The 231,770-nt window shown below is 39.8% G+C and overlaps 4 protein-coding genes across 8 annotated transcripts; all 4 read left to right on the top strand.

Annotated features, from left to right (window-relative positions):
* The first annotated feature begins 10,344 nt into the window (after window positions 1-10,344).
* Window positions 10,345-171,646, top strand: asic1b (acid-sensing (proton-gated) ion channel 1b). 3 transcript variants are annotated; one of them, XM_038697806.1, is made up of 11 exons: window positions 10,345-11,957; window positions 19,344-19,539; window positions 148,309-148,459; window positions 154,006-154,133; window positions 161,039-161,189; window positions 162,084-162,140; window positions 162,658-162,811; window positions 167,078-167,169; window positions 167,506-167,585; window positions 168,237-168,338; window positions 169,079-169,174. In XM_038697806.1, the coding sequence occupies exons 1-11, from the start codon at window positions 11,596-11,598 to the stop codon at window positions 169,172-169,174; spliced, it is 1,569 nt and encodes a 522-aa protein (XP_038553734.1). In that variant the 5' UTR covers window positions 10,345-11,595. The 3 variants fall into 3 exon arrangements, with proteins under 3 accessions (XP_038553734.1, XP_038553732.1, XP_038553733.1); XM_038697804.1 differs by lacking the exons at window positions 10,345-11,957; window positions 19,344-19,539 and adding an exon at window positions 120,301-120,972 and having other exon boundaries at window positions 169,079-171,646; XM_038697805.1 differs by lacking the exons at window positions 10,345-11,957; window positions 19,344-19,539 and adding an exon at window positions 139,819-140,801.
* Window positions 171,647-176,858: 5,212 nt separating this feature from the next.
* On the top strand, window positions 176,859-197,191 carry smarcd1 (SWI/SNF related, matrix associated, actin dependent regulator of chromatin, subfamily d, member 1). 2 transcript variants are annotated; one of them, XM_038696423.1, is made up of 13 exons: window positions 176,859-177,071; window positions 183,280-183,455; window positions 184,306-184,348; window positions 186,648-186,770; window positions 187,310-187,432; window positions 187,789-187,905; window positions 188,618-188,719; window positions 189,126-189,287; window positions 190,824-190,921; window positions 191,058-191,193; window positions 193,377-193,499; window positions 194,616-194,717; window positions 195,598-197,191. In XM_038696423.1, exons 1-13 carry the CDS (start codon window positions 176,886-176,888, stop codon window positions 195,649-195,651), a joined length of 1,545 nt encoding a protein of 514 aa, XP_038552351.1. In that variant the 5' UTR covers window positions 176,859-176,885; the 3' UTR covers window positions 195,652-197,191. The 2 variants fall into 2 exon arrangements, with proteins under 2 accessions (XP_038552351.1, XP_038552352.1); XM_038696424.1 differs by lacking the exon at window positions 176,859-177,071 and adding an exon at window positions 182,348-182,462.
* A 984-nt stretch (window positions 197,192-198,175) lies between these two features.
* Window positions 198,176-205,089, top strand: LOC119886745 (glycerol-3-phosphate dehydrogenase [NAD(+)], cytoplasmic-like). Of its 2 annotated transcripts, XR_005441542.1 has the most exons (9): window positions 198,176-198,303; window positions 199,890-200,067; window positions 200,168-200,308; window positions 201,380-201,518; window positions 202,035-202,147; window positions 202,850-203,086; window positions 203,200-203,306; window positions 204,453-204,607; window positions 204,683-205,089. XR_005441542.1 is itself a non-coding variant. In XM_038697680.1 (8 exons), the coding sequence occupies exons 1-8, from the start codon at window positions 198,260-198,262 to the stop codon at window positions 204,547-204,549; spliced, it is 1,056 nt and encodes a 351-aa protein (XP_038553608.1). In that variant the 5' UTR covers window positions 198,176-198,259; the 3' UTR covers window positions 204,550-205,089. The 2 variants fall into 2 exon arrangements, 1 of the variants encoding a protein (XP_038553608.1); XM_038697680.1 differs by having other exon boundaries at window positions 204,453-205,089.
* Window positions 205,090-206,973: 1,884 nt separating this feature from the next.
* Window positions 206,974-231,723, top strand: cers5 (ceramide synthase 5). Its single transcript, XM_038696980.1, has 10 exons — window positions 206,974-207,276; window positions 218,005-218,110; window positions 220,893-221,023; window positions 221,429-221,486; window positions 221,572-221,622; window positions 221,954-222,046; window positions 225,870-225,998; window positions 226,616-226,722; window positions 227,553-227,709; window positions 230,859-231,723. The coding sequence occupies exons 1-10, from the start codon at window positions 207,104-207,106 to the stop codon at window positions 231,024-231,026; spliced, it is 1,173 nt and encodes a 390-aa protein (XP_038552908.1). The 5' UTR covers window positions 206,974-207,103; the 3' UTR covers window positions 231,027-231,723.
* The last annotated feature ends 47 nt before the right edge of the window (window positions 231,724-231,770 follow it).

Below are 231,770 nucleotides of genomic sequence, written 5' to 3'. Positions count from 1 at the left end.
GGGGCAGCCGAACAAGCTGTTAAAAGAACACTCACATATAATCACCTTTTAAAGTTGATATGGCAAACTTGTTAGCACCTATTTGCACATCCACCAGAGACACAACAACATTAGCATTAATATCTGGCCACCTGGTGAAGTCCAATATTCAATCCTTTTAGCTTTGTTTCTCTCTCCACCAACTCTTGAGGGGAATATCTGTTGCTCTGGCTGTTAAATGCTCCACTGCGTTCACCAGCTTGTCTCTGACTTTGTCTGTCTGTGGTTTGTGATTGGGCAACTAGATTTATCAGAGCTTTTACTCCGAAAACCTGCTGCTACTAGGAATAAGGTAGATGAGAGCGATAAGACTGGACCAAATCAGCAAAGCCATAGGCTGTAAAACCAAAACAATGACCTGAAAGACACTAAAATAATCCTTAGAGCTGAGGGAACGAGTCTAGTGATAAATATGTGTGGGTTCATCATTACAAACAACCCCATTCCCGTCTAAAGGCTTTTAAACAGTAGCCTAAGTTCAACAAAATTGAGTATAACCAGCTGTTTCTCATAAGACCTCCACATCAGGGTGCAAATTATACATTATATTTTTGAGTCTCTGTAAATAGTATTAAACAGAGTACTGTCTAGTCCAGCTGTATATAAAAAGTGCAATGAGATACTTTTTGTTGTGAATTGGCACTATATAAATAAAACCGAATACATTTGAAATAACACACCTGGATTTTAACATTTACCTAGCCAGGTAAAACTCCTGAATTCCAGATTGAAAACAAATATCATGCTTATTGTATAGAAAGACTCACAAAATACTTAAAATGAAAAAATAAAATCTATATTCATGTCAAAATGTGTATCTACAATAACTAATCCTCAATTTCACTGCTCATCATGTCTAAACACCAGTGTTGGCTAACAATTAGGTCTACATAAAATATGAAATGATTGGTAATGAAATGACAGGGTGGGCTCTCTGCTAGCTAACATCACATAGCTCATTTAAAGCAAATTAAATGCTAATTACGAAACTCTGAAGGTGGGAAAGTTAAGTGTATTAAAGAAGCAAGATAGCTAACTACTGACATTAACCTGCAGTGTCTCCACCAGCGTGCGGTGAACTGGACTGAAGCAGCTGCAGCTGCCAGTGATGCGGGCAGGTAAGACGTTTAACTAACTTCAATGTTAGCAAATGGTACAGTCTATTTTAGGGGTGTCAGAAATCCTACTTCAAGATTCTTGAATATACGGCATGAGTATGGGAAATATATTGTAATATTTACAATAACAGGTAAGAAAGACCCCCCCTGAAATGTGGTTTTTGCCTCTTTTGGGGGGGTCCAAGCCTTAATTAGGAGGATCAGACCCCCCAATCCCCCCGTAATTCGAACCATGCTCCACATGTCTGAGAGAGAATGCCTGAGAAAGCAACAAATATCCTGAAACTCAAATTTTTAACAAAAGGACCTTTGTTCACACTCACTTGCCCTTAATGAGCATTTGAACTGTTTACCAAACAAAACTACACAGACAAATGTCTACAGCCAAAAAATATGAGGTGAGGCTGAGCAATACAGCCTTTTAAAAACAATTTTAGCATGAGAAAAACATGACAAGGACAAAAGTGTATTAAGGGCATTTGGATATTTACACAAGGGCAATGATCTTGATCTGCATCATAAATTAGTTTCCCTCTAACTACTAGTGTGACAACTAGTTAACACTGGTACTTCTTTGGTGTTGTTTTTCAGTAAAATAGGCTACTTTGTTTTGTGTAAGACATTGCAGCACAAAAACACTGCACAGCATGCTACTACATCTACACACAGTCTACAGGGACCGACAGTGTATTAACACTTTCCCCTGCTGGCTGAGGAAATGTGTAGGGACGCATCAATGCTGCCATGCATCCTGCTGGGTGACAGTAGTGAAACTGATCCACTGGGCTGTTTGCAACCTTTAATTGCAATTATACCACAGTGAAAACAATCAATACATCCTCCCGCTACCCCCCCCCCCCCTCCCAACCTTTCTCTCTACCTTCCTCTCCAGCTCATGTTCCCTTTCATGTTTCCTTCCTTGCTCTTCTTTCGGTCTACCTCTCTCTATATATATGCAGTAAAAAGATCCTATGTAGGCTGTGGGGTGATGTGGTTTCTGGGGGGCAGGGATGAGGTGTTGCATGCTGCTGGAGAAAGATGATCTGCTGGAGCTACTAGTGCCTGATTGATCCTGTGGAGTACTGTTCATCCATCTCCGTCCTCCTGTGGTTGCTTTCACCTCTAGTTGCTTGCCTGTTCCCTCTCCCCTGTTCCCCCTCTGCTCTGGTCTCAGCTGCCGCCGCGCTGCCAGGTCCAGGCCCTCAGTTGCAGTATTGTTAGGATCTACTGGAGTGGAAAAGGAGGCTGCTGCTCCAAGCTTCCTTCACTGAGTGGTAGAGGGAAGAGGAAAGTGATTAAAGACTAACACACCATATTGCTTCATCCTTGTCACATCCTTGTTGTGTGACAGTGACTGGGCCAGAAGAGGGCCTTCAGCAACAGAAAGCCACGCTTGAACTGGAAACGTTACTTGTAATTCCCAGTTGAAGAGACAGGAATAAATCACCCACATCAATGAACAAATAAACTGACAAAATTAGCTTTAGTGTGAACTGTGCATAAAATATTTACAAAGCGATACAATGAATAAAAAGCAGTGTGTAAAGTGATATCAGTGTTAAACAGAAATCTCATCAATACAACCACATACAACAGTGAGGGAAGCTTGTGGAGCTGTTTTGTAAAGCATGTTTTTATTGCACTGCACATTTATACCTGTCACTGGCTGTCAACATAATTGTTCCCTGAGGGAAAGGCGAGAAAATAACTATATGTCAATTAGCACAGTTTAACAGAGAAAGCGCCAGTCAGTTTGAATGTGTGTGCTGTGATAACAGTAAATTGTTAATTTGAAGCCTAATGTGTCACTGCACGAACTGTTAAATTTGTTCATACCAAGGTTTTTCACAATATAATAAAACATCAAAGATAACACAAGTCAAATATGTTACAGTGGGGAATTAATGTTGTGAAATTGGTCTATTTGATGCCCGAAGATGATTTGAGTTTAACAGCACAGTTGTGACAATAAGTAAACCTCTCATTTCCAAGTCTATTGTGCATTCTGTCAATCACTTTTTTCCACTGACAATCGTAACTACAGAGGGTACAATCTCAGAGCTTCTCTGGTCTGTGCAATATTACTTTCATGCATGACTGCTGTCCACACAGAGTGGAAATTAGATAGGAGTAAAATTAACTTGGACCTCAATCATTTCAAATAGTGAAAGGTAATGAAGTTAGAATGGTGAGTGTATGAATGGCCACTATGTTGTTCTTGTTACTATATATAATGCACATACTCAAAAGACATGTCACTTCCTTATTGATTAAAACGTGTTTTACTTTCAGACCTTTTGCATTTAAAAAAAGATGTATGTTAAGATGTAAAGCTAGCTGCTGCCAATATGAGAGTCTTAAGGTGGGATGATACAGTGCCAGTCAATGCTGAAGACTTTCACACTATGGTGAACTGTACATAACCTGGTTGGTGCAGAATGCAAAAGGTTTTCTTCTTCTGCTCTCCTTGACTGATATATTTTGTCTGGTTTCACTGAAAACATGAGCCTGTCCATTCTTAGTTCTTATTCTAAGTAGTGGAGGGCGTCCCTCAGCTCTTGCCTCTGCATTTCATTCTGTCCAACAGAGCAAACAATATAAGTTAAAGCTATTGATTGGAGCCCATGTGACCGGCCAGTTGCTTGGTAAATCATAAAAAAGGAATCTAAAAATGTTGATAATATTGAGAACATTTTCTACGTTTCTCTCAGATATGTCTTTGAGCAAAAATAAAACAAACAAGCAGGTTCTTTTATTAATTTAATTGAAAAGGTTCCATAGCATTTCACATGTGCAATTATAATACTGGACTTGAAAATCCTGTATTTTAGATTTTAACTCAAATCACAATAAGTGTCCCCATAAGCACTCCTGCCATGGTCTGCTATAAAAAGTCATTGCAGGCGATTTAATTTTCAATTATCTCTTCAATGGAAACTAATTTCTTTCATGTCATATTATAGACTAGGTGCCCATTTTCCTAAGCCCATATCTCATACATGCAGTGGCACAATACAATTTACTTTTGCCTTCCTCTCAAGTACAGCAGAATATTGTGCAGCAGACCACCAATGAAATAAGAGACACAGACAATGAGGGGTGTGGGGGGTTAGAGTGGGGTATGCATGTGAATATTTAATTAGTTGTTAATGAAAAGAAGTCATTAGGATTAATTCCTCCTTATGGCTAATTTAAATGTTCTTCTGCACTTCTCATGAGAGTAGAAGTCTGTGTGCAAGGGACTGAGGTGGAGTTCCCATGCTGCCCCATAATGGGGCTTCAGCTGTGGACAATAGCCAATCACTCAAAACTGTAGCAGTAATGAGCTCACAAGTCAACACCAAATACGCAATTAGCAGCAATTCTGAGAAGCTTGTTTTGCTCATAAAAAACATAAAGAAGTATTGCGATCATTAGCTCACCTTTTTAAATATAAAACTGTAGCTGTGTTGTTCTAGAAGTCAGTGGTGAAAGAATCTGCCTGCAAGCCAAAATATTTGCAACAGCACATTAACTGAAACATTTCCCTAGTTTTGCCTGGTGCCTCGATTTGTTAAAATGTCAGTAAGTGTAAAATAAGTGTAAAGGTCTCGCATTACTAGCTCTCCAAATATATCATGACACTCATCTTGGATCAAGCCTGAGGCTGTGAGCGTACAAAGTTTGTGGATGATGATTCTAAAACTTTCTTCCAGGGGCAGAGAATCAATCTTGCAGTGGACAGACCTGATGCTGTATTGAACTGAAGACACAGATGAATAACCCATGTTCAGACACAATCAACCTCTCTAAGAGGAGAAGAAATAGCGGTGGTGAGGTGACACTACCTCCTCACCCTCAAATTGCATTCCATTACGTCCTTCATCTGCGCCAACCAGGCACAGAGATCAAAGTGGCTTGAGATATAATGGTTCCAATTGCCTACTATAGACGTAGTCAATGAACAGGCACACGTGAACTTGACAATCAAGTTAAGAATGGTTATTTTCTAGCTAAGTAACTATTGCTCTACCAGTTCATGAGCAAAGGAACTCTGTAGGCAATTCCCTCAAGGGCCTGACCTGGCAATTGGCTACATGAAAAATAGATGCATGGAGAGTTGTACAGCATTAGCCTGGCACGATTTTCTCTTGAAACACCTAGTGAGAACATAATAACAGGTTACAGAGCCATGTAAGTAGAAGACCACTATAACCATACAAAGCTGCACATGTATTTCAAGTAAAACATCGCTTGAAAGAGATTTAGGCGGATAGCGTCACCAAGAACTCTGGCACAATTGGGGGGTATCTTCTGTTGATGGATTCCCCTACTGTTGATAAAGGCATCCTTGACTGATAGTGATCATTGCCCACTGGGTTGGTATGCATTTGTCTGGGCTGGAACCTGCACATACTCATTATTAGATCAAAAGACCATCTGTCTATGGTCACTTATGATGTCATCCTCAGGACCAGCACCTAGCCAAGAGTTGGTGGGAATTAGGGTCTAGGTGCGGGCTGGAAACAGACTCAAATCATCAGGGTCAAGAGACTCTTGCTCCCTCTGAGTCCTGCTTACCCAATGATAACTAAAGAGACTTGTCAATGGGACCCCAGAGCGTACTCATATTCCCTGCCAGATCCCACTGAGTTGGTTGGCACACCACATAGCCTTGGCCAAAGTAAAAGCCAGTCTGCATGGAGTGAGCTGAAAGGGAAGGAGGACACAAGAGAGAGGAGAGGAGAGGAGAGGCTGGACAATCTTCCCATGTGTGTAAACCTACGCTCACCACTAGTGTAATCCAAGTGAAATATTAAAGGAGACTCGACCTCACAAAGTGTTCTGGAGACAATCCTCTTGTTTCCCATGTGAGGACTTGAACCAGTTTTTCAAAAAAGTGTTCTACCATACTACTCTACTGTACAGTAGACTGTTTTTGACACATGCCATTCATATTAATAATTAACCCTTGCTTAGCCCAATCCCCCTTAGTTAATGTTGCTATAACTGTCAAGCTTGGCACTACAGGTATATTTACTGGGATAACAGTGGCAGATTTACAACTAAGCACTTGTAGTAACTAAAAATAATTGTCTTTAATTTTAGCAGGAAAAGCAAGCTTTTCATTTCTAACTGATGGCCAATGATTTTGTCAGCTGAAATGAAGATTTTTGCTAGCAGACTGTATCCGCTATAGCTTGCAAAATGTAATGCTATCGGTTAAAGAGGTGCTTAGCTTGTGTCTGATTTGATCAACAAAATACTCTGGCCATGTAGGCAAATCTCAGAGATCTAGTACATGTTGATCCCCGACTGTGGTAGCAGCTGCTGGGCTGCGCCAAGTATAAAAGCAGAACACTTGACTGTTTGAACTCCAGTTTGAGCTTACAGCACTGTTGGTAATGTTAGCATTAGCAAGCCGGAAAACAAGCCGGAAAAAAATATTTATTTATCTATGTTGGTGGTACACACAACATATTTTGCTATGTTCAGAGCTTACTAAAGGCAGCCTAATGAAATCTGTGTTAAACAGTGTGGCTGGCTATGACTATATACTTACACTTTGCCACAGACACGCACTAAACCAGCCACTAACCTCTATCAACTTAGTTCCAAAACAGTATGTGTTCCAGTCTTCAATCATACAAAATAATGTATTAATTTTATGCTCTGTAAGCTTATTAACTTAGAGCAGATAAACACACTGATTTATCCATTCCTTACACTTTTACTTTTGTGGTTTTTGGTTTTGGGAATTTAAAACAAATGTGCAAATATGCACAGTTTTCCCATGTTCTGCCATTCACCAAACACTATTACAATTACAACAATATGTTTTCTGTGTGACTCTTGTCTTCCATACTTGATCCTTCATATTTTATCTGCAAACTCAAAATCAGCTCTCTTAAAGTAACATGCCATGTGCAACAGCTACAGACCGCCATATTTAATATGTCAATTTTTCATAGATGTGGAGGCACATTACCTGGTCTTGACTCTCTGCTATAACGTCTCTAGGCTATCTCTCTCACCTAAATGAGGGAGTGGTGTAGCCTGTGTGCACCTGACATTAGCTAATGTTACGTGGCCTGTCTCGGCATTGTTTATCATAAGCAAAAATGTAACTTAGGAACAGGTTTTCACCACATGCCCTGAAACATACAGTATAGCCTACACAGGTAGCTAACTTAATAATAAAATTCTGAGTTCTTTATGTTTGAGAATGTGACAATACCAAGTAGAAATGTAGTAAAAATAGACCGATCTTGAGTACTACAACACTAGCGCTAACAGACAACCATGATAAAAGCTATATTTGGGTAAGTGAACATCCCATCACTTGCTATCTAAATGCACCTCAGTAATTTACCTAATGTATTAATCTACTGTAATATTAAACCCACGTGTGTCACTGCTAAGCAATGGCTACCCAGAATTCACATCATAACTGAAACAGAGCATTGCTCATCTTTCCAGCACTGCTGATCGATATAAGATGCCACACTGTCACAGTCAATACTATGGCAAATGGCAATTATGGACACATTATGAACAATTTCATGGGTGAGCTCCCCTCGCCTCTTGGCAATACGGTTTCTATGACAGATTTGGCACTGGCAGTCTTGCGACACATCTGCCTTATTGCCTGTGTTTGGCTCACTCCCTCACTCTGACATATTTGGATGTTACATTCAGTCAACTATAGAGAATTAGTCAGGGGAGAAAATAGATTTGGTCCGGGATTTGTGTGTGTACAACTGTGTGCATGCAAGCATGCATAAACATACTTGGACCCAGATGTATATGTGTGTATAAACATGTGTGCCCGTACTATTGTATAGCCTATATGTGCAAATTTGTGTGTAAGTAAGCTTATGAGAGTTTTGTATTTGTTTACAAATGACTGTTTTACAAAGAAATTGTTCACCTGGACCTACAAACATAGTGTGCTGAGTTTCTGCATACAGTATAGGTGCATTTGTGTACAAATCAGACAAATATGTATATGAATGTCTGTGTTTGTATACAGGTGTGTCAGTAGTATCCTTGAATGGTTAAGATGGGTAATAAGATAATTTCTTTGTGAACTTTCAAGTGTCTTTGTTTTATATTAAACCACATAACATCATTTGTTTAAATGAATAACAAATATGGAATGTTTCTGTTATATATCTAACGCAAAGGTAATGCGTTACTTATCTGTTTCTTATGGGTTAATTTTGTTTTTTAGTTACACTTCCTGTAGGTTCCTGTAGTAGGTTCTTTATGTGGACCTAAATTTACACTGAGACAGTGCAGTATATTGATGAGCAACTTGTTGTAGCCTATAACACACTCAAAAGCCATGTTTCAGACCTTTTCACCACCTGTACTGACAGCTACGGTGGCTGACACAGCACAAAAGTTGTCACTTCTGAGACAGCAGAGAGTAGCCAGTCAAGAAATTAGGTTTCTTCAGTAAAACCATATGTTTTTGTGACTTGGCCACTAACAGATAACAGGGAAAATGTAAGCTAAGAGTTTGAAACACTGTCACTGTTCCTGCACCACAGTCCATTATAAACCACACATTAGATAAAGTTTATGCAAATATTGACAAGGGAAACACATTAATTCTCTCTGTGATTATGGACCCTCACCAAAACTTCTCGCCAACAATAATATCTGGCCCGCGGCCAGATTATGGTGCTTTGATAGCGGCAAAAAATATAAATATACAATACTTTGATAGCGGTGCTGAAATAGATCTCAGTCATGACAGCAACAGTTACTCACATAATCTCTTCCTCTTTAGTGGTTTTGCCTACAAAATAAAAGTGCGAGAAGCTTGTTTACTGTAATGCAGTATTTGGAGTTGAACTGAGCTTTTACTTTGAAAAATTCTGAACAGCATAAAAAGAGTCTGTAGCCTGCTTGACACACCTCTGCAAGAGCAGTCAGAGAACATGATTCCCCTAAATGTCCTCTGCCTGGAAATACTGGGGAATTGAAAAAGTGTCCGTAGGTTGATGGACGCGGATCAAACACCAAAATAAAAACAGTGCAGCACATGTCATGATCTAAGAAACATTCGCTGCAGAATCCATTTGTTGAAGAGAGAAAAAAAAAACGATCTCAAAGTGGGATTGAACCTCAACCCTTGGGTTGCAAGTCCTGCACCCTACCAGCTGAACTAACCAAATAACATGTAGCTGAAAGTCAATATTATGACTTATATTCTCATCCACCATCTAATGGTTGAAAATATTGCTCTGAAACTTATTTGCAGACCCCTGCAGTATATTATTACTACTACTTCTTTTTCTTCTAACGTACGTATTCAACATAGTGATGAGTGTCTGCACTGCCTGAATTCTACCAGAAGCAGAACAAGAAGAACATAGTGAAAAAACGCGCTCTGTATTGCTGTTTGTCTGTTTTTCAGCTTCTACAGAAACATGACGATGCAAAGTGGGGACATACATGGTTACAGATATAATGGCTCATTCTAAGGTAATAAAAACATTATGGTTTATTATGTAAGGTCTTTACACACCACCACCACTGAAAACATAGTTATGGATCTTAAATTGCATATCTGTCGATAGATCCTCAGAAATATTACACACTGGACCTTTAAAAGTTGCACTTAAGGCCAGATTACTTTAGCATTTATCTTTTAATAACTGAGCTGTCTTACCCTCAAAACTCAGATAAACTAACTTACTTGGGTCTCCTGTAAATTATAAGATAGCGTCTTGTCACCATTTTGATTTATACAATAAAAATAGTAGTAAACTAGGACCACACAAGGAACAATGTTCCATTGACAGTGATATATTTTGAGTCAATATGGTCTAAAATAGTATGTTTAATAAAATACCTTGCATCTCGGTAAAGCTTAATTTAATACAAAACTACCAGATTTCCCGCAGTAAGTCTGCAGTACATAAGTGCAAAATTGTTGTGTCTTCCGTATTGTTCATTTGTCTTTAAAAATGTTGCTTTGTTTTGCCATTCAGGGCCACCACACATAGCTAACGCTACTTCTGATGTTAACTTTAGGTGGGCACCCAGGTGGGCATACTTGCTTGTAGCCCAGCTAGCTTAGCATTGCCTTTTAAAACCCAGGTAAATGAAGTCACTTCACATATCATATAGATGATAAGGTATTGTTTTGTCACAATGTTGCTAAAATGAAACAGATAACTTTCACCAGTAGAAAGTAAAACTTCATTCTAGCTTAGGAATGACAGTAAAGGGACAGCGTTTAAGAAAATGGCTTATTTTTGAGTCATACTGTAGCTTAGTATCATCATGTAGCTTGTAATCTCAGTGCACTAACGGTTGCTCGCTTCTTGGTAAAACACAGGCATTGCTGAAGTGACACCAACGTTGGACTTCGTCACCCGGTGTAAAATACATGCCGTCCTATCCTATCCCCTGTTTGGAGCCAAAGTAATTGATCCTATTCCTGGCAAACAGCTACCGCCTCTGAGGTGGTTTCCCCTGAATTCATAACGCAGAGCATTTCAGGCGGGTAATTGCCATTTTCGCCCAGGTACACATTTTCCCCCACCAGAGCACTCTTATTCAAGGATAAACATATTGAAGGATAAACCAGCGCGAATCCAAATAAAACCGGAGAAATTATCCCAGCATTGTTGTGGAGGCAGCTCGGAGGAGGGGATGGAGGCAAGCAAGCGAGCAGAGGCGCACCGACGCAGCTACCTGACAGACCCGGCTCCTCTGTGATGCAGCTGTTTATGCTGGCTGTGAAAAACCACCCCGACGACTGCTTTTAGAACGCTAACGAGCGAGAAATCAGTGGCTATTTGTTATCTTGCACGTGTTGGGATCGCGGAGGAAGAGCAGGGAAAGCCATGTCGCCAGTCTACTCTAGAGAGAGAGTATACGATCGCTTTGATTTTCTAATTCAGATTTCCCCGTTTTCCTCGCCGATGTAGTTTGTGCGTTTGTTTTCTCAACCGTGATCTGTTTTGTGTATATATATATATTTTTTGCAATCCTGCCCAGTGTTTTTGTTGTTTTGTTGTGAGCGTGGAAGCACAATATCAACTCGGTAATAATACAGAAGTGTGCAAGGAGAGGACAGCATTGGCATCTATCCATGCGCGCTCCACACCGGGGTTTTTGTTAACTGTGACCCCAGCCGAGGTACAACACATGCTTTCCCTTATCTATACTTTCTGTTCTGGTGTAAGTGTTTTCATGTAAGGGCGCGGTATTTTGAGGTTATCTTGGCTAAAATGCTCGGAATCTCGGTGTATTTTGCCGGTTGTCAGTGACGCAACATCTCACACAGACTGCATGAGAAATGCATGCGTAGAAGGGCGTGAACTTGCAGGCACTAAACCTCCTTCCCATTAAAAAAGCATCATCTTATCTATACAGCCAGTTTACTCCGCTTGCAACCCCCTGTCCTTCATTTATCTAAACTCATTCCGGGGACATAATGGATCTCAAAGCGGACTCGGAGGACATGGACTACAAGCGGCCGGCTCCCATTGAAGTTTTCGCCAGCAGGTCCACACTGCATGGCATCTCGCACATGTTCACATATGAGCGGATGTGTATCAAGCGCAGCCTGTGGATTTTGTTCTTCCTGGGTTCCGTGGGTGTGCTGGTGATGGTGTGTGTGGACCGGGTGCAATTCTACTTCCAGTACCCCCATGTCACCAAGCTGGACGAGGTGGCCGCTCCGATGATGGTGTTCCCCTCAGTCACCTTCTGCAACCTCAACTCCTTCCGCTTCAGCCGGGTGACGCGCAACGACCTGTACCACGCTGGGGAGCTCCTTGCCTTGCTCAACGGCAGGTGTGTGTTTGTGTTTCCCATGTACTTTACCTGTGCGTTAAGGGCTCCCTGGAGCCTACAGTAGGTCTACCTGTTGGTATGCATGTTGTCAGAGTCAAGCTTGTCAACCCTTAATTGCTTTTATAGCAGACACCTCCTGACCTTTGATTTCCCATACCTATAGCTGTCAGTTTCTTCTGTCATGTAGGTTAAAATAAACTAGTATTCAGCACACAAACTCCCAAACAACCACACTGGCTTCTTGGATGATATGGGTTTGCCTTAGGAAAACCTTTCTGAGAGGATTTAGTAGTTGTTGATTCAAGATTTGATTGTGTCCACTGCACAATATGAGAGAATAGTCACAAGTCTGAAACATTTGGCTGAAACAGTGAAATGTTTAATTTGGGTACATTCTACTGCAGTTATCATAAAACCAAACTATTCTTTAAGCCCATAAAATTAATTGAGAACCATAACATCACTAAAATACATGAAACCACAGACTTCTGAAACTCCTTTAGATATTCTGTAAAGAGAAATGGTGCCGGACGCTTTACATGTTAGGACTAGCAGCTAAAATCCTAGCAGATTTTTTAACTTAGAGGAAACTTAATTTTGGTTTTCAGTAGCCTCGTGGAAATGCAACCCGCAAGTTTTGCTTCAGGGTCTAAATTGTCTCAGGTGAAATCTTATATGTCACACACAAGTGCAAAGCAGTGTTTTAACACCTGTCTCACTGGTTGTCGATGTTCGGCCACAGGGAGATGTGCAAGCAACATGGACAAAGCATGCAAAAGCTTTTAAGGCCCTTACTGAATATGAACTTGGACTGACCTTAGCCTGAGGTAACTGAGAGAGAGAAAAAAAGGCTACGGATGAAAGGTGGTGTGGAAAAGGTTCAGAATTGGAGTTGGTTATTTAAGAATGTAGTGACATTACAGATCATGTCAGCTAAAAGCCACACTTCACATAAGATGCTGTATTTATGAAACCCTATGTGACAATATGAAATATACCCCAAACATCCATCTGTTTAAATATGATGATACGGTATTTGATAAAACAAAAATGAGAAAAGAACACACTTTATTATTTACAGATCATGTGAATCACCCAGGTAACAGATAATGCCTGAGCTGTTTCTAAGTGGTTAATATAAAATGAAGAGGAAAGTGCCGCTGGTGTAATCCCTTGCGTCATCATTTTACAGCTGATGTGATACAAATATATCAACATTGGATAACTAGACAAGTAGATTTTTAAATCCCCTACTGAAAAAGTGTGGAGAGATGTGTGTGTATGATTCACAACTGCCGCTCCCTCCCTTTACACTTGTTGCTTTCTGCTGTGCTTTGATCATTTAGTCTTTCGGTAGCAATGACAAGCTCACCGTTGACTGTTGGCTGTTTCCTTTATTATGCCACCCTGCTTACTCTGATCACGGTAACCATTACAGTACAGATAATCGTTTTTGTGTCTGTATTCACACGAACTAACAAAGACACGGGCATACTGCAAAAATAACAGATCTGCAACATGCAAATACATCCAAATATACCATCTTGAACACATTAGTCAGTGTATCTTAAGCATGTTGATCCACACAGCTCTTCAGCCTAAGGTGCAGAATGACAGGATGAAATAAATCCTGTTCCCTGTTTTGATACTGAATATTGTTGCTCTGTGACCTCTATATGCATCCATATTACATATGATAACCTTACATTGCTTGGGGCTGCAGTTCTAGTACTTTGTATGGTATGGATTTCAAGCAGCATGTCTACATCCTACATGGATTAGTTTCTCTGTGTTTGTACCGTCAGTTGTCGTGGCAAACAACTAAAATAATCAACGTATGCTTCCACCTATTTGATTTATTAATTCAGGTTCAGGAAGATTTCCTATAAGAAGTGAGATGCACCTGAAAAAATAATAAGGGCTCTGACTGAACAAGAGAGAGGAAAACAGAAAAATTAAAAGCAGTGGCACTTTCTCCCAGTGACTTTGGAACAAGCTGACTTTAGATGGAGGGAGGGGAACTGCAAGCAGAGGCAATTAACTTGTGTCTCGTAAGCCGTGTGATGAACAAGTCTTTATCCCTGTGTAATTAGGGCTGTTTGTTAAGCTACAGAGTTGTCCCACTGATTAACACTCTCTCATCTCGCGCTGTTTCTTGCCCTCTCTGTTCCGTTTGGCCTTGGGGGAGATGCCCCCTTACTTTTTGCCCACTCAGAGATGAGAGAAAGTACGTGAAGTTTTCTTAAAAGATGACAATGTAAGTCTTGGTCTTACTCTCTTGACAGTCTCAGTTAAAAAAAGTACTGTGTGATGAGGACTAATGGGGAAAGGAAGGGAATTGGAAACAGCTTGAATCTAATGTGTAGGTAATAGAAGTTCTTAGGGTTTCCTGAAGATCCTGCTTTTAACTTAAACATCGATTGGGTAGAAAACATTTCACTGGGGAGCTTGTTGATATCAGGCGGCTGTGGGTTTTGTTAGATAATGGCAGAAGAAAAACACAGTGTCATGTGGCTGTGAGTGTCCATCACTGTCTCAGGAGGAAGCAGCAGGCAGTGATGCCAGACTGTCTGAGATGCTATGACGTTTATAGCCGAGCTACAAGTAACTTCATCTTAACTTACTCCACTCCAGCAGTTTCTGTACCCAAAAAAAAAATAAAAAATCAATCACATACTCATTGTGCTTTTTGCAGGTTGAAGTCACACTTGGCAGTGCAGAACATCGCAAGTAAATTGCTCAATTTGATTTTTATTATGTCGCAAAGGCAATTATATGATAATTAACAAAAGAAAGGTCATTATGGAAGAGGTGTTGGTTACGTGGCGTTTGCTGCCAGAAAGTGTCAGATCAGCTCAGGAAGGTCAGAGAAGCAAGTCTTCTGCTTACACAGTTCTCGAGCTTTAACATGTTTCCTGAGCTTGCAAACATGCTCCAAATTCACATGAGCGCTGTATAAATGGCCATGAAAATCTAACGGTCAATGTCTTTGACTGCATTATCGGCCTCAGCAAAGAACACTGGCCCCAATCAGGATTTGACTGGTGGGAAATGTGCTTGGGAGATGACACGGGGAGGCCGCATCATCATACAGAAAATATTTTTTTCAAATGTGGGTTCATTTACATTTATATTATGATTGTTCACCAGAGAGAAGATTATCATTGGGGAGGCGTAAGTAGGCAATTTAGTATTAGGACAAGGTTTTTAAAAGATCAAATGTGATCATGGCAAGGTGTTGCATGCTATTACTTTTCTATGATGTGTTATTTGTGATGTTTTTCAGTGAAATAGAGATTTATTTGGGTTCACTTCACCTCTCGGTGGCCCTTGTTTGCATTTCTATGATCTTGTCCAGAGTTGCATAATAACTGTGTCACAGGTGCACCATCATTAAGATGTGATTATCAAAACTCCAGGCATCACTGAAGTAATTCATTTTCAAGGACACTGCACAAACAATCCGATCCTCGTTAGTATATGAGTTTAATTAGCGGTAATTGGATAATTACCTGAGATTATATCAAGATGCGTGCATTGTTGTGTCACATAGCCTGTGGTATTAACACCAAATTAATACAATGGGAGTACGAGCTGCCATGAAGGAAGATCTGTTGTTAGGTTTTTGTTTTTTTACGGAGGGTGTCAAGTCCTGAGTGACCACAGTCTCACTGTCATAGTTCACTCAGAATCAGTGGTTGCTAGTATTTATTCACTCTTCTCATGGGGTGGCAAAGTGATGCAGATGCTCCTTCATTCGTTTTAGTCCTGGCAAGAAAATTAAAGTGCTTGTGGCCCATAATCCAATTTAGTCTCCCCCACCCCTACGTACTGTAGTGAGTTTACTGTGATTGCTTTAGGGAGCAGTGGCAGGGCAATATTAAAAATCTACCCATATTATTGTGATTGTATGCGCTTCAACTAAAGCCTCCTGACTTGAGGATCTGAGCACTGCGCCTTAAGTGCTCTCCTGGCAGCTTTGTGTTGCTTATAAGACAGAGGCTCAGGATACAATTCAATTAAGTTCAGAATATACCACAACAGTCTGTATCTTATTATTACAATAAAGCATGTCAATGTAGTGATGTTGTTCCAGTGTGGGCCAGAGCACCGCACTAGTTTTGAGCTGATCTTTTTTGTTTTAAAGACACAACCTGTTCTGTCAGTCACTGGCCTGTGAGATTTCACCTGCCATTTCCAGGCCCCCATGAATTTTTCCCAAACATTACCTTAATCTGCTCACACATTCACATTCATCACAGCTGGTGCTGAGCAATAACACTACATATTTTTAATTTGGCTTGATATAGTTTCAACAACACCCAAAAGTACTGAAGACAAAGTAGCAATTAATGAAAAACCTTTCTTGTGTTTGTCATTTATTTAATCTATGAGTAACTTGGTACTCTGCACTTGTCTGGTACTGGTGCTTATGCAAATTCTTCTTACATCCTTTTTGTTAAAAAGATAAATAAAAAGAAGAAAGATGTAACTCCTAATTAAGGTGGAAAATACAAAACATTATAGGCCCCCTTTACACCTGGCATTAAACTATTGGGTGATTGGATTGCAATCATATAGTGCTTGACAGCATGGAAGTACAGGTGTAAATGCACCCAGGACAAATTGTGAACCGATCGGCCAAACCACCTCCAGTGGTGGTCAGGGACTTTATGGTCTCAATCGTTAGTTTTAACTATTCTTTGATACAGCATGATATTCATTTAGTAAATTATGGTCCCATTTAAAGTAGATGATAAAGCAGAGTATGCTTTGGTGAGTGGTAGCTGTCACTCTTTTCCTTTAAAAAGTTGCGTTTTCCGTTCATAAAAGTTTGTAACATTTTGGTTGCAAGGAAACGATGTCAGGCAGAACTTCATTTTTACTCTTCTGGCTGAGCTATTACATCAGCACACTGCTGAAGAGAGCGGAAAACCAATCACGATGGAAAGCCGGCTCATTCAGAATGTTATTATACGAGAGGAGGATGTGACGTTCAGTTGTCTGGACAGAGCTATCGTATCTCGATCGTATCTCAATGTAGACACTGAAGATATTAAATGTAGTAAATTTTTAAGTTTAAATGTAATCAGGTTAAAATTATATCTAGATACAATCTGGATAAAAGATGCATTTTAATACAAGGTGTAAAGGGGGCCATAATCAGCCAGAGTTGATTTGAAGAGTTTTCTTTGAATTGTGGAGGAAGCTTGAGGGAGACATGTACTGCGTGGAAATACTGTTATTTTACTCAGGGATATTGACTGTTCAATCTTTATATTGGGGGGGTTATTGCATAAGTTGTAATCGTATTAAACTTGTGCAATATCGGTCATATTCTGCAAGCATTTAATTGGTCTTGGGTGCCGTATTACACCTGATATTTGATGTTTCAATGTTGAATTTAACGACAGTATTGCGTAGCACTCAATTCAACTTTTTGTCAGAACAGTAATACCAAATAGCAATACCAAAATTCTCTGTCACAGAGCTGTTAACTCTACTTCCAACATGAAGCATGAAGGATTCCCATCTGTCTTCAGTGTGATGAGCACAGTAGAGCGAAACAGTCCTCATTTCAAATTACAGCACATGCTGTCTCACATGGTGAATATTTTATTTCATTCTGTTTGTAACAGGTAAACAACACTGTAGCTGTGGTGGAACATATTACATTTTCTTGTAATTTGGTTGCGACCCAAGTTGAAAATACATCGCCAGTTGAATATTAAGGCAGTGCTCACAAAAAAAATAATGTAATATTTCATTTTTTATTCATGGATCAACTTACATTATTCCCATCATCAAGGGACAAAATCTTGTTCATGAGCACCGACAAAGCTTGACCTTGTGGAATTAAAAAAAATCCATTAAGATTTACCACCAATTATGGCTTGAAATAGTGCCCATATCCATGAGAAATAACTTTGCTGTCAGCGTCCACAAAGTCCTTCACAGATTTATTGTCAGAGGAGAAGGGTACGCCTTTGTCTCTCTCAGTCTCTTATGGTTTTCAATTCTAATTTTGGTTTCCCCAGCTTTAGGAAACACACAATTATTACAATAACACAATACATGAAGCCCATTATGAGAACCCCTTACCTTACTACTTTGCAGTACTCTTATTTGGTATAAGTAGAAGGAATGACTACCTTGTTGCTCAGTTAATTCAGTGCTATTCAAGCTGATAGACTCTGTATGTCCAAACAAATTATTCTCATACGTGTCTGTCAGTATTGCTTAGTGTTAGCACTCCATAATTTGGATGCTTGTACCACCGATGGCCCATTGCTCAGCAGGGGTCATCAATGGACCGTCTTTTCTCTGAGCAGGGCCACACTAGTTAATTGAGGTTAATTTGTATCTGTGAATGACTGTGAGCAGGTGCTGGAGGTTGGTGGTGGTTGTCAAGCAGAGCTATGTCATAAATGACTTCATCAGTGTTTTCTTTCTATTAGTATGCCAATTTTAGTTGAGTGTCTTTTAAGTTTATATTGATACATGCGAATGAATCATACTTTGACATGCGCTACCTATGCTTCCCTACATGATACATCTGATTTCGCTTTCCACTTGAAAAATTTTACAGCAGATGGTTTGTGAAGTTTTTTGCATTGATTTAAATGTCAAATAATTCACATACTCAGTTCTCAGTATACATAGTTCTCAGGATCCTCACTCAGCCTGAATTGCAGCATTATGAACATTGTTATGCTTACTATTTGAAATTGCTCTGCCACCACAGTTGATCCTAATTATTTGGCGGAATAATTAACATGCTTGTGTGAAAAGAAATAACTCCATCTTTTAAATGAGCCATTTTCTCCCACTCAGCACCACCCATGGTGACTGGCATGCTACAGCTAGGCTACCAGTTTCAGACAACATGTGGCTTATGCTGTGAGGTCTGGGAGAGCTGGCATGCGCGTACTCTATGTAACTTTCATTCAGTTAAAGGGTGAAAATGCTCTTTTTGCTGAATCTCTATTAATTCTTTACACATTAATCCCTATTGTACTGCCAAAAATGCTTGTCTGCCTGTCAAACTCTTTAAACGCACAGCTAAAAGTACAGCTCAAGTTGTGTCTTGCTCTACTGTGTATGGGAATTCCTCATGTCATGTCTTTTTACTCCTTTAGGGTTTTGTGTTGAAATTTTTTATTGTTGAAATGCGTTCTGTGAAAACTCAATAACTGTTTAGATGTCTGCTCTGTTGTTTGCTATTCATTTTTAAAGTAAGCCATTTTATGTTGGTTTTATACCAAAATTAAGAGATTAGACAATGGTGTATATATGAATGTGCTTCCTCTTGCCTTCCTCTTGCCTTCCTCTTGCCTTCCTCTTGCCTTCCTCTTGCCTTACTGAGTCCAGAACCTTCTCGTCCAGGTATGAAATCCGGGACCCACATCTTGTGGAGGAAAATGTCTTGCAGATCCTGAAAGAGAGGGCCGACTTTGACAACTATAAGCCCCGCCCCTTCAACATGCGTGAATTCTACGACCGAACCGGCCACGACATCAAGGACATGCTGCTCTCCTGCTTCTACCGAGGCATGGATTGCAGTGCTGAAGACTTCAAAGTGGTAAGTCAGGCGTGTCAATTGTTAAATGTCCTCTGCAGGGCAGCTGAGGCCTGCCAAGACGAGGGTCAGTTGAGCATGTTTGTATTACAAGGTCAGCGTTGATATAGTTTATTATATCATAACATCTATATAATATGACCTCTGTTGAGTAGTCATCGCCGAAGCTTGCTTTTGGGAAATGACATGGTGGGTTATATAAGGTAGTGAATTGTATAGGCTGATTTTTATGCTCATTTCAATCTGTGGGGTTCCGTCAGTCCAGATCCCTTTGTTCCCCCTCAGGATGGGACTGAGAACCATAATGTGCAGTGTAACAGACTTACAGGCCAAGAGCCATCTTATTATGGTGATACACACCATCTACAAGGCTGCTATGAGGGCCTGCACGCTGGCGTTAGTACAGTCTCTGAAAGGTTGAGCAATGCTCTCATAAAAGGCTGAAACTTGGTGTTCTGCTGTACCCTGGGTCAGTGCTTACACTTGCTTTATGACTAAGAAGTTAAAAAAATCTATTTCCGTTGGAGATCAGATACAGCAGCAGTTAAGAAAACTAAGCTGTCTGAAGCACATTGGTTTTACGTTGTTCTGATAATGTGGATATACTTGTCATCAGTTACTGTAATTCTTAATACAGCCACAATATCTGTTACTATTGACCTTCTTTTTAGTTAACACACTTACAGAAGAACAATATGCTGGTCATTTAATGTGTATTTCATTGTGTGTTTGTCACCATGACCCTTTTCAGTTCACTGTTACAGTTACTTTTGATTCAGATGAATAATCTTTAGGTTATCATTCTCATTTTCCTAATGTTTCTTGCTATTTTATTGTCTGAATAAGTAAGGCAGGTTCTGTACTGTACATTACAACATTAGTGAGGGGGGCCACCTTGTTGCACCATTTTTGTCTGTTAAATTATGCTGTGAAATTTCTGCAGTGTAAAGCCTTTAACCAGTTTAATAATTAAAATACTAAAGTAATTGATGCTGAAATGGAATTGCTAATAGATACAGAAGAAGAACACCAAAACATTTAGATGGACACAAGGCTACTCCAACCATAACTGAATTTAAGGGGACAAACTTAACCGTAACCTTAAAATAAAAAAAATGTCATAAGGCAATGACTTACCTAATGACCATAATCTATGCATTGTCATGCATTAGAAAGTATAATGTTATTATAATAATATATTTACATGTTACATTTATTTGGATAATCTGCCTACAGATAGTTTATTAGTAGAGATTTAGCTGTGTCACAAATTAAACCATTTTCTGATATTAGCCTACACCACTGTGGTTAAGGTTTGATTAGTTTGTGTATTCATTATAATTTCAGATAATAGTACAGGCTACAATATCTTACCATTAGTAGCCTAATATTAATTCCAGTTGGACAAAACAGTAGCTTCTGTGGGTTGTTTTCAGTCACTAAATTATATATTGTGCAAGAAAAACGTTGGTTATGTATTGTAACCCTTGATTCTATGAGTATAGGCGTAGCCCGCTAAGAGCAGTCGCTATTGGGTTCATCCCTGCACACATGCGCAGTCGTGAAGATTTCTTTCGTGCCCATGTGCCGTCCACCGGCCTCTCTCAGGTCCGCAAATCAGGTATGTAATACTAGCGAGACCAGAGATCTGCTCCCAAAATGTCAGCTTTTTGTTCTTCAGCTGACGCTGGTGGGACCAATTGGGCCCGCAGCTTAGAGGGCTATGCCTATACTCATAGAATCTGGGGTTACAATACGTAACCAACTTTTTCTATTTCGTATAAGGGCGAAGCCAGATGTAGTCAATGCCCACTGGACCACCAGCGGTCATAAGCAATAACACACCAGCGTACAGCACCCTAATCACATAATGCATGATAAGAGACCAAAATATAGTTCATTGTTTTCATCTGGTCTCAAACCAGGGACCTTCAATACGGAAGGCAAGAGTCTAATCCATTACACTGCGGAAACTGCAATACATGGCGATTGCCATCCGCGTTTAAAACAGATAACAGGATGGCTGAACCCATCACTCACATTCCTTACACCTGCTGCTGTGAAGGAATTGGAACGAGTGTTACGCATTGTAACCAGTCCCAAACACGAGCAGAGCAGGTGTGAGAGTGGAACAACACACACACACACACACACACACATCACGGCAACGGGGTGTGTGTGTGTGGAAAAACATCAAGCACACACGTATGTTGTGGGAACAGTAAGGACGGTTGTTACGCATCCTGGCAGTCCAACTGGAGCGCAACTAAGACCGAGGAGAACCCCAGAAGCCCATGGCAAAAGGAGCCTTTACCGGCTCCTTTACAGGGAAGGCTACGTGTGCGTAATGTGCCCCGAGCCAGAAGGTGGGGAATCAGCCTGGTCTCCAGAACATTCAGTGCTGAGTGCGTTAAGGAAAACCCAGATGCATCGCGTAGATAGAAATGGATAAAAGGACAGGGTGAAGCCCATGATGCCGCAGTGCAAATATCTTCCACAGCCATCCCACTGAACAGCGCTGTGGAGGATGACACGGCTCTTGTCGAGTGCGCATGGATGGTCCTCTGGTCCTCCCCAGCCACAACGTACACCTTTGTGATAGCCTCACACAGCCAATGTGCCAACAGTTGTTTTGACAGAGGCTTGCCTTGTGAATGCTCTCTGTAATGAACAAACAGCTGTGGAGTTTTCCCGAGGGTAGCCGTGCTCTTTACGCAATGCAACAACGGGCGCATCGGACAGAGAAGATGAGATGCTTCCTCCACCTCGTTTCGATGAGGGGGAGGGAAAAAAACCTTCTAGGGAAATAATCCATGATCTGAAGGTGCTAGTTATAACATTGGCTGTGAACGCGGGGTTCGGCCTCAAGGTGGCTGAGCTCCCGTCAGCTCTGATAGTGAGGGAAGATGGAGTGACTGAGAGAGCGCACAGATCACTCACCCTCTTAGCAGAGGTCAGTGCAAAAGGAGTGCTGTCTTCAAAGACAGCAGTCTGAAAGAGGTTTGCGGAACTGGCTCAAAGGGGGGATTGCCCAGAGCGTGCAGCTCAAGCGGTAAATCCCACTGTGGCGCCATGGGGTGCGTGACAGGCCGCTGTCTTCTCACTCCTCTTAAAAAATTCATAACCAGCGGATGCGCAAAAACAATCTCTCTCCAAAGCCCTTGTGGCAGGATGAGATGGCCGCCACGTATGATTTGACCGTGGATAAAGCCAGATTTCTGTCCACCAGCAGCTGGGGGAAAGACAGAACATGAGATAAGGGACACGAGACGGGATCCGTGTCTCTTTCCATGCACCAGTGCTGAAAAGCGGACCACTTTGCTCTATAAGAAGCAGTATTGGAGGGAGCTCTAGCGCCTTGGATGGTGCGCACTACATTAGGGGACAATGTTAGTCTTTCAAGGCGCTCCCGTTCAGGGGCCAAGCCCACAAACGCTGACCTATCACTGGGTTCAGCTGCCACGGTTTCCCTGACAGCAGCTGAATCATCACTGGAAACCATGAAGCGCTTGTGCGTTCTGGTGCCACCAGAATCACTGTTAGGAGCCCCTCTTGAATGCGCGCCAGAAGGCGGGGAATCAGAGGAACCGGGGGGAAAGCATAAAGGAGCGTTCTGGGCCACGGGCTGTGTGAGAAGGAGTCCACGCTCGTCCCGTGTGTTCAGTGAGAACCACAGTGCGCACTGTGCATTTTCTTGTGAGGCGAACAGATCTATCTTCGACTCCCCGAATATGTCCCACTGTTCCCGAGTAAGAGTGGAATTCAGTCTCCACTCGTTCTGAGTGGGACCACTGCGTGACATGAGGTCCGTGGCTCGGTTCTGAACACCGGGAATGTAGAGCGCTCTGATAGAGCGCAGGTTCGCATGAGCACACAGCAGCAAGCTCCTGGCTATCTGTAGTAGCCGAGCTGAGTGGATGCCGCCCCGACCGTTTATGTAAGCAGCGGCTGTAATATGGTGTCTGTTCTCACCAGCACATGTTTGTCTCTCAGCAGTGGAGCAAAGTGTTTCTGCACTTTCAGGGCGACCACTGCCGCTGTGGAGAGCGACAAAATGTCTTTTCCAAACTCGCTGGTAAGCTCGGTGGAAAAGGCGTTGGTCTGGGCAGCGACAGACGACATGGACGAGGCCAGCAGCGATATGTTGTTGATGGCAGCTGCTGCCTGGGCGGCACACTGGTGGGTGCGGTCGGTGACTCGAGCCGTCTCCTCCTGCCGTCTCCTCCTGCCGAAGTAAGTGGCTTTAGGCAGTAGGATGGCTGCCAGGCTGTGCTCCAGAGGTGGGACAGAGGGAAAACCATGTTCAGTTTGCTCTACATGGTGGTCAGTCTCATTTGTTTATGCAAATTAACTTAAATAAAAACTGTGCATACAGAACAACGAGTTAAACATTTCTAAAGTTTGCCTCAACCTTTTTTTAATGTCAGGCTGTGATTGTTTGGTTAACGAAAAGCGACTTTGACGAGCCACTATACACACGGCTGCACGAAAGGCTACGATCACCCTGCGGAGATTAGTAGGCAGGCGGGAACGGGAACAGGTGAGCGTCACGTATTGCCCAGAGAACCTGATCTGGAGAGGGCAGAGGAGAGAACCGGTGCCGGACTAAAATGTAAAAGTGACAGTACCAGTGAATACCAGCACATTCAAACATAAATGGCTTTAATATTGTGAGAAATAACAGGAAGTCATTAGCGCGAGTTTAGTAACGGAGCGTTCAGGCGCAGTTAAACCATACAGTCTATGAGTTAAACCAACGCAGCAGCTGTGACCCGGGGCGCTGTGAGATCCCTTCTTCTATCTATTCCTAGAGATCTGAGGAGCCCCTCCTAGCGGTCCACTAATATAGATCTAATGAAATTTGAGAGACTACATACGTACTCTCTCTTAACTTAACAGTAACTATGCCATAGTTTTGGCTACCAGCTTACTATTTCCTTTTTCCCTGGTATTCCCTTATAAAGGCATGAAAACATCTGTAATCTTAGTCTTTTCCTTCCGGTATTAGCATAAATTTTTTTAGGACTGGTTACAACATTCCTATTTTTTTCCCTGGGAAACTGCATCATCTGTCCTTACTATCAAGGTTCACTTTAGGCCAGAACTTTGTCACGCTGTTATCTTGCTGAATGTTTTCCCTGGTCCTAAACAATGGACACATACACAGATTTTTGTCTGTCCAAATATGGAGTGTTACAGAAATCATACACTAATGTTTTGCTGGCTTAATTCCAACAATGCTGCTTCTAAGCTGCTTAGATTGTTCATACAAATATTAATGTTAAAACGTATGGTCAATATGTCCGTATGAACATGCTACACATCGTTAGATTGGTTAGATTCTCCACAATTCAGTAGTTCAGTTCATTTAAGGGAAACAACAAGCCCCAAAGTCTAATTCTTATAGATTTACCGGTGTAACCTGCCTGGTACAAGAGAGGAGTCCGCTCGTTAAGCCCGAATTTGTCCTTCCTTGATTATTTATATTCCTTTAGTCTGTAAGGGTCCAGCCATCAAAAGAATCAAAACAGCTTTTCATAAAAATTAATCCAAGTTGTGAATCCTATCATGTGAAGTCCATCGCTCTCTGTTTGCTAACTTCTCTGTTCCTGCACTGTGTTGTTGTTGTGATGTTACTTCAAAATAAAAGCCCATAAGCTGTCTGTCGGAGCTAGATCAAATGAATGACGTGTATTTTATATTATTTGATCATTTTTATAAAAGTATTATTCTGTTTGAAATAAATTGACTGTTTCATAGTAGTTTCAGTTTTGTGCAAAAGGAATAAAAGGCCTGTCCCAAAAATATAGGCAGGGTCAATTCAGTGATTTTAGCAAATAAAAGCCCAGGCTATTATTCAAAGTTTTATGTTAGATACTGCACCCTTGTTTCTGAGAAAATACTACTTTTTGTTTCAGTGCAGCACACCATTTGGTGATGTGCTCACCCTGTATTTATTGTCACTTGTAAAGGAAGTTGTCCCTGTTACAGCCTTCTATGACATAAACTGGAACAGCTCTTTAGTGACTGAGACCTTGACACACACACACACACCCTCACAAATTGCATGAACCTCCAACACAGTGCATAATTCAAAAATCATAACCCCCCTTTATTTTGCCCAATCCTCCAATGAATACACATGAATGTAGAAAGAGAGTCACGTTACTGATTTTACAGGTGCGCTTCAGATGACAAGCAAAAAACTCTTGCAGAGCAGTGCACCAGTTTGATAAAAAAAAAAGATGCATGTCTATAGATAGAGAATGTAGACACATTCTCTATCTAAGAAGGTAAGAAATGGCTTATTAATCTGGCCCTCTGTGTCACTCTTACACCATGTCCTTCAGTAGTCCTTTGAGGTAGAATATCTCATGCTCTGAGCGACCTGCCTCCCCCTATCCTGTAAAACCATGTAGTACAGCAGTGCAGTGACACGGCCCACATGGTGCAGCTCCTCTAATGTGCTGATGTGTCCACATTTACTGTAGTTAGTTGTGCTTATGGCAGATGGTGCCTTGCAGGGCTTTACTGTATTAGTACAGTAGTGGACCTGGATGGAACAGCTCAGCAGAGAGCACTAATGGTGTGGAAAGAATCGTCAGTGCTATAGAAAAAGAAAAAAAAGTGCGAACACCAGCCTCAGCCTCCAAACCCCAGAGCATGGATGCAGCAAGTGTGACTAACACTGTCGGCAGCTTCTGCTTGTTTACCCCCAGCATCAGCAGCGCGCCTCGCTAGCTGCTCCCTGGCAGTGGAGGCTAGCCAGAAAAAAATGTTCTCCACTACATATGTCTATCAGGGAGTCCGGTTGCATCGCAACATTTTATCAGTATTCTGGTAAAGATGGAAAATTAAACAGCCAGACCACAGCAAGGGTGACACCTAAGGCTGGTTGTCTCAAATGGGATGGTGAGAATGTTCTCATGTTCTGACGGATGAATGGACTTGGATACTTCTTCTACGTCAGAATTTATTTCACAGTGTTTTCAGGTTCATGTTCAAGTGTCGAGTCCACCGTTACCCAATCAGAATTACAGTGTGTCCTTGTAGGAGATCAATGTTGTCATTAATTAATGGTCACTGCTCCCAATACCCAGTGGGTGCAATAAAACCAAATTTCTGTCATTACAGCTGGAAGATTGGTAACTCCCTCTATATCTCATTTCCACTCATTGTATCCATGCCCCCTTATTTCTCCTTGGAAAGACTTTTTCCTAATTACGGATGCAGAACGTTGGGCTTACGTCTTTTAACTCAGCTGATATTAAAGAACAGCGGGATAGAAAAATTACCGTCAATTAATATTAATAGGCGGCCTTCAGCTGGTGAACCATAGCTGCAGGAGATAATAAGAAAACTGAGTGAAATACAAATACCATAATTAGATTTTTATGACCTTCTGTTTAATCGAAGAGACACATATGTCAACATATATGTGAGAAATCAAAAATGTACAGGATATGTTAGATAAGTTGGGTACACAATCTATCTTTGTGGATCCCCAAGGAACCCTCTGCAGATAATATGTTGATAGGTGATTGATGTCACAACCTCTAAGTTATTCCATTTTGAACACTTCAAGACGCCCACGTCTGGCTTCAATCACCAGGGAAAACTCTGACAGACTTTTCAAGACTGAAAACTGAAGCAAAGGGGGTTGGCAGAGAATGGTAGAGAGAGCACATACGAAAGAAAATAAGAACAAGAGAGAAGGAATGAGGGACAGACTCAAATCCTGAGTCCCAGGTAACAACAAAGTCCTTGGGATAAAACTGAACATAATGGTCAAGTGCTGCAGAGAGGTACAAAGACACAAAACAGCAGCTGTCACCGCAGTAGCAGCAATAGAAGTACTATCAGCAGACACACAGGTTTGTGCTCATTTAACCTCTCAAAGACTGCAGAGCTCCACTGTATCTCCCTTTTCCAGCTGCCCAATTGTTTGCCCAAACACAATGAAATATGGCAGCTCAACAGGTCTCTCTTTCCCACTCTTATATTTTTGTAAAAAACAAAATGTCAGCTTCTATCAAAATGCATAGAAGGAATTAAAAATGTTTTAGGACATGTGGTTATTTAGACAAGGTCAGGCTGTCGAGAATGATTTTGTCCCTGTCAATGGCCAGTTAGCTTTTTGTTTGTGCTGTCTTCGGACAATTTGTCCTGGTATATTCACAAGCATGAAGAATTGCCAACCAAGTAGAGTAGAAACCTTGACAATTTTGAGGACATCGTCTGATTATAAATTTTAAAATTAAATATAAGGTGCAATTTTAGTTGGCATTTTAGCAATTTTAGTAGGCAGTTGAACTTAATTACACTGATACTGACTTTGAACACAGTGAAATTATTTCCTTAAAAATGTCTTGCACTGATCTCTTTACAGCAAATCTACAATAGTTAGAAAAAAATGCTAGAAACAACAAAACACACAAAAAGCTCCCTGAAAAGCTTCAATATTCCACATCAAATTGTCTGTTGACATTTCTCAATGTTAGCCAGTCTTGCGGCTACGTTGTTAAAGTTAAGCTGACAGCTTGATGGAAATATTTGTCAGATGATATACTGTATGTCAAACTATTAGTTGTGGATTTCTTTAAGTTAAAATTGCTATATAGGAGAACATTTTTATTTGTCCTTTCAGTACTTAGTCTCCCTGTCAAGTCCATGACAAACCCCCCTGGCGCTGAACTGGCGCTAGCTTCAGGCATGTGATTTCTTAGCTTAATTCCTGATGTAATCTAATTTAATTATATCTGCTATTAAATGCGATGACTGTTGAAGCTGAAAGTCTTTTGACATGCCTGCCATTTGCACTCTCAAACATTCAAAGGTGCTTTAATCTCTCATTCCTCATCAACTGTTTTTGACACAGCTCACCTTTGTTCCACCCTTTCTTACTCATTGCTATTCAAGTCTCATCCATGAGCTCAAAGCCGATGAATATGCCGTTCTTTTTGGCTGGACAATTCCCAACACTTTCCCTCTTGAGGATAAATCAATCAATTTGCTATTACTGTAGAACTGAAAGACATGGATCAATTAGGTTGTTACTGAGTAAAGGATGCATTCTTAATGAAACAAAAAATGCCTTCTCTTGGAGTGTAACGTGGCTCTCACTGATACAGTCTTGTCTTTTACTCTGATCATCTGGCAAGTCAAATTAGAAATTGAATTGTTTTATTTCCAACCAACCAAGATGCTGAATCAAATGTTTGACACTGAACACGCCAGTGGGGTGAGACAATAATATACATGTTGTGATACCTTGGTTCCCAACCTTTTTTGTTTGTGCTGCCTCCACCCTATCATATGAGCGCTAGAACCGCTTCATTGCTACCTTCATCTTTGCTATGTTCTTCAAGTGTTCTTTGAATGCTTTTTAACCTGCAACACTGTTAGTATATATTGTTGCATGGTCCATCCCTTGTTTCAATGTTTTTGGTAGATTTCAGTCAATACTATTACCACATGGAGTTCCAGAAGCTGGATGTTTCAACCAATAATTCAGAACATTTAGCTTTAAGTTCTTTGCTCACTTACTAATTGGTGGCTTATGGTGTTAAGGTGTGGCATGTGTGTGTATGTAGTGTATGTAATTTGCTTTCATGATGAAATGTAAAGTAAGTAGTAAAGTCATAATTTTTGTAGTACTCTTTAATGACATTTTAAGATGAATAATTTTGAGATGTTGCATGTTGTGATAATTCTATCAAAGATAAATGTTTATATTTGAGTGTGTGGTCACTGTGAAGTGGCACACTGCTTTTGCTCTCTCTAATTATTGTCTACTTTTTTAAAAGTAAGATGGGGCAAAGATGCACAAGAACAAACACCCCCGTGGGCGATTTGACAGCCCAGGGTGCTTCACAGCCGAGTTTATGTTGGCTTTTTCGACAGGGAAGGGGGAGGCTTAGATTTCCTGTCATTTCCGTGTTTTTTGAAAAACCAAAGCATGTACTATTCCCTCCTTGCAAAATACACAAAAAACACCTTTCACCCGACCTCTTAGTTGCTTTTATAATTGCAGAACGACAAAAAGACATTTTGTCAAGATACTTTCCTGATATGTGATGTGCTGGGGGCAAAAGGTGGAAGAAGGGGAGAGAAACACACAGCTAAGCAAATTCAGGAAACATCTGAGAATCCATTTATTCCTTGTGACTCTGTCGCTGCCCCTACCCTTACAAAAATGATTTTTAATAATGAATTGGTTGGAGGAGATACGTTGTGGGGAAGAGAGGGAGAGAAAGAAAGAGAGGGAGAGAACTTATCCCATAAAAAAATCAATTATAAACACTTTTGTCGAGATCAGAGGCAACGGATGGCTGTGCAGAGCTTTGGAGACAGAGGAAGAGAAAGTGGAGGGGGCAGGAAACTGTCCTGAAATAAGAACGTTAGTGTGTGCCAGTGGTGGGGGGCTCTCTTTGGCTCTGGGTTAGTGGTGCCAGGCAGCCAGTGGGAACAGAAGGAAGGAGGTGGGGATTGATAGACACTGAGGGAGACCAGCAGCACACTAGCTGAATGAAAAGCAGGGTATTCTAAGCTCTCTGTGGTAAGGTCCTCCCTTCGTGCACACAGTGTGTAAAGCTTTTGCAGTTTGCACCACTCCACAAACAGCGAATGTATGGTTTTGATTCTACAGACAGTGATTATTCACATGGCATTGACAGGTGGCACAGTGCTACATTAGTGAGTTAATTACCATCCAGGGTCATATTAGCAGGGCTGACTGTTTTCCCCTTCTGTTTTTCCCCTTTTCATCATTTTTATAATGTAGTAATAATTTTAGGGAACCTGTTACATTTTCCTTGACACTTTACCTTTGGCACATTTTAGTCTTCCCACTAGTTCATTAACACCTTTGAATTCATTAAAGATAAATGACTGGAAAACGTGATTAATGGTTTGGGCATTTAAAGTTGATTCTGATAATTACAGCAGGTGATTGATGACTGAGAGTAAGAATGTGTGCCGTTTCCTGTGATTGCATGATGTAGCTTTTGTCTTAACTGTATTGTTAAATATAACACTTGGGAAGGGGAGCGACAGACAGGTCAAAAAGATGTTGCTTTAGTTCACAGATGACAGAGTACAGATGCTGTCATCTTGTGCTCAAGCGTCTGTGGATAGATAGAGTGAAAAAAACTGTTGGAACACCACTAGGTCCCTGTGGGATACTGTGTTTTCATCTTACCAGCCATTGTCTTGATTATTTTTTCTTTCCTTGTCTCTTGGGTACATCCACTACGTTAAAAATACCCTGTCATCTGCCTTTTGACTTCAGTCTTTTGGTATTCAGTGGGGGTGAGGAAAGTGAGGAAAGTGAGGAACACTAATGAATTGCTGATTGTGCTGTTTTGACAGCCTTACTTCAAGATTTTTCAAATCAGATTTTTATTCTTAATTTGATGATTGAAATTGACGTGTTTAAGCATGCAGGCAGATACTTTCATGAAGCCTTGGGCCTTGCTGCATCTGCTTAATTAATGTTCTTTTTTAACCTTGCAGTTAGACCTAAAAGTGGTTGCCATAGCACCTGGGTTGCTATAGAGTTGTGGGTTTAGATGCGTGTGGCTTGGAGGACTACTTCTAATAAAGAGACACAATATAGGAGTATGATTGCAGAGAAAAGATGAAATAATGTTGAACTCTTACAGATGATCAACTGGTTGTTTCTTTAGCTTATAGAAGTCAGAATAGACTTGGGTCAAGATGTCATAAGCGCAAAAACAGGTGGCATATTTTAAAGTACAACAAAGCATTAATTTACAGCAAACTGTCTGCAATGAAAGAGAAAAAATGAGAGGGAAGGCAATGGAGCAGCCATTCATAAGACTCGTACTCAAACAAAGTGTCCCCATACTTATAATTCCTTATCTTGCATTTTTGTGATACTCTTTGTTGAATACAGGTGTGAGTTCCTCAGACATATGTAATATGATGGTCTGTGTCCGCAGCCCATTTAACTCTCATATCTTAACTGTCCCAGCCAGCCAGTCAGTCAGTCAGTCAGCAGTTGTTGACTGACTGAATAAAATGTGCTTCCCTCCTGATGAAAACAGAGACTTGTCACTCAAGGCTCAAACATCCTCCGTGTGTCCTTGTTATCATCTGTTCACCCACCAAGGCCTGAAGGCAACATCTCATCCACTGTTTATTGCATTTGTTTTCACTGTTTAGATATAAAGTTTCAGAGTTGCAACCTTGTGAAAATGGGGCATTGGGAATATTGGCGTAGCACTCATCTGCCTCTGACTAAGGGCAAAGACAGATTGCAGAAATTCTCCAAATATGGGACAAAAGTGGTTTTAAATTCCCAAAGCAGTCCGTTTAAATAACATGAACATTGTTGTTCAACTTCTTGACTTTAAAGCATTTTCTCACAATCAAAATTTTTTAGTGTTTTATCTGAAGTGTTCTGTCCCACACAGGCAAATGTAAATAATCAAAAAACAATTAATAAATGATGTCCATTCTGCTTCAAATTATACTCAGTACCAGAAATTAGCTTATAGACAGTCAGCTAGCTTTTATATCAGTGTTGTTGTGCTACTACAATGGCATTGTACTTAGGCTGAGCCTTCTTTATTACTATATAAAATATAATAAAACAACAATTTAAAAGTTAATTTACCAAGAACTACCGATTGTCTGTGCCGATGTTTTTACTTGAACCTGCTGGTTTAAAGGTGGATGAATTCTAATGGCCAAAATATAGGTTAATCCAACACATATTACCTTAATCAAGATTTTCCAATTCAAATGATATTTAACCAATTATCTGTATCAGCCCTAAATAAACAGTAGTACCTGCTTGTAAGTATGTACTGTAAGTATTTACTCTACCTGTACTTAACCTGAAGGCAAACTTCTCCCATGTGCTGCACTGGTCACGTGTCACTGCTTCTTAGCACTGCACAGATCTCTTATTGGCTAATATGCAAATTCCCAGCCAAGGGACATTATTGAACATTTACTAATTGATAAAAACAAACAAATCCCAGTGTCAGTCAGTTTATTTTCATTTCACTGCCCTAGAGTAACAGTGTGTTTAGGGCCAGAGGGTGACTGCAGGACCTAGTGTTCAAATAAAAAAAAGACCCGAGTAAAGACACTGGCTCAGTGGTTCAGTGAGCGGAAGCTGGACAGAGGTGTGTAGCTGCCGGATCAGAGATCCGCCTCTGCCTGCAGGGTCCCAAGCAGTGCTCTTTTTCTCATCCTGCAGCTGCATGCTGTCTAAATGTCCATTTTTAATGTTTAATTAACAATGCTGTGTAACTGATGAATTATATACACTTACATTACTAACCTCTGGAACATTTTTCTCTTTGCTGAAGACAACTGTCAGTCATTATCTTTTAATATTTCCTCTGCTCACAGTCTCTTTATCTCACGATTCCCTTGCGATAGATTTTTTTCTCCCAGCAGTGGGGGTTGGTGAGAGAATTTAAAAGCATCAGAAATCACTTACAGATTGCTGAGTGTACAGTTAACACCAGACCTCAGAAAGGTGCAGGCAGCATATTCATGCAGTCTATCTAATTTACGGCTCTATTCAGTGATAAATATGTGTGTAAGTGAAATATGTGTGAACATGGGGGTGTGTGTGTGTGTATGCGCATGTGTGCATGCGAACAGGTCGCACTCAGTAAAAGCTCCAAATTAAATATCCTCATTCAAGACCCTCTGCTATACAGTAACATGCTGATCTGCAACTTTGATGGTTAAACCTCCCAAAAGGAAAGTTCATAATATTTTTACCTCTTCAGGCTTTACAGTTATCAAAAAAGTTGCCTCTTTCTTAGGCTGTAATTTACTAAACTGGAGCAGGTCTGCCTCTCCCGCTGTTTCCCTTGTGATTGTGTGTGTAAGTGTGTAGTACATGCATCTATGTTTTGGGTTTGAATTCTAACATTATATATTTGCACACACATTGTCCTTAACTCGAGACTTTAATATTTTCGAAGTTGTATTTGCCTTATAGGCAAAGAAAAGGTGTTTATGTAGCACTGCAACTGTGGCCACTGCAGCGTTTCTCTTTTAATATGGGAAAGTAATTTTGTCCTAATGCCAGACTGTCAGTTACAATGGATGTGCCAGGCCTAGGTTACAAATCAGTAGATGGGAGGTGGCAGCAGAATGGACAGAGCTAAAATACTGCAGCTGTGCCTTATTCTGAGTTTTGTTCCTGCTTACCCAAGGAGCAAACAGCTGGGCAGATAAGTACTAAGATAATTGTTTATGAAAGGAGGAAGGAATGTTGTAGTGGAGTTATAATAACCTGAAACATTACCTAAACTAGAGGAGTGTGCTCTGTAGAGTGCACATCTTTGCTGGAAGTGTCTGAGTGGGTATGTGGGAGGGAACAGGGAGTGCAGGGCAGGCTGTGTGTCCAGCATGCATGCATTAAGTAATAGAATGAAGAGGAGAACGTTTTTATTTTATTTTATAGTGTAAGTTTTCTTACATAGATGTATGCAAAGTTGTTTATTAGTGTTTTTGTATTGTATAATCTCAGGTTTGTCTTTTAGATGCATAGAATAGTGTAATGGAATTGTAATCAAGCTTTCTGGGTTCACCTAACTGTAAAAACTTAATAAGGAAACTATAGTGCAAACTTTATTAAATTAATTTCTTTAGAACATTTTGTTGTAACACACCACAAAATTCTCCCCCCAACCTCCCTCACTTTCCCTTCCCAAACAAAGAAGGGTTTAATCTCATTAAGGTGTCCCTCTCAATTGTTGAAGGTCTAGGCTCTTTGATCCACATGATCCTTTCTTACTTTATGACCTCATTTTCTATGCCCTCTTCTTTGTCTTCTTACTTCATATATATTTGTTTGATTGCCAAAATTCATTTCGGTCTGCTGGGTCACATAAGCTAGCCATTCTCTGACTTTTTAGTGTTCCGAGCATTTTCCGAGGAACATCTCATTTCACCACTGTGACTGTTTAAAAGAGCAGGAAGAGATTGATTTGTTGCCCTGACAAAAAAGTCCAACAAGTGCTTTTTTCTTGCGTTTGGTGTTTAAGTTTAAGTTTAAGTAAGTAGTTTAAGTGATTGGTCAGATAATGCCACTATAATGAAAGGTCAAAGCTTCCAATTTGGAAAAGCCACACCACTACATTTGACATTGATTGAAGTATAGGAAAAATGATGTATGTTGTTTTAGATGAAGCCAGTGGTGTCTGCAGGTTTTCACTCAGAATTCATAGTTTTCACATAACGTCATATTCCAAAGAATATGCTCCCTTGAAGGGCAAAAAAGTTATTTTCTGCTGCCTGCCCACCAATATGTAAGTGATACACTGTTACTTTGAGTTTGTTACTTTTTGTGTTGCCAAAATGCTGGATGGTTGTTGTGCTTTCAGATTTACTAATCGAGGAGACAAGCCTGGGCTGTGTTAGGTGAGGGATTCCCCAGAAGGTAAAAGTAAACATTACTGCAGTCGAGCGGCGGCAGGGACCTGTTTTTAACGGAAGTAATGCGGCAGCGGATGTTGTAATGCTATATGGATCGGATATGCCCAACACTTGCAGTTTGTGTTCATATCTATCTTTTTCTTAAGTTGAAAGGTGATCCAGATAAAATTTGATTGCTTTTATGACATCTCTACGGGGGAGTCGCAGTGTGAACTGCAATGTCGGTCTGTTGTTTTGCCCTCCAGGTCACCACGCGTGTCATGTGACTGACAACTATAAATAGTGACATGTAGATTTAAACTTCTAACAGGTTTGATGCTGCCATGCAAATAATGTTTTCATGATTAGGAATTATAGTGGGTCTACTCATACACCCTTAGCTTTGTTGATTTCTGTAAACATGGGATTTTGGCTCGATTAATACACTTCTAAGATTCACAATGCAATGATTGTGTCTTAATAGCTGCCTTTCGACCAAGACCCTAGAACTAAATATAGACTCTGGTCCCTGCGGTTGAAACACTGTGAGTTCCTCCAAAGGTTCCTAGTTCCGGGGTATAGTTCCTTTGATTGAAACGTGGCTAATGTAGACCATTCTTTCAATAGTGGCAAAACGGAGTTTCATTGTATATACAAATCTTCAGTATGCATACAGTAGATCCACAAAGATTGTAGTTTGGCAGTATCATAGGTGATCAATGCAATATTTTGGCCTACTTGATGGGTACTGGCTTCATAAATCCTGATTCATGGTTGATCCACTGTTGGACCCATTACGCTCCAAAGAGAGAGAGAAAAAAAATGCTTGTTTTAAGAGAATACTTTTTTTGGATTCAATTATAGGTTAAATTACTTAAAAGACTGCTTTTTGTCAGGTCAACATAAGTGGAGTAAAATAAATTTGATTTTACTGGTCCTTTTGTTTATGCAACATTTCCTAGACAGTTATCAGCCTGAGGTTCTCAAAACACAGCCTGTCCACTGACGTTAGTTTCAACACTTAGCCTTTACTACACTGACACAAAAGCCTCAGTTTTTTATTTCAAAGCTCTGCAAGGAGTCACAGCTGGAATAATCACTATGTCCAGCAGGCTTTAAAAAGTGGATAGTTGGTGCTAAGAGAGGGAGGACCAACTTTTTTATTTATTTTATGATAGTCCTGCTCTTGTCATGTCTGGGTCTCACAGTGTCTTTTCTTGGAGACACAAAATGTAGTCTTAGTTTTCTGGTTCAAAGCCTAGTTTAATCGGGGAGCAGAGCTTAACCCGATGCGTCAAAGAAATAAAAAGCTTCCACTTAACACTGTTGCACATGACTTCATCCCGCCATTATGCTCATCCGAGTGGAGGCCAGAATCAAGGCTCTGTGTGTCAAAGAGAAGTTTGTGTGTCTCGGCTGGTGCACTCCATGTGATGCATTTGTGTGCTTTAAAGGTGTGTGATGGGATGGTTTTCAATCAAGAACAATTTAAATCTTACTCTATTGAGAGTATAGGAGTATCATGCTTCTTCTGCATGCCGATATGCTGATGGTTATCAGTATCTAGTATGTAAAGGTGGGGAATATATGAAATTAAATAGTAACACAGTTACACAGTTATACATAACACAGTTGTGGTCCATATAAAGAATTGTCTTTCTGGCTAAAAACATTGATGTGACATTAATGCCATATTGCTTACCCTGAGTGTGCACGCTTAAGTAGATCATGGTGTGAGCATGTTACGGTGCAATATGTGATTACATGTATGTATAAAACGTTAAGAGCATTCAGTAGGAGTGGCACAGGTCAGTGCACTCTCACCTAAAGTTCACCTCAGATTTTCTAGAAGAGGCAAGACCTCACGCATTTTGCAGGAGTGAAGAGAGCAGCAGTAAACAGCTATTACTATGCACCGTCACAGCCTGGACCCGCATTACAATTACTGCCTGTCATTTGGTCCAAGTGGATCTGCTTGCCCATTAGAGGCATTTATTAAAATGTGGAATACCAAAAAAGCATCATTTTTTTAGCAGTTAAACAGGTCTTAATGAACCGTGGGTACGAGGCAGCCAGCCACGAGACAGAGAGGAACAATGGCAAACATGGCAACTGGCAGCGCCTGGTGAGTCCACTTTGTCATCAACGTGCCCTTGCCTGTCACGAGGAATAGCCTCCATTTCCTGGTATTATTCCTGATATTATTTCCTCCCTCTGTTCACTCACATCAATATTGCATAGGGTGACCAGAGCATGATATGTGCATATTATGTTTCTCTTGCTAAAAGTAAAGAACAACTTAATCCAGTATGAAGAACCCCCCAGTACATTATTCACTATCTTCAGTGTGCATCTGAGTGTTCAAATAAATCAGTGTATAAACCTACATAGGAGCTCTTTGCGCGCTTGTGGCTGTATTTGTTTAAGCCATTAGGAAACACCAGTAGAAGTGAATGAATGAAACATCAACCTTAATAAAATGCATGATGACATGTATCATTCATGGGCACCCATCAACTTAAAATTAGTTTTTGTCTCTCCAGCCATCAATAGAAGCTTTGTTATTTCACTAACACTGCTGTGGAATATACAACGCTACTTTCTTCCTGTTAGCTGTTCTGTCTTTGCGAGGCATTAACCAGGGGGTGGTAGATTGAAGGTAAGAGAAGTGGGCCGGTAAGCTGAAGATTGGCTTACCAAGTGTTTGGGAAAATGCGGGAAGAGGAAAATAATGTGATATGAGTCCTGCTTCCTTAACATCTTCCATTAAAGTGCCCTTCAGCAAGACTGTGAAGCCAAAACCTGCTCAGTGGCCAACAGTAAAATACTGGGGCTATAAATATAGAGGAAGATAGGAAATAAGAGGAAGAGACGAAGTGATGGGTATAAGATGATGAAAAGGTTTTATCATTTGTATTAAAAATGTCATCAGTTATGACTGGATGTCATCACCCTCAGACCGTTTTAAAGCGAATATTTTTGCCTCAAGTAAGGGTTCAAATGCAAATGTAATTTTCTTTTACCTATCACTTTTTTGAAGCAGTCGCAAAAAATAATTAACCGATGGTTATGAAAGCATTGGATATTTGATTATGATGGGAACACACTGGTTCTCATACCTGCTCACTGCTGAAGTAATTTTTTGTTTACAAGAACTACATGACCCATGCGCAGGAAACTGTTATATTCAGGGCAGGAATGTTTTCTGGTACAAAAGTCACAGTTGCAAAGACTCTACGGGCTTGCAAACTTAATTTCTTTGAGTTTTTGCTCAGTGGGTATAGCAGTGGTTCAACACACCACAGACTCTGGGTTCTAATCCCAACTGAACCAATTTAACGCCAGCCGGCTTGCAGTTTATCTCAAATTATGTGTTTGTTCTTCCTCAACTTATCAAGTCCATTTTCCTATGCTACCAGACAAACACATACAAAAATATTGAAAATACTGTGAAACTGTGGAACATTACACCTGGATGATTTTGTCAGTATATAATTACCTATGTGGCTCTGAGCAGTGTTGTGAAGAAAATTCAAATGTTACCTAAATCAAGTCTTCTCCTAGGTGTTCTAAAAGCTCCAAGCACCTTATTCAACATTAAGTATACCAGACATCTACAGACTCAATCTATCTATTATCTTGCTCAGCATTAGCAATTGAATTATAATTATGAATTTGTAATACCTGACAAGTGTTCGATGAGAAAGCTATTCACACACAATCCTGTGTGGAATAGTTAGGCATTAGACGTGCATGGGAGTCAAGTCTTGATTTGCCTCCCTTGAGCTTCTGTGTTCATGAGTGATTTCTCGGGGTGGCGATGGTGCAATGGATAAGACTATGCCTTTGGTGTGAGAGATCCGGGTTTACTCCCCCTCTGTGACGCATCCACCAATGTGTTCCCTGAGCAAGACACCCCTAGCTGCTCCAGAGGAGTGTGACCTCTTACACATATAGCAATTGTAAGTTGCTTTTGGATAAAAGCGTCAGCTAAATGAATAAATGTAAATGTCTAAAACACGAATCCCATTCGCTTCACATCAAGGCAAGGCAAGTTTATTTCTGTAGCATCTTTCAAAACATAGCAGTTCAAAGTGCTTTACACGAGACAGAAAGGCATTAAGAAAAGATAAAGAAACACAAGGCAACACAGTAAAGTTACTCTGCCCTATGGTCACATACCGTATACTGTGTGATGGATGATTTTACTAGTTGGCTAGTGCTAGAACCTCAGCTGTCTTTCACCCATAAACACAGTGCACAAAAGTCCACTCAATACAATGATTCACGCTCTTATGGCACTCCCACGCATTCTGTTAATACTCCTATTATTTTTTAAGCCTTGCTACATTTTTTTTATTGTATTATTTAACTATTACTCCCGCTACTGTCAAAATACTTCTGATGCTGTAATTATTAAGTATAGATTCAGATACGGTTGCACTTGCGCACTTTATAATGCTCATGTTCAGTCATCTTTAAAGTAATGCTCTTTTTGTCTCATCTAGCATCAGTTACTGTGTTGCGTTGTATGGTGTCTTGTTGTGTAAGTTGATTATTGTGATCTTTTTGAGCACCGTGGATTGGAGAAACAGCATTTTGTTCATTTGTATACGAAGTATGTGGATGAATGACAATAAATGAACTTGAACTTGAAAAATAATGCAGGCATTCTCCCTTTATTTGATAAAGAAAACTTTGGGTCATCTTTGATCTAACTTTGAAGAGAGAGTATAATGAAACAAGATAAACAATGGCAGAGAGGCATGATACTTCTCTTCAGAAGGGATGACACATATCTGACAGGACACAGGGGAGGAAAACAAAGAATAAGCTGGAATTCAGTTTGGAGCAGCCAAGAAGCTCTGGTGAAATGAAAGAGGCTGAGGAGAGAGGATAGGAGAGGTCGATTGAAAACAGATGTAGTTACACTGTCAAAAGAGGGCAGAGGTCTAGAACCAGATGCATATACATTAACTGTCATTGTTCTCCATTCACTACTATACCAAGTAAAATTGTGAGTAACCATCCATCATAAGAATTTGCATTGGCAATATATGTTTTATAAGACATTGTTGTATTCTGGATGATATTCACTTACATTTCACAGCAGGAAGTTCCAGTCTAGTGAAGTGTTTCAGCGAGGAGGTCTGGGTTAAAGGTTGAGCAATAAAGCTAATTACTTTATTTATTTATTCATTTATTTGTCAAGGACAATGCCAAAAACACATTGGAAGAGGTAACAATAACATAAAAAAGATGCGTTGATTGTAGGCCAAAGCTAACTTGCAACCCCTGTTCCTGGTTAGGCTCCTCTGCTTTGACATCTGAAAAGTGGGTTTGCATCCCGTGACCCAGGAATGGTTTGGGAGAGGGAAAGGGAAAGATTTTGAAAAACTCAATATGCTATGATCAGACTACACAATATTTTTAAGATGTATGTCAGATTAGACCAGAGTTGTTCAAACTGTGAGGCGTGGTTACCCAGGGGGGTGTGGAACGGGAGACATGAGGCAACGATACTGCGTGAAGTGAAAGGGTAAGGTGTTCGGAAAACAAAGGAAGTTAGTGAAGGTAGTTTGGTCTGCTTATCAGCACGGTCAGCAGCTGGAACTCAAGCTGGAGCTGCAGATGTGGATGTGACACACAGCTCCTGGAGGCACTTAGGTACTTTGAAGCCCTCTGTACTCCTTTTGGTCAGTGTCTCGAAATACGAGGTTTTCAAACTGGGATGATAGGCTTTTTGTAAGGCCATTGAGGTGTCCCAGATGCTGCATTAATTGTCTTCAACTGTATCAAAATGTCCATCCATCGTCAACCGCTTATCCTGCGTACAGGGTCGCAGGGGGCTGGAGCCAATTACATTTGGGCGAAAGGCGGGGTTCACCCTGGACAGGTCGCCAGTCCATTGCAGGGCCACACTTAGACATACAACCACTCACATCCACGCCTAAGGACAATTTCGGAGAAACCAATTAACCTAGCCTGCATGTCTTTGGATGGTGGGAGGAAGCCGGAGCACCCGGAGAGAACATGCAAACTCCACACAGAAAGGCCAGGGCAACTGGGGTTTGAACCCACGACCTTCTTACTGTGAGGCGACAGTGCTAACCACTGCTGTATCAAAATGTATGGGATAAAATAAGAAATTGTTGCGCCAGGCGCTCCTTTTCGTTCCTGATGCCCCAAGTCATGGTGGTCGGGCCATTCTGATGTCAGCATTAAAGGGTGAGTGGGACACGTTGATTGTATTTAACCAACTGCTTTTTGTTGCCTAATCATTACCATAAAAACATTAAACATATCTTAGTTTTCAGGAGCAGATATTGTAGGGGAAACAAATGAAAATTGTTCTGCAGGTTCAACATAAATGTCCCATAATTGTTAATATAAAAAACTGCAGGCAACATTACGTTTACTAATGCTAATGCAAATAGTTTTATATCATTGTTCTGAGACACAGAACATTTTTAGTATATTGCTTTTATCATTGTGTCTGAAAGATATACTGGGTATGACAGACTGTCCTGAGTGCACAAAATTTTGTAATGCTTTCTAGGCAATAAGCAGTGTTGGTGGGACACTGAAAACTAAATGGACAAAACGAATGGATCTGTCAGACAGCAAAGGGAAATGTGATTGAATTTCCCTCTTTAGCTTCAGATGATATGCACACTTTATTGAACTGTGCTTCCTTATTTGTGCTGCGATGCTTAATTGCTAAAAGCAGATAGTTTTTCTGCCTTAATATTTTGGCTGTCCACCAAATTAGCCTTTAAAACACCGTCACTGAGAAGTGGAATTGTCTCACAGACAGGCTTGGTTTAATTAAAACCTTCTTCCCAGACTCTTATTGCTCTTGATAAACAAGAAAAATAATTAAGTTTTTTTTTTATCTGCAAGCATATATTAAGTCAGACAGTGAAATGGGCCGTGAAAGTCCTCTCTGCACTTTTCACAGACCACAGGCCCTGACTTGTGTCGTGACTGACGAAGGCATGTGTTAAACAACCTGGTACATAAGGGTGTCATTAGTATCTCAATGTCTGCTGGAACTATTGAGCATCAGATAGTGAAAATGTGATCCAGCACTCTCACACCCAACGCGCACATCAATAGCACTTCACCCAATACACTTGGGGGAAATATGAGTACCCCTTTCTCTGCAAAAGACACCATAATAGGCAATTTAACAGCTCACCCAGTAGAAGCAAAACAAGGCTGATGAAAAGAAATGGGGCATTTAAAGGATGACTAATTAACAATAGATCTAGACTGGAGCTAATGTCATGTTTCCCTGTCCAGTGTATTGAACTCTGGCAGCTGATGAGTGGGTATATGGATGGCAAATTACACCTTTGAAAACATGGTTTCTGTTACATTTCATTGAACCCCATTCCACTATTGTTGTTCATCATGTTGTGTTTGAGCAGGTAATGTAGTTTCTGGGGCTGAAGAGTGCAGTCATCCATCCTAATAATAGTGTTGTTGGTGTGCTTTACATGTTATTGTCTCTCACTTAGCTGAGGGAAACAGGTTTCCCAATAGGTCAGTGCAAACAAGATGATGGCCAAACAGATTAGAGTGTGTGTTTGTGTGTGTGTATCCCTGTATTTAGAAAGGATGTGGGGATGTGACAGCATGATCAATGTGATCTATTTAATAATAAAACACTTAATAATAAGGCCTAACCCAATGTGTTAACAGAACAAATACATGATTTGAACTGAGCTCTTGAAATGGGTTGCGCATCTTAAAAATGTCTTTCAAAAAAGTTAAACAAAAGTGTCTATTCTTTGCTGCTTAAGCAAGGTGAAGCCATTTGTCCCCCCCAAAGGGTTGCCTGCTGCTTTGCTGGTCCTCAAGCTAAGAGCCATGCATCATTAGCTACCCTGGCCCAGGTTTATCTCATGTTCCTGTAATTAGAATCCAGCCTTTTCACCTATGATACGAACAGAAGTTTACTCTATTTGGATATTTACAAGCCCTGCAGCTGCAGCTTCTACTGTATGCGCTCTCAGACTGATTTTTCTTTCCCAGATGAGGGGGACAAAGAACTGGTTGGGCAGGGTCATGTAGTCACACTTAGTTTCAGAAACCCACACATAGAAGCAACACCTTTTCATTATGGCTGTATGTATCCCCAGACTACTCCAGAAAAAAATCAATTATGTAGCAAGATGTAGCAAAAAGCAAATGTGTTGGAGGTTGTCTTCTGAGTCTGTGGGTGTAATGACAATGTTCAAGAAAAAAGAATAATAAAAGACTTTTGCAAAGCCTGTTTTTTTTGGCCCCCAGTGTTAAAGGTGATGTGGCAAGAGGTGATGCAGCTTGGGCTGTATGTGTCTGCTGAACTGCAGTTCCTAAACCAGGCGTTAAATAATGGAATTCAAGATATTGCTTCTCTTTTATTTTGGGGGATTTTGTGATTGCTCAGAGAAATTAAATTTCACTATTTCACCTGTTCCTGCTTTATTTTAATAATGGAAGTGAGGAATGTTCAAACCTACTAGGTTTTAAATTCCTTCTGCTTTCTCATATACACATGTAATACAATCTCTATCTTCAAACATGCACCCACTCTTTATTTTAGCTTTTTTCCAATTTACATTTTTAAGTGTAAATTTTAATCCGCCTGAAAAGCAACAGAACATCAAATTTTAGCTTGGAAACTCCCTATTCACATTCAAACACAGAATCCACCCGAATCCCATTGTTTGTATCTCTGTATTATTTTCAAAGATAGTGTGGGGTCTGCTTGGGGTAAGCACACTTTTTTCGTTCAAGTTATAATATTTTCAATTTGGGCCTCAATTAAAACTGTCTAGATCAAATCTATGACCACTTGTAAATTTAATATTAAATACCACCATGAAAACCCCCTTTACTAACAACTCCTAACATGTAGCTTCAACACAGCTCTTTTTCTATTTTAAATGCTTCATTCTATTAATTTAGTGTTACTAGTACTTGTACAACATCTCTATATCTCTTTCCAGCTTTCATTAATTCATATCTTTAACTTCTTTCTTGTCTTTCATTCTTTTTTTATCCTTCATCCCTGCATTACCAGTATCACTTCTTCCCTCAATACTTTCTTTCATATCTCCTGACTTCCTGTCTTACTTCCATTCCTTCTTTGCTTCTTTTATTTGCCAGCCCCACTTTTCTATTCTTCCCTCTTTTCATCTCCTTTTCATTATTTTTTCTATTTCCTTCTCCCTTCCCTTTCTCCTCCCTTCTTCAACTATTTCATTGTTACTTCTTTTTCTTTCTTACAGTGTAGTTCACTCCTACTCTTTCTATTGTATAGGCCATACTCCTTCAGCTGCTCCTTCTTTTACAGCTTCTCAAGCAGTAACTTTCAGCTCTCAGCAATCAAGCTGCGTTTCTCCAGAAAATGCACTTTCTACATGTAGTTTATTGTCACATTCTTTTTCATATTTTTTCCCATCACTTTCTCTGTCTCTTTCTTCTCTTTCTTCTTTGCACCTGCTGCAGACATACAGTGGCTTACTCACAGTAGATCATTATTATAAATTGTGTTTTTCATGGCTATCTCCTCAGTTTTAGCACCATTAGTGTGCCAAAACAGAAATATTGAATGATGATAACTGGCAGTGATATTACCCTGTGTTCTTCTAAACTATTCAGTTGCTTAAATGCATTTTGTAGTGCTGCAGTGTCAGTAATATAAAGTCACCATATAACATGTTTTCTTGGATTTGTGAGATGTGTGACATCAGACATGTAACCCACATGTATATATATTTAACAGATTATGAATGAGTATGAAAGCGTAATTTGGTTGTGGTATGTATACAATTTGTTTGCATAATTTCCATCATATGGTGAAACTAAAAGGAAAGGCAGTACACATATAAATCATAATAATCCTTCTAAAGAAAGAGGGGATTATAATTTTCACTTGGACAAATAGCTTTTCCGCATTACAGTAACAGTAATACACTATGTTGCAAATGAACAAATAATGAACACATGCTAAACAATAAGCCCATTGTAAGAATGTGTTAATTCTGTACACTGCTGCAAGGTCAGATTTGTGTGCCAGCGCATCTTGCATACAGTACAATTTATTTCCCATGTTTTCAGCATTTATCAACTGACCACACTGAAGCCTATGCATTCAAACTGGATGATTATATCACTATATCCATTGTGTATGGATTAGAGAGAGGGAGGCAGATAATTTGCTTGGGTGTTTGCGTGACACAGTGAGCTGCAACTATTTTATATGTATGGCAATGCAACTCCGTGTCAAAAGCAATCTAAGATAATATCGAAAATGCCAAAGAAAAGAAAAAAACAATATTCTCACAGTGGGATGTACATATACTGTATATACGTACAGTGGTTTATGGTAATGCAGTTGGCTTGCCTGTAGCCCTGGCTGGGATGATGATGATGAGGTGCAAATCTAAAAGCCATTACACCTCCCTATGAGTTCTATTATCACTGCTGACTAATAATTGCATTGGGCTGTGGTGCTACAAGAGCGACAGCCTGGTGCCGGTGCCTTTCTTTATGGCGCGGCCCGATATGATCTTTGGGTGCACTGGTGCGAACACTCTGGACTTTTTATGGCGTCCTTTTGTGTCACATGGGCCGGACGGAGCTGAGACTGAGATAGGAATAGGAAGAAAAGGGAGAAGAAGTTAATGTTAATTAACAGAGAAGAATGAAGGAGGGGAGAGCAAAATCAAATCTCATTTATGAGAATATTTACTGGTCCTCTGCCCTCGTTTTTATTCATCCTTTTCTTTCAAAAAGGGAGTGATGAGGCTGGTTTTACTATTAAAGTGATGGTGGGTCATGCAAGGACGGCTGAGTGGAGAAAGGTGAACAGAAACGACATCTTTTTCATACCATTGTTACTCTAATGCTGTGATTACTGATGTAAGTGGAGTTTCATCTCTCTTTATGCATTCCAACATTCAGTCATTGATATTTAACTTTAGATGAGCTTGGCTAAAAGGCTCCCCAAGGAGAAGTCTGTTGGTTTCAACAGGGATTTTCATTCTCTAACAAAAATAATGAGGCAGCGGTAGCCACAAGGTGAGGCTAATAAGCTTGTGGTCACTGGTGAGATCCTCAGTCTGGCTAGAAGCTCCTGGCTGGAGAGTCAAGAGAACACACTCCATTAAGTGATGAACTACCACTGAGATGCCTTAGAGCAAGGCACTAAACTTAATGAATCCAGCAGAGCTCCCCACCAGCAAAAGGCTGTTGTTGTATTAGGAAGCTCCTCTGTGTGCTTGTGTGTTATTGCATAAAATGAAGGGTTTCACTACAACAAAACAAGGAACCATGCTCAGTCAGATTTTCTTGGAAAAATGAGAGAAAAAACAGTCTTTGGATCATGTTAGTCAGTACATGATATCTCCCATTTAATCATTTATTGCTAAAGAGGCATCATAAAATGAGCATGCAGTACATTAAAAGTTTATTTTAATGTGTCTGTTCTCAAGCAGCCCACAAAGACCATCAGTAACATTAACATTTACATGCATCTGGTGAAGTGGTCAGGAGGAGTGCTCCTCTCCCTCTCCCTTGAGCTTAAAAAAGGATGCATCTGCAGTTATTTTCCTTCTCTTCTGCCTCATCATTACCTCAGAGACCTCCCTCTATTTCTCTCTAGTTTCGTCTTGGTTGTCCATCAAGAGCTCTCCTTTGATATTCATGTGCTGCATGATTGATATGCAAAAGAGATAGTTGCAAGGTCCTAGGTTATCATCTTCTCCTTCTGTTTCCTTTTCACCTCTTGCACCTTTTCATCCTCCTCTCCTGTTCTGCCCTGGTTCACCCTCTCTGCTGCTTCTTTGAGGTTGTATAACTTGGTTTGTGCCTGCATCGCAACACCTTTTTTTTTATGTGATTCACATAATAATCATCCATTTTCACCTGAGAACAAATCATGGCCCAACTCTCAGGTCAGCTTGAGCTTGGTGAAAGAAGGAGGGAAGTCACCATCTTTTTCTTTTACTCTTACACTCTCTTTGCGTTCCGAAGTGTTACATTGTTCTGCAACCAACATCCCATCCAGACACGTCCTTGCTCTCTGGTCAGTTTCTGTCGACGTAAAACGTTCTGCCTGTTAGCCTGCAGCCAATACTGGTCTGGTGTAAAGAGTTTATAATTTGCCTTCAACGAGTTAAGCCTATGTCTAATTCTTGAACTTTTGAGGTTGGAGTAAGGTTTTGACCCTCTGAGAAAAGGAACACACTTGAGAAAGAATTCAGGCGAAGCCACTTGATCCGGCTTTACTGTGGATTTTTGATTTCATCCTGCAGACTGAACTAAACTGATCCGTTACCCATTTTTGTCTCATAGTATCTCTGGAGGGATAATACACCTTTTGTTCAGTTCGTCACATATTTTTCTGTACTTTTTATTATTATGACAGCAAGAATATGGTGAAATGTCTTGGCTCATGTTTCTGAAAAATATGCAGTAGTTTAAGTAAACTGTTAGTTTACACCCACGCTGCTGGTAAATATATTTCAGACACGCATGCCCGTTCATCTATTCATAAACACAAAAACGATAATCATGCAGCGTTAGTAAACCGTGCTGTAACTATGGCCTTTTGATCCGTAGGTCTTCAGAGTTGTAAGAGGACAAGTTGTGCAGACCTCTGAAACGTGTTAGCGCCACAAACCACAGCATTTGCACCACTGACCTTTTCAGACATGCTCAGCCCCGGCCAATGTCTGTAAAGCCAAAGCCACTATCCAGTGATTTATTTCATTTGGCTGCTCGAGTATATCCTCGCAGCTCAACTGCTCTGCTTTAGGCAAAGAAAAAGCTACAGCCTGAGCCCTCTGGGTATGCTGTGGATGTCCCCCCTCATCAGCTCTCAGCCACTGTCACATCTCCACACTGCACAGAGAAACACCACAGACGCAACAGCACGGGGCAGGGATCAGTATTAAGAGGTTACTTGTGGCTTATACTAGGGCCTACGCTTCACATTGGGGTTCTGGAGTACAGCCAGACACATTGACTGAGTCACTTAAAGCAGGCAATAAGAAAAGCAGCAGAGTGGTCAGTAGGTTGGTGTTTGACAACCAGGTCATATATTGGGTGCTAAAACCCTGCTGTCTTTGGTTTACAGTGAACAGGAGTGACAAGGGAAGGAAGCAGGGGGTAGAGGAGGCTGGAAATGGGCTTTGGAGGACATGGACCTATAGAGCCTTGCCTGCAGCAAGAGCATTTGGTATTCACCCTCTGAGGGTTGTGTCAGCAAACTCTCAGAGGTCAGCATGAGAAAAATGCATCCCTCCCACACACTGTCTCTCTGAGATTGGATAAATATCACAAAGTTTTTCAAAGACAGTACTTTGGAGTGTCATCTCATATGAGCATGTTAAATGTCATCTGCTGTTCTCTGATCTTCTGAGGCTTCATGCACTACATGTTTGCATCAGCAAAAATGGTTTTGATTTTAGAACTGAGAATAACACAAATTGCTTGCATGAGAATTTTGGATATTTGCCCCCCCCCCCCCCCCCCCCCCTTTTGTATTCCTTTATGTATTCCTTTATGTATTTAAAGCAAAAAGTTGGAGCCCTATAAAATGACACAGTGATTACTGTTTCTATGCTGTGAAAGTGCTCAGCCATCACATTTATTTATTGCATAGTGAGCAGATGTTAGTGTATAGGGATAAGAAACAGAACAGAACATGATTTAGAGTTTATACATAAATATTTATGGATATACATAACAATGATGAGTGACTATATTTCTCCATATAATAATACAGTATATTTTAGAGCAGTTATTAGTTTAATCATTTGAAATGTTACAAGGCAGATATGTTTGAAATGAGGCTTCTGATATAAAACTGACGTTATTTTAGAAACAAGACCTGCAAACAGTTTTGCTAATGCTTTGCTATTATTAAGTCCAATTTAGATGAGGTTTTGTTGTTCCATGACTGGCCCTTGCCCGGGCACTGTCACTTTGTTCATTCATATACAGTAATGTGCAAAAGTTTCAGGCAGGTGTGGAAAAATAGATTATAATATATATCAGTAACAAAATACAGTTAACAGAAGAAAAATTTTAATCAATATTCGGTGTGACCCCCCTTTGCCTTCAAAACAGTATCAGTTCTTCTAGGTACACTTGCACAAAGTCAGGGAGTTTGTAGGCATATGTGATGATTATATGTATATGATTAAACAGTTATACTAAACTGGTGGTAATGATCCCCAATTCAATATGTAGGTTGAAACACAATTATTTACTGGCTGGAGGCATTATATTTTCAGGTTGTCCGTCCATTCATATGCTAATTATGAAAAAATATCACACAAATGTCTAATAGGATATAACATTTGAAGTCAGCATGTTTCTCACTGGAATACTGGAATAATACATATAGTGATAATGTCCATTTCGCCCAAAAAATACACTTATGTAATACCTTTTACCATTCCTTCAAAGTCTCAGTATATTATATGCATCTGGACAGACATGTATGTAATTCTAGTAGGGATGTCCACATGTGGTCGAAGATTTGATGCTTTGATAGGAGGAGCCTCATTCGACTGCCAATCTCACATTATGGATCCTTGTTCCATAATGCAGCTTCTCAGCTGCATAATGGAACGGAGTTGTCTGATGTTCTGATCATTTATCAGGGGATAGTGATAATGGGGCAGTGGATAAGAAGCCTGCCTTCAACTCCCCGCTGTGAGACATTCACCAACGTGTCCCTGAGCAATATGCTTAACCCCTACTTGTTCCAGAGACATTAGACCTCTGACATATATAGCAACTGTATGGGGCTTTGGTTAAAAGCGTCAGCTAAATGAATAAATGTATCACTATTGATCAACCACATAAAGAATATAATATTGTTTTGAAACAGTACTTGGAATAAACCTACAAGGAACCGTGACGTGCATGCAGTTGTCGGCCGCACGGTATGCACGCAAAACTTGGAGACCGATGAATGGCAGTGTGTAAACACACAAGCACACATATGATTCAACGATCAGTCAACTAAAGGCAAGACTTGACAATTCTGATTTGATGATGTAAATCCTTAGTCGGGGACAGTCCTAAATTGTAGTTTGCTGGATGGTTATGTGGCATTCAAGACAATGTCATGGTGGCTGCTGATACAGGGACTGGTGACTACAAAGGTTAGTGAAATTATCGATGCATTCTCCTTAATTTTGATGCCTTCTCCTTAATTTCTATATATTTATATTTATGTTTATGTTCATTTGTACTGTAAGCACCAGTTTATACCAAGGCAAATTCCTCATATGTGAAAATGTACCTGGCAATAAACCTGATTCTGATTCTGATTCGAGACACATATGGGGGGGCATATGGCTCAACATACAGTATGTAACTAGGCATAGACCCTGCTCTATGATACTGCTGTGAATTTATATTGTGTGGTTTTGGCAAATTTGTGATTTTAGTACAAATTCAACAAAGCTTTTTGTCTTGTGATTTGCTTTAACCCGTAATCTTAAAAAATGTCCCTTTACAATGTAATCTGGAACACATTTCTGTACATTATACACTGGTGAACTCTGACCCCAACAAGCTTTTGAAAATTCCACCAGTCCGTTTCGCAATTTCAGTAAATTTTCAGTTAATTATGGCACACAATTTCATACTGTGCTAGATTTTGGCAAAGGTAATTGAACTGACCTATTATTGGAGGCAAAATTGAAAACTTCCTCTAGTTTCCTCTAGTTGAGTGCAAGAGGCATATCCATCCTTGCTTTTAAGGCCCTAAGGCAGCAGAGAGGACACTAGAGAAATGCCAAGGAGCTGCTGCCACCACTGCCGGTGTGGTTAGCCCTGTCTCTCAACTCTTCTGTTCTCCACTCTGCTGCTCTCCCACTGTCATAATTCCCCTTTTTTCTTCAACCTGACATTACATCTTGCCTTTTTTCTCTTCATCTTTCACTGCAGCTTTTTATTCAGCAATGATAAAGGCAGAAGGGTGTTACGTCAAATCTCATATGCTTTCACATCTTTTTATTATGCATTCCTGGTGCAATGAGAGTTGGGCGAAGCAAAAGAGGGTAGTGGGTAGAACTGTGTACAGGGTAGGTAAGTGAATATGGAGAAGTGCCAAAGACAAGACACAATGAAAGCAAGATTTGGATTTGTCAATCTTTCCAATTACAAACATTTCTGTGAAAGTGGTATTTTGTTGAACAAAAGAGACACTTAAAGGGAGCTTTTTACTCTAACAAATGAGTATAGATTTCAGTCCATCATCCCCAGTAAGGATTCAAAAGATTCATTTAAAAGAAAACATGATTGCATCTAACTATATTTAATAGCTCAAAATAATCTTTGGAAAAATCCCATGCATGATACTGATGCTGCATGGGTGGATGCTTGTAGGCATTTCTCCAGATGGTATGTGTGTGAATGTGAGTGTTTGTGTGAATCCGTCTTCCTCTGTCTTTGTTCTTTTCTATACCCCAAGAGACTATAGCGAGATCACACAGTTGATACCTACTGTACAAACTCTGAAGATGCTTCTGCATTCATTCAGACACAAATCCAGTCCATACACACACACACACACACACACACACACACACACACTCAAACACAAACATAAACAGTGATCTTTACAGGCATTGCTGCTTTAGTGCAAACATACCTGTGTGTACACGCATGTTAAGTTATTCTTCAAATACTGACAATGGCTATTGGCTGGTGGCTATGTGTATTGTGTTTTTAATGGGGAGTGGGCAGATATAATTTGAATTGGCTGGTGAAATATGTGCATGCTGTCAGCTGTTTGTGTTGAATTGTATCAAAAACATGGTATGACTTTTCATATATGCTGATTAAAATAAGGAATTAAGATTTTTTTCAAGTAAGGTCCATTTTAAAGCTAAGATAAAGGGGCAAAGTGGCAGGGTAGGGGTACGTTTGCACTGTGCCTTCACTATCTATTCATTTATCTTTCAACAGGATCCGGCCTTTACATCTGCTCTGCAAGGCTGGTAGTGCTTTGAGCATCAGCATGCTAACATGCACACAATTCTTATATGCTGACGTTTAGCAGGTTTAATGTGTACCATGTTAGCTATCTCAGTTGTTAGTCCCCTAACGTTTCCCAAACACAACAAAGTACAGCTGAGGCTTAGTTTTGCGCATATTTTGTCATAAACCAAAGTATTGGACAAATTAAACTTTTGAACTCATGTGGTGCAAGATTAAAAGCTAGGGGATCACCAAAGTCATAATTTGCTCTGAGGGGGAAATGAATATCTAAATTCAGGGAAATCTAGTTAATATTGTTGAGACATTTCACTCATTTCATTCACTAACAAAAGTCAGGGGATCGCCAGAGTCACTGAGATCCATCCTCTGAGAACCAGAGAAGTGAGAATTAATTAAAATAGTTGTTGGGCTACTTCAGTCTGGACCAAAGTGGTGGACCAACCAACCAACATAGCCTTCCATAGACCCAAACTCATCTAAATGTGATTACACCAACAGGTAAGAGATTTTATTATGAAACTTAAGTGCGGTAGCCACACTGTGTAATTTAAGTTAGGCAAAAGAGAGTCCCTAATTTAGCTTGATATCCTTTCCCTAGAGCTAGCGATGCAGCCATTGCAATTTTCTTGGTTACCAATTTTTCTTATAGTCAGAGCTTCCGATTCCAATTATTTTTCTTTCTAAGAACTGTAATTGACAGCATACACAAACATTTTTGGAACTTTTCTTTAATGGAAAATGAGTTCTTTCATTATTAGGATCCCACTTAGCACCAGCATAAGCACTGCCTAGTCTTCCTGGAGTCCATTCAGTTGTGTTCATTATAAAACATTGACTATTGAATAACTCTTACATATTCTCCAAAACTACCCCAGACTACAGGACCTTCTCTCACCCAAACCCATCTCAAAATAAAAAAGTGCTGCAGGTTAGGCAACTAGACAGAGATTTTTTGTACAAATGAAATCCAACTGAAATGAATTGAGGTATAACATGGCTCAGTGTTTCCAACAGAATGATAGTGCAGCTGTGGGGGTATTATCTTATCTCATCATTTTAATTCTATGTAATTCTCCATCTTATTTTAGTGTTTAGACACACACCTACACTTTTCTCTTTCTGTTTTTCTCCCTTTGTCTGTCTGCTCCATTGACTTTATTCTTCAGTAGTTTTGTCCCCCAAAAAAACACAACTCACCTTTTGTTTTTATTATCTTCATTTTCACAGCAGCAGATGAGCCACATGTGGAGGAGGCTGTTGTTAATGACGTTGCCTATCAAAACTATTAAAACCAAAGTGGTACTGAATGACATACGCACCAACAAGTGTGTTCACTGTTGGTTTACCTGCTCCATTCTTGTTAAGTATCCACCATGTCCGCGTCTTCTAATACCAGATAACGTAATATACATGAGCAGTCCACACAAGTGAAAACACAGCTTACTTTGGCCTTACAGGTATTACAAATTTCAAGCACTGAAAAAACATTTCAGTGTCTTCTTCAATCAGGGTGAAGAACTTTACCGTGAACTATCGATCACTGGTCATGGCTCTTCAGCTAAAACCAAGCAGATTACAGTCACCTGCCGATCAATCAGTGCATCTAGAGCCTGTTTATCAGTAACACCAGTAACACCTCACTTGACAGAAGTAGTTCATAATGCATCCATAATGCAAGATGTGTTGTGATCTGAGCAAAAGGGTATGACTGCTCTCCTCACCTCGCTGTACTGAATCTAAAAAGCTGAGGCTTGTCCTCTGGAGATTGTTAAAAGGCATTGTGGGAAATGTAGGAAAGAAAGGTCGATCGCAAGACCTCATCACAAAATCCGTGTGAGAATTTTGTTGGGTTTGACACACTTTTAGTCTTCCTCCAATCTTAATATTGTGAATCTGAAAGAAGTTGACCCTTTATGTAGGACTAAGTTACGCACAAGGCGTTCAGGTGCCTACACAGATTGATGGCTCCACGTGCAAGCAATATGGAAAGATTTCAAAAGAAATGTCATAGTCTAAAGGGCCTTTTCATTTTCATTTATTTTAAGTGTAACACTGATTGTGTCTTTTGATTGACTACTGAAGGATTTTACAAGAACTATGCCCCAATTAGTCTGTCGAGGATTAAAAAATCAAGGTAATTATCCCATGTAATTTTTTTCCTGAGCACATTCATCTTGAAAATGTGTTCATAAATTCAACAGATCTTTTACAAGCTCATTGCTTCATGGAATTTGCAGCCAATGGTCATCAGTTAAAGTTTTATTACAACTCTCTTTCAAATGCTATACACATTCAGTATATTACTCAGTGTAGTATTTAAAGACAGACATTTTAAGTGTTTAGGATATTTTGTAAAGCAAGGAGGAGTCCCGCCCCTTTTTTATATCAATGCTAATGGTGAGAACTTAAAAACCAATCAGATATCAATAGGAAATAATACGAGACCTGTTCTGATGTGACAAGAAAGAAAAGTAGAAAAGTAGTCTGTGATCGGTGTTGTCAGTGAGGGGAATATTTTATCGAAACAAATTTAATAAGTGACTATATTTGAAGGGTTTGAAATTGTGAAAAAGAAAAGAATTTATCTTCGCTATTTGATGAGTGATAATGTTGTATAGGCTATGGGGATGAAATCCATTTTTTTTCTTTCAGGAGATCAGTGCAGTCAGATCAGCATACTTTATAATCGATATATAACCTATACAAATTAATCATTACATCCTTAATGATATTTCAAAGATGCAGTAGCCTGAGGTGAACTTGTTTCGTGTGACAGGCCTCCAGCAGCAACTGTTGGAGTGATGGGGACACTGCAAAGCAATGCAGCGGGCCTTTAGTGTGGTAGACATGAAATAATTTGTGTTCGTCTCAGAGAGAGTTCTCACCTTTAAAGACGTACTGTGTTTGATCACACAAAAGAATATGAATCAAGTCGACTCTCTTTCATGTCTGTACAGTTGGAATGTTTCAAAGGCATCAGGCTCTCTCAGTCCATCAACCAGTGGAGCTATTCGCTTATTATGTGTTCCTCTGTGTCGCAGACAGGCGATGATCGCCTTAGGGTACGCGACCACAGTGTGTTCACAGATTGGACTTCATTAAAGCGCACAAGATTGCACCGGACAGGGATCACTGAGCCCCTGTCTCTATCTCCCTCTCTCTCCCTCTTTCTCCTTCACTCTTTCTCACTTGACAGACTGAACAAGTGTCCCGACGGCAGAGATTAAATATAAAAGAAAATAAATAAATAATGCACCCCGGGAAAATGGTGAAAGTTATCTTATTAAAACTTGAAAGAGTGATGCAAAGGAGGAGGAGGTACTGAACACTGCAGCTGGGGAATATATTCAGTTGGCCATCAACTACCAGTTGGCCAGATGGCCACTAAGTCTGTCAGTGTGTTTGTCGCTATGTGTGGATATACAGGTACAGTATGTGGTGATGGTCATCATAACCCTGGGGCTATGGGTGCTTGTGTCAACTCTTCCTAAAAGCTTACTTATGAAACTGTGTTTACTTTGCCTTCACTGCAACTTCAGTTATAGTGACCAAAAATTGTAAACACCCTTCACCATTTCTGCTTTCTTAACTTAAAGTTGTGATGTTGCATGTTTTATGCTATTTATGTTTTATGTTGCAGGTTTTTACTAACAGGGCTTGCAGTTCTTTTGCCTGACATATTTGTGTGTAATTATGCCGCATTTGGGACTATGTGCTCTGTTTTGTGCTAGAGGAGGTGGGAAAGCAATATTTCTTATTTTGAGAAAGGATGTTATTCCCACCAATATTTTCGCAATAGGTAGCTTCACTGTAATTTTGACCCAAAATAAAGATATCATGATCTTCTTCTCAATTCATTAATGTACGCTTGATAACCCAGGAGATTGTCTCTCACTTTTTAGAATTGCTGACCGAGGGTTTGTGTGTAACTGCATGCCAGAATGCTGGATTTTGATATTTCCATGTAAATGAGTGCTTGCCTTTCTATCCTAGACTGAAGAGGGCATGAATAAACAACACCTGGACAGAGCAAGGAGGATCACAAGATAAAATATGCAAGAGCTGGGTGGTTTCCAGCAAATATTCCTGTAACTTCAATGTGGAAAGAGTGAAAGATTAGAATAAATTACGATATGTTTTGTTTTCTGCCTCTCAGTCAAGGTGAGCAATGTACAAGACAGAGGACACAAAAGTGTGTGTGTGCGTGTGTGTGTGTGTGTGTGTGTGTGTGTTTGTGTGTGTGTGGAGAGGGGGGGCAAATAGAACAACTAAACCGGAGAGAAAAGTGCTGAAAAAGGAATGGATATATTTTTCCATTTTGCCAAGGTGTCTGTCCGTCAACAAACTCTCATCCCCTGAAGAGCTATCTGGAGAATAATTACAAGGCAAATAAAGGGTCACCCATCATTCTCATCTTCTTCACAGAATTTTCTCTAGCACCTCTAATAGTTATATTTCTACATTAACATCTAAAAAAGACTGAAGTCAAATGTTTTGGTCAGTTTCATTTGTCACTTAGGGCAACGCAGTTGTGCACATAGATCATTTAAAGATTAAAGAGAATGGTCTGATGATTCCTCATCAGAAAAATTATCCTTATTTTGTACTGATATGCAACCACTTGTGGCTACATTAACTGTGACTGTCTCAGTCATGGTGGAAGAAGCGTGACATGGTTATAGTGGTGAAAAACATCTCGGGGAGGAGGGTTAGGTCAATGGTCGGGCGTACAAAACATCTGACTGCCAGAGAGCTGTTCAGATCCAGGTCTCCTACCAACAGTTGGTTTCTTTTAACGGTGACCATAATCTTTCCCTATCACTCTCAGCCAAACGTGGAACACAGGGAGACAGGGAGTTGGATCCAAATGCAGACAATGGAGACAGAGCAGATGCAGTTCAATGATTTATTTAGACCAGAATAAGGGGGGCAAAAACTTACAGGGTGCTGAAAAGGCAGGCAGAGATAAAAAAACAGGAAAGCAGTCCAACACAAGCAAATAAGTCCAGTAGGGAGCAGACAAGAATCGAAATCCAAAGTCCAGAAACAGGGAACAGAGAAAGTAAGAATAAGGCTGGAACTCAAGACAAAAGACACTGACGATGTAGCAACAGACAAAGGGACAGACACTGAAGCTGATGATACACGGAGCAACTTTTAGAGCAATGGTGCTGTGTTGACGTCAATGGTAATGAGTAAAGATTACTACCGTAATCCCCTTCCCCCACCACTCCGCCATCCGCCCCCGCACCACCGCCAACTGTTCAAACATAGTCGGACTTGCCCCTAGCAAGATTGCCCAGCAACATTGCTCAAAAAGTTGCCCCGTGTATCATCAGCTTGACTTATATACACAGGAGGAGATAACAAGAGACAGGTGAACTTAATCAGACAATGAAGGCGCTCATAGACAGGAAGTTTAGACAAGACAAATTGGAGAGAAAAATTCAAAATCAAACAGGAAATAACATACCTTAATACACAGAGCAGGAAGAAGCCCCGAATAGGGGCTTCAGATCAGAAAACGCTTATATGGACCATATTGGAAGGCAGACCTGAAGAAGCCCCCTGGGTGAGAGGCAAAACGTCTTCCAGTATCTTCAACCAAGTCCAGATGCCCTTAATTTTAACCTTCCTTGGATAGGTATGACCTGGATGACTGAGAGCCTTCACAGACAACATATTTTGTTATTTAGATCAAAGGACTTACTGGTATCTCCAGACCTGAGATATAGATATTGTCATTGTTCTCAGTCTTTAAGACCATCCAGACAGAAAGAAAGGAAGGCGCTTTTGACAGTGATACACTCTTTATATATCTTTTCCCCAGCACTTGTTAGCATGCATAAGACATGCAAAGTGTTCTCTGGCCTGGAGAGAAATGTTAACCAGGACAAGAGACATCAGAGGAGAGTGAAAGAAAAGAAAAGAACCCTCATATATTTGAAGAAATGGTTTTAGAGCCTGCTTTATTTTTTTGCCGACCCGACTACTCAGACAAAGTTATCAGTATAATGTGTCCATTTTACTTTCCCGCACAGACTGAAGATGAACAAGGACATCCGTCTACCAAATGTAATTTTATACTCTGTCCAACACAGAACAGAGGATGATGCTTTTTGTTTGATAGATGCATCAGAGTGAGGAAACAGTGGTCCACTATGTTTTGCTGCAAGGAGTTTAATTTCAATGTGTGCTATGTGTTTAGGGCTGCCTTAACCGTCCTGTTAGGTGTCTTTCCAACAACCCCATACATAATGGATTGGTTATTTGAAATCCTGAATGTCCCAGTTAAGTTTGTGTCAGTTTAATTCATGAATAATTTCTACCTTGTTTTCCTTGGGCTTGTTACCCCTTCTCTCCTTACAGATCCTCTCTTTTTCCTGCCCCTCCGTGTGTGTCTCTCCTCCTCAGGCACTTTCTGTTCATGAAAAAACTACAACCTCCCTATCGCTCTTCAACCCCACTGCAAACAAAATCTTCCCGTTTAGCTTTCTTCTGAAGCTCAATCCGTCTTTGTGTCATCAATAGCCTCCAGATGTTGCCTTGCACAGGTTGTTTTTCTCTGTGAAGGACATGCTCTTTTGAAGCCTGCCACGACGACCGAACGGCCAAGCCCAAATGTTGAAACAAACTTCACCATATATGGCCCACAGAGGAGAGGGGGAAGAGATGAAGAGATAAACAATCTGGAGACATTGCCTCTGTCACACTATGCCCTTCAGAAGTGACTTGCTTGTTTATGACCATTTCTGGTGAGCACAACCTCAGCTTTTCAGCACACGATGCAGTGTTAGCTGTTGTACAGAGAGGTATGCGCTCCTCAGCAGTGTGGGTCAATCAGTCACACTGACAGGCTAATAAGGGGTCTCTCTCTTAGTAAAGAGGGAATGGTAACCCACAGGTGGCTGATCTTTCATTTACTTAACCACTTTCGCTCCTCACTCACTCTTACGCCGTCGCTCTTTAAACAGTTGTTTTGTTATTATTGGGTTCTGTGTCCAATTTAGCATTAATCTTGGCTCACCTGCCACTGGTCCATTAAATTTGGGCCTCTTTCATGCTCGGCGGAGAGCACATAAGGTTTTGGGGGAGTAAGAGGTGATTGTGAAGCCGGAGGAAAACAAAATGTGAAACACAGTGAGTGGTATTAACTCAATGTGCTATTGGCTCAGCAGGGCTGGTAATAGACAACATATAACGGTTACACTTTGATGAGAAAAAATGGCCTCTCCATGCTCCTGTGTGTTTCTGCCTTTATGTTCACAGTATACATGTGTGGAGCACCTGCACTTCTTTCTCTTTCTGTCTCCTTCAAACTCCCTTTCTTTCCTTTCCTTCCCTTCTTCTCTTCCCATCTCTCTCCTCCTCACATGCTCTTCCTTTCCTCTTAACCTCTTCTTCTCCATCTCATTGTCTCTCTCTCTCTTGGTCTCAAGCCCATCCTGCACTATCGCCAGGCCCAACAGTGATTCAGCCGCTCAGGTGGCTCCAGCAGGGGGAAATTGAAGCCATGCATCACCTCTCTGTAGATTGACGATAGAAAAATTCCATTACAGTCTGCCGCATGTCTCTGGAGAGATGTTCAAAAGAGAGGAGAGGGGGAAGCTGGAAAGCAAAAGAGAGACAGCGGGAATGTTTAAAGAAAGATAGAGGACAAGGGAGTATTTTGATGAAGAATGTCCGACTAGGGGACAGACAGGATAAAAAGGTAATGGCTAGAAAATATCACCATTACAATACATCACTGTCATAACAGCGGGTCCAGAGCAGCAGTGGGACCATTTGAACCTGTTCAGCTCTGCTCTCAAAAGAGCTGTGATGCTGAGACTGTCAGCAACATCTAGGGATAGAGTTTATCCATTAAAAGAAATCTTTGCAGTGACGTGTATCTGTGAGTTCAAGCCTCTTTGTTGATAAGTATTTGTCCTGATGTGTCCTTTGCAAGACACAGAGTTTAAGCTCCAGGGATGTTTTCATGACCCATGAACACCCTGAACAGGTGGGCAAGAACACAAAAGACCTGCTCCGTAATGCAGACATCTAATCAGCCAATCATGTGGCAGCAACTCAATGCCAAAAAGCATGCAGACACTGTCAAGAGATTCAGCTGTTGTTCAGAACCAAAATCAGCATGGTGAAGAAATGGGATCTAAGTGGTTTTGACGGTTTGTACCAGACTAGGTGGTGTGAGTATTTGCTTTCACACCTAACTTGTTTGGTGCAGTTCATATAAACATTTGTGTTTGCCCGTTTGGTTTGGTTAGTTGTCAACTGTCAACTGAACTCTGCTGCAGATTAAACGACTCTGGTGCGGTTCTACTGAGCTGTGAAAGCAAAACGGAAACAACCACAGGATTTTGTAATGGCAGATATGGGATTTTAATATGAACAAAAGATAAACTATTCAATGCATCTGCTGATCGTCAATTGTCAACAAAGCGATCTGTGTTATTTCTTCAGGATCTAATTGGATAAGATCAATAAACTCATCAGGTTCATCAAAGTGCTGCATGACCTGCTCTCAGTCACAAGAATTAGATTTTCCTCTGTGGGTCTGTCAAAATTTTCCTATTAATGAGTTACCTGCCACCGATTCAGGACTATAGCAGTAGTACACCACACCGGGATCAGGCTGCTGGTGGTGGTTTAATGGTGTGGGGAATATTTTCTTGGCACAAGTTGGTCCATAATATCTGAGGATTGTTTGTATGCCACAGCCTACTTAAATAGTGTTGTTGCATTTATGTGCAGCTGACAGATCTGCAGCAACTGCATCAGGCTATCATGTCAACATGGACCAGAATCTGTACTGTGTTTCCAGCACCTTGTTCAGTCCATGCCACAAAGAATGTGATGTAATGATGTCTTGCCTTATACTAGAAAGGTGTAGTAAAAACTAATTTTAAAAGTACGGTGTAGGAAAAATTGCATGGTGGAACACTTTCTTTCTTTCAACAAGCAGTAATTGCAGTCTTCAAATGTCTGTTGTTGGAGTCATTGCAATACTAGAGATAGTCCTCTGCTTGCCAGATGATGCACACTCCAACACACAGTGGGGACATACTGTTGAGTGCCCTTTAGGCATTTTAGGTAATCATCAGTTGTAACAGTGTTTCTGTAAAATAGCACTGTTGTTTCCTGTGCAAAATAGATTTTTTTTGGTTCTTTAGTTGCAGCTTTTGAGTGATTTCCCACAAGGCCTTTACTTTGATCCACTGCTGCAAGAATCTCTGAAAGCTTCATTTCCATATACACTGGAAGAGCTATTTGCCTCCTTGCAATATTTGAGATGTTGGGCTGGTGTAGCCTGGCAATGTATGTGCCTAATTTAAAACTCTTTTGGAAGTACTCCTGAACTACTGCAGATGTTGAATATAGATTTGATAACAATACATTCATACATCAAAATTATCATTATCTATGAAAAATCATAAACAAACAAAGAGGATAAGGGGAATACAGAAGAATCCAGGAAGGGGTGATTTAATGAAATAGATGTAGACTCAGAGCTGATCTTTTGCCTTATCATATGTGTGTTTGCCAAATGTAGTCTTGAGAGTTTTGGAGAGGGAACTTTACAGGTGTTCTGCTGTGACTTTTGTTCCTAAAGCCGCCGTGAGCCAATAAGATTGTACTGACACCAGCATCAACAAGCTGACCCCCATCTCTCATTCACTGTGACAGAAAGACTGTGGTGAAAGACAGCAGAGAGACAGGGAGGTGGAAGGAAAGGAGAAGAAAGTAGATGAGATTCGGTGGACAGGGAGGAGGCGGTGATGAAATGACAAGGGAAGGATGGAAGAAAAGAGAAGACAGCGAGGAAAGGGGAACTTGACAAACAAGGGGAAAACAACATCAAGGTGAATAAGAGAGAGCCAGGAGGTTCGATGGACGGTTAACTTTCCTCAGTTCTTTTTGAATGTTGCTTGTCATTGCAGACTGAAAACCTGAACTGCATATCTAGTGTTGCGCAATATGGCCTAAAATTGTTGTAAATAACCACATTCAAAATGGTCTTACAAATCTTGTTTGAAACTGATAAATTTAATAGATTTTAAATACAGCTGTCAGTGATCACGCTTACAGTGATCATCCTCTTCTGTGGATCAAAAAGCTTAGGAGAGAATCACTCCTATACAAACGCTGTTTAAATAATTCACTTATTGTAATCAAGCTGTCCGCTTACAGTGTTCATTTTGGGTCTTTTCATACATGACGGCATATGGGGAAAATGGAATATTTTATGAATATATTTATTTTCAAACTACTACAAATTTGGTATTGATAGCCTACAGTTTACAGTTTAAGGGCTCCAGCTGTGGTTTTCACTTTTTTGCATTTTCTCATTATCAAAATATCATGTGAATTTTAGTCAAATTTATTAACTTTGTCCTTCATATTATTAGTCAATTTCTAACTTATAAAAACACAAAAATACTTTATTACTCTCATTTCAGTCCACCAGAAATGTGGACATTCATCTTATTTGGCTGCATACTGTCTGAGCTCTGCCTTATGAAAAGAGTAATGAGCAATAAATATATAATGTAAAGTGTCACATCATCTCTCATTTTTGCAGTACCTGCAGAGTATTCTGACATACTGTGGATCGCAAGGGAATGCAAAAGTAGCTCAGAAAAATAATTCCCACCATGAATCTTACACAAGACCTAGTGTGAAGATTTCATTGTACTCTAACTTCAGTATACATCCTTCAGGTTACAATCCAGCTCTAAATTATGTGATTGGTGATTTCTGGTCGACAACAACTTGTACTAAAATTGGCCACAAAATAACATGCTCTGATTGGGAATGCTGTCTTCTCAAAGTGCTTTGAGGTTGTCTTGTCTGATGTGAAAGCAATTACTCATTATAAAGTAATACACAGAGACATGGAACCTCTGATTAACTGTTTTGCAGATTAAATACGTGTCTCTCATCAGGCCTACTGAGCTGATGTTTAAGACTGGCTTATTTCCAGCTCAGTGCATGCCAACTGTCCAAAGCAGCTGCATATTTATTAATGATATTATATTGTGTCACTGAATGGTTTTGTAAGCAGTCATAGGCTACACTGTATTTATCATTTTTTATCATTTTTAATCAGTGGATAATCTCCCACAAAACTATAACCAGTGTTATCATTTTCAAAATGTTGCTTTTGGCTCCACTGTGGAATCCACTACGACTCTGTCTTCGTTATCAGTTTGTGTCTCTGAGGCAGGGAACATTTCCTTGCTCGGTTATTTCAAAATAAAGCATCGCAGGCAGTTTATCAGCCAGCTAACAGTCAGACAGGAACAATGTAGGTTTGTAGCACTGATATCACTAACAACTAAATATGACTTTGGAACTGTATACAAGTTTATAGGCACCAATCAAGCCAGCAAGATTGTTTGACAGTAGTTTCAGTGCCTTTGATGTGTCTGTGTGCAGATATCACCTCTCTCCCAGACTGTGTGTCTTTCTGTCTCGCTCTGTACTACAGAAGCTTTTAAGTCTGATGATGAGGCAGATGAAGACTTCTGAACAAGAAAACATGTTTCAGGACTAATGGCCTTATGAGTAGCTGGCGTCAACGTGTGAGCACAACAGACAGACAGACATGCAGACGGAGAGAAATGACTATTTAGCCATGGAGGTGGGAGGATAGACAGACACAGACATAGGAAAATAAGGTAGATGGGGTGGGAGAGAAACTAATGACTGGAGAGAGAAAGAGTGAGAGGCAGACAGAAAGGGAAGAGAGGGAATAAGTAAACAGATGGAGAGCAAGGACACAGTTAGTCTGTTGTCCTATGGAATCTTTTGTCATGCATCTCAATTAGGGTTACCTTTTCTAACAAGTGGTTCACCTTTCCAGTTATCTATTAATACCACATGATGTATTTAAAATATATCAGTTTGGTCCCAGGAGGGATGGGATCATGTCAGCTGTCAAATACAGTAGGCATTTTTCCCAATCATTGACTATGTGCAGAGGGCTTGGAGGAAAGCAAGCAGACAGGCGCAAAGACAGATTTAGATATAGACAGTGCAGGCGGAGAGGGAGATGAGGAGAAGGAAAGATTCAGAGGGGTTGAAAGAAATCAGACAAGAAAGTAGAAAGACAGACATGGGGGCAGATAGAGGAAATCAGATGGGCTGGGACCAGACAGGATACTGCAGAGGGACTGGTTGGCAGACATGGGAGGGCGTTCCACCTGCTGAGGTCCTACGTGAAGGACATCTCCTCCTCCTGTGTGCGTGTGTGTATGTGTGTTAGTATTGATGTACTGTATCTTGTTTGGATGTGTTCCCTGTTGTGTTTGTGTTCTGATGTTTGTTTATATGTGCTTCTGAGTAGAGTGTGTATACACATGCTTATCTGTGCAGTGAGAAGAGAATATGTGTACACCAGATGTCAGGCATACTATGTGTTAAAAGAACAGCTACACTAAGAGATTAAACAATGAAAGGTGCTTATAGGTTTATCGGCTTCAATCATCCCATAGAAATATTGTCTTTCCTTTTTGTTCCTTTTTTTAACCCCAAATCTCAACAGGAAAACTTTTTTGACTCTTTCACTAAAAAGTAGTTAGTGAAACTGACATGATGACAACATATGTTATGCCATAATATGAGACAATGGAAAGCATGAAAGAATGAAAATTCATTCAATGAAATTTGGTCACAACTGGTCAATACCCAGTGTGTTTGCACAGATACGTGATGGTGTGTAACCATTATCCAGAAACTACCACTTTTATTTCACGGCTTGTAAACCACAATATAACCACAAAGCTTTTGTTTGGAGATGTAGTTCTATGAGTTGCAAAAGAAAAAACACCAGGAAAGAAATTGCATTTCTAGAATATAAAGTAAAGTCCCTGTTATCCTGCAGTAAGTCTATCAACAATCCACTACTGGGTTATTGTGAAACACCAATCTTGTCCAGAGACTGTGTTAGCTGTGGAGTAATATGTCAGGATGCCAGTGGCTCTGCCTAAACAAACCTCCAAGGAGGGTCTTTATTGACTCACCAGGAAGACCAGCAAATTTGGACTTAAAAGGCCCTGCACGCCCCCCCACACGTGCTTTGAGTTATTCTGGCTTATTAGACATCAGGTTTGAAGTTGGGTGGATTTTTTTCTGGGAATTGCTTGAGGCCAATCAATCAATCTAATAAAAAGAATGATAAAGGTGCAGGGAGTCAGTTAGTATGTGAGTCATATCAGCCAACAAGTGAAAACATGTGTGGGAGTGACCGCAACAGGAGTATTTATAAATTACCTGCTTTTCATGGTTGCTTTTCTTGGTTGTGACTTGAACAAAGTTCCAGTGCAGTGAATATCACATTACAGGTTCCATCATCATGATTACTGTAACTCACTTTTCACAGCAAGCTTCCAATTTGCAAGTTGTCTCCATTTCATATTTTTAGCTTTAGCTCAACACAAAGCAAGACGTTTTCTCAGTTGTTGGCAGACGTTGTGGACGTTGTACATCATGTACACTAGCAAACAACTACCAGGATAGACAATTTATGGGGAATTGTCTTTATTCAACACTATTTGTCCATAACAAGGTTTAGGATCTAGGGTCGAGCTCTATAGTTCTGTAATTGTTTCAGACTGTTGTTTGTGAAGCCCTGGGCTGTATAGGTAAACTTATCTTAGCAGGCAGGTTTTTTGTCAGTTGCCACACAGTTGCCGTACATAATAACAGCTTCCCCTCTGGAGGAGGGTTTTCCCTGTCTATCAAGTGTAAGGCATTCCTGAAATATTAGAGTGGCACAAAAATGTAAGGATGCTGTAAATGCAAACTCAACAAAAAGGCAGCAAAATGTTTTTTTTGTTGTTGTTGTTAAATTTGCACAAGCTTTTGTCACCAATGTTTTAGTTACCATTGCTTCCAAATTCTGCCAACCTGTGCCCAACCAACATTAGGTTGCTGCATTGCCCATTGTTTCCTTTACAAGGATTTATTTTAGTCCCACTGTTTTGTCCTGCCACTAATGCTGAGAAACATCCACATAAGCACCACACAAAGTCGGATGGCTCCTTTCAATGGCAGCCCTCTGGCTGGCCTGCTTGCCTCCAGCTACAGTATACTGGCTGTGTGGTGGCCCACTGATGGGTATTATCTCCATCACTGCCATATGCCTCGGTGCTGGGCTGTCTCTGGGCTCTTTTTCTGCTTCTTCCTTTACTCTCCGTATTCCTGATTTTCCCTCTACATATCTTCCCCTCCTCTCTCTGTGTCTTCTTCAGGCTCTCTCCTTCTATCTCTGTCTCACACATGTACAAACAAGGTCTAGTGACAACACATTCTGCAGTTATCTGTCTCTCTGCCTCTCATTCTCAGTCTAACACATGCACACACAAGCTAACACATAGCACAGTCGTTCTCGTTTAACGTCATTCCTCATGATGGTGAAAACACATTAACCACTTGGGGCTTGTTTTTGAAAACACTGTCTTATTCTCATGTTAAGAAGGATCACACAGATTTGAAAATGACAGCAAACTTTACAGCAAACTTCCTGTAAAAAGGAGAAGGCTGGCACTATTCTATGTTTTTCTTAACAACAACAAATCCAATAAAAATACCTAAACCAACAAGGAACTGCTACTACTAACAAGTGTTTTCTTTATAGCTAAAGCCTGATATTATGATGCCGCCATGGATAAGACACCTGCCTTTGGTGTGAGAGACCCGGGTTCAATCCCTCACTGTGACTCATCCAAGACTGTGTCCCTGAGCAAGACACTTAACCCCTCGTTGCTTCAGAGGCGTGCGACCTCTAACATGTATAGCGATTGTCAGTTGTTTTGGATAAAATAAAATAAATGTAAATGTATTCCTCGGAACCATAGACCTCCATTGTTGTCCTATAAGTATTAGAACATCAATAAGCCACACCCTTGGTCTTTTACTAAACATGGGCACCATAGTTTATTTCCCACATACACTGTCTTGGTGCTGTCAATAATCCCCGGCACACAAAATGTGTATTAATCCACAGCTGAAAATCGTCCCCAACAAATGCAATTAATACTCCTATTGGAGTTGTGTTTGCTGAAAACTACAGTGACCAACTGTTTCAGGAAATTAGGTTAGATAGAAAATAGGTTTTTAGATTGTATGAGTGAGCATAATCCAACACACTGAGAGACAGCTTCAAACAACATGCTGGAAACTAGGTAAACTCCCAAAGAAATGTCTTTATAAACTTGTGGTTGAACTAATCCATGCCTGTTACATGATAACGTTACAGTGACTGCATTTAACTGATATGATACATTGTCGTTAGCTCGTCTGCCGGCTTTTCAATAACTATTTCTGTATCTTTCACCGAAGGTTCAGCAATGTCAGCACATGTGTTGGATGATAATGAAAATGGTTAGTGAGCTAGACTTAATATCATAAATGAGATTGTTTCCACACTTTTTAACACTTAGACTGGAGTAAATAACATTACTGTAGTGAATGGGTCTTCCACTGTGTTGTTGTCCTGCGCCATAATGTTGCATTATTATTACGTGGGTCAGCAACTGAAACCGGTGGAGAAGAAGTGTACCTGAGTATTGGTAAAACGACAATAAATCCAAATTGAACGTTACGAAGCAAACAACAGCAGATCCGTTCTTATGTTACGTTAGCTGGCTGCCACTGTCTTGCATCACTATAGGCTAGTAAACAAATCGCTCCACATTTGCTTTGTACTGTTAAGTCCGTTAAGTCCGCTCGTTAAGTTCGAATGTGTCTGTTCCTTATTTATTTATATTCCTTTGCTCTGTAAGGGTCCAACATCCATCTTGTTTTTTGGAACCAGAAAGGACCATTTTCGGTACAGAGGATGAAGCTAGCTAGCTTGGTTAGTAAGGTTTATACATTTTATTTAGTTTTCATTCTGTGATATTAATTGGGATGCTAATTTTGGCAAGTGAAAAACAAAATATACAACATTAACAGCCGACTCCATAGTGTCTTTTTGAAACCAGTGGAGTCACCCCCGTCTTGCAAATAATGCAGGTTTAAGGCACCGCATTGGGTTCACTTTTCAGACCCAAAGGTTGCTTCTTGGTTGTAATGACTTGTGGCAGAGTTCTACGGATAGGAAAGTATTGAGACCTTTTTGGTCCTTAATAGGATTTATTTGCTGAGTAACAAAAGCTTATAGTAACATCAAACTTATCCTTAAATGTTATCTAGTGAGTTTTATTAATGAAAGTAACCAAGTTTTTTTTACTTACCAGTAAGTGAAAGGTATGTACCAATAGCATCTATGTTTATGCCTGTCATCTAGCCACAACAAGTATACGCAGTGTTGACACAACCATATGACGTGGAATTTTTTTCTCTAAATTTCAAATGTATCCACAAGGAGCAAGACAGAGTTTGTATCTTCCGTTATATGCGGTAAGCCCTGCAATACTCGTGTGTAATACAGATGGTTGTTGAACTGGCAGTCACTCACTGCCTGGGCTGGTTGGCCATGAGGCTGTCTGTCTGCTGTTCTGTTTTGTTCTGAAAAACCTACTGGGAGGTGTTGGCGAATATGCCTGAGATATAGTGCTTCAGGCCTCTGTGTGTCTGTTAGTGTTAGTGTGTGTGTGTTTCTCTGTGTGACCATGTCACAGAGAGCGGTGATTGATGTGCTACCTGGCTAGCCTGATTAATTACAGTCCAGGTCGATGTCACAAGGCATACTCCAACAGAATATATATATTCACACATAAAGACACATGGCAACTCACTCGCAGGCCTGTACACATAGAACATGCTTACTCCGCAACTGCAATCACAAACATTAACATAACATGTTCCTCATGCAAATTGCCAACCGTGTACAGAATGATTCAGACCTCCTCTGGGCCAATACAAAACAAATCATTTTCAGTGTTTTGACCTTAGATATGCATATTAGTGCTGAAAAATCTAATCTGTCACATCTGAAATATTCCTATTAAAAAGGCATTAAATAGGAGTCCTGTCTGCCCACCTCCTTCCATTTTTTTTCCAGCGCATTATCACACAGACGAAAAACATAGTAAACAAATAGTACAGTTTGTTCTCACTAATTAATTGTCGTTAATAAACTTATGCTTGTGACTACAGCAGTAAAAGCTGTTAAAGCACCCACCCCTGTTTTTTTGGTGTAGCTTTTGCCTCAGTTTGTTGGTTTGCTTGCCTCCAACTCTCTTTCTTGTCTCCCACATTGGCAACACAGCTATCCAAAGTGATAAATAGGCTTCAATTAAGGCCCTGCTTTGTAGACTGCAGTGTGTCATCTGTGCCTAGGTCATCTTAACATTTATTCAATAAAAATTCAGCAGTGAGCAAGAGAGAGGGAGGAAAGACAAATGGATCCCTAAGATTCCAGGTCATGTTCGTCTGCTATCTGGCAAAGAGCTCCCTGATGATTATTGCATTGGCGTCGCCACGGCAGTTAGCATCAGTGTTGTATTAATCAAAACAGGCTTGAAGGCAGCTCAATGTGATTAGGTTATTTCTTGGCTAACTAATGACTATTATTCTTTATGACAGGAAATTCACTGTGTGTCTTTGTTTACCCAGTAAATAACCTCCTGCTCATTCCAATATGAGAGTTTTGGTGTTTTTCCTGTCAACCGCTTATGAAAGAGAAAAAGAAAATTGCGATATGTGACCTGAGATTAGATGCTGGTGTTATTATACACAGATACAGCTCAGAGTGTACACTTTAATTAGGTATTTGTGAAACTTCATTTACAAAGATTGGTTTGTTTCTTTCTTTCTTTTGAGACTGAGTTGACTGTGGTGTTTGTGATGGATACAGAGCTGAGAAGAAGAACGAGGGTTACCTGTCTTGACTTTGGCTTTAAAATGCTCATTATTGTGACTTGGTGCAAAGCAACGCAGGTCACCTTGGAGAGAATTGCTTTTCTGTAACATTTGATTAAGGACCCACTATGTCTTGTGCCATTTTGAATACCATGAAACTCTGTATCAACCAAGCCCAAACTGACATTTTAAGAGAAGAGGCGCTGTCATACATTGATGGTGCTGTAAATCTTGAGGGACGGGGGGGAGGGGTGCAATTACGTTTTAAGTTTTATGAGAAATTTCACGAGGCCCATATCTGCTATGTTCATAATCTGCCTTCGTAATAGTGAAATAGTTTCATGCTTTAATTGGAAGAAGCATGGTGGTACAAACCAATCTGGGGACCATTGTTTTAATCAGGAGAAATTTGATTTTGATGAGCTAATACAAGCTGATATTCTGGCATCTATTTGTACGTGAATGTGTGTCTGTAAGCATGCGAGTGTGTATGTGTGTGTTTGTGAGTGAGTATCCCTCTGATAGATTCATTAGATGAGGCCCTTGGTAGAGTGCTTCCTGCCAAAGTAATGAATGATCTGTTCTCTGTGGAGAACTTAAGAGGAGAGCTGTAGAGGGGAGGGGAGAGAGATGAGAGCAGGTAGAGAAGGATCGGGCTGTAGAATGGAAAGTTGGGGAAGAGATCATTAAAGAAGTGAGGTGTTGAATTAATTAAGAGAGGAAGGGAAAGCGGCAAGAGAGGGGGTGAACTAAATGACCATCTTAGCCATTGAAAGCTCTGATTGGCTAATTTTGCAAGATCCCTCACATGTTTTAGTCAGAAGTTGGGAGAAAGTAGGTTTGAAATCTGCAACATTCATATGGATGGATAGGAGTGGAATTGAAAGCTCTGTGGTGGTGCCTGCATTTGTGTGTGTGTGTGTGTGTGTATGTGTGTGCATAGATAGAACACTTGAAATATTATGCAGCCTGAATTTCCCTAGCCCATCTGTTCTCCACATGTTCTCCACTTGCATCTCAGCTTGGCTTGTTTTTGGTTTCATGTCCCCCTGCAGGCAGTCATTTAAAGACATGCATCCATGTGTCGCTGGCTCACCTCTGTTGGATCCGCTCAGGGTGGTTTAGCGCTGTAAGTGAATTGACCTATGAGCCCCCTCTGCGTGGGCGTATTTCCCACAATGCCAGGTTTGGAGGCAGTGTTCACTGGGCGTCTCATTATGTTGGAAGAGGGGACTCAAGGGAAGAAGACAGGTTTTTGGGAGCAACATCCCTTCTGGCTTTGCTTCATAGAATTTTCTTGGCAGATATATTTGTGTTTTTCGTAGTGTTTGTTTTTCTCTCTTCTCACTCTTGCATTGTTTCATTGCAATGAATGAAATCGTTGTACTGAATACAAATGTAGCGTTTTAATCAAGGCTGGTGCCTCAAAGGTACGATTCACCCAATTTGAACTGGTTTGTTAGGCAACCCTGAGGTCTGCGCTCAGTGTTAATTATCTGACATTCAAAAAACAATTAAATACATGCACGTCTGGTGTTGCATGTGCAGAAGAGGGCAAGACGAGGACCACATTTAAAAATAGTGCTCCATCTTGGGGAGCCTCTGTGTCCGAAGCACCTTATAGAAGTATGAGAAGACATATATTAATAGAAGTTGCACTGATTTGAAGTCAGTGGCAACAGGATACCTAGGGGCGATCCCAGTCCGGACGAGAACATGTGAGTGATGTTTCAGTATCTGCAGTAGGTATTAGCTGTCAAATTTAGGTGCATTTAGACATTTAGCTCAATTTAAGCTCAGGTTTATAGTGCTATGATGTCCTGTTTAAGAGTACTTAACAAGATTTGTATTGGATTCACATGTTTTTATCTTACTTGTGACTGTGCTCTATAGTTACAGGATGTCCTGAAAATGAATTGTGATAAAACTTGATGAATAGTGCAGAGACCACATAAGAAGCAGTAGATACCAAAAACAAGGGTTCTGATTGCAAAAAATACCCCATTTCACAGACACTGCAGTTTGCTGTTTAATTAGAGTAAACCATTTCAATCTGTTCATCTCTTCTCCCAGTGATGCAGGCCCTCCAGATTGACACTGTTTATGAGTTCTACAGTGGATCTGAGTTGGCCGACTCTTAAGTTCTAATTCGTCATACATCAAGTCCTGCTCCAAGAATTTTAAAATTCACAGACAGCACTACAGGGCACTGTGAGGTGCTGTTAATGAAGATTACCTGTTGCCAGTCTTTCATGCCTTCCTATTTGCCCTCCTGTTTTCACTGTGGCATCTCATTTGCTACAAATTACTGGCAAAATAGCATCAATCTGTTTTCATGGCACATTCATCTATTTTCCAAGTTCTTAGGATGTTATCTGAGATGCAGGAATTTTTTTCTGCTTAAGATAAAGTTGCATCTTAAATAAACTGAAGTAATCAAATGCAATTTGCCTTGAGAATACACAAACATCATCTTACATAGCTGGTAAGATGCTGTAGGAATAACCAAGGAAAAGATAGTGATAGTGATAGCACATAGTGATGGATGATTCTTGTTTCTTCATACAGTCATTGCTGTTGGCTAGTATGATGAACAGTGACAGAAGCCAGGGAGACCCATCCTGCTGAGATTATGATTCATCACAACCTTTCCTCCCCTGTGGCAGGCCACATACTTGGCCCCTAGTAAGTACCTGACCGTGGCGGGCACATGTGTCACTGAGAGGCAAACCAAAGATAAAAGATGTCATGATAAATAAATTAAATAAAACATCTGACAGCAGGCAATATGCAATATACAGGCACCCATTTCTTCTTCCCACAGGGGTGTCGCGTTTTTTAGATCCAGTCTGGAAAATTTGCTTGTGTGTAAAACATTTTCCATAGAGAGATAATAATTTCTAATGATCAGCACTTTTACTTTTGGCTTCTTTGCAGCATAACTTGGTAAATGTTCCCCAAACAACATAAAGCTCACGATTACTGGCAATTTCAGATATGTGTGGTACAAAGTGTGTGTATGAGTGTGTGTGTGTGTGTGTGTGTGTGTGTGTGTGTGTCTGTGTGTGGCAGTGTGCTGCTGTTACAGGCATGCTGTTCTTTTTCCCAGCTGCGTTTGTGACCTTTTTAAACTTACAAACATCCCTTCAGCAGTCTGTCATGACCTCTGGAACATGATAGACCTATCAGCGCACCTACTGAGCTGTTGGCTCTGAGCTGTTTTGGGTAAACATGACCTGATAGTGCTTGTGTAAATGTCCACAACAACATCGTCAGCTATTACTCGTGCGCTTACATAAAGGTTGTTTCAGGCCATTGACTGCATATTATTTTTTGTGGCAGGGAAGGTGGTAAGAAAAGTATTTTTTTTTGTTTAAACTTTAACTTCAATACTTAAATGGAAGTGTGAGTTGGTAATGCTTAACGAACCAAGGTTGTAGCCTTGAGTAAACCTAAGGGATTTAGACAGTTGCTATGACAGTCAAAACATCTGGTGTAGATATTCCAAAGCGGACTGTAATGAGCACAGTGTAAAACCAGGTTAAAAGAATATCTTTCTCAAGATGAAGATAAAGAAGAATAGTTGTATCGTTCAGTACAAACTAAAGATTATGACTTGAGCAGCATTAGAACAGCTATTTGAGCTCATTTGAACAGCAACTTTAGCTTTATCCGTCCTTTTGCTAAATAAACTGACACGAACAGATATACACAGCAGACCAGAAATCTGACAATGACTGGGATTTGACTGAAAATTATTATAGGCACTTGTCATTTTTCAATCTGACATTGTGATCATGTTAGATATTTAGGTTGGCTGACAGACATGCAGCACTTGGCAATATCATTTGCTTGGAGCTGTTCACTGAACGTCTTCCACATCAATCAAAGAAATATGTTGATTTGAGAGTTATTTCCTTAAGTTGACTTACAAAAACATGTGTGTGCCACAAGTAATGAGATGGGTAATCTGGTTGAATCACTGAATGGCACCCTATCAGGAAAAAACATGATCAGGTTTCAGCACTCCCACAAGAGGAAAACAGCTATATTTAGCTCCAGTGTGATTTTAACCACTTTCTCATCAGCTTTTAACAGCGTGTAGCAATGGTGCTATGGCAACAGTGCAACAGAGATCAGAAGGCTAACGTGCCAACAGACAGAATCTAGAAAAACGAGCGACCAATAGCGAAACACACGACATCCTTACTAATTATTGGTGCAGATTGACCCTTAGGATTAAGAATCCGGGGTTCAACCTCACTTGCTAACTAGGCTGGTGACCCCGTGTCTAAACTTGTGTGGTCACATAGCCACTTGCCAAGGATAAAATGTAGGACCTTAAACTGTATAAGTGTATTTATACTTTGTTGATTAGAACATTTAGGCTACGTTCAGACTGCAGGCCAAAGTGACCCAAATCAAATTTTTTTGCTCATATGTAACTCTGATCTGATCCTTTTATCACAGTGTGAACAGGCCACGTCACATGGAATCTGATCTTTTCCACTTCGGATTTGGGACTCCTTCATATGTGGTCCAAATCCGATACAGATCGGATCTATTTAAATCGGAATTGATGCGACTTTGATGTCACTCTAGAGCAGCTCTTGTCACAGTTCTGCTGTAGATGGAGCCGCAGTGAATGAAAAAGCTCCACAAAAGCCATAATTAAACACGTGGCTCTCCTTCTTCTTACTTTGCTTTCATCTGCTCACAAATTACCTTTATTACACCTGAAATCCACCTGACTGCTGTCATAGAAATTGTATCTTGCTGGTGAGGGATTAAGCAAATAATTGAGTAACAACCAACCGTTGTCTTTGAAGAATTTATTAATAAAAGATAAACAAAGAAGTACTATAACACATATACAGCTGGTCCAGAGACCTGCTGCCTAGGGCAGCTTTGGGTGTCTGGCCCAGAGCAAAGGGATGCATAATCATTTACACAGTCTAGGTTTCTATGTTTTGGGGAACAGAGAGCCTGTCCTGTCCTTTAATGAACATTCAAAGAGAGGAGAGGAACAACAAGGGGGGTGAAACCACTAAGCAATCTCACAGCTCTGACCTAAACCCTAGTAAATGTGGACAGACTAACATAAGGAGTATAGAAGCACGAAAGGTTAAGGATAATAACCATAATACATATATATCTATAAAACATATAACAATAACAATAATAGTAATAATAATTATAGTAAAAGAATATGCATAAAAGATGTAAGAGGACACAATTTTCTGCCATAACAACTGCAAGCTGAGTTATGTGCATGCTACTTGTCCGCGCGGACACATTGAACGCTGAGCTGAACATGCTAATAGGGATGAAACGATTACCGGTTCAATGGTAAACCATGGTAAAATTCCCGACGGTAATTATTATCGTACACATTTTAATTACCATGATAACCGGGCAGGGTTAACCGCGCTGTTATAATTTCACAGCAAACACTGTCCAGCGTGTGGGTTTGTTTGTGTCAATGATGGAAGACAACGCTGGGGAGATTTTTCAGTCACTCTGAAGTCCGGTCCATATTTTAGTTTTTATGGGAGTGCTGAGGGAAACTTGATTGAAGAAAATTACCTTATAGTGAACGCAGGGTGAGTTAACTTTTAGCTTTGGTTTGTCTGTCTGACTTGCTAACAGCATGTAAACTGAAGCTCTCAGTCTTGCTGCTCAACGCCACACGTTGTTCTGTTGCTGTGTGCGTCTGTGTCGGCAGAGTCTAATCGTCCACTGCACATGACAACACGTTACGCAGTTTAGTCAACCAACCAGCATATCTATAAACGCTACAGACTCCTCTGTATTTATGTCAGTTTTGGGGCTCATTGTAGTTACTATCACTGTCTTCTAAGACTTATTTGTTTTCATGTAATTGTCCACGGGGTCATTGTATTACCTATATAATATAAAATATAAAATCTTGATAATGCACACTAAGATGATTTTTATATGTTTACAAAAGGTATTTGCTGTTATTTAATTTTTTCTGCAAACAAAATGGCAATTGCATTTGTAGTTTTCAATATAAAACTTGTTGAAATCGTTTCAGTGTGTGTATCAGTACATTTTATTATTTTTTGGCACATTTTTACAATACCGTGATAATACTGATAATCGTGATAATTTTGGTCACTATAATCGTGATATGAAATTTTCATACCGTTTCATCCCTACATGCTAAACATTATACCTAAACATCAACATGTTAGCTTTGTCGTTGTGAACATGTTAGCAAGTAAATTGTAGTTGGTAGTGTCTGTGAACATGAAGAACAAGTCACCTTGAGTTTGTCTAAAATGCAAAAGCTGTCTATAGTAGGCTAATGTGACTTAGCTTTTAACCAGTCAAACAATACATTGAAAGGAATATTTGTAAGTCATTCAAACAAGTTCAGTGTGTGTGTCCTTGCTTTCTACTCCTATTGATGTAGAAAAAGTTCATCCGTCAAGAAAAAACACCCATCAAAGGAGGTGTATTGCATTCTTAAAATAGTCCAAGGTCACATCCTGATCTTTTATGTTCACAATTACAGTCAATGATATGTCTATTTCTACGCAAGCTTGGATGGATGTGGATAAAAGTTAACGTCATATTTAAAGCAAACAAGCAGTTTCACAAAGCACAGTCTTTTCATCAAAGAGAAGAAACAATCTCTTTACTGCAAAGTCTTTGAAGGCTCATGTTGGCAAAAGTCTGGACTCAGCAAAGCTGTCTACTGCTTTCACATGGGCTGTTTGCCCTGCTTGTTTCTGAAGCTTCTGTAAAATGAAAAAAGCCTTAGAAGTGAAGTTATCATATCTTAAGGCATGTGGTGGTATGTGTGTGCAGACTCTGTCTGTTTTTATCTCTTTCTGTCTTTCTATATGTCTGCTTTTGATTTCCTCAAGAATTTCACACTTGTTGGGTGTGCGGTTGAGGACCCAATGGTCCCGTGTCGAATTCGGTCAGATGGTGGCATTATAACAACCCTGGATTCTGTATCCATATAAGCCACTCCCATTTACGTCTAGATAATTTCCCACTGTTTTGAATATTGCCTAGTCTGTTTTTTTGCTAAAATGTTGAGCAATTGTCACCGAATTTTGTACAGAACAACTTTGGAACAAGGCGTAAAAAGGATTTCTTTAGGATTTTGATATTTCTTACAATTTTGCTATAGCTGGCCCTCAGAGTTTGCTCAGATACGGTTGGCAGGGCTTACAGTGGTGGACGTGTACATGCGATGTCTGAGTGACAATAAATAAATAATAAATAATTTTGGTATAATTTGTCTGGGGCTGTAACAGCATCATCTAGTTATAAATTACGTCTGCCTGTCTGTGTGTGTATGACTGTCCTTCGCATTTCTCCATAACCATTCATCTGATCAACTTCAAACTTGATGGACCGTATTGCTGAGGAACCAGTGTCAAGCATGAAGTAGAGCGGATGAGCAGATCTCAAAAATGCAGCAAGCAGCTGTTCCATGGGCAAAGCAATCAGCAACTTTCGAACGACAACGTGCTGAAACAGCCACTCCTTAACTGGGCACTGCACTAATGTAAATACATTACAGAAGTTGTGAAAGTGGTGCTTCACTTTATTTTTTTGCATGTGTTTCACCTGAAAACACTCCAAACTCTCTGATTCCCACTCACTGTAAGGCTGAACATCACTTAAAGCCATCGAGCTGTATTTATGACTGTATTTATTAGGCTCTCCGTTCATGTTATACCACTCATTCCCTCATCCACCTTCACTCATTGCACTTATTTTAATTGAAATGCCACCATGAATAATGCCAAATGGCTGTGGTGGAGTTACATTTGGCTCACCTCACATATGAATGTCCTCAAATGAATGAATGGCAGCTTTGTGGATCAGGTGGTTATTTATAGAGGACTTGGCAAGTGTCTTCAAAATGGGTTTTGCCATGAAAAAGTCAGTGCTGGCAACAGCTTTGGAAGAAGGGGCTGAGACATGTTTGGAGTAGCAATGACTGTCTGAGTGATATGAGAGGAGAGGAGAGGATAGTGCTGCTGGATAGCTCCCACTTCAGACTGCCTCCTTAACGCAATTTATTTCTGAGTTTGATTCAGTCTAGCAAGATCCAGGCAGGCCATTTAGCTGGAGCCCGATAGACTTTCCCCTACCCCTCTGTGTGCCCATTAATCTAGATTTCTCTGGAATTTATTTGTTGGTTTCCCAATGTTTAGATACCACTTGTTAACAAGACATTTCATCCTTCTTTCTGTGGTGGGAAATAGCATTCTCATGAGGAAATGAGGAAAAACATGCACAGTTTTATTTCACATGCAGACTCTTATCACAGAGAATCACATTTTGCTGCTTGGTCACAGATCAGCCCAGCTTAGCTTGGCTTTTTTTCTTATTCTGATTTCATCTGTAAAGCAATGCAGCCAGTCACTACAGCCAGCCACCAGAGAGGGCCATTTTGGTAAGCCAGTTACTAGAACGCCACATAGCCATCAAGCAAATCAGGTTACTCAAACCGACGTTAAACCTGGCATGCCTCTTGTCAACCAGACAGTCACAAGCAGTAAGCCTGCTAAGAATGCAATGGTTGTCGCATTTTACTGTCAAATTTAAGGAGATGACGTAAAAGGTTTTACAATGTGGTATTCTGCCATTACATTTTCAAAAGAATCAAGTTTAAAATGTGAACTAACATGTCATTTGTTCAGTTTAAGTCCAACGAAACTCACTGAGGTTGTTCATTCATTCACAGTGCCTCTGACTAAGTACTGGTGAACTGGTGACTTCTGATTTGTTGTAATGGTAATGTTACAGGAGGCAGTTGTGCTTTTAAAAGGCAACAGATAGCCTCACCTTTTCCATCTATGGTATCAAATCCAAAATGCTTCCACACATTACTTTATTTTGGGCGATATGAGAATGTGATGAATTGCATTTTTTGTTTTTTCTTTTCTTTTTTTCATGTTTTACCAATCCATTTATATCAAGGTAGCTATCCTTGATTAGTTGAATTAGACCATGCTGGACAATGTTGGAAATCAGTGAACACCACTGTGATGCCAATATTGGATTTTTACATGATTTTTGTAACAAATAAATGAAACATACTGTACATGTCCCTTAATCTGTCAGGTATTTTAATTTGCTGGATTATCCAAAAACAGGCATTCCCATATGACTAGTTAGTTTCTCAATTGACTTTCCAGAAATGTCCATATGCATCAATATTGTGATATAAAATGACATAATGTAATAGAGATTTTTTTTCCACAATGCCCACTCTTAGTTGGGAGGGATAAACATTTGGCAGTGTATATGAAAAATCATGTTAGTAGTAGAAAAAAAGCAAGGAAATAGATACGATGGTTCAGATGGTGAAGAAAGATGATTCCAGCGCTTACTGTTGATCCACCATCCCCCCTGACTCTCTCTGATTCTGATGCACTCACATGTGATGCATTAGACACAACCATGTTCACACACACACGTGTGCCCACACTCATCGACACACAAGCCTTCATTAGCTGTTCTCTCATCATTGTTTACCACATGCAGAGGCAGTGATGCTCCGCTGCTTTTCACATCAATCTGCCACACCAGTAGCATCACACTCCCTGCCTCTTCTCCTACTCCCTTTCTACACACACACGCAAACACATTTTGTACACTGTCTCTCAGTGTTGCATCACCCCATGTTCCCTCTCTAATACGAGCTGGAAAGCACATACAGTACATAAATGCAAACAAGTTACAGAAGCAACACATTGCATCTGTTTCATTGCTCACAGCAGAGGTGGCCTTACACACCAACACATTGACACACAAGCAAAATGCCCTTAGTCCTGCCAGCCGGTTTGTGGCAGATGGTGGTGGACCCGCAGCTTCTGGCACCACTCTAATCTTGCTGAGAGGAAAGAACCAGCTAAATGAAAAGGTGAACCTGCTTGGAGAAAGAACCAGGTTATGCGAAATAGAATTTAAGTGGATGTCCACACAAGGCCTAAAATGTGAAGGGCTCGTAAAAAATAAATGTTAAAAGTTAACAATGACATGTCTTCTATTTGATTTCATATTTTATATCTGCTTTACTTAAGTCAAAGGAAAAAAAACATTTATGTATGAAAATCACCTTACACAGTAGGTGTAAATGAAACTTCCTTCCAATATGCGTTGTGGATTTGTTTTTGTCCTCTCTACTCAGTGTCCTCTTCCATACCCACCCACACTCCAACAGTCCTTCCGTTATATACAGTAGTACACTCAACAAAACAAAGTACAAAGTTGTGTGAACTTAATAGAAGAATACAGTCAGTGTTGTAACATTTTGGAGAATATAATCGAATGTGACACTATGTGAACTCCACACTAATATTATTAGTTTTAGTTTTTGTGCTGTACACATAATCATATATATATTCTTGTTGGCATATGATGTTAAAACTGGTGATTTGTACACTTATAGTGTGTAAACCAGCTTTTTCTGTAAAACAAAAATGTGTTTGTTTGGATTTGAAAGTATGGCTCAGTTATCTTCTCTTCCTCCTCCCTATCCATTACAGGCAACAGCGATAAACACAGTAGTACCCCCACAGTGACGCTCCACCAGGCTCTCCATCTTTTTAGAGGAGAAACTGAGAGTCTGACAGTAGCTTCTTGTGGTTCAGTCAGTCTCCCCGGTGTCCCCTGACCCTCCACTTAACACATATGTAGCCTTGAGGCCACACCTCCTACAGTTGTTTCTCCCTTATTCCTCTTTTGCATCTTTTTAATTTGTGCTGGGCTGGAGGGTTCTAGCAGAATTTAAGTGTGTACAGACTGTCTTGCATTATTTGATTATTTGTCTGTGTTAATTCCCCACAACCAAACTGCAGACTGCACAGACTTTGGCTGTGAGGTAGCTACAGTTAGCTATAGCTACACTAGACCGGCTGATTTCAGAATTCACCAGGAACTAAAGTTCTATCCGTAATCTCTTTCCAGCCTCTCTCCTTTTTCCTTTTATCTCTAAGCATATATGCGAAAGTTGAAACATTTTCAACTTGTACAGATGCATCTTGGCCACAGTTGGCACCGCCCTATGCAAATTGAGATAACTTCCTGGATTAACGTAGTTATTTTAACCCAAACCATGATCTTTTCTTAAAACTTACCAAGTAGTTTTAGTGCCTAAACCTAACTAAACTGCACCTAAACTGCAACCATTTTGAGGGCATATCAAGTAATGAGCATGTCTTGTAGTACTGTGCACCTGCTAGACCCACTTGCACAAATTGCCCCAGAAGTAGAGCTGGAGCTACAATAACTAAACTAGAGGGTGTGTATTTCCTTTCAGTCAGACTGTTTGAAATGCAGTTTGTGTCCAAAAATACCAGGTTGTTTTATTAATTATTTTACAATGCAGTTGTTTTACCACTTGCTAATTGAATCTGCACCAGTAAATATGAAATCTGTGTCATTTACAGATGAGGGGAGAAACTTAGAAGGGAACACAGAAGAAATTAAAGATCCAGTGTGTAATATTTAGGAGTATCTACTGACAGAAATGCAATATAATATATATAACTATGTTTTAAGTGGTGTATATATCCCTTACATAATGAACTGTTATGTTTTTATTGCCTTAGAATGAGGTGTCGGAATTATTAGATTTGTTTTTCCTCCTTAAATTTATATTGCAAGTGCACATGGGACATATGGAAGTATACAAATATACAAACTTATACAAATATATAAGAATACACAAATAATAATAACTTTGCCAGGGGTACTCTATATTATATAGATATTAAAAGAGGACCATATGTTGGCAATTTTCACAGCCTTTTTGTTGTTGGATTTAAAAATTTAATTTATGTAATGTACAACCTCATGGAAAAAAGGGAAAAAGTAATTTTTTTTACTGCTGAATTTACTATTGCCCTTAGAATTAATACATTTATTATAAAGAACTTATTTCATTTAAGGAGCACATGAATGCACAGTGAGCCATTATTTGAAATTCGCAACCCTCACCACTAGATGCCACTAAAACTTACACACTGAACCTTTAAGACAGAGTTACACACAAGGAAGTATTGTAAGACTACATCTTGAAACATGCAGACCTGTCAAGCATCTTGATGACATAAAGTTTGTGTGACTTTTGAGGCAATTTGTCCATCGAACTGTGTTGAGATGTGTTAATGCCCTTGTCTATTATTGGTATAAGAACGTAACAGCAAATTCTGAAAAAAAATTATTACAATTTTAGAATCAGAGACATGTTTTGATTAACCTTTCTGACTTTTAATATATTTCACATTTTGCAATCATAAACAGCCCCAGTCCCTATGATGTTCAAATTTAGTAAATTATATTGTGCTTTAAAGGGGAACCACTCACATTTGAATTTAGATTGTATTAATGTGAAGTGGCACACATTTCAAAGGCAAGCCCAGGTTGACCTTATGAAATGCAGTTGTCGATGGGGACCGATGATCTTTATGTGTTTGTGAAAAGGGCAGCTTGAGAGCAACAATAATAGCTCTTCTATTTTTTTCAACAACACATCTGTAAAAGTCAGGCTACTGTGTTATTCCCTGCTTCTCCCAGGTGAAGAGTTACCAACATGGTGATGATGTGATCATGTACAGGCATGCATTTACTCATATTTGTATTTAATTACAATAAACCGCCATCACATTCAGTCAGTTTAAAATACAGAAGAATAAAAAGCATAGATACTTTTACAGTACAAGTTACCGGAAGGTTAGAGTATCTGATATGAATGCCTGGACTACATGAAAATGTGGAATGGGCAGGAAAATAGCTGCCCTTGAGCAAGGCAATTAGCTCTTAATTTCATCAGTGGATATATGTATTGCCAGTAACAGAAGATTGCAGTTCATAGCATATAGTAGACATGAATGTGTGGAACTTGGTGAGAGTAAGTACTGAAAATTAAACTTTATTTGTATAGTACCTTTTAGAACAGTAGTTCTTAAAGAGGTGGTATTATGCATTTTGGCTTTTTCCCTCTCCTTTATTGAGTTATATATCTTTTTTGTACATGTTATAGGTTTGCAAAGCCCAAAGTCTACCCCAAAGGGATTTCCCATCTGCTACAGAAAACACTGCTCTGAACTGCCTGAAAACAGCTCATTTGTAATCCAGCCTTTACTTCCCTTTCTTGTGATGTCACAAGTAAATACGTGTCATAATGCTCGCCGAGCAACTAGTCTGACATACCCTCAAAAACACCGGTGGAAAAACACTGAGCTCCAGCACACACCTCTCCTCTCCCTTCCAAACACTAGCTACCTTCCAGGCAGTCAATGGATTTAAAGTTGTTACTGTGATGTAGAGACAGAGCTCAGTTAAAACTTTATGGACGAAAGACACTTTTGTTACAGATTAACAAATCACCACTCTGAAACTCTTGCTCCAGTCCATATTGACAAGCTAGTCGGCATCATGTAGCCTACAGCTGAATCGAAGCTGTTTACTGTCTTTTCGCTGACCCGCCTTTCTCTGCTTCTGATTGGCTATTACCGGCCTTTTGAAAATTAAACCATGTAAACCTGTTCTGGTACAACCCCTAAATTGGATTTTGAACCTGAAAATGAGCATAATACCACCTCTTTAATTGCTCAATAAAAAGGTGAAAATAGAACACGATTATGTGTAAAAACATGCACCACAGTATGAACTACAAAAAATGGAATAAGATCATGAAAAAAAAGCAAAGGACAGTGGCTTTAAAGGTTCAGTGTGTAAGATTTAGTGGCATGTAGCGGCGAGGTTACGAATTGCAACCATCTGTCCAGTCTATCACTGCCCCCTACCATTTCAAAGAGCTACGGTGACTGACACAGCACAACAGGTGTCTCTTCTGAGACAGCAGAGAGTAGCCAGTCAAGAAATGTGTAGGTTTCTTTAGGTAGATATATTAAGAAATTATATTTACTTAATTATTTTGTAAAACCATATGATATTGCGACTTGGCCACTGACTGATAACATGGAAAATGTAAGAGTGCGTAATACTCTGTTTCTGCACCACAGCATAATAAACCACATAATAGATTAAATTTATTCAAACACTGACATGGGAAACATGTTAATTCTCTGTGATTTGCCAAAACTGCCTGTCAGCAATAATCAGCAATAATATCTGGCCTGTGGCCAGATTATGGTGCTTTGATAGCGGCAAAAAAAATATAAATAAATAAATAAATACTTTGATAGCGGTGCTGAAAAAGACAGCAGCAGTTACTCACATAATCACTTCCTCTTTGTAGTTTTGCCTGCAAAATAAACATGCAAGAAGCTTGTTTGCTGTAATGCTTTACTTGTTGAAATGAGAGGTTCTACTTTGAAAGATTCTGAAAGACATTAAAAGAGTCTGTAGCCTGCTTGGCACACCTCTGAAAGAACCGTCAGAAAATACGATTCCCCTAAATGTCCTCTGCCTGGAGATACGGATATATATATAGGAAACGAAAAGGCTTCCGTAGGTTGATGGATGTGGATCAAACACCGAAACACACACACTACTGCACATACCATAAGCCTGAAAAAAATTAAATATTATATCTTTTATTCTTACCCACCATCTAATAGTTGAAAAAATTGCTTGGATGCAAAACTTATTTGCCGACCTCTGCTGTATATTAGTACTTCTTCTTTTTCTTTGAACGTACGTATTCAACGTAGTGATGAGTGTCTACACTGCCTGAATTCTTCCAGAAGTAAAATAAGAAGAACGTAGTGACGAAATGCGCTCTGTAGCGCTGTTGTCAGCTATCATGTCCATGGAAGGGGGGACCCACGGTTATGTAGATTGGAAAGGCTCATTCTAAGGTCTGTTTCATAGTAGCCTATTTTATTTTTGTGCTAGAGGAATTAAAGGCCTGTCCCATATGAACGAGTGTCCCAAATATAGGCAGGGTCAATTCAGTGATTTTAGCAAATAAAAGCCTGGGCTGTTAATCAAAGTTTTACGGTAATAAAAGGATAACGGTTTATAATGTAAGGTATTTATACCACTGAAAACATAATTATGGATAATATATTGCATTTCTGTCAATAGATCCTCAGAAATATTACAGACTGGACTTTTAAAGGTGATTTCTAAAAATGTGCACTGATTTGGTTTCTCTCAAACATTGCAGGCAGCTGTTCCAAAGCCAAGGAGCAAAAACAGACCAAAGTTTATCAAAATCAGTCATTAATTTATTTGTAACATTTATGCAGTGTACAAGTGTGTCATCTTGTTTCCACTATCGTAATTATAAATATACTTCATGTCCAGAGTTAATGTCCGTATCCGGTGTACTCGTTATACCAACAGGCCACTTCATTCACCTAACACACTGAAAAGATTCAGAAATGCATGGCTATAGTGCTAAGTTATTCATAGTGTGGATTTTGTGGCATTTTGCCATAAAGTAATTAATAGAAGCAGCAGTAGTGTTTCTTTTCCCTTTTTTGAATCAACACTATGCAACCTAGATTTGAGAAATAAGACCATTAAATATGCTCCTGGAGGCTGAATAAAGCACCTCTCGTAGATGGTAAATTCATGCTTTGCCATTCTGTCCTTCTGTCAGGCGTGATGATATTTTTCATCAAAGAACACTTTAGCAGTGGAGGTGGATAAATTGGGGTCAAATAGTAAAACCAAAGAATATTAAGAATGCATACATTTAAACAAATAAAAAGTCTCATTAAATGATGAGTGGGGATTTGTCTATTTACTAATCTTATGAATGCTGTCGGCCCTTTCTTCTTTACATTATGATTTACCATGCATATTTGTATTGTAACCATTGTGCCCCATTGTCAGTGTCACTCCCTGTCACTCCACACAGCATTCAGCATGCTTCTCATATCAGTACTTACTGCAGGAGGTACGGTCAGCCAGCCAGCCAATCAGTCAGAGAGCCCTGCTGGTATGGTCATGTTTTGACGTGTTTTTCTCCACTCTAGCTGCCCCTGCTTAGCCCTCATATATCACTGATACTGCACTAATACTGCTGGACATGGGGACTCGGCAGTAGATCACACTGGTTCAGACCCTGCACTGACAGGGGCTGAGTAGATGGCTTAAAGGAATGACCTCACTTCATCTTTACATGCACCGTATTTAAAACACAAGGTGATCCACCAGGCTGTTGCTTTTTGTAAGTTCAGCTTTTCTTCAGTATTTACACATTACAGGGACTAGAGCCATGGGATTTTTAAGACCAACACCGATTTCGATATTTGAAGATTTAAAAATCTGATATGCCTTTTTTCCTTCTTTTCAGAAACACATAACATAAACAAAGATTATCGCTAACATTTGTTGTTATGAGACCTCACCAAGATAACATAACAAAATGTTGAAAAGTACACCAAATTATATTAAAGTTTTAATAAATAAGAGTCAAAACTATCTATGATACAGCCAGGGCGTCACTTTGAGTTAAAAAGTGGTGGGGACATTTAAGGGCTCAAATTAGGGGTGTGACAAAACACTTTGCCCACTAGACGTGACAATGCGCAATATTGGTGTCACGAGAACTAGACAAGAAGATATTTTAAAAGTTTTATTTTTTTAAATCATCAATGAAATATAACATTTGGGGGGTCTGGGTCCTCCCCAGGTGATTTTAAGCATTAAACACTTAATTTCCTGCATTCTGGAGACATTTGCTGAACCAATTTATCCTGGAAATGCCTTTATTTATATAAAGGGAAGCACAAAAATCAGCTGGCATAGGACATTTTAGAATATAAAAATATAATGGAATATAATGCAGTAAATAGGTTTTTTTCTTTTATTAAGTGTTTATTTCGAATATATATGTAAAACAGAAACATATGACAAGAAAATGCAATCAAATAAACAAATCGAAATGATTAAATAACACAATAATAAATAAATTTATAATAATTATAATCGTTACAGCTTGTCAATTTCTTTACATAATAATATAACATTATTACATAATCTACCCACATTCAAATTAATATTTACACATCTACTTTGTCATACCCAAAAGCAATTCAAAATTTACATAATTAAAAAAAAGAAGAAAGTTATTTATTTCGACGCAGATCTGTTTCTTCTATATTTTAATTGCATAACAGGTTGTCTTACTGTGCAAGAAGCCATGTTCGATACCTGTTCAGCTTACTTTTGTCAACAGCATTAAGTCTGTCAATGGCATAGCCTCCACCACTGAACTACTGTAACATTAAACATGCCACTGTGACCCAGGAAACCGGAAGAGGGCAATGAAAAATGGGAGGATTAGCAAGTATGGTCATGAATGTTTTCAGGAGAGGAGAAGTGATGAGGGCTATTTTTAATTATTTTTATTTTATTTAAGTCATGTATTTCACATGACGAGCAACCACCTCACCGGGAACACAGCCCTCTCCGTTCCTGTTTCTTCATGCTCTGGTAGACTCCGGTCAGCTGATTATTTTGTTTTGTGGTACAGGCAGTGTCAGGGGAGTTGCAGAGCGCCCTCTGGTGTGCAGACTATGCAACACTCATGACTAGAAAAAGATTTTTTGATACATAACGAACGGTTTTAATATTCATTTTCCACAGTATCGATCCTGAAAATGTGCTTCTCTTCTCCTCGACAGCGAGCTGATACACACACCGCTGCAGCGCCCACACAGCCACGCCTCCTGTCACTCACTGCGCTGTCTTCTCGTCTCATTTGCTCCGTTTGAATCAAATTTTTGTTTCAGAATTTTGACAAGTCCCGCCCTACTGTGCTGTGATTGCTAGTACTTGTCACTTGTGATTGGATGCTGGCAAAGGATACTATAGCAAGCCTGTATGTAAGAGATGGTACAGAGCGGCGCTAACTAAATAGCAAAGGACCTGCGGGAATGACACGCCGTCCTCCGACATTTCCTCTTTCAACATCACTAAAGTATTAAACAAGATTGCCCAGTAAACTGTTGTTGATAAGATAGGTGTCCTGTTGTTTGCCTAACAGACATTTATAATTCTCAAAACTAAGCTAATCCCCCTCAGAGCTATCAGACCTGAGGAATCTCAGACAGCAGAGTTTCAGCTGATAGGAAATACATTGACTAAAGTCCGAAGCAAAATAACTGATGCTGTTCTGCTTAACACATGTTACTATAACCTTTACTTACTAAGATAAGTTGATAAGATAATTCAGTAATTATATTCAGTAATTTAATCAATGTTGTATCAATTTTCCACCGTGGTATCGAAAATGGTATAGAATATTGATATCTTTCAAGGTATAAGTTAGAAATTCCAATATGGTGACAACACTACTCAGGACCTGAATGAAGAATCCTTTTTAATAGGAATAAATCATCTGTTACAAATGCTGATACAGATTTATCTGAAATTAGCTCATATCGACCGATAATATATGCACAACGATAAATCGGTCGGGCTCTAGCAAGGACTACATCCTTTCGCATTTACAATGACACTGACAAGCTTGGTGTTGTGTGACTTCATGTTGCATTAGGGCCGGCTGTGGCTCAGGAGGTAGTGTGACTTGCCTGTAAATCAAAAGATCGGCGGTGCAATCCCCGGCTCCTTAAAGCAGCATGTCGAAGTGTTTCTGTTTGAACACTTAGGCTCAGTGTATGAATGTGTGTGAATGCGATGTAGCTTTAAGTGGTAGCAAAGACTAGAAAGACGCTATACAAGACAGAGCTTTTACATTTACATTCACTTGATACGGGAAGTTGGAATTTTGTTGATGATTTTACTATTCATGACTATATTTACACAGGTGTGAATGCTTAAAGAACAGACTTCAACTTGAATGAAAACGTTACATGAATATGTGAATAAATTAAGGTGACAACGAGCACAGGTGTTCCTATAGTCGACTGCTTGTCGAATCATGTGTGTGTGTGTGTGTCTGTGTGTCTGTGTGTGTGTGTCTGCTCTGCTCAGCCTGCATTTACCGACCGTGACTGCTTCTTCTACCACAAACACCCAGTACGCCCACACATGTGCACTGACACACCCTAGCTTAAGAGTTAGGGTTACAATTTTGGATTTAAGATGGTGCGGCTTAACGAACAGTTTAGTGTGAAACAACACTAGGTACAACACTACAGTTATTATTGACTTTACACTTGAACTTAGGACAAAACTTTCAGGCGATGCAACATGCTGCACAACTTTAACAATCTGGTTCTGTTTCTCAAAGTAGTCTTGAACTTTGTGCGATGATATGAGTGTATTAAAACTATTCTCTAAGCCGCAAATATGAGCATTGGAAGATGCTTTGTATAACCTTAAAGTATATACACTTTATGCAAGAGTAGGCTTTAGTGGTAAAACTCCCTGCCTCCTATGACAGTTGCCTTCCTATAACAGGAGTATGAATCGCCTCTAGAAAGATGCATGGAACATTTTGTATCTGTCTGTCTCTCTAATTCATTTACTGCAGTTACAAACAGCATTCACCCACTCCCTTTAGAAAATTGTCCTCAACAGTTATGGACTTCACTGAGAGTGTACTTCTGGTGCCACTGTTGTAGGTATGATTGACAATGTAGCACATTGCAGCTTTGAACTAAAACAATATCTGTCACACACCTTGGCGTAGTGAGACAACCAGCAGATGACTTACCTCACTCACAGCCACAGTCAGTCGGCTCATCTATACAATGGCGTATTCTCGAGTCAGTGCCGTTTGACCTGGCATGACATTTCAATCTGGAGTTGGTCCCTGGGCACTGTACAGTGGCTGCCCACTGCTCCCTTCAGGGATGGGTTAAATGCAGAGGATGAATTTCGCTACATTTATGTGTATGTGACAATAAAGTACGTTTATGTTTTGTTTTTGTTTTTTAAGAGATTATGAGATTAGGGCCATTGTAGATTAAAAAATTAAATAAATTCTGGAGCCAGGGTAGGGGGGTAGCAATCTTCAAGATTGAAGTAGTACATTTGTGAGATTGTCAATATTTTTCAGATGTGCTTAAGACAGGGTATGCAGATGTTAATAACAACAGCAGTCACATAAAAGCTACTTTCACCAACCAGTATTAGAAAATATTTCCTTCTGTTTAAAAGATTTGTCTGAAAACTCCACCTCTTCTCTTATGTCTGCACTGACTCTTGTCAGTTAATGTTAATAACTGAAAAAAAAACTTTAGAAACAATTTTTCATTTACCGTTTTAATCTCAGAGAATATCAAGATTTTTCCCCTTCCCCTGACTAATTTACAATGGCCCTACAATGGCCCTAATACGCAGTCGAATAGTTCAGCTCAGCTTAAAGCAAGAAAAATCTCACCTGGAGTTTTGTTCTCTAGTGGCAATGCTGTTGATGATGGGAGACAAGAGCCTTTTCTCTAGTGCTTTGTATGCAGCATTATTTATGTTTTATGATATTTTATATGGGAAAGGGAGCAATGTGTGTATGCAGATGTACTGTAATTCACTGTTTGGCAGTTCATGGAACTTAATGATCATATTTGTGAGATGTCACTTTTTTTGGTCAGTCAGTCTAGACTAAAATATCTACAACTATGGATAGTTATGAAGTTTTATACAGACATACATGGTCCCTAGTGGATGAACCCTGATGACTTTGGCGTTCCCCTTATCCAATGAAATATCACCACATCCACTGGATGGACACATGCCAGTGTGATTTGTCTTTCCACTAGAAAGGTCACTGTTGGATCAGTACAGCGATTTACGGTTCAAGAGATGATCTAAACTGATTAGATGCATATTAATTTGTCAAATAAAACCTCCCAACTGCTCAATGGAAAACAGGTTTGTCATATGTCAAAGAGATGAGATATGATTAATAGAGTTGCTGATGAATGAGACATTCTGTTTTTTAAGATAATTGAAAACTGAAGAGAGACACAGGTGTTGATACCATGCATGAATAACATTTAGAGCAAAACCAATTTTTAATTTAATACCCAGTGAGTAATGCTATTTGATTGTTTGCACCAGCTTACCTTAAGATACATTTAATTACTTGAGAAAATCATTGCCTCCATTCATAAGGCATTTTTTTTACTATTATGAAAATGTATAGTGCTGTTGGCTGCATTCATTTTGCTTAATGGTTTGGAGATTTATTGAAAAGCAAGAACTTTGCATGAATTGAAGTTTGCTGTAAAGATTAACATCATAGAAGTAATGATAATAATCAAGGTGAAAAGGGAGAAAGGAAGGAAATCGTATGCTAAAAAGTTCCATTTTAGGGACAGACTACACTTTAACACTAAAAGACTGCTAAATCTGTCAGTGACAAGTATATATTTGTTCTGTTTAAAAAATAACTTAACAGCAAGATGAAAATCACTGTGTGCTCTGTTGCACCTGCTAACAGCTGAGTTTTATTTTACACTTACTCTACACTATACTCTTTCATGTCACTGCAGAAGTTGACAAGTTGACAACTTGGACAACTTGAGGCAAGCAGGATTTGTGCTGGTTTTAAGTTACTTTAAAGTTATAACATTGTTGTATCAGCCCCGGCACTCTAATGAGTAGTAAATGTCTTCTTATCTTGGCTTTGTTTAATGCAGCTTCATCCGCAGACATGCCAGTTCATCTGACCAAACAAACAGTGGTTACACCCCCTGACCTTTTCCTGCTACCCATCAGTTTATTTGCTGACTCCATGCAAGTGTAGAAAGCAGATAAGACACATACATTACTGTATGTTGTAATTACTGAGACATTTACCCTAATGGTCTGTCTAGACAGTATGGATGTACTGGTAACAATTTTGTTTCTGCTGTTAACAACTCTGAGTGCTTAGCCTTAATATCAGCTGAACAGTGGGTCATCTTACTCGAATTCCACAGGTCTACACATTGCTTACTTTCTAATGTCAAAATCTGAAAGGGTTAGGTGGCTTGTGTGGCTGAAAATACAGGTACTACACTACATGGTGAGAGTATAGGGTAAAAAAAAACGACACATCTATATGGTTGTCCAATTGACTACCAAAAGTAAGAGCCAGGCAGCAAAAAACACTTTAATGCTGAATAACATTTGTGATTGATATCTATTACTAAGCTACCCATCTAACAATTATGTAATCTACTGTAAATATATACCATAGTCCAACTGTTGCTGTTTCAATACAACCTTAAGCCCCTTGTTTGGTTCATATAATTAATAGCTCTTATTGGTACCAATTACACTGTCACTGTCTTAGCAGTCACATTATCAGTCATCCTGCAATTATTGCTCACAAGCTGGAAGCAGCTGTTAGCCAAGATATATGACAGTGTTGTAGATATATGACACAACACTTAAAACACCAACCATTATTTTTGTATTACGACTGCAACTTCTGGTTAATTCCATTATCAACTAATCTGATTATCGATTAATCATTTTGTCTGTAAAAAACAAAACAAAACAAATACTCTATTTACAGTCATACAGTATATAGAGAAAGAGCAAATCCTTACATTTGAGTAGCTGGAACCACAATATGTTTTGCATTTTTGCTTGAAAAATGACATAAACCTTTAAAAGTTTATCAAATGCTTGTTAATTATCTATCAATAGACTAAATGATTAATCTACAAATTCTTTCAGCTCTTTTTACCGTTCCCCTCATGTAAACAGTGCAAGGCCAACAGATAGGCAAGATAATATAAGCCTCCATTCTATCACAGCCAATCATTGATATCATTGATAAATTCACAAATTACAAATCAAGAAATATATTTCAATCTGTTGACTATACCAATAAAATGCTCAGGATTTTTATTAAAGAAAGTCTAGTGACAAAATTGTGATACTCAGACAGCTGGTGTCATGTTGACCCATGGCGATGAAGCAAATAAGGATGAAGATGTTCTGTGTGTTCACACATATTTTCGATGATGATGTTACAGCTAATGTGGTGAAAGTACAGTTGATAGATGCATTTCCCAAGCTGAAATGTTTTCCACAGTTTAATTCATGGATTGTATTTCTACTCAATACAGAACTCGTCTTGTACATTAGTTAATTTAATGGCACCACTACACCATAATCCCTTTTATCTGACATAAAATGATAACTAATATTTCACTGAATAGGATGGAGTATTAGCTTATTTAATGCACAATGGTGCATTACAGTTACCCTCTATAATGTACTCACATTACATTATTACTGTATATTACTGAGTAACATCCTGAGGAGTGTTTAAAGGAAATGTATGATCTTATGAGATTGGACATGGACTTGTCATCTCAGTGATGTGGAAAATTTCCAATTAGTATCATCGTTCAGCCTGACACAACCTCAAGTGCTTATTATTTCACATCTCTTTCCCTCTTAAAGCATGTCATCTGTGTTTTTGTTGTATTAAACTACCATACTATAAATGGAACCCCATAAAGGACACCATGTTCGCTGCATCCAGTAAGATTATTTTGATGGTCACGACTGTGTGTGCATTTGTTCAAGCAAATGTGTTTACTACTACATAAGTGACCAGTTAACCTCTATTCAGTCAACTGCTGTTAGATTTCAGATTTCCCAATAAATATGTGAATGTTATTTATGTTTATACACAGGACTGAGCATGTGAAAACAAAATATCCCACCTACCTGGTCTGCTAAGTGTTTGTGCTCATTTGAAATTTATGCAAATATTCAGTGAAGTAAATTTCACTGGTTGTGTTTTTTTTCTCTTATACACAGAGTACTCTGTAAAATCAAATCTGCATTTATTAACTTTTTAACTGACAGGTCTAAAGTCTTGTGGAGCAGATAAAGGTATTCAATACAAACAGCATGGTTTCTCCATGTGCACCCAGTTTCACACATATTGAGTTATGAAACAAAACCATCTGTATGGATGGCTTTATAAATTTGACTGCAATACGCAATATATTTGCATAATTCTGTCTTTATGCACGCACAGAGCTTTAGTTGTTAACGTACACAGACTTTTAGGCAACAGACTCCTGATGTTTTGATAATTCAGCAATATATCCTTTAGCCTTTAACTCCAATCACAATTCCAAGAAAACATACACATTTACTTATCAAACCTATCACAGAGTGATGGCCCTATTATTCATAATAAACAGTCATCCTCTATTTTTAATGCCTGTTTGTTTAGATTTGTCTCTGTGTTTTGTTTAAGGCCATATTATTTTGGTCAATGTTAAGGTTCCACAGGGTCCAGGTTCAGTAAGAGTGATTTTTACCTGGAATCAGGCTCCACTAAAGAGGGTTGCACAAACAACATTTTATGAAGCCCTAGTAATCTATTACTTTTTCCATCTCTCAGAAGAGATACACTTGCAAAAAAAATAACTTAGTCCATTAATGTCAGAAATCCTGTTTAACTTAGTTCTCCGCAGGTCTTAAAGGTGTTCATTTTGAATCACCAGCCAATGTGGCTTCAGGGGTTTAAAGTTACTCCAGTCCAAAACAATTTTCTTGAAATAACAAAATTACGAGTCTCTGAATGTGAACCCACATTTATAATGTAGAAAAGAGACAATATTGTAAATCTAGAACAATCACTGTGCAACCTGCCAGCTGAAACTCAGGAGCTATGCTGCAGACACGACAGCTGGTTCTGACAGCTGTAACGGAGTCCGGAGTCGGTGTGGATTGGACGGATGGATGCTTCCATAGCACTTACGCACCAATGACGTGTCACTTCTAGAGTGAGCATCGTGCAAAACTTTCATCAGACATTATATTTCAAACTCACACGCAACATTAACATTGTTGTTATTCTAGAAAGACTACATAAAACCTGAAATAGGAAGAATAAGAGAATAGCCTTGTCTTCTTTATCTCACATTTTCATTCTTTCCTCTTGTCAGTTTTTCCTTCCCCCCCCCCCGGTTAAGTTTTTTCGGTGTATTTCATTACAGTAGTAGATATCAGAGGGTTTTGACTCTGGTCCGCCTTCCACTGTAATTATGTCTGTTATGCTCATCTCATTATCTAAGGAGTTGTCATTATTGAGAAATTTCCCCCACACCGCCTGGTGTGAGATAAAAGCAATATTTGTCCCGATTCTCATTAGGAGTGGTTGAGCTCCACCACACAATAATAAATGACAGAGGAGAAAACACAATTAGAGTGATGGTCTGCCGGGAAAGTGATGACATTCAGTTATTTTATCTTCTATATTTAGGCGCTGTGCTCCAATACACAGACGTCATGAGAAAACTAAGGAGACCCCTGGGATGTGGATGTGCACACGGTGTGTGTGTGTGTGTGTGTGTGTGTGTTGTGTGTGTGTGTGTGTGTGTGTGTGTGTGTGTGTGTGTGTGTGTGTGTGTGTGTGCGTTGTCTTCAGATAGCCCCATGTGTAACTGAGCAAAGAAGGCTCATTTAAACAATTGTGACTCAAAGGGTGTTGCAATCAATAGAAAGATAGAGGACCAAAGGGCAAGGAGTCATCTTCCCACTCTAATCACCGTCTTAACCTTCAGCATATCTGCAGTTCTGACAGGCTTACCTAGATGCCTGACAGGCTGCTAACACCATCTTGTATGCTTGTCTTGGTGCTGCAAAGGTGTCCACATAGATACCTTCAGCGGTGTTTAAAAAACGACAAGAGACTGTAGAGTGCACAGAGAAAAGAATTGGAAAATATCTGTGTACTATAGTGGGAGTTTTTATATAGATTTTTCATATATTTGTAACTGTATGACAGAATGATTTTTGTATTTTTAGGATTGTTTTTTGTAGTCCTATAAAATATGTAATGTAGAAAACCTTATACATTATTTCTGTGTTTGGTACAGATTGTAAAAATATTTTTTCATTCAGCCAATAAAAAAAGGCCAGGAGAGAAAGGGGCAGAAGCAGATTTTGCTGCTGCTCCTTGTAGAGGTGGCAGAATCTATCAGCACAAGTCGCCATAGTTTTCAGGTGTAGTTGACTACTGAGACTAAATCTGGACAGAGAAACACACTGTCACCCACTTTTGTGGTCACACTGATTCATATCTTCAAGGGACATATAATAGCAAACTTTTTCCTTCCTTTTTTCCTTCCTTCCTTTTTTCCATCATCTGTCCAAGGAAATTGTATTTACTGGACTGTGTTTGCTTTTGTGTTTGTGTCTGTGCTCCACAGTCTCATTTTGTCTTCCTTTTGCTGTTGTTTGTCCCTTACTACTTCCTACTCACAGAAAAGACCGGTGCCATTGGGTTTCTCTTACTCCATATTGTCCTCCTGCTCAGAAACATTGGTCTGCTTTTAATGAGCTCTGCGTCTGTGGCTCTCAGCCTGAGGCTGTCCACTACTGACCTGTTGGCATTTGCTTCTCTCTGCCTTCTGCTGTCTCTCTCCTCCTCCTCTGCGCTATTTTTTTCTCTCTCCCTATAAAGCTCTTTGTCTCTTTGATTAAAAATTAAATGATGGAAGAGATACTTTGGTGTTCAGTCCACCAAAGACACTAACTGGAAGCCATTCATTACCAGTCATCCACGGTAGAAACAGCAGCTACTGGGAGTATAGCCCTATAACAGCGCCTTTCTTTAGCTTTCTACCCACAGACAAGCCGTTTACTTCTGACACACCAACACATTATTCCAAAGCTGAACTGATTGTTTTTAGAAACAACTTCAATCTTCTATATGATACATCAACACTTTCTTTGCCTCACTGAATAACAGCAAACAACCGAAACCAATCTAGGCACCTTTCTGGTAGCATTTTCAGCACAATGAGAAGTGCAAAGCTGTGGAGGTTGGAACAGCTGGCCTAACAGCCAGACATTTGATCTTTAGACTGCACTCCATCAAGCTGGGCGGCAGTGGGCAGTTGATGAGTACAATGACCTTTAGCAGCATATCTGCCACAGCGGCCTTCAATCATGGCTGACTGGGAGACAGGGCTCAGTCACCAGCCAGACTGGAGGAGGTGTAGGCTACTGCTGCATGACTAGATGCTAGAGCTGCTCATTTCATTGAACTACTCTGCAGCGCTCTGCAAAATTACAGAGATGCGCTGTATTTGTAATTCACACAGACATTACACTCACAAACACACACACACCAAACCACACTGTAACATGTGCAACCCAAACCATTAACCTCCAACCATCTTCCATCTTCTCTTTTTTTTCTGTCTACCTCTCTCTGTTTCTTTGTCTGGTTTGCTTTTTCTTATCACATACAAACAAACACACGTAGCTACCCTTTACATTTTGACCTTTCCATTCTGCTTAGCTCCTTTTTAGCTCCAAACTATTGTCTCTGCCAGGCCAAAAAAGAGAGCTTTCTTGTTTTTGCTTTATTGTGCCAAGAACCTATGAAAGAAATGTGAAATCTGACAGATGCAAAAGCTTCTTTTCCTACATAAGTTACACAACAGCTGTGTATTGCAACTGAAACTTTAATTATTATGATTAATTATAATATTTAATATATACAGTAGGTTGTGCACCAATGGCACCATGTCATCGTAAATGTCAATCATGTACAATGACCCCACCTTTTGTTTCCTTGTATAAGTTGTTGAATATGACAGCTCTTTGATCAGGCGCTGTGGCGGTTTTGGGGGGGGGAGCCAACAGGGGCCTGTGCCCCTGTAACACAGACCTTGGACCCCCCTAAAGGCCCCCTCTGAACGAAAATACAATAATCATAGTAATCTTACTTGCGATGATTGTGCTGATGCGAAAGGCGAAACAAATGTATCTCAACTTGTCGGATCCTTTAGGACGTTACACCGCCTCTGTCCAGTGTCGTGCCAAGGTAGTTTTTCCTGATAGAAAGTATTCCCCCTGCCGCGGGACCGGGCGTGCATTCAACGGTGAAGGCGGACTTTCGACTTCACCAAAGCAAATGAGAAATATAACATGTGGATTGTTTCATCTATGGTTTTAGTATTGTTCTATCAACAGGATTGTTCTCAGCCCCCCCTCCTTAAAGGGTAAATTGATGGCCTACTATCAAGTATTTTGTTTTAGGTATAATTCACATCAGGACTAATAACAGGAGTGAATATGGAGACGTCTGTTATTTCCTAGCAAAAATTAAAGTGGGATACAAAATACAAACTGGGATCCAGAGAATGTCTAGTACACTAGAGCTTATACTGTTATACTGCTTATACTGAACTTATACATCAAAAAATGTACTGTAACATGAGCTAAAGTTAACAAGAATGTTTTTTTGTATAATGCAATTTATAAAACTATAACTAAGTTACTGAAAAGATACTGTTACTGAAACAAATAACTGTAAGTTGCTGAAACATATTAAAACATTACATTATATACTAAACAAGATATTTTAAAAGCTTGAACATTGCCTTGGCTCTTTTGTTCCGGATTTAATGTGCCCCTTTGATAAAACAACTGGGCCCAGCCTGGCCCTCTCAATAAAATTGGTCTAGAACCGCCACCTATCAGGCATAAAGAGGAAAAGTCACATCAGTGTGTTGTGGGAAACCTATGTATTGCGCCACAGTCTGACAGAGTGATAGAGCACCATATGCTGGAGTTGGTGTCAGTCTCAGTCTCAGTCTGTCGCTCTCTCTGTATCTCTGTGCAACACAAGCCGCCCACATAATCAGCCACCATCTCTGCTCCTCCTCCTTTCATATTACTTTTATCCCATGTCACACCAGCTCCCACTCCTTGGCTGCATCACATGCTTTGAAAGGAGCAACACATAGTTACATAAATATTAATGCACATATGCACAAACAGATTTGTGCACGCGAGATAGGCTAAGATTGTGTACGAAGGTAACGCAGAATTGTTCTGGTACTTCTGAGTGTCACAACTGTGGAATTTATGCAACATCATGTGATTAATGTAATATACTGTAGAATTATTTATATTTTTGGGGTATCCAGAAGCAGGTGCTATTTTATATGCTTTCATACGAGATCCAACAAGCCTGTTTGTCCACGTCGTCTGGGACAACACATGGCATTTTCTGATCTGACGCTCCTATCGGCAGGGCTGCATCATTGTCTGTGCTTTCCAAAACTTTTACAAATCATTGTTGAAAAAGAAATCAGTTTTATAATGTGACAATGCTATGGTTAAAGTTTGATTAGGTATAGGTACAAAAATTACTTAATAAGTAGTAAAATGACTACTTAAAAAAACTACATTGCCTATCAGTTGAAAACAAATTAAACAAAAGTCCAATATTTTGTTGCTCTATCCATCCACTCGACCTCTTCCCTAAAGACTTCTTTGTCCCATCCAAAATGACTGATGCTGTTCTTCGGAGGAGGAGGACAGTCTTGCAAGACCATATACAGTTACAGCTATATTTAGGAATTTATATTCACTTTTATGGACTTTACAACAGGTAGTGTATTGGCCAGTATTACACTGTAATTGGTGACCTACTGAATTTTTACCCCAGAAGTTGCTACATTCTTCCTTTTTTCTCCCATTGCTGAGTTTTCACAGCTGGACAATGCACTACATTGTTGTCGCTAGCATCACACAAGTGTAGATAAAGGTGTTTATTCAATAAATAATTATTTCATTTAATTTTAAAACTTAATTCAAATAAACTTTAGAGAAACAGGAACAACACCTAGTGATAACTCAATCCATAAATGCCCCCCATGTGTTGATTATGGTAACAGTACTCCACTGTGCATTTTAGTAGTAGCACTGTTTATGTTACAGTTTGAGTTCCAGCAAAAATTGTATTTGGACCCAAGCACAGAAACGGAGCACAGGAGATGTGGTAAATATGAATAGTTTATTTCACAGTTTATTTCACAAAAGGAGCAATGTAAGTGTGTAGTTGGCAGGCAGGTTGTAGCCTACTGGCAAGTCCAGTTTCAAAAAACAGGTTGGCTGATGATCCACAGTGCTGCTGTCACAGGCGTGAACTCCAGAGAATTGAGGAAAAGAGAGAAGACAAAAAGTGTAACCAAGCAGACGGGAAAAACATGAAACAACTAGAAACACTATAGAGACTAGAAAACAAATAAGGCCTGAGTACGTTACCATGAGTGGCACTTATGAAATGGCGATGAGTCACAGGAAGTCCAGGGTGTTTAAAGCCATAGATCAGGGGTATTCAATTAGATTTCAAAGAGGTCTAGTTAGAGAAAATTTCCTGAAGCAAAGGTCCGGAACATCAAAACGACGAACTTGCGTTATCATTCAGTACTATAACCTATAGTTGTATCAACACATGTTTTTAGTCAACAACGGACTGTCAAATCAAATAATATTTCAGTCAGTTTTCACATCAAACTGGAGGGATAATAAATAATAACTATTCAAATAATAAATTCTAAATTTAAGTAAACTAAAGTGCCTAATTTTTAGAAAAAATGTAATAAAAAGTGTAGCTTGAAGTGATGAAGTGTAGTCTTAACCAATTTTATAATAAACACTCAACACATCATAACAAATGAACAGCTGTAATGCCTCCTTCTCTTTCAATTCCTCTTACAGAGCTACCACTTTCCTACTTTCTGTTGTTTAGTGAGAAACGTGAGCTCCAGCTAGCATATTGGAGATCTATGAGATATTCTGGTTTTGAACTGCCCGTGGGAGGAATGTACATGTAAAAATCTGTAAATTCTTGATTAAAAGTCATGTGAAATCTCTTTTATCTTTCGTCTCCTCAATTCGGGTGTGTTTCCAAAACGTCTCTGGTGAATCTCGCGGACTCGACTCGCAAGCATCGGTATGCACAGATTTGATTGGCTGAGCAGCGTCACATGAGACGATTGGAGCACATGCGATTGGTCTGTGAGTTTCCTGGTCCTCTAAACCAGTACAGTAAATGCTAGAAAAGCTGTGCGGGTTAAAATAGAAACGCTCCGTCACGAGGTAGTAAGTCTCAATAATAAATGTGCTGTAGGTCAGCGGTCCGTATCCGGACCGCGGTCCGCCTATTAGTGACCTCTGCCATAGATGATTAGATAAAGAGGAACCAGTGTGTAGCTCCGCCACATGCTAAACTGTCGACATGCTTCCAGTACACACACACACACACACAAAGGAAGAGACAAGTGGGAAGGGGAACAAAGAGGAGACAGACAAAACCCCAGAGACTGTGACACTTTAATTTTCACTTTCTAATATATTGTAATTTAAAATTTTTAAAAACTATTTTAATTTGTTGCCTTTGCAGAACACTATGTTTGACATTTGAATTTACGTCTGTATTTTTATTTATTAGCATTTGAGTTCCTTTTTCTGGTCTCAATCCCAAAATCAGAGCAGTGCGCTCAATTAACTGAACAGAAAAAAATAGTCTGACTCTACTATCTCGTTTTACTTGGATCTTGTCTAAACATTTGTTTAAAATAATCAATCATCACATTTTATGACAACAAAAGTGCTCTGTGCAAATCTAGTGACATTTAATAATGGCTGGTTTGTCTCAGTTATTGTTTTAGTTATTGTTTGTAAAGCAAACACATAAATAATGAGATATACTGTATCCTCGTGAGGCATAAAGATATTGAGATATTATTTCTCACAATATAGGCTAACCCAGCTTCAGTTAGAATAAACCTGAAAACATTGTGTAGAGTTTCTGCAGAGCCTAGCACACAATATGGGTGCTGTCTCTGACAATCGTTCCTGTTGTTAGACGAGTGCATGTGTAAATAGTTATTGAATAGGCAATATAAACACTACCTGCTTGTCAAGGCTAAGGTAAAAAGCCTATAGTACAATACTGTATGTCACTGAGTAAGGCAGAGGATGTGCCCTCACTCTAACATTTCTGCTATATAGATGTAATTCACTGTCTGTTTTTATTAATGAAAGCTATTAACTGAGACAAAATGTTTTTTTTCACATTCACTAATCATGCATCAGTGTGAACATGGTCTTCAGAGATGATGCTCAATGAGCCTCTGCTTTTCTTTCTTGTCTGTTATGTCATATAACATTAAGGGTCTTCTGTGTGAAGTCAGTAACCAAGACATTCCCTCATCTACACCCCTACTCCCATGTGAGGTTTGTTATTTTCATCAGAACATTTCCTCACCATTGTATTCTTAAATTGAGTTGTGAAGTTGCTGTTAAGAGACACAACGGTCAAGGTAATGAATTTCCACTCTCCGTGTTTAGAGAGATAAGTCTGTGCTGTGGTTTGCATAACCTACAAGCCTGACAGGACTCTAAGCCATTTTCACGCATAGAATGCAGCTGCCCAAACAGGAGGTTTGGGGCTTTAGAGAAGCTTATACAAGCAAAAGGGATTGAGCCTTCCTCCAGCTCACAGGAATACTCCTGAGGTTGTATATTTGTCTACACATACACAAGAAATTATTCGTCTTTTCCCTAGTTGAAGGTGACTGTTTATCACACTTAAAATGAAAAAAAAAAATAATAATACAAATTGCCAACAACATAGTGAACATAGACCTATGTTTAGTTCATGTCAGTATTAACAAAGCTCAACTCAACATATATTTATGGTTGAATTTATTTAGACATCCTGACCTCCTTACTCTTCTTTCCCTTCCTCATCTCCTTCCCTCTTTCACTCTGATGCGATCTCCCCAGGAGGTTTTGTTACCAGTGGCATACGCTGGATCAGCATTTACTCTTTTTTTTCTGAAAATATGAAATACTGTCTCTGGCATGCCGAGTCAGTCAGTGGTGGCTCTAAGCATTTAGTCGATAAGGACATGCAACGTGAAGCACTTCAGGACAAGTGGTGTAGCACAGCAGCCAGGCAGGGGGGCATCGCTCTTTGCTGTTTAATTGGCCTTCACTGAACAGAAAATCTGTCTTTCCTACAGATACCTGTCACTGATGCAGTGGGTGGGCTTGAAAAGCTGGTATCCAACAGTAAACATTTATTCATGGATTAGAAATGGAGCTATTAACCTGGTTCACCATTTCCAGTATATTCTGGTGCAAGAATATGGTTAAGGCTAATTAATTTTGTCTCTTATTTCCCCCTGAAAAGGATTTTTGCACCAACCACCTGCCGTAATACATGCATGATGAGATTTGTTATGAGTCTCCCTCCTGAGAAGGCATAAAAGAAGGCATAAATGTGTAATGCTCTTCAGATAGGTTACACTGTGCTCAGCAACCCAAGAAAGACTTCATCAGAGATATTCGGCCCCCCCCCCCCCCCCCCAACCTCCCCAATCTCTTTCTGTGTGCCAGCTGTAATAAAACAGGAGCAGAGATGTTTGTGATATCACACATCAAAGACTGAGTAAACTAAAGTAGCACAGAGGCTCATTTCCATACCCTTCTAAAACAATCTGGAGAATCTGTCTGCATCTAATAAAACAGCCGTCATTACAGCAGTGCAAAGGTGGGAACGAGTCTGTGTATTTTTCAATAGCGGTGCTCAGGAGGTTCATTTAGATTAGTCAATTTTTAGTTTGTTAGCTGCATTATAAGGTTAATGCAAGAAAGAATTGAAGCTCAACTGGGAAATCACAGAAGTTAATAAAACATTATTTCTAACTCTGAAATGTGTTACTGTTTGAGGTAGGTGTCCGACTTACAGGGTGAGGGCTTCACATTGTTGAACCAAAAACTAAATGAGTCACAGTCAAGCATGACTCAAAGTAATACAATGATTTGTTACAAAATAATGTCAAGATGAATCACACGTAGAGGCCTGGTGGTGGGTAACTGTGTGTGTTGTAGGGTGAGGCAATAACAGCAAATGAAAAAACTTGTACCTTTATTACGTCATAATGTGTAATGAAGGTATGATGTCTATCCAAAGACCACAAAGTGCCTGCAGCTTGGCACCTAACAGTTTACTGTGTAAAACTAATGAGAGATTTCCTCCAGGAGAATTTTATTCAAAAGATTTCCTCAAGGAAGGAGCTGCACTCTGGCTGAAATGGTTGAAGGCTTGGTGGAAAAAAGTACTTACATCTGTCAAGTCAATATATCACGTGCCTGCCACTTGTGACCTACATTAGTGTTTAAAACTTCACCCCCCAAAAAAGCAATGAAAATTGGCCAGATGTCATCATTATCAGTGAATCTGCCTGCTATTTAATTGAAGTATCAGAAAATAGTAAAAAATCCAAGGTGGTGCCTTCAAATTGCAACAGTCCAAAAAGCAAATATATTCAGTTTGTAATGTTAAAAACAGAGAACAGCAGCAAATTCACATTTGAGAAGCTGGTGCCGTAGAATGTTTAATGTTTCTGCTGTAGTTCAACAATTAATCAATTATCAAAAGTGAAAATTTTCTGCCAATCAGTTAAATCCAATCAATGTTTCAGTTCTAGAAAAAAGAAAATTGTATATTTTGATGGAAATCATCATTTATGCATGGTTTGTCAAGCCTTTGTAGATTTCATTTAATGAATTATGTTTGTGTCATCTGGTTAGATCATGAGATTTTCCTACTGATGAAAATGTGGTGAAGCGACTCCACAAATAGCTCCAGATGCTTCATCATATTTGCTCTCCCCTGAATGTGTGGTCTGATTATTTCTGCTTTAAGGTACTTAAATAAATACTACAAAAGATGATTTCAGAGATGCCATTTCCTTTGATGAAGGACAGAACTGTTCTCTCTCAAATACAGGTTGTAGAGAAGCTTTTATTTGCTCAAATCAACTTCATCTCCATTTTGTACTTTTTCTATACTTAAATTTAAATTGCATCTATTAGAAAACAATGAAGCAGATTACTGTGAATGGTTCACCTGTGGTAGACGCGTCTCAGCAAACCTGTCAACCACTCACTCAAGATTTTTTTGACTTGTTGACGATCACGTTGCTTGCAGTGTGAACCAAGTTTATCATGTTCTGAGGTGAACCATAAAGTCATCTGTTAAAAGTACATCTGCAGTCTGATTAATATCCTGCTCATGTCACTTCCTAGGAGTGATGTTGTACAGATGTCTGGATCTGTTGGGTTGTGCTCACTGGAAAGTGACTGTTCAATCATGCTGAGAATGTCAAGTTCATAAATTAGCTTTTGGAGGTTTATGGAATGCATCAACTATTTATGTATGTAGTGTATACATTTATGGATCTGTGTGTATTTGTATATAGCACACGTGCATAAACATAGTTGGGTATCAGTACCTGTGGTCAGCGAGGAGAGACAAAGCAGAGGTTTAGCTGTAAGGCTTGGAGACAGGGAGAGGGCTAAATGGAGACATATCGGTGCAGGTATAGTTCTACTGCGCTACTCCACAGGACGGCTAATGAGGAAGTTCAGCCACAGGGGTCTTTCTATTGAAAACAACAACTGCAAGAGATGGAAGGGAAAAAAACAATCTAATCACAATCTCTGCAAGAAAAAACAGTCATGAATGGCCAGTTCTCAATCAGATTGGACAGCCACGTCCCTTGGGGTGCGGTTCAAAATAGAGGTCGGAGTGTAGAGTAAGACAAAGGAAAGGGTAGGTGGTGTGAAGGTTGATGGTATAGGTGTGGTAGGAAGGCGATGGAGGAATGGGAGGAAATACCAAAAAAAGCAAATGAACAAATGGTTAAATGAAGAAAAAATCTGGAGCAATATGGATAAAATTTGACAAGAGAGCCAAAGTGAAACAATAAAAGATTTCCTGCAGGAGAATTTCTTCAAAAGATTTCCTCAAGGAAGAGCTACACTCCGGCTGAAACTGTTGACGGCTTGGTGGGAAAACATACTTACAGCTCAATCCTGATTTGCTGTCAAGTCCAATATATCAAGGCCACATAAAATTATGGTGTCAGTGTTATGAAAAACAGTCATATTTTTTATTATCGTGTCTAGAATGTTTTACTTCAGCTTGCCCTCTACCCAGTGGCAAGGAAATGAGTTTTGTTTATAAAAGCAGATTTTAGTCAACTCGACTCCTCTGAGACCAAAACCAAAGCAGTGGGCTAATTTTTAGAAAATGTTGCAGTGATGTTTAGCAGAATCTGCTACACAAGTGAAAAAAACAAAGAACAAATGGAGGTGGTCTCTCTAATATTTGTGCCTGATATTTTTGTGGTGCATTAGTAATTCTGGCCTCTGGCAGAGGTAGGAGACTTAATAGGAAAAATGTGTTAGATAAAGCCAAGGCAGAATCGAATTAGGTGTCTGAGACAAAAACATGTTTTAAAGGTTGCTTCAAGATTAAAATTAAGTTCAGGAATGCACATAGTCACTGTAAAATTGTTTCTGTGTAAGAAAGATGTTTAACATTAAGATGTTATAGTCCTCAGTGTTAAATAAAAAAAACTTGAACATATGTTATATTTTCTCTGCTCCGCTATTCTCTCTTGGCCTCTCCCTCGTATGCTCACACTTAAGATTTAATTGTAGGTGTTGACTTTATGGTTAATCCAAAGTGGAAGTAAGAAGTGCTATTATGATTTTGAAAAGAGTTACTTTAGCTTCTTAGGCTTCATCATTTGTCAGCTTGTTGTTTTCAGAGTCGTTGTTTAGCTTAAACATGATCCAGATGAGGAAACTGGCTCGGGTTAACACAAAAACATCCTACAAACCGCCACTTTGAAGTTACATGCTGCTCTTCATTGGAAGTAGTTCTGCTAGAGCAGCACTACACTGCAAGCTATTCAGAACACACTGAAGCTATTTTACATGAAGAAAGATCTATTGTTAAGTGATATAATAGACACATGTAATTTACACTACAGTTTTATGTTAAATCTAGTTGTCATATACGGGACTCCAGGGTGTAGTCCCGTCCATCTTACTGATAAATGAATGATGCATGAATGAATGAATGGCACGTGATCACTATACTCGGGGTGGTGATTGCGCAGTGGATAAGACACATGCCTTCAACTCCCCACTGTGACACGTCCACAATGTGTCCCTGAGCAAGACACTTAACCGCTAGTTCCAGAGGCGTGCGACCTCTGACATAAATAGCAACTATAAGTCGCTTTGGATAAAAGCATCAGCTAAATGTGTAAATGTAATGTACTCTCTTTCTGCCTTTTTCGTCAAGCCACCTAAATGACTTTTTAAACATGCCTATAATAACAGCAGGACAGTGGACCAAACAGTGTAAACATTATTAGACAGCAGAGATTAAAGCTAAAAAGTTCAGGAAATTACTTTAGAAGACTGTTGGTGAATTTTATGGAATTGGACAAAATCAAGTTACGATGTCATAAGTACCAGCACTGAAAAAAATTGAATGAGAGCTAACTTTGTTCAGAAAGGTTTCAATTTCTAATAGCGAGTGCTGTAGTGGAAGCCAGTATGTCCCAAGAACACGCTTCACTTTTTCAAAAAGACGGATGAAAGAAATGCTACGGCCCAACCTTGCTTACAAATATGAAATAGGCTTTTGATACATGGAGGGATGCCTGTGAGCTAGTTTATCAGTCTATTAAAATGCAATGACACATTCACACATGACATACAGGAGCCACTGCAACATACAGTGTATCTGACGCACCCAGTGTCTCTTTCTTTGTTTTTTTTGGACCACTTGACAGACGAGTCTTCCAAGCTGGAAGCAGACTTTTTCTGTCCCGCTGTCGGCAGTTTTGGACCATGGCAGCTCATCCCTGAGGGTTTACTCTCCACTGAGATGCCAGAGATCACTGTGTCACTTCACTAAGCTACATATTTGCTGCTTGTAGTAACACACATATCATGAGTTGGTGTTTCAGTTCAGTTGTTGTTGGGTGCCTTGCAGTGTCGGTAAGCTATGAGGTCACCAGCACACTCTCATTGCCCTGCCACAGATCTGCTTGTGGTTAATGTGTTGGTGTCTGCTTGTTTCTAATTTCTCTGCATGCCATTTTCTGCGCCCATGCATGGTACTTGCACATCATTGCCAGCAGGGGATCCCTCTATCCTGAGAACTTGAAATTGACTAGATGCGTGTCAAATCTAAACAAAACAACCTACCTTGTCACCAATTTGTGGAAATTTGAACACACCTTGAAGATGGCCAAGTAAACCAACAAAATTCTGAAATATTCTTCTATTATGATGTTGCCTGCATGCCATTTAATGTCATCATCAAATGAAAGGCATGGCAGGATTAGGAGACAAAAAAAAAACAACTATGACCTATTTTGAAAATCAATGAATCCTTTAAATTAGCTATTTCTCTGGTTGTCACTTTTGATCTAATATTTCAAAGACATAACACATAATTAACTAATCAAGAAAATCTTTATATCTCATATTAATTGATAATTAAAATAATCATCCATTGTTTCATTTCTACATTCTACCAATTCTTCAATCAAAATCTTTGCCTTTCAGCTATGTTATGTTAGTCATGACAGACCACAACAGAACACCAGACGTTGCTGTGTAAGACTGGTGCCCAGCATGTATACATGTCCTTGCTTTCTCATGTGGATCGAGACAAAGTCACACTGGCCATTAACTTCATTGATTGTTTTTTTAAGCTAGGTAATCATGATTGATTTGCTGCTGGTCATCCGATTGGCTCCATTGGCATCTGTGAGGGTGAACTGTTCCTATTTGATAATGACATCCAAGGTTAGTCACAGGACCCTTAACAGGTTTGACTACTATTGAATCCTCATGTGAGCAGCAGTGGCATTATTATAAGGCAATAAAAAAGATGCATATAGGATTTTATTGTAGTATGTCTGAGGAAAAATTATGTCAGGATTTAATATATCATGCATCAAGCATTGGTTATCAAAAGAAATCCTCTGCCGAGACGTGTCAGTAATTCTAAGTGAGTGGTGATATAACACCAGCAGACACCCTGCAGTGCAGCGTTGTTTGAGCCTGCGAGTTTCCCCTCATTTCCTCCCTTCTTCCGCTCCTCCATCTCTTCCTTCATCCCTCATGCGCTCCCTTCAACCTTCCCCCTCATAGCAGCGCCTGATTCATTTTCCTAGTAACAGCCTCAGTGCCCTGTGATTTATATGTTTATGGTCATTACTGACGTTGAGTAATACATTTCCATTTTTCCCCACTTCTCCGTCTTCCCCCATCTCTCTTTTGGCAGAACCCAGGGGTCTCGCGAGGAATATCAATTACTTTGCCCCTGTTTAATCACAGTCTTTCACTCCCTCTTACAGCACCACTTTTTAAGCAGGCAGAAAGTAGTTTTGCTTTTCAGTTGTCTGTTTTTATTTTACATCTGTCAAAACAACAAATACATACCCCTTATCATCTAAGACTAGTGGTGCCATTTGCTCTCATTAGAGAGAAATAGTCAGCCGGTAAGTATTTCTAAGTGGCTGTTGGTGAACGTTGCTTACTATATTTACTGACACATGATGTTATCTTTATTAATATGGCTGTATTCACATTGTGGTCTTTCATGCTCAATTCTGAATTGCTGCTCATGTATTCTTTTTTTTGGGGGGGGGGTTGATGACTGATTGTATCTATTCCAGAACGTGACTCATATCTGATATTATCTAAACCAACAGCGAAGTCAAAAGATTTAGCAGAGAGCAACTGTAACAAAAAAACATCATAATCTGTTTTCTTACATTTTGTGTTTCTCCCCCACTTGTTTAGAACACAGTTCAGTTACAGTTCTTTCTAGTTTGGATTTGAGGCAGCAAAACTAAAACCATGGTTGCTGTTTTGTCGCTTTTGTTTTTTTACATTGCTGTGTCTCATTGTTTTCACTGGCGAAGCTGACTCAGTCAAGCTGCCACGGGTGCCAAAATGGTGAACGATGCAAGAGTTTCATACTGTCATAGCAACAGCTGATAAAGAAGGAAAGGAATGCAGTCTCAGTGTCAACAGCACAACGGGACCTTCTCAGGGTTAAGTGCCTGGCTCAAGAGCTGGGTCAAGTACAATACTTGTGCTGGATTTTATGTGTTAGCTTAGAAGATGTCTTATTTACTTTCACTGCACAGATTCTCCCAGCTGGTGAAGCGACATGAGCAGGAGGCTAATGTGACCCCCCAGTTCAAATAGTAGCAGTTGGTGTATGACAGGGGAGACGAGCAAATGAGCAGTATCAACAAATGGACAGATGCGCAGTGTTAGCATACTGACTTGCAATCATTTGAGTGAAAGAGAAGTGGTTCAGGGAGGAGGGGGGTCCAGTGAGAGTCAACCTCCTCATTACTGGCTTGTTGTCAGCTACATCAAAGTTGCTTCCCAGAGTCATTCACTTGAAAGTTCCTGGTTAGCCCCAGCTTTATGCTGCCTGATGGAAAACATTTGGGTTTTCATTCGTGTGACTTTATATTTTAGCTAGACGCAGCTAGCTTCTCTCTATAATATCCAGTTTTCTCAGAACAGATCCCTAATGAACTAAGACTCCCTGTACAGTATGGCCTTTTTTTTCTCTCTGAATTTAAATCATCCAGCCAGGTAGCCGCCTGCAGCATATTTCAAAGAGGACAGGGGCGCCCCGTCTCTTGTAGGCAGGATTTTACTCCCTTAAATAAAGTGTCTTAAAGTTACTTGAAAAGGAATAGGATTCATTTCCTTACATAAGAAACATACTGTTTGTAAATACTAAAGAATGGTTTTATGAATGCAGACTTTGGTAGGGTAAATGCAAAGCAACGTAAGTCCTAAATCAGTGAAATCAGTGAAATAAAGTGAAGGCATATGGCTGTTTTTAGGCTCCCAGAAAAAACATACTGTATAAGGAGCTTACTCTAGAGGCAGAAGAAAAACTAGCAAAAAAATAAAAATAACGAAGATGCGAGTAGCGCCGTCCTTATCAGTCAGATAACAGAAGATGCTTTTCTTCCTTAAGCTGTGTTTTCACCGAGGAATTTCTCTGCCTCTGATGCAAATATCATCTGGCTTGTAAATTGGGCACGGTGGTATAATACCAAACTACTTGAAGCTGTCACTGCACCTCCTCGGGACATAGTTTAATGAGTGCCTCTTGTTGATGTAGGGGTTTACTGTGCAAGTACTGCTATTTCTAATATACAGATTTCATTGTATTCCCTCCCTCCCATGTAAATCCCAGTATATCATTGTTTATTTTCTTTCTGTACATATGTCTCAAGAGTGAAACTACAAATGTGAAAAGTAAAGTTGAAATGTTGGATAGATTTTAATTATAGCCACATAGTTGATGAGAAAATGTAGCAAAAAATAAATGTCTTCATCCAAGTTAGTAATGATATTTACAACTCCCCCCCCAGGAAAGGCACAGAGTGATATGCTAACAAAACTAAACTAAAAGAGAAGAGAGGCACATAATGAAATAGAAGTGACCTTCCATCTATCGGTGCTAGCTATCTTAGCAGACTGAATTAACTTTCCCCATCATTCTCACCTCTCTGATGTGAACGGCATACATGCCACAGCACAACCCGGCACTCTCATGTTTATTAATTTCCTTTAGCGAGAGATGCGCTAAATCATTGACCCTCTTTTAGTGCCTCGTGCTCCAACTGAGCATGGGAACGAGGAGGGCGTATTGATTTTGCCCCCTTCTCATCAGCAGCCAGGCCCTTATTTGGGATGAGGAAATGGTAAATCTCATATAGTGAGCCCCTGTCAAGGCCTGTTCAGATCCTAATCTTCACTAGTTGATGGCTCTCTAATCTTTTCACCATCCACAACTCATTAGAGGCCGAGGAGGTAAATGTAAAAGCACTAAACATCACATTATTTCTCAGAACATTCTCAGGAACTTCATAAAAGAAAAGTTTTTTATCACAGTTTGGATATGACACAGTAGCTGACAACATGACTCATTTTTATTTTATTTTTTGTTAATAACGGACTATTGCAATGGCTCTTTTCATTATGATTTATAAGTCAGGGCAAAACTCTTTTTCCTATTTTATTTTTAATTTTCTTGACCTTGGATTCATCTTGGATTGTTCGTCATTTCTGTTTCAAGTCCAAACTATAGTGTGTCTATAGAAAAGAACAAATATCACTCTTTTGTGATTGATCAACCACAGTTCTTTTTTACAATGCTGTTTTGTGTCCAAGTTGAGCCACTTTGTTACATTTAAAGGGACAAATAAAAAAACGCTTTGGTGGACACGGGCCCTAAGTGTGACCTTAACTCACCTGATCCTCTGTGTGGAGAAAATTGATATGCCTTGGGTGGGGGTTTTGGGCCTGGCAACATGTTGTAATCATAGTAAATGCTGTAATGCAAGTGTGTAAAATGTAGCAAGCTAATGGAGCCAATAGACGGATTGATTGATAGCTAGAGGACTGAAAGCATGCATTAAACAAGCCTTCAGGACTGAGGCTGTTAAAGCAGCCCCTCTCAGTGAAATTGGAGGGATTAACAACCGTGGCTGATGCTTTCCCAATTAGCCAAACTATTCACGTCTCTGACAAATCTTTAGTTTTATTCAAAGATACAATATAATCCAGTTAGCAAATGAACAAAATCTAATCTTGTTTTAAAAAGTGACGAGAGCGCCAGCCTCCCGTGAGTGTTGGCTCGGTTAGTCCTGCAAATAAATCGAGGTATTCTCAATAATCTAGTTATAAACTCCCCCTTCGAGTGCTTGTCATATTATCTGACATGACAAATAGATCTGAGCCCAAGCATCTGGCTCCCACCCTCCCTCTCTCCCACTCTTTTTGCTCCCTACCGCCCCTTCTTCACTCCCCCCTTCCACCTTCTCTTTCTTTACTGCTGTCCCTTCCCCCTGCTCTCCTGGGGGTTCCTTGGAGGTAGCACCGCTGAATACTGAGATGCACCAGGTGATTTTGCTCAGACATTTATGTGTGATTGGCTGTGATGAGTCTGGTGAATCTAGCCACGGTTGACCGTCCATCATCTGTCGAGGAATGGCGGTGGGACAAGAGAAAATGTTTGTTTGCCACCTGAAAGGGTCCTGCACATTTTGTAGCAGTGATGAAGTACTTGTCAACATCGCTGTGTCTCTGAGCGGCATATGTGAGCATGTGTCTGTATGAGTGACCGAGGGAGAGAAAACCTAGATTAGCACTGACTGTGCTGTTGCAAAAAGCACATACTTGCTTCCAACCGTGCCTTGACATGTGTGTATACAACTCCGTGCTGATGTGTCCCGCAGCCAAAATGTCCTGCCCTGTCAGCCCTCTGTCCTCGTAAGTGATTAGACTGAGTGCCGGTGCGAGTTGGTGACAGCCAAGCTCTGACTCATCATGGCATGATGAAATTAGACTTTAAAATTTCTCAATTTTTTTTTCAAGCTCTGGGACGATTTTTACTTGCAAAATGCAGGAAGGCTAAAGAATTATTGAAACTAATTGAAACGTATTTTTTTAGACATTTAAGTAAAAATAGTAAAACACTGCACCACCTGCTTAGCTATGGACTGTCACCACTAAATGCTTCAACTAAAAAGAAAAAAACATTAATAATCAGTTTCAGCACACCAATGCATCTGCTCCTTGGTGTTTCTTGACAGTGGCCTGATATCTGCAGATAGCTATCATTATTAGCATTTTTTTAGTCTGTCCCTCACATAGATGGTAACTGGCAACTGGACTGCATTTATATGTGCTTTTCCACCTCAACAGACTTTGCAATGTGCCTCTAACCTATTCACACACACACACATACTCACACCAATGGCAGCCTGAGCCACAGTGACTGTTAAATTTAGTAGGATAGAGAAAGAGCAAGCTAGCCACCGGGGGTCGGGAAATAACTGTACAGGTGTAACTACTCTTGTCATAGTTTACAGGACTGCCAGTGTAGCTAGCTATGACCTATGTCACTATTTGAATACCAAGTAAAAATGCAAAAATTTAAATTAATTTAATTAATTGATTTAATGGATCGCCCAGCCCTCGTCAGCACTGGTGTTATTTCACAGCTGTTATTAAAAAACATGTATATTCCATCATGTGCCATGTGTTGTGGATTTTGTTCAGATGTAGACACTATAAAACCAGAAATCTGCATGTATTAGCAAGGAAAGATTGCAGGATTTCAATTTTGAAGACAAAATATGTCATGCCTGCTAACTCCTTGATATTTTTTGATCGTCTCAGTCAGTACCAACTGAAGAAAAGTGCTCATGCTGTGTGACTGGAAGGAGAGTTCAGTCACAATCCACGCTGAGTTTTTGAGCAACTTGTGTCTTATTTTAGTGCATCGCAAAATTAATGACATTTGTTCAGCAACCACAATGAAAGTGATACACTGTCTCTTGCTGAATATGACATCACTATGACAAACTAAAAAGAACCAAAAAGTATAGAAGAATGTACAGTAATTGGCAAAAGGAGCAATACAGGAAATGTCATGACAAGCCACAAACAAAAGCACATTATATATGAGCCAGAGAAAACACCCTTGACTTTCACAACACAGCCTCAGCATGCCCATGCATTATAATGCTTATGCAAGATGACTGTCAAATCCTGCAAAAATAAGCCTTATTGCCATAGTGGGTTTAGACTAAATAAATGCATGCATATTGAGGGGGTTTGCGTAGCATTTATTAGTATGTATGAAATGATGCAGATGGAGGTCCTGAAAGGAGACTTAGTAATCACTGATATTAGTGTCGAGATCCCCAAGCTGTGCGACTCCGGGCCTGCCCTTATGAATTGGCTTTGTGAAAATGCCACCGAGTGACATATTTAAACCATTCAGCTTGATAACTGTGTCCCTCTCGGCTCTTGTGTTAAAAGGCAGCCTGCTGCTGCCGCACTGGTCTTAGTAATAGAGATAGAGAGAGAGGGAAAGGTGGGGTGCGTAGAAAAATTGTAAGAGATAAAGTCAGAGTGAATCAAACAGAGATTGAACAAGTAAAGGCCGATTTGAAATAGGTGAAAAGGAAGACAGGACAGAGAGGGGGACCTCGTCGTGGAGGTAATGGGTTTGACTGAGTGATAATCACATTCAGAAGGGAGCCAGGCCCGCTGTGTAATGCAGCAGAACAGACAGCCAATCAAAGAGCGGCTATTGTTGCCCTCTGACCCAACTCTGTTCACATTTGACACATCAATCATAGAGATGAAGAGGCTCTGGTTCTCCTGACTCTGATCTGAAAAGGCTGATGTTCCCATGGATTACATTGATTTGAAAAGTAGACATATGGTATCTCCATTGATTTCAACTGCCTTCTGCTATAAATCCCATCTGGTGTCCCATCTCCAGTTTCAGTGCAGTGCTAATTGCACTGACCTTAACAACATTGCCCTGTCTTTATCTCTGTTTCAGTTTTGTTGGGTTTTTTTACAGTAAAAGCACTTGGTGGCCTGACTGCCGCCAGCTGCATATCATCGTTAGATACCCATAACTACATAGGCGCATCTCACCACTTGATATACCGCCTCCTCCCACGCCTCTTACGGCTCGATCTCGTGTGTACAAATTTTTGTCAGTATCTTTGACGTCAGTCTGCATGCATCACAATCAAATCCCTCTAAAGACCCGCCCTACTGTCCACCAAGCAGCACCCTGTTTTCCTGTGTCGTCTGCAGTTGGCCTCATTGCTGCATTGTCTGTGCCCAGGCCAAGGCACTGCAGTGGGTGAAGGTGGGCAGCAACCTGGAGAAGAAAGTAGCACTCTACTGTAGAAGAGGTCTTTGTTTGAAGGCTTCAGTTGGCTGTGTCAGTCTGTCGGACGTGAGATCTGCTCTGTGGTGTTAAACAGGCAGCGACAAGAACCAGCTGCTTCAGGGAGTAGTTTCTACCCCACAGCTGCTGGTTTATATAAATGAAACAGCCACATTCTGTTTGATATTACGTTTGCCGGGTCTAAACTTTGGACATTGCCGTTTTATGATATACAACTTAGCTTAGCCACCAGAAACTACAAAGCACTTCAAATGCTGAATGAATCTCTGTTCTTGTTTTCGCGAAGTGACAACCATGTGTCTGCAGTTTCTCTAATGGCCACTGAATGCTGGCCTCTCAAATGTGACGATTTTTTGCCCGCTTTTCCTTGTCCTACAAAACAAGCAATCTTTATTCTGAATGCCCAACAAAATTACACAGCAGACAGAAAAGCACCACTTACCCATTATGCCTCTAATGAAAAATACTAGTCACACATGACTGTGAATCGACCACAGTGAGAATGTCATTTTATCATTTTCCTGAATCTCTGTTACGACAAGGTCAGTTAAAGGTCAGTTAAAGGTCAGTTAAACTGTGCTTTCCTCATATATCCTTTGAGCGCATGGCGTGCTGCTTTTGTACTTGTGCTTTTAGAGTCTTTATTTTGACTTTTATTTCACACGTCATACCTGCATCACACCTCCATTATTTTTATTTATGTTTAGCAGAGCCAACATAAACACACCTGAGAAATTTGTATTTTAGTGTTACAGTGTACCCTGGATTCATGATTAATTTGGACAAGGTAGAATTTAAAAAAAGCTTCAAAAATTGGCACCATTTACAGAAAAAAAGGATTTGATGTTCACTTACTTTTTATTCCCTCGTTTCTTTCATGAACTTGTCACTCTCCCTGCTGTTAGCAAGAGATTTAATTAATTTAAGTGATGAAGCTTTTCTGGCAGGCAGGCTGGAGCTTTGTACTTGACAGGATGCACCAAAACATGATACAAGACTCAAATTTCTCTTTTTTAACTTGCCTTTTCTTTGTCAAAACCTATGGATTTGTCCGTTATAGGTATGTTGTAGCCAGATTTTTGTCTTAAAACAAACAACTGATCTATCTTGTTATCTATTACCAGGCAAACCCCTTTAAGCCCTGCATATTATCACAGAACATTTTTTTGCCATACCATAAGACAGGTCATGAAGTGGAGTATCACCTCTGGACCTCTTTAAATGAGAAATGTGTTGTTTGGCCACAACAACTCACTTAGAAAATAAGTCCTTCTCTCCATATTATTTTCTTCCAGCAAGGGAGCTTCTGGGTATACCACTCTGTGTATCAGATAGCAATGGCCCCTGTTGAAAGGTGAGGACAGAATATTGTGTTTTGGAGAACAGCGTCACTGCCTTTGGCCTCTGCCTCATTCTACCACAACATCTTCTGGGAATGGGCCGAGCTCGGGCGCTTGTTTACTTGCTCTTTGATTTTCCTGTGCAGGCCAAATCCATTGAATCACACAATAACCTAAGAATATGAATGCTAGACTATTGATTGAACACACGGCCTCTGACCAAGTAATATCATTGTGTGTCAGCTCTTTCTTTGTGATATCTTTATTTTATCACCTTGACTCTCCTCCTCTCCACACTTCAAATCCTGACTCAAATCAGATTAACGCGGTCAGTCTGAGGTGAATAAATTATGTGATCAACGTAATCAACATCAAGTGTCCATTTAGTCTGTGTGTGTGTGTGTATGTACTGATACATCTATCTTTGTGAGTACCAATTAAAATTTAGGACCTTATGTGTGAGGATATTTTTGGACAGTGATGACATGTTGGCCGGCCCACCCTTTCAGGCAGACGTTCAAAGGACTGTTTGAGGTTTAGGTTTGGGTTAGGGTGAGGCATGTGAAGGGTAAGTTCGGTTAAGGCGATACGGAATGCAAATATGTCAATGAGGGTCCTCACAAGTATAGAAATACCAGTGTTTGTGTGTGTGTGTGTGTGTGTGTGTGTGTGTGTGTGTGTGTGTGTGTGTGTGTCTCCACGTGTGTGCATGTGTGGCAATATGCATGCTCTGAGTAATGGGCTTTGTGCATCCTCTTTTGCTGATGGCCAGGATGTATCCATGGCAACACCAGGTCGATCCTAGCTGTGAGCTGGTGAGAGGGACTTGAAAGGGAGCGTTAAACCTCTCTTCTCATCTGCCCTGCGCTCTTCTCGCTCTGACCATGGTGAAATGCGTGGCCTTGTTGAAATCCCAGACCTACGGCTATATACTTTAGCTGTGACCGTGGACACTCACATCACAACACTGCCACCTTTTGACCTGATGCGAAAATGTACCCTTAAAACATTGTCATGTTATTCTTTATTCCCTGTTTTCTCTGTGAGTTCAGGGTTCTTATCTGTGGAGACAAACAAATCTTTTTTCCTGAAAGCTAGAAGCACCAGTACATTTTGACATTTGTTGCATTTTAGGCCTCTTTTTTTTTGAGAGTTCACAGTAGTGACATGACAGGAAATGAGGGGAGAAGGAGATTTGGCACATGAAACAAAGCTCCCCTGCCAGATTTTAATCAGAGACCAGTTAATGGTCAGCATCTTAAGCCCCTAGGCCAGAATTTACAGAGCGCTGGAGCTGTTTTTTGATTTTATAGGAGTGAAGTCACATTTCTGGTTCAAAAGGTGTTATGGTAAAATGTGCTTTACAGGACAATTTGCTGTTGATTTTAAAGCCCAAAGCTGTCGTTTGTGAGTCTGCAAAATCAATAGCTGTTTCGTTGTCTGTAATTTAAAGCTTTTTTCACCCTTATTTCTGCTTTAGTAAGTTTAATTGTGTTGTACAACAGTGGCAACTCCTTCTTTAAAGTCAAAACATGAAGTTAAGAAAGAAATATAATGATTCTGTTTAGCATATAGAACAATATTTATATAAAAATAGGTAGTGTAACATACAAAAGACAGATAGAAAGTACTTTTTGTCATGTTGTCATTGTCAAAACGTTGCCTTTCAAATCCTTTGATGCTTGGTCATGGCAGTTTCAGCACTTAGGAGCCACTGCAGGATTAGATGTGCTGCTGTTGCCCCCTAGTGGATATCAACACAAATGCTGAGGCAATGTGAACATGATTTAAAAGCAATGAGTAATGACAGGGAAGGGATGAAAAGACAGAAAAGGAAAGATAAATGTGGGAGAATGGAGCAAGACAATCATGTTTGGTTTTGGATTTATCTCTTCTGGAGAAGAACATAGGTGCCAAAACAAACACTGATTTATCGCAACCCTGTGTGCTTTAATAAATCTGCACTGACAATGTAATTAAGATATTTTGGCACAAAGTACATGAACCTAATCATTTGACTTTATTCAGAGAGTCACTGAACTGCTCTGCACAATTTAATTTCCTCCACAGCAGTTTCATAACTTGCCATCTTGAGCCAAATCCAAGATGTATGTGAATATTCATGTTGTAATACCTCTCAGAAAGCCTATAGGGGCTGGAGCTGGGGGAGCTCTATGACCTTCTTGTTAGGCCAGGCTGGATGCCGGAGGCTATCTAGTGATCACTAATACATATTCAAGAACCAGAGGCTATCAGGCGCTGATGGTAAGCAGGCTCCAAGATAGGGACGGATCAAGGCCGAGCCAAAACCCTTTTATTTGCTCTCTTATCATCAGCAGTTTTTTTCTGTGATGGATAATCTTCACAGCTGCAGCTAAACACATATTGACCAAGTCTGCTGCCTTTCACACCCTCTCACTTGATTTTTAAGTTTCCCCCTGATGAAAACAGGGGTTGTTATGGTTTAAAAGCTCAACACAATGGATCGGTTTGGGTAATGTGTTTTCTATTGGTTTTACAGGTTTTATATGGCTGTTCCTTAGAGGTATCCCGTGTTATCATTAGCTGGAGGTTTTTAATGTAAGAGTGCTGTCATCCCCCTAAATGAATCTGGCATTCAATTTTCTGGCACCATCATGGTCCTGAAAATGATCTCAGCAGTCTAATGGAGGTGGATCGATACAGATGGATCAGTCTCATACATTTCTTTTTCATATCACAACCAACACCACCTCTGGGAATCTGCATTTATCTCCATATTCAATAATGAGAGGATCCATTTAAGATGTTTTCTCCACTAGTACATACTTGGTTTCAGTTAATTTGCTTTCCGCAGAGTTGCTCACAGCTATGTGGAGTGTTTGTAATTTGAAGGAGATCTGTTGGTAAAATGAGCCATTAGATTGAAATAACAGTGAACAAATGGAAGTCGTGATTAAATTCCTTCCCTTTCCTCTATGGCGGTTGCTCTGTAATAGCTTATATCGTGATAAGCCATCACACATAATACTTCATTTGTGCTCTCTCTGAATCTTCTAAAAGGACACATCTTATTTGGTGTTGTTCCATGTACTTTAAAACTCATTGTGAGAGCAGATCTTTTAATCAAACCATTGCATGTTAGATTGTGTCGCATATTCCAGTGTGTGAATCTTCTCCAGTTGCTCATCTGTAGTCATTTCAGTAACACCTAAATATTATTTGCATTTGATTACACAACTGTGCTGAGATCATTGTCTTTTCGGGGGAGGAGTGAGGTTATGCCGAACAGTAAAATCAGCAGAAATAAAAAGCCTATTTGGTGCTTTTCCTTCTGTACATTGGCTGCCGATCTGTTACATTTGCTCTCTCCCACTGCGTTTTTTTTTCTTTCCTTTTTTTTTCTCCTGTAAACGGTGAAACTCTGCCCCGGAACTGTGACCTGTAGCTCTGCCCTGTGGGAGTATTACATGTCCTATACTCTTCATGGCCTCACCTTTTTTGCCCTCCTACTCCTTTTCTTCTTCTTCTTCTTCTTTCCTTCACTCTTTCGAAGTTGCGGTAGGGGATGGATCTGCCCCCGAGACACAAAGATAAACCCAGGCAAGGCATCTCAGTTCAACTCTAGAGTAGATGTGAATGGCAGGGAACAGAGTGTGTGGTTTCCTTATCAGCATTTTGCTCCAGAAGATTTGTTTTGTATTTAATCGGGTCAGTATTTTGATACACCTCACTTTAAGGGCCAAGCTAGTTTGACTGATGGGTTTGAGTCAGTAGTCAGATTTGAACACTCTCTGTTTGAATTATTTCATTTCTTCAGGATTTTTGGACTGTTTCAGGACTGGATTTTAGTGAATTTATAAGCACTTTTAACTTGTTCATCCTGCCACCATGCCTGTCCGGATTATGTGCACCATCTCCTTTTCTGCCGACGACGAGCCCGACAGAGGATATGGTAAAGACGGTTTTGAAGATCACTACAAGCGGGTGAAGAATAGTTATGGTGGCGGGGACTCGCAGGACTACCTGGATAGGTGTAGTCAAGTGGATGACTGCAATGATGAAGAGGACAACATCAGCGAGGTGGACGACCTGGCCACTTTCTGCGGCGGTTGCTCGCTCCATGGCGCCAACCACGTGTTTGTGGAGAACAAGAAGTTTGGTATTCGCCAGGGTTTGTGGGCATTGGTCTTCATCATGGCCCTGTCCGCTTTCTTGTTCCAGGTAGCTGACAGGATCATGTACTATCTCCAATATGATCGCATCACCCTGCTGGATGAAATGGTGGCCAATAACATGACCTTTCCGGCTGTCACCCTATGTAACTACAACTTTGTTCGGAAGTCTCAGATGAGCTACAGCGACCTGATTTTCATGGGCCCTCTCCTGGGCTTTGAAGAAGGCATGGCACCGGGGTTTCCGCTCGCCCCGGAGCCGGACCGCCAGCCAGGCTCTCGCTTCAGCCTGGATGAGTTCTACAACCGCACTCGACACCGCATGGAGGAAATGCTGCTGGAGTGCAATTTCAAAGGCATAGAGTGTGGCGCTGAGAACTTCAGAGAGGTAGGTTTCACCAAGACCCCACAGTGAGAAAATATGTTTCAAAATGTTTGATCTGTCGGGAACCAGCAAACTCAAAATTGGAAATCATCAGTGCAGGTTGGCACTTCAAGAGGTGTTTTATATGTGTCTGGTAGACTTGATCGTTTTGATTAATTGGTAATATATTGCATATGGGGATATAAAATTTAATGTTGCTCAAAAAAAAGTCAAGAGGAGGCTGCTGGATTTCATCAAGGAGTATCTTCTTTTTGGGTTCATTGTGATGAAATGAGTACACCCAATAAAACCTATTTCTAAAAACTAAACTGCCATGCCAGGATTTTAGCCCTCACTGGTGGAACTTTGTACAAAATCAATGATACGGAAGAAAGAGTTTATTTATTGCTGTGAGGTAATTCAGTTACTCCATTGTAAATAATAAAAAAGCAGACATAATAAAAGCATGTCCCATTACTTAAAGTGCCATACTTGGCATACAGCTGTTGTTATTGAATTAAACGGGCACTGAAAATGTTCGTGTTGCCCAGAGGAAACTTAAGGGCAGCCTCTTTCTGGACACACATTCCCTGAAATTTTGGTAGATTTGTGGCAGCTGCTCTGTGTTCCTTTGAGTGTCAGACAGCACACAAGCAGAATACTGAAGTATCAAGTAGTGTTGACAATAGCCAGCTTTTGGTGTATTGATTTGCTTGACCTTTGCACAGATATGGATAAGTATGGACAGACTGCTAATGGATGTTCTAAAGTTACAAGAGCTGCAATCATATTAGCACTTAAATGCACGTCCATGACACACTGTTCCTGTTTTGACTAACAGACAACACAATGCCTTTGTTAATGTACAATTTATTTTAATAATTTATTATTGCAGTGTTAGTGCAATATACTAACTACTGCAGTGCAGTAGTGGAAGTTGTAGCGATAGTAGTTTCTAGCGCTCTAAATGATTGACAGAAAAGTAATTCTGCAACTTTTTTGACAATTAGTTAATCATTTAAGTAATCTTTTCACTTAAAGTTCACTGGTTGTGCCTCCTAAGCCTCCTTAAATGTCACTATTTTGTGGTTTTCCTAGTCTTCTTTGACAGTAAATTTTATATTTTGGGGTTTTGTTTGTTCATTCACTACAAGGAATCTGAATATTAAAATTCTGTTAAAATCAATGTCATGAGTCTGTCAGAAATATAGATTTAGTTATATAAAAGGGTGTCATAAATTAATTTATTTACATGTCATAGGGATGATTTAAAGGAAAAGGGAAACAGACTGAAATGACATTAAACACTGAAAGCAGCTCTGACATGATGTGGTTGGGAGCTTCTGAAGCAGAAAGTTGCTCCGTGTCAACCAAAACATAAGACTCTGAGTTTGGTGAAATGAAGTTCTTGGATGAGGAAAATGTGAGGTAAATGGAAACAAAAGCTATGAATATGATTGCACCAAGGCAGATTCTCAAGTGGAAGGGTAAATAATTAAAATCAGAGTCTGTTTATTTACTGAGTACATTGTGTGCATGCAAGATGAAATTGATCCTGCAATGAAATAGAACAACTGCCACAGTGAATAATATGATACAGAAAAGAAACAAAAAGCGTCTCCATCATTACAATACAGAGGTATTATTGGCTTGAAGGGATTCTCTTGAACACAACTGGAACACAACTTAATATTACCACAATAGGAGAGTCCAAAATACTGCTTTGACAGCAGAGTACAGATCTTACACTACATATTTTTGTTCAGGTTTTAGTGTCTTACTCAGGCAGAAGTCAAAAATTGCCCAGGTCGGGCGATCAGTATCACAAATGACAAAAGTGGGGTATATAGCCAATGTTCTTGAGGTGAAATAGGGCCAGCTGTCATCCTCTGTTGATATGCTTTTTAAAAGACAAAGTACTGTGACTGCAGTGCAGTCTGCCATTTTATTAGCATGTGAGTGAGGCACTGACCAGGCCTTATTCAATGACAGACATTACTGCCATTGTGCACTTCAAAGCTCATTCTTGCTTTCATAACGTCTTACTTTAAATTAGATGGGTTGCTCCTTAGATCACATTATCACCTTGCACACCTTGGTGAGCCTGTGACAGATTTTTGCATTTAAATCACTAGTAACTGTGTCCTTATAAACCCAATTATTTTCTAGAAGGTGTTATAAAAAATTGTTCTTCTTACACATCACTCACACCTTATTGCTTCAGTTATGCTTTAGGCCGCTTTTTTTTTAGTAAGATACAAGAAGCTTATTTGCTACATCTGTTTAATATGTTAATACCTGACAGTGTCTTTGTAAAAAGACATTAAAGAGAAGTTAAACGCTGTGAGTAAAATGGTGTGTGCACGCCTGCAGGTTTCATGGGCAGTTGTTACTGCAGTAAGGCTAAAGATCTGACAAACACAAGTGACAAGTAATCATTTCTTTGTCAGGACTAATAGGACTAATGAGCGCTTGTCAATTTAACTTGAATCCTTCTACATTACAGCCTCCCACTAATAAATCATTGATTGTCCATTCAGCTCAGGCACCTCCATGCAGCAATTATAAACTGATGCTTTCCCACTGTTTTGTTTCTCAGTTTCTAAAGCAACTATAAAATGTGTTTTGTGTTGCTTGAAAATGTTATGTTAATACCCAGCTATCCCTTGTAAGATAATTAACCGCTGCTTACAAAACAACTATTTTTCTTCCCGTTGTGTTGTTTGATTATTTAAACTGTGTATTATATAAACTGAGATATTTGAAGTTACCATGGTATATATGGTGTTTCATTTCAAAATCAAAGATGAAGGGCATCTATGAATGTTTTGAAATCCATGCAGTGTTTACCTTTAGTAGCAATGCAACCACACATAGTATGTTTTTGTTTGAGGGCAGCACATAGCAGTGCCTCTACAGTAGATAAACCTTGATGTTCCCTAGTTTATCATTCTCATACCCGCAATGTGCCTATTATTGATTAAAAGCAATATGTGTTGTCAAAGAGCATTCTGGGAAATCACAAATTGAAGTAAACACAGATCAGGTAAGCTGGGGGAAGAGAACACAAACAAGACTAGCATTATCGCTAATAGGTTAGTTTTCCCCTTGTGGCATGTAGGAAAGGCTTGGTCATATCTACAGAGCAGGCTGACTCACTTAACAGCGTGCATTATGTATTTCTGTTACACTTTTCTTCTGAACAGCAAATCGATAGAGTGTATTTATTTTGCGTAATGTGATAATTGGCAGCGCCACTGGTCCAAATGTCGGAAACGCTGAACTCCTGCTAGTGCCTGTTTATTATATCTACTGAAGAGCCACTAATGGTCCCACAGACTCTTTTTGTTGGTGTATTGAGAAGTGGCAGTACAGGGAGGTGAGCTGATTGATTGCTTTCTGTCCCTCTTACTCTCTGGGGCTTTCTGTCCCTTCCTCCTCTCTCGTCTCTGTCTGGTGTTTGTGCATGTGAAAGTATGTTCCAGTGTGTCTATCTGTGTATGTGTGCACACTGAGATGAGCTCTGGCTTTGGGCTGGGTCAATACTGAAGCTTGGCTAATGCCCTGCAGCTATTCGGTTCAGGTTGCAGCAATTCTGTCCCAGAGCAGAATGTGAGCCCCCATCAGAGCAGTGATCCAAATCCCTGCTTCCTGCTCCATCCCTAGCCCATTAGCCACAGCTTGCCTTTCTCCCAAGCTCAGCATTGTCAACAGAATCAGCCAGTGGCTCTGGTTACGCCCTTCTCCTTTCTCCTCAAGAACATCAGTCTGTATACTCCAGGCTCAGGCTCGATCAGACAGACAGATAGACAGACAGACTGTGAGGGAATGTTTTCAGAGAAAGGAAAATGAAAATGGCAGAGCTGGCCTCACCATCTGGCTCTGAGCTGTAAATACTTGTCATGGTTCAGCACTTCTTTTAAGCAGCCATCGGGAAGAGATTGTATCAGGGAAAGTGTAATGTAATTATCTTCAAGCATATGCCATGATAAATTAGATGTTACTAAATGATCTTTTAAAAAAGTGTGCAGTAGATTATACAGTAATATGTGTTCCACCAACACAGAACAAAGACTAACTGACTATAGCACTGCCAACATAGAGCATGTGCCGAATTCAATTTGTTCTTGTTCCTTTGTGGTGCAACAGTTTCTCAACACCTTGTGCAATTAGGCTAATTAAACTGTCACTTTTCAGATGGAAATAGATTTTTGTGCCTTTGTTTGTAATATGTAGTCATTTTGTGATTTATTTTATATTCCGTTGTGCAAGCCAAATGCGTTCTTTGGAGCTTGATCTATGTTTGATTCTTGCGGTTTCATTAGTTGGTTTGAAGTTCAGATCCATCAGGGCAATACTAGCACAACAACCCAGAAGCATTGTTAAAATTACATGCGTCTGTGCTGAACAGCAAACACTGCCGAATGTTGACAGTTAAGTTGTTTCTCTTCCCCTGCTACGCCTGACCCCGTCTGAGCAAATTGGACTCAAAATAATGGGTTAGGGAAATTAGTTTGATTAAGCACAAGTATAGGCTCGGTCAGAAAGTGGACGTTGCAGTGTCTGAGTTTCAGAAAGCTTGAACCGCTGAAATGCCTCCTCCCCTCTGAGAGGTGACAGCCAAGGGCAATTAAATATTTATGGTAACACTGAAATTCAGATAGCTGTCTGTGACTTTCTCTCATCTTCTCCGGCCATTATTAGCTGTTTTCACATCAGAAGTTCAGAGGTGCCCTCTTTTATGCATAGCTATAGCTTATCACAATCACATTTTATCATGATTCTGTGAGTGTAGAGCTTGAAAAATAAATTAGATGTTTTTTTGTAATTTTGCATTCACTTTTGTCCTAAATTATATCTAATGCATGTCAGGAAGGCTTCTCCTCTTCTAATCTCCATTTAAAAGAGTGATGATCTAATGAGTGAAATGGGTACCACTTAACCTCATCTACTTTGTTTTCAAGGCTTTCCAGCAATTCATTTTGCTTGCCAGCATGGATTACTCCACTTTTGCTGGCATGCACTTATATCAAACAGTGATCACAAGGGGGCAGTGTTTTACAGTTATTTTAGAACCTAAACTGGTTTTCATGGAGTTCTTGGCACTGTGATGCTGCATGCTGTTTTTTTTTTTTTCGTTTTGTTTACAAGAAATTACTCAGAAATATACTTAATCCCATCTCTAAAAAAAAACTTTGATTCCCACTGCAGTACAACATCAGACCCTCTGAGCTGCAATGTCCACCATCCAGTTAAGGCTTTGTGTGGAAGCAGTGTTGCTGCCAGTGGAAACACAGTGGTTGCATTTTTTGAAAGAACTGTTTTCCTGAGGGATTAAACTCTATTTGTATGTTGTGGGGATTAAAAAGTAAATATTACAAATCAAACATGAGCTGATGTTTGTTCACTGTGGACAGCCTTGGCAGAAACCCATGCATCTCTCTCTCTCTCTCTTTCTCTGTCTCTCTCTTGCTCTCTCTTTTTCTTCAGATCCCACACTGTTTCTGTACATGAAGGACTTCAGTCCAGTAGAAGACACACTGTGGAGCTCTGACACTGTGTCCTCTCTCTCTCTCACTCTCTCTCTCTTCCTCTATCCAAGTGACCAATCAGTGTTTTCAAATGCAGCCATTTTAAATCTCTCATCAGTCTTCTTTGGAGGTTGGTGACAGGAGGTGCAGTAGCACTCACTCCCTGTTAAAATTACTCCAATGGGACATTTAAATCTGGACATTTAAATCGCCACGTCTCTTCAATATCAGCCAACACCACATAACACAACTGCTAATTAATCATTAAAGTGGCATGAATGAAAGGATAGAACTTTTCACTTTACTGTCCGACTAAGATAAATGACCCTTAATGATGTGAAAATGAGGGATACTGCAGTCTTGTTGGAGCAATTATATATGAATAAGACATATAACAAGTGTCCTATACAGGGTGAATAACCACTTACTAGTAGCTAATTAGGCTGATGAGGGGCACTTAATGGCTTTCTACAGGACTGCTCCCCTTTACTTTATATCAGAGCTGAAATAAAACGTTTGGCTCCAAATGACAGAATGGATGTCAGAGGAGCTGTATGGAGAAAGATGGTGTCCTTTTAAATGCACTCTGCTCTGGCTTAGTGTTCTCTCTCTTTTTTTGTCTCTCTTTGTGGCTCTGTGTGTCTCTTTCTGTGTGTGTCCACATGCCTGGATGTGTGCCCATGCGTGCATAAATGTGCACACAGACCTTTAGAGCTCTACCAACCCCTTTATTAGGATAATTATATATTTCTGACTGACTGAGCTGAAAAAAAAATCTGTTCTCATTGTAGTTCAAGCACATTGAATCATACAGAAGAAGGGATATTTAAGAGGGGTGTGTGTGTGTGTGTGTGTGTGTGTGTGTGTAGTGTATGTTGGGGGAGGATGTCTAAACACTAGTATGTGTTTTTGGTCAAACTGGTGTTTGCTGCCTCTCCTCTCCAGTTTCATAGATGACTGCATCTATCGTGGTCAGCAAAACTCCATAAGAAAGTAAGTGGCTCTTTGTAGCAGAGTGTAGAATCAGCACCTCACCTCACCCTAGACATGTGTATATGTGTATACAGTATGCATTTATGTTTGTGTGCGACAGACAGAAGAAGAAATATGTTTTTGTCTCTATTCTCTGCATGCGTTAATACCTGTGAGTTCTTAGTGAACATCAGTTCAGATACGCCTTTCAGTAGTTGACTCAGTTACACTGCAACATCCCTTTAATGACTACTTAAAGCTGCTTAAATCGATCTTAGGCAGTCCTGGAAGAAGTCCAGAGATCTAAGCAAAAGTAGTAATACCACAGTGTAGAAATACTTTTTTACAAGTGAAATTGATGCACTGTTGGGCGGCACGGTGGTGCAGTGGTTAGCACTGTCGCAGGTACAAACCTCGGTTGCCCCGGCCTTTCTGTGTAGAGTTTGCATGTTCTGCGTGGGTTCTCTCCGGGTGCTCTGGCTTCCTCATGCGGACTAGGTTAATTGGTGACCCTAATTTGTCCTTAGGTGTGAGCGTGAGTGGTTGTTTGTCTGTGTGTGGCCCTGCAATGGACTGGCGACCTGTCCAGGGTGTAAACCCCGCCTTTCGCCCGATGTCAGCTGGGATTGGCTCCAGCCCCCCGCGACCCTGTATGCATGATAAGCGGTTGATGATGGATAGATGATGCTGTACACTGTATTTGTTGATTATACTTTCTATTAATAATCTGAATCAGCAAAGTAACTAACTAATAAATCTAGGAGAGTAAAACGTACTTCACAGTAATTGAGTAAATGTACTTAATTGCTTCCCACTACTGATTTTAGGTAACTAGTTGTTTGGAGGAGAGCTCCACACACTTGGTTCAGCTAGCTCAAGCTGCTGAAGCCTCATATTAGCTTTGGCTGAACGTAAGAAGGCACTTTTGTGTGGTTAAAAAGACTTTGAATTTGCCCCCCCAATCTTGTAGAGTGTAGTCTCTTCACAGCCAGTATGGACAGGAGGAATGATTACACAACGAGCAAGTCTTTCAACACGTGTATGTCAACTTTAATGGTGGAGGAGTGCAGTAGGGTTTGAGAAGCTGCTCTTTGTCCAACACTAAAATATCACAGGTTTCATCCCTTTAACCACCGGTGCAAACACTTTCCTCTAAAAACATTGTGATTTGAGACTCTGAACATATATCTGCCCAGTCACCGTGAGACACTCTGGATAAGAGCAATGGCAAACTGCCTTAAATGTAAATGAGCTCAAAATTGTAAACAGCCCTTCCCTGAGCTAATGTTAGTGGAAGATCTATTGATTGAGCAGTTGTTGTTTCATCCCAGAATCTCAAAGTCAATCTCAGGCGGTCTAGTGCTGTTGGCTTTGGGAAATTCTAGGGGAAGGGCTGATTATATTCAGGGCCACATCCTAATAAGCACAGCTGATGCAAAAATTAACACCAGTAACGTGTGCCTAAGTAGCATACGGTGAAAGAATTACATCAGCGGGGAGGTGTTCCCTCTTGATTCAGACCCGCACCTTTCTGTTCACAGGTTTGTATCAGGACATCATTGTTCAGGCAGCTTTAGACCAGGAGTTATTAGGGAGGGAAAAAAGCAAATAAATCATGCCAGCAATTAGTGACTGTGTCTGCTACACACCTTACACACCCACATGCAAGCACACACGTACACACCGTACACACTCATGAAAGAGCCATCATATTGCTTTCAGTAAATGTATCTCCAGAGGAAACAATATACTGCAGACCAAAATTAAATCAATATGAAAGATCTATTTAGGTGCAACCCAGTAGTTGCAGCTGGCTTTGGACCGCCTATTTCATCCCTTTTAGCAGTCTGATCTTCCTCTGTGTGTGTGTGTGGAGGGGTTGTCCAAGGGAGTTGTCAGCCAGTTGGGCTACGTTAGTCCTGCCTTCACGGCATGTCTGACATCCCGCTGACATAAGGTGTAACACACACACACACACACACACACACACACACACACACACATACACACACACATGCACACACATACATGCACTTGCACACGCTCACCTCTTGCCAGCAGTTTCACAAGCTGCCAGTGTATTTGGTGCAAAACACTTTTTTTGAACAAGGAGAACAAACACAGAATTTGCACATAAATTAACTTTGGTGAAGTAGCTTGAATAAAGTCAATACATCCAGGCAACAAATCAAAGAAGTATATTGTTCCTTTGTATTCCGTCTGTCAGAATAAGCTGGTTAACAGCAGCTGATAAACCTATAACCTAGGGACTGAAGTAAACTTGTCAAGATATTGCCTGAGGATCTCAGTGGTTTAGAAGTTCTTGATCGTACTTATGCTGAATTAAAAATCAAAAGCAAACTTTTGATGTTATATTTTGATAGGACAAGATTTTTTTAATACGACGTGTTTCTCAGGGAGGAGGGTGGTGGTGCTCGATGCATTTAATTGTTTTAAAACAAATGGCATTGAAAGGATCTGTATCTGGAGAAGGAGAGGGCAGCTTTGTTCATACTGTTGTCTTTTGAGTTTGATGTTACTTTGAAATAGTGCACATTTGTTTTTTATTTGAGGCGGCAGTTCTGGATTTGAAGAGCCAATATAATGTATTTGATCTTTGAATAGGCAATGGATTTCCACTTGCTTTCATTACTGTCCTTGATTTCTATTATATTAATAGAATAGTTTAATATTTTAGGAAATATACCAATGCTTGTTTTTCAAGAGTGAGATGAGAAGATAGTTATCAATCAGAGCTGGAGCCATAGTGTGTTTAGCTTAGCTTAGCATAAAGAGTGGAAGGAAGCAGGAGGAAATAGCTTGTCTGGCTTTCTCCAAGGTTTAAGGATACAACATTAATTAACATGTTATATCTCATGTGTTACATCCATACTCATACTGAAATTTTAGAATAGTAATTTGTGATTTATGGGGAATTTACTTCTTGACAAACAACAGTTTGTCGCACTACCCAGTACTGTACAGGTTTTGGTACTGGTTTTAAACTGGGCAACCTTAATGTGACACATTCCCTGCACCTGGCTGTTGTTCAGCATAAAATACCTCCAGCAAGGAACTCCCCCTAAAAACATCTTGACTGCAGTACCATATTTAAAATCAGACGTGAGATTGAGATCGATCAACTCATCTCACTCTATCTGTTTATATGAGTGATATACTATAGCTTGAATGTGTAATTGCATGCAATACCTTCCACAATAGCCTTTGGTCATTTATACATTTCTTAAATCACCACTGCTGTGTGAGCATATGACAACCACACAATTTTAAGCACCAGCACAGGAAACTCACCTCCACTACTAATAAAACAAATGGATGGATTTAGTTTTACAAGAAGGATTCATTTGTAAATGTCAGACAGAAAGGGACCATTTATTTCTCAAAGGGCCATTCATTCATTTCTCCCTGAGCGACAAATAGGAGGCATCAGGCCTGTGGGGACTGGGAGACTGTTTGCTCTAGCTAGCGGCTGTACTCTGAAAGTCATTCATCAGAACCATTTCCCCTTCCCCAAACTCTCCCCAGCCCAGCTGTCATGATGCTGCCTAGATGAATTAGCGGTGTCATTCTTGTGTTTCCCTGTGCAAGCAGGGATGCTCTTACACCCCCTTGGGCTGTAAATATAAATCTGCGCCATTCAGCCACAGTAGTTATACAGTAAGACTCCTGAATCAATTTTCAGATTAATACATTGATGTGTCATACATGGTGGTGATGCCACATTTAGTCCTTTCACAACACGAAAAAATCTTTTTTATAAGCCACACCGTAGTGATGAAACCCTATTGGAATAATAAATACAAAAGCTACTTTAAATCAAGGAAAATATAATATTAACCTAAAGTTGTGATATTGGGTTCATTGTGTAGAAATATTTTAAAGGGGTACTCCATAAATGTTGCTCCTCCATACAGTTGGGGGATCCACAAGAGACGATTACCAAAAAGAATGGGCGATATCCAGAACCACAGAAGTTATTACACAACTATTTTCATAGGCTGAGTAGTACTCCTCATGACGAGTGCCCCCCAGAGACATCACTTTGCCTGTTCGACATTATTCTTCCACAACATGCGAGCTATAGTGTACTGTTTAATTATTGTAAGGCTGTATGTTAATTACAGCAGTTTAGCATGTTTTTTACTTGGTTTATTACTGTACTTTTTTCAGAGCAGCCATAAAAATTATTATAGTTTTATAACCAAGGATATATATTCACAACACTTACACAATGACACTATTAATACTTAATATGCTCAGAGGGCTGCTGAGAACGTCACACAATATTCATGCTTTGTTTTAATGTCACTACCTCAAGCTCTCTGTGCTCCTGAGCTACATCCACCGACTCTCATCTCTCACATTGTTTTTACAGTAGAAGGGCACTTACCTGATGCAGACTTTAATTCAACCTGATAGCCCAGGAGATCGAGAGGCTATTGGAAAAGTGGCCTTCGTAACACTTGTCCCTTACAGGAGATCATGTACACTATTATCCTCAAAATTGTCTCTGTAAATCACTACCTGCTACTCTCTCAGCCCCTGCAGCTACAGGACCCTGCCTGCTGCTGCCCCCCATGCCCCCACAATGCTTCCCTTCGTTTGCTGTGTCCTTCACCACCTCCCTCCCTCCCTCTCTCTTTGCCTGCTCCCTTGTGGGTGCCATGGCACCAAACATTCCCAGCGGGAGACAGTGAGGCGACAGCAGAGAAGCAGAGAGAATACGGAGATCACAGAATGAGAGGAGGAAAGAGGGAGGTAGGGTAGAGAACAAAGGTGTTTGTGAGGAGGGTTGATTTAAAAAAGACACATAACGGAGAATTGGCAGGATGAGGAGAAGTGCATTCTGTTTATGCCCTTGCAAACAACAGCAAGTATTGAGGGTAATGATAGAGGGAAAGTTTTTCCAACAAATTAGATTTAAGAGAGACTGGTAAGGAGAGACGTTGGGAGGGGAGCTGGACAGCGTTGCTCACCTTGTGTCGTGTAGTTTGACTATACATGTCAAGGTCTGGGCTGGGCAGCCCTGCCCCGATCCAGGCCGTAACAGTTTGAGTAACTGCCGAGTGCCTCGACATCCCAGAAGTCAGCAGTCAGACACACAGAGCAATGTGTACCCAACAGGTTTTTTTACCCTTCAGCATCCACATATACACAAGAGGATATTCATGTTGCTCCTGGCACTCCCTTTTCAGATACAGAATTATTCATGAAAAATCCACATTTTCATTTATTTGTGATGTTAACAGTAGTAAATCCAATCCACCCACTCATCCGGCAGGTAGTGTAGTTCTTTTTCTGTGATTATCTACACAGGTAGATGCTTAACACTTAACACATATATTGATCTCCAATCTCCAAAACCCAATCTCTAAAACCCTCCCACTTTCCCCACCACCAACAATACAATAAATGTAAAATACATATGTATCTTCCCGACATCTACAGATTTATCCACATGCAGACTTTTCTAAATAAATAAAATAAATATGCATAGTAAATATCACCAGTATCAGCTGAAAAACAAATATCCAAATGCCCCACATATGCAGCCATCTTGCTTATGTGAAAGCCCTTGTATAACCAGAAGTCTTCAGCGTCTGCTGAAGAACATATTACATATTATTCCCAACACATCTAATCAATTATGTGTGTATGTACATCTGAAGAAAAAAGGGACAAAGGCTAGTGAAAAGAGTGTATGCTATACATAAATACATTATAGGTCCAAAAACTATCTTGCAGGTACTTATGTGATATACGTCAACTCCAAATTTACACCACAAGTTTGAATACTAAAGGTGGCATTTTAAATATATATATTTATAGCATGTAATTCTGCCCTGAGCATGTCACACACTGCACGCCAAAAGGTGTAATCCTGACTGGCTTGCTAAACTGACTGATAAGATATGACCTCAAGTGGCAGTTATTAAATTTCTGTGCTTGTCAGTGCCTTTTCATTCATCTTCAGTTGGCTTTTAAGCATTTGCTGCTTGACTGGCTCCACTGATTGAAATTGAAGACATTTTCTCATTTAGAGGAACTGTCAAAGCAAAAATCCACCCAAAAAAACAGCTATCTACAGATTACTCTTATTCACATGAGTTCCCAGCAACTAATGCTCTGTGGTGTTCAATAGCCTGCACTAGAAATTCATGACATCAGCTTGCAATGGATACTGACATTTGTGCATGGAATGTTTCCATAATTACATCCTTTTTGTTTCATTGTGGTGCTGCTGACAAGTCTGAACTCCAAAATGTGTCCATAAATTTACCCTGCACACTGTCAGGGTGTTAATGAAAGTCCCCATCAGCTTTATGTTTAACAGCGCTAGGATTTGTCTCAATAACATCATTGGAACGACTTTGCAAGAGATAGATTCAAACTCTAAAATGAAAATTGGGCTGTCTGTGATTATAGTAATGCTCTATGTGTATATTTCCCATTAAGGCAACAGTATTGGGAAGCCTGAACTGTTACTTCTTTGAAGAAATAAGTAAGCTGGCGTTTTATAGACTCAAATGTTCTGCTATGGGAGTATACAGAACATTGAAAAATCAATAGTCTTTTAGCCAAAGTCTGCATTTTTCTGCCCAGTACTAATCAAGAAAGCTGCTTTTTATTTATTTTTATTTCTCTTTATTCACTGGTAAATTCATGGTTTATGTTAGGAACATGTCAATCAAACACAACATTTAGTTACATCTCAAATGCGTAGCTATTAATAGACTTGCCCAGGGTTCCCTAAACAATATCCCTGTTTGCTTTCATAATGGGTTCATTAGTTTCAGAGCAGCATGCATTTGTTATTCTGTTGTTGTTACACTGCTGTGGGATTGTGTTTCCCTGTCAAGCCAGTACATCATTATCCCTTCACCCAGACGGATTAGATTGTTGCACAGAGCCCTCCCTCTTGATGAGCTGACTGGGGAAATGGGGTAGAACAAACACAGTTAAATGCCAAAAGTGTCAGGATCCAGGATCTTTGGTGTATTCTGATGCACCGCCCACCAAGTTTTTTAATATAAGTTACAAATGCACACCCCAAATGTTCATGCTTAAACTTCAGTTAGTCTCCTGCTTGCACTGGATCAGGAAAGCTAATATTTATCGTCTCTTTCTTTGCTCACTTTGTTACTCTCCTATTCGCAGATATGCAGCATTCTGTACATGATACATAACTGAATTCAATCAGGCACACCTTGATTTCCATGGTACAACTCTAGAATATGGGATTGTGGCATCTCACTGTGAAGACATCATGGGCCCACAGTTGAGCAACCATTCCCCATGCCATCTTCACTCGTTAAAATATGAGTAATAACTCGAGTAGAAGACGTGATTGTCCTCAGGAGGGACATTATGACGTTTGCTGCAGTATATCATCGGCAAGTGAATGAGAGCTAAAAGTATGAGTAAGCAGGCTGTATCATGTATGAACCCTGAAACACAGAGACATTACGCTGCTAGTGTTTGCCTGATCTGTTCCTCCTACTAGTACTTGACTTTCCTATCATTTACACTCTGTGTGCACTGTCATGCAGTCTGTGGGTGAGTGACATATTGACTGGACAAAAAAGCAGCCCAGTTATCCCTAAAAATTGCACCAATGTAGGAAGTAGTGTGACCTTTATGTGGTGAGGCAGGAAATTAGGAGTGTGGAGATCAGGGCCCTATTTATTAAGCTTCTCAGAATTACTCATAAGAACACTGCTAAGAACTGACTAAGAGTAAAAAAATTCTTGGCTCAAAGCTGTGCTTAAAAGTTAGTTATCAAGCATCATAGCCACAATTTGAGTGAAGTGTAGGACTAAATCTTAAGTGTCAGTCTTTGCTGTGCCGCAAACAGGATTTTGGATGACGATGTCGCCAAGGACCAATGACTAAATAGATTTCCTTCTTTAAGAATATTCTCAGAAAAATTCACATTGAATGGTAAAATTCCTAAGAGGAGTTTATATTCAACACACATTTAACAATAAAGAATTTTCAAGATAATACATTATGATATAGGCCTGCACATTAATAAATGAAAGATAAAAAAAAGTTTATCTTGATATGAGCGCCATCAAATGCGCTCCTGTATTGCCAGCTATATGAATTGCGTTTGCTTCTGTCGGATTACGGGGGGTGTTGTTGGAAAGTCGATGAAACATGTGACAGAATGTGGAGCTGTAAGTGCTAAAATGTTGTTTCCATAATTATTCGGCTTATTGATGGTTGTGACGGTCCAAAATCATCAGCATTGCTGCGTTTGTCCTGTGGCAAATAAACGAAGCGTCATCACCACCTTCAATTTAACTGAAAACGCATTACTGCATAAAGTCTGTGGTGAGATGACGTCCCTCACCAACTCTGACAAAGTTTATGCCTGTGCGGTCTGACACCGTCTTATTAACTGCGCGTCGTCAGAATTGATACTCAGCGTCTGACACAGGAGCCCAGAGTTAGCGACCCTTCACAGACCTGAAATTAACATTCAATTAACCAAAATCTTTCTCTAGCTTTAACCAAGTGGATTAGTCATGTAGCACTAACTAACTAACTAATAGTTTATTTGCCATAACAACAATCTTTTCTTAACCTTAACCATACCATATTGGCCATACACAGATATTGCACCAAGTCTTTTAAATATGTAAACATATTGTAATATCAACGTTCTAGGTTTCAAATCTCATATATACATATTCACAGATATGAAAGTATATTTTTATTATGACTTGTTTTTGTAGTTTTTATAAAATTTTTAATATTATTTTGTGCATATGCAACATTGCTAAAAAGAAGCCTGACTGCAAACAACTTGCCAGCTGGCCCCAGTGCAAGACTGAGCTAATGTATACATTTTTTATATGGTGAAATACTGCTAGTCCCAGCCAGGTATTCTGTGTGGTAATTTGATTAAACACAAATGACTTAATATGCAACATTTAAAAGCACACAATTAATAAAATAAAGGTTTTAAAACACTGGGAACCCCTACAAGACCTCAAGATCAGGTATAGCAGGACCCACCTTAAGGCCCTTTCCATGTCAGTTCATGTTGTGCTTTGTGGTGCATATTTCTATCTGTCTGTTCTAGTTGTCTAATATGTAGTCACATTTTCAAAACCCTAAACACAGTTAGCCCCACATCCGTCTGGTCATACATACAATTAACACAATTCATGTTGTTTACACAGAATATGCAGTCAATTATCCCATTTCTAAAATGCTATGTTTTTCTTTACGTACAAGCTTACCCAATACCAAAACTGTGGCTGTTTTTTGTGTTATTTACAATGCTAGCACACAACATGTCAGAAATCAAGATATCATTTTCAAAACCTTAAATAATGTATAATGCATCTAATAGCAGCTCAAAATCTATATTGAAACAGCTGATAGGCATTTCTGAATAAACATTTCATGGAAACATTGAGAAATAGCTGATTAATTGTAATATGGATAAAATAGATCACAGCTAATTCCTATCTCAACCAGAGGCATATACAGGTGTTGAAGTTTTTTTTTTAACTTACTACACAATGCAGTAATAAGGGGACTTTCTGGAGTTGTGCTGAGAAAGAAAGAATAATCTCCAAAAAAGGGAGAAGAATAGTTGGGCCAGGGAGAGGAACAGTGCCAGAGAGGAGTAGCTGAACCAGGGTAAGTGTTTCTATCCAGGTACATAGCGAGAGACGACATTAGATGTGATGTGGATGAGAACATGTAGCCAATGCTGAAGATCATATGGATTAGAACAGGACTGTGATTTTTTTATCCTTTCCCCTGTGTGCATTTTTGTTTATTTCAGTGTAATTGCTGTACATTTACTCATTTGGCAGACACTCTTATCCAAAGCGACTTACATTTGAGGAACAACATACAAGCATCAATAAAGCATCAATACAGTAAGAGATCTACAAGTGACAATAAATATTAGTAAGAGCTATTTGCACATACAGCATCAATAGGGTAAATACATAAAGAAATAAGTAAGAGTTAACAAATAGTGCAATCAGTACAAGATAATTGTAAGGAGATAGAAGAAGATGAAGAGCACAGGAAGTGCATGTTAGAGGTAAGCGATTAGAGGTGTTGTAAGAGGACGTGTTCTCGGGAGAGATGAGTTTACAAGAGTTTCTTGAAGTTAGAAAGGGACACCCCTGCTCTGATGGTGTGTGGTAGCTTGTTTCACAATCGTAGTGTTACAGATGAGAACAGCCGAGACTACAGTAAGATTGCTTTGTGCTTAGGGATTACAGAGCCAGGAGGCGTTCATTGGAGGAGCACAGTGCTCAAGGAGGAACGTAAACGTATTTGACAGTATTTTTAAGCTTTTACTTCTATAATTCATTCACTTAGATCTTTTTCCTACTCTACATTCTGTAAAGTAAAGATTTAATTTAATTTTTTTCACTTTTATGTAGTTTATTGCCAAAAATTCACACATTTGACCCTCAAGCTAAAAATGTAGGGTGGTTTACAGTAAAAGGAAACTGAATTACAAAAAACAATGGATTTCACATTGTCTACCGTATGCAGGTACAACTGAAACATGAAAAGCAATCCAGTTTTTGTAATGCCATCAGCTGTTTGTATTTAGAAAGTCGTCGTGCTATGATTGATTGATATGTTCCTCTGGGAAAGAAAACATGCTAATGTTTTGTTGGAATGATTTGATCTGAGTCAGGTTCACTGTGCTTTGATAGAGTTTGTTTAGTAGATAATGTTACTTTGCATTTAAAATGAGTTTGTGTTTAAAGAACAAGATGCGGTTTTGAGCAGAAAATGTACTATTTAACTAATTGTGTGAGGTAGGTGTGCTGCTGAGTTTTGATCTTGTATCCTGAGTTTAGGTAAACCCTTGTTAGCAATTGAAAAAAACTGTAAAAGGTCAGCACTGTCAAGATGTCTTGATATAGCCCATATTCGTGGGTCAAAGTTTAACTGATTTACTTCACACAAGATTGAATCCACCAGTTGCAGAGACTGCATTGAATGATGATTTGCAGTGAAATTTCAGCATTTAAGCTGCTGGTGTGACCAAGCCTTAAATCTGGAGCAGCCTGCTTGGTTATCCAGTCTTGCCCTAACGTTAGCTGAATTAATTTGAAAGAGAAGAGAAAGGGCAAAAGATAAAATTATTACCCACACTATGTTTTCTAAACCTCCTTCACAGTTTACCATCCAAGCACTTTACAGACTGACTTCCTTGTTTCTTGTTTTCAGTGTGCAGGGATGTGAGGGATTAATACTAACATTGTTTACTTACCAATAAAGTATAAAGTAGTTTAGATTATCTGGCCAAACTGATGGCTTTTTTACAATCTATCTGATTGTCTGACAGCAATTACCCAAATGGCAAGAAACTGGATTTATCCTTTCAGAGACAGAAAGACAAGACTACAAAATGTATTCACTGAGTACACCTCATTCATGCTCTCTTGCTCTTTTAATTCACACCATTTCCTTCGCACCTCTTCTAAGTCAATAAACTACAGACACACATATACACTGCAGAGAGGGAGTATCAGGCCCATGTGATGTCCAGCTTTTACTCTGGATTGGAACACTGTGTGATGATGATCAACCAAGCATGAACCACCACTTAACCAGCACCCCCTGAGAGAGCGATGGTGTTCGCAAAACGCTTCGTCAATGGTGCGTTTAAAGCCTCTGCTGCCTGCCAGAAACAGGTTTTCCCTCATCACAGCCAAGCCGGGGCACCGCAGGGTCAAAAAACCCATTAAATCTAAGTTAGGCTCCTCGGGACTTCGGGAGATGCTTAAAAGACGTGCAACATGATTTGCATTAATTTACCAGCAGCATCTTGACCTTTTTGTTTTCTCCCTAACATTTCACACCTTCCACTGAAACACATCAGAGAATTGACAGTCAAGAATGTCATCCAGTTTGCGTACACCTGAGTGTCACCAAAATGTTAAGCGCCTGGTGAACGTTTTTGTCGGATGTGCAATATTTAAAATTCAACTGGTGGAACAGCAATGAATGAGAGTCTCTACAGCATTACCTTCTATAGTGCAGTGTTTAATTTTGAGGAAGAATACACATTGTGAGCCAGAAGGGATTACTGTGTGTGGTGTTGTGTACCTGTGTGCGCGCCCATAAGTGTGTGTGTGTGTGTGTTTGTGTGTGCCTATAGGTGTGTGTGTGACAGGCTTGAAAAGGAAGACAAATGTTCTGTAGCTTCTGAGGCCAATGATTTCATTCACCAAACAGCACTGAGGATATTCTGAAGAGTGTGTGTGTGTGTGTGTGTGTGTGTGTGTGTGTGTGTGTGTGTGGAGTGAAGGTGGAGGGACAGACAGAGATGAAAAAGTGAGAATCAAGCTGGGGTAATTACAATATGACTGTCTCTGTAGCATTTCTTTATATTTTCAGAGACTAATGTTGATTAAATATGCCCCTGGACTCCTGTTGCTGCACAGTGGCGCATTAAATCATTCTGAATAACTTCGGTGCCCCCCCCGGACAAGCTCAGGGAGCGCTGTGCTGCTGACAAAATGCTCCCCCATCACCGCACAAGCTGCGGATCAGTGCCTGAGAGGACCAAGCAGAGCTGCCTGCGCTTCACTCTCTCGCTCTCTCTCCAAAGTCGGTGGCAAACAGCAGCCATCTGAGAGCGCAGAGGAGTTGAGGCTCATTCACTGTGACCACAGCGGGACAGATGTTGAAAGCGAACACAAGCCTCCGTCCAAAATGTGCCAGTGCGACTCATCTGGATCGAAACCGAAACCGGGCTCCCTCGCCGAAGCCGGGAAGCTCTTCCTGAAGCACACCACCTTGCATGGTTTGAGGCACATCTTCCTCAGCGGGTCCTACCCCCGGAGAGTTGCGTGGCTGCTGGCTTTCCTGGCAGCTGTGGCTCTGCTCTTCACCTGGTCCTCAAACAGAGTGCGGTACCTGCTCTCCTCGCCTGTGTACAGCAAGGCGCACATGGTGTACGCCAAGCGACTCGTTTTCCCCGCTGTCACCATCTGTAACCAGAACCTGCTGCTGCCGCGGCGCATGAAGAAAACGGACATATTCAGCGCGGGGAGGTGGTTGGGACTTTTTGGGAGGAACTGGCAGGTCTCCCCCGCTGCGAGAGAAGCGCTCACGCCTCTGCGGGGCGACGGTGGAGGGGGCGCGGGGGAAGAGCCCCCGTGGTCCCCGCTGTCTCGGATTTTGGACTTCAACCACTTTCTTCCTCCTCCGCGGGAGTCCCAGCCGTCCATGAGGCAGCTGCTGGACCGGCTGGGACACCAGCTGGAGGAGATGCTGCTGTACTGTCGGTACCAGGGAGAGCTCTGCGGGCCGCGCAATTTCAGCACCGTGAGTGTGTCGCCAAAGTTCAGTTCTTCGTTTTAACTCCCCCACCCCTTCCCAACAGGTTGATGCAGCTTTTTCAATTACAGGATGAGTCAGAAGGTGAACTGATAACTGCCTGACATTATTTTTTATGTGTTGGCTGCTGTGTAGACTAATTAACTTGCTTTGAGCACATGCAGTCACCAGGCTGCACACAATGCAGCAGTCCTCTGTACTGTTTCTTGGTTATATGCCTGAGAGTAGTCTCTCTATATCAATGCTGGTATAGCTAATATTACTATATGGACGTGAGCCGTGCTGCACTCCATAGTGAGTTTACAGGGATTTATATTACATAGGCTAACTGGATTTCATCTCACAATATATCTCCATAAGATCGCTGTATTCCTCCAGTAGTTTTTCTAAATTGACTGACTTGGCAACACTGGAGGTGTTGGAGTAGCAATTTTTATTCCATAAGCATCTGTTCTTTGTTTCTCATCCTCTCTCACTCCTTCACAACTCATTTAGCCCATCTCTCTTTTTGTCTGACTATTTAACCCACAGACACAACAAACAGTGTCAAAAGTTAAATCATTTCATTGGAGATAACTCGTCCCTCCTTTTGTCATCCATCACTGCTGGATAAATGTGCATACAGTCCTGAGAGACCAACCTGCCACTAATTTTGACTTTTGATTCATTTAGCAACGCTTTAATGCACTCCCCGACACTGTGATGGAAAACACTTAGCATTGGCCTCATTGGTAGACTGCAGCCCCATTGATTCCACTCCATCATCGCCTTGAGAACAATGTGAAAGCTAGCGTTCCTCTCTCTCTCCCACCTCATTACCCAAATTTGTTTTCAGTTAAGTAGATTTTCTTCTGGTGTTTGAAACACAGTTTGATGTTGGGAAATCTGTGTTTTGTTTGCAGCAGGCATGACTGAGGGTAATGTATGTTTTGAGGGAAATGTATTGAAAGTGCTTGCCCTCAGTCTCTCAATCTCAAGTGTCATCAAACCGTATCCCAAAATAATGCATCAAACAGATTTTTTCTTCACAAATTGAAATGCAATTTAAATGGAACCACAAAACAAGTTATCACAGTCTAACACATTTCTTCCTACCAACATCTTTAGGAAACACTTTCAAAGGGTGACCAAGCAACGGCAGCCTATTTCAGAGATAAACATAATGTCGAAGTCTGAGTTTTGGGGATATGTGCTAGCGCATAGATAATCGATGATGCCCTACTTGGCCTCAGGGCAGACAAGACGAGCTGTCGGCATGAGTCAGACCAATAGAATCAGTCACACATGAGATGTGAGGTGTGGAGGAGGAAGGCGAGTCTGTGCCTTCAGTAGGTTTCAGCATGTATTGACTTATGTGCAGGAACCCCCCATGTTGTCGGGATCCCTCTTGAAACTATAAATTTGGTCTACTGGACTCATCAATCCATCCTGCCCTCCATGCAGCTGCTCCATCCTTCTTTATGCATGCTTAATTCTCATCAGGCAGGCATCTCCTCACTTGCAGGTCTCTGACATTGATTTCAGTTACAAAATCAATGCGAGAACATGCAGTCAGCCTCTGTCCCTTCTGTGCACCCTTCTGATGGACAGCTTTTTCAAAAATTTTTCTTAAATCCTACTGGGAAGTGTAACTGAAGGTTTATTAATTCGCTGTGTTTCCTCTCTGGATAATCAGTGCAATGGTCTATGTGGATTTGGGGCCTCGATATGTATTTGTGTTTTTGATTTTTATCTGATATCAGTAACGGACCAGACACTTAAAGCTATGTTTGATGTTTACATAATGGCCACAATTATGCATAATAGGAGATCAAATTTCAACCATCGATAACAATAGCTGTGAACATGAAGTGTCGGAGCTGTGAACACAACATTGACGTATTATGATCTTATTAAGTTGTTATGGTGAACTTACTAGTGAGCAAACTATTGCCTATTTACACATCCAGCAGACATTGCACAACATTAGCATTCATTTGTAGTTATGTTTCTGGCTATCTGATGAAAGATAGTCCCATATTCATTGGTCTTTTAGCTCAGTTCTGCTCTCCACAAACTCCTGAGCTAAATATATGCTCCACTTTGTTCACCAGCTAGTCGCTAACTTTGTCAGCCCATAGTGTAAGTTTATCAGAGCTTTTTCAGTGAAAGCAGCTGCTTGCACTGTCTGAACATTATGCTGATCAGAGCGGTGAGAGTAAACTAAAAACAGTGAAGTTGCAGGCCGTAACACCAAAACAATGAGCTGACAGACCCTAAAAAAACTCTGTGGAGCTGAGAGGAACTGTAGAGTTCATAAGTACAAGTGACAGAATCCATTATACATAAAAGATCTAAATCAGTGCAGATGTAACAATAGTCCATAAAGCTGTCCAACCATACGCATTTTATTTAACAAGTTACTCTTTTGACACTCACAGTTTGCTTTCAGCTCTCTCTACCTACACATTTAACTCACACCTGCTATCTGAGACCTAGTCAGAGGTGTTTTGAAAAGTGTAGAACAACAGGTGAACAGAAAAATCCCGTACAATATAATGTCCTTTGATACTACATTTATAAAGGAATCTTTTGCCTTAAATATTGATGTTCAAAGTTCATTCTAGACCTTGGAAACAGCAGTTGACAAAACAGTCTCACCTCAAGGTCCATTTACTAGCTGTTCTGGATTCTCATCTGCTGATGACAACTGTGTGATATTGTGATGTGCACGAAAGCTCCAAAACAACTTCTAAAAGACCTGAGGTGAGATTGGTTTTGGTGAGATTTGAGAAGCTTACCATTATGTTCAGATTCTTTTTTAGGCTGGTTTAAGAGTGTTGATTCGAATCTGTGGTATATTTATATGTTTGTGGTAATGCATTGGATTGTTTTATAGTGTAATATGTTTTTATGTCTTTTGCAACACTCCCTCCTCATACAGATGAAGTACAGTGACAGAAAGTGGCCACACCAGAAAAATAAGCTGCCACACTTCATTATCTACTCATTAATTGTCTTATTTGTCAACCATAAATTAATTACATATAACAGATTGAGAATATCTATATTTTTAGCTGAGTTGATTCAATGCCAAGTAAAACCCACACAATCTTTCATAGGTGTGTGTTTTTGTAACTGTCATAACACATTGCACCTTTTGTGCTCAGCTCTGATGGAGAGGGGGGAAAGTGGTTCCCTGGCAACTTTAGGGAACAGCTTGTGCATCCTTGTCACATTGTCATGTGAATGATAGCCGAGGGCCATCTCAACAGTTTCGGGCCGTCTGTCTGTGAATTATTTATCAAAGAGGGAGACGGTGACATTTCTACACCCTGTGAGAACAGGAGAGGGTGATGTCTCTCTCAGTGATTTTCCTCACAGGTGGGGTCGATTTAAATATAAAATTTCTCTGTTTACAAGTTAAGAAGATACCATGGTTCTCATTTTGAATGTATAGGGCTCAGTGTTAAGCAGTGTAAGAGCCAAATTCAATACCAGATTTATCTCCTCAGAAAAAAAACTGCTTAGGCATCACAAATATTTGCTCACCCTTAATGCTAAATGTATTTGAGCAGCAGGTTTCAAACGTTTACTATCACTGTGTAGAGGATTTTAATACTGCTTGGATTGCTCCACTTGAATTACTAAATTTTTAAGTAACTTTAAATATTAAGGTTTTGTTTTTGCTATGATGGGGTTTTTGCCTCTCTTAAAAGGATGCACTTTTCAGAAATAACGCATAGCTCCTGTTGAATTGTTAGGATGTGTTTGGGAATTGCGCGAACACTGTCAACAACATTGAGTGAGGCAGGCAGGCCGTTCGATAGACAGACATGAAGAAGCATGCTGAGACTGAGCACAAACCTCAAAGCAACAGAATACAATGAAGATCCTGACTCCCCAAGGTCAACACAGGCACCCACTGCTGCTGCTGCTCTTCAGTCAATGCAGCCAGCACTATCTCCTGGTTACCACAGCAACTCTGACTACCGGCCTCCTGTAGTCAGTCACTGCATTATCAACACATACACACAGATGGCAAGCAGGGGTGGCTGTACACATGCACGCAAATTCTGTACACACACTCTCCCATGTCAGCATGCTCATTCATATTCTCGTGCAAATATGCGTGCACGCTGAGAAACAGACGCACACAGTTCCTCACAATCACGAACAAGCTTATCACTGTTATCTTGATGTTTGTCAGCCAAATGCTTTTCTCTTTTCTGTGTGAGCAGCAATGCTGCTTTCTCTGAATGTTAAAGCGTGTCTGCTAAAAAAAACAGTCTTGGAAAACTGCAAATGGGTAAAAACCTTGGAAAGGAAGGAAACAAATTGGTTGGTTTTAGATTATTAAGTAAAATGTGGGTTGTTTGGCTGTTACAGGGTCTCATGGGGACAAGCTATGCTTCTAAAACTCTCAGACTAAAAGCAAATACCTTTTATTTCTGTGCAGCTGATGCAGGTTAGGTATCCTAAGATTTCCCTATATTCCAAAGACTAATGACAAACAATGATCTGATTATGGTGAGAGGCAACTCCAGGACTAAGATGGATTTCTGGTTTGTTTCCTTGCTCTGTAGTCACTGCACATAAGCAGGAGTTGGAGGCTCTGCTTTTGATTCAGTTTTGCCAGATATGCACTTGAAAGGTCACATCTCATATTGTGTCCGAGTATCAGAAGGCTTTTATTACATTTCACCACTTTGTGTCTTAAAAGCTCCTATATATTCGCAACCTGAAAGGCAATGCATTGTGATCCACATGCCGTTCTTTCCCACACTTCACTGAACAGGATTCACATTATACAAACTTTTCTTTTGTGAAACATGGCTGCAATTTTTCCGGGCTCCGTGCATCTGGTGTTTGTGATTTGAGTGATTTGTCATGAAGTGCTAATGTCTGACTCATAAGTCACCCATGTCATAAACGCCTCCCTATGTGTTCACAAGGTCCTAACAATACATTCACAACAAATAAAGCTTTTTTTAGGCAGTCTCAACAAAGTGTTATGATGATCTAGATATTTTTACCTCTATCTTACAATGAACCCTAATCTCCATGTTATGTTGCAAGCACAGATTTTAGACAAAGGTTGACAGAAAGGTTGAGACTGATTTCAGTGATTACTTTTCTGCTCCTATTTGTCATTTCGTCTCTACGAACGCCTCCTCCGCTTCCTTTTACCATTTCCTCATATGAATGTCAAAATGTTGAAGGTTAATAATAAGTTAATTGTGAGCTACAGCGCTTTGATACATGGCTCCCAATCATGTGGCTTGACAACAAAGTAGAGGACATTTTTATTTTGGATCCAGGCCATTACTTTCCATTTCCTAATGTCTATGATTCGATTACACATCCATTAGTTCACTGGCAATCATGTCTTTACCGATAGGTCACAGTTCCCTGCTGCACTCTATAGTAGCTGTCCAGCAGATGCTACTGTACAGTACATGCCTGATGAACTAATAAGGCAGAATATACTTCAGGCGCGTATTCTGAAGGCAGGTATGGTTGAGCTTTGACAAGACTGCACCATGTTCATTGAACTCATATTGCATCTGCAGCTTTGTGTCATACTGTGGAGATAAAGTGGGACTGGAGCATGTGTAGTTCGCTTGATCTGGCCTGCCATCTGCTTTGAATCCAGATGGGAGAGAAAAATAGTTAAGGGACATTTGATTAGATCTGAAACAATTAGTCAATTTTAAGTAAAAATGCCAAAAAAATTAACTGGTTCCAAATGCATAAAAGTGCAAATTTGCCAGTTAGTTAGTTACATGTCATTTTGAAGACATTATATGACAATTGGGTATGTGGTGGTCATTTTTTAATATTTTGTGGCATTTTTATGGAACAAACGATTAATCTTGGAAATTATCGCAAGTTGTAACAAAGCATTGTTTTCATAATCGATGGATCAGCCAGTTTAGTTCTCTTGATCTGTTGATGACTCATGTGGTCTCTAAAAAAAAATGTCACAAAATAGAAAAGCCCAAGGTGATGTATTAAAAAAAATTTTCTAACAGTCCAAAACCATCATTTGAAGAAAGGCAGAAGAACTTTACATTTAAAAAGCCTGAACCAGTGAATGTTTGGCACTTTTGCTTGAAAAATCAATCACTAATGACATAAAAAAGTCTAAATACTTGCTGTTTTAATTTTCTCCCAACCGACTCATTGATTATTCGACTAATTCAGCTCAAATGATGATCGTCGTTTCTCATTTGAAAACAGAAATCATTACATTCTCTAAAATGTTAACAGTCTGTATCCCCAAAGAACTACATTCACTTTTTTGCAAGATTTACTTTGATGCCAGTAGTCATTGTTGTTGAGTGTGAGATTTCTCAGGCACAGGATATCCCACTCTGAAATAAAAGTGATGTCATATTCACTCAAGCACATATTGTATCATGCAGCAGTGAGGGGGGTGAGGGCTCGGGTTTGTCAACAGCTTCTCAACAAAAGACCTCTGAGTTCTGCAGCTGAAAACGTAACAAGAACAGAATTACTGTAGGTGTGTTTCAGCTGTTTTTGAAACAGTCCACTGCTCTGCAGTACCTCTATCGCCAGGGGCGATTAAACCGGGGGCGGAGCTAGACTATCAGGGGCGTGGCTTCATCACAGGGCCCATCTGCTACCAAGTCATTTAAACCAAGTTTATTGTTTCATATATCAACAATAAACAATGTTAGATTAGACAGAAAAGAAACAATTTAACTATGTAGCCTTCTTAATCATAGTAAAAGCAAGCACTAATCACCAAATCAACAAAATCTAAACATGTCTGCAAAATCCAGCAGCAAAATGTTATTATTCTGAAATGCTCCCTGTGGTAGATGCTATATGCACCCATCAAGACGAGGAACGAAAGCGGGCCACAGAGAGCTGTGAAGAATGTAGTAGAAGCACAAAAAGGACATATTAAAAACAAGTGTTTAACTTGGGGCAGGCTGTACGCTCCGCTGCTGAAACACTTCCGCTTCCAGTGGCCTTTGACGCCATAAATAAACCGTTGCACACACGCAGCCTATGCCCGTCATTATTACCATAACAGCTTATAGCAAGCCATTTTAACATTTATTGCTTAAAACTAATAACTAATGAATAAATAGTTTTAAATAGTGACGTGTACTGCTTTTACAGTTAGCCATAGTCAGTATTCAATCGCGGGAAATGTAAAGGGCTGCAGCGGGTCACTTCAAAGAAGCTCCATCACAGAGCCGTAGCACAAGCATGACTGACAGGCGGAAGGAGAAGTAGTTCCTATCAACTGAGTGTAATTAGACCATCCTGGTAATAGTGTGATACTTAAATAAAACACACACTCACTCCAAATGACTGAGTATCGATCCTAGAGCAAGAAACGCTGGTATCAGAAATATCGATACTTTAGTATCGATCCTCACATCACTGGTCAGTAGTGAGATTTAGATATTCTTTCCTGTTATCTTATTGTGACCATGTATCACTAAAATCCATGTATTTCTTTGTATATCTTTTTCAGATATTCACACGCTATGGGAAGTGCTACACCTTTAATTCAGGGCAAGATGGACGACCCCTCATGGTGACGATGAAGGGTGGGATGGGCAATGGCCTGGAGCTGATGTTGGATATCCAGCAGGATGAATACTTGCCTGTATGGGGAGAGACTGGTAAGCTTAACTGGAGGATAAATCACATTAAACATCCCATTCTCAATTCTGAAGGCCTCAGCTCAAACCGCAAGATTGGTGTTTATTTTTACCCTTAAGCGAGTGCTTGAGATAAGAAGAGATTTTTTTAATCAACTAAACAAAGTAGCCAGTTTTATTCAGTGTTGGTTCTCTAAGACGTCTCAGGGAGAAAAAACTATCACAGAGATTCCCCCTATCCCTCAGATAGAGGCGGGACTAGGCTACAGTCCCCTCCAAAAGTATTGGAACGGGAAGGCAAATTCCTTTGTTTTTCTTGTTCACTGCAGAACTTTGGGTTTACGATCAAAAAGTGAGTATGAGAATGTTTGTTCAATGGCTCTGGTCGATTTTCCTTCTTTTCTCAGCTTGACAATGGCTTGCTTTTCTCCCATAGACAGCTCTCTGGTCTTCATGTTGGTTTATCCTCTTTAACAGGAAATACAGTCTTTGTAGGTTTGAACCAAGGATGAAAACTTAGACTAGTCATGCAGAGCTTTAATGTTTGGACAATAAACCTAAAAGGCAACACCTGGGCAACAAGAAACATCAGTCACATGTTCCAATAGTTTTGCTCACTTGAAAAATGGGTGGGTTCAAACAAAGGGTGGTATGTCCTGAGTTGTTTAACACATCTAGATGTGAATACCAGGAAATGAGAGCTGAAATTCTGAACTCTTGTCTCATACTCATCTTTTGATCTTAAACCCAAATGTCTTCAGTGAAAAACAAAAAGAATTTGCCTTACCATTCCAATACTTTTGGAGGGGACTGTATATTGTACTCATTGCAAGCACTTTGAGGTCATCGTTAAATCCTAAATCCATTTAGTGTCGTGAACATGTACATACTTTAGACCACATATGTTAAAAGAGGTTTTATCTGTAGCAATGTATGCTCAGTTATGCAATGAAATATACAATTCTCTGAACTGTTCTCTACACTTTCATTAATTATGAGCGATGATCCTGAAAAATGCTCCCTCTGATCCTTTGAAATGCACCCACCCACTGTGTCCACTGAATATTATCGAGTAATCTGTATAAAGACAAATGGATATTGATCTGGAAAATTTGATTTCATTGTAATATAATTGTATTATTTGTCAGTTAGGCTTCAAGTCCATATGAATCAAAATAGGAGCAGAACCCTTTTGCCAGATTTAAAATCAATAGGCTACAGGCTCTTCCATTCAGGGACGACCCCTCATCAACACTGTTGTCTCCTGCGTGCTGCTCCAGGAGACCCTGGACTTTGTTTTTAATGCAGCTGTATATACTGGTGTTTGTTAATATCAATATCTGATATGCTCTAAGCAATGAATGTAAAGAGACAGCTCATTGTGGTCACAGAAACACTGCGCATGACCATTAAACGTGAAGCAGAAAGCGGTGATGTGACTATAATATTTAAATATAAAGCTGCACCTACACCTAGCCTAAATTATTTAATAATATTAATATATAATGCTCTTTATGTAAGATTATTTAATGATTAAAGACTTTTACAAGAGGGGATGTGGAGGAAACCTAAGGATGGTGCAGTGACTACAATACATACACAGTCATACTGTGTACTTCATGCTTTTCATTATTCAAAATTTTTTAGTATTACTGATGACATTTTTTTTGTTTTTTCAAGGGGATTGGTTTGCAGTTTTCAATATATTTTGTAGGCAACGCTTAATATTATTTGTTAAAAGTCGAATCTTTTAGTGAAACTACCAGAAAACTACAGAAATTAAAATTAAAGTCAGGGAAAATATCACCCACCTGTTCGTTGAACATCATATTTTGGTTTTCCAAGGACCTGAAGCTTTTGCATTAATGCCAAAATTATGCAGATTGTCTATTAATTAGTCCTATTATAACTGCATTTATTACCTGTTTGTTTAATCTGGCTGGATGCCCTGCACTGCATAATGTGCCAGTTCAAACACCTGGGGCCTCATTTATCAAAGTTCTAAATGCGTGCTTAGGAACTGTAATACGAGAAAATTGGTGTTTATCACACATGTACACGCACAACAATGATGAATCTCACCTATTTATCCATCTTGTTGTGCATGTACAGGCTCACTTACGTACAGAAACACCTCCACAATGCCAAATATGGTCAACACATCCTTCTGAAAGTCCTAGTAGCCTTAACGTAGAGTAAGTTATTGTGGACAAAAGTACCAAACAACAAAGAGCTGTCTCTGCAAAGGATTTCGGGCCTTAAGTCTCATTTTATGTGTTCCATAGTGTTACTTTCTGTTCTACAACGTTTGTACTATTTACACATTTCATTAGCCACTTGTTGCTTGGTGTGTACAATTAGTCAAGGTCTCCTAGCATGCAAAATTTTAGGTAAGAAAAGATGTTGCACCTGTTGTTACAGTTGTTGATACACAGGCACCTTTTTCCAGAAAAAATGGCTAAAATAACATACCTAAAATGAATCAGGAATAACTCCTCAACCATTTGGCCTAGATGCATAATTCTGGTCTCCTTTGAAAAGTCAGAAGCTAAGGAATATAAATCCATTGTATATTAATATATTTATTTTACTATTACAGACTACATGGAGATGCAATAAAGAAAAAATCTGATATTTTCATCCTCGCCTGGTAAAAAAAAGCTATATTTTAATGCAATAAACCATCAAAACCATCATAAGGAAGCTTATAATGCAACTGAATATCTTCTAATACACCTAGAATGCAATTGTAACTGTAAATCTGATGAAAATAAACTAAAATACAACAGTTATCGTCGAACATTTTCAAAATATACCAGGCGAATGTCCATATTTTGGCAATATTTACTGTTAAAATGTTGGTTTTTATTGGTAGATACCTTTAAAACACTTTTCTGTCCATACAACCAAGTTCCAAATGACAAAACATTGAAATATTGATAAAAACAGTGAGTATTCATCAACATTCCTGTCACCAAAAGCACACCCATGCTTTACAGGCCTGTAGATTGAGAACGGAACATCCCACAGTGATGGGGCATCAATCGATCCGGCCTGAGAAGACCTTTCATTTGGCACCCTGCATGTCTATGTATCTCCAATGCTGTGTTCTCAAGCGGTACGTTTTCTCTCTGAGAGCAGGCAGGCAGCTCGCAGGTATTGCGCAATAATCAAGATGGTGTCTGCTGAGACTCGAAGCAACAACATCGGCGGGTTTTCGACTTAAAACGACGGGAAAAAAAATTTCAGTCGGTAATTTCGCCCACAGCACGGCTGCCCCCGGTACCGAGGGCGTCTGTTTTCAGCAGGTTAAACCAACCTGTTTTACTTGACGCTTCCACAAGTTTCTTGTCCAAAGATAAATTATTAAGCATTACAACAGTAAGCATAAAACTGTGTTGGGACAGGTGACTGTCAGATGACTCACTCAGGTTTGCAGTATGGAAAATAGACACTGGAGATGGTAACACTACCGTCTAATTCATTAGAAATTTGCTCTTAATTATCTTTATAAATTAACTTTTTAACAGTTTCAGCATAACAGAAAATATTACTTAGTTAAGAACAGTTAAAATGGAATCAAAATGTAAGTGTTCATTATTAATGCAGATTTATTACAACTGAATGTCATGTCAACAGATCCTCTGGATCTTTTGTATGATGCCACAGGTACTCTGTGATGCAGTACCAGAGAAACTGGTGGAAATAGAGGTACTAAGGGCATAATTTCACTGTGAAAGAAATGATTTCCTTGTTGTCTAAAGAAAAACAAAAATGGGTTTGTGTGCTTGTAATTTGAGAATTGGGGTGCCCCTGATTATGCCTGTGTACCACAAAGGGTTTGTTGGTATGCCTGGTCAGGGGTAATGCTATATGTATGCACATTCTAAAGCACAAGAAGAAATTGATGAAATAGCCTAGATTCTGTGCATAGAAATTAGTGTACTCATGGTTTAAGCACAAACCTGTGAGTATGCACGGTTGATAAGCTTACTCCCGGGACAGGACGTCACTCTATTCAAGTGTCAGTCTAACATATCGACACTCCGATTCATACCTACAGGCAATTCAGAGTTTTTACTTCACCTGAGCTGCATGTCTTTGGACTGTGGGAGTCAACAGCAGCAACCAGAGTTAACCCAGGCAGACATAAGGAGAACATGCAAATTCCTCACAGAAACATCACTGCGGGATGGATCAAACAGTTCATGCTGTGAGGCAACAGTGAGCACCACTGAGGCCCCATCCTGCTCAAATAATAGCCAAAGAGCTCAGCATGATGAAATAAAAAAGAAATCTAAGAAAATGTAAGTGGGCAAGTGTGATCATGCAGTTTGATCAAATATAGAATTTGATTTTACACCTAAGCTTAGGATTTTCTTGTTCAAACTATAGCTACAGTCTGTCTCCAGGTTACATTTACTGTTTTGTGCGTTTTGTTGCAAACCTGAAATGATTTAACAACAAAGCACAAGCAATAAAATTACTTTGAGGCAGCTGAACTTGCTTGTATAGACTGAGTTTAGTCCACATATTGTTTAAAATGTAAAAGGATGACAGACAGCCATGACTTAAAGATGGCGTGCACTTTTTGTGAGCTGGAGCTTGGGCACTGCTCATGTAGAATGCTGCTCCAAGCCTGAAGCATTTGTCTTGGCAGCAGCAGAAAATGGCTTTGTATCCCATCTCAGAAGAGCAGTGTGTAACGGTTAAAGTCTGTTGCTCTTTGTCGAGGCTCTCTTGCTGAATTCCAGCCGCATCCCTGAGCTCTTTAATTGAAAATAGTGAGAAAGCCTGGCACTTAGAAGACGAAACCGAGTGACAAGTGTGGATGAAAGGCAGCAGGAAACAGACATCCTACTTTATCCCTGAGCCAGCGCTCAAAGGATCTAAATCTCTTGAATCCAGCCTGCCATCACCACGATAAGCATTTCCAGGTCTCTGCAAATGTGATAGAAATATGTTTTGCATAAGTAGAGGTTTGAGTCACCATGTCATTGTGATGTTCCACCAATCTCAGTATCAAAGAGGACCATCAGCTTCATTCAAAATATATACAGCAGAGTGCTATAGGGAAGGAAGCTGTGAGCTGTATTGATTTTCCTTTTATCCTCATCGTTGTTTATTTATTAATTAATCCATTCACTTTCATTTCCCCCTTTCCCCTGCAGTAAATAAGACTCCTGTGGGGCGCAAACTCTCATTAACCGCCCTACTTAGGAAGTCCATCTTCCTTATGCTTTCACTCTTCATTCTAGCTATTGTTAACTCCTGAAAGACCACAGTGTGTTTGTCATCCCTCAAACACCATAGGTGTAGCTAATGAGTAAGCACTGACTCCTTAGGAATGGTTCTTCCCAGCTCAAATAAGACAACAAGTTTATTAAATTCTTTTTAAGATCTTGTTTCTGTCTTGTTTTTCACTCACGGGCTAAACCATTCCACTGCTGCAAAGCTTTTTCTCTATTTGATTATTAACAACTGCAGCTGGATAGATGATGCAGGCCAATGTGTTCATATAAATAATAATGCCTGTTGTAAATGTCCTAACTTCTTCTTGTCTACAGACGAGACATCGTTTGAAGCGGGGATCAAAGTTCAGATCCACACCCAGGACGAGCCGCCTTTCATAGACCAGCTGGGCTTTGGAGTGGCGCCGGGGTTTCAGACCTTTGTCTCCTGTCAGGAACAACGGGTACGTCTTGGGAAAGATGACAGAAATGAATACAGAACTACAAAAATATATCTCAGCACATTTTGCCAGGGAAAATCTAAGTAAGTATTGGCCTTTTAATCTATTTTGAAGATTCCAAAGAGATAGTGTGTACATCAAACAACTTTTGCACTGTCAAAAGGATGTCAACATAAAATGACTCACTCCATCTTTAATAATAATAACCTTCATTTGTATAGCTTTTCTAAAACAATTTTACAAAGTTTTGTTGCAAGATCTGACGTAGGTGCAGATACACATGGGCACAAAAGCCCGTATATGTATGCTGGAGCATGGTGTGATTTAAAAGAACTTGAATCAAAACCTGGTTGATAAAACAGGACTACCTCATTAATGTAACAATAGAAACTTAGATTTTAATAAAAGATTTCTGGCTTAATAAAGACAGCCAGGTTATCAAATGTATCTTTAATTCTGATGTATTTAATGACCCAAACAGTATTATTTCTTCAATGAGCACATCAGACTGCTGGCGTGTCCTGATTTTACTGACACAAAGTTGTGTCATCAGCATAGCAATGAAAAAAAAGACAAAGCAAAGCTTTCTTATGGCATTGAGCCAATCAGTTTATATGTACATAGAATTCAGGATATGCTAGTCTCTCTTGATGTGTTATTTGTATTTACAAGTAGTAATATATAGTATATATAGTAGTAGTATTCAAAGTGGAGATACAATGGTGAGGAAGAGTGTCAGCAAGGGAAAGGTCTAAATGCAGACAAAGGAAGCAGAGTGGACCAGTTCAATGATTTACTAAATAAGGGTTGAGACTTACAGGACAAGGAGCAGACAGGAATCCAAATTTCAAATAATCAGGCAGGTTCCAGGAAACAAGCTTGAAATCAATGGCAACATTATAACTAAAATGGTGTGGCAGGGAATGAATGATATTGGGCCCGTATATGAACTGGGAGGCTGATGAGGGAATGAGGAGCAGGTTGTGGGCAGGGAAGGCCACGTAACTGAGAGCAGCTGAGGGAAGTGGGAAAAGGTGTGTAGATGGGAACTCAGGTTATGGTCAATGGAGGGAAAATCTGAGGGCATCTTGGGACTGGAATGGAGATTGCAATGAAGGGGCCAGTTTCATTTTTGTTTTATTGTCCTAGCTAAGTTGTTTCTTTATATAACCCACCTAGCTTTGCCATAGGTTTAGACAACTCACCTTTGCACACTCTACATCACCTTTTTCAGTAGTTTTTCAACTACTTAGTAGTTTTTCAAATTTCAATGTCAAATTCAGTTTTCACTCTGACAGCTTTGAATCTGATTGCTTTTCTGTCCCAGATGTTTGTCACAAGCTGTATATGTTTACATGGACACTTGCAAAAAACTTGTCTCACATTGTGAAAATACATTGACTCAAACACTGGCTAATATTATCGGTGACGTACACTGGGATCATTCGGAGTGTTTCGGGGTTTTCAACATCAGATGTCCTGCATGGCCCATGTGACCCTGCCAGTGCTGATCAAGCCCTGGCCTGTGTCCCAGTAGCAATCACACTCTACTGCTCACTCCCCTTGATCCACAACCATCTGGAGGATCTTTCTGCTGCCTTTGAGGCACTCTGACGGCTCTGCCCTTGTCTGCCCCTGTCACTCCCTGCAGACTGAGAGCTTTACTGAACTTTCGCGGGCCAGCCAGTATCTCAGTCATTTGAAATTTATAGTGAGCACAAGCTGAACAGTTAGCAAGCTTATCAGAAACTCTCTCTCTGTGCTATTAACAAAGTCAAGGCAAGTGGGGTACATTTTCAGTGTATTTAAACACTAAATTATATTTTTATATGAATATATAATATTAATGACTCCATGTAATCTGAATTGGTGTCTAATGCTGAAATCATTTAAAACTATCACCCAACTCTCCTGCTCTACACAAATTAGAGACCAAGTACATATACTCAGCCACTGTATAAATTTGATTTACTTGTAATTGTACTTGAGTATTACCATTTTTTTCTGCTTTCTACTTCTACTCTCAATTTCAGAGGCAAATATTGTACTATATATGTCTCATAGCCGTAGTTACTTTTCAGAAGAGTTTACATTAAAAAAAATTGTCTTATGAACCCCTCACAGAAAAAAGCAGTGTGAAGTTATATCCTCTTTTAATTTTCTCAGGTGGTTTCATTCATTTATTTCAACTCTTTGACATTCAAATGTAAAAGAAGTAAAATTATGTAATATTTCCCCCAAAAAAGCAATGATTACAGAATAATCAAATAATGAATGGACATTTGTAAAACAGAACTTTGTTTTTTTCTTTTCTCCTCTCCCATAAATCATCTCATGACCCCTCAGATTCATCTTCTGTTCCTTTGGAGGATCAGGAGAGAACCACTGGACTAAACTACAGTGTATTAGGTAGTAAAACTAGCTCCACCTTGACCAGCTACAACATATAAATGCTGCTTACACACTGTTGCATCAGTATTAACAATATAATATAAAATAATGTACTACATAATAATCAAGTCATAGGAGGCATTTATCTGCATTTTATTTTTAGATTTATTTATTTATTGATAATGCTTCGGTATTTTTAATTAAGAAAGAACTTTTACTTGTAAAGGAGTATTTTATTATTGTTCTATGGGTACATATTACAAGGATCTGAATACCACTATTCGCAATCGTCACGTCACGCTGTGCATATGCCTCAATGATTGAGGCACGCAGGAGAGTAACATATTTGTCACTGGCCCTGTTCAAGGCTTTTGTTGGACTCTAGGGAGTTGAAATGAGGCATCTCACATGGTAAGCAATGCACTATGAGCGCTATGCTGTGTTTTGAAGGACAATTGCTATACTGCTTTGACACAAAGGACGTTAAAAACATCATTTTGGCTGATAATCAATCCTGTGTTCCACATCGAAGGCAAGAAGTCTGCCACAGACCCATCCATAATGTGACAGTTTTAAGGACAGTTGCTTTTTTATTCTTGTTTAATATGATGGAGGTTGAAAAGGCTCTTTTTTTCTTAGCTAAAAATGGACCTCTGAGCTTTCAGTGTGGAAACATTTATCACATATTTACCAAAGGGACTGTTCCCTTGGAGACCTTGGGCCCTTGTGCACTTTTGTTACACACATAACGGCCTTACCATTATTATCGAGACATAAACTTTCCCCAGTTAGCTTGTGGACATCTGTCTTGCTCAGTTAAACAAAGTATGTGTAGGTTATTCCACTGAAGTGTGAATAATTCTGCGGGTGTTACAGCCAGACAAATCACATACTCTATACCCCTAATATGCTACAGAACCATGCATAATGAATGGAGGAGGGAAAGGGATGGATTTGGATCTCAGTCCTTCCACGTCCACACTACTAGTGAGTGTGTTTCAGTGTCTGCGGCTGCAGCAGGATTTTGCATGCTGCCAATGTCGCGTCTGCAGGAAACTGTCCCTCTTTGTTTTTCTCTATTTCTCACTAGCTCTCTTACTTTTTTCCTCTCCACCAGTAATTACAATTCCTCTAATGCAGTTCATTTCTCTTTAACATGATTCTCCTCTTTCCCTGTTTATTTAGTTATTTTATTGGCTGGCAGGCTCACTCTTCATTAATCTAATGCAGTTTGCTTACATTCATTCAACCCCCTGCTTCAGCAGTCCTGTAGTGTAAAACTGTCGGGGCCTTCTCAGCCGGCCAAACTGTCACTCACCAAGATCCCACAAAAGAAAAATCTGTATTTTCCCCCTACTTTACATGAAAAGCAAACACTTGTTTCTGCTCCCAGCTTGTCTCCATCCATCTTTTTCCTGTCCAAGTCAGTATGTCTGTCTAAGTCTTGCCTCCTACCTCTTACCCATTTGTTTGCTCTCTCTCATTTGGTTAAGGAAGGGGCAATTGAGGTCACAACCTTAGCATGATTAACTTGATTTAAGGAGCACACTTAACATGTCCTGAAATCTCTTAACGCCAGATTCACTTTTGACCACTTGCAGAATTGAGCTTTTGCAGACGTTTAACCAATGGGAAGTAATGTTGCCACAATGTGGTTTGGGTGGCTGAGTAGAGGTTTTGAAAATGCAGATAAATAGAAATAGCAGAACTCATAAGTAGCATAAGAGAACCATTAGCTATACATATAGCTCCTCCAATAGGTCTAGCCCACGTGACAAGGTGAATATATCAACCATCTATTATTGATTATCACATTTTACCACGCTCTGATGGTTTTCATGTTCTGTTTGACTTTGCTAAACGTCCTTGATGTGAAAATAAGAAGAGGAATCATTATGGTCTCCTGATTAGATGTTAGTCAGCGCTATATGGTTTTCTTTAGCATGCTGTACTGTATGTGTCTGTGTGTAAATACTGCATGTGCATGTTGAACACTGCCTTGGGTTATTAGTAACCAAATCCAGTGCGCGACACATGTGGCTGCCTCTTGCACGCCGGTACAAATTGTAAAATGCAGGCCCCTAAATCATAACAGTGGCCTTTAATTTATTGCTGTGTGAGCACTCAGTGGTGCACTGTTTGAACTGATGAGACAGAAACACACAGGGGCTGTTTTATAGCTTCCTACTTCATTTAATGCATTAAATTTTTGCCCTCTTTTTTTTAAGGCAGCTGAAATGTAAATTAATACTGCTAATATTTTAATATGATATGCAAATTTCAAAAATGCACTCAGCTGGAGTGATTTCAGTTGACTTTTTCTACATGAACAGTATGGTGCAACATCAAGTATAAACACAATTCACTGTTGGGAGTAGGGGTATATATATTACATTTATTTCTGAATATGTCAAGTTGGGCCTTAGGAAATTGTGATGGGAATTTTTCACCATTTACTGAAATTTTATATACAGATTATTGAGTTATGAAAATAATTGTTACTTAAAGGTGTAGTCACATGCTCCTGCAATAAGTGCAATGAAATGCAAGGTGGCATACTCTTGAGGCTTTGCTGGAAAGGCTTATGTGCAATAAAGGGTAAAAATAAGAAAAAATCGATACTTAGAAAAAGAAATTTAAAGGATACAAATTAGTGTTAAAAATATTAAAATGCTAAAGTGTGTATTGGCCCAGTGTGTAAATGGGTTGTGCAAGTTTTAAACTGTAAATATGTCTCTGTTAGAGTCTGTAACAGAGGACCCAGATGCAGACACAGAGGCAGTTGTATAAAAAATATAAAACAATATTTTTTTTTAAAGTAAAAAAAAAAGACAGAATCACAGTGCTTTTACAATAATGAATGTACATGGTGAACTCAAAGTGGTAAATCTGTTTGAGCGGGGCAGGCAGGCAGAGACAGTTTTAAAACCATATGAGGCAGAACAATGCAGAGCTCTCCAGACTCAGAGATCAAAAAACCTAAGGCAAATGAAAATACAGGATATAAAAAATCACAAAAGACATAGCTTGATGCTGAAGCCGTAGCAAATGGCCCACTGGTAGTAAACAGATTATCTGAGTGAGGGAGGAGGCTGGGTTTTTAACTGCAGGGGTTGATTGTGGAAAAGAGTTTCAAGTAAGATAGGAAGTCCCAGGTGGTCTGTTGATTGGCCCACATTAGAAGGTGCATTGCCACACACACACAGACACAAAGCCCCAATCCCAATCTAAAGCCTAAACCCTGAACCCTCACAGACTTACAGTAGCTGATGTCACCTGGTAAGTGCTTAAGTATTAAGGCTGTAAGGGCCTGAAATGGTATAATAGGACAGCACCGCACTTTGTAACATCTACGTTATGTTACCTTGACTATGCAAAAACAATTGTGGGTTTGGGAGTTTTTATTTTACATTTTTTACTTTTTTCACGGTCGTGGCACTGAAAGGACCGACTGTCCAACCTAAACGTATTCCAGGCTCTTGCCGAGTAAATTGATTATTTAAAAATGACCTGTGGCTAAGAGGTAATTTTCAAATAATTAATTTTACTCGTCTTTGTCAAAACAGCAGCATACACTTAGATGTAATCGTTTTTCTTATAGTTGCTCCTTCCATGTTTGTTTACCTTTTTTTAACACCGGCTTCCCCTGGTAACCCCGCGTTTAACGTTACAACGCAATGAACTGTGGGTAATTCCCTCAGGCAAGTCTCCAGAGATGCAGACAAACAGAAAGTTTGCATAAAGGGCTCAGAAAGTCTACCAGAAAGCCCTCATGCACTTGACGATTTGACAGTGGGACAGCGCTAAGCCCTCATGAGGACATTGGGATTCAGCCAAACAGAAGACCGACAGCACAGAGAAACACGGGGGGTGAGGGAGAGATAGGCGACATAGGAAAACACTATGAACTGATGGGTGGCACAGCCGGATCATGACAGTCCCAGATGTAAAACAACACACAAGAAGAAGACAACATGTTAGACATGGCCAGGGACATACAGGATATTGTCAGAGGACCATCCTTCACCATCCTGATGGCCTGAGGGAAGAAGCTCTATATGGACTCTATATGACTACATAAAGTGGATGTTTTATTGTACAAGTTTAACAAGAGTGAGTGAAGATGTACATATTTGGATCAAAAAAAGCACCATACTTTTTGTAACTTCCAACATCAGAGTTCTACTACACTGCTGATACTATTCAGTCAATCCTGCACGAGGAGTGGGCAGTACAATGGAAGCACAGAGGGAGACTAGGAATAGGAGAAGCGTAGGAGAGAAGCTCCCACAATAAGCACCACTATGCACATGTATTCACCATGGAGTAAGAACAAAATTCATTGTCTGTGCCAAATTCAATAAATGTGCTTCTTATATAGACAGAGTAACACATTTATCATCGTGTTGACGTAAAGTACAAGGTGAAATGACTGAATTAACATGGCACAGGAGGGGATGTTTAATAGACTGTGTGCTCTGTAACTAAAGTTGTGCTGCACTCTTCTTCTCTCTCAGCTGACGTACCTGCCTCCACCATGGGGGGACTGCAAAGCCACGCCGATGGACTCCGACTTCTTCAGCACTTACAGCATCACAGCCTGCCGGATCGACTGTGAAACACGATACCTGGTGGAGAACTGCAACTGCAGGATGGTCCACATGCCTGGTAGGAACCAGCAGGGCCTGTCATTGCTGGATACAAATAGCTTTTATATCTACATTTACTGATAAAGATGTAGATGCTATCGTGCTTTCATTTGAAATTGTGGTGACAAAAACAATTCTTAAGAACTAACAGCTTTTTGCCAACGACTGCAGAAAGTCTGATACTTTCACACTCCAGTGAATTGGAAAACTCAAATATTTTCACTTTGTGTTTGTGCAGTGATTTCAGCTGGCATTCGCTATCTACCTCCTACATTTAATCACTGTGTGGCATCTCAGATGGCAAATTGAGAAGGAGGTTGGCACACAGGAAACATCTGGATTCGACCCTGTTAACCCGCACTCACCTGTCCAATAATTGTTAATATCTTTCTCTTCGATCAGGGTCACTTTCAGCGCTGTGTTTGCATATAGAGTGCCAGACAGTCTGTCTGTGTGATAATCAGGATTAGCTGATATCTTATAGTGATTGTGCAGTTGATTCATGTGAGTCTACAGAGAATTCCCCAGTTGAAATCCTCTTCCCAGTGGATTGTGCTCTGCTGCTTTTCATCTCTTCTATCTCCCTGTCATTAGAAGGAGAGTATGAACCAAAATGCAGTGAATGGTTGCCTCTGGGAAATCATTTTCTCCATATATCTAGGACATATTTAACGTCCAGGGAGAAAAAGATGGAGACAGTGATGGAGACTGAAAGTGGTCATGACAGGCAGCGAAAGTACGAACGTTAATGAAATCAATTATGTGGTGGGATCAAATAACATCAGACTAAGACCAAATTAATTACAACCCCAGATCTCGTCATCCTTTATGCTTCTTTGAAAACTCTCTTCTTCCCTTGCTCCCCTTTTTTTGTTCAGACTGAGAACATTGTGTTTCTTCTGCCTGTCCTTAGGAGATGCCCCATACTGCACCCCAGAGCAGTACAAGGAGTGTGCAGATCCTGCCTTGGGTAAGGAGATAACCCAGCATGCTGTGTGTGCATGTGTGTGTGTGTACACTGTCCCACTGTTCAGAGCCCCTGATCCAAGCTGATAACAGATAATAGTCTTCCTTCAGCCTGATGGCAGCCATTCTAAAATAGTAAACCTCAGGCCTGGCACTGAGGCTCTCTTTTTTCAATCTCCCCTGCCTCTCCATCAACTGATACCTTTCAGGCCTTTCATATCTGTTGCTTGTTTTCTTATTGACTTGCAATCCCTCGCTCTTTCATGACACAGACTCACGTGTCAGCCTCTGGCTGCTGCTCTTTCTCTGACTCTGTCGGCATGTGTCATATCTTTTCTATTTCTTATAAGAGTCTCTGGGGTGTTTCCTTGCAGCGTCTTTTCACAAGTTTTCTTTGACGCCTTTCACTCTGCTTGCATTTTGTTTGTCATCCTGAGGAAATGATAAATCTATCTGTCCCAATGTCTTTATTTCAATCTGTTTCTCTCTCTTTCTCTCTCTCTCTCTGCTCTATTTTTCAGACTTTCTTGTGGAGAGAGATAATGACTACTGTGTGTGCGAGACGCCGTGCAACATGACGCGCTATGGTAAAGAGATGTCCTTTGTAAAGATACCCAGCAAAGCATCAGCCAAGTACCTTGCCAAGAAATTCAACAAGACAGAGCAGTACATAGCGTAAGTCACATTTTGACATCTTATTTGTCCAATGATGAGTGTGGAGTTTTCAGCACTGCTTCACTTTGTATTCAGTTTTACACATTATCACCTTGGTGCTTTTCAGTGTAACCAGTTACACCTGCTACACATAAAACAGCTGAAAATGATACTGTTATGTAAGAGCATTTCTAGCATTATGATTGTGAAGAACAGATATGTCATATAGATGTATGAAACATTATACTATATACTATGCTAATACACTATATAGAAATAATTAACAAAAGCAGGTTTCTCCCGGCTTGAGACAAAACAAATCAAAAGCTGCACTCAAAATGTATTGTATCTAATGTGTTGGCTCCAGACATATTATTGGTTAATGCTGATGAATGTCAAATATAGCTTTTGGTCTTGATTGTGAGGAACTTAAGATTAAAATCTAATGTTTACCAATTTTTTAAGTTGATCAAGCCAGTCAAGTAAATAAACACTAAAGCTGTAAAGCTGCACTAGAAATACAAGGCTACATCATCTGTGTCAATTTCCAGTGGGAATAAGAAGAAAACACCACAAAGCAAGTTAGATTTCCTACACATTTTCTATATAAATTAAGTGTTTTGAGGTTGATTCCCCTTTAAGCAATTTACTTAAATGCTACACAATAGCTGCTGTAACCAGTTCATTTTCTCAAACCTGTATTTTTTCATTGAGGTGAGGAAATAGAATAAGGAGTTTCCATTCAGAGCTTAGCTTGATTAATCAGCCAAGTTTTAAGTGTTTCTTTGCCAGATCTACTGAAAAGATCAAAACTAGTTCAAGGAAATGAGGGGAGGGTGCAATAATAGTTGAATCTTTTATCTATCATTCCCTGCGGAGCTGTTGAGGACAATTTAATTACACCATATGTAGTCAGAGTGCTGCAAAGACCTCTCACTTCTGTCTTCAGAATGTAATTCCCTGTGGATAGATGTGAGTCCATCTAGTTTTAATTTTTTGACTGGCCATATGTCCAAGCAGTGTACACTGATGAACATTTACTGGGAGTGTTCTGGTGTCTGGGCTGCACAGTGTTAAATGGTGTGAAACTGAAGTCTCTTAACAGTGGACTGAAACACAAACACAGACCAAGACACATAGACACACAGCTTCACCGGCTCCAGGACAGCAGCTCTGATCAGATGTTTTGCAGGTTACTCCCCTTACAGTGAGGAAGCATTATTCAAACAGCAGGGTGACACCTATACAGGTGGGCATACAAATCAGGAGAAAACATCCACAAATGTCAGTAATAACATGATAAATTCACCTAGATCAGTGATTCCCAACCAGGGGCAGTTGGACCCCAGGGTGTAACAAGTTCTGCAGCTGCCAGGGGGAAAGACTGTAGAGCTAATTAAAAAAAAATAAAGTGGCAATTAATATATCCACATGTTGAGTTAGCGGTAACATCCAAACACTGTGTGTTGGGATTTTTTATGCATGGACACTAGTTAGCAAGCAAACTAAAAGTATGAATCACTGCATGTAGAGACAAAATCAGTTCGGTGAATGAAACAGTTCAAATAATTAGTTAAAAGTGATGAATAAACAGTTGAAGTAGTTAGCTAATTTTAAAAGTAAAGGATAAACAATTTAAATACTAAAAGCAGAGATGGGGGACTCAAGTCAAATGACTTGACTTGAGTCAGACTTGAGTTGCAAATTTGAAGACTTGAGACTTGCTTGACTAAAACAGACAAAAGACTCGACTTGACTTGGTGTTCATGACTTGAAACGTGACTTAGACTTGAAACAGATGACTTCATAATGACTTGATTTTTTAAATTAAATATTTGCATTCGCTCATTTCAATGTTTGCGGCATAATCCTGCAACCATGTGCTTTCATATAGCAGTCCGGATCTCCGGACAGCGGTGTAGAAAAAGACTGTTAGTTGTAGTGCAACACAGACTTTCAAGGATTATGTTGTCGATGACGGAAGAAAAGAACAGCTTTGTGCAAGGTCTGCAGCTCAAAAATCAGTGACACAACACCTACAACATCCTAACTTTTTCTGTCACTACAGAACCCATAAAGAAAGGTATGTTACGTGACTGTGGCTTATTAGCCAACATAGGCTGGTCGAACGCATAGAAAGCTAAGTTTAGGCTGCATCCAGTTGTTTGGCTGCAGTTTGGTGCTGTTGTAACTTTATGTGAAAACCTCTTAAAATTCCTGGTGGCGCACAACTGCTATGTTAAGTTCATACTCATATGATACACCATTTGAAAGCTAAAGTCCTTGTGATTCGACCAATGCAAAACATTTCAAGATACAGTCACCATACAGAGCCTCTGTTAGACCAACCAGTACAATCAAAATTGATGCGACTCACCTTTAAAGCCTAAGAGTATCTTAATCCACTGATCAATTATATTCCGACAAAAATGGTCTTGTTATGTTGTAAAAATTCCAGAAGATCTAATCCAGTAAAAACATTTAGTCAAAAACACATTATTCCATCAATAAATTATTCCATCAATAAATCCCCAGGGACTGATGCTGCATCATTTCAAATTTGCTGGCAAATGTGTCTAGTTTGTCATTATAACCGTAATAACTCAGATTTGGATGTAAACAAATGCAATATCTTGTATTCAAATTAGCTGCTGAACTCTGACCTTTCGACTAACACCAAATCCGACCCAATAGAAGCTCACATGCCCCCCTACACAGCCTACTATAGCCAACGAGAGCCCGCGCTGTAAGGAAGGACCAGCCCCTATTATTTCATTGGTAGGCCAAGCCAGTTGCAAGCAATTGTGCCAATGACTGGCATATAGTTTTAAATATAGTTTAAACTAATTTTACAGGAATGGTAAGAGGTTACCATTACTGACACGTGTTTCTATTACTCTATTTTTCCACCTCATTTCAATAATAGAAACACCTTTATAGTTCAATATATTTAGAACAGAAACACTTACTACATCTTCCTAAATCATCCTACAGTTGAATTGCCAGCTCTCTTAAACTGTTTAAACAAAAACTGAATTCCTAAGAATTTCATATGACTTGACTTGTGACTTGCTTGAGACTTGAAGGTTAAGACTTGGGACTTGCTTGTGACTAGTACATATGTGACTTAATCCCACCTCTGGCTAAAAGTAACACAGAAACAGTTGAATTAGTTAGATAAATGGATAAAACATCCAGCTTCTGCCACTCCCAGTAGTTGTAGTGTACGAATGCAAACTGATTATTGTACATTATTCACTTATATAATTGATACAAACACATTTGCTACATTCGTGCTTTGATTTGTCAGAATAGGATATGCGCAGGTGTAATTAGCATTAATGAAGGCTGCATTCCATTTAGGTGAGCCAGGTCTGGGGTCTTGGTACTGTACATGCACTGAAGAGGCTTCCTGTGACACTTAATGGAACAGAGCCATCGATGTTAGTTGTTCCACCTGTGCTTTTCCTGCTATGAAAAGTCAAAATGTCTCCTGTGAAAAAGTCCTCCCCAGGGCTGTGTGTGAATGTCTGACAAAAAAGGTTGCCAACCACTAACCGAGATTACGCTATCAGGCGAGGAACTGAGTGAACGATGATTGTTTCACGGTTTTGCTACAGATGTTTTATGTTCTTTTAATAAGAATAGTACAGTCAAACTGCATAAGCTGGAAGTAAATCTCCCACACTTAGCATGAAACAAGCAGATGTTGCATGTTCATTTTGTCATACATCTCCATCTATACATTATCAGCTGTGATTTAGCCGTTTCAAATCAGCCCTCGGCTTTAACAGAATTTCTTTAAGACTGGCAGATCATCACTTGTCTTGACTTAAATGTAAGTAATAAAATAGTGCGCCAAGTACAGAAAAAAGAAAAAGTCGAGATACAGTTTTGATCTCAAGTCCACTGGGGTGTGTAGTCTGATTCGTCCCACAGAGAGGATATTCAGGAATCAAAATAATAGTCAGCCTTGCTCTGGGCCTAATCCCCATTATTTTTCTTTGTGCTGAAGTCATGGGTTTTAGACATTAACACTGTTTGAAATCAAACAGCTGTCATTATTTCCCTTGTTTTCCCAATGACCAAACCCACCTATGGGAAATAAGTGACGGCAGGTTATTTGCTCAACTTGATGCATCTGCGCAGTGATCTGCAGAAAGTGGCAGACTCACCAGTCACCTTCTACGCCTGGGGACACTTTGATAAAAAGAAAAGTGTATAAAATGTAAACTGAGACATTTGAATATATGACTTAAGACTGTCTGCTTCTCTCTCTGTTTACAGTGATAACATTCTGGTTCTGGATATCTACTTTGAAGCGCTGAACTACGAAACCATTGAACAAAAGAAAGCTTACGAATTGGCAGGCCTTTTGGGTAAGGAAATGGCTGTCAAGTGTTTTCTTGGTAATAGATAATATGCAGTGTGCAACATGACAGATGCTTTTTATCCAAAGTGACAGGAACACAAGCACTTGCATTTTTATAATAGGTGTTCAGGTCCCAGAAGACATGAAACTGTCTCTTTAATCTATCGTGGCTTTTCAAATTACATCTGTGTTTTCTGTTATGATGTTCACCTTTCAGACCTTAATAAAGATAAAAAATTTGTTAAAAGTTAATATGAAAGCTAACCTATGTTTTATGTGAATGCACAGAGATGACTTTTGTCAGAGTAAGTTACAATTTGTGCTTTCTTATTTGTCTTTTCAGGTGATATCGGAGGTCAGATGGGTCTTTTCATCGGAGCCAGCATCCTAACTATTCTTGAGCTTTTTGACTATCTATATGAGGTAAAATATCTCTCTTTAAAATATCTCCCCATCATCATTGGGTGCCTCCCACTTAGTTAAAACATCTAGTGCAATGTGTTGTTTATGGAAATTTGTACTGCGCCATTAATGGAATTACTTGCTCACAAAATGGAGATTTTCACACAATGTTACCATCCGTACAAGGACGTGTTTTAGCGAGCGTGACGAGCGCTCTGTCCCTCACAACCCTGCAGCCTATCTCTTTGTGACACACGCATCTCAGCAGCAGCAACGCTGAATACATTAACATTTTGGATGTATTATTTTTTAGATTAGTCAGGATGTCTCTGTCCGTTCTCATTAGAGAGAACTCTGTGTTGCATGCTTCCTGTATGCCTTCTCTTCTAACAACAATGCAGAGAGAATTTTTATGTGTCTGTTAATCCTTGAAGTTAGATGTGTGTGTGAGAGAAAGCAGCACTTGCTCACGTGCAGGATCAATGGTGAAATATATTTGTAGATGCATAAAATTAATCTCATTTGAATTTCAATTTGCCTGATCCTTCAAACTCCAAAGCATGTGGGCTTGAACTATGTAAAGATGGAAAATGAAGAGAAAGAAATAGAATACTGTGTTTTGATCCAGGCCAGTTTTGAAGGCCTGTAATGGATGTCCTCGCCTATTTTCAGGTGCTCAAGTACAAACTGTGCCGGTGCGTGAAGAAGAAACACAAAGGCCGCAACAACAACGACCGGGGAGCTGTGCTGAGCCTGGATGATGTGAAACGCCATGTCAGTAGGCTGCTGCTAAGTACTTTCACTGTGTCAGACTGCATTGCTTTGACAGGGGCAGGCTCTCTTCTTTGTCTTCACCAGTCTTAAGTACAGGAGGACGAAGTGATAGTGGTTGGGAAAAGTAAACAAGAGAGTGAAGCGATAGAGATGGAGGAAGCTAAGGAGGGAAGGACTTGAGAGACAGGGAAGGGAGCAAAAAAGTGATTGCGATGAGATGGAGAGAAAATTGAGAGAGAGAAATAGAGAGAGAGAAGTTAGAGAGCAGAAAGTGGCACGAATTTAATCAAAGCTCAGGGACAGGACCAGCAGGGACAGGTCGGAATTAGAGCTTTGGAAGGTGTGACAGCTCACTTATTTCCAAGTGTAAATGAAGCCAGCTCACTTTGATTGTAAGTCTGAGCCCAGGAAGATAAAAAAAGAGAAACATGCGCTCCTCCTCTGATCTGCACTCCTGAATTACTTGCCATCCACTACTTTCCATCCACCTTCATCCATTTCATCATTTTTTTCCTGGCCCAGCTTGTTGCTCATGTCATGTTATTCTAGGAGTGTGTCTTTGACTTTTCTCAAATGTATTTTATTTTCTGTTTTATTCTGAATGTGATGACTCCCACTCTGCTCATTTGCCTTCCCTCTGTCTCAATACTCTCCTGGTGATCATTTATCTCTCTTTATCCTCCTCTACTTTGTCTTACCAGCCTTTTTGCTTTCTCTCTCTCTCCTAATTTCTCTCTCAGGCTCCTTGCGAGAACCTGCGTACACCATCAACATATCCTGGCAACATGCTACCTCATCACCCGGGACAGGCCAACTTTGAAGACTTCACTTGCTGAGCAGAGCCCGGGTGAAGCATCAAAGTGCGCGTTATGCAACCAAAGCCAACCATACAACAAGAACTATCCAACACGGGGAGTGTGAGGAACTGATTCGAAGTCTACCAGAGGCACTTTTTACATACAGTAGAAAAGGAGTAAAGCAGACAAATCAAAAACGGTGAAAGAAATTTCACCCGAGGCCAAGTGGAGAGGATATCCCAAAATCTAAAATCTGTGTTCATTTTTTGTTTTTCCGGAGAACATGTCATGCAGCACTCGAAACTCTTCTGTCTCTGTGTTCTCCTCTGGAATACTGCCACAAAGGATGGTCATAGAGAAGGCTTGCCAACACGGACCTCTCTTTCAAAAGACAAACAAATGTCAAAATAAACAAGGGAAACATGTACAGTTATCTCACCATAGATCAGAGAGAGCCCCCATGCCTTTATATAACACAGCAACACACGACAGTTTCATTACTGGCCTGCTAGTGGGACAAATATTCATACTGCTTACTCCACTGTACATGTAGCAACATCTGTAACTGTTGCAACGCTCCATAACACAGCCAGACTCTGTGTAGTTTGTAAGAGAATGTATCTACGTTTGCAATGAGTGTAGTCTGGTATGCAGGGAAGTTTTCGGAGGGGGGGGGGGGGGGGGGGGGTTGTGGTGGCAGTTGTAGTGGTAGAGGTGCATCATCTGCCATTTGAAATGTACTGGTGATGATTTCAGGTCTCATCATGTAAATGCATGCTTGTATTTGTCCAGTGCATGTTTTTCATTTCATTTATAATTTGGATTTTTTTATATATATATATATATATATATATATATATATAGGTACCAATTACCAACTTTGCCTCAATGATATACAGAAAATGGAAGATGATACATCCCATATATTTCTGTTTATGTGTGCAGCCATACAGTTTGTGGTGTGTGTGTGTGTGTGTGTGTGTGTGTGTGGGTAATGGGTATCAACATCAGTACCCAAGCTGGTACAGCATGTGTTTGTTGATTGTGCAAATGGATGAGCTGTACCTAATTTCATTTCTCATCTGTTAGTTGTTGTTTTTTTCACTTTCACACGTGCCCGATGAGTCGAGGAGTCTTCATTCAACTTCATTTCCTCTTATCTCGACTGCAGGATGAGGTTAGGTGATTTTTTTTCCTTCCCAGGAGAGTTGATTGCTGAAACCCTTGGAGTTTTGTGGGGCTGGTAAATTTTTTTCTGTATCTGTGTTCTAGTTGCAAAAGTCAAAGCACAATACCGCCAGTATGTAGAGGTGATGTAAAAGACGACGTACTATTCTTCTTGATATATTGTCATATTAATGATATCGTGTTGATCCGACTGTTTTTCAGTTGTTGTTTTTTTCTTTCATATAAAACGATCGATAATGCCTGATATCCTGTCTCCATCTTCCAGGTAGGCTGGTCTATTTAGTTATCAAAGCATAAATAAAATGTAAATATCATTTTGGAAATTGTTATTCTTCTGAGGTTTTTTTCTTATCAGTGAGTTTCCTCTCCGACGCCTTTATTTGTCTGCGTGGTTGAATACGTAAACAGGCAAACCAATGTATTTTTCAACTCCAGATACTGTGCAAATGTTATTTTTAATCATGAGTAGCTCTCAGAAGATCTGATTAAGCTTTCTGCACTTCATCTAAGGCATTTCTGCTATCTCTATTCTCTCTAATCAACATGTTATCTTCTGTTTTGCTTCTTACAACATTTTCTGTGAATAAAATCGGCAGTAAGTGAAGGTTTTGGGGGCAGAAGCCCGGTATTAAAAAAGATATTACTTATCTACTTCTACCATTAATTTGTGTTGCGTTTTAACAGCTGCAAGCCACAACAGAGCTCCATACTCTTGAAATGTAATTACAGTTTCGGGCTGCTGTATGACAAAAGGACGGATGAGAAATATCCTGCACAGCCAATACAAGTTTTATCAAGATTGTCAGTCGGCCTGCAGCCGCACGTTCTGGACGACTTCTCTCATATTCTACTGTACATCTGGTGCTGCCAACTGCCACAGCAAAGAAGCTTGGTGATGCATGACTGTGAATATTAGAGCCCAGTTATACGGCCTGAAACAGGGTCTGCCTTGAAATCATGTTTGTTGGTCGGCTGCACATCAGTCCACTGCTACCAGACATTAAGGGTTATTCTAGGATGAGAAGTTTACTTTTGCCTTATAATTTTTTCATTATTTCTTTTAACGGGAACCCAAACGTCAACATTGTTCATCAAATGTGAGCATGCATTCATTTTTTATTATTCAGAGGAGAGACCGCAGCTGGTTACCACACATTAATATAGTGAGTGTTAAAGCTCCCGGGAACCCACTCCAACATCTGATGAAGATTTCTCCTGTTTTTGAATGTCTAAAACATGATTTTGCCCCCTGATGGTTTATTGTTTCCTGTTGTACCTGCCAAGAAGACAAATTAATCAAGAAATAAAAGAGGATGCTGTTAATTTCCTGCTGGCATTTGTGTCTTTGTCTGAGCAACAGTCTGCGACTCAGAAGATTGCAGGGGAGGGTCAGAATACAGGAGAATTGCCTGCCAGTGACAGAAATCCTGCACAAGATGCTGTCTGCATCCTGATAAGGCTCCAGGGCAAAGCAGGTGGGGGAGTGTGGGAGGTGGCAATACCAGCAGGAGACCTGAAAATCTTTGCAAAAATGATGGATACGTAGGGATTTCCTGCTATCTTGTGGTCTTAATTGTTCAGTGTTTGCAGATCCAGAAATCTTGGCAACGTTGTCTTTCCTCTGAATGAGGTTAAATCATTATGCGCCCTCAATCTGCTCCCCAATAAAAAGATCAGACCTCCTTACTTTGACCTTGTTGGTTGAAAGCCAATTGGGAGACAGGGTGAGAGAAAGAGATGTGATGGATTCTATCCCAAACTGCCTGTCCTTCTTAAATGGCTCTAACACCCTCCGCTAATCGCACCAGGCGGCTGGATGTAATGTGACGGGGCTGTTTTCACGCAGGGAACTTCTAATGTCTGTTGTTACATTTTAATGAGACTTGTGCGCACCTTTTCCCCCCACACCTTTCAGTTTAATCATGCCTTCTGCTGTCACTGAACATGCACTCACACTCTTTTTATATCAGAAATAACTTGCTCCTAATCCTATTATCACATCTTCTTATCTACACCTACAAGGAGATTATGCACTTGTTTTACAGTTCCTTAATGTGGTGTTTTCCATATACTAGATGAACACACATACACACTAAAAATCACATACATTTGTACCTCCATCCCCGTGGAACATTTCCCTGACATAATGCATTCCCTAGCCCTTTACCCTAACTCTAACTATAACCTAATTGTATCTTGAACCCTTCAACCAAGTCTTAACCCTCAAAAAACAGTCTCTACCTGTGGGGAGCTCAATATTTGTCCCCACAGTGACACTAGTCCCCATCGGTTATATATATAAACATGAAACACTGCGCAAATTGGTTCAGTCAGTAGCCTACTGTTGTACCGAAGCAATACTGGTGTTTACCCAGTAACAAAGGGTTGTTTTGACGCACTGTCAGTGTTGCTATTACTGTTGGGTTACTTAGCTGTATTTTAAATTTAACAAAATATGGAGATTTGAGCGAGTGTTAGACAATAAATCAAAAGCATTTCGAATGAATGATTGTTTGAATGATTTCTTTCATTAGGATATTTTTTAAATCTAGCTATCCCTTACGCTACTAAATTATATTGTTAGTTGCACAAAACGAAGTGCGTGTGACAAAGCCCCTTGAGGCAAATTGTAGTAATATATATATATATATATATATATATACTGATATGTGATTCCAACTGCATATATAATTAACACTCACTGACAAAGAGTAACATGTACGTTTAAAAAAAGCTAGAGTAGATTAAAACAGTTCACCACCATTGGGTAAATAACCAAACAGCAGTACGTTTACTTAAGTACTAGGTAGGTAGTTGTACTTTACTTGAGTACATCCATTATATGATACTTTTCATCGTACCCTTTACTTCCCCACATTTCCATGACTTATTTAGTTACTAGTTACTTTACAGATTTAGATTATGAATAAGAAAATGATCAACAAATAAATAATAATGATGTATTACTATTTTTGGTTAAGCTCCCCAGCAGTATATAAAGTAGTTAAAATTAGCTCCACCTTTATTAAATGCAACATTTAAGTGATACTTACACTTTAATGCGCAATAATTGTAATCCCATGATAAATACTTATTATGCTTGATGACTATGTTTACTTTTGGTTCTTTATTTTAAACTTTCCGAATATTACCCCACTACTGTTGAACAGTAATATAACAAAACGGCACTAACCCTGGCTTAAACCAAGCCATTATTTGGGTGATGATCTACCCATGAATACTGGGTAAAGTGATCCCACATATTGACCCAAAATATGGCAGAGTCTTGTGCCTGTGATTTTTAGTGTGTGTTACTTTATATTGCATGATCTATACTGTACAGAAATTAATGTTTAAAAGCACAACTGATGCTCTAGCTTGTATCCGTGCTCTCACTGCTGCCAACATGTCAGATGAGTCACATTTCTGGTATAAATTTATCCTGTCAGATCTCTCTCTGCAATTAGGATGCTCAGCCGTTTGTCATAGATAAGGCTGCGGCCCGGCTCCTCTGGGCTCCACTTTACATTCTGCTCGTTAAGAGGATTAATAATTACAGCACAGTCAAGTTTCTCAGCACTGAAAGGCGCTGTATTAGATTTCAGACTTGGGTCCTCCTGATTTTTCCTTTCCTTTGTTTAAAGTATGAACCCTCACTCATTTGTTTAACATCCAGGCTGTCAGTATGCCTGTAAAGGATAAACCTAATCGACTGCCATCTTACACACACACACACACACACACAGGATGCAAAATCCTCTTTGGAGATTTGAAGCACAATGCAGCAAATCAATCTTTTTGGTCCCATGAATGAGGATTTTGCTACAGCTTGTTCCAAAAAAAACCAAACATAATGTGCTCCCCCTTCCTCCCTTGTGTGCATTCACACAAGCACAGTCTGATCAAACACAAACTGGGTATGCAAACAGATGGGGTGCCCTGTTTTTTACTGTCGGAGCTCCGTACTAATTGGGGGGAAGTGTAATGACATCAAAGTTTGGAAACAAGAAAGTGTTCAATTCTGCCCTTAACTTGTTGTTTACTTGTTAACACAGAAGCCACTTCAGAGGTTCAACATCCCCTCTCCAGATGAAATATAATGATGATGATATGCAATCATGTAGTAGAGGCTGGTATAGAAAAGGGCTCAGAACAAAAAGGACCTATGTATTTGGATTTTCTCACAATTCTCTTAAAAAACACATTCATTCCTCATTCGCATCTTGTTTTATTTTCAAGTTTGTGACTCTGTGAGAAACACCTATCCACAATTCCCCCCCTGAATCTGACTTGGAAAACATCCTAGAAGCCAATGTTAATAATCGGGACTCTATTTATGCCTGTATGATTTGATTCCCTCTCTCACACCCACTCACTTTTTGTCCCCTAAACAAAATTGGGAAAATGATTTTGACTATACATTTTCGGATGTGGTTGTTTTATTTGTATTAAAAATGTATAAGTCTTCTATTTGAGCTTGTCCTAGCTTTATTCAATTAAAGCTTATTGACAGAGTTTACTGGACTAAGACAAAAAAAACTGACATAAGGTAACGCTTCTTTAACACAGTTTTGACCATCCATCTTTAGAAACTTTTCCTCTGTGTCAAATGACCCTTTCCCTGTGGTAGCATCTTAGGTTTTGTGCCTGACTTCTCTTCACTACCCTCCAAACTAATTAATGCTCTTGCCTTTTCAACACTACTGGCTAAGTGTCTCATTCTTCAGAAGTGGAAACAACAGAATCCCCCCTGCCTTTGTTTCAATGGAGGAGAGTCCTGCTGAGTAAATTATGGTGTTCATTACATTTATTGTATTTTTGTCTTTGTCACGTAAAAATCAATAAACAAATCTATCAAAGGAGGTCATGTAAAACTGTTTCAGTTCAAAAACCATACAGGAGGCGCAGTGGCTGTCAATTTTAATTCACCTAATAATCAAGAAGAGAGCTGATTTGCTCATTTATGAACCCCTACTGTGATGAAAGAAGAAGAAGAAAGAAGATGTTTTACTTTGAATATTCCAAATTATAATGTCTGTGATTTTTGTGATAACTCAGATTGTGAGTTGAAATACAGAAGTGCAGCATGTGACTTGGCATTCCAGTTCAAGCCATTAAGAAGCAAAAGATATAATTAATGCTCCAAATGTCCAACGTGTTTTTCCTTTTAGACGTTTTGGTTGTGTTTGTTTGGTACCTTTCAGCATTTAGTAAACGGTTATAGTCATGTGTTTATTACTGCACGGGTAAATTTAACTTACAAAAAACAGTTTTTTTTTTATTAAAGCACACATATATCAAATGTGAGATGCACAGAGCTACAGATGCTGTTTGGTTTGGTTTTATTCCAGTTTGCAGGCAGTGAACTAACTGGTTTATATGCCATATTACAAAGGAAAAAGAGATTTTGTTATGTCATGTTGTGGCAGCAAACCTTTTAACTAACTATACTCCTCTCATACTCCTCTATATTCATATAACATCATTTAACATCAGAGTTGGGTATTAAACAAAATGAAGATAATGAAATAAAACGTTGTGAAAAAAACTGTAAGTTAAGCTGTTGCTTAGCTTGGAAGATTCATTTTTAAGGAAACTATTTTGTGTCATATTTAATTTTGTCTCCTGTTTTTACTTTTGTTAAATTGATGACGAGTGGAAATTATTATGATGAGATTACACTAATATTTTTATTGTTTGGTGGAATGGTGTTTAACCTACATTTTATCTTGATGTGCATGGTATTAAAAATAGCTTGACTTAAAAAAACATGCATCAAACACAAGTGAAATTAAAGATTTGGGTATGTTTGAATAGAGTAAAAAGATTTGACATACGGCATAGCTTATAAACATACATATTTATAAAGTAACTACAAAAATACTGAATTTGTTATTAATTTCTTCAATTCCTCATTTTTGATTATTGATTTTTAATCATGTTGATTATGTATTTTATTTACAAATGTGCTGTGCCATATATTCAAGTATAAGGTAGTTTATTTGTAATTATACAACATAAAGTTGTATGACGAAATGAAAGTTTGTAGTCCCTTCTTGCCACACACACAGAACAGAATATGTATCAAAATATGGTAACATAAAACAAATAGAATAAAACATAGTTATTTATATACATATATACATATACATCTACACCCAGAATATTCTGCAGTGCATTTTTTGAATTGTGAATGTAAACAGCAGGAAAAATATGATAATATGGTTTCATCACAATAAAAACTTGACTGTGTTTGAGCACCAAGCATCATCAATGTAAAACACAGTCCACCTCCTCTCATCTATAACTAACTACTTTGAGAATAATGTTTCTCTGCTTTGTTTTTGTTTGTTCACTGTTTAACTACTTTAGTCTATTACTTAAGTCTCTAAAGGGCTCATTATTAATCCAGGACTCAGGAATCATAATCACAGTTTTACTGCAGTACCGAGATTATACGGCAGGGCCCGCTGAGGGGCCGTGAACACACCACCACCCAAAACTCCGTTCTCGCTCTCGCGGTAGCTCCGTGCCTCCACCGGCGGCGACATTCAGAGAGGAGATGGCGGCCAGAGGGGGGTTTCAGACGGCACCGACCGGAGGTGGTGGTGGAGCAATGGGACCAGGACCACCGGTACCGGGCGCAGGACCCGGCATGGGCCCCGGAACTCCTTCTGGAAGGATGGTACCGTCCTCGGCCGCGCAGAACCACATGTACCGCTCCCCGATGCCCGGGCCTGGGTACCCGGTGAGATATCTCTCCATCTTTGCTGCTGACGCGTTAGCCAGTCCGCTAGAACAAAGCCACGTACCGCTGCTTTGTCACTGGCGGCTAACGTTAACCACCGTAACCGGTGCGGGCCACAGCTCAAAGTAGCTGGCAGCCCCGGCGAAAAGTGCGTCCCCGTCAGAAACGTTAAACCGACCACTTTGACTGACTATCGGAGTTTGTTTGTTGTTTGAATTTGCTAACCCTCCCGCCTGCTAACGTTAAGGTTAGTCACGGTAGCCAATTAGCTTAGCCTGCTAACGTCGCTAGCTGTTTACTGTGTTTCGTTGAGTTTGCTCGGTAAAATAAAGTATAGGTGGCTCTGATTAGTTTCTAAACAATGTGACGAAGATAACTATTTTTGTTAAGCGTCGTACTTTTGAAAGTACAAGCTTTTGTTTAACAACGTTATAAAAGTTAGCTTAAGTAAAAAATAAAAAAAAAATCGTCAACATCCATGCCTTGTTCACTTTTGAATGAAAAAGCTGCACGAAGCCACTAAACATTGTTAAAAACTGTGATTACCCTAGAGGTTCAACCTAGGACCAGACTGCACCCTGTGTGTATAGTAGTTGATGTTTGTGGCATGCCAGCTGGTGTTTTCCACGTTGCAGAGGCAACATCAGTGCCTGCGTTTGGCAAACTTACGGTCACCTGATTGTTAAAATAAGTGGACTAAAATGGTTTCTCCACAGATTATTTGTTTTGAGTTTTTCAAGCTTTCACTGTACAAGAGACTAGCTGCATTTGCACATATAAGCTGCTAGGATCCCCATTTGAATAAATTATCCAGAAGCTATTGTCTATATTTGGGAAAATTATATAACCGACTCACTTCATCCTAAAACGTGGAGTTTTGTCTTGAGCTTTCAGTTAATATTGATGTGATTTAGGTTTGGAGACATCAGCCAAAGCCCAAATAGCCCAAATACACACTTCCCAAATATTACATATCAAACAAGCAAAAGCGACAATAGTGTGATGAAAAGCCAGCGTGAAAACGTGTATTCATCTATTCGGTGTTCATCTATTCATATCAGGCGTGTGAACATTGTTTTTTGTTTGTTGGGTTTTTTTGCACTATGGTACATCGTTGATTATATAATATATTATAAGACTGAATATTAGATCATATAAAATAGACAATGTGGCCAACAAGCAGAATGTTGGTTAATCTTTTTAACTATGTCGTGCACTGAATTGGAGTTGGGCCGATAGACGATGCTATCTTACATCGCCAATGGTTGATAGACATCACAATGTTGAGCCGGTGTCGTTTATTGTTGCTTTACCTGGTCCGTGCTTTTAAAATATCCTCCATGACTTGTAACGTAATACCAAGTTTTTTACCAAGTGAAGTCTATGTGTGGGAAACATGCCTTTCTGAGTCAGAGAGCAAGTCTCTGTAAAGGATACTTTGTTTAAATACATTGGAAAACAAGTCACAAATCTTCAGCGAAAATAAATATAACTAGAGGTGCTCCGATCAGTATTTTTTGGACCCATCACTGAAAGCAGTATCGGTCTATACCAATCACTGAGTCTATTTGAAGCCTTTTATTTATCATGAAGCATTATACAATATACTGTAGATTTATTTAATTAGTCCGAAAGTATTAAAATTAACAGATGATAAAGTATCATTAAACGAAAACCGTATACTGTGAACATCTTATAGCTTGACAAATACAGCTTTCCCGTGGAGTAAACTACAAAAACAAAACAAACAGCATATTTATAAATTTGCTTAAACTATAAAGACTGCAACAAAAAAGTTTAGAAAAATATTTTAAAAAATATTTAGGAGATAAAGGAGCACAGGCATCCTGAGTCGATGATAAACTCTGAAGTAGCCGCTTTTTGTTCTGGAAAGATAAGGCAGATTGTGTGGGCTTTAAGCCTTGATTATACTTGGGAGCGGACTCAGACTACTTCTGTTGAGGCAAGGGTTATACTTTCCGTGTCTGCGAGTACGCTGGGGTCCGCGTGACGAAAAAATCGTCATCAGAGGGGGTATGCATAGGGTCCGCGCGGATGTCCGCGTGCCTCCCATTAGTTTGTGATGCACGGCGACAAGCCCTACCAGGGTTAGTATATTGTTAATATTACTTATAGTTACTATATTCATTATAATTTCATATGGTTTACAGGCTATAGGCGTTATATAATTTCAGTGGGTGTTTTAATCCTTGTGCAAGAAGCACAGTCTACATATTTTACATTGGCCTACTGCCACAGCTTTACCAGAGGAGAGAGTAGCAAACACTTTAAATACAGCCAGCAGGTTTTTATTTGAATTTTTTTTTTTTTAAAGGTTAAAGACATGGGAGATTTACAGGGAAAGATTTAATGCGAGGATACCAGGTGAGAACGGAAAAATACAGGAGAATCCCAGGGAAAACTGAAGGGTTGACATGGTAGGAGTAGAGAGAGGAGTCGGTTAATGTGATGCAGCATTCAGACCAAATGCGAATTTTCTCCTGGCGACGCTTTCCTCGCGTCAGTATAGTCGCTGCAAGTGTTCACACACAAGATGAGAAGGCGATTTTATTTTTTTGCATTGGCCGACAACGAAGTGGAACGGTGACGGCAGAAAACAGACTGTGCATGTCGTTGCAAAGTAAATACTGCGACATGCACAGTAGGCTAACTGTTTGTGTTATTTACACAGTATGTATATTTTAATAAAAATACAGAAACTAAAACTTTGTCAGTAGCATCGTGTTTTGCTTTACATGACTGATAAGACCGAATCAGAAACAAAATGTGAGTCTGTCATTGTTTTATAAAGTCCTCTGTTTTGCCCACCTGGTCAGCAGCGTTTCCAAACAAACATCTTCTGGTTCGCCGTTTTAATCTGGGAGGCGGAAACGTAGCAAAAGGTCTTCGTTTTATAACAAAAACAGAGAGAGAGAGAGGGAGAGGCAGTCAGCTGATTGAGTGCATGGCTCTTCTCTTTGCATCAGGAAACTCCTACTGAAGGATCAGTCTTTCTCTCTGCCTGTTGCGCTTAGTGTCTATTAAACTCCAGTTGCAGGCGGCGCGTGTGTGAGATGAGCGCGACCGTGACAGTTTCACATGATCGCTCCTGCTTGTTGCTCTGCTTGTATGATTGTTGCTCAACTCTCATTGTAAATGATTAACTGGGCGCATCAATCGCTTCCTGTCTGAAAAGGACTTTGGTGCTAGCTAGCTTTGAAAACTGCTCAGACCGCGTAGTGAAACTATTTTAGCTGCACCTGAAAATCTGTCTGGCGAGTATTACATCATCTGATCGGCTTTTCTTATCTGCCTTTTTAGCGACCACCGATCAAAGTAGTTAAGGCCATTATCGGCCGATTACGATCGGAGCTCCCTTAAATGTAACGGTGTTCCTTTTTTAGTTTTGCATCTATCATAAAACTGAGGGACAAATTGTGTATACCAAGACCTTTGAATAAAAGAAGTAATGTGTATCTAAACTGTTTTAATCTGTGACTGGTGTCGACATAACTTGTGTGAATTTGGGCTAATGTAGACCAGCAGTCCAAAACCTGAAAATATTCAGTTTACTATCACAAAATACAAAACTGCAGCTAATCCTGATAGTTGAGAAGATGGAATTCGGCAATGTTACTCATTTTGCTTCCAACATTATTGAAAATGAATTATTTTTCTGCATTTCAGATCTGTTTAAAACACGTGAATCTCATTTATTTAACCAGTTAAAAGACCCAATTGAGATTAAAATCTCATTTTGAAGAGTGATGGGGCAAGAGAGCCGCATAAACATTGTTACAACAATAAACAGAAACGATACAGACAAGTCCAACTGTCACACATTATAAATGAGTGAGCACAGTATTCTTTCCTCTTAATCCAGTCTTGTACTGGATTACTGTGTTGTCAAGGACAAACATCTAGTTATAATGCATAAACGGGTACAATTTCCAAAAAAGGATTCAGTAAAAATTTAGGAGCAGTGACATTGACCAACAGTACTATTATTCTTTAAAATTGATCCCTCATAGTTATCGGCTCAGGGGGGTTTCCACAGACACTAATAAAATGTAAAAGCACAATGACACAGTATCCAGCTTCTTTAGGCACTGGTCACGTGCGTTCATAAAGAGTAGATCACTGCAATCCAATAAAGGTGAATATAAATTACCAAGTATTTGTTTCCTTACCTGGAGGGAGAATTAGGATTTATTTCCCAAATAAAAGAAAATGAATTTAAGTTTAAGCTTTCAAACAAGGTTTTCAATGTGTGATTGTACTCTTGTGACTGTAAGACCCAAGTTTTCCCAAATGCGTTAAAGATGGTGGAAATATTTTTAATATTCCGATCTGTGCTTTTATGCCTCCGTGCTGGCAGTAGCCGGAAGCATGATGTATTTGGATAGTCCCATTGTTGCAAACGCGATATTTCAGGAATGTTGTGAGGGAATTTCTTCAAATTTGGGGCAAACGTCCACTTGGACTCAAGGATGAACTGAATAGAATTTGGTGGTCAAAGGTTGCTTTGAGCTCGCAAAACATGCCGCCGCAAATCAAGAATTGATGGTGTAATTTCACACAGATGTTTTATGGGATATATGGAACCCAAAAGGTCAAAGGTTAACTTCACTATGACCTCATAATGTCCTGCGAAAACACCATTGGCCACTATTCAACACCATAACTCAGGACCAGAAGGTGAGATTGTGAACACATTTCACAGTTGGTCTGACACTGAATAGGCGGCACTTTTGTCAAGATTTTAGCTTAATTTCACGCATGTTGACTGGGGCGACCTCTGATATGTATAGCAATTGTAAGTTGCTTTGGATAAAAGCGTCAGCTAAATGAATAAATGTAATGTAAATCATGATAGAAAGTCATTTGTCACTGGTCCACGGCAGTTGTAGTTATTGCTACTTAGCTACTGAAAACCAGAAACAAAGTTCAGTGAAAGGATTTTTTTTTCTCTAGCGTCCTTGACTGCTTTCACTCACACAAGCAGCCTTTCACAACATAGTCGGAGAAGCTTCATACTCCAAATACTGCAGAGCTCCAGTTGTTCTCAGGCAAACCAAGGTTGAACTGATGTAGCGCTAAAGAGCACTTAATGATCAACATGCAGTCGCTTACTGCCCACACTGCGCTGTGTGGAAAAGGCAGAGCGTATTCATCAAGCCTGTATTGTTGACAAGTCAATGTCCATCATTCTTCCTCCCTTCCACTCTCCACTATATGCTGCGGAGAGAGTGTGCTTTGCCTTCATTTGTTGGACTGGCTGCTGGAGGGAACGCTGCAATCAGTGATTTGTCCTTTTATCTTTCGTTCTCACCTGCACACATGCAGTTAGATACCCGAAGTCGGCTGTTTGAGTTCTTGGCCCATGGCTTGGTGAGTTGGAAACAGGGGTTGTTCTGTGGTAACTTATTTAAAGGTGCCAGCATGTGAATTGTTGTTACCTCTTGTAGGACCTGGCCGACGCCTTAAATATCAAAGTATGTGGATTTGATGATGTAAAAGCAGGGTTTGTATATCCTGTAAACAATACAGAGCTCTTATGTGCTGCTGATTATGAGCTATGCTATTTGTTTTTCGTGCACTTAAATAACTTAAAGGGGTAGTTTTGATTTTGAAGTGTGATTGTATGATGTACCCATACATAGTCAATGTATTACCTACAGTAGTTGGCGGCTTGCACGCGCTCAGTTTGGAGAAGCAGGCAGCATTGAAGTTGAGCAATGTACTGATGTGGACTGAGGCAGCAGCAAAACATATTTTTAGCCACCTAAAAAGGTCAACCTAAAAAAAAAAAATCAATATCACTTTAACTGTACGCTATATTTAGAATATGCTTTACCTTGCTGTCAGACAGCCCTTTCTCACAGGGAGCTGCTGCTAAAACTGAACCTGGAACAGAAGCAAAAGAGGAAAATCGGAGTCTACATTTGCTAAGCTAGCACATTTACCTTACAACATGTGAAATATGTGGGTGCACAGATCAGATTCCTGCAGTCTGAAGAAATCTGGGAATGAATATAGTCGTCACTACTGAACTCTCTCTCCAAAACCTCAATGCAATTGGTCAGATATCTCTATACTAAAGACTTAAGGGCCATTAATTAGAAAACAAATGTCCAGAAAATCTTTTCCACATGTTTTTTTTTGTTTGTTTTTTAAATAAGAATTTTTACCTTTATTCTGTGTGCAGAGACCAGGCATGCCTCCATCCAGCCGTATGACCCCACAGGGACCAGCCATGGGCCCCCCAGGATATGGCAACAGCCCAGTGTCTCGCCCTGTGATGCCTGGCGTGATGGACCCGTCTCGCAAGAGGCCCGCCCCCCAACAGATTCAGCAGGTGCAGCAGCAGAACCGCAACCAGCAGTAAGTGGCCCTTCTCCTCGTGCAGCAGCCATGCTGCTTCTCTTCAACCAGGATCACCTTTGTTGTTCTAGACACATGGGGATATCAGCCTGTACAGAACTTAAAATTGTGTTTTGATTGTGATCAGAGGTCTCCATGGGTTTGTTATTTCAATCCTGCAGCCTCCCTCGGCCGCAGACACGCCATCCTGCTCCCATCCTCACCTGTTGAGATTTTGATTACTGCAACAGTTTTTTCATATTGAAAATCTGTCTTTCCTGTCCACATAGAAATAAGGGACATATAGAGACATGCCATTACAGTTACTCAACGGTTACTTGATGTGAATAAAAAATTAGGCTCAATAAATGTCTTTAAAAATAAAAAAAAAGCTTCAGCTTGATGCAGTGGGAACTAGAACAGGAAAAAATTCTCTTTTTCTAACACAAACCAGACTCTGGAACAGCAGTTTTGTTTAATGTTACTGACTACAGCTGAAACAATTAATCATATGATGAAACGACAGGAATGTAATTGACAGCTATTTTGATAGTTTAATAGATTTTTCATTTCAGTGTCCTGAATGCCAGGTTGGTCAGGTTCTCAAATGTGTTGGCTTTTCTCTGTTTGTTTAGAGGCATACATTAACATGCATGGTTCAGCACAGTAATGATAGTAACATCATCGCCGGATTAAATTCATATATGGATTACAAGGCTAACTGCTATACCATACAGTACAACATTTGTTTTTGGACCTGTGAGATCCTTATCCCACGAGCCCTTTAGACCAGGGACCAAATTATTGTTAAGTATTGCTCTGCTCTGACCCACATTTAAACGTGCCTTGTTTTGATCATTTGTTTTTGCAGCACAAAGAAGAAGAAGATGGCTGATAAAATTCTACCTCAGAGGGTGAGTATTAGTCACGCAGCAGTCCCTGGGAATCAATTAATTCTGGCCTTGATTGTGTTGGAAAGATTACATTTGCTTTTCCATTTGCAGTGTTTCCCACAGAATGACATTGTAACTGTGGCAGCTGGGGGGCGGGGGTTAGCAGGGTATATTTCTGGTTCCAGTAGGATATTTCTTATTTCACCATTTTAATTCTACTTCATTCTCCACCTTGTTTTAGTATTTACTCACTCAGTGTTTCCCACAGACACAGACAGTTGATTCTGACTAGCACCTATGTGCAGCGTGCTAACCTTGGCAGCCTTAGGTTACGTACATTGGTTGCTCATTACTTATTTGAAGGTGGGTGTCAGAAATTACCAGCGTTGTGTTGGACAGATTTCATGATACCAACATTAACCATTTAACCTTGGATTGATTCACTAATATTCTCTGCGTGGAAAAGCCAGCAACAACCCTTCCTCCTCCAGCGTATGATCATGTTTTGATTCAGACTGTGCATGAAGAAGAGGGACTATTTACAAACCGTTCAGTTGTCATTGTGTTTGAGAAAGAGAGGGGAGGACACAAGCGAGCCGGAGGATGTGCTGGGCAAATATATGCGCTGCCCGCAGCTCTGCAGACAATTACGATTTCTTGTTCATGTTTCATGTGGCGATTAGCGTTGATATTGTGGCCATAAATAAATCAATGTATGGGAAACAGTCACTAGTTGAATTTGCTTCCTTTCCCTTTAGTTCTCTTTCCTCTCACTCACATGCACACAACTGTACCTCTCTTCTCTTACTGTAAACACACCAGTTTGCCCCGCCTCTTTCTGTTTCACCCATGTGTCTGCTGTGTTGGCTTTCTTTATAAAATTCCCGAAAAGACACAGAACTCAGCTTTTGGCTTTTTCCACCTAGGCTTGTTCCTATTGGCGATTGGATCGCCTATCGACAATTCAAGGGATGATCAGCGATTGGTTTTTCGTGCGCCGATTTTAAGGCGCATTTAACTGACTCAGTATCAGAACTGTGATGACATAAAAACAGTCTCTAGAATCTGCACCACACTGCTCTGTTTCCCATTCATTGATTTCTTTGTGGCGACACGATAGCAATGCTGACTGCCACATAATACTGGCCTATTTAATGAGTAAAATCATAATGATGCATTCATTCACTCAGCACCTCCGCTTGCGTGCCCTCCATATTGCACAGCTACATATCTGAAAGTATTCATCTCGTCACAGAGAAGCTGGAGGCTGCATGGTAACTATAGCGTCTGCAGTTTCAGCATGTTTGATTATTGTGTAAAAGTTGTTGGAGCAGTTACACCTCAGGGCTCGTTTAAGCTTACTTAAGACAATTTTTACTGTCCCTCCTTCCAAAAGTTATTTATCAGTGTTACAACAAAACCAAAGACTTATAAGTTATGTTATACTGTTAATATCGGTTATTAAATACATCCTGGATATAAAAAAAAAAAACTAAAATGTGTAATCACAGTTAAAATTACAAAAAACAAAAAGGTTATAGTCAAAAACATACCAATAAGTCAAATATGACATGCTCTCTCACCTGCTGACAGCCATTCAATAAAAATTTTTTACACAGAGCAGCGGATTCAAGTGGCCTCTAGCCTAATAGCGCCATAGTAGCGACCTGTCAATCACAAGGTAGTCCTGCCCAAAAGCATACTCTGCATTATTGTCTATTTTACCCAAAATAGGGCCATTATTTACTAAATCAACATCATGCTGTGTTGAAGAAGACTTGAAACTAGCGACTGAAACCATAAACTCATTAGGAAAGTGTTTACTGAGGTAATAATTCAGATGAGAAGTTTTTACCATTATTTGTAATGGAACCGGACTTCTTTTTGCACCCAGCGGACTCGCCCACTGCTGGCCTTTAGAGAGAATCCAAGGTTAAGTACCATCTGCACAGTTTCACTTTCAGGACCCCAAGGTTGCTGCTTGATTAAGATTAGTGAAATAATATGACAACCACTCGTCACGTCACCACTGGATTGGACAACGGTGCACGCCAAGAGCTGCAAAACAACTACAAGAGTTTCTATTTTTTATTTTTTTTAAATACTGATGTTTTTGTTGCTAGTTCAACTGTCACAGTGTTACTTTTTATTGGCCTCGGGCCACCGTTATTGTCGAGCCCTGCACCTGCTTACTGTCGTGGTCTTGTTAGCTATGTTCTGCACATGTTTGAGACAGGTGACCACTTTATGAGATATAATTGAAAACTCTGTGTTCTGTGTGTTTCATTGGATGTTTTACCACCATTGTCTTGTCTGACAGATCAGGGAACTGGTCCCAGAGTCTCAGGCTTACATGGATCTGCTGGCTTTTGAGAGGAAGCTGGACCAGACCATCATGCGCAAGAGGCTGGACATTCAGGAGGCCCTCAAGAGGCCCATTAAGGTAGGTTTCAATTAAAGTCTTCACTCAGGTTGAGTCCTGAAATTAATTTCAAAGCCATTCAGAACCCTAGGGGCCTTTCTGCTCCCGATAACTACACATCATTCTGTAGAGGTGTGTTAAGGCAGTTCATACATTTCACTGGTTCCCATGTATGTGATTTTTATCAGTGAACCAGACTTCAAGTCATATGGATTTTTTAAAGTAAGGCGCTGCTGTGTTGTCATTTTTATAAAAAAGGAATGTTGATGCACTTGACAGAAATATTTTATACACTACTGGAGAATAGTAGTATATTGAATGGTGCCATATACCCAGCTAATCTTTGATGTTTTATTGAATGTCCTCTGGACGTCCACATTCAGCAAACCATATGTAATCTTAAATATAGCTTCACGCAGTCACAGCAGAGCTATCTCAGCTTTCCCTTGAGTAAAGTTGACATGACTTATTTTAATGAGCTGTGTTTAGAAAACTTAAGTTATCAAGTCATAGTTGAGTAAGTGATGGCACATCATTTTCTTTTGACTGATTGATTCCAGCAAAAGAGAAAGCTTCGGATCTTCATATCCAACACCTTCAACCCTGCAAAGCCAGATGCTGAGGATGGCGAAGGCACAGTTGCATCATGGGAGCTACGTGTTGAGGGGCGTCTACTGGAAGATGTAAGCTTCATGATTGAGATATATTGGTTTAATTTACTAAAATATGGATATTTTCTGTATGTACAGTATTTATTTATTTATTTATTAAATAAATACTGTACACACTAAACCTAACACTAAACTACTTCAACACTATTTCTTTACTCGATTCTTTTTTTCCCAAAACACTGCCAAAATAACCCTCTAAATTTTAAATGTCTTCTGTTGGGCTACATTGAGTAAAGACTATGAAACAGGGAATGTTTAGTTGTGATGTTAAATGTTCAAAATGTTTTACCAACACCAATTTTGTACAGAGAATAAAAACAAAATTGCTTGCATTCATATTTCCAATAACAGTAACATTTGCTTTGCAGACGGCCGTATCCAAGTATGAAGCCACAAAACAGAAGCGGAAGTTCTCCTCTTTCTTCAAGTCTCTGGTGATTGAGTTGGACAAGGATCTGTATGGTCCCGATAATCACCTTGTGGAAGTAAGATAATTTATTTGATGTATGTGAATATATACATCTATAGATTTTTACCCAGTTGTCCCTTCTAGGATTATGTATTATGTTCTCTGTTCTATCTATGAAAGGAGCGGTCACTGTTTTTCCCGTCATTTTCTGCTTTTAAAATCTCAATTAAATATAGGGCTACAGCTAACAATTATTTTCATATCGATTAATCTGCAGATTATTTTCTCAATTAAATGATTAATTATTCTGTATTTAAAATATCAGAAAACAGTATTTTTTAAAATGCCCCCATTATATTTTCCTAGAGTCCTTGCTGACATCTTTAGATTTCTTTTTTAATTATACAAGGCAAGTAAATGCAAAAATTCTTACTTTGGAGAATATAAACCCATCTCAAGTGTTTGACAATTTTGCTTAACATCAAAGTAGTTGCCAACTTAATCAACTCATAATTTCTGCTCTAATTCAGTTTTCTTTGTGTGTTATTTCTGTTTATTCCTTCATGGTTACTTTAGGTTTTAGATGGGGACACAACCTTGTTATTAGGGTCATTTAAATACAATCCGCTATCACAATGAGAAACTTATTTTATTATGTTTACTTTAATGGTGATCTAATGGTAGGAATTAGGTGTTTGTTGCTGCAGTGACAATTGAAAATGTGTCCTTGTAAATGAAGAATATCAGTTTATAGATCGATGGGTCTTGTTATTGAAATGTCCTTTTAGTGGCACAGGACTGCCACCACCCAAGAGACTGATGGGTTCCAGGTGAAGAGGCCTGGTGATGTGGGTGTTCGCTGCACCGTCCTGCTCATGCTTGACTACCAGGTAAATGCTTGGGGGTTCCTGTTTACTGCGTCTCAATAGGCCCTGAGGTGTGTTAATGTTGCCTTCAAGTGCTCTTCAAACATTTGTTCAGATATTGGAGAGGTTAATAAAAGGGACACCCAAATGTCACTTGTCAGTTTGCTTTAATCCCTGTCCCGCTTCCATCGTTGTTTCTTTACATTTCATTTAGTCATTCATCTGACGCTTACATCCAAAGCGACTTACAATTGCTATATATGTCAGAGGTTGCACGCTTCTGGAGCAACTAGGGGTTAAGTATCTTGCTCAGGGACACATTAGAGTCTCACAGTGGATTTGTACCCAGGTCTCTCACACCAAAGGCATGCATCTTATCCACTGTGCCATCACCACCCTTAATTCCACCACCTTTCTTTCTTCCAAACAGCCCCCTCAGTTCAAGCTGGACCCCCGGCTGGCTCGAATGCTGGGTATCCACACCCAGACCAGACCTGTCATCATTCAGGCCCTGTGGCAGTACGTCAAGACCCACAAACTCCAAGATCCTCATGAGCGCGAGTTCATTAACTGTGACAAATACCTGCAGCAGGTGAGTGGAGTCCTGTTTTTTATGTTAACACACCTTCAACCTTACATTAAATGTATACATGTATGTATACGCTCTAAAACACACAAAGCAGACCTTTTTGATCTTTAAAAACTTGAAAACAAACTTGAGCGGGTGCATGAAGCAGAAAGGATTGACACTGTCATGGGTGTCCTGCTTAATTCCTGCTCTTGCTCTCTACACTTCACTCTGTCCTTGTATGGATGGAGACTCTCACTCTTTCTGGGTCACTGCCTGGTTTCCCAGTGGATTTATTGCTACTGCGCAAAGATAAACAGGCTCATGGAAGGTTAATGGTGAATTCCTAAAAAGTGAACGCATCCACACAGTCAGTAAAAATGATCACTATAGATTGTAATAGCAGACCCCAACAAAGATGCTCACAAGTCTTTGAGCTAGAGTCCAAGTCAAGTCTCAAGTCTCTCGTGGTTATTACGAATGCTGTATCACCTGCTGTGTTCAATCCAGGTTGCTAATGAAACTGCATGGCTATAAGGAATTCTGTAACTGTAACCTGTTTTTCATTTACAGAGCACAGCCATGTAATGTGCAATGCAATTATTGACAGCTTATTAAATACTGTAAGTCAACATACTCCCCAGACTCTTAAACCCAGTGTAACGTTAACTAAATAAAACTGTGATGTTGCATAATCAACAATAAACCTGTAACCTGTTTTTAACTTACAGAGCACAACCATAATGTGCAATGCAATCACTGACAACTTAAACTATTGTAAGTCAACAATCCACTAGACTCTCAAACCAGTGTAACGTTATAACTAAATAAAACTGTAAGGTTACATGATCAACAATAAACCTGTAACCTCTTTCTAGCCAACAGTAATAATTAACGTGATGATTACGTTAATCGACCACCACAAGTTCGGCAAGTAAACAAACGCTCATTCATGGCTATATATAGCGTGCTAGCCTATTAGCTAGGCTCCTAATGTGCTTGCTAATAACGTTTTTTAAGCTGGGTCTCTGACATTGACAGCATTGTGTTGGACAAATTTGTGCAGCTGTGTTCGTGAGGGAGAGAGAGGGACGGGTGAGAGGATGTGCTGCGCGAATGCGCTACGGCGCTCTGCAATCAAATACGATATTAAATTGGCCTAGTAAAAAAAAAAAAAGTTGAAAATCAATCATCATGTGGTGGTCAGCTTTCATATTGTGGCGGGCTGCCACAAATAAATGTACGTATGGGAAACACTGAGTGTATTTATTCAAAATAAGCATAAATACTTGAGCCACAGGGAAGTTCATGGCACTCTTACTTTGAACATAAAGCTGCCCAGGGACTGCAGATGAAAGTTTGCCTTTTGGCTAAATCTTGACACATTTACATTATATTGATGTGTTAATTAGCTAGATAGTTGGATAAAATAAATCATTAAAGCAAAGTAACTCAACCTGTTCTCCAGTATTGTCTCTATAATTGGCAGGTCTACATTTAGTGGTGTGTCCAAGCAGTATTTGCTACATAAGTAAAGTGTGTGCTGGTTTCATTTTGCAGATCTTTGAGACTCAGCGAATGAAGTTTTCTGAGATCCCGCAGCGCTTGCATGCACTCCTGATGCCCCCAGAGCCCATCATCATCAACCATGTGATCAGGTAACCTCTTTACAACAATGCATATATGAAGCTGGACTGTTGTTTAAACCCAGTCTTGATGGTTAATTGAATCACCTGCTGCTAATGCGATATATCCACATACTGCTAAAACTAAAGGTACTGTATTCTTTTATAGTGTGGACCCTAATGACCAAAAGAAGACTGCCTGCTATGACATTGACGTAGAAGTGGACGACACACTGAAGACCCAGATGAACTCCTTCCTGCTGTCCACAGCCAGTCAGCAGGAAATAGCAGGACTGGACAACAAGGTAAAGACCCCGAGTTTCAGGCAGACACATCCTTCGCCTGAGTAATGAAAGGGACACGTGTTTCCTGTTTCCTGCTGTATTTCTGTTCTTTTTTTTGTGGGTTTTTGATCTATGAAATTACTCGACCTTTAGAACATCTTGTACTTCAACAAATGTCACACAAAGAGAAAGCACCTCTTATTTTCATGGAGTAGTTTGTAATAGCACGTCTTTCTTCGTGACACTTTCTATCTGTCATGCAGAGGTGATTTTAAGCACACTCAACTCAGATACAACCTGAATGGGCAGATTTGTCATGTAGTTTCTGTTCCGTTGAGCTGCTGTGTAGGTTTCTTTCCCCTGTTTTGTGAGCCTGCTGAGGGCAATTTCACGCATATCTGCTCTCCCAAATGGTTGCCTGTAAATGATTGCCTTCTTTTAAGCCCATTTTGAGGTCAGTCAGGTCTTCTTGGCCTCCTGCTAGCAGCCATTACCTTGGCTGGGATAGCTGTAATCACATTGATAAGAGACAGAGCCGTTCCCCTGAGAGACGTCCTCCGGTGTAGTCTTTGTTCAGAAGTCAACAGTGTAAATAGAGAACATGTTTGTAGTTTACAGGCGCCATTCATTTGGTTAGTTTATTTTGGTGACTACTACTGATATACACCCGGTTCCTGTCGGGTTGATATAACAGTTTGTAGCAAAGCCTTAGTTTTCTCTGTAAGTATATTGTCTTGTGATACTAAAAAGATCATCAGATTCATGTAAACTTCGGACAGGAGAGACATTCCCCTTATACCCGTCTTTATATACCTGTGTTTAACCCACTTCTTCCAACTCGAAACTGACTCCTTTACTCCAGCTGTAATGGCCTGCAGTCTCCCGTTGTCATGAGATGCTGATCAGGCAATGCAACTGTAGAACTGTATTACACTCAGCATTGCACCTGTGGGTCTGACCATGATAATGAGGTGGGTCGTCTATGCTGGTCCCTGATCTACTGTCCTTCTACCCTGACGGTCAATATGAGTTGTGAGCTTGTTGTGAAACAAGTTAATAGCTTGTAGTAGATATAGAGAATCTGCTGACTGTTGTGTCATTCTTATTACTGCAGTGATGTTTTTTCATGCGTTATTTTGTGGTAAAGGTTTGCTTTATCACATCTGTTCTTTTTTTATTGGAAAGAACACAGCAGTCTTGGTTTGTTTCCATCTTTTTTGCCAGAGATTCATTAAACCAGCGAAGAAGGCTTAGTAATTACTTGTATATCTAAGACAGCACTTCGCAAAGCGGGTAGCTCTAAAGTTCCCTGTGGCATTTTCTTATAAACATACAAGATGTAGTTTACATTCAGTGTTATTCAAAAAAGTGCATTGCTGTATCATTAAGATCTTTACTTTATTTGGCAGGGACAGTATTAATGACATTGCTAAAAAAACACATGCCAGAGTTAGCCAGAAAGGCAAATTTTCATCTGTAGTCCTGGGGTAAGTAGTAGTTGAAAGCATGATGTTAAGGATAAAAGTGTTGAAAATACAATTAAGTGAAAAATATGCAGATACAGAGCCTGCACTGCATAGAGACAAGAGAGACAGCTCTTATGACGCACAGAAACAACAATACCATGACAACACAAAGTTAGGTCTGATGCAGTGTGGATATTATGTACAGAGGCTAAATTGAGCATGAGCAGCTCTTGCACTAAACATAAGACGCAGGATTATTCCTTTTTTTTACTGTATATTTTTAATAATATATCATTATAGTAAAAAAAAAAACCTGGCTGCATTTACATTAACTACATGTTTTATAATATACAATTTCAAATGTATCAAAATGAAAGAAAGCCCTGTTATTATTATTCTGCCGCTAAGGCTGATGACAACAGCTCACATTTGCTTGGTTGTTGTAGTAATGCAATCATACTTTCTGGCAAGTTTTCCAGGTCCACAGTAGTTAAAAATGGCAAATGTCAGAGCAAGCAGTGTAAAGATTTGTTGCTGTAACTAAAGCTCAAACAATGCTCATACATCTTTGGGGGCCACAAGGAAGCGGTGCTGTGGTTTTTAAAAACAGTTTTGGAAGCACTGATCTAGGGAACACTTTATGGAAAATGCTGATTAAGAAAACACCTTTTCTCACTTTTTCTGTATCAATGATATTCTTAATCCGGTGTAATTAATACCAACTATTTTTCTTTTCAGATCCATGAAACCATTGAGACCATTAACCAGCTGAAGACCCAGAGAGAGTTCATGTTGAGTTTTGCCAGAGATCCTCAGGGCTTTATCAACGACTGGCTGCAATCCCAGTGCAGAGACCTCAAGGTGAGTCTGTCTCTCGTGACTGCTGGCTGAATCTTCTAGAAACTTCAGGTGCCAAGTTGCTTCTTCTTGAAAACAAAAAGGATCCACCTTACCGCACATCATCAGTATTTATCACATCGACTGACAGTGTACCGTCAATCCCTACATGCTGTGTGTGCTTTTAAATACTAGAAACCATTTAAATCGGGTAGAATTTCGGGGATAAATATGTTAGTAGTTCAGAGAGAAATTCTGTACAGATTTGTGAGTTGGGTTATTTCAATAAAATTTACTTGATAACCCATTAAAATGCAGCAACTACAAGCACATTCTGTAGGTGCTATAACATAACAAGATATTAAGGAATGTAGAAAAACACTATCAGAAGCAGAATAAAGCAAGCGGATACAAGAAAAATCAATTCCTGCACTTAAAAAAAGCACACCTGGAGAACACTCATCACCAATAGATGGACCTAAGAGTATCTCAGTAGGAAACACTCTTTTAAACTAACTTAAACAGCAACCTGGCATGCATTGATATCTAACGTCAAGAAACAGTCATAAACATAGCCTCTGGCTAAGTTCAGTTCAGAAAATTCCTTGAGGTCATGTCCGAGGTTAAAAATATTCAGTCTTGCCGTGGTTTTCTGTGGCACAGTTACTTCAAGGTTCAACTGTGGGGGGGAAGAGGGCTCCATTACGTAAGTGCACCATGCTCTCTGAAAACACAGGGTTCATGCTAACTCAGGTGTGACAAAGGAGGGCAGAGTCAAAATAGAGCGTGAAACATTTAATAACATGTCTGAGTGGATACACACCCACCTCCCCCTCCGTCCATGAGCCGATTAACTGCTGACCTGCTGTCACCCACCTGCAGTGTTTGTTCAGCCAAATCTCTGTGAAATTGAACGAATTCAGTCCAAAGCTTGCAGGCTGCTTCCACAGCAACAACCCAGTCAACCTAATCCACAAAAAAAAGTTATCTTGTGACAATATGTTCGCCATTGCTGCGATTTGATTCAGGCGCTCTGATAGATGTTATTTACCCTTACAGCATCCAGCATCCAGTGCTCTGTAATTTCTCCGCTGTCGGACCAGTGAAGTTATATCTAAAGGTGTTTTTCTCTTTTTACAGACGATGACAGATGTGGTAGGAAACCCAGAAGAAGAGCGAAGAGCAGAGTTTTACTACCAGCCCTGGGCTCAGGAGGCGGTCTGTCGCTACTTCTACTCCAAGGTAACCTGTTTTTCCTCTTCTTATTCTTCCTTCTATGTTTTGTCTTTATGTTTAGCCATGCTAGGCTACATGGTCCTACTTTGTTCCAGAATTTGGTGCAGACTGTATTATCTCAGTTATTTGATGAATTGCCATGGAAGGTTGTATTCATGTTCTCAGAGAATGGATCACATTGACATTGGTGATCCCCTGACTTTTTCTGTAGTGCCACCATGAGGTTGACATTTGTGGTTTTAAGTGAAATGTCTCAACAACTATTTGATGGATTTCCATGAAAATTGGTACTGACATTCATGGTGCCTAGAAGATGAATTATAACAACTTTGGTGATCAGTTTTACTTAGTTTAGTGCTAATTGAGGCTGCAACTAATAAATTATCTGCCAATTATTTTCTTGAGAAATTGTGTCAAATGTCACAAAACTTATGGGGGGGGGGAGCAACAACTGCAGATAGTTTCAGTCACTTCTGCTTATTTTTTCCAACTAACAATCCAAAACCAAAGTTATTCAATTTACTATCAGATACTACAAAGAAAAGCAGCAAATCATCACATTATTTTCCTGTTGATATACTAACTAGTTAATTGTTTCAGATCTAGTACTAATTAGCAAATGTTAGCATGTTAACACACTAAGTAAAGATGGTAAACATAGAGCTAGATAAGTAGGGGTCATGCCATAGACTAGCAGCTCTTTTCTTGGTTAAAATTAGGATTTAAAGGCAGCTTGAGAGAATAGTGTCACCTACCCCAGTAGAGCATAGCATGCTCTGTGTTAGCATGGCTGTAGACTCTTAGTTGTTTGTTGTCATCCCCATTGTTGACAAATTATCATAGCATTGTCTCCTGGTGATTAAATATTTTTTTGTGAAAACATCAGGTCCAGCAGAGGCGGCAGGAGCTGGAGCAGGCACTCGGCATCAGGAACACCTAGAGAAATGTGTCCATCCACAGGCGGCAAATAAGGAGACGCACTGTGCCGTCAGAGATGACTAACATGTGCGTGTGCCGGATTTTCAAAATGAATTCCTCAGAGTTTTTTGACAAACTTAGAGAGACGTAGATACTAGATGGCTTTACCGTTATATAGAATGTCCTTTTTTTGTCGTCACCCTGCAGCTCGACTACTATTGCAGATAGCAGTTTGGTTGCTACTTCCACTTATTTTTGTGTTCCCCCCTCCCCCAATCACACCGGAGCTCCTTGAGCACAATGTATTTTCTCTTGCATGTCTAAGCCTTACCTGGAAGCATTCCTTTCATTTTGCGCCCACAATAAAGTACAGATTGTACACAAATGAAAAGCAGAGGGCAGATTGTACTGGCCAACTTTTTAATGTATTTTGTACCCAAATCTAAAAATATCTTAAATCAGCTGGAATGTGTTGATTCTGCCATGTTCCCCTTTTTTAGAAAGTAGATTTACATTTTGCACTCCTAACCCGGCCCCAAGATGCTTGTTCATTCAATTAGATATTGATTGTGATTGTGTTTGTAATCAATCAGGCTACTTTGCTGCACATTGGCTGTTCATGTGTCACTTTGTCTTAAGTTCTCATCGGTTTGTTTTGACAGTTTGTGCCACAGTCTCGAGAGTTGAGAGACGTTGAAAAGCTCAATCAAGGCAAAATATACATCTTTTGTTAAGAGTGGCATTTAGTATGAAGTTGTTTCTTTTCTTTATTATCAATGATCCTTGTTTTAAAATATGTATTATATCAGTACTTGTCTTGTTAGCTAGTACAGATTATCAAGGAAGTAGCTAGTATGAGTACCTCTAGTCTATATAGTTTTGTAAATACTGAGCAGAAAAAAAACTGATGGATGTGAAGTAAAATTGTATCTCTTATCCTGGCAGATGTTTTCTCAACTCTTTGTCTATGCTCAGATAGTTGAACCAGTATTTATATCGTTAACCAGACCTCGCTGTCAGAGCACACTGATTTAGCTCTCCACAACATAAAGACGGCAGTTTGACGAGCCACTGCTCTGCGGGACAAAATGGCTTTCACATCGCCTGCAGGCTGCGAAACGTTCAATCTTCTGCTTTTAGTTTTGTGTATTTTAATTATGTGCAGAGAAGCCATAAACACTTGAACAAGCTCGGTCGCACGTGCGGGCGAGCAGATTTAAGGAGTCGTAGCTTCTTCGTACGCTGGCTGAAGACCTGACGCCTTTTTTCGGTTTAATGGTTGTTTCTCTGAAGGTGAAGATGAGTGTCCTGGCTGAAACGTGTGTGTGTGTGTGTGTGTGTGTGTGTGTGTGTGTGTGTGCATTTCATTAATGAATTCCAAGAATACACTAATGTGGGTTTGGGCGGGTACATGTGCTGAAACAAGCGGTGGGAACCTCTGGGGTATAAAACACAACACTGGGGGGACTGTAGTATTATTTGAATCTGCAGACTTTTTCATGGACCAAACCTATTTTTCTGTATGTTCTTATTATGTTATAATAAAGGATATGTAAAATGTACTAGTTTGTGTCTGACAATGATTTATTTTACCTCTTCATGATGAAAAACTGCTTTAATATGCCTTTATAGGATAACAATACAGCTGCAACTAACAATTATGGTGGATGTACACCAGTGCTTAAAAGCATCAGTGCTACAATGTACAAATACTTTATTACAAGTAAAGGTCCTACTTAAGTATTTAAAAGTGCTTTGTTAATATTGTTAATGATATCCGTGCATGAGCAGCATTTTGCTGTTAGCTGCTCGAGGTGGAGCTATAGTTGCTTCCCAACCTTAGGGTTTAATCTTTAAAACTGTATTGTATTTTATAAACTAAAGTTTTTTTAATGTAAAATAAGTCTTAGTCTGAAAAGTAACTAGTGATTATGATAAATGTAGTGGACTGAAAAGTATATTTCCCTCTGAAATGTAGTTGAGTAGAAGTGTGAAGTAGCAAAATGGAAATACTCGAGCAGTTTTAAAGTTGTTAAAACAGCTAAAGTTAAAGTAGCATAGTAATGAAAAAAATGAATATTAGTTATGTTGCACCACTGATTTTCACACTTGAGCAGCAGCACCCATAAGATGTTGAGTATTTGTGTTTGAAAATGACTTAATAAATTGGTAATCAATATTGTTGCAGATTAATTTTCTGTTGATTGATTAATAACCTACTAAACATTTCAGCTATAGATTGTGATGCATTTGAGGGACCAGCATTTTCTATAAAATAAGACTGTGTGAGCTTGTCACTAGGAGGCAGCAACACAATTAACTAATATAACTTATTAATAAAACCAACTAAATTAACTGCTGTTCTCTTAAAAGTCATCATATTGCTTCCTCAGTGACTTGAGTTTGTATAATGTCAACTTGCAGGAGAAAAACATGATCATTGTGTGAACAGGCTATGTGTGTGTGAGAGAGAGAGAGAGAGAGTTTATTCCTGAGAGGCGACAGAGCAGACCAACCAACAGGAGAGGGTGTGCCTGTGCCTCAGCCATGTGTCCAGTATAAATACCTTTTGTCCCAGCTTGAGTCTGTCTTCACAGCGGCAGCAGCTCCGCCTGGAAGTTAAACACGTGATGGCAGCACCGAAGAAAGTCTGTGTGGTTGGCTCTGGTAACTGGTGAGTAGAAGGGATATTAGAGGGTTTGAATGAATGCACTTTTCAATGTCTTTCACTGTTTATTTATTTGGGTCTGTCAGTGGTGCAAAATAATGAGTTTATAGTTTGTTGTCTGGATTGGATTTCACACAGTGAAGTTTTGTGTGAATGTGGTCTAAAAGTTGGGAAACTGGAAGAAAGAGGACATTAGCCTTTGTGAATAGCACATAAATACTACATGAAGTTAATAAACTCACCTGCTGTTTTGCTGAGTGGATTTTGCTTTTTCAGAGAGGGGGTCCTCTGAGACGCTGAAGGTCTGAGTTTATGGTGACCTTTCATGCCTCAAAAATTCAAAATCTTTTTTGAAGAATCAGCTCCTGCCTTTTTATGATGTAGCAGTATTTGTGCTGAATCAGCTGTCATGTGGGGTTGTTATCCCTCAGCCAGCATGACATTTAGATTAGTCAGTGGAGGAAGAAGTATTCAGATACTTAAGTTAAAGCAGCAATACCACAATGTGAAAATACTCCATTACTAGTGAAAAGCCTTAGTGTCATTATCAGCAACATGTAACTAAAGTAATAGAAGTACTCATTATGCAAGCATAGAGGCTCTTGTCAGTGTATATTAAAATGTATTATATAATTATGGTTATTATTGATGCAATAACACATGAGCAGCATTTTAATACAGCTGGTAGATAGGGAGATTTTTTAACTAATATATATGTTTTTTTATACAAAATCTTAATCTGCGATGTAATTATGCATACAAAAATGCAGTGGAACAAAAAGTACAATGTTTCCCTCTGAAATGTAGTGGGTTTTAAATAGCATTAAATGGAAATACTAAGTAAAGTACCTTACAATTGTAAAGAGTATATACATTCCACAACAGATAAATTGTGACTGGACAGAAGTCTAACTGAAATGTGCTAATAAATACCAACTTACTGATACATAATATTGATATATGATCTTAAAAAGGAATTTTTCATACATCTTATCCTGTGTTATGTGGATAATTAATACCCCGTCTTGAAATAAGACTCTCCTCATGACTAAAAAATGGTCTTCTATTATTCTTTTTCACCTGTAGTGTTATTCTTGTCAGTAAAAGCATCTGAAAAACTGTGCAACTCCTGTCACTCAACATTTCTTCACAACAATTCTATGACTAAGACTAATAGAGGTCACAAGTCATTTTGACATTTATCATCATACAATACATTACTGCGTAAACATTGGACCTTAGTTTATTTTCTTTATGTGATATTTATTTATTGCCTATGTATAAATTGCTTGCTTGATGGCGGTGTGATGACTGCTTACTGTACAATAACTTTCCCCTCAGGGATAAAACAGATAGCCTTGACCCTTGGTCTTTAAATCAATTACAAACTGTAAGAAGTTATCCAAGAAATATATAAAATCAGGGCAGGGCATCCTTAATATCAGTAAAAATTGATGAAAAGAACATTTTCTTGTGTAAAAATACACAAATACATAAAAAGTCAGTATAAGCTAGAGCAACATCAGAGAATTAATATGACCTCCAGACCAGATATATTACAATGTTTCCATTGTGTGCCTCCATGTCTTCAGGGGCTCTGCCATTGCCAAGATTGTGGGTGCCAACGCAGCCAAGTATGACAAGTTTGAGACCACAGTGAACATGTGGGTGTTCGAAGAGATGGTGAACGGCCGTAAACTCACAGAAATCATCAACACAGACCATGAAAATGTGAAATATCTGCCCGGTCACAAGCTGCCCCCCAATGTGGTGAGCATGAGAACTGATCTTGTTGACTAGTAGTGGTCACACACTGTATTTTTTGTTTCCGTACGACTGAAGTTTCACCAGATTCTTCTCTTGTCATCAGTTGGCTGTTCCAGACTTGGCTGAGTCTGTGAAAGGAGCTGACATCCTGATCTTTGTGGTCCCTCATCAGTTCATTGTGAGAGTATGCGACACCATTAAGGACCACATCAAGAAGGACGCTGTAGGAATGTCTCTTATCAAGGTATCATTTTTATGCCTCTGCGATGGCGACAGCCATGGCCGGAGGCATCATGTTTTCAGGTTGTCTGTCCATCCGTCCCATTCTCGTGAGCGTGATATCTCAGGAATGCCTTTCTTCAAGTTGGGCACAAACGTCCACTTGGACTCAAGGACAAACTGATGAGAATCTGGTGGTCAAAGTTCAAGGTCACTGTGATGTCACAAAACACGTTATTGGCCATTGGACACACAGGTTTGAATTTCACTTCAGCCATTATTTAACACCATAACTCAGAAACAGAAAGGGAGATTGTGACCGTATCTTACTAATGGTCAGACACTGAATAGATGACACTTTTGAGTCAAAGGTCATTGTGAGGTTTGTAGCCCTAATTTAAGAAGGGCAATTCCAGATTTCACACACACCTTGACTGGGACGACACAATGCATAAACGATAACTAGCACAGCACTGGCTTTCCTCCATCTCGTCCATTCTGCCTTTCACTTCCTGCCTCATTCTGAATTTCGAACGTTATGCGACTCACATGACTGCAAACAACATAGTGGAGCTCGCCTAGCTTATCGTGTTTCTAGGAGTGAGTGAGTGAGTTTCACCTACAGCTTACAGAGAAGCTTTGCATCTAAAAATGCCAGGAGAAAACAAAAGCACCACATTTTGTGTCGCTATACTGTATAAGAATTCATGTTTACACACTATTCAGGTAGGCATGTGTACCTGTTTAGCCAATACATCTATGATAATCCTTCACTAATCAGTCCAACAATGTAGCTATATTAATGGAATCATACAATTGTGTCGTCAATATAGTCATTATCTTCCATTTAACCAAATATTCTTTATACCTAGTATTTAAATCGTTTGAAGTATTCAGTACATAGTATTATATGAGTCTGGACAGACATGGATGTAAACTGCAACTTGACTGGTTGGCAGTAATTCTAGTTTTCTTATCAACATATTTTGTGTTCATAAAGGAATGAAATAATAAAACAGGAAGTTACCTGTCTCACAATGCATCTTTCATGATACACAGTGATTTCTTGATTTTCCTGGTTATCTGTGTGCTCTAGGGCGTTGATGCAGGTCCAGAGGGTCTGAAGCTGATCTCGGAGGTCATTCGAGGGAAGCTGGGCATCGCCATGACGGTCCTCATGGGAGCAAACATTGCCAATGAGGTCGCTGAGGAGAAGTTCTGTGAAACAACCATCGGTATTAAGGATGAGAGCAGGACATGTGTTGAGTTTCATTCTTGAGTTAGCGGTCATGGGCCCAAAGTGACATTTGTCTTTTAGCGAGGACTTGCTATGAGAGTAAAGCACAGTGGTGCACTGTATCCGAATGCAATGTTTACAGGACACATTCATGTGCTGAAATATAAACAAATCATTTAATTTTTTTTCAAAACTAGATGCACTCAGTGGCTCCTATAGTTAGAGGAAGACATTACTGGGTGATTTTTGATATAGCTACAGCCTAATTAACATACAGCAGGTTGTAGGCTATTGGTCAAAAAGATCATCAAACATTAAAGAGAATGAGTGTGGGGTGCTCTGTTCCTCAGTTTCTATGAAATCAGTATTTAATACAGAACATCCTGAAATTTTAATTTAAATTTGAAAGGTTTTAACAGAATTATAGGCTTATTTGTCAACATATTTATTGTTCTATACAGTATATGCTATGGAAACTGATGATGAAAGTTTAATGTGTTATTATTGGACGCAGGGTGCAAAGACAAGGCTTACGGGCCAATGCTGAAGGAGCTGATGCAGACCACCAACTTCCGTGTGTCTGTGGTGGAAGAGTCTGATGTTGTGGAGATTTGCGGGGCGCTCAAGGTCGGCTTTTGTCCAAACAAATTTACTCCTCGACTTTCACATCCATCTGACCACTGTCGCAGAAATGTCAATGTCGTGTCTGTGCTTAGGTTTTTAAAAACACATTATTACACACTGCATCGAATGTTGTCATAGCCAGAAGAATGTTGTCATAGCCAGAAGAAGTCCATTTACAAGATAATGTTTTGTAGTTTAATACTAGAAGGACATCCACTGATATATCTCATCAAATTTACCTTTTGCTAAAACATCTGTAGTCATTCAGACATCTTTTTGAAAGCCAGTTATCTTAAAACCTTTTCAGGGAAAACTTTAAAATGACATGGTTTATTGCAAAATGATGAAAGAGATACATCTGCTCGTCTTCAAGGGGCAGTATTGGTCCCAAAAAACCTTAAATTGTAAATTTCACAGACTAATCACTAATAATCTCATTGTGTTTTTGGTCATTTGGGGGTTTAATATGGAAACAATATTTAACAGGATGTGGTTAGGCTATGCATCATTAGCAGTAACCCAAAGAGACAAATCTAACCAATCAATGTATGATAGCCAGGAAAAAATATGAAAATTTTATTTTTGGGGCATTGTTTTCTTATTTCAACAGTTAGATTAATCAAAAGCATAAGTAGGCCTAAACACCTTAACATGTAAAGTGTGCAATACATTAACAGCAGCATCTCCTCTTTCTCGTTGCTGCAGAACATTGTAGCTGTTGGGGCAGGTTTCTGTGATGGCCTGGGATTTGGCGACAACACCAAGGCAGCAGTGATTCGTCTCGGCCTGATGGAGATGATCGCCTTCGCCAGGGTCTTCTGCACAAACTGCCCTGTCTCCCCGGCCACCTTCCTGGAGAGCTGTGGCATCGCTGACCTCATCACAACCTGCTACGGTGGACGCAACCGCAAGATCGGGGAAGCTTTCGCCAAAACAGGCAAAGTACGGAGAACAGGTTTTTTGTCTTCCTCTGTATTTCTCTTTGGTAATAACTCCCCTTCTTATGAAACCCATGGTGATGTAAGATCAACCATCAAACGTATCCCTCTGTTTAGACCATTGAGCAGTTAGAGAATGAGCTGCTGAACGGTCAGAAACTTCAAGGTCCAGCGACTGCAAGTGAGGTCCACCAAGTCTTGAAACAGAAAAACATGGCGGAAAAGTAAGTTTGATGAAGAGGATCTTAATCACAAGATGGCTTATTTATTATTTCTACTATTACTGATGCATGTCAGTTTAACTAAGTGCATTTGAATTAGGATTCAACTGGTATCTTCAGAAAATAATATTTGAGTTCACATTATGTTAAAAATTAACATGGTATTTAAAGGAATAATTTGACATTTTGGGAAATGTGCTATTTAGGCTTTCTGTCTGAGTCAGATCAGAGCATTTACCATAAACCATTTTTTATCACCCTAAGATGGTGAAGTCATGACCCTCCCTACTCTGCCTCTGATTGGCTAATACTAGTTGCATTTGATGGTTGAGTTGGTTAGATGTTAATGAAGCTAACGTCAAAGAATTAACATGTGTAGATGATGTGATGAAAAGACTAGGAGTCATTGGCTTAAACACATCTGGTGTATACATTTGTGCGTGGGACATATAGCTGAGTTACCTAGCTTGTAGCAACCAAGCAATGAACATTAGCTAGCATTACAGCGTTAACATGTTGGTGACGTATTTCGGGCGAGATGAGAGATTTAGTTCATTGAGCTGTTTTCACACAAATGTTTACTTTACTAGTTTACAACTAACTTGACAATTAAATTGACAAACATCATTCAGGCCACAATTCAAACAGGATCAAAACATTAATTGTCTCAGAGTTGGGCGGGTCATGCCTTTGCCATCCTGGGAAAAAATCACGTATAATAAAAATTATGCTACAACTAGCAGCTGGTTAGCTAAGTTTAGCAACCTCCAAAGGAGTATGTTATATATTGTTTGTTTAATACATACAAAAAACATATAAAAGTGTAAAATAGCAATAAATTGTGGTTTTATGAGGGATTATGTGCTGGATTATGTCTTGGCCAGACAAACAAACAAGCTTTAATGTAAATTAGCGGGCTTAAGAGATGCTAGTAGGTTTTTTTACCTTCAGACAGAACCAGGCTAGCTGTCTTTATACTAAATCAAGCTACGCAAAACAGCTGCTGGGTGTAGCTTCATATAGCCTACAAGGATAGGAGATGTACCAATCTTCTCATCTAACTCTCAGCAAGAAAGTGAATAAGCCTATTTCCCAAAATGTTTAACTATTCCTTTAATAATTTCCATCATCATTCTTTCGCCTCTCCAGGTTTCCTCTTTTCACTGCTGTTTACCAGATCTGCTTCAACGGCCACGCAGTCACAGAGTTCATCAACTGTTTGCAGAACCACCCAGAACACATGTGAAGGAGCATGGACTGATGAATGGGTGGAAGTTGAGCTTTTACACTACTGTACAACCCAGGTGATTATAAAGGGGGGAAGGTTATGTGAAGACCGTGCCTAATCTTGACTACTTTCATGTTTGAATCTCAAACAGAAAAGGGGGAAAAAATGGAGCGGAGTTGTCTTCTTTACCGGAGCTGCGGTGTTGACCAGCTTTCTATTCCATTACGGAAAGAAGCATAACTCCTTTTTGTTTTTACTGATTAGACACACACATGTCACAGACTGATGCATACATCTACCAAGTCTTAAAAGTTTCAGAATTTGAATTACTCTGCCTTACACAACACACGAACCCCGACCTTAATGTTACGAAATGTTACACCATTTCTTGTTTAGAAGTGCCTTGTCTTTTCACTGTATGTTTTCCAATGTTAAACAAAGCACTGCACACACACACACACTAGTTACCACTCCTGCTGTGTTGTTTTTCTTCTGGACTTATTAAGATGCAGCCAACTACCTAACAAGATTTATTTTGGAATAAATTATTGAACTTGTTGCCTTTGTGCCTGTGTTTGTGTTTAAAGTTTTCTTTTTAACTTGCTTGTATCTGCCTGCAGGACATACTCACATAAACCCTACAGCCTCACTGTAACCTGACCTGAGCTTAGTCAGGCTGCCACTCTAAACTCTTCACCTTTACCATTTTCTTCTTTCAACTTCAACCTTTCTTTAAGGTCACATCCTGCCTCAGTCCTAATAGGTGATGGCTGTGTTGTTCAGTATGGATTATTGATAGTGATGTAATTAATTCAGTGACTTTATAAATGTCTTTGTAACAAAAAACAACCCACTAGATTAACAACATTTTTATTCTGTTGAGTAATTTACAAACCAATCTAACTTTTTCTGCATTCTGTTAAAATGCAAGCAACCAGTATGTGTTCATTAACAGCCATCTGTCTGTCACCATATGTCAATGTATCCCCTCAATGCTCAGTCACTGTAAGTCACAGTGGATAAGAGTTTCAGCCAAAGGCACCATGGAAGGCAAGGGGGTAGCCTATTTCCCCTGGCTGTGAAGTGGTATTATACATTCCCTGCCTTGCCAATATTCTCAAGCAAAAATCCTCTCTGAGTATCCATATACATATATATATATATATATATATATATACAAATCCATCCATTATTTTGGCGACCGTGAAGTTACATACATTTGCCACTTGTTTAAAATTTGATTCCCTTGCTGAAATATTTTGCATAGTTATTGAGTCAACTGCCCTGTGAGATTTCTAATAATAACACGCTCCAAAGGGTCAAAATATCCATCTATAATTAGACGGCGGACAGCACTGCAGCTGCCTCATCCCTGCTTAACAACACAGGTGTAAGGATGCCTTTTATCGAAATACTACACCATTGTGGTGACATTAAAAAATCATAATGTTGCTGTCATATTTCAGTCACTTCGAGCTCCATTTTAAAGTTTGGATATTTTAAATGAATAGTTACAATATTTATAAGGACTTTTAATGGGGCACGATGTACGTCTGAGCTCTTACAGAAATAAAATACCCTACTTGTATAGGTCAAGATGTTACATAATATTGGACTATTTGTAGTTGTAGTACATCCATTGGCCACATGGGTGTGCCATCACATCAACAACAAGCCCATCACTCCTGTTACCTTTATCGACCTTTGATAACGGTTCCTTTTGAGATAACCTGTTCAGATAACCAGTTGGATTAAGCTGTCAAATCTCCCAAGGTATGCTAAAGTATGATAACTCAAATATTAAAGTATCTAACTACAGTCTGGCTCTAACAAAAAATCCCAGCAGGGATGGATCATGCCATGCAAGGAGGAGGGACTCGCCTCACTTCCTCAATTCCTCATCTCATGGCGGCAGCCAAGATTGGTCAATCTCGCTGCTGACAACCATAAAATACAGGAAACTGGGCTGTTACTTTCAAAATTAAAAAGTAAAATTGAATGTAACGAGAGAAATTGAGTCTTTCAAGCCCGTCAGTAAGTAGATGGTAATTAGCATGACCAACAGATAATTCCTTTTGTTGAATGGAAACAGCTAATTGAACGTCCAGTTTCAAAAAGCTGCTGAGCATTTAGCCTGTTTTTTTTATTATAAATCTGAGGTCAAGTCTCCTGAGCTTTTTGTCTTCAAGTCTCAAGTCTTCAAGCAAAGGAGTGCAAATTTGGTTATAAGTCCTTTGTATAACTGAAGTCTGACAGGAGTCAAGAGTAAGTAAAGAAACCAATCTTGTAAAAACCCTAACTGAACAAAACAGTGAACAGTTTTTAAATACTAAAGTATTGCCTATTAAGTTTAAAACAACAAGCAAAAACGAACGTTGGCGGTTGGGAATATTATTTTGAAAATCTAAGCCGGAAGTCTAGTTCCTATTGTCTTTTTAACACTGGTCCGTTAAACTAAGTGTGCGGTAAAGAGCGTGGCAAGTCACCAGAAAAGTGACCCAGGGACGGGTCCTTTCTTTCGGATAAGAAACTATTTTTTTCTACCCGTCCGGAGATAGGAACACTCTGAAACATGGCTGCTCTTTCAGCCTGGTTTTGGAACGAGAGGTTTTGGCTGCCACACAACGTAACCTGGGCGGATCTGGCAGACCCAGCTCCCGGGGTGGAGTACCCCAAAGCTGGACACTTGTTTGCTGCCTTGCCGCTGGCTTTGGGGATTTTCGCCGTAAGGATTCTCTTCGAAAGGTTCGTACTTGCCACTCGTGTCGGGTGTTTTCTTGTAGGTTATGGGCAGTTCTCTTCACTTTATTTTAAAAGATATGTTTGATTGTTTTTTCACAAAAACGGAATGATGGGTTTGTTGGATGTGGGTGGACCGGTATCTTCGCACTGTGTGTTAACTCTGGGATTCCCAATCTTTTTTCTGTCAAACACCATGTCATCATTAGCAGTACTTCTGCTTACACAATAATGTCTCATTTTTATTTCCCTTCTCCGCTGCTTTTAGAGACAGAGGTGTGATTTGGCGCTATATAAATAAAATTGAATTGAATTGAATTGAATTGAAGGTGTGCATGCGACACTGTTACAACTAACTAACGTTACACGTTTTTTCGTGTACACCCCTTCTGAAAATCATGTCATTGATGTTTGGGTAACTCTACACTAGTTTGGTTAACAGTTAGTGATTAACAATCTGCTTATGTGTCTTTAGCAGCCCTTAACAGATGCGTGCATGCATGCGTGCTAGGGAGTACTGTCCTGCCAGCCTGCTGCTTCTGTGAAACTGCCACATCTTCTTGTCACATATATGATCCAAGGTATCCATCCAGTCCTAAAAAGGTTAAGTTGTGCTTTTGTTCAGGCTGCAAAAGGAAACGACAATAGTGTGATGGCATGGCATTCAACGCCAACACACAAAGCTCTTGGCTTGGTACACACTTGGATGCCTTTCTACTCAACTAAGTTGAGATGTCCTGAAGGCATTTTGCTTTGGCAAACTAGAGCAATGAGGTTTCTGTCATTCATTTGGCTGTTGTTGCATGGCTGAGATGTTGTGGAGTTATCTTTTTACTCACCCTCTTCCTCAAATAAAGATAAGTCCAAGGTTACTACTATAATACTGAGAAAGGAAATTACACATTAAGCAATTTCAGGGTAGGAGTAGGCTAATTGTAGGTGGGTCAGACTCGTGTCACAAGTAGGGGAGATGTAATTCCCCCACCAGTGAACCGTGATTATTCAAAAGTTCTCCTGCAAAACAGACTCTCCTCTGAGAGTTTTGGTGTTTTTATTTAGGCTTTTGGTCTGGGAAGGCGAGGGGTGATGGGAGTGCGCTGAAGATGAGATCCAGCTTAACATCGGCAGGCATTAAAGGAAAAGCTCTGCTGACAGGTGTGTTATTTTATTTGCAGAAAGTAAGACTCTTGTCAGGGAACAATGACGACAAGAAAACCATTTTCACTTATTTGAAGTCTCACTCAACAAAGAGTGTAGCCTACTGATTGACCTGATACAGTGGCGTCACCTATGTCCACACCATAGTTCAACGTTTCAGCAAAGTGTTTAGCCATTGATGCACTGACAGAAGTTTTGCCTATCTATAATCCTTATCTGTTTCCCGTTAATAAATCCTGAAAAACCTGTTATGGGTATCCTGTTTTTGCAGCTTCAATATAAACATATTGGACGAGTTTTTGAGCGCATTGAATCCAGTAAAACGGACATCACGGCAGACTATACACATGGCCCTAAACTTAAATTTCAGGTGGGGCTTTTCATTCTTTCTTAAGCTTAAACAAATGCTACAGCATTTTGTTAAAGCCAGTTCAAGGTTAAGTGTAGGGCTTTGCTGTATGGAGAAATATTGGAGATGTGATATAGTTGTTGGATATCTCAGTATAAGATAAGATAAAACAAATAAACAAATGTGTACTATTTCAGTTAGTGTTGGGCAACATGATAATATACCGCAAGACGATAGAAACGTGTCCAAAGTAAGGATATTTTTGTTGTGCTGAGGTAGCTATTGTTGCTATTGTAATATCTCTGATAGTTATGTGTCAATGTAATGAAATACTTTGATTTGTCAGGTATTCACAGGATTAGCAGACATCAGACATTCACTACTCATCTGGTTATTTTTATCTGTAAATTACTTACTAGAATTTCCAAGAAAGTGCATTATATCAGATACACGCTCAATACAAATAGTTTCTTATCCATATTGCCCTCCCCTAATTTTATTGATTCTTTTCATTTGTGGTTGGACATTCTGCAAGTACAGTATAAATGCACACACTTCCATTTCATCTTGGCATGGTATACCTCTGCTCTAAAAGCAGCTATACTGTCTGTGTTTCATTATAACGCATAACATAAGACGGTTGCAGTTTCTTTTGTTAGCCAACTGCACGGCTATAAAGTTATTTGATCAAGGTCCACATAATGATAAAAGAGCTCAGGAATCACCATTAGCCAGCTTTTTATAGTTGTCTGACTACACCTCTACTGTTATATGATACACAGGCTTCTTAACACTGTGGGCAGGAGTAATTTACATGAGTGATATTAAATATTTAAATCTGAATTGGGCAGATAGCAGGAGATAGCTTGTTGTCCCTCCAGGCATCATTTATAGAGTTGACACCTGCAGGTCAAGCCCCAAGCACAGCGTTAGGCTTTGTGTGTTTAACTGACAGGTCAGGTCACTTAGACATGGACAAATGGCTTTAAATAAGGAGCAATCAGATATTGGAGATGTCTTGCAGAGGCGGTCAATAAGATGCACACAGCGGCGAGCACCTGTCTCAGGAGCCAAAGCGGTTGGTCTGTCCCTCTCTCTAATGCAAGGCTATGCCTCGGGGAGAGGCTGATGTTATCAGAGAGCGTTTATTCTGTTGCCGCCCGACACATCGACCGGCTGGCTGCCTCATTCACTTATTTATGAGAAAAAAACATCACACAACCGCTTGAGTTCCTTTCTGCAGGACCTCAACACATGGTGTGCCGCTTGGCACACACACAGTGCACTTCATAAAACACAACACACACACACACACCTGCAATAAGAGGGTCAGGCATCAACATAGTTGCATGGTGATGAGGTGGGTTTTTGATGGGGGTATTTTCACGCTGCCATAAACACGTTTTGATTCATGGCCTAATTCCAGTTGTGCTTTCTTTTTTGTTTTTACATAGAGTTGCAAAGTGGGAGGGGATGCTGATTCTGGATGTGTTTTTCTCTATTTCCACATTTCAATTTTTTCTTTAAACAATATCCTCAATGTTACTTAACATATAAACACAGGACTATATATGACGATAATGTAACAATCCTATAGGTTTACATTATGGCCACCGCTTTGAATTATTTCAACCTAGTTTCTGAGAAATTATGTTTTGACCGCCTTCAGCTGCACACATAACAGAATTTTAAGCTGTTAAACTATTTTGCCAAATGAAATTTCAAGTGCTTACATTGCACACACTTGAACTATCTTTGGTGCTTCCACTTCAACTGAAATTTCAACTACTTTAAACCACTTACATGTCAACTGACTTCAGCTTCTGTTGTCTTTTACTCTTTAACTGCTTTAATGTCTTACTCCTCGAATGACAAATCATCCTCTTTCAGTGTTTACATGTCCACTGACATTTCATCTGCATCCATCTCTCCCTCTTCAAATGACTTTTCTCCTTTCAAAGCTTGCGCTTTCACACTTCCAGCTAGAGCTGTGATGATTAGTCGATTGCCAGAAAATGAATCGGTAACTATTTTTATAATCTATTTATTTATTTCAGTCCTTTTCAAGCAAAAATGTCAATCCAATTCCCAGGTTCCAGCTTCTCAAATGTGAGGATTTTATGCTTGCAGCACTTCACCATTTTAACTCCTTGTAAGTGTTTGTATTTCGACTGTCACTTCAACCACAACTTTTGTTTTCAACTACTTTTCTAGTTTTAGTTATGCTCACAGAACCTGTTTGTGTATCTTACTCAATCTGTGTCTCACAGATTTATCTTGGACAACTGCAGTAGGTAATAACAAAGCCCTAAAGATGAGAGAATGCAGTTCTGTCAGTCTGTAACGGTGGAGACAAGAGTGACACATGTTTGTTTTTTTCTTAATTCAACTTATCAACGTCTTACATTTCTCCAGCCTCTGCCGCTGTGTCTCCAATCATATTTGCCTTTGTCCTCGAAGGGCATCATTTTTACACGCATTCATCAAGCGTATCTACTGGATTCCTCTTCTACCTGCAGGCACTTCCTGTTTCTATCTGATGTGATTGTGGTCCTCGGCCCCACCAGCCCTTCCTCTTCTAGACCAGTTTCTTCTTGTTTGATCGTAATCTCCGCTGTGCTGTTGGCAGTGCGTGTGTGTGTGTGTGTGTGTGTGTGTGTGTGTGTGTGTGTGTGTGGTGTGTGTGTGTGTGTGTGTGTGTGTGTGTGTGTGTGTGTGTGTGTGTGTGTGTGTGTGTGTAAGCCTAGGCCCTTCTAAGCCAAGTCATGGGTTAAGCAGTGTTAAAACTACATACTGAGATATGTATGAGATTATGAGCAGCCAGACTTGCCATGTAATCTGTTGTGCTGTGTTTTCTCATAAACTGACTGCCGGGTATTGTCTCTTGTCAGAACCCTGAAGAAAGTCAGGGTAGATAACGAGCAAATGTTGATGTGAAGCATTAAACATCCTCATTTACTGTTCAGATTATTGCCCAAATAATCTGGCATTATCTCCTCTCAAAGTCATGTGTGCTCCGCAGAACTGTCATTTCTGTTTTGAAACATGCTTCAATGTCACAAGTCAAATCAAGGCCAAACTTGCATGCAGTACTGTGCTATGAATAGAGCCATGCCTGTGCCTCAGGCTAGGTCCTGGGAGTGGGTTTTCCCAGTGTCAAGGTTGTGTATAGCTTGTGGCTCTTCCCTTCACAGCTGTCAGACCCACTAGGGTCCGTGTACATAGACCACGCTGAGCCTGTTTCTTGGAAACAGGCTTTGTGTATGTTGGAGTGGTCAGGTTCTGAGGAGGAGCAGGGATGTTTTTTTGAAGTTTTAAATAAATAGATTAGCTTGCGTCTCTCGCTGTTTTCCCTCCTGTTGCTACTGGCCGCTGATGAGCACTACAGCCTTGGGCTTGCGTGGGTTATTTCTGTCGCTTTATCCTAAATGTGAAAGGCCTGTGCTCACAAGAGGACCCAGACTGTTGCATGTATCTGTGCCACATCAGATAATCTTTCAGTTTACCCATGTGACTTGGTAATAGTTTAATAGAGAGATTGTAAGATAGGCAGTGCAGACACTAGCCTAACCAATGAGTCTGTTCAGGGAGACAAACAAGCTGCATCACATTCAGAGCTGTGCCTTCTTTGTGCTTTGATCACAGTGCAGCCGATGCACTTTGGCTTTGCTCATTAAGAGTGTCAAGGTGCACTCAGACAGAGAATGGCGGATTGTTTTGTGGATTGCCTTTAGCAGTGTTTAACAACATCATGCCAAATGAAACTGAGTAATCCAGTCTGACTTCATTTATGCGTCAGTACCACAGAGTCGTCAGTACACCACGGTTTTGGGCCAGTTAACTTTCCATGTCATGACATGCATTCAATATGTGAAGTGAAAGTGTCCTTTAAGATCACTTAAAGATCTTACTTAAAAATATTGCTTTAATTACCTGTTTTAGATAGTACAATCACATGTAGGTTTGAAATGACTCGTATACTTTCAACTTTACATGTAAGGAAGTACAGTTGCTAGTTTGCACATTCCACTTTCATCTACATACTTGTCATTCTAGATTTCAGACATGAGGCATTGGTTGTTTTTTTTTTTTTACTTTCCTCATAATGGAACACAATGACATAGGCTATTTTGGAGGGAGTGTCAGATTCCCATCACCAGGAACCCTTTCCTTGTACACCGCTTAGACAATGGAGCTTTCATCATTTAGAGGACTGTACTACGGTTTAGTACTGGTCCAGTTTTGCTGAGCCAATACCTGCACAGCCTGATTATACCAGGTGAGATTTAAATGTTGAAATGCAGCCATTTTATCTGCATCACCGCAAGTGGTTCTGCACCAGTGGGGCATTTGCTCTTGCCAGAGTTAAATGTATAAAAAGCAAACAACAGTCTCCTAAACACCAGCATGCGAGCACTTTATGTAGAGACATTTGCACTCATTACATCTCTTGTTTCGTTTCTCTCTGTTATCTTCTGGTTTATGTCTCAGACTGATCCTACAGAAAGGTATTTGCGTGCAAATCTTATGTTCAGGCCACGTTCAGTCTGTTAAGTGAAGAAAAAAGTAGGGAGTATCCATGCACTGGATTACAGCTGCCAGACTTTATTGAACTAAGAAGGACTCAAGATTGTCAAAAATCAAATGGGTGGGGAAAATTGTAGAAATCAAAAAAATATTATGATTCCTAAAAATATTTTTAAAAACAGAGTACCAAAAGATTTGACACCGGCTGATCAGGTTTGTAAACATTGGTGCACGTGATGTCTGGGTCTAGAAGTATACATTTGGCACGTTTCCTATTGCTGCTATTTGTAAACCCTATAAACTGTCAACTAATTCTTTTTCAGTGGTCCTTTATTTTTATTTTTTTATGGGAAATGATCCGTACCTGGGGAAAATAGTCACGTCTCTGCTATCAGCAATATTCACGTAATTTGGAGTTAATAAATGCTTCTTAATGGCTGCATTCATGCTGTAGACTGGAGTCACAATTTCACAAATCACTGAAATCAACATATTATTAGGAGAGACCATTGAGGAAACTTAGTTGTAGTTTGTGTTTCACCTTTTTCTTGCTCATTATTTGTTTGTTTGTGTATATGATGGGAAGACCCCCAACAAATCCAGAGCTTTAGAAAGTCAAGTTAAGTAGCAAAACTGGGATTAACATTTAGGTTTAAAAAATTTGGTCCGCTGTGATTCTGTATTCCGACAGCTGTGTGATCAAATGATGAAGTAATACTGTGACATTTCAAATTGTAGGTGGGTGTTTTTCTTCACTACTGTCTTATCTTACCCTTTATTCAGTGGCATGAACATTGTTTGCATTCCTCCCAAACACTGAGGAGTGTAGCCAGCTGAAAGGTTGACAGTTTACCCCAAACTGCAGTTGTGCATTATTATGTGTCAGTGGAGCAGAATTACAGAATTTCTGGAATATTGTCAGACTTCAAGGGAACTGTGGTGATTTACAGACACCACTGGAATGGACTTTGCAGCTTGTTTTCATACACTTTAACTACATCACTGTTTGTTTGCTGCACAGGATTATTGGATGTCTTGGTGTAAATGTTTAAATATGTGACACAGTAAAGTCTGGATTTGAATGTCCAGCACTAAATCAACATCAAACTAAACCTTGATCTGTCTTGCAGAAACAAATTTGAGATTGACCTTGTGGAGCTAGTTATTTTATTGTGGCTCCTTCTAGCCGGAAACGGAGGAAGCTGTTGACAAGACCACCGTGGTTACTAAGATAGTACCACAGCGTCTGTGCTGTGAAGTCAGTTTCAGTGGAGCAACTCCAAATATTTGTCCAACAAAAGAATGTTAGGGTTTTATTCATTTTAAACTAAATTCATGTTCGCAGATCTAGGTTTCACAGGCAAAACCACAGGAATGGTTTTTCTGCAAGAGTTTCTGTGTACATTTTTTATTTTTTTTTTCAGCCACATGGATGGTGCACAACCTTGTAAATAACTGACTAAGCCTCTACTTGACAATAAAACAGTATTTAAAGTAGGAGTTCACTTGTAGTTGTTCAGATTGTATGAGTTACTCACCAGTAGTAATATTAATGCATACGTATTTAGCTATGCTGGTAGTGAGGTGTGTTCAGAGATGTCCAGCAGGCTTCCAAATGGTCAGAAGAAAGAGAACTGCAGCACACGGGACCATTAAACATAAACATCTCCAGCCACCATACAACATGCAATAAGACATTTTCAACTACTCACAATATAGCACCAAAAAGTTAGTGTTTGTTTATTTATTTTTTTTCTGCTGTTAATCGCTCCCAATTTAATCAGATCAGCATATATAGATTAACTTGTTTTCCAACTGAACTTGACATTTTCGTCATAATGCAGAACAGAACTACACTATGCCGTGTTCCCATAATGAAGAAGACATCAGAGTCACTGGGGATTTAGAGAAGTCCATAATTAGCTGTTAGCCAGCCAAGCTAACGCAACATATTAAACACGCCCTTTGTCTACATGTGAAAGACACTCAGACTATTGGCACACAGAGAGAGAGAAGACTGGGAGAAAGTGCTTGTTAATTACGTTTGATACCTGGCCTGAGCCTGAAGATACATGCAACAGCACGACCCCAACTCAAACTGAGACCTGATAACTTGTGTGCTGTGTCAGTTAGTGAAACTCTATTGCAGCCCAGCTGTATTGTGTTCTCTTTAAACACTAACTGACTGGACTGGTAGTAACACTAGCTCTGTAGTGGTTTCTGTTGTTCACAGTGATACTTCAAGGTTTCCTGTGGAGTTTTTGTAAACAAACAAAAATTATGTTTACATTCAGTGTTACTCACCAAAATGTGTTGTGTATTTTTGAGGTCTAGTAAACACGATAATTGCATTTCCTACTTCCAAAGCCAATTTTCCTTAAATGTTTGAAACCTGCATTCTTACATTTCCTTCCTTCATTTTAGGTGTCATCTTGAAAGGTTGGTAAATTCTTAATTTTAACCATCATGTTTAGGCATATTAATTTGAATGAACTCTCTGAAAAAGTATTTTCTTGTGTTCACTTGTACTTCGTAGCCAGTGTTGTGCAAGTTACTCAGAAATTGTAATATATTACTAGTTACTTTATTACTCCTTAAAGTAATATTATTACTTATTACTGGGTGATAAAAGTAACTAGTTACGTTACTAGTTAGGCTATGTCACTATATTACTTTCCAGTGTTTCCCACAGAATGACTGCTGGGGGGGGGCTGGTATTCTAACTTTGGGCAAGTTTGTGCAGCGTTGTTCATGAAAGAAAGAGGGAGCAAGCGAGGAGGTGGTGCACCAATATATGCTCCTCAATTCAGCTCCTCATTCAAATATGATTTTAAATATGCCTAGTGAAGAAAAGAGAAAATTGAAAATCAATACCTGGCGGTCAGTGTTGATAATTATCCAAATTATAGGCTAATCATGGGAAACACTGCTTTCACTACCACCCCCTTCACCCCCCAAACAAAGCAGTCTCTCCCGACTTTCTAGCTAATATCATATTCATAACCGCAGCAAGGAGTGTGGTTTTCACAAAGCATATAGCCTAGGCCTAACGTTTCTTAACACCAGCGGCTGGAAGTAATCCCGACTTTAAACAGCGGTTTTACTGCACATGTACCCTATTTACTGTATAAGAGCAGTATTCAGTAGTTACAAAACACTACGTTAAAGCCGCTCTCTCCCGACGAGTCCAAGCATCAGTGGCAGTTTATTTCTGTAAGTTTCACGTTGCTGCTTCAGCAGATGCTTCAATAAATCAGATGTAGAAATGTTCGCCGTTGAAAGCTTTTTGCTGGTTTACACTAGACGGGAATGTTCTTTGCATCAGACTGACACAATAATGGCAGTAGCTACTTGCAGCTGTGGAAAGAAGGCCTCCCTCCCTTAGTTTTTTGCTATCAGCGGACATGAACAACAAAGTCCGGTGCCGCTGACCTGCAGCACAGTCGTTGATTCATGTCAAAGATGGTGCGTTCAGTAACGAGTAATGCAGCGTTACTAAGTAACTAGTAGTAATATTACTGTTTTAGAAAAGTAGTTGCACTACTTAGTTACTGGGAAAAGTAATATTATTACAGTAACGCGTTACTAGTGCCCAACACTGTTCGTAGCTAACGGCTAGGTAAGTCCTCTGTTGATACCTTACTCTGGAAATTAGCAAGCATTAAATTATCATGACCAAAACATACAATCAAAGTTAATATGAACCAGTGGTAAAATATCCCAGCACACATTTACGACTTCCAACTTCAAACAAAACATCATGTATTCAATGGCTGAGGAAAAACTAGTGACATTAATATGTTACTTGTTAACTATATTGCTGTCAGCTAACGTTACATCAGTTGGTAATCTTCAAATGTCCGTTTTTCTGAATAACTGTTGTGGAGAGAAGAGGTTGTTTAAAAACAGGCAAATATACTTTACATTGCCTTTTAAGTTAACGGTTTACCATTAACAATATGCTCTTCCATGGGCACTGCCATTGTGTGACATCAGACAGCTGCCTCGTCAAGAAGTCGGGGTAGATGGATTTGCCCCGATTTCACAAATAAGAACTCCAACTTTGAGTGGCGTTTCATTGTAGGTTTCTAGTTGTAGGTCAGAAATTTTCCAAGTCGAAGTAGTCTGGAACACAGCTTACTACTAGCAAGCAATCTTCTTCATTCCTGCCATTGCTGGCGCATTGCTGCATGATTTGGTGCATTACCGCCATCTGTGGGTCGGTGAAATAGTGTGATACCATTGGCAGGATTGTGTATCACGTCATCTTTGTGCATGTGCGTCCTTGCATTGCTTGCAAGCACAAGACAATCAAAATGGGGACCCGCTCATAGAAAAACAGCTCCATAGCACTACTCTAAAAGGCCACAGGTTACCTTTTAAGCGTACAACAAAGAAGCTTGATTTGTTGACCAGTCGCTGGTCTCTGGGCTAATATCCATGAACTAATTTTATATGACTACTGGTGAGAATCGAATACCACCTAATGTCAAAAGAGAGCTATTCCTTTAACATATATTCACATATCAGATATTTAACACAACATTTCTCAATTTTAAATGTGTGAAGGACCCCTGGTTATCCATCTGATCATGGATTTGGGTCAAACGGGTCCTGTAAGTTTTCCTTTCAGGGCTAGTGTGAATGTTTTTAACAACATTTTGTGACCCTCGTCTCTTACATTTTCACCTCTTACACAGACTTATTGCCAGTCCTTGTGCCCAGAGTCTCAACATTCATCCAGGTGGTGGACGAAGAGCTCAGCCCAATGCAGTGCTGGAGAAAGTGTTTACATCCATCACAAAGGTTTGGCTTCTCTCTCTTCATTCTGGAGTATCAGTAATGGCTGATATAATGCCATTATTCACATCATCTGACAGCTCAAGACAGATAATATGATTACCGAGTTGGACATATGAGGGTTAAATATACGGTGCCTCCACGATATAACACTATATCCATTAAATTTGGTTTAATTACATCAAACAATGAATTTTTAGGCTGGTATGAGGCATACATTTTTGCCTGGTTCTGTCTTGGTTCGCTTTCAGAAATATTGGCTATTGACTTGAACATTATTAAGTTGGAAATTTGTAATTACGAAAACTTGGATATGACACGAACACGGCATTACCAGTCAAAACAATCAATTCAATTCAGCTTTATTGGCATGAATTTCAAACAACAATATTGCTAATCCATAACTATGGATATTTGGCTAATTGTGCTAATGATATTTCTTTGTCACTAATACAACTGTCCAATTAACATGGTCTTCAACAAAAAAGTCTTAATAATGAATAAATAGATTTTTATTTATAGTGTGTTTCAAGGTACTCAAAGACACTTTACATACATCTAAGATAAGCATGTCTAAAAACCTTAGTTTTGTAACTGCATCTTTTACAAGAATGCAAATTGGTATCAGACAATATTAGTATCGGTAAATACAGTGGAGGAGGAAATATCAGAGATTTATGTCAGCTTCAAAAAACTATAATGGAGCATTCCAGTGTCCTTGGTCACACTTTTGTCACACTGGGCATGCATATTTAATTTTACTTATTTTGGTGTCCTCATTTCAAGCTGTCAATTTGCCATAGCGAAGTGGATAGCTACACACTGCCAGCTGATTAGTATTGAGGAAGATGTCTGTCTTAGGAACGTTCTTAAATCACAACGTAGTCGCTTGACCCCGCGGGGTTGCTCTTTCTTCAGGTAAACAGGGGACAAGCACTCCGCAATCAAACGCAGGTGCTCTATGGATGGTAACCTTGGCAACATGGCTTCTGTGCGCCATACAGGTGTAGCCTTTTTAACTTAAGTTAAATTTATACATAACTTTACCTGATAGGCCTTCATCTAGTTTTGCAGGAATGCTCTGCCATGCGAATTCCCTCCTGGATGTAAGGTCTTTGGACTCTGATGGTAACTTGTTTTAACAAGCTTAGATAAAAGGTTAATGCCCTGGTGTTTAAGTTGAGATTTACAAGAAATTTTATTGGTACTATGTAAAGGGAAAACTTATTTAAAATGTTTGCAAACTACATGTTATCGCGCTTTTGTGTATATAGAAGTACATTTAAATTAAAAGTGTGCAATACACTACTTCATTATTAAATTTTGCGCATAACTATGCGATTTAAAATTTTTAATCATTGCCCAGCACTACATAAAATCAGATAATTTCCGGAAACTACAGTATCTACAAGACCAATATAAAACCTCACGAAAGTCACAAAATCAGATGCAAGAGTTTAGTGGAAACTGTTATCCTGGCAGCATGCAGTTTTCAGTTAAACTTTTAGTGCATTATCACTTTAAACTGCGTGCATAATTATTACGCAAGTAAGTTTTCTGAATGAATAATTATTTCTATGCACAGTTTTCAACTCTAAGCCATAAAAACTTGAATGCTCATTGGAGTCCATCATGATATGCATTTGTGTGATGAAGGAGGGTGTTAAGTGAACGACACCTTATATCAAGGTGTGCATGATTATTACGCAGTTTCATTACCTCAGGTAAAATGGGCCAAAAAAGAGATTTAAACTGAAAAGTCAAAAATTGTAAAATGTCTTTCAGACGGATCCAACACTCATGAAATAACTAAACTTTTGACGCGTGACCACTGGACATTCAAATGTTTTGTTGCGCGTAGTCAACTGAGGTGCGAGAAGAAATGGTGCAAATTAACTGCAGCCAGTGCCACCATTATCCAGAACTGCAACCTACCTGGAGTGTCCAGATGTACAAGATGCCAATTGCTCAGAGACATGGCCAAGGTTCACAATTTATAGACGGATGAAATGAGAGTCTGGATGAACCAGATGAATGGAGCTGTGGCTCGAACACTGATGGACACTGCACCACTTTGACTCAGGCACCAGCAAGATGAAGCAGGGGTACTGGTATGGGCTGCTATCATGAAGGATGAGATAGTTGGACCTTTTCAGGTTGAAGATGGACTGAGACTCAACTCCCAAACCTACTGCCAGTTTCTGGAAGATGCTTTCTTCTTTAAGCAGTGGTATGGGAAGAAGCCCTTAGTTTTTTAAGAAGGCCATGATCTTTATGCAGGACAATGATCCATCACATACATCAAAGTACTCACTGTTTGGCTAACCAGCAAGGGCCTCAAAGATGCCCGAGTAATGACTTGGACTACCTGACTTGAATCCAATTGAACTTGTAGGCCCTTCTAAAACGTGAGATTTACAGCAAAGTCCTTATGGGCTCTTAAAACATCTGTTTACAATCAGGGAAGACAATACACCTCCTGAATAGCATTTAGGAGGCTGTGGTTGCTGCTTTAGCGAACGTTGATAGACAGACCAGACTCCATGGATGGAAGGCTCATGGCAGTTATTGAAAAGAAGTGCGGCTATTGGTCACTAAATATTATTGAAAGGACAAAATTATTATTTTGATTGTCATTTTATGTTGTTACACTTTATAAATTGAGAATTGTCTTAAGATTCTCATGTTGAAGCCCAAATAATGAATTATTAGCCAACTTGCAATACGCTAATGCTTGGACTGGTTGCTGTATATAGTGGATACAGTTGTTTCTTCCCTCTCTGCACAGAATCCAGACTCTCGCCATCTGGATGGCCTGTCCAAGCAGCTGGACTGGGAGGTGCGAAAGGTTCAGCGCTGGTTCAGACACCGCAGGAACCAAGATAAACCCAGCACACACACTAAGTTCTGCGAGAGCATGTAGGTTAATGCCTATTGTCTTCACCTTTAACCTCTCTGCAGGCCTGAGCACACAATGGTTGTGTTTTCTGTCCAGGTGCGGTATGATGTAGTGTGTGTGTGTGTGTGTATATGTGTGTATGTTCCTGTATTGCTGTCTTTGTGAGGACAAGTTTTAGACCATCAGAGTGAGAACATGTTTGCGGTTTGTTTCATTTTTGTTTCTTCAGTGCCTGTTTTATTGCTTTTACTTGGATTTAGATTTTAAAAAAAGAATTGGGTTAGATTAGAGATTGCAATGAGACATGCATTGCTAATGGTTAGGTAGGGGCAAGTAGATGTGCATATGTTTGATTTTTACTGGGTTATTTATATCTTAAACAAGTCTTATTTTCTGGATCATAATTTCTTCTCTTTCACTTCTAGGTGGAGGTTTACATTTTATTTGTGCATATTTATCTATGGGTTCCAGTTTCTGTGGCAGGTGAGCACACATTCAGATCAAGCTTGGAAACTTAAGTTAATAACATTACTAATTGTTTGCTGAACTAATACATGTTTGGTTTTAGACACCTTGGATGTGGGATACACGGCATTGCTGGTACGGCTACCCCTATCAGGTATGGTGCAGTTCCAGTCTGCAATCCAATACAACAACTGCAGCCTCAGAAATGTAAACCCTCAGACTACAAACTGCAGACTGCCCATCGTTATCTGCCTTTTTTAATGAAATGAGTGACTGTGAAGATTTGAACCCAGTTTAAGACACATTACTTGTCATCGGTTATTGCTTAATTTTGACATTGCAGTGATTCATCAGTCCAGGATGTGTGTTGTCACGATGTGTCAGTGGTGGTCACAGCTCATTCTTTCAGTGTCGATGCTTTTTGATATCCAGTTGGTTTTAAACACTTTAAAATGACCCACTGAGCCTGTCTTACCTCTCTTCAGGTCATGACCCCGGGTCTTTACCGCTACTATGTGACGGAACTGGCCTTCTACTGGTCGCTAATGTTCTCCCAGTTCACCGACATTAAAAGAAAGGTAAGAGGAACAATGCTGGCTATGTCTCTGTGAGGCTAGACCAAGATGGACACTCCACAGTTGCCACTGCCGGTGAAACGTGTTAATAAGTCTATTGTTCCTCATTTGACAGTGGCAGCGAATATGTGTGTTTGTGCGTGTCCATGTGCAGTGCCAAGTTTTTCAAATGTATGCTTTGTTACATGCTCTTACTGTTAATTTTAGAAGGTCACATGCTTTTGTTTTTACGGAGAGGGGCGGGGTGCATGCTGGGTGCTGCTCAGTCTGTGAGTGCTTTGTATTTTCAGCACAAGATCGCCGGCTGTCATGTGACTGCAGGATGGAGCAGGCCTAACTCTGTCAGAATTGCAGAAATTCCACTGAATATCAGCCTGTTAGAGCAGAAGTTAGTTACAGCCACAAACACAGTGGCCTTTAATGTTTACAGTGTTTTACACAGCAAATGTCTGGAATGCAAAACTGGAAATATAGGCCAGTGCTACTTGTTTAATTTGAAGGCTGTTAGAGTTTGAACGCTAAGAGGCATTTTATGTATATTTTCTTCATGACATGATGAGATGAAGCTCCTGCTCAGCTGATTAGTAGATTTGTGTTTATTGAGCTAGAGGCCTTTATATTATTATTTATAGGCCTCTCACTGTGCACATTATGTTTTATATTTACGCTCTTAAGCAGCCTTGCTATTTTAGTGACTCACAGATCATTAAAAATGTCGAATTATGGTAATGTTAAACAAGTGAAAGACACTGTACAGAAAGTTGGCTGGAAATATAGAGCAATCAGACCTCAACCCATTCAGATTAAGAAAAGATGTATATGTATCCACCATAGCAGTCTGCTGCTGTCTGCCCAGATGACTTTACTGTCAGGTGCATGTCTCCTATCTCCCACTGAGAAACAATGGTGATGAAATTCAATACAATTGGATCTACTCTCTCACGTCTGTCATTCATCAGCTTTGTGAACGTACAGCTGTGTATGTCATGAAGGGGGGCAGCGGCTGCCAAGGAGACACAGTACTAAAATATTTAGAGTAGAGCTACTTCCGGTGCAAAGGGCATTGATCCACTCAAAGTGTCGTCTCTAAAGGCAGCATGAGTTGTATTTTTAGCAATTTGTCTATTTCTTTTAATCTTGTGACAGTTGACGTGAATAAAAACTTGTGGTATTAGGGGTGTGTGTGTGTGTGTGTGTGTGTGTGTGTGAGAGAGAGGATGTGAAATGTTGCTTCATGTCTTCTCTCAGCCAGAGAGATCCTTCTGTGGTGGTGAAACGTGGTATGGGTAAAGGTGATGGTGGTGAGGTGTGTGTTCGTTGTCATGGCTCCCAACACTGGAGCTGCCTATCTGGAAACAAATCACTTTGCTTACACTGTCACCACATTTCCACTAAATCTTTTTATTTTTATAGATTTGCATCCCAAAAAAGCTGCTACCTTTTGACCTGTTCTTATACTGTAATTGGCTTAATTCTATTTGTGTCTGTAACCACAATGACGAGGAAAATAAAATTAACAGACATTTATTCTGTGTACTTGATCACAGCTTAAAGGTTCAGTCTGTATTATTTGAGGAGTATCTGTTGGCAGAAATGCAATATAATATACATAACTATGTTTTAAGTGGTTTATAAACACCTTACATAATGAACTGTTTTTTTGTTACCTTAGAATGAGCCATTTCTATCTACATACAGGTGCTGGTCATATTAGAATATCGTCAAAGTTTTCAAAATTTTATTTCAGTAATTCCATTCAAAAAGTTAAACTTGTATAATGTATACATTCATTCCATACAGACTGATATACTTCAAGTGTTCATTCCTTTTAATTTTGATGATTATAACTGACAACTAATGAAAACCCCAAAATCAGAAAATTAGAATATTGTGAAAAGGTTCAATATTGAAGACACCTGGTGCCACACTCTAATCAGCTAATTAACTCAAAACCCTGCAAAGGCCTTTAAATAGTCTCTCAGTCTAGTTCTGTAGGCTACACAATCATGGGGAAGACTGCTGACTTGACAGCTGTCCAAAAGACGACCATTAACACCTTGCACAAGGAGGGCAAAACACAAAAGGTCATTGCTAAAGAGGCTGGCTGTTCACAGAGCTCTGTGTCCAAGCACATTAATAGAGAGGTGAAGGGAAGGAAAAGATGTGGTAGAAAAAAGTGTACAAGCAATAGAGATAACCGCACCCTGGAGAGGATTGTGAAACAAAACCCATTCAAAAATGTGGGGGAGATTCACAAAGAGTGGACGGCAGCTGGAGTCAGTGCTTCAAGAACCACCACGCACAGACGTATGCAAGACATGGGTTTCAGCTGTCGCATTCCTTGTGTCAGCCACTCTTGAACAAGACACAGCGTCAGAAGCGTCTCGCCTGGGCTAAAGACAAAAAGGACTGGACTGCTGCTGAGTGGTCCAAAGTTATGTTCTCTGATGAAAGTAAATTTTGCATTTCCTTTGGAAATCAAGGTCCAAGAGTCTGGAGGAAGAGGCACAGAATTCACGTTGCTTGAAGTCCAGTGTAAAGTTTCCACAGTCAGTGATGGTTTGGGGTGCCATGTCATCTGCTGGTGTTGGTCCACTGTGTTTTCTGAGGTCCAAGGTCAACGCAGCCGTCTACCAGGAAGTTTTAGAGCACTTCATGCTTCCTGCTGCTGACCAACTTTATGGAGATGCAGATTTCATTTTCCAACAGGACTTGGCACCTGAACACAGTGCCAAAGCTACCAGTACCTGGTTTAAGGACCATGGTATCCCTGTTCTTAATTGGCTAGCAAACTTGCCTGACCTTAACCCTATAGAAAATCTATGGGGTATTGTGAAGAGGAAGATGCGATACACCAGACCCAACAATGCAGAAAAGCTGAAGGCCACTATCAGAGAACCTAGGCTCTCATAACACCTGAGCAGACTGATAGACTCCATGCCACGCCACATTGCTGCAGTAATTCAGGCAAAATGAGCCCCAACTAAGTACTGAGTGCTGTATATGCTCATACTTTTCATGTTCATACTTATCAGTTGGCCAACATTTCTAAAAATCCTTTTTTTGTATTGGTCTTAAGTAATATTCTAATTTTCGGAGATACTGAATTTGGGATTTTCATTAGTTGTCAGTTTTAATCATCACAATTAAATGAAATAAACAATTGAAATATATCAGTCTGTGTAATGAATTAATATAATATCCAAGTTTCACTTCTTGATTGGAATTGCTGAAATAAATCAACTTTTTGATGATATTCTAATTATATGACCAGCATCTGTACACTGCAGGATCCCTTACATGGAAGTTGCCATGTTGCGCCGCCATGTTTCTACAGTAGCACAAACAGATAAACTACAGAGCAGTTGGGGTTTTTTTTGCCGTTTTAGTGATCTGCCATTTGTTCTTCATGTTATTTCTCTAGACTTGTAATGCATTTAGTAATTTTATTTTCCAAGAGCATTGTGTTGTCATGATTATTTGATTTGTAGAAGTGCTAAAAGCAAATGTATTTTTTTTTCATATTTTTTTATACTTTATTTTACTGCCGTTATATGATAGCAACAATGCAGACAGGAAACTTGGGGAATGACGCATAAGAATCAAACCAGGGAAATTGTGGTTACATTTATGTGTGTTAACAAGACGTGTTAAGTTTTAATTCTCAGTTGCATCTCCTTTGTAACACAACAGTCAGTGCCCTGAATGGCAAAACAAAGTGGCATTTGTGTAAAAATACTCTCCTCAGCAACACAAAAGACAGGTTTACGTGTAAGCATTTGGTGTACATGAATGCTAACCACCCTCTCTCCTTTTTTAATTTCAGGACTTCCTGATCATGTTCGTTCATCACCTGGCTACAGTTAGCCTGATCAGCTTTTCCTACGTCAACAACATGGCGCGAGTGGGGAGCCTTGTGATGTGCGTCCACGATGCCTCTGACTTCTTGCTAGAGGTCAGTGAGACTGACTGGTGACTGTGATCAAACAAAATTTTGATTTGAATTGTACTGAAATTACCATATTCTACTACTGTAACATTTTAGATTGATAAACACACAAAACTATAACTGATCCTCTCCACCTGGACCTTATATTATACTGTAAGTACCACTTTTCTGATGGCATAAAAGGGGAAGGTATATCCAATGACATGGACATGTATGCATGGGTATGATGCAATCTGAAATATGATAGTGTTTTTGTCAAATTAAGCACATCTGATTCTGAAACAGAAATTATGTCTTAAATGCTGATACACTAATACTAACTACAAAAAAAGGGAAAATATGGAACATAAAGGAACCTATGGCTACTGTAGATACATATTGTATAGTCAGCTTTTACATACAGTAGTTTCCTTTTAGGATATTGTTCAGTAACCTTATTGCGTCACATCAGTTGGTTTCTTGAACAATCAAGATGAATTGTTTAGTGTTTTCAGTCATTTCCCCTTGGCTGAAATCCAAACAGATTAGCATGGGCTCAGGAATTAGATAGGGCTGATGTGTGGTAAAAAATGTTGCTCAACACAAAACTCATCATGAACTTGAATCATTTTCTTTTCCTACAGGCAGCCAAGCAGGCCAACTACGCCAAGTACCAGCGGTTGTGTGACTTCCTCTTCATTGTGTTTAGTGTGGCATTTTTCATCACACGACTTGTTATATTTCCAATATGGTGAGTTCCTAGTGACACCTGCAACCTCAGAATAAATATTATAATTCCTACTGCAAATCATAATGTATTCATTTGTCATGCACATTGCAAATACCAGTATGTATTTTTGCAGCATAACTGTGTTTGAACTTTGTTTTTGTAGGCAAGTGCCTGCACAGAAAACATTATAATCCTACAGTGCTGTAAATTCAGTACATATCCTGTAGCTGAAATTTGTCACACTGGTCAGAAACCCACAACCTGTGCTCTAAAACATTGTGAAAACCTCCATGCTCATGATGTTTAGATAATAATGGCTTGTAAATCAGATGAGGCAATATCCAGTACACCTACAGTGTCTGACTGAGAGCAGTTTAGTTAGCGACTATTCCTTGATAGAGACTTGAAAGTTGAAGCTCAACCACTAGAGGGACAGACAATAGGGATCCTATCATTGGTGAAAGTAACCTGAGCAGCTATATTCAATGTCTTGATGTGGATGAGGGATAAAGCTAGTGTTGCCAGTGCAGCTACCTGGACTGAAATCCATACCTCTGCTGGGGGGTGTGGGTCTATTGCTCAACTGGATTTCAAGGAAGACATGACCTCACCAACCACTCACCTAACAAAATAGTAGAGCAATGTTACTAGCCTGCTTGGTTGCCATTGGCATCCAAATGGGTTTTATAGTCTGCACTGTTCCAATGAGCCTCATAAAGAAGAGTGCTGGCTGATGATGTGATTAAAGTCCCGCTTGACTACATTTTGCTCTCATTGGGAAAAGTGATTGCTTGAGTGTGTATGAGACTACAAAGTAAATATATACATCTATTTGTCTCCTTGTTTTCCAGGGTCCTGAACTCCACTATGTTTGAGAGCTGGGCCATAGTCGGGCCGTACCCATCCTGGTGGCTCTTCAACACCTTATTGCTGGTCCTCCAAGTGCTGCATATCATCTGGTTCTACCTCATAGGCCGTATAGCTGTCAAAGCCATGCTGCGGGGCAAGGTGGGTCACCAAACGGAGGTAGTGATTACTGGAATGTAGAGCTGAAGTAATTAGTTGATGAACAGAAAATGAATCTCCAACTAGTCTGACAATCATTTATAAGATTTTGATGAAAAAAATTACAAACGAACTAGTTCCAGCCTCTCAAATGTGAAGATATGCTGCTTTTCGTTGTTTTATGTGATTGGATTTCAAATATAACAAGACATTTAAAGATGTCCCTTTGGGCTCTCAGAAACTTTAATACATAGTTTCCACTATTTCCTGACATTTTGTAGACCAAATGATTCTTTTGTCAGTTATTTAAAGAGACAAGCGGCAGCATCAGTCAGTGATGAAACTCATCATTAGTTGCGGCCTTTCTGTATTGCCCTACACAGCCAAGCTATTCCTGCACAAGAGCAAGGTTTCTCCGCTACTAGAACGTCCTCTTCTGACAAGGTGTCTTTCGTTTTCTGGTGCAATCACGTGTTCGTTTCACTTCCGTATAGTGTAACTTCACGCGGTTTAGTGCAGCTCAAACTCTGTCCAGAGTGGCCTAGATTAAAATAAAATAATTTCACATGATTCAGAACGCTCCAAAGATTAACAATTCTCCAAAACCTTGGCCCCAAAAACATTAACTCCAAAACATTTGCAGGGACATAACAAGGGTGTTCAAATAATTTATGGGTAAATGTGTTTATAACAATTAGATGAGCGTTGGGAGAGTTATAAAAATACCAAATAAATATTTGTCCCAATCAGAAGGTTTATTGAAATGTACAACATGACTTCATGGCTTTTTTTTTGGTGAAGAATTTACTGCCTCTACACTCTTTTCCCAAGCTGTCTCTGACTGTGTCATTCTCTCTGCAGACGCCGTTTGTTTCCTCTCCCTCTGGAATGAGAGAGGGAGACCCTGTCTTTCTGTCTGTCTTTGTCCAGTGAGCCGCTCTTCACTACTCTCTCGCTTCCCTACGTTTGCTTTGTCCATTCGAGACCTTTTACCTTCCCTGTTTCTGGCTGTAAGTTTCTGTCGGCTCCCTTTTTGTTGTGATTCCTTTCCCGCACCTTGATTCTGTCTGTCCTATCAATTTCCATAAGGATTCAGCGTAGGTGGATTTACTTGGACAGCTGTTGGAGTAGATTAGCAATTAGAATCACTCACAAAGACAGCAGAAAGAGGAGAGTTGTATAATGATGAGAAATGTGGCAATACTGTCATAAATGTCAGGTATGTCCAACTGTTTTCGTTAGACAGGAGCGTGTTGAAACCTGTGACTGTGATGAGCACCGGTGAACACATTTGTGGGCTGTTTTTTTTTTTTTTTAAGAATTCTCATGGTTGTAACTTGTTTCAAACAGAGCACCAGTAGCAGACTGAATTTCAACATTAAGTTGCACTATAAAATACACCTGTCTTTACACTAAACCAGTGGTTCCAAACCTTTGTGACCTTTTTATTTTAAAGCAACATCTGCGTTAAGTGCCAAATTGCATAATTTTATTTTTTTACTTTTGTACTGCAGCTGCTGTTGCAAAGTACATACTGTTGCATGCAGTGTGCATACAATGTGTTACATACTACTTTGTCATAACTTTGCGCCTTGAACTTTGACCCTCTTGGTCATATTCATGCTGTGCAAAGGATTGTGGGTCAGATTAGCCAGAAAAGCAAACTGCAGTAGGACAGCCTGGTATTTTGATACTATGTATTGGGATCTACTAAATAGTTTTCTGATGTTCTAAATAGTACTATGGGTATAGGAACGCACGCAGTATCTCTCTGCGACCACTCGTCATTGGTTGCTTTTTCATTCGCTGTGAGCAGTTCAATCTAGAGCTGTACCCAAATGTTTTTCTTTATTACACCTTACCTACAATTGTGAACAACATATTATTCAATTCAATTCAATTCAATTTTATTTATATAGCGCCAAATCACAACAACAGTTATCTCACAGCGCTTTTCATAAAAGAGCAGGTCTAGACCATACTCTGTGATGATATTTACAGAAGCCCAACAGTTCCCACCAAGAGCAAGCACTAGGCGACAGAGGCAAGGAAAAACTTCCTTTTAAGAGGCAGAAACCTCGAGCAGAACCATGGCTCAGGGTGGGCGGCCATCTGCCTCGACCGGTTGGGGTGAGAGAGAGAGAGAAAGAGAGTGAAAGAGAGAGAGAGAGGGATGTAAGGAGAGAGAGAGGGGAGGGAGGCAGCCTACACAATATACACACAGAGGTACAGACAGCGAAGGTAATGTTGCTATAAACTAAATGAAAAATGGTACAGATATTTATAATAGTGTTAATGGTAACCATCATAATGTTAATGATTATAATAACAATAATAACAATAAGACTAGCAACAATAGTCGTTGCAGCAGGGGGTGTCGAGCAGGAACACGGGGTCAGCAGGTGACCCGCAGCCACAGATCCAGACTCCACAGCTCCAGAGCCAGAAAACCTGCAGGAAGTGATTCACTCTCCCACCCAGTTACAAGTACAGCCCAGTGCACCTGCAGAGCAACCACCTCCACGCTCAACTCTTAGAACCGCTATGAGTCTCATCTTTTCACACTGAACAGTAGAGGTTGTACCAGCGTCTGGCTCAAAAGTACTTCAGTCAACTTTGCGAACAGTCAGCTGACAGCGTCACTTTGACACGTGCTTTAAAAATATTATGCAAATAAAAGAGAGATCCAAAAAGGCCCAAATTATTAATTTTTTTTTTTCTGAGTCTGTTTTAAAACAAGGCTCATAAGTACATTAAGGAGCTTTTATAATTAATTGTTCCTCATTCTTCATAATGGCCCCAAAAGAGACCCTTCTTAGTGTGACCCCTAAAGGTGGAGGTCGGATGATAAATGACCAAAACTTTTCACATATGTATATACACTTATGTACATGTGGGCATGTGAGTATTCTATCACTTCAAAAAAAAGTGAAAGTATCTTTCACATTGACAATCACATTTTTACATATTCCACTTAAAATGACTGACATTGTTTAGCCGTGTTAGTAATTGGGACAAAAGGTATTTCAAAGATTGACATTTTTGTTTAGATTACCTATATATTTTTTTTACTTCTTTAGAGTGTAGTTGTTTCTCTCAAGTATAGTATAAAAGTGTATAAACATCCTGTTTCCCCTCCATCTGCCTTCTAGGTGTGCAACGATGTCCGCAGTGACATTGAGAGCAGCTCGGGTGAAGAAGAAGAACCTCACACGCCCCCAGAAGGCCTCAAGGCTTCTCATATTCCCAAGGCAGAAAACGGCACTAATGGCCACTGTGTTGCTACCAAAGCTCGAGTGCAGAATCACAACAGCTTGTGACATGTAGCCTGAAGCTGGGAGCCCCCTGCAGTTCGTCCCTCACTTCTACAAGAGCTTTGTTTGTCTTACGACATGCCCCTGACGTCCAAGGCTCACACCCACACACATACACACCCACCCAGTCTACCATTACACAGACGGTGAGTGCGCACAGATTCATGCGTGGTTGCACTGATGGTGGATATACAGACACTGACATCTGCTTTGAAGAGCCCTGTAACGACATGTAGGACACCACTCAAGCGGTGACACGTAAATGCTGGATTGATGAAATCAGTTGAAGCAAGCAATTTGCATAGCCTTGTCTTTCAAATGACGAGATTCACTTTGTGCTGAGTGTGGCTGCCGATGTTGATTGGTTTCAATGTTCTCTCCCAGTTTTATTGGCCAGATGAACTTGATTCTTTTTGTCTTAAGGATTAATTCACACTGGATCACAAACAGCTGCTACACTACTTTTCAAACTTTGAAGTTCAATCAGTGATGTGACAGGTGTTATACATTATAATTAATTTATAGCTGTGGTTTTATCAGCTCTTAAGAAGAGCCCCTGCTCTGTGTGTCTCACCAGAAGTACAACACACCTGAAAGTTTTAATACCAGCAGTCTCTGCCTTTTGCGATTGTTGTGGATTTACCCTTTAACCATGTTGTTTGACTTGTTTATTTCTGTCTTTTTTTTTTTTTTTTTTTTTTTACTACATCCAAGACCAAATGTGTTTTAAATAGTTTTATGACACTGCCT

The sequence above is a fragment of the Micropterus salmoides genome, unplaced genomic scaffold, assembly GCF_014851395.1.
Source record: "Micropterus salmoides isolate LMB-PRFRI ecotype aquatic unplaced genomic scaffold, ASM1485139v1 Ms_hic_scaffold_4, whole genome shotgun sequence".
NCBI classification, from domain to species: Eukaryota; Metazoa; Chordata; class Actinopteri; order Centrarchiformes; family Centrarchidae; genus Micropterus; species Micropterus salmoides.
Note: the sequence above shows the minus strand (reverse complement) of the source record. Positions and strands in the feature narration are given on the sequence as shown.

What these genes read in the sequence shown, in the direction of transcription:
- asic1b (XM_038697804.1), top strand. Translation starts at nt 120,301, where the DNA reads ATGCCTGTCCGGATTATGTGCACCATCTCCTTTTCTGCCGACGACGAG. An exon ending in CGAATTGGCAGGCCTTTTGG is followed by an intron (nt 167,170 to 167,505) that starts GTAAGGAAATGG and finishes TTGTCTTTTCAG; the next exon opens with GTGATATCGGAGGTCAGATG. An exon ending in TGGATGATGTGAAACGCCAT is followed by an intron (nt 168,339 to 169,078) that starts GTCAGTAGGCTG and finishes TTTCTCTCTCAG; the next exon opens with GCTCCTTGCGAGAACCTGCG.
- smarcd1 (XM_038696423.1), top strand. Translation starts at nt 176,886, where the DNA reads ATGGCGGCCAGAGGGGGGTTTCAGACGGCACCGACCGGAGGTGGTGGT. An exon ending in TGCTCATGCTTGACTACCAG is followed by an intron (nt 188,720 to 189,125) that starts GTAAATGCTTGG and finishes TCTTCCAAACAG; the next exon opens with CCCCCTCAGTTCAAGCTGGA. An exon ending in GTCGCTACTTCTACTCCAAG is followed by an intron (nt 194,718 to 195,597) that starts GTAACCTGTTTT and finishes TGAAAACATCAG; the next exon opens with GTCCAGCAGAGGCGGCAGGA.
- LOC119886745 (XM_038697680.1), top strand. Translation starts at nt 198,260, where the DNA reads ATGGCAGCACCGAAGAAAGTCTGTGTGGTTGGCTCTGGTAACTG. An exon ending in ACAAGCTGCCCCCCAATGTG is followed by an intron (nt 200,068 to 200,167) that starts GTGAGCATGAGA and finishes TCTTGTCATCAG; the next exon opens with TTGGCTGTTCCAGACTTGGC. An exon ending in CTTTCGCCAAAACAGGCAAA is followed by an intron (nt 203,087 to 203,199) that starts GTACGGAGAACA and finishes CCCTCTGTTTAG; the next exon opens with ACCATTGAGCAGTTAGAGAA.
- cers5 (XM_038696980.1), top strand. Translation starts at nt 207,104, where the DNA reads ATGGCTGCTCTTTCAGCCTGGTTTTGGAACGAGAGGTTTTGGCTGCCA. An exon ending in TCACCGACATTAAAAGAAAG is followed by an intron (nt 222,047 to 225,869) that starts GTAAGAGGAACA and finishes TTTTAATTTCAG; the next exon opens with GACTTCCTGATCATGTTCGT. An exon ending in CTTGTTATATTTCCAATATG is followed by an intron (nt 226,723 to 227,552) that starts GTGAGTTCCTAG and finishes CTTGTTTTCCAG; the next exon opens with GGTCCTGAACTCCACTATGT.